This window comes from Mytilus californianus, unplaced genomic scaffold, assembly GCF_021869535.1.
Source record: "Mytilus californianus isolate M0D057914Y unplaced genomic scaffold, xbMytCali1.0.p SCAF_7, whole genome shotgun sequence".
Taxonomy (NCBI): Eukaryota; Metazoa; Mollusca; class Bivalvia; order Mytilida; family Mytilidae; genus Mytilus; species Mytilus californianus.
In genome coordinates, this window is record NW_026262723.1 from 73,293,339 (window position 1) to 73,501,986 (window position 208,648).

A 208,648-nucleotide genomic window follows, 5' to 3' on the forward strand; every position below is an offset into this window, starting at 1 on the left:
TAAATATCTAATTTTAAACAAAATAATTTAAATACGACCTTTTTTGTATTATAATTTGCAAATTTCAAGATGTATACCGGCCATTGGCAATCAAAACTGTCTGTCACAATATTAATACTAGGATGTACGATTTGTACTAGAGTAGACTATCAACCTAAGCTGTTTATTGTGTAGATTTCAAAATGTAGCATGAAACAATATTCGGATGATAGGGTTGGTGTACACAAAATTTTGTTCTGTCTTTTAAGTCTTTTTAAAACTGATGAAACCGTGTTAGACCGTCATACAAGTGGAAGAATTTGCGCCATAAAACCTGATTATCTCCCACTTATCCACTGAAAGTCGACTGCATATATTAAGGCACATCCTCCAAACTTAACAAATATGTTATTATAATAAAGCATAAAGCATATTGATGTATTCGAACCAGTAATTTTACTAAAATCATGTGTCCCTTCAAAAATCAGGATATTTGTAGCTATGTTGGCTATTCTTTCTCATGAATGAAAGTTCTGTCTAAGATAAGAACGAGAAATACTTGTTTAGCTTGATATACATATGGGTTATTGAGTGAATAGACATCATCAATATAATTACCTGAGAGTGAATTAAAGAACTTTGGAAGATGTTTTTTTTTTCTTTTTGTCTATGGGGGTTTACATGAATTTTGCTTCATATGAGTGCAAAAACGACCGGTAGGGGTGCACAATTAATACCTATTGGAATACCGACTGCCTGTTGAAATAAATCAATAAATATTACTAGTAAACTAATGATTGTCTGAAACGGTAATTTTTGAACTGAACAGCTCTTCAAAGACTGAACCAGAAATTATTTTTATTATTTACTGATAAGTCATTTTTAGTCTTTCAGTCAGTTTTCAGAATTATCCACTGCGGGAAACTCAGTACTGTTCAGAAAATTTGATTGCAGTCAATTAAGATCTTTTCAGTTTATGACCAGACTATTCAGTAGTTGTTATTTACCTGTACATATTACCATTATATTGAATTGTCTAAAAAGCTACTGAATAGTACTAAATTGACTGCAAACCTATTGTCTAAACTGTACTGAATTTACCGTAGTGGATTATTCTAAAAATTGAATGTTAGACTAGACAATGTTGTTGTTCAGACTTTATAGATGATGTAAAGATCAAAATGACCGGTTCAAACTAAAATTCATTTTCTAGTGTATGTGTCGATCATCCTCTGTGTATTGGTTTCTGGAATCAGTTCATTTCTTGACAAAGATTTTGTAGTAATCTTAAACTGCTTAAGAATCCACATCTGCTTGACGTACCCCATCACACTATTTTTAAAGGGCATCTTGTACTGTAGAAAGAAAGGCGAAAAAAACTTAAGAAAGATGTTTATAGAACATTTATTTTGACAACCTGGCTATATATCGTTTTTATAATGACTTTGTAACGTTTAGGTATCCGGTATAAAGACGGAATATTTTCATTGTCCTGTTCGATGCGAATTCCAAATTAAAGAAAGACGGATTTGTGATTTTCTAAAATATTCTCTTTTGAGACATGATCAAGAGGTATAAGTGGGATTCCAAGTTTTGCTGTGAATTACGATTTCTTTAGTTAGACATTCCAAATAATTATTTTTGCATAAATTCAATATTGTTAGAGGTTTTGTCTACTGGGATAACAACATATTTGTCGTGAAGAGAGATAAAGAATTCACAAACTCGGGTTACATGAAAGGGTTCGAAAATGTGTGTTCATTGTACGCCGTAGATTTTGAATGACCACTGAATGCATGAACAGACAGCCTTGATCAATTCAGATCAATTATCCAGTTTTGTACATCTGGCTCGTGATTTCCGTCATAATCTTCAATTACATCCGCCAGTAACCTTTTCTTCTTCGGGTTGATTGGCTGGAGAATTTGATATAACGGGCGTTTGGTTAACAACTCTCAAAGTTGTTCATTGTTTACGATGCCATTGTCTCCAGTTTTAATATGACAAGTGGGATTGTGTTTGTATATGGACGACAAACAAGAGCAATCTGGTATCAAGGCTTTAGTTCAGTGAATTCTATAAAAATTGTGTTCTATTCCTTATTATTAATCAGTTCAAAGACTAACTACGTATCTAGATAAAAAAAAATAGGAAACCAAGGTCAGATACAGCCAAATCTTCTTATAAAAGAGAGGCGAATGATACCAAAGGGACATTCAAATTCATTAGTCGAAAATAAACCGACAACGCCATGGCAAAAAAAAGAAGAAAAAGACCAAACGACAAACAACAGTATACAAAACACAACTTGGGAAACTCTCAAACCGATTGAAACTTAGACAGTAGAATAAACGTGATCACATGATTTTCCATTTGAGTACATGATCAACGGTATTTGTGTCTATGCATTTCCACGGAGTATTGTTTTTCTTCTACTAACAACAAACAATCTGAAGGAGTGTTACGGGTATCTGACAGTATCCAGACGGAGCTGCATATCTATTATCTATATATGATTTTACTATTTCAAACTCTTTGCGGAGCTTTTCTGTTAAATTGGGGACACATATTTCTTTTCCTCAGGCAAATATGACCGAAGATGATTTTGGATATTTTTTTATGTCCTTTTTGATCATAAAGCTCTTCAACTGTTTCGGTTCTTATACATCCTAGGCTTTCAAATATTCGGCTTTGAGCGTTCCTGATGAAGGTAAATCTAGAAAAGCGCTTCGGACGCATGCACTTTATAACGTGTTGTTTTCATTTTATTCGCCAGTGTACTAATAATTTACGATATACTCTACTGGTGACAGATATTGAAGTTGATGGAAAAAACAGATTGTTTAAAATGATGATTTATTCTAAATCTGATACAAATCATTTCTCTTATAAGGATTGTTTTTTTTCAAAAAGTGTTTTGCCGTGTGATATTGTATCATCCATTTTGCATCTTCACATTTATTCACAAATATATAAATATATTAACATTGATAAATTAACTAAAACATATATTCTAAAATTAACAATCCCGAAAGCGAAAAAGGAAAATCGGGACTCAAACGAAATAAAAAAAAATATCTGTAAAATGGTGTTTAAGAATTTAACCAAGTGTAATTCCAATTTTCCTTCTTTCTAATGTAAAGTTTTCCGTACACTATTTTACAAGCACTCCTATTCCTTTCTTCAACACACATGAAAAGCGTTCAAAATTATGATTTATAAATAAATAAATATTTTCAATTACGAAATGATCACAGAACTGATAAGCTTGAAAGTCAATTGCACGTTTCCCTTATTATATTGTCTCCCTAGTTTTGTCCTTTGCTCAGTGCTCTTCGTCTTTTTACTCAAAAGTCTGAAATACCATAGGTTTCATCAACTGTAGGCTGACCGCTCTGATACGTCTTGGATGAATACGTCTGAGTTGTTACAGGAGCTTGTCCCGGATACATTTTTGTCTCCCGTTTTTTCTCCTCCTTCACCATTTTATAAACATAGGACTGATTCCAATCGCGATCACCATCTTTTTGTTGTTGCTGCTGGTGCTGCGGTTTAGAGACGGTAGAAGAGGTCCTAAAATGCACAATATATAATCATTATATCTTCTCGGAGGGTGATGATGCGACGACGACGAAGGTGATGACGACGATTATGATGATGATACGACAAAGATGATGACTATGATGGTGAGGTTGAGAATGATGATTATGATTAAGATAAACTTCATATAAAAAAGACTTTCAACTAACACATGTTGTCATTCATAAATCTCATCCCTTGTTTCTTTCAGTAGAATATCATCTTCTTTATTTATTAACCTTTTAAATTCGTTAAATGTGGACAAACTATTTGAATATCAGGAGGCGATACTTTTTTTTTAAATCATTGAATAATATGTTTCCTTTCTATTTACCAGAAAAAAATCATTTTAATGATAATCAAAATAACAATTTACGTTCAGAAAAGAAAACTATTACATTTTCCAAAGCCGAAAGCAATTTTTGTTAAGAAAACATTTATGTATATTGGGTCTCAAATATAGAAGCGTTTCCAAAATGAAATAAAGATTTGTAATAATTTAGCATTGTTTGAAGAACCATGTTTTATGTTTTTCATTAGAAAGCATTTTAGTATGTTGTGTCATTAATAAATGTATGCATATATATATAATACTGTATATTTGTGTAAGTAGATATAATATTTTATGCAATTTATTAATTTGTAATTATTATTTGAAAACCCTCAGGAAGTTTTGTTTTAACTAATGATATTTCGTTTTAATTTATTTACATATTGTTTTTTATTAATTTATATATTTTTAACAAATCTTTGTACCTTTTATGTTAATTTTCATATTTTAATGACACCATTACTTTGAAGATAAAATTAGGAGATGTGGTATATTTGCAAATGAGACAACTATCCGCCAGAGTTCAATTGACGTGGATATAAGTAATTATAGGTCATCGTACGGTCTGCAACAATCACAATAGCGTACTCAATTTGTTTTGAGTTTTAAAGTTTGATTCGATTTCTCGCATATTAGGTATTTAACAAATTGTTAATTTAAAATTTTGTTGAATGGACATAAATTGGGAATGCAATTCAATAATACATTATCTGCTTTCATCGTGTTCATTAAAATCAGTTTGAAGAATTGGCTTAAAAGTTAATATAAAAATCGAATACTCATATTTAGAAGCAGAATGCAATATTTATTTCATTTGTACTGCAAACAACAGGAGGTAAAATCTAATACAGGTCAGAGACCGTTAGACTGTCGGAAATTTTGCGAATAAAAATATTGACGAGAATGCATGGAACTATCATGGTGTGTGTACCTGTATGCGTTATAGGTGTAAGGGGAAAAAATGATCGTAATGAAAATTAATCAATGCTTACATGCAAATGCAAATGCAATTGGGTTAATAATGTATTGATTTGTACTTGATGAAAAGTTAAGTTAATTCATAGTTAACATTATAAAAACTAACCGTATTAAAGTTACTGTATGCGATTTAAAACTAATGTATGCATATCTATATAGTGTTTGCGGAACGCCATTTCTATGTCACTCAAAAGGGAATAGCTAATCGCTTAGCAAACTGAATTCAAATCAAAGCAAAAGTTTGAGGCGTTCAAATATGAAGCTCAGTAAATATAGTACCTTTAGACCAATAAATAAGCTATATAGAGTCTGGAATATAAATCTTATTGGAAACTATTTGGATTCTATAGTATTGAACTTGGTATGGGGATGATAAAGAGGAATGGATAGTTTTTGCACTTACTTTATAATAACCCATTTCGTATGAAGAAGTAGGACCAAATATGACTGAATTCCTTTTAAAAAGGTATATGTTCAAAGAGTCTTAATTACATTGGCTTATTTCTAAAAACATGATAAAATTACGAATGCCTTGAAGTAGCTCAAACTGAAATTTTGATATCTATTGTCAATTTTGGAGTATTTATCCGAAAAAAAATGTATCAGAGCCAACACTTTTATGGAAATGAAAATGTATAATGTTTTAGTCACAAATATATTCATCTGACAGTTTGGTTAAAACTTGTACTTGATGTAAAATCTGATGAATATTTTGTCTTCAATTGCAATATGAAACGCTGAATTTTGATTTCATGGAAATATTTAAAATTGTATTCCATATAGACTCTTTGATATCAAAGTTTAAGGTTTCAGAAATTTTCTGATTATAACTGTGTGAGTAAAATCAGAGACATATATATGGGTACTATCAGTATGCAAGTCTCTGATAAAACCAATACATAGTAAGTTGGCCCTACTTCTTCTCATTCTTTTGAATTTAAATGTTAAAATAAATGTTTTAGAAAAACATGTGTTAACATTTGCGACTGTTTGAAAATGAAATATCTAATTTGTAAGGGATTTTATCAAATTGGTCAAAGTAAAATTGCTATTTTGTCAAATGGAAAAGGAGGCTAGGTGACATGCGCAATACTTCTAATTCTACCACATGCGCACATCACAACTTACTCCTCCTGACCATCCTGAATTTGGGCTTGGTATGTCTTGTCTATGTTGGCTCTTGAATAAAGACCCATGGGTGAATTATATTGTAAGTGAACCGCTTTAGGTCCATCTTCAGTTGGTTCATTATTGACCGACCTGATGCTTATCTGTCTTGCTGGTGCAGGTGCAGACTGTTGAGGTTTCGCCACTTGCACCTTGATTTGTTGTGAGGCCCCCTTTGGTTTTGGAGATACAGCAGGTGGTTGCCTTTGTTGTTGTGGTTGCCGTGTCTGTTGTCTTGAACTACGTTGCTGTTGTTTCATAGCTTCTAACTGAGAAGGCATGACATACTCCTGATCTTCTACTTCCCATGGTTTAATTCCGCCAGTACTCTCACTTCGTAGAGTACCTGTCCATGGCTTTGGACCTTCATCTACTTCCGGTTGTTGAGGAGGTCTATTAACTGGAACCTGTGTCGGAGGAGCAGGTCGAGGAAATCGTGTTTTTTCTTGTTGTTGTGGTCTCGGTTTAGAATAATCCGTTCCAAACGCTTCATAACCTTGTGCTACACTTTGTGCAAACTTTTTCTTTTGCCGTCTAAGTTCTGAAAAAAAGATTGGTTTCAAATACAATGCTAGTAGTTAGTTTAACCGAGGTTGAATGGAATATATAAGTGGTCTGCATAGTAAGAATTCTTTTCAAATCTTATTCATTTAAATATTGTAGATGGTTTAAGGTGATGAAAGATTTCCCTCGTTATACAACTGCACAACATATCAGTTTTTATATGGATAGAAACTTGATTGAACATCAAACTACATATGTAACTGAAGATTTTGTCCAGTACCAAAAATGTGTCCCCTGGATCTAGTTTCCTAGGTAATGAGATCCATGTTTATACTAGAAAATGAAGGACCAGTGTTAATTTTCCTAGGAAAATTGAGTCCAGGGTAAGTTAAATATGTCCGACATTCATTTTACTAGGACAATTATTTAGATAGTTCATTTTCTGGTAAAATAAAAACACGGACTATTTCGAAAATGAAGAATTCATACAACAATTGAAAAAGAAAAATTCCAATTTCCTAAAGTTACAAAAGTCCGTGTTATAAAGTTTGCTAGGGAAATAAGTCTGGTGTACATTTTAATTTTCTATTTGTAGGAATATGTACTTTCAATTTGGTAAGTCGTATCGAGGATTTTACCATATACCACAAAGAGTTGTTAACCATATATCGCAAGAGCAAGAGCTGTATACCATATACTACAACACTTGTGTACCATATACGACAAGAGTTGTGTTATAAGCATACCATGAAATATAGAAATTGACGTGATTTTACCTAAAACATATTGCAGTGGACAAATGTTTAGATAAATAAAACAAATATTAAAGCTTAGCAACATTTCTGTTGTTCATTCAAACTATTGACTCAGTTGTGCATTTTTTCTTACATTGTAATTTGTCACAATTATTATTTATGTAAGTCTGTTTATTATTGAAGAAAATACTTAACAAATAGTTTTCGATGTCATTTAGTTTAAGCTTTTATCATCATTTTTATTTGGTATTCTTCTTTTAGTTGTTGTCTTTTTTTATCTCCTTTTGAACTGGTTAAAAGTGTATTTGTGGATTTTTTTTTACATTTATAGGTAGCATGCATAATCTATAGTAACTAATAAGTGAATATAATATGAAAAATGTACTTCTATCTAACACAGAGCATAGCAGGTATATCTCAGTACAATCTTAACACATGGCGTTGATTTAAAGGAAAGCAGAGACTGGCTGCTAATAATAAAAAAAACTAAAGAGAGTACAGTTATTGATTTTATAAAAGGGTTTTTTTTTGGTAAATTTATATTCAGATTGCCAAGGAAATCTATATTTACAACAAGTTACACTAATGTCATACGTCTTTGACTACCAGTTGTAATGAAAAAATGAAAATCTACTTCCAACTAATGCCAAAAAATATTTCTTGTTCGTATAAAAGGAACACAATACACTTGCATGTCTACAGCATACATGAAATGATGTTTTACATATTACCAAAATTATGATTTTTATGCATAGCATGAATCTACACACAACGACCATGCTGGACGGAAAACTACTCTAAATGCATCACCTTTCGGCATAAAAAGTTTCCGCCTTTCCCACACCGGACAGTGGGGGTAATCGTCATCTGCTTCGCCATTTTGTCCGAAGTGACCAGCTAAAATCGATCAAAAATCACAAGTAGCTTAACCCAGAGGTAGTTTGTTGTTGTTGGAATCAAATTTTATATTTGTTTAAAACTTCTTTAACAATCTGCAATGCGCAAATAATGAAATTATTGAGTTCCGTTGACCGTTTGTACATTTTGACATATGGTAAGTAACAAAACAAAGTACTATATATATATTATTTTAAACCAATCGCTTCAACCAAAAAGATGTATAACCCATTTACAACATATCTTGAAAGCCAATCAAAATTTGACAATATCTATCACAAGCTTTAGTGCAGTGAATAACTTCAACTTACCAGGTGTCTTCTCAGGTTTGTCTACAAACTGTTGCTTTCTGTCTCGTACAGATGCAAATTCATATTCTTCCTCGGGTACAGGATCTTCAGCCCTGACATAATCAGGTTGTAAATCTCCGACAGTCTCAAATGTTGGTGTGTATGGCTCTTGTTGTTGTTGGTATTGCTGGGGTGGAGGTTGGTACTGTTGCTGGGGTGGCGGTTGGTACTGTTGCTGGGGTGGAGGTTGATACTGTTGCTGGGGTGGGGGTTGATACTGTTGCTGGGGTGGAGGTTGATACTGTTGCTGGGGTGGGGGTCGATACTGTTGTTGAGGCGGGGGCTGATACTGTTGTGGTGGAGGTCGATATTGTTGTTGTTGTTGTTGCTGATACTGTGGTTGTTGTTGAAACTGTGGTTGCTGTTGAAACTGTGGTTGCTGTTGATAGTAATTTCCTTGTGGGGGACTAGTAGGCGATAAAGCGCTGTCTAAACTATCTTGCACGCGGCCCATCATACCCTGAGAGGACCCAGGACCTGATACAGGTTGCCAATTACTAGTTGTCTTTTTATTTTGAAAAGATTGTCCAAATGAAGTTGTTCCCCCTCCAAACTTGTTCAGAGTGACTTTCCTAGGCTTGTGACCGGCAATTGGTGGTGGCGGCATATTCTTATGAGTTGTATCGGACGTTCGTCTCTAAAAAGTAAAACAATCATTTAGACAAAATATCCTCATTTATATATTCCTTGCAATTACCATGTACGCCATAATTTGACTAAATAAAATAAAATTGAGAATGGAAACAGGGAATGTGTCAAAGAGACAACAACCCGACCAAAGAGCAGAAAACAGTCCAATGGGTCTTCAACACAGCGAGAAAATCCCGCACACGGAGGCGGGCTTCAGCAAAATTTGTTTATACCTAATACCAACCCTTTAAAAGAGAGGCGTGAGATACCAAAGGGACATTCAAACTCATAAGTCGAAAATAAACTGACAACGCATTAGTGTGTTGTGTTGTGTTGTGTTGTGTTACCATGATTAAAGAAGGTCTAATTCAAACTCTTTATCGTGTTGGTAAATTGATATTTGTGTGGAAAGACCTTTTAAGACTTTGTTCAAAAATGTCTTTTTACAGGTGACTGCAGGATTGAATTATTTAATACATTGTTGATTATCGTCGGATAGAATAATCTTACAAGATGTATCATTTAAAACACGAGAATGCCGAGAGGACAGTACAAGTTATGTCATCTGGTCAAATATGTACGTTAAAAGACTGATAAAGTGCCTTAACGACTAATTCAACTTTGAGAAAACACAAAAGAAGATTTATAAGCTTACCCGCAATAAATTACAAGGTCAAGTAAACACAAAACAGCAGGAAAACTATGCTGAGAAAAGGGTAAGAAGGTCCAACGCGACCAATGGAAAATCTAAAGACGGGATAAGGACAGACAACATCATTACCGAAAAAAATGTATATAAAAGACAAATATCAGACCACAAAACAATAAACAGAAAATTAAAGATTGAGCGACAAAAAAAAAGACAAATATCAGACCACAAAACAATAAACAGAAATTTAAGGATTGAGCGACAAAAAAAAAGACAAATATCAGACCACAAAACAATAAACAGAAAATTAAAGATTGGGCAACAAAAAAAAGACAAATATCAGACCACAAAACAATAAACAGAAAATTAAAGATTGAGCGACAAAATAAAAAAAAAACCCATTACCGAGGCTGAGCTCAGGTGTTTGTGAAGGAGTGGCAAATCCCGACAGGAGTATACAAACTCTCACATAGAAAACTATAAATTGAGCAACACGAACCGCACCAAAAATGGAGTTGAGTCCAGTACCAACCGGAAGTTAATTATGATGTAATGCGACAAATAATGAGTAAGAACGAGACACGTACAGGGAAATGAGTCTCCGGTCATCTAGAGAGACATTTACAGTGTAATGGTAAGCAAATCCACGATGACGATTATAAAAAGCTTCAGTTACTATACCAGCACAGTCTGAATACAACCCTAGTATCGGTAATTGTATTATTATTATTATTTTATTTTTGTTTTATCATTGGTTTTGTTTTGGTTTTATTATTGTTGTTTTAACAATTAACTAAACTTTACAGCACAATTGTTGTCTTTGCAATTAACCTAATAGCTTACATCAGCAGTGTTATGGTTTCGTTGAAATTAATTTTATCAACAGCAGTTTTTTGTATCATTGGTTTCGGTATTCCGAACAGTTCGTTTATAAGTTCACTTTATAAATCTGGGACACAAATGTGCGTTTTACATGTATGTTTTTGTCTCATCAACATTAACACCTTTACTGGTGTCCTCTTACAATTATATCTGCAATACTGAATGTTGTTATCTGCTGTATTGATTGTTCTAGAATAGTCTGGTATTACAGATAAAACAAGTATTCGTATTATTTGTACATAAACATAAAAAAACAGATGGTAAGTGTTATTCTTTGATGTTAATTAAATGAGTTACTGTTAACTTTTACAATGCTTGAAAACAAAGTACTTACGCCAAAGAAGTTTGATGGTGCTCTTGTCGGACTGGTCGGTTGTAGTGGCTGAATATGAACACTTCCTGGAGACGGTCTGTAATGTGATAAAGATAATTAAGTTATTACGTTATTTTTTTTAAAGAACTATGTCTCTAATGAATATTTGTCTCATTGGCTTTCATGTCACAGATAGATTATTCTGATAGATAAAAACTAAATGCGCTAAAATTGAAGTATAATCTCTTGAATGAAACTATTCTCATATATCTATTTCATATCATTACAATATTGTTTATAATGCCAGTATTACGAACCCAGACAAATTCTTCAAAAAACTTTGAAGTCTGCAAACAACATCCCCAGATGATGCTCTGTACTTTCAAACCTACCTTCGAATAACATCATATCTTTTATTAAACATCATCATTAAAACGTTGTTAAACTCTCAAGATATAATGTCTGTTTATAACTTTGATCAGTATGAACAAATTATCAAATTAATATATTAATCATTAAACTTGTACAGGGCAATATATCAATTTTTACAAATATTATATTGATGTGTCATTTTTATATAGCAGGGGTTAATGGGAAAAAAGATCAACATTTTGACAAGCTAAATCAAACGTAAAGGACTGCTTATCCAAATACTTTTTTTTAATTGAACCATGATGCAAAGTTTTACCACTAAGAAGCACACTGTCACTTTTGATTTCCGAACTTGGGATTGTTTGCCCTCTTTGCTACTTATGTCAGAAATATGACACAATTGCCAATTAGGCCGGAGTCACGAGAAATAATACCTACATGGGAAATATATCCATCATATTCAGAGCAAGAGGGACATGCTTTTTGCGATATGAATTGAACCCCCTTTTGTACCTGTTCGATTCTATGAGCAGGATTTTGACGTGTTAAAGCCAAAAGGCCTCCATCAGGATACTTTAATCTAACTCCATTTCTTTTCTTACTTTTAAATGGTGATTGCTTAGCAGAACAGGATGAGGCAAATACCACTTGTATTTTGGACATGTCGCAAATCGAAAACAAGAAACTTTCAAAACGAGCACACCACGCAAAATTGAAACCATCAAAGTTGTTTTGATCATTAGGAAAGAATAAGACTTAATCTAACTAAAGGGTCAGAATTATTACTGTTCTTTTTTTTTTTTTGGGGGGGGGGGGGGGGTGCAAAATACTGTATTTCCCATTCATTTATTAAATTAGTGGTTGAATGTCATACCTTTGTACGTTAATGTCTATCTGGCCACCGGCAAACTTGATGGTATCTTGTGCCTGTTTATGGGTAAAACTTTCGGAGTCACGTCCGTTAATGGAAAGGATAATATCTCCCCTTTGAAGTTCCCCCTCCGCAGGACTGTTCGAAAATACCTGAAGAGAAAAGTTACAGTAATAGTTGCTGTAAAACCAGAAAATTATGGTTCATAATAATGTCGATCCTACAAAGTAAAGCACGGGTGTACTGCTGCTTAGTGAACATCACATGCAGTAATCTATTTTGATATGAAATTTACTCTGCAGTCTATGTAGTCCAAATAAATGTATTAGAGCACGAGTGATTTCTTTTTATAAAATTTAAATATATCCAGTTAGGCACTTGAATATTTTGCTTCTTATACATGAGTGCGCGATATTAGATAGTAAGAATGCATCATCAGCCGATAGTAGTATTTTAACCTTGCGAGCATTCTCTGATATATATATATAAATTATCAAGTTTGTGTTCAACTGCCTCACAACTGTTGACCGACATCATTGAATAAACAGTACGTTCCCTGTGGGTTGATTTTTATTATGTGTGATTTTTCATTGTACCCTGATCTAGAGGAGTTTTAACGCTGGAAAATCGGGTAACCACTTCATATGCTTATATAGTCAAGTGACAGGTTAGTAAGTGTCGTCTATTTGTGAAAGGGGGTTCATCCAGCTCTCTAGTCGTTTCTGTTGACAAGTCTTGATGTGCCATTTAGAGTCCTAACATATCCACTGGCCATCGTCTTATATCTCATGGTGACATCCTTGAGTATATTTTACTTCACTTCTGATGTTGGCTTGCCGTCGCCTTGGCGTTTATCCCATGTCTATATTTATCCATATGATGAATAGAACCAATCAATGTTCATATATAAATAAGAACCACTGATACAGTGCATCATGAAATATTTTATTATTGTATATTTTAGATCTTTTTATGATAGTGCTTATTGTATATTTAGATCTCTTTATTACCCTTTTGATGATAAAGCTTATTGTACATCTAGATCTCTTGATGGCCCTATTCATGATAGCGTTTTTTGTATATTTAGATATCTTAATGACCATTTTTATTAAAGTGCTCCAACATTTGTTAATAAAAAGTTTAATTCGCTATAGTATTGTTGGCCTTGTACAATTTTTGTCTATTCATTTATACCCTCATTGATTTTATTTCCCCTTTTGCTGGAACACAATACAATCGACCTGTTTCACTTTGGTTATATGGATCTGCCTATCCTTCCGGTGCATCTGAGATCACCCCGGGTTTTGGTGTGGTTCGTGTTGCTTAGTCTTTAGTTTTCTATGTTGTGTTGTGTGTACTGTTGTTTTTCTTTTCGTCGTTTTTCGGGTTTTTGTTTTGCCATGGCATTGTGAGTTTGTTTTTGACTTATGAATTTTAATATCACTTTGTTATCTTTCACCTCTCTGATAGAGCTTACTCGTCATAGATAGTCATATGTCATAGTAAATCATCATGGAATAATTAAGAATACAGTAGTAACTCACAATAATGAATTAAACATCATGATATTGCACTGGTAAGAATTGATTGGCTGATAGAATTACATTGCACTGAATACGTAAGACTGATTGATATGAAGAGTACATTGCAGAACTAACAAATTAACAGCACATTAGTTAATGCAGTATTATGTATTATGTTTTCTCAGCAATAAAATAGTGAACACCTCAGTTCCTGTAGGTAATGCGAAGTCAATGTTATGTTCTAAGAAAACTAATCAAATTATTTAGAAACCAAAAAATATAGAATAGGAGGTATAAAGTTTTCTGTTTGGTTGTGAAGATTCTTTGAATGTTTTTATCTAAATTAGGGCATTTGTTTTTGGAGTTGGCGATAAACCATAAAAACTAACGAACGAAAATAAAATGGACAAAAACAACGATCATTCCATACATACTCTCGCTCACTAACCAAAATAATAGTGGTCAATATAAAATAAGGAGATATGGTATGATTGCCAATGATGGTACATAATTCACATATATATTGGCTACAGTTCTAAAGTTATTATTGTACGATATTCTGCAAATAGTATATACTAAGGTATTATATAAAAATCGAGCATCTGGAAAGTTTTCAAAACTTTAAGCCAAAAACTCAAGGACAATTATTACAACATTGATATCAGTTTGAAAATCGGTTGTTCTTAAAAAACTGAGCAGTGAAAATGCTTCACAAAGCTACATAAAAAAGCGAGGAGGAAAACTCAAAATTCATAGACATAAGTTACATATTGCTTACTTCATGGAATATTAAGGAAAACTCCAATATGTCATCCTTTTTAAACTAAACAACGAGACATAAATGGTTAAAGGCAATTTTCTTTTGGGAATATAGAGTATAAGAAAAGTTCATTTAAGCAAAAGAACTCTCTAATGATTAAAACTTATTACCAAAACACTTGCTGTGTACACATAGATGCATGTGAGTGCAAGCCATTAACTAATACATTTGTATAAAACAATGTAGGTGTCTAAAGATTTACCGAACATTATTATTAGAAAAATCATGGCATGGTGCCATGCTGTAAGATGAAAGTGATGAAACTATCTCTCGTGTTCATCGCGGGGTTCAGCTAGGGTAAATATTTATCAATATTTTACATTATACAAATAAGCATTTTGCCATATCTTAAATGGATTTTAAGTTGATTAAACGTGATTTAATACGACAGGTGTGGAGATTATCAAGTTGATTTTTATACTAATTTAATAGTTGATAAATTGTTAATAATAAATTATATTACTTTCTTCTGTTATTTTTAGAATTATTTATTTATTGAAACTTTATTCAATTCTAAATAAAAGATTTAATTGCATCTGGTTTTAGAGTGCCACTGTATATTTGTTCCACCTAAAAGAAGTTCTCCTGGAACCTTTGTGATAAACAATATCATAACATCTGTTCTTGTTGGGAAAAAAAATATATACCCTTTATTCCGTAAATACTGTAATTTGTTCCAGTGGAAATAGTATTACAGAGTATTTCTTCCGCTTGGAACTTATATAATGAAGGAACTTCAATTTCATGACAACAGAGCAAAAAACCCGTTGTAATTGAATACCGAAATACCGAGTAGACAACCTGCGATATTATTCAAGGTTATACATGTAATTGCAAACAAGCAATTAGTATGTTTGAAAGCGCAGAAAGTCATGCAGAGGACATTCTTACCGTTATATCTCTCAATTCCCTGCTTACCCTGATATCGATAGGTTCACTCCCAGACCTAGTAAACACTCTAATATGAGCCATTTCTACAACTGGGCACTGCCCCCATATCACAATAGAAATGCATCTTCATAAACTAATTTATTTATACATAACGAATTAGCTTCATTACTAATAATCATTAAGACAAGGAAGACAAGATATCAGGAATTTATTGAGAAGACATGTAATATCATATGGTGCCGAGAGATCAGATCTGCTTAATACTTTACTAATCAATTCTTACATTACTAGTAGTTAGGGCACAGTCTATTCAGAAGAGAACAAAATAAATAAATAATGCAGACTGTTCAGTTGGCAACTTGTTGCAACATGCACCCCATCAAAATTCTTATTGTAAATACTTGAAAATAAGCGAAAATATGTGGCAATATGCTATGACCTGCATGTCTTATTAGATAATGGCTGTTCTTAACATTTAATTGGAATTTAAATTTGTTACTGTAACAGATCTCATCCCTCATTTTGTTTAGCTGTGATCCTTTAACGATATCCTATACGATATATAACTACGTTATTTTTGTCGAACATATTAATGTAGTTGTAGCTTTTAAATGCTGTATAAGTCAATTGGCCATTTATTTTTTAATTTAAGTAAATATTTTTTTTCTAGCCGCGAAAAGTGAATCCCTATAAAACTAGATCTATTCGTTATTTCCCATTCAGATGAATTTATTTTTGAAAATTTCTTTTCATGGTCTTCTTTTTATTCAGTGAATGCATACATAGCAATAATTTAGCTACGTCATGCCAAAGTAACATCCAATTAGCCTGTATCTTGATTTCCTTTTGTTGTGTGAGAATTAAACAAATATGTGGGGTATTTCCAGACAACTGGTGAATTGATTTAACAGAAAATATACCAAAGATTTGCCGTCAACGAACAAAATTATTTAAAGCACAAAAATATTAATATCTAACGAACAACAACTACAGACAAGGTTTACACAACAGAATATATTTAGATATTGTTCGTACAGTTTATAAAAGCAAATATGTTAAATCCATAATTTTCGCAGAGATTTTTTGTATGACCTAACGTATATCTTTTTTTCAATTTGCTTGATGTTTTTTTTTTAATCTGATTTTTTAATGTCAAAGAAGAAGATATGAGAAAATTAACTTATTTACTTGAATAACAATTGCTTCTTGTGGTCAAATTTTATCCGGAGCAGAACCAAATGATATTTTTTTAGTAAAGGACCTTGTATGAATTATTCCTGTGAAGGTTGGGTCAGACTTGCATTGATGATTTAAAAATGACGATGACACTATGATACCCCTGGGTTTCCATGGGTACATATGTGACATCACCACGAAGGTGAAAAATATTTTGTCATGAAGTACCAGGCAGGAAGAAATTTGAAATTTTACCTCAGAAGCAAGAATTGCCTATGTAGACTCGTTTTTAAACGATCAGAATAAAACCCAAAAAAATCATGTAACACTTTCCATACCTAGTTTGCAAATTTGTAAAATTATGAATTGCCAAAGACAAAACTTTAATATAACAAATGTATGAAATATATATATAGTAACAGTCAACAAAAGAAGCAAATAACTTTGGACCAAATGAGCAAAAGGTAATCTTGAAAGAGGACAATATGATTTTAGAGCCATTTGTTAAAATTTAAAGCTAATACTGCAGGAATGTAAAATTCTATTGTTATATCTTGATTTGCTTATTATTTTCATCATTGACACTGAATTGTCAAAGACTAAAATCTCATTCATTTGAGATGCCGTGAATATGTAAAACGCTAGAATTAATTTAAGTATAAAAACAGTGGTGTAGGAGTATATTGAGAAGTGTGTGTTGAGGGGGTAGGCACACTTCTGAAAGTGAGAAGGAATAAAAAGAAAAACAAAGTCGTGGTCTGGAAGTAGTAAGTCAGTATCCTCTCACTTTTATTTTTTTCATTTTTTATTTTCAATATTTTTTTGGCCACTCCTCAACCTTTGAAACGTGTCCCCTGAATGAAAATGTTATCGACAATCACTCGTTGAATATGTTCATATAAAAAGGTTGATATTCGCAGTTACCTTTATATCATAAAAAGAATTATTTCCATGGGTTTTTTTCTACATATAATTACTGATGACCCTTAAATCTGCAGTCTGCATAGTGCAAAATTAGTACCCAAGTTGTTTACAGCATTTCTTTAATTCTATATTATGACTGATGATTGTCCTTCACAGTGAATATCATCGTACTGTATAGTCAGCAATTCATTGGGGGAGGACGAGGGAGTATCTGACAAGTAGCCAGGATTATCAAGGTAATGTTTAACTTACCAGTTGTCAGAAGTTCTTTATACTACAGACAAAATTTTAGTTTGAAAATAAACATGTTGACACTGTTGCATAATTAATATGAACAGAAAGACACCTGCGAAATCGCGTGCAAGTGAATTGGGTTATTTTCAAAAATTCATATTGTCAAGTAATAAGTTACATGTAGATGTAACTTATATATAAAAGAGGAAAGTGAACTATTTTCGCAAAGTTCGGTAAATTCATTTCGTTTGTCTTGAACTCAATTTTACCACTCTAATTAATATATAGATGTCTGATTTCGTTATGTTCATAAGAGATTTTCGACGAGTATAAGTGAGCAACGCTAGATCTGAATTTTAATCTGACTGCCAATTTTGATTCTCTTAGATCAATTTTCTTTTCTTTTAAGAAAGTTGTGATGCGTTGTTGTTTGTATTCTTTGTTTGAATGTTTTTTTTTTTTTTTTTTTACAAATCCTGTTTCAGTTAGGTACGATATGGAGCGTTGTTGCTTGTAGGATATTTCCGTTGTCCTTACCGACAATAGCAGTTACATGAATGAGAAACGGAACTGTTGACATAAATCCGAATCGGATGATTGCACGAACATTTAGAAATCATCTTTCCACCAGGTAATAATGAAAATTGATGATGACAACCTACAATGTGCCGATAGAAAAATTTCAGCGAAAAAAATCGGACGGTTTAGTGTCAAAATATAGCCAATTTTAGCGCCATATTTTTTTTTTTAGTGAAAAGTGAAATTATCAATGTTTCTTTTAGCGAAAATAATTCATTCATTGAACAAAAATATATTTTAATAGTATCAAGACAGCACAATATAAAAATACCACGTCCATAAAAATACAGCACTATAATTCTAAAAACTTAACTCAAATGTTTGCTAAGTAATTGTCAATTTATAATTTATGTACCAATGGACATAGGTAATTGGTTCATGATATACCCTTGAACAATATTGTTCATAACATTGCGATATGAACTGTTCCATCTATTCGTCTTGCATAGATTGAAGAGCAGATTCATCGACACTTCTTAATAGGATAGTATCCAGACTGGGTGACGTTAGCTAACACATTTCATTTCCTCTGTTTGTTTCAACAACCTTTGTTTCCATGATTAACCAAATTGTAAATGCAAACAACTTATACATTAACCCAGCATAAGTTACTGTTCACGGTTTTAGAATGATGAGTTTCATTCAACCAGCTAAGTTTTCGCTTAAATGGGATATTGACTAGCATAAATTACTGTTCACGGTTTTAGAATGGTGAGTTTCATTCAACCAGCTAAGTTTTCGCTAAAATAGGATATTGACTAGCATAAATTACTGTTCACGGTTTTAGAATGGTGAGTTTCATTCAACCAGCTAAGTTTTCGCTAAAATGGGATATTGACTAGCATAAATTACTGTTCACGGTTTTAGAATGGTGAGTTTCATTCAACCAGCTAAGTTTTCGCTAAAATGGGATATTGACTAGCATAAATTACTGTTCACGGTTTTAGAATGGTGAGTTTCATTCAACCAGCTAAGTTTTCGCTAAAATAGGATATTGACTAGCATAAATTACTGTTCACGGTTTTAGAATGGTGAGTTTCATTCAACCAGCTAAGTTTTCGCTAAAATGGGATATTGACTAGCATAAATTACTGTTCACGGTTTTAGAATGGTGAGTTTCATTCAACCAGCTAAGTTTTCGCTAAAATGGGATATTGACTAGCATAAATTACTGTTCACGGTTTTAGAATGGTGAGTTTCATTCAACCAGCTAAGTTTTCGCTAAAATGGGATATTGACTAGCATAAATTACTGTTCACGGTTTTAGAATGGTGAGTTTCATACAACCAGCTAAGTTTTCGCTAAAATGGGATATTGACTAAGGGATATTTTAGCACAGACAGTACAGCTCATGGTAGAGCCTAATTAATTTGTTCACCTATATTTTCAGTAGTTTAAAATTTTTCGCTAAAATTTCCTGCGCCCCAATGTGCATGCTAGCTTCAGGACACATATTAATACTTATTGATTCAAAAACATGTCTCTTCATTTGGTGTTATAGATAATTCTTACAACATTTGTTGATCCCTGTAAGGGGGTACTTCATTTATTGCCAAAAATAGTCGGTTTTTAAAAAAGAAAAAATGTCATTCCTTGCATGGCCAAATGCTACTTAAGCTCTATTATTGATGTCTTAGTATTTTAAAATTGTAGGTATCTTCAGCGCAATCCTTGTTAATAACAAAAAATTTAGATGCCACCCAATTGACCAGAATGATGGTGCTTACCAAGTAGCAGGGAAAATAATGATGACCACAGACAGTTGTATTAACCAGTAGTCGGGAGTTCCACGTAGGTCGTACCACCAGTCAGCTCGTCCATGTAGACATGACCATCAGTCAATAACTCTCAGTGGAGGATTCAGGGGTGGGGGCGAAGGGGGGCGTATATAGAAAAGAGGGACGAAAGATACCAGAGGGACAGTCAAACTCATAGATCGAAAACAAACTGACAACGCCATGGCCAAAAATAAAAAGACAAACAGACAAATAATAGTACAGATGACACAACATAGAAAACCAAAGACTAAGCAACACGAACCCCACCCAAAACTGGGGGTGATATCAGGTGCTCCGGAAGGGTAAGCAGATCCTGCTCCACATGTGGCACTCGTCGTGTTGCTTATGTTATTACAAATCCGTTAAATAGTCTAATTCGGTAAGTCACATTCGTGAAAAGGGAGGGTATTGTAGTTACGACATAAGGAACATATCCGATATCATCTGTGAAACGGTTATTCCATAACGGTCAACCAACTCGTGATGGCGTCCGTAAAATTTACGAAGGGATGATTTCAACTTCCCCATTTGGAACTCTTGGTTTAATAGCTTCCTTGTGAGTAGCAATCCTCTATCAAGGAAATCATGATAGGAAACACAAGCCCGGGAATATCGTATCAGTTGGGAGATATATACTCCGTATGCAGGGGCTGATGGAATGTTGCTACATAGAAATGGAAAGTTCACAATTCGGAAGCTGAAATCATCTCTTTTGTCGTAAAGTTTTGTTTTCAACCGATCCTCATTGTCAATTTCTAGATGTAAGTCAAGATATGAGGCAGACTTAACTGTATCTGTAGTATCCTTTATCTCTAGTTCGATGGGATAAATTCGTTCAACATAGTCACCAAATTTTGTATTATTTAGTGAGAGAACATCATCTATATAGCGGAACGTAGAGTTAAAGGATATAGCTAACTTCTTATCTTTCTTCCTAAGAAGTTCCTGTATGAAGTCAGCCTCATAATAATAAAAAAAAAAACAAGTCGGCAAGAAGAGGGGCACAATTGGTTCCCATTGGAATTCCGACATATATATATATATATATATTTTTCTGCATAAATTGTCGAAAAGTATATGCTGTGGATATAACACCAGGAATAACACCCCCTTCCAAAAATTCTAGATCCGCCCCTGTTGACAAATGAGCTTGAAGTCAAGTGTGAAAAACTGAACGATATATCGGATTTTTTTTCATGAACAGAGTTTGCATTGCAGATACATGCAACTCAAGTTAACTTGACCATATGCTAATGAAGTCTGTTTTATTGCTGTCAATTAATGAATTTTTAGAGTAATATAGGTTTATTGTTCTTATATTAAGGAATATTTTGTCGAGCAGGAATCACATTGAACGAGTTTACTTTGAGTTTTGCGATAACTTAAGTGTCATCTTTTAATCATCACCAAAGTGTTCTCATGATATTCTTGGCTTACTAATCATAGACTGCATCAAAAAGGTAGTTAAAGTAAAAATTTGTCTGCTAATGAGTTTATGTCTGTAGCACAAATATTCAGTACTTGAAAAGTGGTAAAACTCTTAAAAAGATGTAGGCGTAACATGAAGAAACTGAATGCTATCAGTTAAAGAATTACACAACCATTGCGCATTGTTGTGGCTGTTCTAATTGATTAATTACGTTTGATCTGTACAAGCTAATTATTTCATATGCAACTTTCTTATCGATGATGATCATGATGATGATGAGAGGGAACCATTGGGATGTTGGTTTATAATGGATTACAGATTTCAGATATGTCTTCAATATAATATATGGAATCTGAAATTATCATCTTTTAATCAGAACTCTGATTGTTCCGCATTTTTTTAACCACCAGAGTACCTTCTGTGAAAGTTTACATTTTTCTTTCTAGGAAAACGACATCTTTTATGCATCATTTGTTATTCCACTGATCGATATTGATTTTGGGAGGGTTGAGATATCAATAAAGATAATCTTGCCACATGATCATGTGTATGTCTTAAGCAAGGAACACAGTCTTTAATTGTCTTGAGTTGTATGAAAATAAGATGTTGTATGATTGCCAATGAGACAACTATCCACCCAAGTTCAAATGAAGTGGATGTAAGCAATTATAGGCAATCGTACGACCTTCGACAATGAGAAAAAACCCATACCGTATAGTCCGCTATGAAAGGCCCCGACATGAAAAATATGAAACATTTCAATTGAGAAAACTAACGGCCTAATTTATAACAAAACAATTTAAAAAAAAAACAAATATGACAGACATGAACCATTTGTAGTTAATTTTTGATGTTTTATTTTGGATATTGATGGTAGAACTTAATTTAAAATATTCACTTAATCTTTTCACAACATTTCTGGATGATTTAGCTGCTCGGCACATTTAAAGAACATTTTTGTAAATTGCATGTTCGATTCCAGTCAGATGTGTGTGTGTGTGTCGTTGACTGAGTTGCTATTTTATTGAGAAATATCCAATCGTTGATTTCAAATTATTCATATTAAACAAAACACAAGTATAAAAATTAAAATAAAAGTTTAAAAAAAACGTCTGCATTTAGCTTTGAAATGGGTTTCATGGATTTTGAGTTTATTTTCACCAGGTAACAAAATGTCAGAATCGGAAGGTTGGTTTTTTTGGTTTGAAAACAAGCCAATGCCACTTAATCAAAAGTGAATTTAGAAATAATGCAGATTATGGAATAATCAAACACACAAGATCGAACTCACGTCAAGACACAGATTTTAAAATGTTAAAATTCACTCTTAGTATTATAGCTAAAGAATATGAAAAAAAATCAAGGCCTAGACTAAATCTGATAAAATGGAATAGTTACCATGTATTTGTATATACTTGTACGAACTATGTATACTATTACATGACATGTAGTTGGAGCATGTACAAATCAGCTAATTATTTACCAAGAATCTCTTTGACGAGTTTATAGTAGTACGATATCTAAGTCCGAAATAATTAATTCCACTTTAATTCATTTTAGATATTTTAAATTTAAATGTAAGTGCTAATGTATCTGTAGTATTTGTGAAAGATTATATTAATAATTCAATTAAAAAAACAACAACTTTCAACGTTAATGGACGTTTGTGCAAACTAATTGTACGGTAATAACGTCGCGTGTAGACATAGACCTCCATCCAAACCCTAATTAAAAACACATACTAATCAAATTTTGAAGATCTTATCTTATTCCTCCAAGCAATTTTTTTTTAAATATTGAGTGGTGGCTCCTTTGCTTTATATGTTTGAATAAATCGGTGCACATATCCAGCGATACATATGAATCGATTCAAAATACGACATTTCATATTAAAAGACGAACATAATAGATATGTCAGATCTTGTTACAGCATTTGAGCTGACCGTACTGGACAAACGGCAACTACCTGCGCTGAACCCCGAATACCTGGCTCCTTAAAGAGAGATGCACACTTCTTAACCAGATGTTCGGTTTCTAATTACAGATCATAAAAATTACAAAGCGTGCATGCTATGTTAATAATGACTTAACAGATTTTACATGTTAAATGATGGTTGACATTAAAGTAACTAACTTAAAGGTAGTGTCCCTTGTCAACCACAGGTAAATCTAGACATGCAGAAGGACGAAAATGATACTCACCCTTGCCGCACCAAGGAAGTGGAAGGGAGGATGAGAAAGAGGCTAACGTCGTTGTATTTTCTTATTAATGTCGATGTAATAATCAACGACAGACTCCGAAGCGGAAGCCGGCAGTGTTCTCTCACCTGGGCTAACCCACGTATCAAGCTTCACCTGCCGACTATATATGGTAAAGCCATGCACTACAAATATAATGACCTACCCTCTGTAGTACCAAGGGTTGGTTTAAATCCTTTCCACCCTGTAAACGGAATCCCCAGGGGGTTTCGAACGAGTCCCGGTACAACTTCACCAGCATTGTGTTTGTCAAATTCTAGGCACCATCCTGGAATAGTAAACAGATCAGTTACACCTTCCCTTCGAAATCGAGGCACAGTATAGATAATGGAATTTACTTAGCGAATGCCAACTAACATGCGAGAAAGCATATATAAAAACAAGACGATTGATAGTAATCATAGAAACCCCCTGCCAATGTATAAGATAACATGTATCATTTCAAGTGATTTATCTTTCATTGAAATTAATGTGTAATTTGAAAAAGCAAATATGCAATAATGCATTCTTATTTGTTTTAATAGTTTTGGTTAATAGATTTAAAATACAATTAACTTATTCTATCTTAAAAGTGAATGATGATTGATCATTCATAAAAAAACAGTCTTGATGCAATGTATGACATAACGATTGAACTTAAAAAAAAGACCAATAAAAAACGATCTTCTGACAAAATGAATTAACTTTAAAAGGCACTACAATAGAGTTCTTACCCCGACGTTTGCAGTGTCCCTCCTGGTAGTGAACTGTGTTGGATACCAGTGATATTACTATTTCTTACAAGTGTTATATCACATCCGTGAAGTTAATCACCAACATATGAACACAATCTACTTGATCATTATATTTATTTATTGGTTTGTGATTATTGAGATTATCAGAGAAACATATTGGAGCAGTCACTACTTACAGCATAGGATGATTAAATTTTGAAGGTTCTGATGTCCAGTGTTATAACATAATGGTGGAAAAAACATAAGTATTATCATTCATTCTATTATTCGAACATTGTTAAGAAAACTTAATTTATGCGTTCCCTAAACAGCTGCATATCAAATATACCCCAAGATGATTAAAAATACATATAATCGACTACATCAGGTTAATGAATCAAAATAATAAGCTTACCCTTTCCCCCCAAAACTAAGAGTAACTATCCATAAATCAATGAAAATTAGAGGGAATATTTTGTACCCGTAACGTCTATAAAACTATTAAAAATTGGCAACATCGAGACACTTTATTTTTTTGTATTGGCAACATATAGGCAAAGTATGACGGATGTGTTTTAATAGACAGTCGGCATTCCTGTAGGTACCAATTATATTCCTCTACAAGCTGACTTGTTCCTTTATTCATGTGAGGCAAACTTCTTGCATTGGATTCTCGAGAAGAAAGGAAAGAGTCTAGAAATTGAAAAGAACACTTTTAAAATTTTGATGCGTCCAAATACTTAAATACATGAGGATCTAGAGTGAAACCCTTTACTTCATGCATGCACTTTCCGCAATACAGATGATATCTTCTCAATGAATAAATCAAAGTTTGGAAACTATTTTGGTCGCATTTATCCTATTGCGCTTCAAATAAATGAAACCGCTTTATACCTTGACACGTCTATAGAAAAAGACAATCGAGTCGGTTGAGAGCTAACCTTTACGATAAAATATTTTGATTCAATTTTCCCATTGTGAACTATCCATTTGTATATGTACACCTTCCATCACTTGCGTGTCCCATCATGGTTTTCTTTAAATATGTTTGATGCTTACAAGGAAGCTTTGAAACAATAACGGGTTTTTAGTTTAAAGGTCGAAGCTATCATCTTTTTTTCATGTTTTAGGGACACCATGATTTGTTTGACTCTTATAGACTGTCTGTGTCATAGATGACCGTGGACTTCAGACTCAATTCTGTCCTCGTTACCTCATTTATGACATGATCATTCGACACCGGGAAGCCAAATACATTGTGAGCATCAAAACCAAACAGGACCTAAATATGGTATTTACTATATATATATAAAAATATTAATTTTCGCGAACCATTTAGGTCACGGAAATTCCATTTTTTGCCATCAGTAAGGCGAGTTGTACAAATGATGTGAATACACAGAACCCCGATCCAATTCATCTTTTGCTAAAAATATTTATCATTTTCTGTTTTATATCTCCTAACATCATTCCATTTTTCTCTAATTTCGATTAAAATATGCCAAAACCTGCAGTAAAAATAGATGTATGCCCCAAATAAACATTCCCCGATTGGTTGAAATACTATGGCGTCGATGTAAAGCAACGAAAGCCTCGATGTAAAGCAACGCAAGCCTCGATGTAAAGCACACGCTTCCCAAGAGTAAGGAGAGTTGTACAAATAATGTGAATTCACAGACCCCCGATCCAATTTATCTTTTGCTAAAAGTGTTCATCATTTTCTGTTCTGTATTTACCAACAACATTCCATTTTTCTATAATCCCGATTTAAACATGTCGAAACCTGCAGTAAAAATAGATGTATGCCCCAAGTAAACATTCCCCGATTGGTTGAAAAGCTGTGGCCTCGATCTAAAGCAACGCAAGCACACGCAAAAATTTCCGTTGAAATGTTGAACTTCGACCCCGAGCCGATTCACATAGAGATTTTCTTGCGCTCAAATGTAATTCTAAGTGAAGTATACTGGTAAAGTAAAATTATGTTCTTTTACAGAAATATTTACACATTTTATTATTTATGTATTGTCATGCTTCTGCATATTTACGCTGAGCTTTAGTTAAATATAATTCTATACAAATTTTGTTACGTCAAGCATTAAGAGTAAGAATATATTTCGCGCCAAAACCAGAAAATAATCTGTGTCACCAAATAAGATTATCAGCATCTTTCTGAAATTTTCCAACAGAAAATAGCGTTAATTATAGAGAAATTTTGGTGAGTATTACTTATTAATGTTAAGGTTCTCCAGAGGTGGTTCTCTTCACCTTCTTGGCGGTCAATTTAATCCCATTTATCAATTATCCCCGATGCCGCGATGGCGATGACATCCAGTCGATATTGTGTCATGAGTGAAAATCTTATCTATATGATGAAATAACTTCTTCATTAACTGTACATGCAGTATTTTTGTAGTTTTTGATAACCGTGTACATTCCCATTGCATGTCCGCAAGATAAATGGGTTATGCATTTGTGAATTGTGTAAGTACAGTTAATATTGTGTGATAAAAATTTGTGACGGTCAGTGCGTGATCACGTGACATTATTATTTGTAAACAAACGGGCTCCCCATGTAACACGTGTCGGAACTATCCATATAAGGTGCAATCAATCTTTTATTTCACTATTTGATGATATTTTTGTGTCTGTTTGTAGGTTTTGCAGATCAGATCATCGACAGATGTCATAGTGTAGTTTCATAAGTAAAAAAGTACCATGATCGTTCCTGTTCAGTAGTTGTGAATTTTTTTTATAGAATTAGAACGTAATTCTACATTAGTCATTATTTGAATTAAGTCTGAAAAAAATGACTCAACTCTCTATGTAATTTTTCCCCAATTTTTGAAACATGCATAATTTAAAGAGCATTTGCTTCCCTTGAACCCTCCCCCCTTACAAATTGCCCAAAACTCATACTCATTACTCAACATGAGTGTTCAACATCTGTTTTTGCGATTCCGGCATTTTAACTCTTTATTTTCAAATTGAACACACTCGGCCATTCAGCTTATTTGCATCATAAATGAACGAGGTGTTAGATTATGTTTTCCTATTGAATAAGGGTCATTTTCATAAATCAGCTCTCATACATGTAATGCATTGTAAATTACTTTTCTGTTGGTCATGTCACAATCTTTTAAAGTTAAAGTAAAAATGCCAGTATTGATGTGTCGATGTGAAAACTGTCCAAATATGAGAAAATAGCGGGTGGCAGGTCGATTAAACTTACTTTAATGAAGAGAAAAATGAACTAATTGAGGCTCTATTTATATAGATTATGTTTTCCTATGGAATATGGGTCATTTGCATAAATCAGTTTCCATAATGTTGGTCATGTGACATTCTTATAAAGTGAAAGAATGAGGGTGGTAATGGGGGTACCTTCATGACGAATAACGGTAAAAAATCCTGCCAAATGACGTTAACGGTAATTTTTGGTGCATGACGATAAAATACTTTCTTCAAGACGATAAAAAAATAGACAGATTTTGACGAAACACGTAATTTTTCCCAAAAAATAATGGTAACGATAATTATTTGAGACCTCTGACGAATCACGATAAGGATATGTTGACGAATCACGGTAAAATGTTAACCAATTTGATGCTAACGGTAACTGAAAATGACTGTTTGGCGCCTGACAGTAAAGGGCATTCATACCCTCTAAAATGCCAGTATTGATGGGTCAATGTGAAAACTGTCCAAATATGAGAAGATAACGGGTGGCAGGTTGATCAAACTTACTTAAATAAAGAGAAAAATGAATAAATTGAGGCTTGATTTATATGAATCCAGTCGCCTCCACTTCGGACAGGCAAATATCATCTATCTGATATGGGACCAGCTGAAGTCCCACTGCCCTAGCTTGTGTCGCAAAACAGTCGTTGGAGGTTAGAGTAATCTCCGACTACAAAACTCAATTCCAATGACAAAAATGCCCTAATCTTAAATTGAAAGCATTGGAAAAGTAAACTGTAAACTATAATTTTGACAATGACCACAATTTGTTTTAATTCAATGTACATGTAATAATATGCGGGATAATACATGAACTTAATACTGCTTCAAGGTTATACAGGTTTGTCAATGTAAAAATAAAATAATTTGTTTGCTAACTTAGGGAGCTACCATTTGATTTTTTAGGGGGGTCTAGGATGAAATTTGAAAAAAAGGCAGGATGACAATTTATGTAAACAAGTCGGGATAAACCAATAGAAAAAAAGGCAGGACAAAAAAGAGTGAAAAAAAAAAAGGCAGGACAGATAACATCTCGAACTAAAAAAAAATGCAGGAAAAAATTTTTTCATCCTAGCCCCCCCCTTTTTCCCCCATAAAAATGGAAAGGAAGCTCCCTTATAGTGTTTCCTTCAGAGGGTATTGGCCTGGAATGGTACCCTGCAGTTTTCATACGCCTGTTCATGAGAAATATTATGGTATGCCTTTGTCCGTCTGTCTGCCCTGATCTGTCTGTTTCTAGCATGTTGTTCACTAACTCAGTAATATTTTCACCAATTTGCATGAAACTCTGGTGAATTGATTATATCTACTGACGTGAGCTCCCTTTTAGATTTTTAGGAATTTTATAATATACATTTTCAAAAAATGAGGTTTTATTCATTAAAAAAGGGGGATTTCCGTGTTAACGCCCATTAACTCTAAAAATGCTTTGTTCACCAACTCTTCAACGCTTTCACCAATTTGCATGAAACTGTTGTGAATTGATTATTTTATAAATTTTAGGTTTCCCGTTTCAGAGTTATATGGGATTGTATTTATGTATTGATGTGAGCTCCCTTTAGATTGTTTTGGAATTTTAGAATTTACATTATCCAGTTACAATGTAAGGGGTTTTATTCATTCAAAAAGGGGGATTTCCATGTTTTCGGACATTAACTGGAAAATGCTTTAAGCAGTTGTTATTTGTCATGAAACTTTGGTTAATTGTTTATATATATCTATTGATGCAAGCTCCCTTTCAATTTAATAAATTGTGGAATTTTATTCGTGAAAAAGGATGGCTTTCCCAGTTTGCAGATTAAATTAAAAAGTTTGTACATGCACTTCTCTGGCATGTTTCAGTAAATGTGTAAATTATAACTGACATAACTAACTTTGACAATGACCACATATTTTTAAGTTCAATGTACATGAAATATACAAGGTAATGCATGTATACTAGATACTGCTGCAAGGTTATACAGGGTTGTCAATGAAAAAGACCCTGTCATTTTTATACGCCTGTTTACGGGACGTACTATGGTATACCGTTGTCCGTCTGTCCGTCGTCAACATGCCGGACATTAACTCAAAACCGCTTTAACCAATTTGCATAAAACTTTGGTGAATTGTTTATATCTATTGACATGAGCTCCCTTTCGTTTTTTATAAATTTCAGATTTTAAGTTTCTGAGTTATGGGGTTTTATTCATTAAAAAAAGGGGGATTTTCCAGTTTTCAGACAATAAAAGCTTTCACCAACTTGCAAGAAATTGTGGTGAATTGTTTATATCTATTGACATAGTTCCCTTTCGATTTTTATATATTTTAGATTTTACATTTCTGAGTTGCAGGGTTTTATTCATGAAAAAAGGGGGGGATTTTCCAGTTTCGGACAAAAATCAAAAATGCTTTCAGCAGTTTGTATGAAACTTTGGTGAATTGTTTATATCTATATTGATGTAAGCTCCGTTTAAAATTTTATAAATTGTACATTTTACATTTCTGAGTTATGGGGTTTTATTCATTGAAAAAAGGGGGATTTTCCAGTTTTCAGACAATAAAAGCTTTCACCAACTTGCAAGAAATTGTGGTGAATTGTTTATATCTATTGAAATAGTTCCCTTTCGATTTTTATATATTTTAGATTTTACATTTCTGAGTTGCAGGGTTTTATTCATGAAAAAAGGGGGGATTTTCCAGTTTCGGACAAAAATCAAAAATGCTTTCAGCAGTTTGTATGAAACTTTGGTGAATTGTTTATATCTATATTGATGTAAGCTCCGTTTAAAATTTTATAAATTGTACATTTTACATTTCTGAGGTATGGGGTTTTATTCATTGAAAAAAGGGGGATTTTCCAGTTTTCAGACAATAAAAGCTTTCACCAACTTGCAAGAAATTGTGGTGAATTGTTTATATCTATTGACATAGTTCCCTTTCGATTTTTATATATTTTAGATTTTACATTTCTGAGTTGCAGGGTTTTATTCATGAAAAAAGGGGGGATTTTCCAGTTTCAGACAAAAATCAAAAATGCTTTCAGCAGTTCGTATGAAACTTTGGTGAATTGTTTATATCTATATTGATGTAAGCTCTGTTTAAAATTTTATAAATTGTACATTTTACATTTCTGAGTTATGGGGTTTTATTCATTAAAAAAGGGGTGATTTTCCAGTTTTCGGACAATAGCTCAAAAATGCTGTCAGCAATTCTCATGAAACTTAAGTGAATATCTATTGATGCAAGCTCCCTTTACAGTTTCATAAATTTCTAATATGACTGAGAATTAATTGAACTTTATTTGTTTATAGTCTGACGACAGATTTACTAAGTATTGCGCAACAGCACAGTGTATTGCACAACAGCAAGAAATCTTTAATTTTATCACGTTCTAATGAAGTAACAAGCTTATTTTGCCGAAAGTTAGAATGATTTGATCTACAATTGAGTAACAAGTACCAGAAGTGATAAAAAAAAATTGTCTTTATGAAAATAACATGCAACCAACTTTAAAATCAATGCTTTAACCTCCTAAAGAAAATAAATTGTTTACGTCTTTGAATTTCTTTACTTTCAAATGAAAAATTGCTGTTTCATCGACTTGGTAAATGTTGAATATTGCCTATGACGAAAGCGACTGAAAGTGAGTATCTTAAACAACAGGGCAACTAGATTTCGCTTTTGAAGGTCGGTCAAAGCGAAGTGGCGACCGGGAAAGAGACTTTGTCGCCCCAGTAGCATGGTAACGTGAGCCCTGCACAATGCGTATTACTTTAAAACACAGTCCTGTAATATTTTTTATTCTACTTTGAATATTGCCTGCTTATTTCAGCAACTATTCTTACAAAACAATCCTCTATTTATCCTAGGTGTTGCACTCAGTATTGTTGATTATATTTATATGTATATGTAGTAAAGTGAATGCAACCCCCTTTTTGAAGGTAAGTAACAGTTAACAAACTTTATCACTTATCAGTAGTTTAGAATGGTTTAAAAAAAGATCTAATAGACGTTACATGCATTATGCCTTCCTCTCAAAAAGTTTGCATGTGTTTTAAAGTGGTTATTTAGCAATGTAATTTTTTCCCTCAGTATTAACATTAATTTTGGAAGTAAGTTAAAGGATTTCAGTTAACCAAATAATTTGGAAGTAAGTTAAAGGACTTCAGTTAACCAAAATTATTTCACGCCTAATTTATATAAACAAATCCCACGTCGATATATAACATGTACAACAATCAAACATCAACCCACGCCAAACTGGATGTAATTGAAAGACATCTAGAGGTCAATATACAGTCTCGACCAAAAGACAAAATGAGGAAAAATATAGCGAATTTTTGAGAATTATTATTGCATGTATCTTTGCAATATTTAAAATGCATAGTTTAAAATCTTTTGAGTTTTAGGTTCCACCTACCATTTTAGAAAACTGGGATTTCATTGCAGCTAGTCTATTAGATAACATTTTATAGTTTTGAATGTTTCTTCATCAGTTAACTAAAATTAGGTGGAGGTATGTTCTTATTTCTGACAGAGGGGTACTCAACCTATATCAATTTGTGCATGAAGGGATTGATAGTTGCTAGATACTGAATAATTTTACCACAAATTTGTGAAAGTTTTAACCGATGCATATACTTAAAATATGTTAATAAAGTTCATGTCAGTTGTCTTTTTCAGGACTTCTGATCCAACCATGTAGTATGGCATGTTTGTGAGATATGGTTTTGGCCAGTACATGTAGGATGTTCATGAAGGACCTGTAGTACAAAGTATATCACTGGATTGAGCTCATTGTCTAAGTGTATTATTAAAGTGCTTTGCTTTGAGCTCAGTTCATTGTTATGCAATTCATTCTTTGTGAAATAAAGATTTGACAGACAACTCTCATGTACAAGGAATTGTCAAAGTAGAATCCATTCTATGAACAATGTAAGTAATAGGGAGATAAAAGCATTTTATTTAGATTTTTTGTCCATTAGCCAAACTAAAAAAAAGAAGCACAAATTCACCAAACAATGCTACTGGCGCTACTAGCAATATGATGCTAGGTTCTTTTGTTACATTTTATTATGCCCCAGCCGTATCATAGGGGGCATTAAGTTTTACCCTTGTCTGTCTGTACGTACGTACGTCCCAAAATTGGTTTCCGTTCTCTAACTTTAGTTTGCCTCAACCAAATGTTATGAAACTTATACACAATGCTTATTACCACAAAACACAGATCAAGTTTGAATTTTGGTGGCGTCACTTTTACCGTTCTAGAGTTGTGCCCCTTTACAAATGGAAAATTGCTGAATTTATCATTTCCATTCTCTAACTTTAGTTTGCCTCAACCAAATGTTATGAAACTTATACACAATGCTTATTACCACAAAACACAGATCCAGTTTGAATTTTGGTTTTGTAACTTTTACCGTTCTAGAGTTATGCCCCTTTACAAATGGAAAAATTGCTGAATTTTTCGTTTCTGTTTTCTAACTTAAGTTTGCCTCAACCAACTGTTATGAAACTTATACACAATGCTTATTACCACAAAACACAGATCAAGTATGAATTTTGGTGGCGTCACTTTTACCGGTCTAGAGTTATGCCCCTTTACAAATGGAGAAATTGCTGAATTTTTCATTTCCGTTCTCTAATTTTAGTTTGCCTCAACCAAATGTTATGAAACTTACACACAATGCTTATTACCACAAAACACAGATCAAGTTTGAATTTTGGTGGCGTCACTCTAACCATTCTAGAGTCATGCCCCTTAAGAAATGGAAAAATTTCAAAATTTTTATTTTCTTCTAAATATCAAGTAATTTTTTAATTGGAGTTATCTTCCTTTGTCCATGATTATAGTTGAATCAGCTACAATCAATGCTTTATACAATGCAATGTTTAATTTTGACTTCCACTGATAAAACACAAATCTGTTAATCAAGTTGAATTTGGGTAGTGTCACTTTAATCATTATTGAGTTATGCCCCTTTTATAAATTGAAAGATTGCAAAATTTTTAGTTTCCATTCTGTAACTTAAGTTTGCCCCAACCAAACATTATGAAACCTATACACAATATTCATTACCACAAAACTAAGATCAAGTACAAATTTTTTGTTTCCGTTTTCTAACTTTAGTTTGCCTCAACCAAATGTTATGAAACTTATACACAATGCTTATTACTACATAATGCAGATTAAGTACGAAATTTGGTGGCAACACTTTTACCATTCTTGAGTTATGTCCCTTTATAAACATAAAAAAATTCGTTTCCGTTCTCTAACTTCCAAATGTTATAAAACTTATACACAACCGTTCTAGAGTTATAATTATTTATTGCGTGTTTACAAATAGAAATTGCTGAATTTTTAGTTTCTGTTCTCTACTTAAGTTAGCCTCAACCAAATGATATGTGACTTGCACACAATGCTTATTACCACAAAACTAGGATCAAGTTCAAATTTGGGTAGCGTCACTTTTACCACTTCAGTTATGTCCCTTTATAACTATATGATATGCAAGTGGGGGCATCATCTGTGTCCACATGTGGACACTATCCACATTTTTTTTTTTTTACATCTGTACTGCCTACTGGTGACTCAGTTCTGAGTGTAAATGGTCATTCAGTATGTTAAGAAAAAGATCAGAATTTATAAGGCCTATCTGGCCTAATTGATTTCTAAAATATATTTCATTGTACATGTTCAACATTTATCATTCATTTGTTTATTTCTTAATTTGTGTGAATTAACAGTAAATGTTAGTTACTACACTTTCATACCATAACAAAACTGCCTTACTGTATTGGTATCACTTATATTTGTATCCATATAACAAAAAAACTGAAAAGAGAATACTTTTGCAATAGCTTTTTCATATTGAATACTAAAACTTTTTAGATATTTAGACATATTAAGTAGATGTTCATAATACCCACTTGACATTTTATCATATGACTTCTGTAGTTAGTTATGAGTCTTTGAAGCATGCTCACAAAGGTTCTTTTGTTGATACCATTTTCATACTGGTCAAAACTTTTTTTTTGCTTTGACCAGCTTTGGAGGAGATATTTTCAAAGAATTAATAGAAATTAACACAGAAATTCACTTTCTAGCTCATCTAGCCCCAATCATCATGTCAGGCATTGTCATTACTAAAAAAACATTAAATGTCTTCTAAACTGAGAAACAATTTCCACATTTAACCGAAATCTTTTACTTATGATACTGACAATCCCCCACAAAGTAATATAAATAGAACCATACAAATAGTAAGCAAATACATGTTCTCAGATACCATCTCCCATATAAAAAAAAATCACATTAAGAAAAAAATGAACCAATTATGTGTTCCTCTCCTAGCTACATAATCCAAAATCAAAGATGTGGAACATATATATTCTATCATAATCATTTAGTAATTAATGCAATTAGTATCTGTTGAACATAAAAAACTAAATATTACACAAACAACACCCCTAATGCTCATGTTGGTTGTCATTGTGCAACACAGTTAATACATAGAAAACATAAAACATAGAACTCCTTTTGTCATATAAAACACTGTCAAACATCCAATCATACTGTCCACACTGATCTGTGTCCACACTTGTTACTATTATAATAAATTGATTTCATATTATGCTTACTACAATATTGGAGAAAAATATACCATCAATATGTACTAGTATCTGTAATGAAGTGAGAAAAAATTGTATACCCGATTGTCATATCAGAGCTATGTATTATATATGAATCTGGTCATATACATTGAACTATTTTTTTGGGGGGAGGAGAAAAGGGGGGGGGGGGGGGGGTTCACATAACTATTTTTTTCTATTTTCCTTTTATCGTTAAAAATGTGATGTGCTGTACTTGGAATGTTATGTTGTGTTTGAAGACTTTTTTGTTTTTTAGTCGTTTCCGTTTTCAGCTTTTGAGTTCGAATATCCCTTTTGTCGGCATTCCTATGGGAACGAACTGTGCGCCTCTCCTTGCCGACCTCTTCTTTTTTTCATATGAGTCGGAGTTCCTTCAGACACTTGTCAAAAACAAGATAATCAAAGAAGCCAGATCATTTAATTTCATTTTCAGATATATTGATGATGTTCTTTCCATTAACAATCCAAACTTTTCTGATTGGGTTCCCTAAATATATCCTCCAGAACTAGAAATTAAAGAAAAAACAGACACGGCTTCCTCCGCCTCATTTTTAGACTAATACCTCAAATTTGACATAAGCGGTCATCTCAGTACCAGAATCTATGACAAACGAGACGATTTTAATTTTGAAATTATCAATGTCCCTCACTTTAGTAGCAATATACCAACTTCACCTGCATATGGGATATACATTTCCCAACATTCGGTGTTCAAGAGCTTGCAGCTGCTACTAGGACTTTATAAAACATCACCGGTGTCTGAGTAGAAAGTTGATGAACCAGGGTTATGTCAAAGAACGTCTCGTCCTATTTCTAAAAAAGTACATCAGAGATACCAAGACCTTGTTGATAAATATTCCGAATAATCTTCACAAATAATACATGATGGTCTTGAAGTATAGATTCTAGGTACTGACGTTGTTTATTTGTTTGTTTTTATAGTGGTTAAGATTATAACACAATGTTGACTGCAGTACCTCTATTTTTGACATTTTTATCTATTATGTCTGTTTTTTTTGTTCACATATTGTTGTCAATATAATGGAATTTTATGCGACTGTCATAAAAGTGAGAGGTTTAGCTAGCTATAAAACCAGGTTTAATCCACCATTTTCTACATACAGAAATGCCTGTACCAAGTCCAGAATATGACAGTTGTTTTCCATTCGTCTGATGTGTTTGAGCTTTTGATTTTGCCATTTGATAAGGGACTTTCCGTTTTGAATTTTCTTTGGAGTTCGGTATTTTGTTATTTAACTTTTTGTATCTTCGGCATACTTTCAATTTTATGTATCCACTTTTGGCCAAATGAACAATAAGTCACGATTCTAATTTATATTTGTACCGGAATATAATGAGCATGATCTGGGATTATTAGTATAATAGTCCCAGGCATGACTTTTGTCAGTTTTTGGACACGTTTTATTCAGATCTAATTATTATTCTGATATTGCATAAGTGCTATTCAGGACCGATTTTGAAACAAAATATACTTTGTTTATGCAGCCTGCTATTCCATTAAACTTATTTAAACCAATGAGAAAAAATGTTCCAGGATAATCTCGGATATTGTACTAAAACGAGAGAATTCAAAAGCTAAAGATATAAGTGCATAGACAAAAAAGATATACACAAAACATGTGTTTTAAAGGAGCAATAACATATAACAATTGCGTCATAAAGCACAGACAATAGTTTATATTGACTATAGTGAATAAACTCCATAGTCCGAGCCAAGCCTATCTATTGACATACTGACTGGTTCTTGAACAGCTGTGCTGACCTTTGGTTACCCGATATAACAAGCCTAAACCTGGCAACTAAGCAAACGCGTATATATAGTGGCTACTAATGATGAGGACATTGCTGTTATATATAATCTGTCCAAACTACTAATGATGAGGACGTTGCCGTAATATATATTCTGTCCAAAGTACATCATTAACTCAGAGCCGCAGGAAAATGTCAATGTTCACGGTAGGTATTGTGTCCGGCTGAGATCGTGTTTTTTCGAATGTAGGTTCGTTTTTTTTCGAGTTATATTACATGCGATCAGATCGATTTACTGCTATTTAGCGAGTGTACTAGTTTTATTCGTGACTGTTCATCTTATTCTGAATGCACAATTTCCTTATAGTTCACTTACAATTCAATGCTTCATATTGTCAGTGTTTTTTCGAGAGCAACATTTAAAACGTTCAGGTTTTCAAAATATGGTCCGGGTTTTTTGAAGAAAATGTGAATAAGAAAGAAGAAAGAATATTTTATGATTGGGCTTAAAAACTGACTTTTCCCCATTTGTAACTGTAATTTAGCATAGGACATTATTATAAATTCTTATTACTATGTTTATCAAATTTAATCCTTTTCAAGTTAATGATAAATTTCTGTTATAAAAACATTTAACCCTAACTTTGCAGTATTACGATATATAAGACATCAATGGTTCCCTTTTAAAACGATCTTTAGAACTGAGTACAGGGACTCATAATCTTTTCAATTTTCTTTCATGCTACCTTTGTTTTTACAGTCAATAATATTTTATGATTGATATATATTACAGTGACGAAAAAACAGAGAAGCAAGAAAACTAAGGAAAAGCAGTAAAAAATCAGGAAAATTCAATATAAACCCAAATATTCTACTAAAAGCCCCCTCCAGATCCTTTTCTGGATTTACCTTCATCCAGAACTCTCAAAGCCGAATATTTTGAAACCAAGGATGTAGAAGAACCGAAACCTTTGAAGAGCTATTTGACCAAAAGGACCTAAAAATAGCCAAATATATCTAAGGTCAACTTTGCCTGATGGAGTTGAAACCTTAGTTTCTTTATGATTTTTAAAATTTATAAACAGACAATTTTAATTGACTGATTGTTGTTTGCTTAACATCCAGTGGCGAATATGTCATGCATGTTCAGGACGAGAACAAATTAATAATAAAACCAATAGGTATATATTTGTCCTGTCACAGAGGACATTCAGGATGAAGGTCTGTAAATTTTGACTGCCACTGAAAATGGACAGAATCTTTGCCTTGCAACAGACAACCTACGGACCCCTCAAAGAGCTGTTGCAAGGGTCCTTAACGTGCAGTGAGCGTGGCACCCTCTCCACACACCCCATTCTGACCGGACGTTGCTGTGTACTTGAACATCCCGCACAGCCAAACGGACGCCCCACTTTTGCAAGGGTTTTACTGCCGGTCGGAAGAGGACCTAAGTGACCATATTTCTATTCCACCCCCACCCCCCTTGGAGGTAAATAATTTTCGAAGGGTTTGTTATAAATCATGTCAGTACCGAAGTACTTACTTCTGAGCTGATGATAAACTCGGGGACTTATCCAATGTATTTAACAAACAATGAAATAAATAATCTGTAAGCTTAAATACGATCCTTTTGAAATAATAAAAATAAAAGAACAGAGTTCCAATGTCCCCCGCGTTGCACATATTTTATCTATCAAGGTACAAGGGCAACAACTAATAACAGCACTTTTTTTGTTCTTTAAATTTTTTGTATTAATATCTTAAGAGAAATGAAGGCTTCAGAGCAAATGCAATGTGATTTACATTATAATTTATATTTCCAAGGGCATAACTTGTTAAAAATATTTGATCAGAACTTATTTTCGAAAGTGTCAAAGACATTGCTGATATAAACCTATGATATAAGTTTCATAAAAATCTGGCAAGAATTGAACACATGAGAGCGATAACATTGCAACTCTATAAGAACATTGATCATATAAACCTATAATATGAATTTCATAAAAAATCTGGAAAGAATTGTACACATTAGAGTGCTCATAAGGCAATTTTCCATATAATTAATATTTCCAAGGGTCATTACTCTTTTTAAAATTATTGATTTTCAAATTCGTCCAAGACATTGCTAATATAAACCTATGATTTAAGTTTCATAAAATTCTGGCAAGAATTGTACATATGAGAGCGCTAACAATGCAATTCTCCATATAAGTTATATTTCCAAGGGGCATAACTCTTTTAAAAATAATTGATCTGCACTGATTTTCGAACTCGTCCAAGACATTCCTAATATAAACCTATGATATAAGAATGTTTCCAAGGGCATAACTCTTTTAAGAATAATTGATCGGCACTAATTTTCGAACTCGTCCAAGACATTGCTTATATGAACCTATGATATGAGTTTCATAAAATTCTGGCAAGAATTGTATACATGAGAGCGCTACCGATACAATTTTCCATAAAATAAATGTTTCTAAGGGGCATAACTCTTTTAAAAGTAATTGATCGGCACTGAATTTCGAACTCGTCCAAGACATTCCTAATATAAACCTATGATATAAATTTCATAAAAATCTGGCAAGAATTGTACACGTGAGAGCGCTATCAAGACCGGACGGACGAACGGGCAACCGGTATTTCAATGTCCCCCGCAACGCGTTACGCGGGGACAAAAAACGAAATGTGTATATAATATGCGTACACCTGACAAATATACATTATCGGTAAGTATACACTAACATGAAGATTTCTGAATACAAATGAACGATGCATTTTGATGAAATGTACGTGTTAATACAGCATTATCAAACTGGTCTAATGCATTGTTTCGTGCTTCATTTGAACCTTTTTATTGTTTTTTTTTTTAACGTAAATGCACTGGCATATTACATTTTAAGTCATAAGATTTTTTTTCACTCGATAAAACAAGGACGCATTCGAAAAAAAACAAGGGCTGCACTCGAGAAACACTGACACATAAGTATAATATTGTACTTAAAGCGCGGAAATTACTATGTGATCGGTGTAAACTCATCGAACCTTTAAACACACTTATTAGTAAAGGTTATCTTACCAATGTTGTAATTAGATCTTTGAATATAGATTACATTGGCACTAATATCGATTTTGTCATCAGCAAATTAAAACATAACTAAATTTGTATTCTTTTCAAACGGGATGTATAAAGACATACCTACGTTCATTTTGATCTATAAAGAGGTTAACTCCTAACTATCCTTCTGTCTGTCGATACATTTATTTTTGGCATTGCACAAGTCATGTCTTTTTTGATTGTCCATGACGTTAAAATACTAAATCCCTGGGATGTAATTTAGTTGATTTTAGTCTCTGATGCATGATTTTTTTATTATTAATTGTTTTTGGCTTTTAACTAGCTGTCAGTAACTGCGAGTACTCTCAAATCGTACTTTCTTGTTTATTTGACCTGTTGATACTAATTGTAATGGTTTTTTGTTATTTAATGTTATTCAGGGTTATATCTGGTCTATATACCAGCTTTGATAAGTGTTTGGTATTACTATAAATTTTCACTTCTTCGTACTATGAACATCAAAATCATTTATTTTGTAAAAATATTTCCTTTCTCCATTTGAACTGTACACGTATACCTAACAACAAAATTATTTTCATTTACCTATGTTTAAAGTAATTGCAAATGGCTAATATTTTTGTTCAAGCATATTGTATTTCTTAAATTGTTTAACATTTCACAGCGGTATAACATGTTACTTTAATTATTCTTCCCTTAGTTTATTTATTTTGTATTTACATTGTATCATAGATCAATTTTATTTGTTCAGTGTATGTTCACTGGTGTTAATATGTCTTTTGATTGAGTTAAGCCATTTCAATTGATATTTTATAGTGTGCCTTTCTATGTTGTGATGTTACACTATTGTTTCAGATAAGAGTGAAGGTTTGGTACAATTAAAACGTGTAAACCCGCTGCAATTGTTTGCACCTGTCCTAAGTCAGGAATCTGATGTTCAGTAGTTATTGTTTGTTGATGTGTTTCATAAGTGTTTCTCGTTTCTCGTTTTTTATATAGATTAGACCGTTGGTTTTCCCGTTTGAATGGTTTTACACTAGTAACTTTTGGGGACCTTTATAGCTTGCTGTTCGGTGTGAGCCAAGTCTCCGTGTTGAAAACCGTACTTTGACCTATAATGGTTTACTTTTATAAATTTTGACTTGGATGGAGAGTTGTCTCATTGGCACTCATACCACATCTTCTTATATTTATTTACTCCCTAAAATGTCCTTTTCAATGCAAAAACACGATTTTTTATAAAGTGTCTGTATATCTAAGTATATATAGATTCCATGTGTGCATTTCCGTTGACATTTGCATTGGTATGTGTATAAAAATGGCTTTAATCTATATTTTGGAATAAATCATAGTAAGGTTAAATTAAACGTTTTTAAAAAAATAATAATGTAGGGTTGATAATATCTTTTTATCACAAATATTAATTTACCTTCTACGATCTTGTATAAAAAGGTTCTAGCATCTTTTTTTACGTCTTACCAGAAAAGAAGTCTGTTTTTTTTGGATCATATTCACTCGAAAAAACGTAGTCACACTCGAAAAAACCTGATCAAATCACTCGAAAAAAAACCCGATCCTAGCCGGACACTATACCTACTGTGATGTTGGTCACTGAATACTTTTTAAAACATAGAAACGAGTTGATCATTTATGTAACTGTACTATAACGGAGGTTGCGACTTCCCTATCAAAGCTGAATAGTCATGGTACTGTTAAGACTCTTTTGGTATTCAGTATGCTCTCGAACATTTTTTGTTGATATTTTCTTTTTTTTTTTTGGCTTCCCCAACCTCTGGTTTTATGTATAACGTAACATGATGAAGGTTATTCGCGAAAAATATGCCATGCTGTTGGGAAAATATGTCATTGGTTTGATATTTGAATTGTTTCACATTCAATTTTCAGTGACCTTGAATGCTTACAATACAGTTAGTTGGTTCATTGTATAAAGCAGTGTTTTTACCTACAGTTGTTTGCATCCTCGTGGTGTGGTGTCTGGTGGACCATTGTCTCATTGGCAACCGTATCTTTACCTACAGTTGTTTACATCCTCGTGGTGTGGTGTCTGATGGACCATGGTCTCATTGGCAACCGTATCTTTACCTACAGTTGTTTACATCCTCGTGGTGTGGTGTCTGGTGGACCATGGTCTCATTGGCAGCCGTATCTTTACCTATAGTTGTTTACATCCTCGTGGTGTGGTGTCTGGTGGACCATGGTCTCATTGGCAACCGTATCTTTACCTATAGTTGTTTACATCCTCGTGGTGTGGTGTCTGGTGGACCATGGTCTCATTGGCAACCGTATCTTTACCTACAGTTGTTAACATCCTCGTGGTGTGGTGTCTGGTGGACCATGGTCTCATTGGTAACCGTATCTTTACCTACAGTTGTTTACATCCTCGTGGTGTGGTGTCTGGTGAACCATGGTCTCATTGGCAACCGTATCTTTACCTACAGTTGTTTACATCCTCGTGGTGTGGTGTCTGGTGGACCATGGTATCATTGGCAACCGTATCTTTACCTATAGTTGTTTACATCCTCGTGGTGTGGTGTCTGGTGGACCATGGTCTCATTGGCAACCGTATCTTTACCTACAGTTGTTTACATCCTCGTGGTGTGGTGTCTGGTGGACCATGGTCTCATTGGCAGCCGTATCTTTACCTATAGTTGTTTACATCCTCGTGGTGTGGTGTCTGGTGGACCATGGTCTCATTGGCAACCGTATCTTTACCTATAGTTGTTTACATCCTCGTGGTGTGGTGTCTGGTGGACCATGGTCTCATTGGCAGCCGTATCTTTACCTACAGTTGTTTACATCCTCGTAGTGTGGTGTCTGGTGGACCATGGTCTCATTGGCAACCGTATCTGTACCTATAGTTGTTTACATCCTCGTGGCAACCGTATCTTTACCTATAGTTGTTTATATCCTCGTGGTGTGGTGTCTGATGGACCATGGTCTCATTGGCAACCGTATCTTTACCTATAGTTGTTTACATCCTCGTGGTGTGGTGTCTGGTGGACCATGGTCTCATTGGCAGTCGTATCTTTACCTATAGTTGTTTACATCCTCGTGGTGTGGTGTCTGGTGGACCATGGTCTCATTGGCAACCGTATCTTTACCTACAGTTGTTTACATCCTCGTGGTGTGGTGTCTGGTGGACCATGGTCTCATTGGCAACCGTATCTTTACCTACAGTTGTTTACATCCTCGTGGTGTGGTGTCTGGTGGACCATGGTCTTATTGGAAACCGTACCACCTCTCCTCGAATTTAAATCATAGCCTTTGTTTACAACTGATGAGTATACTCCCTGTTAGTTGACTATCAGTCTTTGAGGGTACCTAGTGTTTTGGTAATGGTATATATACACGTAGGCACGACGGCATTTTTTCCCTTGTTTTTTTTTGGTTTTTTTTGGCCACGGTGATTTGTTGGCTTATACAGATATACTGTTCCCATCTTATTCATTTGGTTCGGTGTGCCCGTTTTTGCTGAGACAAGAATAGAACACATTTACAGCAGGCATGTAGATATCATTGATTGATCAAAACTTTAACTAAATTTTATTACAAATAATGAGAAATATTCTAGAAGTATGACTTAAAGTGAATGATAGGGAGTGGTATTTCATGGTCTTATATTCTTGATATGATGTTCTAAGTGTTTGGTACCGGTTTGGAGTTAGAACTGGTTTGCTGGTCTATATTTTTTTCCATATTGAAATTATGTACAAAGTAAGTCTGGGCAATGCAAAAGATCATGTCTTACTGTACATTTTCATGATGATGTAACTGAAATGAAATATACTCCTTCCTACAGTAACCATTATCGGAGTGTAGGATGACAACGCTTACTACCAGTAGGTACATGTAGGTACTCTCACTTTGCTTTAAGTATTTTTTATATGGTATGGATTATTATTGTTTTTTATTTACTTGTGTTATTCAACGTTATCTATCATACCTTTATTATGACGTTAAGTGCTTTTCCTACACATATTTTTATTGTACCTCCTTTCATATACCTTTTGTTATTCCAATGATGGACATTATCAGAAAGATGGTTGAGATCACATATCAAAATTCCAGTGAGCACTGAGTGATGACTGATTTCATTGCTGGTAGAAGTAAACAGTGCATGGTATTTACTATATATATATATAAAAATATTAATTTTCGCGAACCATTTAGGTCACGGAAATTCCATTTTTTGCCATCAGTAAGGAGAGTTGTACAAATAATGTGAATACACAGAACCCCGATCCAATTCATCTTTTGCTAAAAATATTTATCATTTTCTGTTTTATATCTCCTAACATTATTCCATTTTTCTCTAATTTCGATTAAAATATGCCAAACCCTGCAGTAAAAATAGATGTATGCCCCAAATAAACATTCCCCGATTGGTTGAACTAATATGGCGTCAATGTAATGCAACTCAAGCCTCGATGTAAAGCAACGCAAGCCTCGATGTAAAGCACACGCTTCCCAAGAGTAAGGAGAGTTGTACAAATAATGTGAATTCACAGATCCCCGATCCAATTTATCTTTTGCTAAAAGTGGTCATCATTTTCGGTTTTGAATTTACCAACAACATTCCATTTTTCTATAATCCCGATTTAAACATGTCAAAACCTGCAGTAAAAATAGATGTATGCCCTAGGTAAACATTCCCCGATTGGTTGAAAAGCTGTAGCCTCGATGTAAAGCAACGCAAGCACACGCAAAAATTTCCGTTGATATGTTGAACTTCCGACCCCGGGCCGATTCACAAGGAGACTTTCTTGCGCTCAAATGTAATTCTAAGTGAAGAATACTGGGAAAGTAAAATTATATTCTTTTACAGAAATATTTACACATTTTATCATTGATGTATTGTCATGCTTCTGCATATTTACGCTGAGCTTTAGTAAAATATAATTCTATACAAATTTTGTTACGTCAAGCATTAAGAGTAAGAATATATTTCGCGCCTTAACAAGAAAATAATCTGTGTCACCAAATAAGTTTATCAGCATCTTTCTGAAATTTTCCAACAGAAAATAGCGTTAATTATAGAGAAATTTTGGTGAGTATTACTTATTAATGTTAAGGTTCTCCAGAGGTGGTTCTCTACACCTTCTTGGCGGTCAATTTAATCCCATTTATCAATTTTCCCCGATGGCGATGACACCCAGTCAATTTGTGGTCATGAGTGAAAATCTTATCGATTTGATGAAATAACTTCTTCATTAACTGTACATGCAATATTTTTGTAGTTTTTGATAACCGTGCACATTCCCATTGTATGTCCGCAAGATAAATGGGTTATGCATTTGTTAATTGTGCAAGAAATGGCGGAGGATAAAAATTTGTTACGGTCAGTGCGTGATCACGTGACATTATTATTTGTAAACAAACGGGCTCCCCATGTAACACGTGTCGGAACTATCCATACAAGGTGCAATCAATCTTATATTTCACTATTTGATGATATTTCTGTGTCTGTTTGTAGGTTTTGAAGATCAGATGTCATAGTGTAGTTTCATAGACAAAAAAGTACCATGATTGTTCCTGTTCAGTATTTGTGATTTTTTTTGTAGAATTAGAAGTAAGTCTACATTAGTCATTATTTAAAGTCTGAAAAAAATGACTCAACGCTCTGTTATTTTTCCCCAATTTTTGAAACATGCATAATTTAAAGCATTTGCTTCCCTTGAACCCTTCCCCCTACAAATTGCCTAAATTCTAAAACTCATACTCATAGTCCGAGATTACTCTGATGTCCAACATCTGTTTTTGCGATTCCTGCATTTTAACTCTTTATTTTCAAATTGAACACACTCGGCCATTCAGCTTATTTGCATCATAAATGAACTATTAGATTATGTTTTCCTATTGAATAAGGGTCATTTTCATAAATCAGCTCTCATAATGCATTGTAAATTACTTTTTCTGTTGGTCATGTTACAATCTTTTAAAGTTAAAGTAAAAATACCAGTATTGATGTGTCAATGTGAAAACTGTCCAAATGTGAGAAAATAGCGGGTGGCAGGTCGATTAAACTTACTTAAATGAAGAGAAAAATGAACTAATTGAGGCTCGATTTATATAGATTGTTTTCCTATTGAATAAGGGTCATTTGCATAAATCAGTTCCCATAAGGTTGGTCATGTGACATTCTTATAAAGTGAAAGTTAAAATGAGGGTGGTAATGGGGGTACCTTCAAAAAAAAAATCTTGCCAAATGACGTTAACAGTAATTTTTGGTGCATGACGATAAAATGAAGACTTTCTTCAAGACCATAAAAAAATTGACAGATTTTGACAAATCACGTTAATTTTTTGCCAAAAATAACGGTATCGATAATTATTTTAGACCTCTGATGAATCACGATAAGGATATGTTGATGAATCACGGTAAAATGTTAACATACATGTATTTGACGCTAACAGTAGCCGAAAATGACCGTTAGACGCCTGACGGTAAAGGGCATTCATACCCTCTAAAATGTCAGTATTGATGGCAGAGGCGGATTTAGGGGGGACAGGGGCCTGGATCCCCCCCTTTGTGGGATAAATTTGGTTGATTATATAGGGAATCATTGAAGCATGACTGGAGTGGGGCCCCCTCTTAGGCAGTCAGTGGGCCCCTTCTTATGAAAATTTCTGGATCCGCCACTGGATGGGTCAATGTGAAAACTGTCCAAATATGAGAAGATAACGGGTGGCAGGTTGATCAAACTTACTTAAATGAAGAGAAAAATGAATAAATTGAGGCTTGATTTATATGGATCCAGTCGACTCCAGAAGCAACGAAGCAGCACATCCACTTTGGACGGGCAAATATCATCTATCTGATATGGGACCAGCTGAAGTCCCACTGCCCTAGCTGGTGTCGCATAACAATCGTTGGAGGTTAGAGTAATCTCCGACTACAAAACTCAATTCCAATGACAAAAATGCCCTAATCTTAAATTAAAAGCATTGGAAAAGTAAACTGTAAATTATAATTTTGACAATGACCACAATTTGTTTTAGTTCAATGTACATGTAATAATATGCGGGATAATACATGAACTTAATACTGCTTCAGGTTATACAGGTTTGTCAATGTAAAAATAAAATAATTTGTTTGCTAACTTAGGGAGCTACCATTTGAATTTTAGGGGGGGGGGTCTAGGATGAAATTTGAAAAAAAGGCAGGATGAGACTATGAAAAAAAAGGCAGGATGACAATTTATGTAAAAACAAGTTGGGATAAACTAATAGAAAGAAAGGCAGGACAAAAAAGAGTGAAAAATAAAAAGGCAGGACAGATTACATCTCGAATTAAAAAAAAATGCAGGACAAAATTTTTCATCTTGGCCCCCCCCCCCCCCCCCCCCCCCCCCCCCTTTTTCCCCCATAAAAATGGAAAGGAAGCTCCCTTATAGTGTTTCCTTCAGAGGGTGTTGGCCTGGAATGGTACCCTGCAGTTTTCATACGCATGTTCATGAGAAATATTATGGTACAATGTATGCCTTTGTCCGTCTGTCTGCCCTGATCTGTCTGTTTCTAGCATGTTGTTCACTAACTCACCAATTTGCATGAATCTCTGGTGAATTGTTTATATCTATTGACATGAGCTCCCTTTAGTTTTTTTATAAATTTTAGATTTTACGTTTCTGAGTTGCGGGGTTTTATTCATGAAAAAAGGGGGGATTTTCCAGTTTCGGACCAAAATCAAAAATGCTTTCAGCAGTTTGTATGAAACTTTGGTGAATTGTTTATATCTATATTGATGTAAGCTCCGTTTAGAATTTTATAAATTTTACATTTTACATTTCTGAGTGATGGGGTTTTATTCATTAAAAAAGGGGTGATTTTCCAGTTTTCAGACAATAGCTCAAAAATGCTGTCAGCAATTCTCATGAAACTTAAGTGAATTGTTTACATCTATTGATGCAAGCTCCCTTTACATTTTCATAAATTTCTAATATGACTGGGAATTAATTGAACTTTATTTGTTTATAGTCTGACGACAGATTTACTAAGTATTGCGCAACAGCACAGTGTATTCCACAACAGCAAGAAATCTTTAATTTCATCACGTTCTAATAAAGTAACAAGCTTATTTTGCCGAAAGTTAGAATGATTTGATCTACGCTTGAGTAACAAGTACCAGAAGTGATAAAAAAGTTGTCTTTATGAAAATAACATGCAACCAACTTTAAAATCAATGCTTTAACCTCCTAATGAAAATAAATCATTTATGTCTTTGAATTTCTTTACTTTCAAATGAAAAATGTTGAATATTGCCGATGACGAAAGCGACTGAATTTGAGTATCGTAAACAACAGGGCGACTACATTTCACTTTTGAAGGTCGGTCAAAGCGAAGTGGCGACCGGGGAAAGCGACTTTGTCGCCCCAGTAGCATGGTAACGTGAGCCCTGCACAATGCTTATTACTTTAAAACACAGTCCTGTAATATTTTTTATTCTACTTTGAATATTGCCTGCTTATTTCAGCAACTATTCTTACAAAACAATCCTCTATTTATCCTAGGTGTTGCACTCAGTATTGTTGATTATATTTATATGTATATGTAGTAAAGTGAATGCAACCCCTTTTTGAAGGTAAGTAACAGTTAACAAACTTTATCACTTATCAGTAGTTTAGAATGGTTTAAAAAAAGATCTAATAGATGTTACATGCATTATGCCTTCCTCTCAAAAAGTTTGCATGTGTTTTAAAGTGGTTATTTAGCAATGAAATTTTTTCCTTCAGTATTAACATTAATTTGGAAGTAAGTTAAAGGATTTCAGTTAACCAAAATTATTTCACGCCTAATTTATATAAACAAATCCCACGTCGATATATAACACATACAACAATCAAACATCAACCCACGCCAAACTGGATGTAATTGAAAGACATCTAGAGGTCAATATACAGTCTCGAACAAAAGACATAATACATTGTGTAAGGAAAAATGGAGCGAATTTTTGAGAAGAATTATTATTACATGTATATTTGCAATATTTAAAATGCATAGTTTAAAATCTTATGAGTTTTAGGTTCCACCTACCATTTTAGAAAACTGGGATTTCATTGCAGCTAGTCTATTAGATAACATTTTATAGTTTTGAATGTTTCTTCATCAGTTAACTAAAATTAGGTGGAGGTATGTTCTTATTTCTGACAGAGGGGTACTCAACCTATATCAATTTGTGCATGAAGTGATTGATAGTTGCTAGATACTGAATAATTTTACCACAAATTTGTGAAAGTTTTAACCGGTGTATATACTTAAAATATGTTAATAAAGTTCATGTCTTTTTTAGGACTTCTGATCCAACCATGTAGTATGGCATGTTTGTGAGATATGGTTTTGGCCAGTAGGATGTTCATGAAGGACCTGTAGTACAAAGTATATCACTGGATTGAGCTCATTGTCTAAGTGTATTATTAAAGTGCTTTGCTTTGAGCTCAGTTCATTGTTATGCAATTCATTCTTTGTGAAATAAAGATTTGACAGACAACTCTCATGTACAAGGAATTGTCAAAGTAGTATCCATTCTATGTACAATGTAAGTAATAGGGAGATACATGTAAAAGCATTTTATTTAGATTTGAACCAAACATTTTTTGTCCATTAGCCAAATTAAAAAAAAAAGCACCAAATTAAAAAAAAAAAGCACAAATTCACCAAACAAGGCTACTGGCGCTACTAGCAATATGATGCTAGGTTCTTTTGTTACACTTTATTTTTATGCCCCCGCCATAGCGGAGGGGGCATTAAGTTTTACCCTTGTCCGACTGTACGAACGTACGTCCCAAAATTGGTTTCCGTTCTCTAACTTTAGTTTGCCTCAACCAAATGTTATATAACTTATACGCAATGCTTATTACCACAAAACACAGATCAAGTTTGAATTTTGGTAGCGTCACTTTTACCGTTCTAGAGTTATGCCCCTTTAAAAATGGAAAAGTTGTTGAATTTTTCGTTTCCGTTCTCTAATTTTAGTATGCCTCAACCAAATGTTATGAAACTTATACCCAATGCTTATTACCACAAAACACAGATCAAGTTTGAATTTTGGTGAACCGTTCTTGAGATGTGCCCCTTTATAAATGGAAAAATTGCTAAATTTTTATTTTCTTCTAAATATCAAGTAATTTTAAAATTGGAGTTATCTTCCATTGTCCATGATTATAGTTGAATCAACTACAATCAATGCCTTATACAATGCAATGTTTAATTTTGACTTCCACTGATAAAATACAGATCAAGTTGAATTTGGATAGGGTCACTTTAACCATTATTGAGTTATGCCCCTTTATAAATCGAAAGATTGCTAAATTTTTAGTTTCCAGTCTGTAACTTAAGTTTGCCCCAACCAAACATTATGAAATTTAACCTATACACAATATTCATTACCACAAAACTAAGATCAAGTACAATTTTTTTGTTTCCGTTTTCTAACTTTAGTTTGCCACAACCAAATGTTATGAAACTTATGCACAATGCTTATTACCACATAATACAGATTAAGTACGAAATTTGGTGGTGACACTTTTACCATTCTTGAGTTATGTCCCTTTATAAACATAAAAATTGCTGAATTTTTCGTTTCCGTTCTCTAACTTTAGTTTGTTTCAACCAAATGTTATAAAACTTATACACAACCGTTCTAGAGTTATGCGTGTTTACAAATAGAAAAATTGCTGAATTTTGAGTTTCTGTTCTCTACTTAAGTTAGCCTCAACCTAATGTTATGAGACTTACACACAATGCTTATTACCACAAAACTCAGATCAAGTTCAAATTTGGGTAGCGTCCCTTTATAACTATATGATATGCTAGCGGGGGCATCATCTGTGTCCACATGTGGACACTATCCACATTTTTTTACATCTGTACTGCCTACTGGCGACTCGGTCCTGAGTGTAAATGGTCATTCAGTATGTTAAGAAAAAGACCAAAATTTATAAGGCCTATCTGGCCTAATTGATTTCTAAAATATATTTCATTGTACATGTTCAACATTTATCATTCATTTGTTTATTTCTTAATTTGTGTGAATTAACAGTAAATGTTAATTACTACACTTTCATACCATAACAAAACTGCCTTACTGTATTGGTATCACTTATATTTGTATCCATATAACAAAAAAAACTGAAAAGAGAATACTTTTGCAATTATAGCTTTTTCATATTGAATACTAAAACTTTTTAGATATTTAGACATATTAAGTAGATGTTCATAATATCCACTTGACATTTTATCATATGACTTCTGTAGTTAGTTATGAGTCTTTGAAGCATGCTCACAAAGGTTCTTTTGTTGATATCATTTTCATACTGGTCAAAACTTTTTTTTGCTTTGACCAGCTTTGGAGGAGATATTTTCAAAGAATTAATAAAAAATAACACAGAAATTCACGTTCTAGCTCATCTAGCCCCAATCATCATGTCAGGCTTTGTCATTACTAAAAAACATTAAATGTCTTCTAAACTGAGAAACAATTTCCACATTTAACCGAATTCTTTTACTTATGATACTGACAATCCCCCACAAAGTAATATAAATAGAACCATACAAATAGTAAGCAAATACATGTTCTCAGATACCATCTCCCATATAAAAAAATCAGATTAAGAAAAAAATGAACCTATTATGTGTTCCTCTCCTAGCTACAAAATGTATCCAAAATCAAAGATGTGGAACATATATATTCTATCATAATCATTTGGTAATTAATGCAATTAGTATCTCTTCCATGCCCGTGTTGAACATAAAAAACTAAATATTACATAAACAACACCCCTAATGCTCATGTTGGTTGTCATTGTGCAACACAGTTAATACATAGAAAACATAAAACATAGAACTCCTTTTGTCATATAAAACACTGTCAAACATCCAATCATACTATCCACACTGATCTGTGTCCACACTTGTAGCAAAGAAAAATATTTGGACAATATATTTTGAATTGAGTTATCTTCCTTTGTCCACAATTGTAAGTTGAACAGATAGATTCATGCAACATGCACTACTTTCTGCAACTTGTAAAAAATGCTTTTTTTGGCAAGTATTGTAATACATTAACATGTCATTTTGTAAATTGAATACAGGACTATATATCATTAGTAAATTGCATAACATGGGCATAGAAAGGATCTAAAACTGTTTACTCATTGCACACATTGTTGTGAGTACTCACAAAAGATGAGTAGAGAATATGGCTGAAATAAAGCTAATCAGTCAGTGATGATAGGGATACATTCCACTGTGTGCAATCTTTATACCCAAAAACTAGTTTAACTCAGTCACGTTCATGTATCTGTCCCAAGTCAAGAACCTCATTAGTATATTTCAATGTTTTTGTCATTTAAGGTAATTGGTTTTGATAGCAGATCTTAGATAGTCTCTGTTATGGTTAGGGTTATTCACAACTTTTCTAGACCTGGGACGATTAAGAGCTTGGCATATTGTTGACACTACTTTTGAAGACAATATAATGACCTCTTGTAGAAATGTGCATCTGGTGCAGTAAAGTTGGTACATTTAATGTTATTCTAGATGTCTTTTGGCTGTTTGTTTTGTTTGGTTGCTGTCTCATTGACATAATCCCCAAATCTCAATTTAATCATATGACTTCTTGTTGAAATGTGCATCTTGTGCAGTAAAATGGGTACCGTTAATATTATTCTAGAAGTTGTCAATTGTCAATCATATTTCTTGTTGATTTGTTGTTTTGAACATTAATCAGGCTGTTTGTTTTTATACGACCGCAAAAAAATTTTTGTGGTCGTATATTGGTATGACGTTGGCGTCGTCGTCGTCGTCGTCGTCCGGCGTCGTCGTCGTCGTCCTGCGTCGTCGTCCGAATACACATTGGTTTTCGCACTCTAACTTTAGTTTAAGTGAATGGATCTTTTTGAAATTTTACCATAAGGTTAAATACCACAAAAGGAAGGTTGGGATTGATTTTGGGGGTTATGGTACCAACAGTTAAGGAATTAGGGGCCAAAAAGGGGCCAAAAATAAGCATTTTCTAGTTTCCAGACAATAACTGTGGAACAGTGTATGGATCTCTCTGAAATTATACTACAAGTTTCCATACCACAAAGGGATGGTTAGGATTTGCTTTGGGGGGTTATGGCTCAAACCGTTTAGGAATTAGGGGCAAAAAAGGGGGAAAAACAAGGTTGTCCTGGTTAATGGACAAATACTTTAGTACAAAACATAATTTAAAGCAGTGTAAGGGAGATAAATCAAATACATCATTGAAATTATCTCCCTTACACTGCTTTTAAATTATGTATAAAGTAATGGTTAATGAACAATAAAGATAATTTAAAACAGTGTAAGGGAGGTAATCCAAATACAACATTTTGGTTACTTCCCTTACACTGCTTTTAAATTATGTTTAAAGAAATGCATATTTATAAAGGAAGACCAGTAAAAATATCTGCAAATGTTGCATCATTTTATTTTACAAAAAAATCCATATGAAAGATTTGACACTATATTTTTAATTCTATTATAAAAGAGATTAAGTTAGCACTATGGTAAAATTAAATGGGTAATTATGGTTGCCAACTCCATTGGAAATTTGAATTGAGATTATGACCATATCTTGAGGGAAAGAATTTTTTGGGGGAAAAAAGGGGGGGGGGGGGATAAAAAGAAATTGTGGGGGGTCAATTTTTTCTCATTTCAGATTTCAGAAATTAAAAAGAATTATTCTTCAAATATTATTTTTTTTTCAAATTTCAAATATTGAAAAATTTCAAGAAGTAATCTTTAATTGCACAGTATGGCGCATTAGATTTGTAAAATCTTTGATCACATTTATTTATTTGTTATGCCGAATCTAACAGTGTATTTAGATTTTTAATTTTGGGTCCAGTTTTCAAAATAGTCTACATTAAGGTCCAAAGGGTCCAAAATTAAACTTTGTTTGATTTTAGCAAAAATTGAATATATGAGGTTCTTTGATATGCTGAATCTAAACATGTATTTAGATTTTTGATTTTTGGCCCAGTTTTCAAGTTGGTCCAAATTGGGGTCCAAAATTAAACTTTGTTTGATTTCAACAAAAATTGAATATATGGGGTTCTTTGATATGCTGAATCTAACCATGTATTTAGATTTTTTATTTGTGGACCCCGTTATCAAATTGGTTCATATTGAGGTCAAAAGGGTCCAAAATTAAACTTTGTTTGATTTCATCTAAAATTGAATTATTGGGGCTCTTTGATATTCCAAATCTAACCGTGTATTTAGATTTTTAATTTTGGGTCCTGTTTTTTAAATTGGTCTACATTAAGGTCCAAAGGGTCCAAAATTAAACTTAGTTTGATTTTAACAAAAATTGAATTCTTGGGGTTCTTTGATATGCTGAATCTAAACATGTGTTTAGATTTTTAATTATGGGCCCAGTTTTCAAGTTGGTCCAAGATAGGGTCTAGTATTTAAACTTTGTTTGATTTCAACAAAAATTGAATATATGGGGTTCTTTGATATGCTGAATCTAACCATGTATTTAGATTTTTTATTTGTAGGCCCCGCTATCAAATTGGTTCATATTGAGGTCAAAAGGGTCCAAAATGAAACTTTGTTTGATTTCATCAAAAATTGAATTATTGGGGTTCTTTGATATGCCAAATCTAACGGTGTTTTTAGATGTTTAATTTGGGTCCCGTTTTTTAAATTGGTCTTCATTGAGGTCCAAAGGGTCCAAAATTAAACTTAGTTTGATTTTAACAAAAATTGAATTCTTGGGGTTCTTTGATATGCTGAATCTAAACATTTGTTAAGATTTTTGATTATGGGCCCAGTTTTCAAGTTGGTCCAAGTTGGGGTCCAAAATTAAACTTTTTTTGATTTCAACAAAAATTGAATATATGGGGTTCTTTGATATGCTGAATCTAACCATGAATTTAGATTTTTTATTTGTGGGCCCCGCTATCAAATTGGTTCATATTGAGGTCAAAAGGGTCCAAAATTAAACTTTGTTTGATTTCATCAAAAATTGAATTATTGGGGTTCTTTGATATTCCAAATCTAACCGTGTATTTAGATTTTTAATTTTAAGTCCCGTTTTTTAAATTGGTCTACATTAAGGTCCAAAGGGTCCAAAATTAAACTTAGTTTGATTTTAGCAAAAATTGATTTCTTGGGGTTCTTTGATATGCTGAATCTAAACATATGTTTAGATTTTTGATTATGGGCCCAGTTTTCAAGTTTGTCCAAGTTGGGGTCCAAAATTAAACTTTGTTTGATTTTAACAAAAATTGAATATATGGGGTTCTCTGATATGCTTAATCTAACCATGTTTTTTGATTTTGGACATTGGACCATAATAGGTAAATTAAAAAAATTCAAGTTCTTACACCACATTCTTTCTGTGTCAGAAACCTATGCTGTGTCAAATTTAATAACAATCCAAATTCAGAGCTGTATCAAGCTTGAATGTTGTGTCCATACTTGCCCCAACTGTTCAGGGTTCGACCTCTGCGGTCGTATCAAGCTGCGCCCCAGCGAAGCATTTTATTCTCATTTGTTATGTTTGAGCCTTTTAAAGCTTGCTATGCTGTATGGGTTTTGCTCATTGTTGAAAGGCCTTACAGCAACCTAGAGTTGCTAACATCTAATGTCATTTGGTCTCAGTTGGATAGTTGTCTCATTGACAATAATACCCCATCTCCTTATCTTATAATTGCTATAACTTTGAAAAGTATAATAGATTCAAATGATACCGCATACACATGGACATAACCTCAGGTGATTCCCAACACATACAAACTTTAAAACAATCTTTATTTCATTTATATTTACAAACTTTTTAAAATATTTAATGCTCACAAAACAATGCTGTCAAAACATTCAGAAACAAGTGGATAAAATGTACAATACAGAACTGAAAATTGCAATACTGGCTTGATTTGAACAGTTATTTTGTGCAAAAACTGTCTTTATTTATTTAGCTGTCCATACTGTATGTGTACTATAATGACTACATAACCATATTTAACATTTTGGCAATAATATATTACCAAGCACTAATATGGTCAAATCTATGCATTTGTTTAACCAAGGTTTCCCCTGCTTACATTTTACTTTCGTATGGAAATGAGTTATATTCAATATACCCAGTCTGATAATGTACTTTTACCAACTTGTTTCTAAAAGACTACACTAAATATGGCACATATGCAATATAACATGATGTGGAATGACATCTTACTTTAGCTATGAGACAGATACTAGTAATGATCATGTTACATTTAATAAATATGCTTCCCCAAATATGCTGTTCATAAACAATGATTCAAGAAGTTGCTCAATAATTATGATTCAAAATACATGTGTATCAAAGAAAAGAGTAAGAGAGATTAGCAACATCTGCTTTGGTTCTATTAGGACAACTGGTCATATAGTTTAGTATTGGGGAAAGAGTTCCATATGGCACCCCCACGGAATAAACTGCAATACATTATTGTGTTCTTTTAGTATGGTGGGGTGCCATATGGAACTCTTACCGTTATTGCAAGAAGAAAAAAATTAACCAGGAAATCATGAGGTCAGAACATATATTCTTTAATATCATTTTGATAGAAAATGTATTGTAGTGCAAGAATTAGCACAAAAGATCTTTTCTGCATCAACTTCATTGAGATTTGAATAAATACCCAATAGAAAATAAATGTGATAAAAATTTACTTTTTTCTGTAATGATATAGAGACTGGATTATATGTAATACTGTACCAAAAATCACTTGACATGCTAAAAAGCAGATGCTAAAATGAAACTTACAATTTTCAAAAGCATAAAAAGCAAAATCTTGAAGCAAGATACATTATAATAAATTACCTCTATTTTCTTTATAGCAAAAAAATAACACATACAAAAAAAACTTAACAAAATAACATTTAATTTTGATTTAAAAGGAAAAATTGCACCTTGATAAATAAATAAATGCAAAAACAAATAAATGATAATATTTAGCCTCCTCAAATAAAAACTGCACTTAAAACTTTATTGTGACACAATTCAAAGACATTATAATAATTCCTCCTTACTATTTACAAGAAAATCTTAAATGACAAATTTAAAGTTTCTAACAAGGTATTTCATGGTTGGAAATATAACTCAATTTCTTTTTTAATCTGAAAAACATACTTTTCCTTCCTATATTATAATTCTATGATTTTATCTTTGTAAAACTTATCCTATTGCAATTTTTATTTAGTAAAAAAATAAAATAGAGAGCCATGCTGAGAACAGGATGCCAGTCAACCAAGAAATACTGAACAAGTGTATATCAAAAGTGAAAAATAAATGCTGTACATCAAAACGGTTAAAACACAGTTTAGGCCTAATGGCTTTTTATCCAAAAAACTAGATTGTGTCACAATCAATTACAAATACAAGCCTTTCTTTTGTGCCAAAGACCATTGTAATGAAATTTCTTAAAATTGGTGTTCTTGACGAAAAAAAAACAACACATGCATACAATTTAATGACAGTAAAGTTTTCTGTAAAAATGGTTTTATTAAATACTGTATCTTGATGATAATACATTACATTTCAGTTAAATAGGATATCAATGAGCAATATTTAATTATATATATATATGGCAAATAATAATTATTTATAAATAAGTATAGGCACCTTACCAGCACTGGGTAAACAAACAAATAATACAGTACATCTCATAAATATACAATATTCAAGTGTAGGTCTTTGACCAAATCTAGTGACAAATTCTAGAAAAAAACAAAAAGAACTTTAAACTGAAAGACCAATAAAAATATACCATTCAATTTTTATCTAGATATGTACTACGGTGTCATGAGACTTGTCTTAGATGAACCTTATACTTCAGATGCTGAGGCTTTTTGGAAATATTAACATCAGATAAATAAATCGGAGAAAAAAACATCCACTTTTTTTGGGGGAGCAAATGGATTCCATTATGAGATTTTGACAACCGCAAGGCAGAATTAACTGCAATTCAAGAAAAAAAAATTGGAAAAATCTAAACCATGATGTCAAACTATGTGTAAAAAGTATATTACGATACAAGTATGGAATGTACCACTTACTTCCTAATGAAGGATCATTTTATCGGCAAACAATAAAACTTTCATCCAATATATTTATTTCACTGGGTACAATTTAAGATTGTCATTTGAGGAGGTATGTTATTGTAGTATGCTATTGATATAAATTAGACATGATGGAGGTTCATTGCTGATGAGTGGTGGATTTTAGGTCTTAAGAGTTACAATTTAATTATTATTAACTGTTCATGATGTTGGTCAGTAAACACTGCATTTCAACTCAACTAGAATAGTGAATATTAACAAAATTATGAATGAAAAATGGAAAACATATATGTAATATTACAAACAATGAAATATTTCACATTATATGATATGGTGATGATTGAACACACAATGGTTTTCATGTGTTTGATTGATAAATAAAAAAAACTAATAAACAATTACAATATGACAATAAACAATTACAATTAATGTTACAATAAACAATTACAATGTTATAATAAATACAATGTGACAATAAACAATTACAATGTTATAATAAACAATTACAATGTTATAATAAATACAATGTGACAATAAACAATTACAATGTTATAATAAACAATTACAATGTTATAATAAATACAATGTGACAATAAACAATTACAATGTTATAATACACAATTACAATGTTATAATACACAATTACAATGTTACAATATCATCAGATTTGCATTGAATGTTCAGATTTCAGGAATTATCTTAAAGTTTTTCTGTTCCTGAATCTTTCTCCCAATACTGGCTTGTCATTAAATTAAGAACACTTTCATTTGTCTATTTGCAGTTAAGGCATAAAAACTATAATACACTGATCACTTACATCCTATAGTGTCACAAGGCACATACATTGTGGAAAGACTTGGCAATGTGAACAGAATATATAAATACTCAACAACTAATGTTCTACATATATCCATGTTTATTCAGCTATATCAACATTGTTTTACCACATATATGCATATATTTGACATACATTAATATTTATCACTCATCCTACTTAACTGGTAATCATCAGCATCAAATTGTTGTTCATTTCTAGATGTTAAAAAATTCCAATTATACATCTAGGAGTAACATTGTTGTTTTAAACATGTACAGTAGTTCTGTTGAGTCATGTATGTATGTTGGAAACTGTCATCTTCGTAATCTTTCTTTTCTTGATATTTCTAAATTGCATTTATGGATCATTCGGCAAGCAAAAATCACATTTTTTAGTTTGATTTCAAAATAAAATTTTGGCTGAGGCCATTGGTTTTCTTAAACAGTTTTTATCTATCAGCTTATGTGGTGTCAAAATTTGGGATTTCTGTTAGACATTTCATTCCGACCTTATTATCTAATACGACATATTTCTTCCATATTTCACCAGTCTTATAATACTGTTTCATTTGTTTTTCTAATGAAAATTGTCTCTTCTTAGTTTTATTTGAAGTTCTTATACTGTCATATTAGAACCATCTATTCCTTATAGGACGAATGTTTTCCATTTCTTTTCTGATAAGAAATTACTCAGAGAAAACATCTTATGTTTTACATCAGCTAACTATAAGCTGACTCCTCAACTGGATCATTTCAGATGTTGTTCTACTTGTTTCGGTATTCAGAAAAAAGAATCTGAGAAGTCACTCTTGTTAGATATAGGACTATCATTCTTATGTAGGGAGTCTTCCTTGTAGTGGCTAATACTTGAGCTTGGAGAGGAGTCCTTAGGATTGGAGTCCACTCTATATTTACTGATACTTGAGTTAGGGGAGGAGTGGTGTGTATCATCTCGATATTGACTCAGACTAGACCCAGGTGATGAATCATGCCAACTCTTATTACTTTCAATCTGCAAAAAATCAGAAAAAAAGATTTAAATGACAACTAAACATTTTACAGGATGCTAAAAGGATCATACTTGGGTTTGCTTTTCTTTTATTAACTAATTTCTTTTAAAACCATGACCATACCTAGTGAAATAAATGAAAGGGTCCAATTTCCCCTGCAGTTTCACATATTTAATCTGTCCAAGGGGAATAACTAAAAAAATATGTTTTTTAGGGTTCTTTTAAATTTTTTCATAAATATCCTACAAGATATGAAGACACAAGATTGTTAACAATGTTATTTTGAATATCATTTTTATTTCCAAGGGCATTACTTCTGTAAAAATATTTGGTCTGTACTGTTCAAACTCCTTGCTCTGATATAAATTTCATAAAAATCTAACAAGAAATGTAGGTGTGAGAGTGCTTACAATGCAATGTTCAAAATAAATTACATTTCAATGAACATTACTCCTGTAAAAATAATTGATCAGCTCTGATTTTGGAACTTGTCCCAGACAATGCTGATATAAATCTTGGATGTAAAATTCATAACAAGAATTGTAGGTGAGAGAGAGTTTACAATGCAATTTTTATTATAATTTCCAAGAGCTGTGCCATGAGTGCATGATAACCAGTGTCATATCAAAAATTTATGAAAAACTATAGGGAGATTATTTTAATAGATATAAAACCAGTCACCAAAGTTTCATGAAAACTGCTCAAAGAACTTTTGAGTTATTGTGCAAAAACTGGAAAACCCCCCTTTTTTAATGAATAAAACCCCATAACTCAGAAACGTAAAATCTAAAATTTATAAAAACTGAAAGGCAGCTCACGTCAATAGATAAAAATAATTCACCAAAGTTTCATGAAAACTGCTCAAAGCATTTTTGAGGTATTGTCCGAAAACTGGAAAATCCCCCTTTTTTAATGAATAAAACCCCCATAACTCAGAAACGTAAAATCCAAAATTTATAAAAATTGAAAGGGAGCTCGCGTCAAAAAATATAAACAATTCACCAAAGTTTCATGCAAATTGGTTTAAGCGTTGTTGAGTTATTGTCCGACATGTTGACGACGGGTGGACGGACAACAGTTTACCATAATACGTCCCGTAAACGGGCGTATAAAAATGGTAGATCTGCACTGATTTTTCGACATTGCTGATATAAATCTCATATTAAATCAAAGGGACATAACTCATCCAAAAATAATTGATCAGCATATAAACCTATGATTTTAATTTCATAAAAATCTGGCAAGAAGTGTACGGGTCAGAGCACATACAGTGCAAAACTGGACGTATAGTAATTACTTGGTCGAATTTGTATGAGACAAATTTTTCTTTTACTATCTTATTTTTAAAATTTTTTTATTTGTAGCTGACCAATATTTTCTCCTCCAAGAATTCTTATTACTGTGATTGCAGAAATTTATGCGATGTTTTTATTATCTTGAAAATTTTGGCAGGATAGGTTTAGCAAAAAAACCCCAACATTTTAAATTCTCATGCCATTATTTATAAGGAGCATTTCCTGAAATCTTAACAATTAATATTGCATATCTGTCCATTGTTCAACCATCCCATAAATAAATGCATGCAAAAAACTAATGAATTAACAGAATACACTGTAGAAAATTAATGATTCGCCTACCATGCAATCAAGATTTTATTCCCTTTACTAATTAGCTACAAAAAGTGTTAAATTCCTAATTTCCGTGGCACGTAGTGTAACGGGAATTAATTGTCTTCTCACGAAGTAGTTCGAAGGCGTATGAATTTTTTGGGCGGGAAAAATTATTGTGTTAAATGATAGTGTATATATGGTCATTTCTAGCCCTGCCTTACTTGAGTGAACATCAAATTTTTTAACATGTACGTTAAGAAACGTTTTTAAAATATTTTTGTTTATAAGTATGTTCAAATTAGCATTAAAGTTAAAACTTTTTGTTATATATAGGTGGTATGGCTATACAAACGTAATTGGATTTGTTTATTCAGACTCTTTTCTGTCTTCAAATTATTTTCATATAGCCGCAGTCTTTTGACTGATAGCAGATTTTTTGCATTTAAATGTTTTCTTTAATGTTTTTTTGAACATTCTTATATCAAGTGCGGTCCAACACTTGGGGTTTCGCCTGGCATTGACAAAAGGACACAGGTTTCTAAAAGTAGTTTTTCCTGGTCAGCCACGAAACAATTAGATATAAGTAGAAGATATTAGAAGTCATTATGATTGCCACAATTTTTAATGTGTATTGATGTGACATGTTTGTACATATTTATTGAATAAAATCGGCAGCTCAGAAAATACACAAGCAGCAAGCTAGTCGACAAACATACGTTTGTGTTTTAGTTGTCTATTGGAAGAAGTGGTGCTATGATAAGAACATAAGGTATAGAGAAGACTGTTAATTTTCTGACTAGTGTTTAATGTTAATATTCGGAGTAGTGTTTAATGTTAATTTTCTGACTAGTGTTTAATGATTTTATGCATGGGGATATGGCCAACAGGATTTTTACCATTCATTGTATTCTTTAGAATACTATTTATGATTATTACATAATATAATCATCTTTAAAAAGCCTTTTCAGAAAGATTTCTTAGTCAATCTCTCACCTCATATTGTTGATCATTTTTCATCTCCTGGGTAATTCTCAGTCTAAGTGGTCTTTTCAGTGATGTTTCACTATACTTGGATATATCCTATAAAGAAATTAAGGCTTCTGAACAATTTTTCAAGATACCACATATATTTTGTATGATACAAGTAAAAACAATTGTGGCAAAGCAGTTGAACATGGATATCATTACAGAAGACTACCTCATAAGATATATATACTTTCATTTAACTTAACTTCTTTCATAATTGAATAACACATGGCTAAACTGAGAGTTATGCATAGCAAAATTTATATCCAATGATCAACTAAAATAATTATCAACAAGTAGAACTGTGAGCTATTGCTCAATAATGATACCCCCACTTATAAGTATTTAGTAAACAGGAATTTGAAGTAAAAGGAATCTAAAACACATAACACTGTAAAGGATGTTCACATGAAGTCTGATAGCAAATTCCAGGAATCTCTTATATGTAGTTCCATAGAAAATTGCAATGGAAATTTCATACAAGGCCAGTATGTGTTATTATAATACATAAATGTTCGGTTAACAGGAAGTTGATGAGGGATGAATCTGAAACCGTGTCACACAGTATAGCTTGCTGACATGAAGTCTTATTTACGTTGTCCAAAAAAATTGCGGCTAATAATTTAAAGGTAAGGACGGACATACAGACAGGGGTAACATAGTCCTCCCTCCAAAGGGAGGGAGGATACAATGAAACAACCACTACAATACAAAATACGCCCCTCAAAAGACATTGAAAGGTCAACATATGGTCTCTAGAATCAAGTGTCAATACCATTCACCAAGCTCTATAAATGACAGAATGATTATAGAAAGCATTTTAGCATAATTTGACTAGACTAAGCAGATTTGCAGGTAATAATTTAAATAAAACTAGAATGATCTTACATTGGTAATAAATACATTATATGTTATAATACTGTAAAAACTAGAATTATCTTACATTGGTAATAAATATGTTATATGATATAATATTGTAGCAACTATCTCTATTACGTCAACTACAAAAGGTTAGTCAATTTAGTATTACATGAATTTTTGATTCCTGGTACTAACTATTATTCTACTCTATTACTCAGTATTAGAGCAGACCATAGGTAAACAATTATTTTTGATTATCTTCATCATGACTAGAACATCTCAAGACTTTATTCTGATTTGCCCCTAGATAAAACAGTCAGATTTTGAGCTGCTATTATCTTATTCAAATTATTATTCAATCCTGTTTGGGAAATCTTGTTCTTATTAGCTACAAATAGTATAACATTTTATTAATAAACCTTGAAAAAGTGCAATAAGTTAAAATTCATTCCTTGTCCACATCAATGTTTTGATACAGGAACCTCAGATTTGCATAAGCAGATGAAAAACTACAGGTCCCAAGGACCATGTATTGCTCATATGGTTTAATGTTTATATGGTGAATAGTGACTAGTATTTCTTCCAGATAGTGTTTGGTAGTTGAAAGGAAGTTTGAAGTATGTTTACACTACAAAATGGACACAAAGAATAGATTTAAATAATGATTAAATCTTATACTGATATTATGTAAACATATTGAACTGAAGAGTTCATTTAATTGTCTTTAATTGAAAACGAAAATGAAATTTCAAAATTAAGCAAAACCCCTTTGGAACTGCTTACAAAAGGGGATGAAGGTTCCATGTAAGCATTGATCTAATAATGTTAAAACAATTGTTTAAGCAAAAGTTTATCAATAGGTTGCAGTTATTCATATGGGCACCAATTGCACCCCAATTAAAAGTTAACATGTTCCTGTATTGTTATGAATTACAGTTTATAGTCAAGTTCAATTAAGATCTTTCTAAATTCTCTTTAAAAGAAAAAAATAATTACCAGGTACACTCAATTACCATTACCTTGTTGATATTTTTGCTTTAAATAATCAAGAATTCTCATTTTATACTGCAAAAATTTGCCCAGGGAATTGACTTTCAATAATTTAAACACAAACAGCATCACTTGCCTTTTTCTAGATTTGGATATTTCAGAATCAGAAGAGAAATTCTTTACAATAGTTTATGACAAAAGAAACAATTTTGGTTTCCTATTGTTGATTTTCCTTTTTTTGGTTCCTTTGGCCCTTCTTACAATGTGGATATTTTCCCAACTCATTCACTATGTCCCATGTCTGAAGTGATGTTCAATATTCAATGAATGTTACCTATGTATAACTTATAAATTTATGAGTCAAGGATTTCGTTACCACACATTACTTAAACCCTATACTAAATTCTTCCATCGATACAAAGATTCGGTTTGGAAGTTTGGCTGTACCTGTAGAAACTTTATACAAATGCGACATCACATCCTTAGTTTTACGTTGATGTTTTTATAGAGCCAATAAATTTACAAATGATCCATGTAAACTTATTGATTCTTTGAATAAACTTATTCTTATAAGAGGTTATCAATTTAACACTGTGGGTAAAAATCTTTAAATATTGTCTTTATCAGTAGTAACATTGATTTTGTGTTTAATAAATTGAAATATAACTAAATATGTATTGTTATACAGCTGTCCATATTAATATTTTGGTCATGCTTTACTCAGACTGTTTGTAAAGTGTTTATACTAAATCTGTTGGATGTGTACTGATTGACTTTATACTGATATTCTACATGGTTTCCTAGCATACCCAGTCAATAAGTCAAAAAAAAAAAAGAAAGTAGCAGTAAATGACATTAAGTGTTGACGATTGGTCACATGACCCTAATGATCAGGCTAGCTAAATACCATTGACTCTTGCTAGCAACTATAACTAGGCAGGACTTCTGCACTAAAGGGATAGCAAAGCATGCAGAAAGGTAAGTGTATGTTTTAGCTTCAACTTTAATGTAAATATTTCATGGAAGACATGTGATGTGCAGCATTTCATCAACAACAATTTCACTGGAAAAAAACAGGTGTTGTCTATAGATGGCAATTATCCCCCACCATCCAATAAAATATAATTACTGACTTTTGAGTCTTTTATAGAATATAAACATCTGATTTCAGAACCAGTCTACCATGGACAATTTTTTTTTACTTTCATGCAGAAATGGTCTTATATGATCATTTTTTTCAAGTCTGTTGAACTTCTCTAATAAATACATTCGCCGCGATATAGTTTTTTTGTGCTGAGGCGGCGTAAAGAAAAACACAAATCAATCAATCTAATCAATATAAGTGAAGCTTATGTAGTCTCTGACGTTACAATTGCTATTAGGACATCTACCATAATGCAAGACTGTGCTCCTGTATTTCTTGTAGAACAATATTTTTTAGAAAAAAAATCATATAAAAGTTTTCTCATTTAATAAATTTGGTGTATCCAAACCTTTTTTTGAAGTTTTTCCTTTTACATAATAAAAAATCATGCAAAATTTAATAAATGTCAATTATTGAATAATAAGTAATGTAGATTTCTTGGAATTGTTCTGTGTTTAACTAAAGAATTTCTATATTTATCTCAATTTGACCTGATCCTCTTAGGATTTTGAATTGTTTTTATTGATAAACTTTTTTTTTTTCATTTTAAGTTTGAAAGAAAATCAACCTCATCATTTCTTCTGATAATACCTTTTTAAAAAAAATCACCTATTATCTTAACTCAAATAAATCTATGCATAATAAATGAACAAGCTGAAGGACGCCTCCGGGTGCGGGAATTTCTCGCTGCATTGAAGACCTGTTGGTGACCTTCTGCTGTTGTCTGTTCTATGGTCGGGTTGTTGTCTCTTTGACACATTCCCCATTTCCATTCTCAATTTTAATTAGTAAAATATTGGTCAAACCTTTATCATCATATCAAAAACCGATTAAAAAAAAAAGATATGAACTGAAGATATAGATTCCCTTATAAGTAAACTAGGCACTAGCAATAAAATTTTGCATAATTTCAATATTCCAAAAAATAAATCAACTGAAAAGATTGTAGCATGCAGTATTTTTTGTCTAGCAGAAACACACCTCCTCCCCATGCTGATGATATAAGTAAGCATGCAGTCCTCAGAGGTCTGAGAAATCTACCTCATGGTCGGGAAAGACTGGTCTTGCCCATAATGGGGCTGATGATGGTCCACCATGGTATACAGTTGGATCTGACAGTTCTGAGTCAGAATAAGCAGGATTTGTTCTGAATTGTACTGTTCTAGGTAAACCTCTTGGATAAGTAACCACCTCCAATTCACGGTGAACTCTGTCCATATGTTGGTAGTTATGTGGTGTTTCTTTTCTTTTCTTTTGGTTAGATCTTCTGGAAAAACAAGAAAAAGATTAACTAAAAAAATACTTTTCATACATAATGCATCATGTAAATAAATTATCGTTTTTTCCAGAACCTCACTCAATCATACCCAAACTTGAATAGGCAAAAAATATTTATCAAACATATAAAGGATTCATTTGATGAAACAAATATTACTGCTGCTCTTTGTACAAATGATAATGTCCCCTTCAGTCAGTCCAACTATACCCTTAGTACTAAAATCAATATACATTATGATTCCCCCTCCCCTCTGTCAGCTCCACTACTCAATAATACTTACCTTCCGACAGCATAACAACTACAACCAGGACTCAAATAAATATAAATGATGATGCCCCCTCTTACCTCCACTACTTAATAGTACTTACCTTCCGATAGCATAAGGGAACGACCATTTAACTTGAAGGGGGAGTTATGGTTTTTTCCTAAAAAAAATATTCTGATCCCCAATTTGATGAAAAAAAATATTGTGGTCAAGTAGATGACAAAAAAAAATATTCTGAATCCAGATTTTCCCCATACCTTATAGTGTTAAGTTTTGAAAAAAATAATTTTGATTGATAGCATCGAAAAACTAAAAAATAATGTTTGCGCTTTGTGCCAAAAAAAATTTCTGACTCAGACAAAAAACCATAACCCCCCCCACCTTGAAGTTAAATGGTTGCTCCCTACCACCTATAACCAGGACTAAAATCAATATGAAGGATGATGCCCCCTCTTACCTCCACTACTTAATAGTACTTACCTTCGACAGACAAATGTTATGATAATCAGGACTATTATTAACACATATGATGATGCTCCCTCTTACCTTCACTACTTAATAGTACTTACCTTCGACAGACAAATGTTATGATAATCAGGATTATTATCAACACAAATGATGATGCTCCTCCTGCCACAGCTATCAATGGGAATGGACCTAAAATATAAACATCTCTACTTAGTTTGCACTTGTAAACACATAAACAATTTTATATTTATACACAAATGCCAAGAAACTAAAGTTAACCACTTTATCTGTTTTGTTCTCAATTACTTAATTGTTCATTTAATTTTAATCTATTTTACACTGTGTGCACCAAAAGATAAGTAATATTTATGAGCTAAGATTTGTATTAAAAATTTGGAAGCTGTCAATGTACTTAATTTCATTAAGCAAACCCATGTTGTCTTACGTAATTTTCTGATGTTTCATGTTGCTATAGTAACTAATTTACTTTAATATCAAAATATTTATATATAACATTTTGTTCTACGGATGACATAAACTGAGATAAATCTTAAAGAATTTCTGTGATATTTATTTCTTTTCCTTTCTTTGTTTCCTTTGCCATCAAGTATTAACCTTTTACACTGTAACTTGGGCAACTTCTTACAATTTCATTTTTAATAATCAATAGACAAATTTGGTTTAGCTGTACATGTTTGAAAGTCAGGAGGTATTGTGTTACATATATCTGAACATTCATAGGTATTGTTATACCATTTACCAGTATTCAGTAACACAATGAATTGATGTAAACACTTTAAGTAAGACTATCTACCTGATGTATCTTGTTTACACTGAAGTAAGACTATCTACTTGAGAAATCTTGTTTACACTGTAGTGAGACTATGAACCTGAGGTATCTTGTTTACTCTGAAGTAAGACTACCTAATTGGGGTATCTAGTTTACACTGAAGCAATACTTTCTACCTGAAATATCTTACACCTGAGGTATCTTGTTTTCACTTAGATAAGACTACCTACCTGAAAAATCTTGTTTACACTTATATAAAGCTACCTACCTGCGATATCTTGTTTACACTGAAGTAATACTACCTACCTGAGGTATCTTGTTTACACTGAAGTAAGACTACTTACCTGAGTTATCTTGTTTAAACTGAAGTAAGACTGCCTACCTGAGTTATCTTGTTTAGGTACATCAAAGTAAGACTGCCTACCTGAGTTATCTTGTTTACACCAAAGTAAGACTGCCCACCTGAGGTATCTTGTTTACATCAAAGTAAGACTACCTACCTGAGGTATCTTGTTTACACTGAAGCAAGACTACCTACCTGAGGTATCTTGTTTACACTGAAGTAAGACTACCTACCTGAGGTATTTATGTTTACACTGAAGTAAGACTGCCTACCTGAGGTATCTTGTTTACACTGAAGTAAGACTACCTACCTGAGGTATCTTGTTTACACCAAAGTAAGACTGCCCACCTGAGGTATCTTGTTTACACTGAAGTAAGACTACCTACCTGAGGTATCTTGTTTACACTGAAGTAAGACTACCTACCTGAGGTATCTTGTTTACACTGAAGTAAGACTACCTACCTGAGGTATCTTGTTTACACTGAGGTTCACCACTGTTGTCAATAATACAAGCAACTTTGACATCACATGCTCCAATACATTTATCTGTAAATAAGATCCTTATATTACTCCATGTCTACAATACATATGCCTTGCATGGAGTTTCTTATAGGTTCCAAGTTCTTTTACATTCTTTGGAACAAATTATCCCCCCAAAATATTTCTGCTCTCCTAAATTTAACTAGATCCACCCATTTTAACAGGTGATTACATATCGCTGGTTACAGAAAGAACATGTAAATAATCAGTCAAAACATAAAAGGAATTGAACTTGAATAATTGTTGGCATCAAATTCCATGATGTCAACGGTAATTCTTCATATACAGTAGTGTTTTTCATATTCTAATGCATTACAAAGGAAGAAAATTCATAAAACTTTAAAAATAAGACTAAAATACAATAAGATAAAAATAAGAAGATGTAGTATGATTGCCAATTAGACAACTCTCCACAAGAAACCAAATGTCACAGAAATTAACAACTATAGGTCACCGTACGGCCTTCAACAATGAGTAAAACCCATACCGCATAGTCAGCTATAAAAGGCCCTGAAATGACAAATGTAAAACAACTCAAATGAGAAAACTAACGGCCTAATTTATGTACAAAATAATGAACAAAAAACAAATATGATACACAGCAACAAACGACAACCACTGAATTACAGGCTCCTCCTGACTTGGGACAGGCACATACAGAATGTAGTAAATTGTGGGAAATGTAGACAAAGATTTTGTAATATTAACACAGAAATGATCATAGCAATAGCATATCAATTCTAAGCAAATTATTGGGATAGAATTTGAGAAATCACTTATTGTGAAAACCATTCCTTTTTATGACATTTTGTATGGGCATTCTATACATTTATAGATCTATTTCACAAATTATATATATATCATTTTCTCCATATCAAAATACAGGTCAACCCATTCAAATTGTATATAAAATTCCACAATAATGTGAAATACTGGCCAATTTAGTGTCCTTCACTTTCACATTAGATAACTTCTTGGATAATTGTGTGGATACTGTGTTTTTGAGGCAAAAATTCATTTATTATGTACTCTGTTGTAATAAATGAACATCATGTGTTTTTGGAATTTAGCATTGCAGTTTGCTCAAAGTGAAACACTTAGTTACAACATGTCAGATGTGGATTCGAATGCAATCAGTAACCCATACAGAAAGAGTTGTAAATGCTTTAGATTTCTCAACAACTGTAAGGCTGTGGAACTTTTAAGAGGCATTAATTCACTTACTTTTTCAACAACTGTTACAATATGAAATTAATAATAGTAATATACTTCATTTGATTCTATAACTTTTGTTTTTGAAAACATGAAGCAGATAAAGGTATCAATGTTTTGCAGTGTAAAAAGATTAATGTAAAATGGAAATTCAGACAGCTTAATTTATTAGTAGAATGCAAGATTGTCAATAAGAAAGGATTGTATGAGCATAGGAACACTGTACAACATCAAATCTATATTTTCAAACAGTTGTTTGGAATTTAATATAACTGCCAATTTTACCTCTTCTTGATACCTTTTTTATTAACTATGTAAATGACATCTTTACAATCTAGTTCTAACCATGTTTAAGGGCATATGATACAGTCACAGGAGAGGTAATGATGTGACTAATGTAAAATGCTATTTTTGGCGACGTCAATTTGTGACATATCGGGAGAAGATGCATTTTGCGACTGATTTTTATCATTCAGACTGATTTAACCTGAAAAGGAGAACATTGACCTCTCTTTTTAACAAGAGGCTCTCAAGAGCCTGAATCGCTCACCTGTATTTCAGAGGAGAAGATTTTTAAATGTTAGCAAACTTGTTGAACAAATTGTTCAAAATTGTCTTTAAAGGGCAATAACTCCTTAAGGGGTCAATTGACAATTATGGTCATATTAACTTTTTTGTAGATCTTACTTTACTGAACATTATTGCTGCTTACAGTTTATATATATCTATAATAATATTCAAAATAATAACAAAAAACTGCAAAATTTTGTTAAAACTACCAATTCGGTGGCAGCAACCCAACAATGGGTTGTTCGATTCGTCTGAAAATTTCAGAGCTGATAGATCTTGACCAATTAAACAATTTTACCCCATGTCAGATTTGCTCTAAAAGCTTTAGTTTTTGAGATATATGCCAAAAACTGCATTTTACCCCTATGTTCTATTTTTAGCCATGGCGGCTATGTTTGTTGATGGATCAAAACTTCGGATACAATTTATAAACTAGATACCCTAAGGAACATTTAGTTAAAGTTTGAAGGTAATTGGCCCAGTAGTTCTAGAGGAGAAGATTTTTGAAATAGTTTACAACGACAGACGACGACGACGGACGCCAAGTGATGGCATAAGCTCACATGGGGCCCTTTGGGCCCCGGTGAGCTAAAAATGACATTTGGCTTGATTATGTATGAAGATTATTTGTGCCAATTTTTTAATATTAGATAAATATACAACAAAAAATGCAGTTTTTTTTTAATATAAAATCAGGAAAAAAATTTCCAAAAAAATGTTAAACAAATTCAAAGCACACTTATGTAGAGAATATATTCCAAATGTTTTTTACAAAAATCCATTTGCGTTTATCTTCAAAAACAAAAAAGTTAGGCATGTCTTTCCAAAGTTTAGAAATGTCCAAGAAACCGAAATTTCCAGTAAATGTCTTAAATTTCCAACCTGTTTATCTCTAAAAGTAGCACTTGAAGGTATATTTTTTATAACATATTTGAATTGAATAGGTGAAAAATAGCTTGTATGCAAACTTTTGTCAAAAATTCACTTTGGGATCAAAACTGTATCGTATCCCCTTAAAGCAGTACATGCCATAAATCTGTCTACCCGGTATGTTATATTATCTTGAAGTTGATGCATGTGATAAAATACAATTCATACTCTCAAGATGTTGAGGCATAATAAGCATACACTTAAAATAAAAATAAAAATAAACAAGCATTCTGAGAGCATTGTATGGCATTACATAGTCCCCTACCGGGTAAAAATTCATTATACTGGAACAAAATGCTAACTTGATATATAACTTGCCATGGTGTAAACAAAAGTAAATATCATGTCAATATCTTCAAGCATGACTAAAAACAGTGTGGAAAACTGATTATATGAGTGAATTTTTCAAGTCAAAGGACCATAACTCTGCACAAAATTATTAGACCGAAACAAAAATTTGAACTTGATCTGTAACTTGTCATTATAAAACTATATACCAATTATCAATCAATATCGTATAAGCATGATGAAAAAAACATTAGATATGATTAATAGTTCTCTAAAATTAGATATGATGTAATACAGTGTATATCTATTTTCAAATTATAATCAAATATAATTAATAGTTCCAAATATTTTTTCTTTCATTTGTCACAAACTAATATAGATTTGTAACTTATCTATAAATTGTCAACAACTTTTATCTACACAATGTAATGTATTGAAATATATACATAATAAAAATAGATTATTATCTAATTAAAGGATTTCTCTTCATAATTTTTTTTTATATATATAGCATTCAGAAAATTAGTTTATACTAAATAACTAACAAACCTGCCAAAAAAATTCTTCAAATAATTGAACAAAGAATGGCTTTTAAAAAATCAGTTATCTCCCTTTGTACAGAAGTATGGTTTAACATAGTACTCTAACATTAGATATGGTCCAGAGTTATGGTCCATAACTCTGGATTAAATCATCAGACCGGAACAAAATTTGAACTTGATCTATAACTTGTCATGATAAAACTACATGTATATACCAAATATCAAATTAATATCTTCAAGAATGAAGAAAAAAAGTGTGGAAAGCTGATTTGCCGGACTGACAGACGGACGGACGGAGTGCAAACCTAAAGTCCCCTTCGACTTCGTCGGTAGGGGACTAAAAATAGGTGTGGTATTATTGCAAAAGAAACAACTAGTCACCAGAGTTCAAATGATATGGATGAAGAATTATAGGTCACTGTACGGCCTTCAACAATGAGAAAATCCAATACTGTAAAGTTATAAAAGGCCCAGATATGAAACAATGTGAAACAATTCAAACAAGAAAACTAACAACCTAATCTATAACAAAACAATTTATGAAAAAAACCAAATATGACAGATATGAAACAAAAATAATCACTGAATATCAGGCTCCTGACTTGGGACAACTTTTGTACATAAATTAAAATTTACATCTGAAGCTAAAACATTGTTCTTAGTTAAGAGAATAATTGATAAATCAAATAACAAAACTCACCAATACATGTTGTGCCATTGCCTTTGAAGCCAAATTTACATTGACATTCAAATGAGTCTTTAGTATCCCTACAATCCGCATTATCATCACAATTATCCTGATGAATGGCACATTCATCAATCTCCCCAGATAAACATTTCTTTATATTGATATCAAATTTAGAATAGGTACATGGTATACATGAACTTTGACCTTGATAAGGTTGATGGTAACCAGGAGGACAAACTATACATTTCTGTGTTGAACTGTCGTATTTATAATCTGGTGGACAGGAAACTGTCAAAATATAGCAAAATTTATATAATGACACTAAAAATTGTATATTCAAAATATAAAAAAGAAATAACAAAAAAAGCCAAAGATTAATTAATGTAATAAAATGCTATCAAGTGTTCACATTATATATATAATTATTTAGGACATTATTTCCACCAAAATACCTTCAAATCAAAATGTATGCATAGTAAAACAATGTTTTTCACTGCTTCATGAAAAACACTCTACATTATATGAAGTAACAACCAATCAAAGATTTACCCTCAAATGGCATCAATATTTCTTCAGACATGAATATGTAAAATGATATTAGTGCTGCCTGGGACTATAAGTATAATAGTCCCAGGCACTGCCAAATATCACTGAATCTGAATGGCAAGATCACCTGCACATTCCACTTGCACAGCAAGTGAGAAAAAAGTGGTATTGGGTTTCACATAATTTAAGATCTTTAATGCCTCCTTATTTTCATATTAAGAAATTTAATAGGAAACTTACCAACTGAACATTGTTGAACTGATGTAGCACCTTTTTTGTGTGTACTATAACCATAAGGACAAGGCTGACAAGTGTCTTGACTGTCTTCTGATTTATATGTACCTTGAGCACAAAGTTCACATGTACCTGACACTGACAACTCTGTTCCCGCTTTACAGGAATCTGGAAAAAAAGTTAATAAAAAGTAAGTTATCAATCAGTGAGGAAAAGGGCATTGAGTGAATCATACATGTGAACCTCACGACGGGAGTACAATATTCCCGTTTTCAGTTTTCAAAATCCCGTGTACAAAAAATATCATGAATGAAAAAATTTCAGGCACCAATTTTTTACAATGATGTTTACAAATGTTTGTTATTGAAGACGTAAAAACCAGAGTGTATCAAACGTATCCGGTGTAACTGACATTACCTGATTATGCAACATGTGGGGATTTTGAACTGGCCAGCTGCTAATTATCAAGTGAAAATAGTTTGATTGAACAATAAACAGGTAATAGGATATTAAATACTCGATATGGCTTCTGTCTATGGCACACGCCGATAAATACCGGCATTGATAGAGAAATGGAAAGTTGTTTTCAAAACATCGATCGGAGATTTTGGTGCCAAAAAAACATTTAATAAACTTTCAACTCAGCAAAGAAATACTAGCTATTTCACACTCCAATGCGGACATGAAGGACCTTCAGCATGCTAAAGAAGATCCAAACCTGGGACATTATATAATAGTTTCAGTCCTAACTGACAGCAGACAAACATTGACTCAAAGACAATTCACAGCCTCCTAACAACTACAATAAACTGTTACCAGCATCAGGATTACTTTAGTACAGAGTCAAGTGTATTAAACTAATGGTAGCCAAGTCAGCTTGTACTATCTAACATGACCCAGTGTTCCAAGACCTGTGCTTCAGTTCTTAAATAACACTTGTCACTGTAATATAGACAGTGCTTTAGCTAATACATTTTACAGCGTTTGAAACAATGAGTCTTGAGTTTTCTAGCAAAATGACTTTCTTAATGCTTAAAAACCATGCATAACTATTGTTTGTTAATTTTTCATCTATTTATCATTTTATAAATGTATAGCATATTTCATTCCTACATATCTATGCCAATGACATTGAATACAAATAAATAAAATGGAGGCATGAATAAAACACTATACTTTGATTTTCTCTTAGTACTCAAAGAAAAGGTTAAATCATAGTACTTTATTTATGAGCAGTCAACAATCAAAATCTTCTTAATATTTCTTTCAAGTGATATCATTCAAACAGAAAGGCTACATGGGTACTGTAAACACATTACATTCTGGTGGAAAATTGAAGAAAAAAACACTTTAAAAAACTAATTTTACATCAGACGGTTACATTTAAGACAAAATTATGTCGATAAAAAACCTAATCTGAGGTCTAAGCTCCTGACCAAAATTTTCTTATCTCCTGATCTGAGTTTCACAGTTCATTACATGTAAGGTGAATGTTCATGAGACAAAGTTAACTTTTTTCAAATGAATTGAATTCTGGGTATTATTTTTAACAGCAAACATTTATAAAATGTTGACAACTTCTTAAACAATGGTACAAACAATGAAATTACCCAAAATCCTGTAGATCCTAATATAATTTTCATATTTCAATGGAAATTGAATATGCACTTGTATGAATTGATGCACGTTATTTATTCTGAGAAATTTTTGTAATAACAAACTATCATACATTTCATTGTTTTAACAAGAATGTGTCCATAGAACAGGGATGCCCCACTCGCACTATCATTTTCTATGTTCAGTGGACCGTGAAATTGGGGTCAAAACTCTAATTTGGCATTAAAATTAGAAAGATCATATCATAGGGAACATGTGTATTAAGTTTCAAGTTGATTGGACTTCAACTTCATCAAAAACTACCTTGACCAAAAACTTTAACCTGAAGCGGGACAGACGGACGAACGGAAAGGACGAACGAACGCACAGACCGAAAAACATAATGCCCCTAGGTGGGGCATAAAAATAAAGCTGGTTTTATTTTTTCAACACTAATTTGTTTATTTAAATTCACTATCGAATGTTAAGATATAACTTTCAGACAGAAAAAGTGGCCCATTTTATATAAAAAAAACCAATAAATATTCTTACTCTGGCAGTTTGTCACTGAAGTAGATCCTGTATTTTCAGTTGTCTTCCCATTCCCACATGATTTACAAGTTGTCTTTCCTGTCTCATCTTGGTAGTAGCCTCTCTCACAGGGTTTACAGTTGGAGAGTGTCTTGTCATAATAATTTCCAATGTTACAAGATTCTGTAATTGAAAAATTAGTTCAATTTTTACTAAATTATTTTAACATCATCCTTTATAATTCAAATAAACTTTACATTTAGAGAGGAATTTTGAAAATGTTTACATCCATTGACGGGGAAGAATACGATGGATACCAAATAATAGCAGTTTAGCTCACATGGCCATCCGTCCAGAAGAATTAAAATCTATAAATTTTCCAAAAAATGTTAAAATAATGAACTGATTTACTTTACCACATTCTCCTTCTTCTGGATACAGGATTAGGCTTCTAGGTAGGAGAGTATAAACATTCCAGACATTGCTGACATGTGACAACAGAAATTATTTTAAGAATATGATTTACATGTGACTTACATATAACAAGGGAATTTACTATAACAAAGTGTGGAGCTGGTTGTCCGTGAACTTTCTGTTGTATATCCTACATCAAATGATTTACCTGTGACTTACATATAACAAGAGAACTTACTATAACATAGTGTTGAACTGGTTGTCCCTGAACTTTCTGTTGTATATCCTACATCACATGATTTACCTGTGACTTACATATAACAAGAGAACTTACTATAACATAGTGTTGAACTGGTTTTCCGTGAAATTTCTGTTGTATATCCTACATCACATGATTTACATGTGACTTACATATAACAAGAGAACTTACTATAACAAAGTGTTGAACTGGTTGTCCCTGAACTTTCTGTTGTATATCCTACATCACATGATTTACATGCTGTCTGCCTTCCCTGGTCTGTATACTGGCCTCTAGGACATACTCCACACAATTCATTGGTGTTATCATAATATGTTCCTCTTACACAATTCACTACAATTGAAAAGAACACAGATTTTCTACAATATTTTCTGAATTTACATCATTTTAGTACATAATCAAGCAAACCTGTATTTTAAACTGAATACATTCTGAATATTTTTCTCAAGTGAACTGAAAAACTCAGTTGGGGCCTGACTCTTCAGTTAGACACAAAGCACAAAAACAAATAACGAAAAGACAAAAGACACAAAGTACCGATCTAAGAGTTCTTGAAGTCACTGAAAGTTCATAGCCAGTTATCACTAAAATATTATATAACTTCATGTTTCCCATGTTATAATATCATTCAATACACATCCAACATATTTAGTGTAAAGATTTCATTAACAGTATGAGATAAGCATGACCATGTGCAATGACAAACTATAATTACCTAATCTTGACAGGATGTATGACCATAAGTGTTGACGATGATAACTTTATAGCAATACATATTTAGTTATATGTTTTACGGTAAGAATTCATATAATACTCGCATAATGTCAGGAGACTTAGCTTACAAATCCCCAAATTGTCTTTTTTGTTTTGTATATAACTTATGATATCATTTAAAGATACTGATATGTCTTGGTATAAACCCATAAGTAACTCCCACACTTTAATTTAAGAAATTTGTTTCAAGCAGGTCTTTTCTAATAGTTACCACTCTTAGATTTACAATGTAAGACATAGGACATATATAAAATAAGGAGATGTAGAATGATTGCCAATGAGACAACTATCTACCAGAAAGGACATGGATGTAAGCAACTATGACATGCATGGTCTTACACCAAGCTAACTGATCAGAAGACAAAACATATTTAACTGCTGGAGAGACCTTGCATGATTTTTCACCATGGTTTGTGTCAAGTAGTATCTGTCCTGTCTGACATTTGCCATATTGTTAATCCCCGAGATATGACCTGGTAGTGTTTGATATTTAGCACAGTATGTGTCAAGTTTGATGTTTGACGTATTGTTTTTCACCAGGTAAGACCTATTATGATATTTACCACAGTAAGTGTCAACCAGTATCTGTCCTGTCTGACATTTGATGTATGGTTTAACCACCAGTTTCTCAGCATCACAGGAGAAATCATCTGTGTTGAATTCCTCATTCTTAATCATGGTCTCTAACTGGGTCAATGGCAGGGCATTTACTCCGTCACTCATTAAACTCCTGAGAGAGAAAAGAAAGGAGTAAAACTTAGATTAGAGATGATCAGAAAATCCTGGATCAATGCATCACTTTATAGTCACGGCTTTAATATAAAAACATTGTTTGAATAATTTGAACACAATACCACATAATTAGTACTACACAAGTTGTTTTTAGCGCAGGTAAATTTACTTTTTTGTTTTAAGGTAGATCATCGGTATATATTTTTTGAGATAGAATTTTCTTATACTTTGCCAAAATGAAGATTTTACTATGCTTTTTTCAAAAATATAATAAAAAGTATGGGTCACCGTGCTATTTTTCAAGCTATGAGTCGTTGAAAATTGCCTAAATCTGGTTAGATTGTTCATGAAAAAACACATTTGTATGCATAAAAAGAAATCTATGAGATAGAATTTTGAAATAAATTGTGAGAAGATAGGTTTTGTAACATGTTTTAAGAAAATAAAAAGAAAAAATGGTGTCACCGAACTTGTTTTCTTGCTACAAGTAAAAATTAAAAATTTCCCTATCAAGCCAGTGTAATTTTTTACTAAATGAGTTATCTCCCCTTAAATGGCTTAGTTGGAAAAAAATGATTCCAAAACACAAAATTTAATATTTGTTGGAATATTTTGAATAATACAATTAATCACCAAGTTTTCTTTAAATAAATAAACAGTGTGACAAATAAATTGCAAATCTGTCTCCTAATTTGCAGATTTGGGCAAATAACTAGACCTATTGTGTACTGCGATTGTAAAATGCAAGATGGCGGTATACCATGAATCTACCTTAATGGTAATAGAATATGATAACAGCCAATACTTGGCTACTGAAACTGCAACTACAGTAATTTTACTAAGCTATTCATAACTGTTTTTTCAAATTCATTGATAAAATAAAAGATTGGTATAATCTGTACACTTTAGTGCAGATATGTCCCTTGTGATACCATTATGACCTAAAATGGCCATTTTACATGAAGTTTTGGGACAAATAAGTTGTGAACCAAGGCCTTTCCTAAAAAGATGTTTTACCCGCATAAGCATTCTTTGAATAAGTAATCATGAACCAAAATATCTTTTTGAGTAACACCTTGGCTAACTTTTTTGCAGTTTTGCATTTATTGCAAGAAGTTTAAAGCCCTTATTCAAATATCTAGGACCACTTGACCATACTTTCTCTTTTAGTTAAATTAAGTTCAGTATGGATAAAGAGTCAACTAAAGGAGAAGATTCTAATTTGTTTTTTTTAAAGGTCAAGCAATTGTAATCTCTTACCCATTTACTGGAATGTCAAATGTAACATTATATGTTGACTTCGTTGATCTTCTCCGTCTTTTTCCTGATGACATACATAATATGGTTATGTTGGAAAAATTACAACCAATCTCAGGACAAAGTCCAAATTCCATGTTCCAATTGTTCATATTTTTAACAAAGCTCTCATTAAGTATCTGTTTAGAACTGAGTGTACAGGGAGGTCCTAGATATACTAACTCTCCTTTTATTGTTCCATCTGGTGATGAGGCTTCTACAAAATTATTAAATGAGTTATTTCAAACAAGGTTTTATATAAGTACCGGTATACGATGCAGTCCGGTAAATCTGCCCACATAAGGCTTTGGTCGTATGTATTTCTGCTTAATTATATACAAATTGTATCAAATTTAACATAAATCGATTCACTGACAAATCAATTTTGAGCAGTTTATCTCATTTCCCAAAAAATATCTGAAATAATTTTTTAAATCAACAAAACAAGTGGGTCATCTGTGTTTTTATCGGAAATGTGTTTGTCCGGTAAATCCGCCCATGGGCAGTAAATATGTATGAAGGGCTAGTTGATCACATATTTATGAAAGGAAAAGGTGATTTATTAATAGACCACTTATAAAGGGATCCAGACAATCGAAATAAAAATAAATTTCAAGGCAGAAACGAGTTTTGTAAGCAATAATAGATTATTGTTAGCTTTAGGAACTGTATTATATATATCACTAGATATTTTCGTAATAAAGGATTTTTCTTTAACATTTGACATGCAGTAATGATAAGTACAGTTCCTATGAATAAAATAGCAGATGAAATATTCAATTTAATGTTTTCCCAATTATTGGTCTTTGTGGCATTGCATACGTGCACACATCGTGACATATATTTAAACAACAGCCAGTGAGAGATGTAATTCTAATTAGATTGTATATCTTTATATGGGAAATAGATTTTTATACAGGACCCAACCAAAAGAGAAACGTGTATTCAAGCTACTTCCACGTCAAGAAAAGTATAAAAGGCCATCTGCTTCCTATATGATAGAAGAAACAAATACTATCACTTACCAGCACAAATAGGAAAGTTGAATTCTTCACCTCTAGGTGGGTCCCAGAATCCTTCACGACCACATTTATAAAATGGTGGTACTTCCTCGACAAAACTTTGAATTCTGGGATCTTGACATTTAACAGAACATTGTAAACCCTCAGACCAGCTAGAGCATGTCAAGATCACATTAGATGGTGGTGGTGGCAAGGAACAATTAAATGCTAAAAATAAATAAACACAACATAAACAATGCTCCAGTTGTCATCCGGACTTTTTATATACTTTTTCTTTGGACTGGTTTTCTCCTAATAATATACAGCTTTTATATATGCTTTACTTTTTGCCACTTGACATTAAGCAAAATACAATCAATGAATTTATTTTGAAGTTTTCTGTCATTTCAATGGTCAAATATCATTTTAAATCTGTTCTTATAAAATAACATATACAGAATAAAAGTATTTAGTAATTTTTAAAAACAGACATCCCAATTATTTTGGAAAAGTCAAGGTTGTTTATCATTGCATGTTCTCCGAGGTATTCATTATTTCTTATACCTACATTTTTCCAGTAAAATAAAATTACAAAAAAGAAATTGCACTTTACCAACTAACATTAAAAATATAAAAAGTGCAGAATAGAAACAATACTTACGTATAACATAAACTGTAAAACTACAGATAGCTGTGTTATTTTCTGTGTCATAGGCAATATACATTATATCATATTCTCCATAGGCAAACACTTGCCCTACAAGTTAAAGGTAAGTTTTGATGTTAAGACAATATAAATACATAACGTTATTTTAAAAGCTGAATAGAAAATAATATGAAAAGCAATTTTTCTTGTGTTATTTAACCTTATACATACTGAATTTAAAGTCAACCATTGTTTTATTATCAGACCCACTTTTTATTTTGTCTCAATGCTTAAAATAAGATTTCATTTCATAACCCATAGTCAGAATAAATTTTCTTAGAAATGCTGAATCTGGTATTGATTTATACTGTAATGTTGAAAAAAAATAATCTTACCCACCCTAATCATGAACTTGCAGCCAATTGGCCTAAAATCCCAATAAATGTGTTAACATACCTGATCTGTGTGTCTGTACTATATTAATGATCCCTACATTATCTGTAAACTGAGGTTCTGTCCAGTTCACAATATTAAGTCTGTTAGCAGTAACAACTTGTATATGTTCCGGACAGTATATAACAGTTGGTGCCTCTGTATCTATAATAGAAATGACAATATTAAGTCTATTAGCAGCTCGGGGGTCCACTTCTTATATACAAGGTGATAGGATGTGCTGCTGGAATAGGTTACATTTTCCAGCTTAAAAAATATGTGAATAAGTGGGGAAAACTATCAAAAATATATAATTAGGTCAATAAAGTTCGTCTGGGCAGTAGGCAACTGTTGGTGCCTCTGTATCTGTAATAGAAATGAATAAAGTATTCATCAGATGTCCATAAGACTATACTTTGGATGCTATAGCTCTTGTGTTGTCCAACTCTAAACATCTATATGATAAACAGCAAAAATACCCTTTAGGTATAAAACCACTAATTCATAGCCCCATTGCTTTCTATGTTAAATTCTGCAATTTCAAGCGTAAATGGCTACTTTGTCTTAAGTTCAAATAAAGTGGCAGTTATTTCATGTCAAAACTGTACCTTATGCTGACTTGTGCTGAAAAAATCAACATACCTTTAATTGTATATTAGAGCGTACTGGTTCCCGGAAGTTTGATAGTACAAAAACAGAAACTTCTGATCTGAACAACAGGCCAAATGAGCCCTCCTATTAAAATTTCATATACTTCTTTATTATTCAAATAAAACTTTCAACAAGGGTTCTACAGTGATCCCAAGTCCCCAAGCTTTCATTTGATACTAAAACTACCCAAATATTCCCACTATTGACAAAGATACAGCAGTATCGTAGGAACTATTTTGTTTAAAATATGTACTAGTTTCTTGTATGTTCTTTCCGACCGGGCCTGAATTAGTGGTTCTATACCTTTAGACCAGAGACCAAAGAAAAAAGACCATATTGGTCACAATTATTTATATTATGGGATTTACAGATACAAAACATGATGCTTACCTTCAGTTGCGTTACACCATTCTCCTTCATAACCTAAAGGACATGCCTCACTGCCGCATAAAGATGGTTCAATAACATCCACACCTGCAGTTTCGGAGTTGACATAACTTGCAAATTCTTGCCACCTAAATACTGTCCCTGTTGGCATACTGATGGAGCAGTTGTTACCTCCTGTAGTTATCTCAGACTCATTCAGTACACTATCATATAAATTCACTTGACTTATCATACCATGAAATGTACTATTATAATCTGCTGTTACTTGCCCAAGTACAATTCTTTGTCTAAAAGTTAAACACAGATTAAAGATTAGGTAAAATTTTGGAAGTATTGTAAAATGTAGATAATTGTATGCATTAACTGATAATTATTGGATGCCAATGTGAGAATAATAAATGTGATTTCAGGGAATGCTGCATACAAATAATGCAATCTCATAAAAATCCGATGTGATATGCTACACTCCTCTAAGGGTGGAGAGTATTGTAGTGAAAACTAACAGCTGAAATAATGCAATCCGTGTTAAAGAACAAGTTTTAATTGATATAATAATCATGAATGCTGTCCCATTTTATGACCGACAAAAATCCCAAATACCAACATCCGTCATCTCAACAGTTTCTGAATTTTCAGTCTTTCAACAGGAAAACATTTTTTAAAATTCTGAAAATTCTTTAAGATATCACCAGAACTCCATGCAGAGTTACCTGATAAAAATATTTTCAATAGGAATTTATAAGGTAAATCATACTGTCAATACACTATTTTTTTCATTGAATAACACTGAGTTCTTCTCTAACATAAAATCATGAAATGAGAAATATTGAACCATCATTATTTACATCTTTGATGAAATCAAGTCTGTAGAAATTTGTTTAGACTGCCTGCGGAATCTGTTATAAGTAAAGAGGTAATTTACCTTTGTGGTAGTTCTTGACCATTACCAAATTCAATGCCCTCCATCTGTATCTGACCATTGATATAAACAGACCAGTGTCCACGCATGTGGCTATCCCAAGTTACACATAGATGATTCCATGACCAAGGTGTCATTGATAAGTTAAATTCTGTCTGACTGAAGTAGGACAGGTGTATACTATCGTTGTATATACTTAAAACTTCATGTTCACTGTTACTGAAAAATACCAAATTAAACTTCATCTTCATGAAGGATAAAATCTCATTTTCATAACACTCTTCCCGACTTTTATCATTTAATAGACTTTGCATTTTTAAAACAACAGAAGTGTAGGAGTAGACTGAAAAGTGGGTAGGGCAAACTTCTGAAAGTGACAAACAAACAAAACAAAACTGTTGAGCTGTTGTCTCATATTTGTATATCCTTCATCTTATTTTATTCATATTCATCCCTACAAAAACTGAAGGTGAACTTGAGAGCTTCTGAGGGCTAAGCAAAATCTGCATTACTCAAAAGCTATACCAATCAGTCATTTCAAATATAGGCTCTGGTTTTCACAGTAAAAGGTGTTCATTTTCTAACTTAAACAAAATTAATTTACCCATTATCAGCCACTAAAGTTAGAACAGGCATAGATGACACCAGACCAAAAGTCTTCAACCACAGACACAAACTAAACTGGTTTCTATTTTTTATTCTTTTAACTCCAGTCTCTATCCTACTGTTACCATGGAAATACAAATCATAGTCAGAGTTTACCTCTGAAATGTAGAATAAGAAATGCATAAGATTGAGTAAAAAATCATTTTATAACAAACTCTTCCAACTTTGTAAAATTAAGTCTTAGATAGGCAAACTTTCAGCAAGAGAACAAAACTTATTTCTGTTTTCAATCCCTTATTACTTTGTATAAATCTTTTATCTAAAAAATATATCTTAATCATTTGGGTCCCCTATTACTTTGTATAAATCTTTTATCTAAAAAAATATATCTTAATCATTTGGGTCCCCTTTTACTTTGTATAAATCTTTTATCTTAAAAAATATATCTAAATCATTTGGGTCCCCTTTTACTTTGTATAAATCTTTTATCTTAAAACATATATCTTAATCATTTGGGTCCCCTTTTACTTTGTATAAGCTCTTACCTAAATCAAGGAGAATGTGTCTGAGGACACGAATGCCCCGGCTCAAGCTTTGCAACGAAAATGGGATGAACAGAAAGACGGAAGGACGGAAAGATGAATGGTCAAGGGTAACACTTAATGCCCCTGTCGCCTATGGTGGGGGCATAAAAATATATTTCATTCATTTTTCTTATCAGATCATCATGAAATTTTCATTGCAAAAACCTCAAACTTTTAAAAATTGTGTCAGTTAAAACATACTATACTGATGGACTTTAAATATAACATATGTTTATATCAATATTAAAAATATATTTAGATCATGAATTCTTGGAAATTGATAGTTATCTTATTTTTACCTTTACCACAATCAGGACCAATATAGCCTGGTAGACAGACACATTCTCCATTAAAACATTTGTTAGCCCCATTTTGACATGAAGGACATGGAATATCAAGGTCAGCACAATCTGTTCCTGTATATCCATCTGGGCATGTGCAATAATATCCACCAATCAGATTTGTACAAACTCCTGCATGAAGACATGGATCAGTAACACATTCATCAATGTCCTTCTGGCAGTGACTTCCAGTATAACCTGAAATTATATGAAGAATTAAAACAAGTAAACTTTTTTTCTTATTTGTTACGAGGATTCATTTCAGGTTATGCCAGAACATCAATACTGCTTTAAATGATCTAAATGCCGGAGGTCGTGGGTTCGAACCCAGGCCTGTTTAAACCAAAGACTTTAAAAATGGTATTTGCTGCTTCTCCACTAAGCACGCAGCATTAATGAGTAAGAGCAAAGACCGATCACTCGGAGTCAGAATAAAATGTCCGGGTAAGGTGACATGTCTACCTGCAAACTGTTACCTTGTGATCAGCATGTTAAAAATCCGGCTCAGCGTGTCGGTCTGGTACAAAGCCAGGTTAATATTCATATTACAATAACATGTTCTCGTACTGAATATGCATATTAGTTTGCCACTGGACCTTTAGCAGCCATCCGTCATCATCATTTAAATGTTCTAAACTGCAGTGCTGTAGGCCATATGAAAAGTAGCATATAAAATGTAAATGTTTTTATAAAACACAAGGTACCTATGTCGATCTCTAGATGTCTTTTTTCTTTTATTGTGTTTTTGGCTTGCTGTCAAGTATCAATTACCATTTAAAAAAAACCCAACATCAACATTTATCTCAAATATATAGTAATGCCTACTATACAATTTTGGTTGGTCAACCAGGTCACAAAATAAACCTTTTTCAGGGTTGCCCTTTAAACCCTTTAGACCAATTGCTAATCATCATCCCAACTGCTAAGATTCTGTTCACTAACTGATGAAAATACATATTTGTCCTGTTTGGGCAGAAGAACTAACATTTCAACATAGGCTTATCATGCATCTGCACAATATACTGACCTGGTTTGCAAACACAAGTGTATTGGTTAATATTATTGATGCAGACAGCATTGTTGTAACATGGTAAGCTCACACAGTTATCTATTAATGATTCACATCTACTGCCAGTCCATCCAACTTCACATCTGTAACAAGTCATACATATAATCATTGTTCAAGTTAGATATATGGCCATGCTCTAAGATCACACCAAATTTTTGGTTGGGTTTGTGTATCACTATCTCAAGTTTTTGGTGTTTTGTTTTGTGAATTAGTGTATGTCCGATGTCTTTTCTTTTGGCCTTAGTATGGTCTGTCTTTCTTCCACTTGTTGTTTTTGATTGTCCTGTTGTTATTGTCTCCCCTTTTTTTTATATAAAAGAACAGAGTTCCAATGTCCCCCATGTTGCACATATTTTATCTGTCCAAGGTACAAGGGCAATAACTAAAAAAAGCAATTTTTTTTGTTCTTTAAAACTTTTTATTAATATCTAGAGATATGAAGGCTTCAGAGCAAATGCAATGTAATTTTCCATATAATCAATATTTCCAAGGGGCCTAACTGTTTAAAAATAATTGATCGGCACTGATTTTTAAACTTGTCAAAGACATTGATGATATGACCCAATAACATAAATTTCCTAAAAATCTGGCAAGAATTGTACACATTAGAGCACTAATAAGGCAATTTTCCATATAATTAATATTTCCAAGGGGCATAGCTCTTTTAGAAATTATTGATCATCACTGATTTTCGAACTTGTCAAAGACATTACTAATATTAACCTATGATTTAAGTTTCATAAAATTCTGGCAAGAATTGTACACATGAGAGTGCTAACAATGCAATTTTCCATTAAATAATGTTTCCAAGGGACATAACTCTTTTAAATATAATTGATCAACACTGATTATCGAACTCTTCAAAGACATTACTGATATAAACCTATGATAAAAGTTTCATAAAAATCTGGCAAGAATTGAACACATGAGAGCGCTAACAATGTAATTTTCCATATAATTAATGTTTCCAAGGGCTATAACTCTTTTAAAAATAATTGATCAGCACTGATTTTGGAACTCGTCCAAGACATTGCTCATATAAACCTATGATATAAGTTTAATAAAAAATCTGGCAAGAATTGTACAAATGAGTGCGCTAACGATTCAATTTTCCATATAATTATTGTTTCCATGGGGCATAACTCTTTTAAAAATAAATGATCAGCATACATTGCTGATATAAACCTACGATATAAGTTTCATAAAAATCTGGCAAGAATTGTACACAAGAGAGCACTAATAAGACTGAACGGACATACAGGCGGATGCCCGGTATTTCTATGTCCCCAGCAATGCATTGTGCGGGGGACACAAAAATTTCATTAACATTTGAAACAATAGATGTGAAAATAATAAAATTAGAAAGATGCAAATAATTTTAAAATTGTCAAATCGAGGCAAACATAACACATTTAAAATACACTTACTTGCATATAAAGGTGTCCACAAGATTTTGACATGTACCATTATGCAAACATGGAGATCCTACACACAAGTCTACATGTTTCTCACACTGACTTCCAGTAAAACTCCCCTTACATGTACACTTATAGCCATTTACTTGGTCTAAACACTGGCCATCATTATAACAGGGATGTGAATCACACTCAATTACCTGGGTCTTAAAAGAAAAGTTTCAATAATTACAACCCATACCATAATTATAGTCATACTGATAAATATTTAGAATTTGGACATCATTATCATTTCACAAGCATTCATACAAATTCAATACTAACATATAATAACCATTTTGTCAAAAAAATCTCCACCTTACAGAAGTTCAGTTTCATAAATTTTAAAATCACATTGTCTTTTTAATAAACAACAAAACAAAGCAAATGTATGAGATAAGCAACTTTTACCGTACCAATATTATTGCATATTTTGGCAGTCTAAAACTATACAAACTTATTGGTATATATACTGAAGCATAAAATTGAATACTTACTGAACAGTTGTGACCAGTATATCCATCAACACAAGAACAGGAGAACTGGTTTTCATGGTCAAAACACTGACTTCTATGAGCACATGGACTTGATAAGCATTCCTTTGTAGGCTCATCACAATATTCACCTAAAATGTTCAACATTTTTACATAAATGAACTTAAACAAAAATATCACACATAATTTATTACTTGAAAAGACAATTATGCTTGCCCAAAAAACTGTCAGATATATATGACAAGATGTACTTTGCATTACTTCTAAAAAATGTATACAAACACTCTTCTGTAGAAAATGAACCATATGGTATAGCATTATAAGTTTGGTACCAAACATCAAGAAGCTCCAATTAATAGTTGGTAGAAAAAGTACATAAGAAAATTTAATACATATACAATTATCAATATCAGACGATCTTGTACTGAAAGCTTGCATTCACAGATTGTACATTTCATAATATGGATCTATTTTCTTTTACCAGTTTTTCGATCATCTGCTTTTTCTAAACTTATTTTTATTGCACTTTTTTCTATGACTCACTTCAAAAAATTACCTTTAGCTTTATTGTTTATTTGTTTTAATCAAGAATGTATATGAACTAATTGTGCCTGGACTAAGAGCGAAGACTAATCAATCATTAAATGAATTCTTACCTGTCCATCCAGGTAGACAATTACAGGTGTAACCATTTATCTGATCTACACACTGTGATGTGTCTGGATTACAATTATTCTGTTTACACTCATCTATATTAACTTCACATAAAACTCCTGAGTAACCTGTAACACAAAAAACAGGCAGTTTTATTCATTTCTTTCTTCAGATATGCAATTTTAAAGTGTTTTCTTACAGTCAATTAGGTTTCTAATCGGTTCTTGGCATATAATGAAAGCAGAGCAATTCAGAATTTTTAATAAAATATCAAATAATTGACAGAATATGTAATGATGTTACTTTTCATTAAAGCTTGGTCTTATCATTGTCAAATTAAAATCAAAAGTAGTTTTCAAGCTATGTGGAGATTCTAAGGAATATAGACTTGTTCCTAAAAAAAAACTAATTCTTACCTGGAAGACAATCACACATAAAAGCAGTTAATGTAGTCTGACATGATGCTCCATTCACACAAGGGTTGGTATCACACATAATGTTGTAATCACAGTAGGATCCATTGTAACCTGGCTGTAAGTCAAAAATAAATTGTCTTTTAATATGTGGTGACTCAAACTAATTTCTCTATAAATTTTGCTTTTACTCTGACAAGCAATATTATCACTTTTGGTCAAACTGGTTTAACCCGCCATTTTCTTCAGAATATGCCTATACTACTAGTAATCAGAAGTATGACAGTTGATTTCTATTGGTTACATTGATTGGTATAGCCTAACGTTTGATTTTGTCAGGTTTTATGGATTTCACTTTTTTTTTTATTTACTTCAGTATTTTTGTTAATAATTTTGTTTGGGTACAATTACCATTATTATTTACATTTATCTTCTTTCGTTTATGATTAACACTGACCTTTTTTGTGTGACAATATGGATATATTACTAAATCAATTAAGCAATCAACAGTTACATCTCTTACAAATACAAATTAAAGAACCTTAGTGAGCGTGCTCACATACCCCACGTCTCCACATTGTCACTGGAGAAATAAAATAACTGTAAGAAAAAAAAATTGTATAAGAAAAAAAAATTGAATCATACTATTGCAGAGGTATATTGAAGCAAATAAGTTCAAAGGGGGGTAACTCCTAGAAAAAAAATTGAATCGTAATTTCCTGTCGATATGCACAACTACATAGTATGTCCTTATTATCTAAAAAGGTTTCGTGAAATTCTGTTGTGTGGTTTGAGAGGAGTTGCGATGACAAGAAACAGGACTGACGGACTGACGGACGGGTCAAAAACATTATACCCTCCGCAACTCGTTGCGTGGGGTATAATAATGGTTGACAGCCATACTGAATCCACTTTAATCTACCTTCCTGACAAAACAAGGAAAAGTACAAATATAGTCTGTTTTTTTTTAACATTTCTACAATAAAATTAAGAACTCAACTGACAAGACAATACAAAGAAATGACCCCACCCATTCAAAGCCTGATTTCTACAATTATAACCTACTTGGCAAAGACAAGTATAAGAGTTGACCCCATCCACACAGACAGCTTGATTTCTACAATAGTAACCTACCTGGCAAAGACAAGTATAAGAGTTGACCCCATCTACAAAGACAGCTTGATTTCTACAATAGTGACCTAACTGACACAGACAAGTATAAGAGTTGACCCCATCCACACAGACAGCTTGATTTCTACAATAGTAACCTACCTGGCAAAGACAAGTATAAGAGTTGACCCCATCAACACAGACAGCTTGATTTCTACAACAGTGACCTAACTGACACAGACAAGTATAAGAGTTGACCCCATCGACACAGACAGCTTGATTTCTACAATAGTAACCTACCTGACAAAGACAAGTATAAGAGTTGACCCCATCGATACAGACAGCTTGATTTCGACAATAGTGACCTTGACATTCATCAATGTTGATCTGACAGTATTCTCCTGTATACCCTGTGATATAAAATGTCAATTCATTATCAATTAGGTTATACAAGTGAAAAGATCTTTCATTTATATTGTTTATTCTATTTCAACAAAACTGAGTACCGGTAGTTAATTTTTTGTTGGTAAACTTGATTATCCAATTAAAACTGCAATCCCAAATATTTTTTTATACAGTTCTTGCATCCATAGAAGAGACATTTAAACACAAGTAGTTGAAATTTCATCTTTGCTCTCTTAAAAATAATCCATAAAATATATATCTTTCAAATAATAAACCCAACATATTTACATGTGCTGTTTTATATTTTAGCACACCACATGTCTTACCTTGAGCACAGGAACAGCTATAACCATTGACATGTGGATGACACACTCCATCATTCAAACATGATCCATTATAACATCTCTCTGGTAACATACTACAATTCTTTCCAACATAACCTGTACCCTAAAGGGAATACAATAATAATCAATAGTAATATTACTTATAGCAAAATGTGTAATCTTCATCATATAGGAACCACAAATATATGGCCTGGATACCAAATCAGTTTGTTGTTGTAGTTCCAATTGTGTTTCATACTTTCAGACATTTAGTTTGCTAATTTCGATTTTAAAATCAAGATATAATACATGAACTTTAGGAAAAGTTTGAAACAGAATTCAGACTAAAAATTTTGAATGAAGAAAATGGTTTATTTGGAAGGGTGTGCTGCAATTTACATCTTGCATAAACAATATAGAGGTCTAAAATGTCCAAAAAGATTCTGCCTTGTAGATATATAACTACTGGCTGTTTAAATAATAAATTTAAGGTTTTGGATTAAGTCATTATTTCAGTTTCCAGCCTCATTATAGCCCAAATTTGAAAAAAAAAATGAAATTATTAATCATAGTCATACAGACTTGTGGCCAAAGAGAACTCCATCCACAATATATACCATGTGTTTAAGTGATCTTTACAGACATTAGTATCAGATATCAAATCTTTGCAGTCATCTTTATAAATAGAGAATATCATATATTTTTTTCAATACCACACCTGTATCAACCCGAGACACCAATATAATCTCAAGAGCTCTGCTCGAGGGATTATATTGGTTGAAGGTTGATACGGTGTGTGATATTGAAAAGGCCATATCATATACACTTTATTATATACATGTACATTAAGTACACCTAATCTCTCTTCGGTATTTTTCAAGAGACATGACGTAATACATATCAGGGGTTTGATAAAGATTTTGACACCATGACTGATATAGACTACATGATGTCATACAGATTAGGGGTTCGATAAAGCCGTTCCAACCATGACTGATATCGATATCATCACGGATAGCTGATACATAACGATTGTCATCAATTGGGGCGTGTTTCATTGGTATCTTCTGTACATCTCCAGAATGTCTTCTGGTGAAGAGTCCAAAAAAATGAATCTGGACCTCTTCTGGAGATGTTCTGTAGAAGAAGCAATAACACAAAAAATCTATTTGCCGTCGAATATATCAGATTTTTTTTATGTTGGATGACATAAATGAAGTTTACGATGATTTATTAGAAAATTAAGATACTTCAATTTATTTGGTAGACATGATTGTAATAGTGTGCTATGTTTCAGCATTGGTGTAATTATACAATAAGTGTAAAAACAAAGAAAATTGGTTGGAAGAAATCGCTGTGTTTGTGAAATTTTTTCTTTATACTTTACTAACTAAAATCTGACTTGAAGCGCCGACCATGTGATTTTAAGGAATAATCTTAAACTGTACAAGAATTTTTCAATGTTTGTTTGGAAATATTCTCTATGAAATTTTTTTAAGTAAAGAACTGGATTATTTTTGCATATATAAATGATATTGCAGAGTTCTCAAAATCTTTTTCCCTGGTGGCCCTTGAAGAAAACCTGCTGGTCCTAACTATTATTTCTATTGTAAAATTTCGATGGTCAAAACCTTCGGACCACGACTTTTTGATTGTATATGTATACAAGGTATATATGGTCATGGCGTTTCTCAGACTGTTTATTACTATATCCGTTGATTGTGTAATGATTGATACATTAGTTTGGGGAACAAGATTTATTTGTTAGTTGTAATTGGCTTTGAACAAACTTTCAGTAACTGAAAATACTCTTATTTCGGTGCTTTGTGTCTATTGTCATAATGTTAGTTGGGTTTTATTTTTTTGTGTCTCTTATGTTTTGAGTTATTACTATTACAACTGATTTTTACAGTTTGTTCTTATGTTGTACAGTTACACCACTGTCCCAATTTAGGGAAGAATTGATCGATCATAAACATGTTTAACCCTGCCATATTCTTAATGTGCCTGTGCCAAGTCAGGTGCATGTACTTCAGTGGTTGTCGTTGGTTTATGTGTGTTGCCCTCAGTGTTGCCTCATATTTGATATTTGTAAATTGTTTTTCTTATATATAATAAGGCCGTTAGTTTTTTCGATTCAATTGTTTTACATGACTCCAATGGATAGTTTTCTCATTGGCAATCATACCACATCTCCTAATTTTTATATTATATACCTGACTTTTAAACTCGTGTTTTTCCAGAAAATGCATGAAATATCTGTCCCTGGACGTTAAAATTAAGCAACAAACTACCAATCATTTTAAACTCGTGTTGAATAAGAGAAAACCATTTGCTATTTTTTTTTTTTGGTAGGGGTGGGGGACATGAGGATTTCGAAAAGGAATATGGAGGCCTAGTGAGAGCTGAAAATAGGCATGGCATGCTTAGGTACATATTAAAATGTATAATAAATCTGCAAAAAAAATTATCCTGCTCCCCCCCCCCCCCCCTTCCCAGAATATCAAAAAGTCGTCCCCTTACTTTGATTGTTCATGTAGTTTTTATATTTATCCAGGTTATCGTCCCTACAGGGATGTTCTAAGGCTGCAATACCATAAAACGTTAATCACACAGCACACAATCTATTATATCTGAATTCATAAATTTATTAATGTCATTTAGACTAAACGACGCCATGTTTGTTATATGCCTCTGCCGTCTAAACCACCTATTTAAAAATAAGAGATAGGAGAAGAACAGAAGATCTTCCCAATGCAAAAAAATAGAAATGGACCTCTTCTGGCTCACTACCGAAGAACAAAAAAACATGCCCTTGTATTACACATACAATTTAACTGTATTTACTTCTAAGTATATAATACAGATCTCTGTACACAAACTCTAACATGAGTAAACACTTACAGAACAGTTACAGATAAAGTCATCTATCAAATCAATACACAGACCACCATAAAGATCTCTATACACAAGCTCTAACATGAGTAAACACTTACAGAACAGTTACAGATAAAGTCATCTATCAAATCTATACACAGACCACCATAAAGATCTCTATACACAAGCTCTAACATGAGTAAACACTTACAGAACAGTTACAGATAAAATCATCTATCAAATCTTTACACAGACCACCATAAAGATCTCTACACACAAGCTCTAACATGAGTAAACACTTACAGAACAGTTACAGATAAAAACATCTATCAAATCTATACACAGACCACCGTAAAGATCTCTATACACAAGCTCTTAACATGAGTAAATACTTACCGAACAGTTACAGATAAAGTCATCTATCAAATTTATACACAGACCACCATAAAGATCTCTATACACAAGCTCTTAACATGAGTAAACACTTACTGAACAGTTACAGATAAAGTCATCTATCAAATCTATACACAGACCACCATAAAGATGTCTATACACAAGCTCTTAACATGAGTAAACACTTACTGAACAGTTACAGATAAAGTCATCTATCAAATTTATACACAGACCACCATAAAGATCTCTATACACAAGCTCTAACATGAGTAAACACTTACAGAACAGTTACAGATAAAGTCATCTATCAAATCTATACACAGACCACCATAAAGATCTCTATACACAAGCTCTAACATGAGTAAACACTTACAGAACAGTTACAGATAAAGTCATCTATCAAATCTATACACAGACCACCATAAAGATCTCTATACACAAGCTCTAACATGAGTAAACACTTACAGAACAGTTACAGATAAAAAGATCTATCAAATCTATACACAGACCACCGTAAAGATCTCTATACACAAGCTCTTAACATGAGTAAACACTTACCATACAGTTACAGATAAAGTCATCTATCAAATTTATAAACAGACCACCATAAAGATCTCTATACACAAGCTCTTAACATGAGTAAACACTTACTGAACAGTTGCAGATAAAGTCATCTATCAAATCTATACACAGACCACCATAAAGATCTCTATACACAAGCTCTAACATGAGTAAACACTTACTGAACAGTTACAGATAAAGTCATCTATCAAATCTATACACAGACCACCATGTTCACAGGGATTTGGATCACATTCAGTCTTCTCTACACAAGAACTGCAATAAAATGATTTCATTTATAAATCTATACACAAGAATAGTGTATATAACGTTATCAATTATATTTTCCAACATTATGTACTCAATATATATTTTGTTTCATTTTAGAAAATGTCAATCACCTGTGATACTGCACTAATTTATGAGAAATGAAAACCTTCAAGCTCTCCATGGCCATATGCACTTGCAGTAATATATACTTAATAATTCAAACTGACTTTCATTCAATATATCATGAAGTCCTAGTAAAGTGGATTATTTAAACTTGTCACAACCTGCATGAAGTGATAAATCAAAATATGTTTATGCACAGAAATATTGTCTAATACAACATGATTTCAGTCATTTTTGTTTCAAACATCACAATTAAATATTCTGATATGAATATATTATTAAAAAAAGAAAAGTTCCTTATCCCATTAAAAATAGATTTTCAAATGAGTTTAATAACTTATTTTCACTTTACTAACCAAAACCACATGACTTTATTAAAAAAACTGCAACTCAGAGCAAAGACAACCAACATGTTTATCATATTTCAAGCTCCTAGGGAACAGTCATGAATACATATTTATGATCACCAGTAAATAAATAGCAGAGACAAATACATCAATAAAGACAACCAACATGTTTATCATATTTCAAGCTCTTAGGGAACAGTCATGAATACATATTTATGATCACCAGTATATAAACAGCAGAGACAAATACATCAATAAATGAAGCATCTGTTATTAACATTTACTTATCATCTGACAATCCATCACTGCTTAGACAAAAATGTGAAAACAGGTGTATATAGGGAGCAGTCAAAGTAGAGGAATTAAGTGCCAATCTGCCTAAGAATCAGGCAGTGGTAAAAACATGACAAACAAAAACCCGCTCAAGTCAACATTAAATTATGTTTAGAATGCATGAAAATAATATGTGTTTCCTTTCCCTGATCTAGTAATTCAAGATATAATTTGGTTGAAATGCACTAGAAATTAACAATTAAGGGGAGATAACTCTGTAATTTGCTATCATTCTAACCAAAATGTATCTTGATATTTCTTGAATTACCAGACATGCAGAAATGAAAGACCTACCATTTCTACCTCAGGATGAGGGTACCTTCAAAATAGGGTGGTTAGGTCGGTGGGTTTTTTCGGCCATATTTTAAAATTTTTCTAAATTGCCTGATTGTTACAAAGACTGGCACATAACACCATCAATGCAAGTACCAGTGCTACAGGTATTCAGGGAGAAGTCATTTATACATACCTGTCCCCAGTAAACCCATCATAACATAGACAAGTAGAGGAATTGACACCATCAATACAAGTACCATTGCTACAGGTATTCAGGGAGCAGTCATTTATACTGGTTTCACAATCATGTCCTGTATAACCTATAAAAAAGTAAAAAAAATGGCAAAATGAAGAATCTAGTCTGTAAGAAGCTATTGAATATCCAGATAATAAATTCCAGTTAAGTAAAAAAGTCCAAATAATGAAGGATATAATTTTTTATTCAATATCAGTTTCTTCCCATTGAAAAATTACGTGAAAAAGTTAACATGTTTCTAATGAAATATATAAATAAATATATCCTTAAAATTTAGATAAGTATACAATAGGGAGATGTGGTATGATTTCCAATGAGACAACTATCCACTAGAGACAAAAAGTTGAGGATGTAAACAACAACAGGTCACCGTAAAGACAATTTTCCATAGTTATAGCCTTACTGACATACCCCCCGTATATCTATTTTTAAGTGTTAGAATGTGGATTGATTTCAAATGCTGATAGCATGGTTTTTTCATTATTCATAAACAATAAATAATGTCTTTAACCAAGCAATCTTGCATAATGACATGGTATTTTGAATTTTTATCTGAATTTACCTTGATAACACAAACAGCTGTAATTGTTTTCTTCATCTACGCATTCCCCATTAAAACATGGGTTACTGTCACATTCTTGTATATCTACATCACAAACAGCACCTGCAAAAGTTATCAATGCTTCAAATTATAATTTATAAGATACAAGGGTAGTACAAACTAAAATATAAATGATACAATTATTTCTTCTTACAATAGATAGAACTTTAGATCTATGTAGACATGGGCACTGAAGGTGTCTTATAGTCGCTTTTGTCATAAACTTGGCTCTAATAAACTTTTATTTAACCCTAACCTAGAAAATTATGGTCATCAAAAGGATAATAAGAATATAATTGTAAAGCAAAGAGTTCTCCACCATTTAATTTTACTTTAATAAATACTAACCAGCAAATCCAGGCAAACAGTCACAAACAAAATGTCTCCCATTGTCCTTTGTCACACAGCTACCATGATTACAAATACCATCAGAACATACTTTAGGATCTGTAATATGTAAAAATAACAAATTTCAAAAAACTACCAGAAGGCATCTTCAATATTTTAAAATAACAAGAATGTGTATACATAGAACACCATGCCCTGATCACACCATCACATTTCCATGTTCAGTGAACTGAGTCATCAATGTCAAAACCATAATTTGGCATTAACCAATAACAAACCAAAACTTAACCTTATATGAGACGAATATCAAACAGACAGATGGGTACACAGAACAGGAAATATAATGCACGCTACTAGTGAAGATGGGCATAAAAATATATTCCTTAAAATCCAATATAATCTAATGATAAATTATGTTTTCACAGTGAGAAAGTTGGTAACTACATGTAGATAACTTGACCAAACATGTTATCAGTTATAATAAAGACAAAGTTTTGTATCTGAATTAGAAGATGCCTATGATAAGCTTTTTTTTAAAATGAGTGAACATTTTATATGCTTTTAAGAATTAAAAATACTTAATTCTTATTTATTAGTCAGCAGGTTTGATCATTACCTAAACAAAATAATCATTGCTGTTTCATTTACACATATACTCAAATCTCCTTCTATTCATTATATTAAGTGTACTTGTTAAATGTAAATAAGGAAGTAAATTACCGTTACACTGATTAACTGAAGAACTTCCTATTGAAGGTGTTACTTGACCAGGTGGACATTCTGTACATGACTGAGACCTTGTTTTATCAGAATAAAACAACTGTGGACATGGCTGACATGGGACAAGACCTGTCTGACTGTAGCTCCCCTTTGGACATTCATCTGTAGATATCATAACATTCATAAATATTCTATCAAAAATTCACATATATATATATATATAGCATCTGTAAATATCATTGCATTCATAATTTTATTCTGAAAAATTCACATATATATATATCTTAATTGAAATTTTGATGTACTGTTAATTCACAAATTTCTGTGTGCATTTATTATTGCGATTGTTGCCCAAACACAAAATTTGAGATAAATAATGGCGATTTCAGGAAGTATTTAAACAAATAATGATGTCAAAATTCAAAATGCAAGTTTTTATTTTTGCAAAACCTATCCTGTCGCAATTTTTGGCAATAATGAAAACATCACAATAATTTCTTAATTAACAGCATTTAGATATTCCAAAACTTTGATTGCTCATTCAAAATATTACTGTTCATAAATTGTACCACCTTTTGTGAAAAGTAGGCAAATATATCACAATAAAGAGAATAACCATAACTATACAATATTCAATTAAAGAACCTTTGTGAGCATGCTCACTTATCCCATGCCCCCACATTGTCAATGGGCACACAAAATATCACTACATTCCTATTTCAAAGACTCATAACTCATACAAAAGTCAACTGATAAATTTTTTTTGTGGATATGCACATTTACATATTAAGTCCTTATTATCTACAAAGCTTCATGAAATTCTGTTGTGTGGATTCAGAGGAGTTGTGATGACAAACTGTTAGCAGTAGTATATATAGGCCAAAATTCTAAGTTCAACGGGGCATTACTCCTAAAAAAAAAAAGAATCATAATTTCCTGTTGATATGCACATCTATATAGTATGTCCTTATTATCTACAAAGTTGCATGAAATTCTGTTGTGTGGTTTCAGAGGAGTTGCGATGACAAACTGTTGCAGTAGTATATTTACATCAAAATGTTCAAAGGGCATAACTCCTAGTAAATAAAAGAACAGAGTTCCAATGTCCCCACGTGTTGCTTATATTTTATATTTCCAAGGGGCATAACTTTATAAAAAAAAAGTCGATCGTCCACCATTATAGAACTTGTCCGAGATATTGCTGATATTAACCTATAGTATAAGTTTTATAAAAATCTGGTAAGAATTGTAACTGTGCGAACACAAACGAGGCCATTTTCCATAAATTTAATATTTCCAAGGGGCATAACTCTTTTAAAAAAATCGATTAGCAACCATTATAAAACTTGTCTGAGATATTGCTGATATTAACCTATAGTATAAGTTTTATAAAAATCTTGCAAGAATTGTACCTGTGAGAGCGCTAACAAGACGGACGGAGGGACGGACACACGCCCGGTATTTTCATGTCCCCCGCAATGCGTTACGCGGGGACAAAAATTGAATCAAATTTTCCTGTCGATATGCACATCTAAATAGTCTGTCCTTAGTTTCATGAAATTCTGTAGTGTGGTTTCAGAGGAGTTGTGATGACAAGAACAGGACTGACAGACTGACAGACAGATGGACAGGTAAAAAATATTTTACCCTACGGAACAAGTTCCGTTGGGGTATAACAAAGAGTTGTCTTTCGATGTCTGTAAAACTTACCAATACAACCATGTAGACTGTTTGTCCCTGTACTTAAGGTTGAGTTCCCTGGTGTACAAGACTGGCATATAGTAGAATTGTAAGTATCTGTGTAGGTACCAACAGAACATTTGGTACATGGCTGTAATCCAGTTGGGGAATATTCTCCTGGTTTACAAAGATCTGAAAATGTAAGACAAAATTCAAATCATTGTTTGATTTACTGCAATGTTTTCAAGATCTTTTTCTTTTCAAATGTTCAAGATTTTCAGTGTAACAAGCATTCTGAGAGTATTGCATGGCAATACATAGTCCCCTACCGGTTAAAAATTCAGTTCTGGAACAAAATGCTAACTTGATCTATAACTTGTCATGGTGTAAACTATATAACAAATATCAAGTCAATATCTTCAAGCATGATGAAAAAAAGTGTGGAAAACTGATTATTTAAGTGAATTTTCTAAGTCCAAGTACCATAACTCTGCACAAAATCATCAGACCGGAACAAAATTCGAACTTGATCTGTAACTTGTCATGATAAAACAATACACCAAATATCAAATCAATATCTTCAAGCATGAAGAAAAAAAGTGTGGAAAACTGATTTGCCGGACTGACAGACAGAGTGCAAACATAAAGTCCCCTTCAACTTCGTCAGATATATTCAGATTATCTGCCGATAAACCCTTCAACCAATTATGTAAGGTTACCATTAAACTGTATAAATGTGTCAATCGTTTTTGTACTTCTCAAGTTGATAACTTAGTCCCACTGTAACTTGAGTGAAACTTAGTATTTAGTATGTCTATGAAATAACAGAACTGAAATGGTTTTATTCAAGCCTAAATTGACTTATTTTATTTGTCCACATAAAAAAACCCAGAGGTAAGTATTTTCTTTGTAACTGTCCAAATTGATCAACAATTGCGTTAAAAAGATCTGAAATGGTTTTACTAGTAGGAATGGGTATAGAATATCCCCTGTTTCCTTGAAATGACGGGTTAAAATATATATATTATGTAGGCTACATGAAGATCGTTCACAAGTTATTTGAAATGATTCTTTTTAATGGATCAAATTGGGAATGACTGTTAAGAAGTGTAAAAACTGACACGTAGAATTATATATACCTAGACAAACTGAACTATCTTGAGAACAAGCCATACATTCTGTGGGTATGGAGTCCTGTGTTACTGGGCAAACCTCACACTGTCCACTTGTCTGATTACTGAAGGTACCTTTATTGCAGTATGCTGTAATGAAAGTTACAATAAATAACATTGTAATTAATGTGAAGCATTGTATGGTGTATGACAGAACAATACACATATAATTTATTAAACTGTTTTAAACTCATTCTTCTCTGCAGTTGACTAGCACAGACTCACATGTAAGCATTATTCAATTTAAACAATTGACAAGATGAAGTGAACATCAACTGTCAAATATTTAGCCAGTAGGACAATCCAAATTTACAAGAGATGCTTATTAATTTATACTTGTATTTTAGGAAAAATTGAATAAAGACAGGAAGATATGATTAAAATGAATAAATAAGAATACATACTACAATATTTACTGGTTCTATTCAGGACAGTGAAATTACTCTCACAAAGATAGTTCTGAGTTGTCTCCTCATCAATGAATATAAGTTCTAACTGTTCACAACCAGAGGGAGCCAATGTAAGGTTTCCAGCATCTATCATCTTTTGTGCACTTAAATTACCACAGTATTTCATAGAATCAAAATCCAATGTCTTAAAATTCATAAACATGACAGATATATCCACAACCAATTTGTCCTGAAAAAAAAAAAAAAAAAAGTCAAGTTTTGTAAAGTTTTAGGCTGTATATCAATGCAACAGACTTCTGGCCTTGCAGGGGGTGTTAACACTTTTGAGCACATTTATCTTACTCAGACTCAGAAATCAACCAATCAAAATACTGGATTTGGTGTTTCGAGCATAAATTTTGTACTCCAATACTGAGTAAAGTTTTATGACCGAGGGCCCTGAGTTCAATATTGGAGATGTTTTAAGAATTAAAATATTCTTGTAGTTTCCAAAAAATAAAATCCTGTATTTGTCTGAATAAATTTCACCTGAAGATTGATGTTGTTTGGCTGAAACACCTTACTAAATAATTATATATCTACACTGGAACAATTCTTATATAAAAGTTATCTTCAGCAATAAGGTTTAATTAGTTTGTACTATTAACAGTATGTCCACATCTTCCTGTATAGATTACATCATACTAATACTACTATGGTACTGATTTTAGACCCACTCCTATCATTTGCAGATAAAGCAAGGTGCACTTGATTTATTTACCATCACACAATTGTATATAAGACCAGACCCTGAAGAGCTCATGTTTTCCAAGCCAAAAAGAATCTGGTACTTTAACCATCATGCACAGGCTAGACCAGATAAACAAACATAATTTGAAATGAGACAAAATACTTGTTGGGGCAAACTAACCACAGTTTTATTAATTTCTTTCATTATATAATAAAAAAAGCCAATGAACAATGAAAGAATCATAAAAAGTCAATTGTTTCCCAAATATCAATTCACTGATAAGTCTATGGTGCTCCAAACACTTGCCCAAACCAGGTAGGCATAATGTAGAGATCGGTTAAATTAAAGTTTAAATCAATTAGCAAAAGTTTTTGTAACATGTATTCTGTAGGAATGAGACATATGCAGTGTACTGTGTGTGTTTTTTTCCCAAAATACAGTTATTACCTGATGAACAGTAATGCTTGGCAGAAGCATAAAACTGTCATTACATTCTGTAACTGATAAATTCTGTATTTTATTAAAAAGTTCTTTTCCGTACTTCTTCGGACAATCATCTGGATTTGAATGCACATTTGTAACACTGTAAACTACTTTAATTTTGTATAGTGGAATCTGGTCGTCTCCTAAATAAAACACAATACTTTATTTATAACAGAACATGTTTATAAGCTCTCATATAGTAAGTTTTTGGTGTCTGTTAAATCTTTTGTTCTCTACCTACAGAACATCCTCCACTTACTAGACAGTCAGGGTATTTTCTTACAGCTAAAGACATGTGACCATCTTACAAAGTCTATCCAAATTTTTTTTTTGCAAAGAATTCCGCTCAAGCCGGTGCTAAGAGCCGTCTGAAATTTGCAGTGAGGTGAGAGTTTTTTTTTGCTCCGTGTTGAAGGGCTCACTGTGGCTTTGAGATGAAAAACAGCAATAAAAGCACTGTTCCTTTGCTTATTGTCACAGGCACTTGTCTCAGAAATTTTTTTTTCCCTATATACCTTAATATAACACAAGGTACTTAACTCGCATTTTTGAAAAATGTCAGCCAGTCGCGAAATTCCGTTATATGCCGATTTCTCAGTTGTCAACCCCACTAAAACTTGTTATGTCGTAAATCTAAATTGATTTTTCTACACAATGGTGTATAACACGCCTACTTTTGTTGTCGGAATCATCCATAGCAGACCTACCCAAGTATGACAATCGTAATTATTTCCACTACCGACGCCAAATTGGAAACATACAACTCGCAGTAAAAGGTATCTTCCCACTCTCTTTATATATCTCGGTTTCCGATTGGTCAAATTTTATGGGAAGGTCTAAATGTTTCTCGGAGTTATCTGATCTTATTTCATTTCATACGTAAAGTCCAGAGAGAGTCTGAATGACATTGATGTAATGGGAAAATTTGAGTCTAAAAAAAGAAACTCATAACTTATTAGAAATACCACAAATAACACTTGTTAGTTTTTTTTCATGGGATTTTATATAATTTTACTAACTGGGTGAAAAGTTCTATTCAGACAAAAACTAACAGTTTTTTTTTAAAATCATTTTTATAATTAATCCTTTACTGCGAGTTTTATGTTTCCAATTTGGCGTCGGTAGACGAAATAATTACGATTGTCATACTTGGGTAGGTCTGCTACGGATGATTCCGACAACAAAAGTAGGCGTGTTATACACCATTGTGTAGAAAAATCAATTTAGATTTATGGCATAACAAGTTTTAGTGGGGTTGACAACTGAGAAATCGGCATATAACGAAATTTCGCGACTGGCTGACATTTTTCAAAAATGCAAGTTAATTACCTTGTGTTATATTAAGGTATATAGGAAATTTTTTTCTGAGACAAGTGCCTGTGCTTATTGTGTATTTTTTTGCTTTGCATGTACTGATTTTGTGTCATGAATGGATACCCCATATCCATTGTTTTTCTATAATAAAGTCATTGATTTATATTTATTTTACAATACATAGCATAAAATATGGCATCAATTACACTTATCCTGATATTCTTACATATCCTAACATTTCTCAAAGGGTTACATAAATCATGATCAATATTCAGATTATATAATATAATAAATTTTTGCAAACATTATAAAACATATAAACTAGTGCACATTGTGTATTTCTAGAAAAACTGGGGGAAAATAATGCATAAAAGATATTCAAATTATGGGGAATTTTTCAATAAAAATATAGGACAGGGAAAGCAACTTTCTGAACTATAATTAAATCAGGTTTTTGCTTTCCTAAGAATGCTAATAAAAAGAACTTACTAGTAGCTTCATAAGTAAAGTTACATGATGCAGTGTTGCCATTGGAATCATGTGCTGTAGCTTTGACTTCTACATGTTCTTTTATCCTGATACTGGTACTGATGGCTGGCTGGTAGGTTATATGTGTGGCACTACTAGAGGCCACAACATTTACACTGTTGTATGTTATATTGACCATATCACTGTTAGTAGCATATGGTACATAGACCACATCTACAGGACATCTGATTGTGAGAGGATGTATGTCTAAAACAAATAAATAGAACTACTGAATGCAATATAAAAATTCTATAGAAGGGGAGTAGTTTCTGGAATTGAGAACCCAAGATCATTTCTATTCACACGTTTGTCCAATCCAGTGGCTATTATTACAAAAAAACAAAAGATCGATGAACATTTTTTTGTCATTATGTTAATACTATTAGAACTTACTACAACCAAAAATTGATGTACCTTCAGACAATTTCTACATAGTAATAGTCCCTCTCTTGATTGAGAGTGATTTTCAGTTAAAACTTTTTTACAGCTTTTTTATGAAGTTAAAACTCATTTATTCCTTATATCTCATATTGACAATATAAAGAAAGAGTACAATAGCTTTGATTTTATGTATATGTAATAGCATACCTATATTTTTACCTTAAAATACACCATTGTACAAATGTATTTGGACCTAAGCCAATAAAATATCTTTTAAATTAAAAGTAATGAAAAAAATATCAATGTTTCTAAAAACCTTAAAACAAAGTTACCATAATATTTGAAAAATATCCTGTACCAAAAAACACAATAGATCAATTTACAGAAAACAGTAGCATGAGCACCAGAATCACAAACTGTTACTGGTTTAAAGGAAAATATGTTTAAGCCTTACCTATCAATATTACATGGATTTCACACTGTTCAGAATTTCCTGACCCATCTTCAGCAGTAAATGTTACAGTGGTGTTCTAAAATATCAAATTTATATAAGTATAAATACATCTGCTAGTTTAGTAATACAACAGAACTCATGAAATTCTCTGTATAAAAAATACAATATTTTTCATCAGTGCCATGAACTGTTTTATATAAGTTATATTTTAACACCTAAAGATAAATAAAGATGAGCACATATTTTACATCCAAACTAACAAAAAATTTTCTTGCAACTGGTTAGTTTCAACTTTATCAAGAGTAAGATACTGAAATTAATATTGCTCTTAAATTTCAGTAATTTTGTATTGAAGACCTTATATCTCGGGGGGACTACTTCCTATGTACAAGGTGATAGGACGGACGTGCCGCTGGAATAGGTAACATTTTTCAGCTTGAAAAAGTGTGAATAGATAGGGAAAACTATCAGAAATATATGATAAGGCCAATAAGATTCCCATTACTTGTAATATGAAAAGCCCTGTAATTTTTCACAACCAAAAGTCTCGCCGTAAGAAAACATTACATAATGAATCTGAGCCTTAGATCTGAGCTTCGAGCAAAGGTGATATTTTCTTAATTATGCCAGAATGTGATTTTCGTCTGCTCCTGGACTCATTACTCAAAATTATCACGTATCAATGACGTCACGTAACTTAGCACTTAACCCAACCAATAAGGGAATGGTTTATACATTTTTACCTACGCAATATATGAAAAGGTATACATTTTTAATATCTAAATTATATGCAAAGGGTGGGGTAACAGAACCCCAGCGGCACCACCTGTCAATTAAGTATTGAAGTGCCCCCTTCCAAGCTTTATATACAGTTCTTTGTTGAATTAACAATATAACGGACCGACTGCAAAAACATTGGTTATTACTTCCACTGTTTCTGTCGTGATTTCATTCAAGTTATTTTCATTTTTCACCTCAGTGATATGATGACTTGCACAAATTAGTCCTTTATCTTAAGATATATTTCAAGGCAACAAAAATGATGACATCCATAAATATCGTGGTTTAAAGTCAGACAGAATTATTTCTTTTTGAATTTTACCTCTCTGAACAGATAGGGCTGTCTTAAATCTTCAGGCGTTACTGTTATCTTTGGACTGATACCAGAGTTATCTACTGCTGTTGGTTGACTTATGTTCACAAATACTGGTCCCCACAGTTCCTTGTGAACTATGATATCTTTTGTTGGACAGTTCTGGAATACGGGTGGTTCTACATCTGTCAAAAAAAGAAAATATTTCTATTAATTACATTGGTTGAATGTAAATAGTTGGTCTAGTCTTATCTCTCATTTAGGGGGGGCCTCGGTGGCCGAGTGGTCTAAGTAGTCGAACTACTGTATCACTAGCCAGTCAACACTGAGGTTGTGAGTTGGAATCCCGCACGTGGCAGGTTCGCTCGATTCCTATCTTAATTGACTAGGGTTGTCAATTTTCCTACCAAAGGTTGGTGGTTCTCATCTGGCACTTCGGCTTCCTCTACCATTAAAAACTGACCGCCACGAAATAGCACAATAGTGTTGAAATTGGCGTTAAACACCAATCAATCAATCAATCTCTCATTTAGGCAAATATTCTTGTTTTGCTTGTACAGCAAATTAACACAATTAATTTATTCATTGTCCAAGCCCTATTATACTCAATATTTATTTACTAGTAACATTTTCTTTCTGTTTTACATAATCTGATCATTTGAAGCAAATATGATTTATAACAATGTGAAATATAATCAGGGACTATTCACCTAAACAATTAGGGACAGATGAATTCCAGAATGCTGTTGTTGTTGTTAGTACTTCCACAGATCTCTTTTCTCTATTCATTTCAGTAAGTAAAGCTGATCTTTTCTTTCTTTTCTTCCTTCCATCTGCCAAAAAAAATAGATTTGATTTACTTAAACAGAATAGATTTTGTGCAAACATCCCGTTTTAAGTCTAAAAAAGTATAGCCTTCATATCAAAGATCTTAGTTTTTTTTTAACGATAATGATAAGCTTTGTGATTTGTCCTCACAATCAGCATTTCTCAGTATATAATAAAAAATTAACAAATTAAATCAGAAAAGCAGTTCTTTCATTTACTTATATAATTCCATAGACCACAATTATAAGATGAGATTCTGCACTAAATTATATCTAAACAGAATATGATTTCCATGACGACTAAGTTTAAATGAAAAAAAGCAAACAGACACCAGTAACTGGTCTATAATAATAAATAAATAATAATTTCTACCAGTACATGTTAGTATATATTATTGAGGCATTACAGATAAGCTAAAAAGATGCATCTGATTTCATATTCCCAACTTCAATTCAATAAACACACATTTTTCAGGAAGTTGTAAATAATAGCATTCATTAAATCATATACATTTTTTCATCAGGTCTGAGGGTTTGTTATTATATAGTAGGAGAACATATTCTGTCATCTGAAATAAAGAAAGATTTTATAAAAGGTTCTTTCTTGAATCTTTATTTCTCATACATGTGAGTAATGAAAAAAAATTGACAAGACATACTTATATTGATTTGCTATCACTAGTTCAATTGAATTCAAACCACAGATATAAAGTTGTACTAGAATAAATTTTAACATTTACGGAATAATGTCTAGATAAGGAATGATTTAAAGCTGTCAAAAATTGACCATAATCATTGGATAAATGTATCAAGAGAGATTTACCGTAGATTGCAAAGCTTCAAATTTTTAAATTAAAAAGAACAAGTTAATTTGAAAACCGACCGTGCGAGGGCTGTATAGCCAGTCAAGGTCGTTAAAAACTCCCATCATCATCATTTGAAAGAGATAAAAGAAAGTTAACTGAAAGGAATGTAAAAAAAGATAAGGGAAGTAAAATTTTCAAGTATAAAAACCTGTAACATTGTCATCGATATTAAGACAGGAAGAATTGGTGAATTAGAATATAACTGTTCAAGATGTGTCCAATGCTAAAATACCAATCCTCTATGACTGGATTAAATTTTAGCTTTAACATAAAATTAACAATAAAACCTCTAAGTCATTCATGCATAAGATACAGGTTAGATGATCTAATAATGATATAGACTTTAATTACAATCAAGGATATCCCATTGACAAATATTGTTGGCATGATCTGGACCTTTATTCAAATCTTTAATAATTGTTCCAGCATACAATGTAGGTCAAGGTAACTTAATTTTTCATTGATCTTAGTAAATATTTATGATATTTGAAATTGTTAATTATAATTGCTCTGCCATTTGTAGCTGCTTTGATCAGGACCTCAATGGGAAAAAAAAAAAACACTATGGAGTGAATACACAAACAGACAAACAATTGTAACTAACCAGTGAACAAAAAAAATTATACCCTCTGAGACTTCACTTGATAAGGGGACACAGTTTGTTAGCTGGTTTTTTTTTTGTGCTGCAGAACTGGCGTATCTTTAGTTTTTACTCAGATCTGTCTAATCAAGAAAATAAATATGTCGCATACAAGTCCTTGCAGATGTTTGTGCCAAGTTTGGTTGATTTTTTATTCTTAGTTTGGTTACTTTTCATAAACAGTCAGTATCTTTACATAATTTTAATTATATTACACTTTTAACAATTAATTGTAGAACTATGTATGTAGTGAATTTATGCCATTAAAATACAATCTACATAAATAGTTGAGTTTAAATTTGTTAGATAATACTAGCTTTTTTGGTTAACCCTATAAAGCTGAATATATTTTTGTGAGGCAATACCTTGCCAGTTAAGGAAAGATGTTTCCTCATTGCACAGATTGTCAGAACAACAATAAATACATGTGGTTTGATAATCAGTAGGGTCGCATGCATTCAGACTAGCTTCACACAAATTGGCACACTTCTTTGTAATGATAGCTTTCTTCGTGTAATACACAACCAGAGTTTGACATGATTCTCCCTAAATATAAGTTTAATATATGTATAATGTTTTACTAAAATTGATTATTAAAATATTAAAGTAAAAGCATATCTTTGACAAAATTAACAATTTGTTTTTTAAATAAAAAAAATAAATTATGCATAGATCTACAAATATTTACCGGTACTGTATTTAATAAAATAAACTAATGTCACAGAGATATGTCTCGCCTTTTTGTAGTTTTGATCGTAAAATGCAAATGTTGTGTCTAAATGGCAATAATTAAACATGTAAACTATGCAAAACATTCAAAGTCAATGAACCATGACTGAAGGCGCAGGGCCAAATAACCTCCAAGGAAATGAGAAATGCCAATGCTTATAAAACTGCATACCAAATACCATTGACTTATTTACACTAAATGGTTCCCTTTAAACTTACCTTAACACAAACTTTAACTTGTAAACTATGTAAAAAATTCAGTCAATGAACTATGATGAGGGGGCAGGGCCATATAATCTCTATGGAAATAAGATTTGAAAATGCTAATACATCTGCATACCAAACATCATTGTCTTAACATTAGTGATTCATCTTATACTGATTTGATCACAAACTTTAACATGTAAGCTATACAAATCATTCAGTTAATAGACCATGACTAAGTGGCAGAGCCAAATAATCTACATGGAAAAGAGATGTGCCAATGCTAATAATACGTCTGCATACCAAATATCATTGACCTACGACTGAGGGGGCAGATCCAAATAATCTACATGGAAATGAGTTGTGCCAGTGCTAATACAACTGCAAACCAAATATCATTGGCCTACCAGTAGTCTTTTTCTATAAACTGACCTAATCACAAACTAATACATTGTTGATGGCGCTGACGCCACTGCTAAAAACAGCAGGCCTAAGTCTTGCTTTTTCAACTTCTTCGAGATGAGACAAAAAAAGATTTATAACAATGTGCAAAATGGTAAATTAAAACAAAAGTTATTTATTTTGTAAAAAAATAAAATCTTGTATATTGATCCATTTTTATGTTTATTTCAAATAAAATCACAATTACAAAATATTTCAAGTTTCTTTTTATCAGCAATTAAGTTTAAAAAGAAAGAAAAGAAAATAACCTGTTGACATTGCTTTGTGATCTGATTACAACTCTCATCATTCTTTTTCCTGTTGCATTCATAACAAAGTGGAGGATCAGTCTGTTCTGTTGTTATTTGTGTCGACAGTAAGGCTGTAGTTATTTTCAAAGGGGTACTTGTTTGTAATGTAGTTATTGATTGAGTTTGTGTGATAGATGAAACAGGGGTATGAATAGATGTAGGTTGACTTGTGGATTCTATAGTGTTAGCTTGTGACTGATTTGTATATTCTGTAGTTTGTTTGTCAGCTGTTCTAAATGTGTCCCCAAGTTCTGTACTTGTGTAAGGAATATCACTGGTGGAAGATGAATTGACCTGAGATGCTGTTGTATTAATTTGTGTGTGTTCTATTGTTACAGTACCACCGTGTTCTGTATTTATAATGTCAGTTTTAGCAGTTGTAATTTCAATCTGCTCTGTAGTTATTGGATCATCTTGTCCTGTGGTTGAAGTGCCATCCTTTTTTGTTATTGCATCATTCTGAGATATGGTTGAAGTGACAACTTGTCCCGTAGTTATTGCATTATCTTGTCCTACGAGTGAAGTGACAAATTGTTCTGTAGTTGTTGCATTATCTTGTGCTATGGTGTAAGTGTCAACTTGTTCTGTAGTTGTTTGTTCATCTAGAGCTGAAGTATTCAATTGTTCTGTATTTATTGCATCATCTTGTTTAATGGTTGAAGTGCCATGCTTTTTTGTAGTTATTGCATCATTCTGAGATATGGTTGAAGTGACAACTTGTCCTGTAGTTATTGCATTATCTTGTCCTACGAGTGAAGTGACAAATTGTTCTGTAGTTGTTGCATTATCTTGTGCTATGGTGTAAGTGTCAACTTGTTCTGTAGTTGTTTGTTCATCTAGAGCTGAAGTATTCAACTGTTCTGTATTTATTGCATCATCTTGTTTAATGGTTGAAGTGCCAATCTGTTCTTTAGTTGTTGCATCAAGGTGTGTTATGATTGAACTGCCCAACTGTTTTGTTGTTGTTGCATTATCTTGTCCTATGATTGAAGTGCCAATCTGTTTTGTAGTCGTTGCATCACCTTGTCTTGTGGTTGAAGTGCCAATCTGTTTTGTAGTTGTTGCATCATCTTGTCCTATGATTGAAGTGCCAATCTGAATTGTTGTTGTTGCACCATCTTGTCCTATAGTTGAATTGTCAATCTGTTTTGTCGTTGTTGCATCATATTGTCCTGTGGTTGAAGTGTCAATATGTTTTGTAGTTGTTGCATCATCTTGTCTTATGGTTGAAGTGCCAATCTGTTTTGTTGTTGTTGTACCATCTTGTCCTATAGTTGAATTGTCAATCTGTTTTGTCGTTGCATCATCTTGTATTATGACTGAAGTGCCAATCTGTTTTGTCGTTGTTGCATCATCTTGTCCTACGGTTGAAGTGTAAATCTGTTTTATAGTTGCTGCATCATCTTGTCTTGTGGTTGAATTGTCAATCTGTTGTGTAGTTCTTGCATCATCTTGTCTTATAGTTGAAGTGCCCAACTGTTTTTTTGTTGTTGCCTCATCTTGTGCTATTGTTAAAGTGCCAAAATGTTCGGTAGTTGTTGCATCATTATGTGCTATGGTTGAAGTGTCAACATGTTCCGTAGTTGTTGCATCATCATGTGCTATAGTTGAAGTGTCAATATGTTCTGTAGTTGTTGCATCATCATGTGCCATGGTTGAAGTGTAAACATGTTCTGTAGTTGTTGCATCATCATGTGCTATGGTTGAAGTGTCAACACGTTCTGTAGTTGTTGCATCATCATGTGCTATGGTTGAAGTGTCAACATGTTCTGTAGTTGTTGCATCATCATGTGCTATAGTTGAAGTGTCAATATGTTCTGTAGTTGTTGCATCATCATGTGCCATGGTTGAAGTGAAAACATGTTCTGTAGTTGTTGCATCACCATATGCTATGGTTGAAGTGTAAACATGTTCTGTAGTTGTTGCATCACCATATGCTATGGTTGAAGTGTCAACATGTTCTGTAGTTGTTGCATCACCATATGCTATGGTTGAAGTGTCAACATGTTCTGTAGTTGTTGCTTTATTATGTCCTATGGTTGCAGAAGTTTTTGCAGTGAAGGGTAATGTAACAGATGTCTCTGTTGTAGGTTGTGTTGAAAAAGTTGTTTCTGGTATTTTATTTGTTGTGAATGTTAATTTTACAGAGATTTCTGTTGAGGCTGGTGTTGAAACTGAGGCTACTTTTGATGTTATATATTTATCTTTGGTCATTTTATTTGATGGAGGTGATTTTGATACAGATGTTTCTGGTGTTACTGTTGAAACAAAAATTTTTGTTGTAAGAGCTGATGTTACCATAGGAATTGTTGTAACTGGTAATGGCTCAAAGGAATATGTTTTGGAAGGTGTTTCTGAGTTTTTTGTAAGTGAAGTTGTTCCAGATTGATATGTTGTTGCTGCTGTTGTTACAGATGTTTTTGCTGTCAGTGTTGTTGATACCAAGGGTTCTGATGTGACTGGTGTCGTTACTGATGTTTTATTTGTGGTTAGTGTTGTGACAGATGTTTCTGTTGTAGTTGGTGTAGTTACAAATGTTTCAGTCATTGTTGGTATTGTAACATATGTTTCAGTTGTGGTTGGTGTTGTTACAACTGTTTCAGTTATGGTTGGTGTTGGTACAGTTGTTTCATATTTGGTTGGTGTTGCTACAGATGCTTCTGATGTTTCTAATGTGGTTGATGTTGTCATATATGTTTTTGTTGAAGATGGTGTTGTTACATATGTTTCAGCTGAGGTTGGTGTTGTGACATATGTTTTAGTTGTGATTGGTGTTTGTACAGATGTTACAGATGTTTCAGTTGTGGTTGGTGTTGTTATAGTTGTTTCAGTTGTGGTTGGTGTTGTTACAGATGTTTCAGTTGTGGTTGGTGTTGTTACAGATGTTTCAGTTGTGGTTGGTGTTGTAACAGATTTTTCAGTTTTTGTTGGTGTTGTAACAGATTTTTTAATTGTGGTTGGTGTTGTTACAGACGTTTCAGGTGTGTTTGGCGTTGTTACAGATGTTTCAGTTGTGGTTGGTGTTGCTACAGACGTTTCAGTTGTGGTTGGTGTTGTTACAGATGTTTCAGTTGTGGTTGGTGTGGTTACAGATGTTTCAGTTTCTGTTGGTGTTGTAACAGATTTGTCAGTTGTTGTTGGTACTGGTACAGGTTTCTCAGTTGTTGTTGGTATTGGTACAAATGTGTTTTGTGTAGTTGGTGTTGTTACAAATGATTCAGTTGTGGTTGGTGTTGTTACAGATATTTCAGTTGTAGTTGGTGTTGTAACAGATGTTTCAGTAGTTGTTGTTTTTGGTACAGATGTTTCTAGTGTGGTTGGTGTTGTTGGTTTAATAACAAATGTTTCAGTTGAGGTTGGTGTTGTTACAGATGTATCTGTTGTGGTTGGTTCAAATGTTTCAGCTGTGGTTTGGGATGTTATAAATGTTTCAGCTGTGGTTTTGGATGTTACTAATGTTTCAGTTGTGGTTGGGGTTGTTTTAGTTGTAGATATTGGGGTAGTTGTAAGTACAGATGTTTCAGTTGTGGTTGGGGTTCTTACAGTTGTAGTTATTTTGACTGGAGTAAGAACGGATGTTTTAGTTGTGATTGGTCTTGTTTCAGTTGTTAATATTTGGGTTGGTGTTAGTACAGATGTTTCAGTTGTAGCTGGTGTTGTTACAGATATAGATTTTGTAGTTGGTGATGTTACAGATGTTTCAGTTGTAGCTGGTGTTGTTTCAGATGTTTCAGTTGTAGCTGGTGTTGTTACAGATGTAGATTGTGTAGCTGGTGTTGTTACAGATGTTTCAGTTGTTGTTGGTGTTGTTACAGATGTAGATTTTGTAGCTGGAGTTGTTACAGATGTTTCAGTTGTAGCTGGTGTTGTTACAGATGTACATTTTGTAGCTGGAGTTGTTACGGATGTTTCAGTTGAAGCTGGTGTTGTTACAGATGTAGATTTTGTAGCTGGTGATGTTACAGATGTTTTAGTTATAGCTGGTGTTGTTACATATGTTTCAGTTGTTGTTGGTGTTGTTACAGATGTTTCAGTTGTTTTTGGTGTTGTTACAATTGTAGATTTTGTAGCTGGAGTTGTTACGGATGTTTCAGTTGTAGCTGGTGTTGTTACAGATGTAGATTTTGTAGCTGGTGATGTTACAGATGTTTTAGTTGTAGCTGGTGTTGTTACATATGTTTCAGTTGTTGTTGGTGTTGTTACAGATGTAGATTTTGTAGCTGGCGTTGTTATAGATGTTTTAGTTGTAGATAGTATTGTCGGGATATAATCTACTGTAATAATTCTGATTGAATGTATGGTATTTATTATGAAAGTTACATCAACAAAATTTGGTGTTGTGTCAGCTGTTTTTCCTTTGGTCACTACTTCTAAATTATTCGGAGTTGTTCCTAATGGTGCTGTTTGTGCTGAACTTATTTTTTCTTCATTGATTTGTTTAGCAGTAGAATTTATTGAGTTTCGAGTAAATGTTTGTTGATCTTGTGTTGTTTTAGTTGATTCTAATTCATTTTGTTTGATATTGTGACTTGTTACAGACTGATCAGAGGTTGTTTCAAATTGTTGTGTTTGCAAGACAGAAAATGAAGATACTGAAGTTAGGGTTCCTTTTATAATTGCTGTATCATTTTCTGAAACAAAAACATTCTGAAGTAATATATATAAAAGTTGAAATTAATATAAAACACTGTAAACAATGGTTTATTGAGTAAATGGGGAAATAGGAAAAAGGCACAAAAAATTTCATGCAGAGAAAATATTAAATAAAAAAGAACTAGAAAATAAATAATCAGCTAATTATATTATTATCTGTTATCATGCTTAACTGGTTCAAGCTATGAATCATGCCTCAATAACATATACACAAAATGAAACATATTATCAAATATTAGCTTTTCATCTGCATCAGTTTTCAGGAGTTTTACCATTGAAAAAAAACTGTATGAAAGCATCTAAAAACATACAATACCACTGCATAATGTTAATTAGGGAAAAATTAAACTAGGGTATGTTAAAAGCACATCTAGAAATAGTTGAAAGTTTTTCTAAAGAAAACAAACTGCTGCGTTAAGATCTGATGGGCAAATAAATGCCTTACATCAAAAACCAACTTTCTGCCTTGTTAAGTAAGTGAATTAGAACCCATATTAATACCAGCAATTGTTTCTTCCAAGGAACATTAAAATGTTTAAATATTATAGGAACAGGACAGCTAGTATCTATGTAAAAACAATCAGTGTCTAAAAATGGACTATGCTACAATCACTGACACACTCAGACAATAATATTATTTTGTATGTGTGTGTTTATATATAGTACTGTATAATAAGTTCTGCTATCATTGAAATCAAATTTCTGTAAAAAAAAAACCAATGATTACATTTACCAATGATGCCTTTAATAGGTCAACAGTGCTAAAACACTGAAAGTGAGAAGCAAATCTTTTTTTTAAAATTTATTTTGCCTTTGTCTCAAATTTGCCTTCAATAACTTAGAAAATTAATTTCTAATAAAACAGACATACACTAGGAGCTACATTACTACATAAACATTATCATTTACCTGCATTGATACACTGGTTACTGATCTGGTCCCATGTTTTCTCACTAGGACATATGTAATAACCACTAATTAGAGGCATGGTCACTACTGGCTGTGTTGATCCACAAGACTCCATAACTTTCTCTGAACTTAATATTTCAACTGATTTCTGTTCAAAGTATGTCTTTGCTTCTTGAATAATTGTATTTGCACATGATGAAAATGTTGAAATTGAACCTGCAGTTTCTGTCTGACTGCTCAATTCATAAGCTATAGTAATATTACCCTGAAATGAACATGGATTGGTTACATCAGGATAGGTCAAAGTTGAAGATACATATCAAATCTATTAAACAAATGTTCTTTTTACTGTACAAGAATGTACAGTCCTGTACAAAGTAACAAAGACAAAGCCTATACATTTTTGTACTACTTTAAACTGGGAAAGTTTTTGCAGTATTTAATTGTTAATACGCTAAATTAAAACTAATGCCAATATTTCATAGACATTCAATTAATAAGACCCTACATGAATAAATACCACTTGGAAATCACAAATTCAAGGGAGTGCAAATTCAAATTCTGTCCTTACATTGCATATTAAAGACAGTGGGATAATTTATCGGTTTACACTATTTTTAAAATAAAGATGATTTTATCTAAGTTTTGTTAACCTTTTGATCTGCAACTGCTCACTACAGAGTTGCATATCAACTATAAGATCAATATCTCCAGTGCTTAAAAGAGAACAGAACTATGATTTTTGTGAAATTTACCCAATGTTTGATAGTTATTTCAACTATGCAGGATTTTCAGGATCTTGTATTAATTTTTCATGTTGATTCTACCCAGATTTAGTTTTTAGTTAATAAATATGTAGTGTTAGAAAACAAACATAGATAAGTTGACCTTTATTACATTATTTGACCTCTATTTAGTCCATTCAAGTATATTAGGTACAAAGGTAATTACATGAGTATTGAATACTGAAATACTGAAAAAGGCCTGTAACAGTGACCTATAGTTGCTAAATTCTACATCATTTGGTCTCCGGTTGAGAGTTGTCTCCTTGGTAATCATATCACATCTTCTTATTTTTATATTCTTATGAAAATCAGGCCAATATGGTACATTGTACTAGATAACTATAGGTATACCAAATGGCTATAGATTATCAAACTAAATTTTAATTCTATTACCATCAAATTTCATCTTTCAATTATGAACAATAAGGGTTATTAAAGATATGTATCCGTATACTTACACGCAAATAATTACTAATGAAAGTTGCTGTTATGCTACCATTCTGCTGTAGTATGATGTCTGAAGCACAGGATGGTTGTTTAGCATACTGTTGTACAAATGGAATGGACTCGGCTGAAAGTCTGGTCATCAAACTTTGTATACACGAATTACTACTTGGTTGGTGCCATTGATAGGACAAGAGAAAAGGTGCTATGTACTTTGTACGATCATCTATGATTAAAAAAAAATTAATGCTAAGTACCTAAGATTTTGATGTATTCATAATGTTTTTTTTTCATAAGAAATAAAAAAGCTTTATTCACGAAGTTTTGCAATTTGATTGAAAAATTGAAATTTTTTTTTTCTCTTTATGAAGAACTGTAAACAAATTTACTTATTACAAAATCACTTTTTTTATTTTATTATCTGCTGGCTACACCGTATTGTAAGGAATCCGAATTTTTTAATTCTTCAAACGAAAAGTAAAATTATTCAAACATACTGATATCATGTTGTAGATCTTACCTCTAAGACAAAGGAAGTATGCATTATATAAAGCCATCTGGTATCCTGTAGTACAGTTAAAAGCCCGATTAGTAATGGAAACATTATCTAATGTCACATTACTACACAGTGTAACATTAGATGATGGAAGAGTGGATTGACCAATCAGTGCATGGCTGCTGACATTCATAAGTTTGGAGGCTATCCATGCAATGCATGAATTATAACTACCATTACTTGTAAAACTACTTGAAGTAGCAAACAATTTAACAGCAACCTGGCCATTCAACTGAAAAGAAGAAAACATTTTCAACAAGACAATAGTTGTCAATCTTATGTTAAAATAGTATGTCTGTAATTCAGAAAGTATAATGCAAATGTTAAATTTAAATTGGCAATTGGCAATTCTTTAACATAGTAAACTATGCGAAACATTCAGTCAATGAAACATGACTACCGGTAGATATGAAGGGAAAAGTAATCTATGTGGAAAACAGGTATGCAAATGCTAATACAAGTGATTAGTAACAAGAAATGATTGTAACAGGATGCTGTTACGAAGTCTCCCAAACGAAGCTCCCATAATTCGTAATTCCCAGGGTCGCCTGACATTGGGCAAAGTCCAGTGAAAATTAGTTTGGTCCAGTAAAGTTATATGCATTAGTGATGCCTGGGGACTAACCCTGTATATCATTCAAATCATCTTGGCATGACAAACCAGAATATATATGGTTTAGGGGTGGGGATCTCGACCATTTACAAGATATTAGAACTTTTTCAAATGGCAGGGGGTCAGGATGACCCCTGGGGACTAACCCTGTATATCATTCAAACCATCTTAGCATGACAAACCAGAATATATATGGTTTAGGGGTGGGGATCTTGACCACTTACAAGATATGAGAACTTTCTTAAATGGCATAGGGTGGGGATGACCCCTGGGGACTAACCCTGTATTTCATTTGATTTGCTTTATCATGACAAACCAGAATATATATGGTTTAGGGGTGGGGATCTCGACCATTTACAAGATATTATAACTTTCTCAAATGGCAGGGGGTCGGGATGACCCCTGGGGACTAACCCTGTATATTATTCAAACCATCTTAGCATGACAAACCAGAATATATATGGTTTAGGGGTGGGGATCTTGACCACTTACAAGATATGAGAACTTTCTTAAATGGCATGGGGTGGGGGTGACCCCTGGGGACTAACCCTGTATTTCATTTGATTTGCTTTATCATGACAAACCAGAATATATATGGTTTAGGGGTGGGGATCTCGACCATTTACAAGATATTAGAACTTTCTCAAATGGCAGGGGGTCGGGATGACCCCTGGGGACTTACCCTGTATATTATTCAAACCATCTTAGCATGACAAACGAGAATATATATGGTTTAGGGGTGGGGATCTTGACCACTTACAAGATATTAGAACTTTCTTAAATGGCATGGGGTGGGGGTGACCCCTGGGGACTAACCCTGTATTTCATTTCATGTGCTTTATCATGACAAACCAGAATATATATGGTTTAGGGGTTGGGATCTCGACCATTTACAAGATATTAGACCTTTCTCAAATGGCAGTGGGTCGGGATGACCCCTGGGGACTAACCCTGTATATTATTCAAACCATCTGAGCATGACAAACGAGAATATATATGGTTTAGGGGTGGGGATCTTGACCACTTACAAGATATTAGAACTTTCTCAAATGGCAGGGGGTCGGGATGACCCCTGGGGACTAACCCTGTATGTCATTCAAACCATCTTAGCATGACAAACCAGAATATATATAGTTTAGGGGTGGGGATCTCGACCATTTACAAGATATTAGAACTTTCTCAAATGGCAGGGGGTCGGGATGACCCCTGGGGACTAACCCTGTATATCATTCAAACCATCTTAGCATGACAAACCAGAATATATATGGTTTAGGGGTGGGGATCTCGACCATTTACAAGATATTAGAACTTTCTCAAATGGCAGGGGGTCGGCATGACCCCTGGGGACTAACCCTGTATATCATTCAAACCATCTTTGCATGACAAACCAGAATATATATGGTTTAGGGGTGGGGAACTTGACCACTTACAAGGTATTAGAACTTTCTTAAATGGTAGGGGGTGGGGATGACCCTTGGGGACTAACCCTGTATTTCATTTAATGGGTTTTATCATTTAGAACATTTTCAATTAAAAAGATTGTGTCTATTACAAACGGTTTTCAATTTATAATCATTTGAAAATTTAAAAAAATAAAATCCCATAGGGTTCTATAGTAAAACCCTCTTTTCTTTTTGCCCCTCAAAGTACCCCTTAATAAACCCCATTGCACAAACAAAACCCTGATTGCACCACTAGACATGTTAGTCTAACATATTGTGAAACCCCAAGTTCATCTGACAAGCGGTTTTGGAGAACGGGTGCGGACAAGTTCAAATTTAAAAGCGGCGGAAGAGGAAGAGGAAGAGGAAGAGGAAGAAGAATAATAATAATAATAAGAACTGAGCAAAAACAATAAGTCTTCCCAAACTTCGTTTGGGAGACTTAAATATCATTGACTTACCATAACTGGTTCTCCTAAACTGACGTAATCAATGTAAACATGTAAACTATGCAAAAGTTTCAAAGTCAATTGATCATAGCTGAGTGGGCATGGCCAAATAATCTCCATGGATATGAAGTGTGCTAGTGCTAGTACTACTGCATACGGATATCATTGACTTACAATTAATAGTTCCCCTTAAACTAACCTAATCACAAACTTTGACATGTAAAGTAAGCAAAAGATTAATAGTCAATAGACCATGACTGGGAAGGCATAGCCAAAAATCTCCATGAAACTGCCTACTTCATTTTTTATTTGCCAATGTAAATTACTGGTACATGTATAGATTATTCACTAAATAGATATAAGAAGATGTGGAATGAGTGCCAATGAGACAACTCTCCATCCAAGTCACAATCTGTAAAAGTAAACCATTATAGATCAAAGTATGGCCTTCAACACGGAGCCTTGGCTCACACCAAACAGCAAGCTATAAAGGGCCCCAAAAATGACTAGTGTAAAACCATTCAAACAGGAAAACCAACTGTCTAAACTATATAAAAAAGGAGAAAAGAGAAACACTTATGAACCACATTAACAAACAACAACCACTAAACATCAGGTTCCTGACTTAGGACAGGTGCAAACAAATGCAGCGGGTCTGAAAGTTTTATCTGGGGCCAACCTTCACCCTAACCCCGAGACAGTGGTGCAACAGCACGACACAAAAAGGACACACCATAAAACACCAATTGAAAAAAGGCTCAACGCATCAAAGTATGAGTATTGACAGATTTTAGACAAAAGTTTGACCATGAAAACCAAATTATATAAATAGTTAAATTAAAGACCACAGAAAAATATATCAAAGCCAAAACCAGTATGAAATAATTTTGCTAAACAACCAGTCACTTATGGACCACTCAAAAAGAGCTTGTTGAGAAGAATCTTTAACATGCAAAGAGCGTGGTACTCCCTGAACACGAGACCTCAGATTTAACGTCCCCATCCGACGGATGGACTAAGTTTCAAACCTCAAAAAGAGTTGTTTCTTTTTTTGGTTGTGCATTACTCTCCTACTATAAACCCTTTTTTACCATAAAATCTTGCAAGGGTCAACAGTAATTACATCATAAAAACATTTTTTTATCATAAAATCCTTGCAAGTGTCAAGATTTAAATTTTTTTACACTTAAATCCTCAATCAACTGTAAAGTTACATACTTACCATACCAGGTGACACTGACAATACTACATCCTCCCCTTTACTGTCTATTCCATATAAGCTAATATATATGTCTGCACAATATTTCTTTGCGTCAACCATGTTTCCATTGTTAAACAATGATGTCTGGCTCTGCATTAGTGATACCAATCTGTTCCTATACTCTGTCAGACAAAAAACTTGATTCTGGATGGATAGATGTAAAAACTGTATTGACAATGATAGTCTACCATGTGGAATGAAATATTTGATGTCATAGGCCATTAATAATGCATTAGAGGGTGGAGGAGTTGTAGTCTGAATCAATCGACAGATCTCTGAGGTGGAATCATACTCGTAACTGTTATTACAAGCCCAACTGGAGAATGGAATCTGAAAAGTTTGAAGTGTGACAAAACAGACTCCTGGATTTATTTCTCGTAACAGTCCTTGGAATTTGTCCTGAATGTGACCCTCAACAGCATTTCTAGCACAATCTGTCACAATGTCTGTAGCTACATTTGGACTCTGGATGGCAAATGGTGCTGTCAGTTCAAGCTGTAAACAAAATTTAAATTATTGTCTCATAGTTCTTCCAATTCATTCACTCCATAATTTTGGAGACCTTAAAAAGATTTTCTGCCATTCCCTGAAAACTTTCTGAATAATTGCTCCATTTAAATAAAATCAACCAGTTCATTTTAAAATTTCCTTACTCACCCCACAATTCCCAGAAAATTACACTTTCTTGGTATAAAACAATTACTTCTCGCTCCTGAAAACAGAGGATTTTAGGAACAATATTTAAAATATGCCTACCTCTAATCAAATTTCAGGTATCACTTGCTAATATATTCATTTCAGACAAAAAAAAAACACCAAAAAATGAAAAAATTTTGCTTGCTACCTTGCTCCAATTTTTGTACAAAGAACAAGTATTCAATTTGGAGTGGCCAAAACTAACAAAGACTTATCAATTATTATACAGTTTATAGTAAAAAAAATAATTTGTATTTTGAGACTTTTTCAAGAATACTATAATACATTATAACTGAAAAATAAGATGAAAAATTGAAAACAATTTGAATTATGTTCTAGTTGAATGGATCTTTTTTAATCAGACAGACTTCTCTTCTTAGAGATATAAAAAGTTGACCAACATCTAATCAAGAGTATTTGATTCAGTGGTTGTCATTGGTTGCTGTCTGTCAAGGCCATTCTTTTCTCTTCTAAATTGTTTCACATTTTTTATGCCAGGGCCTTTTTTGTACTGTAAATTCAGAAATTATTGTGAGTTTTTTTTTTATTGTGAATAATGTGACTGGGTGAGTATTGCATTTATAAGAACTCACATTCTGAAATCTGAAACATGCAGCTTTTCCTGTAATAGCAATAATCATTCTAACATTTTGGTCTGTCTGACGCAATCGAAATAATCAATGCACACAATAGTTTCTGAATTTACAGTAGCTTAAGCTTAACCAAAGAATAAAGTTCCATAACTCCTTAATGTCATATCAGAAATTTATTAAAAACTAAAGGGAGGTTATTTTAATGGATATAAACTAGTCAACAAAGTTTCATGAAAACTGCTCAAAGAACTTTTGAGTTATTGTCTGAAAACTGGAAAATCCCCCTTTTATAATGAATAAAACCCCATAACTCAGAAACGTAAAATCTAAAATTTATAAAAATCGAAAGGGAGCTCACATCAATAGATATAAACAATTCACCAAATTTTCATGAAAACTGCTCCAAGCATTTATGAGTAATTGTCTGAAAACTGGAAAATCCCCCTTTTTAAATAAATAAAACCCCATAACTCGTAAACGTAAATTCTTAAATTTATAAAAATCAAAAGAAAGCTCACATCAATAGATTTAAACAATTCACCAAAGTTTCATGAAAACAATAACTCATTTTTGAGTTATTGTCTGAAAACTGGAAAATCTACCTTTTTTTATGAATAAAACCCCATAATTCGGAAAAGTAAATCCAAAATTTATAAAAATCAAAAGGGAGCTCACGTCAATAGATATAAACAATTCACTAAAGTTTCCTGCAAATTGGTTAAAGCGTTTTTGAGTTATTGTCCGACATGTTGACAACAGACAGATGGACGGGCAAAGGTATACCATAATACGTCCTGTAAACAGGCATATAAACTTTACGCAATATAAGCCCCTGGGAAGTTGCATTTCCTAAGAAGAGGTTTATCATATATCAAAAACAAAATCTGCAATGTGTGGAATTGGCAGAAGAGGTTATTATTATTCAAAAAAATTCTATAAAAAAAAAGTTTTTATGTAACTCAAAATTAAAATCTTTTTTTGTTGTTGTCTTAAAAACACATGTGCCTCAATTTTAGGAATAATGCTGGTAATTTCACATATGGTGACCTTAAAAATGGGAAAACATAAGAAAACTCAAGAAAAATGTCATTGCAAATAGCCCTTTTCCAAATGTTGACTTTTTATCAAACTTGAGAATTTTTTAAAAGGGAAACAACTCCTAGGTAGGAAAAACTGTATCTCTGACTATATAGAACAAGCATGATGTATTGTGTGGGATGATTTGGACTTCCTTAGTGAATTATCATTTCTGGTAAAAGCATTATGCAAATTAAATACAACTTACACACTTTAAAACATGCTCTTTTCATTGGTTTATATTAGCAGGGATACAGTTTGTGCTGATGATGAGTTGTTTTATTAAGCAAAAAGTTCTAAATTGGGCCCTGCTAATTGAAAAATGGACTAATCATGAAGCAATAGATTTAACAAGTGTTAAATTTTATGATCAAAAGTCAAGAGGGGCTATTTATTTTGACTGTAGGTTTATAAGGATACATGCAGTAATAATATCAAATAAAAGAATCCAAAATAACATTTTGATGTGTATCCCAACTGTCTGAACACCAAAGGACATAGATCATTGGGCATCTAATGTACAAAAGTAACACAAATTTCTTCTAATTTGAATACAGTCTGTACTTAAATGCGTTTATTTCAATAATTTTTTAATTTAATAAAATATATACAAATTATTTCATGGCCTATTTATTTGCTTTGAGACACAGTTCCTTCCTATCAAATGGTACAAAGATTATAAAATATTATGTTTTCAAAAATAACAAATACTAAACATTTAAATGCTATAAAAGTAAGGTTTGTTTAGGTTTTTTTTTTTTTTTTTTCTTCTTTGCAATGAAAATAAGAAAAATATCTATTGTGTGCTTTTCAACTTAAAAAACTATTTAAATATTATTTTACATAAGCTCAATAACATGACATCATGCATATTAGAAAACAAGACAAAAACAAAGGGTCAACTTGTGCAATTCATTCATTATATGGTGTGTGTTTTTCTATAGCAACTTTGATGGGATAATACTATAAAAATAACTTGGAAAAGCTATAAAACTACAAAAAAATCTTATAAATTTGTCAACATTTATAACTTTGCATTCATAAAACTGAAATGACACAAATTACATATAATAATCCTTAATTTGCTGAGGCATTCAGTATATTCATGCCATTAACTTACCCTATGACCAGAGGGATACCGAATTTTCAGATTAAGCTGGAAACAAATATTTCTCATATAATATTTTTTAAAATGGTATTAAAAACTGTACAGCTCTCTTCCTTTTTTAAAAATTTCACTATACTTATAATTATCTCCCTGATTTTCTTAAAATATAATACTGATTTGTCTCCTGGTGAAAGAGAATAAAACAAACAACATGCATCAACCTGCTTTTTATAAAATACCTAATGGATTCTTCCATGCAATACCTTTTCTTTATAAATGAAACTTAATGCCCTTCCACAAGCTCATACAAGGTAATATAATACATATTAAGATAAGAAATTGAAGTAAAGTCGTTTCAGGTCTGGATATATTCATTAATAACATATTTGACTGAAACTAAAGCAGTAATATATTCAGCCACCATATGGGTGGAAAGCAAAAACTAAAGAAAATTCCTTACAATTGTAGTCTGAAATTTGAAAGATTTAAAATCAGACTTCAAAGTTTGAAGACACTAGCATCACCAAGACTTGTTTATTCACGACCTACTATCTCATTTACCCCAATTAGGGCAACATTGAAATGTTAGCAAGATTTTTCTGCAATGAAGCAATTTGCTGTTACCAAGATTAAAAGCTTAATGCAATTGTCTAGCATCCATCGGGTACCAATTTCTAAAATCAACCCGAAAATAGGCAACTAGTGCATAAGAAATAAAATAATTCAAAGGTTTGTTTGAAAATGGCATTATATCGATTTAGGAAGTTAATAATATGAAATTGACCACATCAAATCAAATCAAATAAGTTTTATTTTAAGTCGTAGAGTTAAGTAACATAACAACATAAGCTCTGAGCGAGCTTTTAAATGTCAAAGTAAAACAGTAGTTACAATTTAATAGAAGTTTTTTTTTAAAGAAACTGACCAGTTGCAAGAAAATATAAATGTATCAATTTATCAATTTATCAAAGGACTACTTCAACAAGAATTCTTTTTTAATTTGATACGTTAAAATGTATCTAAATTGAACCTTAAATCACTTTTTGAATGGTGAAAGTTAAGATTTTACATAAGCATTAGATATTAAAAACAAATTTTAAGTGACCACAATAAACACAATAAACACAAATGTGAAGTGCAATTCTATTGTGGTTAAAACAAGAACAGAATGACAGACTTACTCTTTCTGGTGTTACAGCTATTTTCCCAGTCTGAGATAACAGGACAATATCAGACTGTTTGGTACACTGCTTCCAGGTCTTTTTTAAGCCTTGTATAATACTCAAACTGATGCTCTCCACTTTTTCTTCAATCTGAGTTCTTGTAGCATCAATACATCCTTTCCATGTTAAGTTACTACCTGTGAATATTGCTTCTACCTGTATCAGGTAAAATGCTGGGTCAGCTGAAAAAAGAAAGAAAATGTTTTAATCCATTATAGTGTATGATTTTGTAGTGGTAAAAAACTGATAAAATGACAATAAAATTTCACTTTAAAATTCCTAAAGATTTTAACTGAAATATTGAAAGATATATGCATGAATTGTACCTTGCCTTCTTCAATAATCAGTTCTCTCTTGTCCAACTGAAACTTTTTGCTGTGTTGAATTTTTTTAAAAGAAACCGCAGAAATCAACAAATATGGACATAAAATTATGCTTTTATCTAATTAAACTAGGGAAACAAATTGCATAATAACAAGTTTTGTGGTCTCTGACCTCTAATGTCATATCTCAAAATCTTAGTACACTTTAAAAAAAGAAGTTATTGAATGGTGAGAATATTTTCATCACACTAAAGTTACTTTATACTGAAAATTCCCAACAATTTATCAGTTTGAAGAAATTAATTCAAATTGCAACTTGAAAAAGTGTTAAGCCCATTGGCATTGTGAAAAGGTGAAGGCCTTTTGGATAACAACATTAACAATAATGTGCTTACTAGGAGGGAGTGTGGTTCCCCGAGTGGTGGGTTTCAATGTAGTAGTGGTTGGTGTGGTAGTTGTAGAGCTGGTTGTCGTTGGTGGCTCAGTAATTACCACTGTCGTGACTTTTGTTGTTGGTACAGCAGAAGTTGTCTCTATGGTAACAGAGTCTGTTGTCAGAGTAAAAATATGACAAATTTCTCCTGACTCATCCATGGTATATCCATCACTACACTTCCACTGACTGACAGTGATGCTTGAATCCTGTAATGACTGCAGACATACAGTCTGTGATGGGAGATTACTCAGACTTTCTCTAAGTTCTAATAATAGTTTGTCATCAATATCCTGTCCACATGGTGTCAGAATGGATTGTGACTGTCCAACCAAACTGTACTTCTTTGTTACTTTTACCTTTAATCATAAAGAACATATTTGTTACTTCTTCTATTTACATGAAAAAATCAAATTCAATGCTTTGTAATGTTGGTGCAAGCACTTATTGTGAAAATGATCAGGATATTCAAATTAACTACACATAACCAGATGACATCTCCTGCTGACACAACATATCATAAAAAAAGAATTACCAAGTAACTCTCCACTTTAAGTCGGACATCAGTGGCCAAGTGGTATAAGGAGTCCAACAGCTGTATCATTAGCCTGTCAACACTGAGGATGTGAATTCAAACCCACACATGGCAGGTTTGTTGAGCCCAATCTTAATATACTAGTATTGTCAGTTTTCTTGCCAAATGTCAGTAGTTCTCTCCAGCTTCCTCCACCAATAAAAACTGACCTCCACGAAATAGCCAATAGTGCTGAAAGTGGCACTAAACACCAATCAATCAATCAACAATGAAAGGAGAGGCTCATCAAGCTTCCATTCTTTTTTGAAAGAGTACAAATAAAGGGAACATACATTTTGGGCCTATGTGGACTGAAATTAACTGAAAATTAAATCCAGGACACCATCATTTATACTATTCCTTTAATCTTCTGAATAAATGCTTTTAGAAAATGTGTTATTATCTTTGGCTTTTATTCACGGTCTAATTGTAATGTTATCAAGTCATTTCATACTGGAGATTAGAAGAAAAAAAAAAAGAAGATTTTTAGGCTTATCTGGTCATACCTTCTCGACTTAATATATTTTCCCACATTGTCAATATAATCTGTTTATCCTTCAATTGAATGTTCATGCTAAAAGTTAAGATACTAATAAGTAAGGTTCTTCAATTTGTTAAATTCTTCATTTTATTAAGATCTCATACATTCATAATGACAGTATTCCAGCACCAAAATTTACTGATAATTGAAGATGATGTAAACATATAAGTGTATCACAGTGTTCCATACTTTCACAATTTACCATCTTATAATTTAATGTGTTCAATTGCATAGTTGAAGACAATTTTGCTATTGCAAAAGCCACAAACATTTTTAATCCAATACTTACAGCAGATAAAGTCATGTTTATAGATGTTTCAATGAAAACTTTGATGTTATATTTGGAACATGTCTTTGAGTTTTGTAGAGAATTACTAACTCCCTCTGTAGAACTGAGTATGTCTGAAATCGCTGTGTTGATGTTATCTTTACATGGCTGACTAAGATTTGCTGGTATTAAAACAGCTGTCATCTCTATAACATAATTTGGTGCTGTAGCTGAAATTGAAACCATTAAAACATACTTTCTATTTTTAATTTTAACAAGTTAACTTGTTCTTCTCGTATACTGAAGTTTTTGAACAGTATCTTATATGGGTAAAGATTCCAAATTTCAGACCTATATACATACAGGGTTTCATTAAAAGTACTTTACCAAGTCAGGAATATGACAGTTGTTTTCCATTCGTTTGATGTGTTTGAGCTTTTGTTTTTGCCATTTGGTAAGGGACTTTCCGTTTTGAATTTTCCTTGGAGTTCGGTATTTTTGTTATTTTACTTTTTATGACAAAGCTTGCATGTCTATATTTTTTTGTATTATTTCTACATAAAACAATTATAACATGATTTGCAGATTTGAATGTTATTTTCTCTAATTCTATAGGAAAGCCTGTGAATCTGAAGGAATATGATAGTATGTCAAAGAGCCATTAACAAATCAACAACAAAATATATAAGTCACCCAATACATGTATGGTTAAAATACCAATCTTTGTCAATGCTTTGCTTACAATGATCTGATAACACTCCATCCTAATTTTTGTTCTTTTTGGTAATTAAATATTGATTGTATAACCTAAAACTTGTTTACATAGCTCCAGATAAATTTCTAACTAATATTTCTAACTAATCTGACCTGATGTAAGAAAGTTAGTAAATATATTTAAGACTTTGATTGTAAACACAGAATAGGCATGCAGATATTTTGTAAAAAAACATGCATTTTTATAGTTGTGTCTGCTAACTAACAAACTTTCAAGAAACACATGCTTTAAGTTTAAGATGCATTGAAGTACACTCAATTATTGTAAAAAAAATAATAAGGGGATAGCCAGAAATGTCATAGAAAAATGTGAAATTTTGAATATTTCAACACATTTGTTGCATAAATTATGCATGTACATAATAGAAAGTAAAGAATGTGAATAGGGTAGGTTGATGAACAAACTAAACTACTCACTTGTAGGAATTGTTATACCAGGGGTAGTCAGAACCTGTGTTGTGGCATCAGTCTCAGCTGTAGTTTTGACTGTATTTGGTTGTTGGTTGGCTGTAGTTTTGACTGTATCTGGTTGGTTGGCTGTTGTTTTTACTGTATTTGGTTGGTTGGCTGTAGTTTTGACAGTAGTTGGTTGTTGGTCAGCTGTAGTTTTGACCATTGTAAGTTGTTGGTCGGTTGTAGTTTTTGTATTGGTTATCAATTCAGTGACTGCCTGTGACACTTGTGATTCAGTGGCATTTTGAGATATAATAGTACTTCCTGCCTGAGTAGTCATTTTAGAGAGAGTTTCTGTCATTGATTGTGTTGTTTGTTCTGTTACCTGTTTACTAAATGTTTTAACTGGTTGTTGTACTGTCGTAATTACATTTTCTGTGTTGTTTCCAGTAGTAATAGATGGTTGCATTGTTAGCTGAGAATCATTGGTTGTGTTATCTTGTAGTTGGGTTTGTGTGACAGGAATTTGTGCTGTTGTGTTATCTTGTAGTTGGGTTTGTGTGACAGGAACTTGTGCTGTTATGTTATCTTGTAGTTGAGTTTGTGTGACAGGAATTTGTGCTGTTGTGTTATCTGGAAGTTGAGTCTGTGTGACAGGAACTTGAGCTGTTAAGTTATCTTGTAGTTGGGTTTGTGTGACAGGAACTTGTGCTGTAGTGTTATCTTGTATTTGAGTCTGCGTCTGGATTTCACTTGCTGTCATATTATCTTGTGTTTGAGTTGGAACATGAGTTGTATTTATAGGCTCATCTGTAAATATTTTTCTTCCTTCAGAGGTGGTACCTATATCATCTCTCTTGGTCGTAAAGTTATATGCAGATGTCATTTGATTATCTGTTGCTTTGGTTGTTACCTCTTTTATTGAAGTATTTTCTGGGGTTTCAGTAGTGAACCTCTGTGGTATTGTTGGTGTCGGTTGAGGTGAATGGGTTATTGGTACAGTTTCGTTGTATTGTTGAGTTGTGTAATCAGTAATAAAAGTTTTATTTGTTGCTTGTGGTGAAGTTTGAAATTTTTGTGTTACATTTACAACAGCAGTCATATTTTCAGGAAACAATTCTGTGACTGATTTTTGTGTTGTTATTGACTCAGAAGGCTCTGTAACTGATTTTTGTGTTGTTACTGACTCAGAAGGCTTGGTGACTGACTTTTGTGTTGTGACTGACTCAGAAGGCTCTGTGACTGACTTTTGTGTTGTGACTGACTCAGAAGGCTTTGTGACTGACTTTTGTGTTGTTACTGACTTAGAAGGCTCTGTGACTGACTTTTGTATTGTTACTGACTCAGAAGGTTCTGTGACTGACTTTTGTGATGTTATGGACTCAGAAGGCTCTGTGATTGACTTTTGTGTAGTTACTGACTCAGAAGGCTTTGTGACTGACTTTTGTGTTGTTACCAACTCAGAGGGCTCTGTGACTGACTTTTGTGTTGTTACCGACTCAGAAGGCTCTGTGACTGACTGTTGTGTTGTTACTGACTCAGAAGGCTTTGTGACTGACTGTTGTGTTGTTACTGACTCAGAAGGCTTATTGACTGACTTTTGTGTTGTTACTGACTCAGAAGGCTTGGTGACAGACTTTTGTGTTGTTACTGACTCAGAAGGCTCTGTGACTGACTGTTGTGTTGTTACTGACTCAGAAGGCTCTGTGACTGACTTTTGTGTTGTTACCGACTCAGAAGCCTCTGTAGAGGCTAAAGCAGGTGCTGTAAATGTTTGAGTTGGATGAGTCGGTTTTACTATTTCTGTAGTTTCTCCAATGTTTGTTACATTTATGAAGTAATGGTTACTAGTTATCTCCCCTGTTGTAACTTCCAGTCCAGTATTGACAACAGGTATCTCTGTACTATGTGCCTGAGTAGAATTGTCTGTTGAATTACGAGCGGTGATATGATGATCTGATGTTTGCTGTTCAGTAGTTACTCTGGGTGTTGCTGTTTTTTGTGTTGTTCTTTTAATAGCAGTAGTACCTTCTGTTTTATTTAAGACTGACGGTTCTGTGGATGTTATTTGGGACACAGCAGGAACAGTTGGTGTCATTTGTGTTGTTCTTATTATAGCAGTTGTGACTTCGGTTTCATCTGCTACAGACGGTTCTGTAGATGTTACTTCGGATACACCAGGAACAGTTGGTGTCCTATGAGTTGTATCTTGTACCACTGATGTTAATTTAGTTGTCTCTATTTTCCCATCACTTTCCGATACTGTAGTGACTTCAGCAGTTTGTGTCATTGTGAAAGTTTCCAAGGGTGACCTTGCTGTACTAATTGCAGTTGACCTTTTAGGTACGTTAGTAGTATGGTTGACAGGAGAGATAGGAACATTCCACTGTGTGGTTGTATCATATGCGAATGTAGGCGTTATTCTGGTCGTACTAGCTGTTGTAGTTGGTGAAACATAAACATTTGGACAGTCTGCAAATATACAAGTCAGCCATGCAGAAGTAAGTCATGCTATTAGTAATAGTAATAGAAAGATAAGCTGATCATTTAAATGAGTCAATAAATAACAGAACAAACTTTCAAAGCCAGCATTTTAGGAATATTTTTTTTCCAGAAAAGAAGAAAATCTTTCTGGGTTCATATAAGTACAACTAGATGGTTATACTTTTTTAATATATGATTCAAGAATTAAGTTTTTTAATCTAAGTATACTATTTACATGCAGAATAAGTAATATGCATATGCTCTTATTTCAATAAAATCTCTATAGAGCTAAATATGAGAATAAAACAAGCTTAAATATCATGCATATCTTCATGATGCTTACAGCAGTAAATCAAGATGCAGAATAACATTCCTACTGATACTACATTACTACTGTAAATTCAGAAATTATTGCATGCATTTATTATTGCGATTTTGTCATTTTAGACTTAAATGCGATTTTAATTTTTACGATTTTGAGAAAAATCCTGTTTAGTTCATATAAAAAAATTCAAAATGCGAGTTTAAATTATTGCGTTTACAACTCTGTCGCATTTGTCGCAATAATAAAAACCTCGCAATAATTTCTGAATTTACAGTATATAATTACTATGATATTACCTGTAGATTTAACACAGGTTAGGTCAAGGTTATTGACACAGATTTCACTCTGATGTACAAGTTCATAACCTTCATCACAGGACCAATTACTGGTACTGGTGATATTATCACTGTCTGCTGTTCTGAGTCTGACAGTAGGACATGTGGTATCTTCAGAACCATTGAATGTGACGTTGTTGATGTTGTTCTGTATGAGACCTGTGCTGACAATCTCTTGTAAGGCAGTGCTACAGTTGCATACCAAGTCAAAGGACCCTTTCCTTGGTTCTGACAGTTGTATGGTCAGATCTATTTGTAGAACCTATAAAAGATTAAAGACAAACTTGATGATGTTCAATAATCAATAATTTAATACCATTGTTGACTCAATCTTTTTCTTCTGTCCCTTCCTCCTTCTTTCACTATGTGAAATCACTTAAGCTTGAACTATTATATAATAAACTCTATTTTAGGTTAATCTTTTTCACAAGCCGCTACATTTAATGTGTTATAACAAACTAGGACATCTTTCAATGAATTAGATTGCAAGTTTCAGATTCATCAAGCCAGTGTGTTTATTCTATGTAAATTGGATCAAAATGTAATAAAAAATGAAAATAAATCTGATCTTTTTCATCTTTCAATGCTATATTTATAACACACATGAGCATATATACAGGTACCATCAATCGTTATTAAACAATCTCAAAAACACAGATTTCAATTTCCCTTTTGACAGAATGTCAATTAAATTAAGCTGCGATTCTCAGTAACTGAAAACTAAGCATCCTATTATGATCATCAATTTTAAATATGTCATATTTTTTCCAAGTATCCATTACAATATCAGTGTATTCATTTATCAATGAATTTACATTTTTTAGAAAGAAATGAAGAATCTTCATCTTTTTGTACTCCCAAGGAACCAAATAATAGCTGTTATCATGGCTCCTCAATTTCTTGGGATTTGGGGTCAACAAGACTGTTACCCCACCTACACTTTTAGATGAAAGAAAGACAAAAAAAATTGGATAAAACTGACAATAACTTTCCAAGGGAGATAATCCCCAAACCTATAACTGTTCATTGCACTTACATCCCCACTATTAACAACTGTTTTAATGGTTGTTAATGGTCTGTATGGATCTTTACAACTCTGTTCCACCAATTCTTTGAACAGTTCAACTGTTTCATTGACATAGTGATAGTCACAGGACTTGTTAAAGTTACTAGGTGTCAGAAATCTCATCTCAAATATCAAGTTATACTTAGGTTTTATGTTCTCTGTTGGTCTTTCTATTACACATTTTATAGGTGTTGTATCTGAAAAGTAGGATTAAATATTGATAATGTTTATGTACCATTATTCAAAAATGATTACAATTTTTCATAGATTATGGAAAAGAATCCAAGCTTGCTTCAGAATGAACAGTAATTAAAAAAATGGTAATCTACTTTTGGTTTGGTTTTCGATCTTGAAGCAGTAAACTCCATGTAGTGAATAACATATTGGGTATGAAGATCTTTTTGAGCTCTTAACCCAATGCTATGATTATTTTCTTTAAAGACTTATCGGTTACATTAGATAATAATTTTGTTTTTTGAGTGAAGTTATGACAAAGGTAATCCATTCATAAATCTAATTCATCTAGCAATATTTAGATTACATAGGTGTTTTATAAGATTATGTAAATTTGATTGGCAACAAAAATTATGAGGCGTTTACAACTTAGGTTTCATTCCCCAATTAAATGCAACATCTATGACTGCACATGCTGTTCATGATTAATTTTCAACAATGCATAGGAAAATAAATGATAAAGCTTGTTTTAACTTATAATTTTATGGTTATAGTATAATTATCTAATTACAAGAATTCAATGCTTTTACTTGAGTAATTCTAAAGGATTGTAAAAGCATTGAATGTGTGTTTATGTTCTTTATATATACCGGTATTTATATATATACTTCTGTCAATGCTATTACATCCCAACATATTTATAAATATTATTCTCAAATGAAGTGATTTTTGTTGATTGATTGATTTATGTCTAATGGATTTACCTACCCATAATTTTAAGATTCTATCTTGAATAGTTTTTGAACACCAGTGAGATAAAAGAGAGGCAAAAGATACCAGAGGGATATTCAAACTCATAAATCAATATTAAACTGACAACGCAATGGCGAAAAAAGACTGAAAGACAAACAACAGCACACAAAATACAACATAGAAAACTGAAGACTGAGCAAAATGAACCCCACCAAAACCAGAAGTGATCTTAGGTGCTCCGGAAGGGTAAGCAGATCCTGCGCCACATGTGGCACCCGATAAGTGATCCAAAAATGGTAATTTTCAGACGTTATGCAGTTGCACTTCAAAAACTACATTATTTTTACCTTTTAAATCTTAATTTATTAATATATTTATACTTTTTCCTTACATACAGCAGTACTTACCATGAGTTTACAACTGATTATCATATTACCGGTTTCAATTAATTGGCTCTGGTGGAAAGTTTTCACATTGGCAGTCATAACACATCATCTTTTTTTTTTTATATCTAACTCATTCAGAAGATGTGAATAATGTCAGGTAGAACTATACTCAGGATGACTGGACACAGTCAAAAAGGTTTTTTCAAGACTTTTTACCTAAGTGCTGAAAATAATGAGATTTCACATACCAGCTATTTGATATCCAGGGTTTTTGCACTGGAAGTTGACTTCTGTCCCCACTGTATAAAATGGTGATATATTGGACATGACTACTGAACCAGAGCTCACTGGAGACTGACATACAGTTGATGCTGTTAATATATATTGAGCAGATGGTCAATGACATGTTTTTATTCGTGCTAATAAACAAATAATACCACATTCTACTACTAATAACACATTAATCAATTTCAAACTACAGTCTCATACATTATAGCACTAAATACTTTACCAAAACTACAACTTACTGTCCAAAATGTAACGAATACATTCAATCATAACAGAAATTGACAGAGTATTTCTAAATCAAATTTTCTGTACTGTGGTGTTCAACTTCATAGCAAACAATGGCCAAATGCCATTTTAGAAACAGACAAGATATTTGATTTGATTTGTGAATTGTAAAATTTTCTTCAAATTGTCAGATATTCTTTTTAAAATATCCTTTCAAAGAAAACAAAAATAGAAAATGTTATAATTTTTCGAAAAACAATCGACAAAACATTTTTTGTTAAATCCCAAAATAATCTTACGGGCACAAATTGCATTTTTTCCATCCCATAATCCACCAGGCTGGCAAATCCTAACTTTTGACCCTATCAGATGGTATCCACAGTTACAAGAATACTGTAAAACTGAACCAACAGTAGTTGATCCATACACTGCTTGACCATTAGCTGGATCTGGCAATGCTTGGCATTTGATTTCTGAAGAAAAATATTTTGATTGTTATAAATTATTAATGATGAAACACATCTACAACTTTTCACATTACACTGCTTTTATTTTAGGTGATTTGTAACTTTATTTGGTGGCTGTTGAACAACAGATTAAGTACAAACTCCAAGAAAAATGGTTTGACAGTCATCACCATTTACTACGGGAACAGGTACCCTCTAAGTTTACTTATACTGACCAGAATAACAGACATACTAACTCATATCTATATGGTAAGACATTGTTACCTTTACAAACAGGTTCTATTCCAGTCCAGTCAAACTGTGTTGTATCATTAATAGGCTGACAAAATCTGTACTCAACTCCAGATAATTCATATCCTTCTTTACATGAATACTGTACTACAGAGTTATAGCCCCTGGTTGCATTCAAATAAAAAATACGACCATAAAGAGGGAGAGACAACTGTTCACATTCTTGATCTGAAAAAATAAAATCAGTTTCATCAAAGAGCCAATTGGTAGTAAGAGAGAGATTTCTTTTTTTCACTTTTTTAAGTCTTTATTTTAAGAAAACATATAATTTCATTTTTGTATAAATGTAAACCCATATTTATGGTTGATCTAGTCACTCAATATTCTTCATCCAATTGAAATGAATAATTAAATAAAAATAAATGGAGAATGTGTCCATGGGACACAGATGATGCCCCCACTTGCATATAACGTTATAAAGAGGCATAACTCGAAAATGGTAAAAGTGAAGCCACCCAAATATGGACTTGATCTGTGTTTTTTGGTATTAAGCATTGTGTTTCATAACATTTGGTTGAGGCAAACTTAAGTTAGAGAAAGGAAACCAATGTCTGGATGTACGTATGGATGGACAAAGGTAACACTTAATGCACCCTCCAGGTACAGCAGGGGCATAAAAATATAAAAACAAAAAGTAGTATAAATTATCAGGGGGTATATTTATTGAAAATTCAATTCAGCTTTATTATCAAAAGATCAATGTTCAAGTAGACATATTTTTTTTCTACAAAAATACATCTTCTACAAATTCATTTTGGGGAACATTTTAGTCTCAGCATATTTCACACATGCAATATGAATTTAAATAGTCAAGTGTAAATAAGTCAATCCTTACATAAGGTACAATGTAACACAGAATTTAAAATATTTACTTCTACAAGTTGTTACAGTATTGTTCCATGTTCCATCCAGCTGACATTCTACTACCACTGATCCATCTGGTACTGTTCCCCGAGGACAGTGTATCATAACTGTGGTAGGGGCTATGTAGCTACCAGAGGATAGGGGAACAGTATCAGCTACAATAACTCCACCATTACTGACACTAAAACTGGAACAAACAGCTGTAATAGAGTATAAAATATGAATGAGGGTATCTAATGGGAAAATCTTTTTTTGTAAATGAGAAAATACACCATGTACAGTAGAAATTTAACATTGATTTCCCCTTCTGATTTTGACAGTAATTAAATTTTTATATGAACTCTCAAAGCATGCAAACATAAATATCACACCATGACTTATTTTACAATGTATTTCAGACTGATTTTGGCAAGTTTTAAGAAAAACATGCAACTTTTATGTTCTTTTTATTTTAGAAAAAAAACCAACATCCCTTTCAAATGAAAAAAAAAAGTGTTTTGCTAGTTTAAGGTTAAAAGCTAAAATGTATTGAGAAATTATGCAACTAAAAAATTCCAGACTTTTTTTCTTTGTGTGTATACAGGAGAATATCTACCATTGACTTTTTCTTGCAATTTTCTAATAGTCATCTCAGTACTTCTATGTTAAGAAAAGTACTAACCTATACAAGTACTATTTGGTCTCAGTACTTTTCTTTTGACAATCCTGATTATATTTTCTGTATACAGTTCCTGTGGTGGGTTACAGTTACACCTGTATTTACCACTTAAGTTTTCACATATACCTGTACATGGAAATGTACTACACTCATCTGTATCTGAAATTAAACGGTAAACATTTCTTATTGATAAGTTTGTGTTGGTTTTTTTTTTTGCTTTAATTTTACTATACAACGTTATTTTTTCCATGTAAAATATAACCAAACATTTAAGTGCCTAACAGTATATAAGCATTTCTACAAAATACAATATACTTTGATTTGCCATAACATAAGTAAGCGATCTGGATGGAATGGGAACATTTAAACAGAAGCTGAGTAATATGTAAGTAAAATTATAGATTATCCCAGACTCCTTTAGTTAAGTGTACAAAAATTGAATCTCATTTACATTTTTTTGTTTGGATGTACACAAACCACAATGACAACAAATACAAACCACAATGACAACAAACACAAACCACAATGACAACAACAATTTCTGACTTAAGTTATTCACTTGAACCGTTTCATGACCTTTTATTTATCTTATTGTTGTAAAAAAGTTTCTGAGGCATATATACCTTTGCACACTGTGTAACTATTAGGTGGGTTCTGGTATCCATGGTTACAAACACATCTATAGGATCCAGGTGTATTCTGACAACTGTGACCACCACATACATTTCCTGTTACACATTCGTTTATATCTACAATTAAGTTATACAACAAGTTACAATGTGTTATTTCATGTAATTCAAATATTGTATGTTAAGTCTTTTTCTCATTCATGCATCATGGCAACCCAAGAGTGTATAAACTCGTTTAAAAACATTAAAATTATTAATAAAGGTGAAATAGTTCTTTGAGTTTTGATGAATTTTTTATGTGGACATAACTTTTAGGATGTTTTATTACTATTATTTTCATTGATGTTTCACACACAAACTTAACATATACAAATTTCTAAATGAAAACTTGTGTTATAAAATGTTCATGTGTTCACATCATTCATGACTTTTGCAGTGTTTGGAAATTTAGTTTAGGTATTTATGACTGTATATCATCATCAAATATTTGTTTTCTTAACTTATACAGATATTGAGAGATTCCATGAAAAATACTGTTAACATTCTATATGCAAATAAGTTCATAGTCAATAAACAGCATGTAATACTAACAATAGATGCCCACAATTCTAAAGGCATAACACAATGAATACCATAGTAAGATGCAAACTGCACCTAAGCTGCCATAACTTATACATAATCTAATGCTGAGAATTATTTCAAGCTAAATACTATGTTCAACACTTTAAACATGTAGATTTTCAATACCCTATACTGAAATTATATAATTAGAGAGCAAATGTTCTAAAGATTTAATGGATGCTTACCACTGCAGTAAGGCAATGCTGTATATACACCATTCAGATCACAGAACACTATTGGGTTGCCTGTAAGTGAATATCCATTGTTACAGGACACCTGTATATAGTCCCCTCCCATCACAATATTTGTAGCATTTGTGTAACCATTTCTTATATAAATTGGAGGACAAACAGGTGCTGAAAATAGAAAAAGCTTAATGTTATTTACAATATTGATATTTTCATTAAAAAGTCAAAAGAATTTTTAAACACAGTTGATATATTATTCAAAATGGTTAAGATATAAGAAAGTCTAAGGAAACAGGCAAAAACCATTAGCCATCAAATTGTCATAACCTGTGTCTTATCTGTTGGTTATGAAACTTAGGTTTACAGATTGTTACATATTTAGATCATGTAGCCTCTATAGTACAAAGAACCTCAGTAGTTTCCAAATGTCTATAGTTAAAATTATATCAATATCCTACAATACTTACGTTTACAAGATGGTGTAGGTTTAGACCAAGTTCCATTCTCTGTACAGTAAACCATAGAAGCTCCTATAAGTCTGTAGTTACTATCACAGTCATAGATTACAATATCTCCATACACATAGTGAGATTCTGCAGATGTGTATTTTAACATTAATTTTTCTGTCATATCTAGCTTAGGACAACTTATTTCTGAAAACAAAATACACAGTACTTTCAAAAATACATAGTATAAAAAAAGAACAGATTTCCAATGTCTCCTGCATTGCACATATTTTATCTATCCAAGGTACCTTATTTTTTTGTTCTTTAAAACAATTTATAAATATTTTTCGAGCAATGAAGGCTTCAGAGCAAATGCAATGCGATTTCCATTATAATTAATATTTCCAAGGGGCATAACTTGTTAAAAATATTTGATCAGCTTTTATTTTCGAAAGTATCAAAGACATTTCTGATATAAACCTATGATATAAGTTTCATAAAATTCTGGCAAGAATTGTACACATGAGAGCACTGACAATGCAATTTTCCATATAATCAATATGTCCAAGGGCCATTACTCTTTAAAAAATAATTGATCAACACTGATTTTCGAAATTGTCAGAGACATTGCTGATATAAACCTATGATATAAGTTTCATAAAAATTTGGCAAGAACTGTACATGTGAGAGTGCTTACAAGACCGGACGGACGCCCGGTATTTCTATGTTCCCCGCAACACGTTGTGCGGGGGATAATGAGATTGGAAATAGTCATGTAGCAATACCATATATCAGTAGGTCTGATTTCAAAAGTAACAAATCATAACAAAATCAAAGTATCCTTCCTATGCAGATTTATCATGGTAATGTATGACTAATCAGGACTGCACAAATGGAAAAGAAAGGGTACGGCGAATCAATTCATGACACTAAATAAATAAACACACTTGAAAAAAATACAAAAAAGAACAGCCTTACAATGTCAATAAATGAAGGTAAGCGTTCTTGCTTGTTTGATTTGATCTGAAAATTTAGACTGAAATCTTGAAATTCTATTTTATAAGAGATGGTAGTTTTGAAATTCCTTAAAATACTATCAGTTACCGGTATTAGAAATAACATACCTGCACAATATGGCAGTGTCCACTGTCTATTACTCTGACAGATACTTGTATCATTGGTAGACATTTTATACCCTGAATTACATTTATATACAGCTCTTCCAAGGTAAAATGTGGAACTGACACTAACCAGCTTGGTATTAACTGGTATGGAAGGTGATCCACAATTAATTACTGAAAATAAATAAGATGAAATTAGGATAAGTGGGAATGTGAAGCCAGAAGATTTTTTTAATTCTGGACCCATGTAGCACAAACAATCACACAACTCTATAATTCTGGAAAATCAGGTGTTTTGAAAATTTTGAAATTACTTCATGCAAATTAGCTGACTGGTAACAATGTAACTGATGCTTAAAAATGAAAACAAATTCATCTACTTTGGTAGGATTTCACCTTAAAAGGTGAACTTTGATGTGACAATGTTTTTTTTTTATTCAAATTATACCTTGGAATTATAGTGGTCCATCCATGATGTCTTAATTGTTTTTCATTTTTATGACATTTTATGGCAAGAGCTCAGTTTTTTTTTGTAATTTACACACAAAAATTAAAAACAATTTTAAAATCGTATCTGATACTGTCAATTCAGAAATTATTGCGAGGTTTTATTAATGCGAATAATGTGACTGGGTGACTATCCCAATAATAAGAACTCGCATTCTGATGTCTGTTACATATATCTGTATGCAGATTTTCATGATATTGCAATAACTAATCTCGCATTTTTGTCCATTCTTGAAAATTCGCAATAATAAATGCACACAATAATTTCTGAATTTACAGTATTAAAATATGGGAAGTGTGGAAGAATCTGTATCCATGGGTGCATTGTGTCCTAGGATCCATATCTTAAAAACTGAAAACCAAAATGCAGAAGTATATTAAACAGTTTTTATGTTGTAATGTATTAAGCAGTTTTTTTTTTTATAAAAGGGAACCTTGACTTACCTTTACAAGAAGGGGGAGATGTTGACCATCTTCCCCCAATATCACAGATAAGCACACTGGTACCAGCCAACTGGTAACCATTATCACAGTAAAACAGTACATATGTACCAAATGTTGTAATTGATGAATTCATTTGTAGATGATCACTTAAATTTAATGATGGACAATCTGAAATATAAGAAAACATAGTTTTTACTCTAAAGTCTGGCTAATTATTACATTGGAAATGTTTTTTTTCTTTACGGTATTAACTAATTTTTTTAAATATTCAATTTCTTCATTTCAACATCATTTTGATTATAAACATTTTTTTAGGAAACATCAGACATATACCTAGCATTTTAGGCCAGTTAAGCATTGATAAAACTAAATAGGTGCAAAGTAAAAGAGGGAGTCAAAATTCATTTGAATATGAAATAAATGGGGAATGTGTCCAGTGGACACAAATGATGCCCCCGCTTGCATATAATGTTATAAAGGGACCAACTCAAGAACTGTAAAAGTGACCCAAATTTGTACTTGATCTGAGTTTTGTGGTAATAAGCATTGTGCATACGTTTCATAACATTTAGTTGAGGCAAACTTAAGTAAGAGAACGGAAACAAAAAATCGAGCAATTTTTCCATTTGTAAAGGGGCACAACTCTAGAACAGTAAAAGTGACGCCACCAAATTTCAACCTTGATCAGTGTTTTGTGGTAATAAGCATTGTGTATAAGTTTCATAACATTTGGTAGCGGCAAACTAAAGTTAGAGAACGTAAACGAAAAATTTAGCAATCTTTCCATTTGTAAAGGGGCATAACTCTAGAAAGGTAAAAGTGACGCCTTCAAAATTTAAACTTGATCTGTGTTTTGTGGTAATAAACATTGTGTATAAGTTTCATAACATTTGGTTGAGGCAAACTAATGTTAGAGAACGGAAACCAATTTTGGGATGTATGGACGTACGGACGGATGGACGTATGTACGGACGGACGGACGGACAAGGGTAAAACTTAATGCCCCCCTCCGCTACAGCGGGGGCATAAAAAACTAAATTTTTGTTACTTCAATTTAAGATTTAAAATTCATTTTCAAAAGCCATTAGTATGCATGAAATATTTGCTACTGAAAATTCAATTGAAAAACAATTTTTAAACTTTTTTGTTTTGCTTGATTGCAGGCAATGTTTAACTGCCAAAAAAGTACAAAGGTAGACAAATATATATACCTACGAAATGACACAGTGATGGCCAATCCGTTCTCATCAACTTGACTGTCTGAACTAAAGTTTACAAAGGGAGACAACTATATACCTACCAAATGACACAGTGATAGCCCATCCGTTCTTATTTACTTGACTGTCGGAACTAATGTTAACAAAGGGAGACAAATATATACCTACCAAATGACACAGTTATGGCCCATCCATTCCTATTGACCTGACTATCTGAACTAAAGTTAACATGGAACTGCTCTGACTGAGTTGTAATGGCTGGAGGGGCACCTTGCCCTGCGTGAGTATAGGAGGTATGATTGTTTGTATAAACCTGAAAAAGAAATATAAATGCAATTCCAAAGAAAAATGAGTTTATTCTGTCTTTTTTTTTTTTTAAACAAAATGTTTCATTAAAGTAGCTGTTTGGCAATTTTAACCTAGTTAAAATCCTTTGAGTTGATCGCATTCTTGCTTTATGTTCTAAAATTCTTATTCAACTTCAGTAGGTAGAACTGTAAATTCAGAAATTATTGCGTGCATTTATTATTGCGATGTTGTCGTTTTTGACTAAAATGCGTTTTTTTAATTTTTGCGATATTGAGAAAAATCCTGTTTAATTCATATAAGAAAAATTCAAAATGCGATTTTAAATTATTGCGATTATAACCCTGTCGCATTTTTCCCAATAATAAAAACATCGCAATAATTTCTGAATTTACAGTCGTTTTGGTCATTCCTCAGAATATCCTATATTTTTATTGCCAGGAATTTAAATGTTTAACTAAGAACACATTTTCATGTAGGCTTGAATGGATACTTTGGCAAAACAATGAAATAAATATAAATGAAAATACAATACTCGGTAAATCCACGAAACTTGGTATCCATGAAAATAAATGACTCCACAGTAATTGAAAAGACCATGACAAAGTTCAAACTGCTAAAGAATCATATCAGTAACATTTCACAACCTACTAAGCAGTCATTTCAACAACAATTTTCCGAGACTGCAAAGACAATATCTTTTAGCTTAAGGGAGCCATCAAAGCCTTTGGCTAACTTGCTAATATTTTGTTGTAAGATTTTGCAAGAATCTACAATGTTGTTCTTTTCATTCACTTACTGTAACATTATCAAATCCTTTCTCAGTATCAAAGTTATTATTAAAAACCAGAGTTAAATTTCTTTGTAGAGGATCACTGATTGTCCAATCACAGTTTATGCTGTTTGGGTACTTGGTTATACCATATCCAGGGGACATAATTCTGGCATAACCTTGAAGTATTGTATTATTACAACCTGCAAAAAGACAATTTTGAAAATCAGTATACAATTAAATTATAGCAGTACTCTCACATATTTTTTCTCTTTGAAATCTTTTACAGTAGTAGTAACAAATGTTATGTCGTATCAAAATGTCCCCTGCGCTGTATAAATCAGGAATAAAATTATATGTTACAATGTGTAATCATGGTAATGGTGCTCAAAATATGGTTTAAGTCCCATAACTCCCATTTAATGGTCAAATCAAAATAACTCTACAATATGGTCTACTACACATGAAGACAAACAATTCTACCAAATATGAACGCAATACTAAAACAAAAGGTCAAAGTCAATTATCTCCTGTAAAAATGGTCAAATCAAAATGGCAGTACAATATAGTCAACAACACATGATGGCAAACAATCCTACCAAGTATGAGAGTTTTCTGTCAAATGGTTTCAGGGAATTTAAATGCGTTTACAAGGGTTTTTTGTCACAATATTCAAAGAAATAGTCAAAGTCCCATAACTCCTGTAAAAATGTTCAGATTAAAATGACGGTAAAATATGGTCAAATAAAAGTTTGAAATCTGTATGTCAAACAATCTCTGAATATTGATGTGTTTCGAACAGACAGAGACCTTTACCTTATCCCCTGTGGTGCAACACAAGGGGACAAAAAGTGGCAGCAGGGCCAAAATGTGCTAGCTTAGGTAGCTACAGTTGTTACTTGGATACTACACTTTTTGTTTCATGAAGTGTCATAATAAAAATTTAATTGAAATAGGCAGTATTTGTGAGAGGCCAGTGAGCCTTCAAATTCAGACAATGGGAAGATTCTTTTTTTACTGAATTAGTGAGTCTATCACACCTGAAGTCCTTGTTGTTGAAAGATTTAAGAAATTTTTTTTACAGGTACTGGTATCTCATAGTGTAGATTCTTGTTTATTGTGACAAAACATAATATATTGATCCTTTTAAAGAAAAGTGTATAGCATATTTAATATATAAACAAGAACAATCTGTGAAACATGTTATTCACAGACTGTATATGGTATTGATCTGTATAATGTGCATCTATTTGCATTAAATTTATCATTGTTTGAGGGCCTTTTCAATATTTTTGCTTACTATGCTTGTCTCTTACAATTTAGTATTTACTTACTTGCATATTAAAAAAAAAAAAATCATTGTATGTATCAGATGTCCTATTCATCACTTCATAAAATGCCATAACACCACTACTTTTCTTAAATCTATGCACACTATACTGATAAAAAAACATGTTTAATTTACTAGTGGGTAACTAGAATATAGACCAACTTATCATGCTTATATAAGTTTTTGTTTTCTTCCTTCAATTAGATTTAGAGATAACATCTCTGAAATCATAACAATACTCATTTATATGAATATTTATACAGCGATATCACAAGACAAACCTGTTTTATATGTTGCATTAAAGCCAGTTCCAGTATGGGTGAAATCTGTATAAAGCCTGATAAAAAAACTGTGACTAGTACTAATAAATACTGGAGGTATATCATCACCGGTAAAGCGTCCATATAATGGCGAGTCAATTGATTCCCCTTGTCTGATCTCTATGAAATCTGAGGTATCTATGGAAAAACGGTGAAACTGAAATAAAATAAACATTTGAAAATAATTAGATTCCTTTTCATCAGAACATTGACGATCCATTTACTGTGGATTTATTTTTATTCGTAGGATACCAATTCTAGTGGATTTCTTTGGTGTAGGTAAACCAGGAAGTTAAATGTTCAACAAAGTAAAAATTTTCTATAGAGTTGTATGCAAAGTTTGACAAAACTTCAGCATAAAATATCCACAAAATTTTTTTTTCCCTAAATCAATCTACTGTATATTCAGAAATTATTGCGATGTTTTTATTATTGCGAAAAATGAGACAGGGTTATAATCGCAATAATTTAAACTTGCATTTTGAAATTTTTTATATGAATTAAACAGAATTTTTTCTCAATATAGCAAAAATTAAAATCGCATTATAGTCTAAAATGACAAAATCGCAATAATAAATGCACGCAATAATTTCTGAATCTTAAATTGGTGTCCATGAAAATAAATGAATACATAGTACAGGTAGATAACTTTCCATAACTGTGTGCAGACATTCTTTGGTGCAGTATTATTTAATATTGCTTTATCAGACTTGAAGTTTAAATCAAATGTAATACCAAGGAGGTTAAATGAGAAGGAGAGAGGACGAAAGACGCTAATTACACATAAAATGTTACCGCCTTTTTAGTAAGTGGGTGTTAATTTGTTGAGATTGATTCGGTCGCAGAGGGAAAAATTGTCCTAATTATACACCCGATTAAGAACGGAGACACCCGAAGTTTTATAAACCAACCAAGATTTTACAAAGTAAGCCTGAGATCATGGCTCAGTTCTCGACAGTATATATATAGCCTTACTTACGAGAAGTGAAGGTTTGGCCAGGATCCCAGGCTATTAAAAAATACACACCGGATGTTTTCTGTTGACGTATTTCAGTCATCATTTGATCATGGTCGATGATTTATTTATAAGCAATGCCTAAGTATTGGAGCTCGAAAAAGAATTTGATCTAGAAATATTCTGCATCTGCTAGACGAACAACTCAACCGACCTGAATTGCTTCGTAAATGATGTATATATATGGGATTAAAAATTAAAATTTAAAATTTAAAACATAAAATATTTATAAAAGCGTGCAGGAAAAATGTCTGTTAATTAAAGAATAGACACGTTTTCCTGTCGCCATATCTTTATTAACAAATGGACGCATTTTCCATTTTCTTTATAAATATTACAACCGTGCATGAGCATTGATTAAGAAAAAATCTACACATACCATGTGTATTGTCGGGAAAAAACACATATAGAGAAGTACCAATCTACATGCCTTGCAATCTTAGTATAAATGTACAAAATGCATGTGTTAATTTTCTGACATTTTACCGTCTTATTAAGCCAATAAAGTACTGATTTTAACAAAGTATTAATTAAATTCAGTGTATAACAAGGTAATGATTGGCGTGGTCACATTGAGGATTTTCAAAAATAAAAATTGATATCATATAACTTTATTTTTCTTATATTTTTTTGTTCCTTTGCTTTCAGTGAGAGCCCGTCAATTTAAAGGGAACCAAAATTTATATATGTTGGAAAATGAGATGAACGGATACAAAAACAATGAATTTTGCAAAGAAACGATTTTAATGATAGAAAAAAAATTGCCATGTTCTTATGTCTACAGCATTCCACACGGAGAAAGTCTGAAACTTTTTGATGGTTCTCAGATAAATTCCTCTGTTTCAATAAAATTAAATCGTTCCAGTCGTAACCGGTCACCTCAACAAAGGTACCTCACATATTCCTTTTCGAGGATATAACCTACCATTTTCCATTTCCAGGATCCAACATGGGAAATGAAAATCTAAGCGCCTATGCCTATATCTACAGCCTAACGCAATGAGAAACAAACTTTTCGCTTGCTCTCAATAAATTTCTCTTTGTTTCAATTACAAATATTCGCTCTGGTCGCAACCAGTCACCGTAACGAAAGTACCTCACATATTCCTCTATTTTCTATGATATTACCTACCAATTATCATGGGCAGAGCCATACAGGTGAAGTGAAATCTTAAAGCAAGGTGGAGTGCAATAGAAATTGCATTCTTAAATTTCTTTACACCCTCATAACTTTGTCATTTCTTTGTCGATTTTCACCGTAGTTAGACAATATACTTTCGAATTTCGCATCAAATGATATTGCAAATTAAAAACACATTAAAACTGATTAGTAACGATAAGTACACCTGTATTTTGATGACCCACTTACCGATAACAATCACGTGACATTAGCGATTCTCCTAATCACAAGGACTGTTAGCGGTAACAGCCTGGTACATCAGAGGGCCATATCATGTGGGTGATAAACATGTCGGTTTCTTTATATTTTTATCATTTTCCTCTGATGGAATTGCTATCCTGGGGATGCTAATTTTACATCAAGCAGAGTGTGCACTCTCCTTCTCATATAACCTCCTTGGTAATACTATCATTACTTAGTTATGTCTTTTTGTTCATTGCTTTTTATTGCTTGTTATTTATGGATTCTCTTTCTTCCACTGATGAGCCATTAACACTTCAAACAAGAGTACACATGCTGAATGGTCTCCCCTAGCTTTACTAATTATGATTGAATTTCATGTTGAAAGTATCACTTTATATTAACATCAAAAATTATCCATAAATATGATGTAAATGTCATATAAATCAAAACAGAAATTTAAGTTTACGCAAATATTTTGATCCATGAATATGATGTCAATGTCATATAAATCACACTAGAAATTTAAGTTTACGCAAATATTGGCATTTCCACATCTTAAAATTTAGATTTGTACCCATTTCAAGGAATGAATTGTAACTTCAACTTTATGATTTGGCCATTTAGCAATTTTAAAAGTTCAGACAGACCCTTTTTCAAAAACTAAAGCATATCAAACACATGGAAACCTATAGATTGTAAAGTCTAAAATTTTAACACTAATTCATCAAAATTTTCACCTATGAAACATTACATACCTGTAATGATATGAGGTCCACTGAGTTGCTTGTCTTGATGATCCAGTCACACAGTATATTGTTTGGATAGGAATTTGGAAAGTTTGGAGATCCAAACCACTGTGATTTACTAGATGCAATCATTTCACTTCCACATTTGTCCATAGGCACTGAAATATAAGCATGATATTGAATAAGAACTAAAGGTACTACAAGTAAATCTCATTAAATGATACACAGCCCCTTGCAAAGTACAGAATTTGCTAAAGGAAACCCCAAAAATCATTTAGATAAAGAAAAGAATTAGGAGAAAAAGTACATCAAGTGAGTAAGATTCTGTGTACACAAAATTCTGTCAAGTGGTTCAGGAGCAATAACGTATACAAAAGTGGGTGGAAACTAAGGGAAAGACAAACTGACTCTACCATCATTATGCACCTCTTGCTTTAGAAAACCTGGGTTATAAAGACTTTTCAAGTAATTAATGAATATCTGAACCAAGCAAGGAACACAAATATTATTTATGCTATAAATAAATTTGTCACAGAATGTTATCTTTGCAATTTCAGTATCTGCTCTTAATATTTGGCAATGAGGAGCAAATCTAATTCATGCATGACAAAACATCAATTTGCAATGTAAACAGGTTTAGCTTGCCAGGCACCAATGTATAACACTATATCAACTTGCACATTTGGGGTCATGGACTCTGGAACTGCAAAGGCAAGGTATGCACATAATTTGTTCTGTTGGAAAGCAGAACCATTTAGTTTGACACCCTAATGATGTTTTAAGCTGGAATAGGATCCCAGTTACAGGATACCAGTCCGGTACTCACGAATGAAGTCCCTAAATAAATCTACCATCTTTTAAATGGGATATTGTAATGAGATCCATATTCAGTAAATCTTACAATGGGGGTCAATATCACAACTTGTTATTTAAGTTAATTCACATGATTACGATTATGTGTAGTAAGTTTCAAGTTTATGTGACCACAATTTTATGGTAAACTACCTTAACCATAAACTTTAACCTGAGTATGTATTAATTTCCTGATATCACATTTCTGTATTCAGTGAACCATGTAATTGGGATCAAAACCAAATTTTGGCATATAATTTTTAAGATCACATCATGAAAAACATACATACTTAGTTCAAAGTTTATGTGACCACACCTTCATGGTAAACTAACTTAACCAAATTCTTAAACCTGATACGAGAACAACAGACGGATGCACAGACTAGAAAACATAATGACCCCTACTATCGTAGGCATAAAAAGGTACTGTGAAAGAATAAGTTCAATAATAGCAACCCATGATGGTTCTGGGACAAAATTTAAATATGAAAGGAAACAATTTATTTTTTTTTTCCTCTCAAACTAGTTAAAGTTGTCTGACCAATAATTGAAACAGAATCTTCATCTGCATTCACTATATTAATTTACTTAAAGTAAAAAAAAGACACTGGATAATCTTTCAAGGTCTTGAAAATCAATTGTTTAAGGATAATAGGATAAGGTTACTTGTCTTTGGATCTTTATTGGGGACAGTTCATATCTTTATTTAATCTGTGGTAAAGTTACATTTGATTCACTTTTAACTACTTAAACATTTATTGAACCATGATCACTGAACTATTAGAGCAATGTCACAACATCCTTTAAATATTCATATCTTGATGTATTGTAAATTCACAATTTTTTACATGCTTTTTTTTTTGTGCAATTGATGAACATTGGACAAAAATGTGAATTTTAATTATTTGGTTTTAGGAATGCTTCTATCAGAATTTAAAATAAAAATTATTTTTCAGAAATGTAATAATGATTATTAAATGATAATGTCAAGTGACGATCACAATATCAATCAGACCTATATATTTTGGAAACTGTTAACCTGGATATTCTCACAGAATATTATTTCTGGATTTCAATGCAAACTTCTTGACCAAATTAAATCCTGAGGCAGAACAAAAAGACAGAGAATGGACAAAAAATAAACTAAAAGTACAGATGGTCCAAGGACACAGTTATCGTCCTTTGGTTTTCGTTGTCTACGAATATAGTCCCTAGTGTGAACAGTGTATAACTTGCATTTTTTTTTGATACACTTTCCCAATTTATTTCTTGATATTTTATGCATGAAATATCAAGTAAGGGGATGAAATTACATGTTAAAAAAATTTGGGTGCTGAATCTTTATGTTAAGTAGTGATTTGGTCCAGTTAAAAAAGGTCAAAAATTAGAATGTCTGAAGCTGTCAAACTGAATTTTAGCCCCCCTTAACACAGAATTGTCAATATTTTGAGTTAGAGCTGGTAGAAGTTTCTATAATTTTGATATTATTTGTATCAATAGTAGTACACTACACTGTAAAAATCTTTTTGAGATAGAGCAGGTGCGATTTTTTTAATTTAAATTTATTGTCTAAAAGAAATGCACTACGAAATAACTGTGTTCTCGGGCCTAAGAGATGAATTCCGTAAATGTAGATTCTGTACTTTGGCAACTTTCCTGAATGGTTTGCTGGTTTCAATTTGTCAAACTCAATAAAAGTAAAGGATTTACATCTTTGTTTGACAAAAATTCTGTTAAAATGTCCCATTTTGGCATTATACGGCTAAAATAAGCATTTTAAAGCAGTTTCCATTTTATGCCTAAGAGCCATGCTGACTTTCTATCTGACAGCTTTTTATGTTCCTGATATTTGTGTTTCTATGCTTAAATCAAATTTAATTAACCATTTGTGAACTCGGAATCTAGAGAAAAGTAGATTATCACAGAAAAAATGTGCAGAATATTTGTATTTATGTCCCTGGTTAAACGGCCTGTTTGATGTATGTGAAATGTGAAGAGCTTTGTACATAAAATCTGTAGTCCATCACAAATATTTCACTAAATCTGTAAAAATAAACACTTTACAATGATCAGTACACCCTATTCATTTGATATGCTACCATAATTTTGTTCTTTAGGATAGTAAGTGGTTCAAACATATGCCAAATGAGAGTAAAACTACATGCAAGTTTTCCATTGAAAAGTGAAAAACTGGTCATTAGACCATACTGTCTGCAAAAAAAAGTTGAATTCAAGAGTCCTTTTGCAATTAGACTTCTTGTATCATGACATCTTAGCATAGAAATGAGCAAAAAGTAACAAATTTCAATTTCTTATAGCCTCTGTGTGCATTTTTATATGTAAATATGGGCTACGGCCTAAATCGACTCTAAATAATTCTCAGTCTTACATGGCCTAAGACCATTTTATACTCATGTGGTATGCTTTTTGTAACTTTTCTTTACATTTAAAGTACATTTAATATATATGGAAGAATAATGTATGGTTAAAAAACTTCAAAAACTTCAAATTGGTTGAAAAAAATGCATGTTTATGTAAGGCTTCCCTTAATTCGAAAATCTCTATTTTCAGGCACAGGCTCATATAAATTTGACTTTTGAATAACTGTAATAAATCTGATAAATCAAATGAGTGTTCCGTTGCTTTTAATACTTATTATATTAAATTCAAGAGTATTTAAAAAGCAAATTTTTGCAATATTTAAATTTTTTAGGCCAAAATCTTGACAGTTGAAAATATTTGATTTAAACGTCAAAAATAAACCACCAAATTTCAATATTAAAATGGCCCTAGTTTCTATAATATATATCCTATGGCCATGAAACATGGCCAACTATCTTATAATTGTCTAAGCTTAGGTCATGCAAAGTTTTATTAAAATTGGTCAAGTCTTTCTATCCTATTAGGTCCAAGGACACAGTTATCGTCCTTTGGTTTTCGTTGTCTACGAATATAGTCCCTAGTGTGAACAGTGTATAACTTGCATTTTTTTTTGATACACTTTCCCAATTTATTTCTTGATATTTTATGCATGAAATATCAAGTAAGGGGATGAAATTACATGTTAAAAAAATTTGGGTGCTGAATCTTTATGTTAAGTAGTGATTTGGTCCAGTTAAAAAAGGTCAAAAATTAGAATGTCTGAAGCTGTCAAACTGAATTTTAGCCCCCCTTAACACAGAATTGTCAATATTTTGAGTTAGAGCTGGTAGAAGTTTCTATAATTTTGATATTATTTGTATCAATAGTAGTACACTACACTGTAAAAATCTTTTTGAGATAGAGCAGGTGCGATTTTTTTAATTTAAATTTATTGTCTAAAAGAAATGCACTACGAAATAACTGTGTTCTCGGGCCAGATACACAGAACAAAACAAATAATCTGCCCCACTTCTTGGACAGGCAAGGTATAAAAATCCTGCTACTATACAATGATATTTTCAAATTCAAAGTGAAAATTACAATTGTAACAAATCTAGATCACTTACATATTACCAAAAAATTATTTATATAAATAAATTGTCAAGTGGAGTCCCCCAATTTTTTTCTTCAATTCTCTGTGGTCCAATCTTGAAATTTGTGAAGATGATGTTTTTCTATTACATATGTTTGCACTTATTCTCTAATGTATACCAATCCTTTCTTTCAGCTTAAAATCTTTTAATGAATAAGCTCCACCCTTCGATTTACTGCCTTAAAATGCTTCACGCACCAAACCATGCTAAGATTTTTCTCCAGATATGAAAAATGTATATATTTACTTTAAAGTATAAAGTATCATTAAATAAATGGTAGAAATATCTCAGTACAAAGGGTCTGTATCATTGCATACCATGTCAACACAGTTTATTTGATCCACCCATCTATAGTGCTATTATATTATTTCTTATATTTCATACTAGATGTACTGTTACTGAAACTGAACTTTTTTCACTGATAGCCTTGATCAACTATGTAGTAATCATGAAGACCAAAGTCTCATGTCGGGACAAATTTTAAACAAGTCTTCATGAGAATGAAGTAGTGGTATTACAAGCTTTATGGAAAAAACATTCTGCAAATCAACATAAGGATATCTGGGGTAGATCTAAGATTTTTAAAAGGGGGCGTAATTTCAGAAAAACGGAATATATACTGCTGCGCAGTGTGAGAGACAATTTCATGCTATAAATTGATAGAATGCTTTCTAATTGGGTTTCTATATTTGGTTCTATTTTTTCACTAAGAAGACTTCATTTTCTGATAAAGGGTGAAAATAATTGCATTTGTAAATTTATTTTGTTTGAAACCTGTAACCTTTTTGGTTCCTAATTTCTTGAAGTTGAGTCTTAGACTCTTCTGACTTCCAAATGCTTTATATTAAAATGTATCTCCATATGTAAAACTGTACCAATATTTTTTAAGTATAATATTTAACTTGTGTCAAATGTCTTCTGGTCAAAGATTTCCTAATATCATTACAGAGAATAAAGAATGAATTGCAAGCTGCTTCATAAGAAATCTTTTAACCTCTGTAGTTACAGCGCCATTTATCTGAAACGCAATGCTTGTCAACTTCTGGTTTCACTTAATACTCCACCTTATTGTCTGGGTCTAATAAAATATTCAAGGACACTAAACAATGTAAACAATCTTTGACAGTTTTATATGGTACACGCCCACAATTTACATAAGCATGGCTACTATACTAATAAGTTTTAAATGTCTTGTGATACATGTAATATGACAAGCAAATAATTACACAATTAAAGAGCTGAGAAATCTCATTTATATCTTTTAACTAGGTCATGTCATCATAGACGTTTATACCAGTCCCCTGTACTTGTGGTGCCTATGTTTGAATGTCACCATTTTCAGCTCTGCAGGTGACTAAACTGAAGACACAACTTCCCTTTTCTTGCAGTGGAGTATTCTTAAACAAACTTTTTCAACATATTTCACATGATTCTCATATGACTATACCCTTATCCTTTCTTTTGTCATTGATGAAAAATTTTATCATGTGTTTCATATTAGAATTTCCAAGAGAGGAAGCCACTAAAATAAGGATTTGGTTAGTGATTGCTGTTGTTTATTGTACTTTGAAGTATTTTTGATGTTTCCAGTTATCTTTAGAAAATTCTATTTTCTACTGGAAAACAATGACATCACCATCTTGAATGCTTATGACTGTGTGACAGTTGTGGCTTGCGATTGATATAATTTCCTCTATAAATATGAATTTGACTAAGTGTGTGACTAGTATTAAGAAGAGGTGTTTATAATCTTCTTACATTTATGGGTTCTGATAGTACCCTTTGTATCATTAAAATTTCACAAGGTAAACAATTTAATTATGAAATATACATTGTAAAGAGCAGAATATTGAATTTACTGGCAGTCCACATGTCATACATATGTTGCATGTACTTTTATCAGATATTTCTTTCAACAACTACTTGTAACTTGACTTCCCCTCTAAAAATCTTATTTATCTACGTCTGTTCATATCACCTGATATTTACCTTTCTGAATAATAAGTTATTAATTAATTCATTTAACTGCCAGAATAATTACAAAATAATTTATTCACAATAATGTCAATAGTTTATAATTGATCGGACATTTGTACCATACAAAACAGCCCCCTACTGTGGAGCTATGTTATACTAATCAAGAGCAACTATGTCAGTAACCAGGGTTACATACACTTAAATTAATTTCTATTATTTTAAAATTATTCTAACTATATAAATTCAATTTTCTTGGTGATATCCCTAATGTCTCTTTCAACGTTAGACAATTTCTCGTCACAAACATAACTTTTTGGCTATTTTTATTATGAGATTATTAACTTTGCCCCTCTTGAGAACCTCTGCAAATTTTGGGTGGAGCAGTAATTGATCTTGTATCAATCAACCAAAGGGATAATTTTACCATGATAACTCAATAAACATTACTATTTTCAAATAGATAAAGTTATGGCATATTAACAAACTGCAAGGTCTGTGTTTGTCTGTAGATACCGGTATTCCTGTAACAGTCTAAACAGGACAACTCCCTTTCTTAAAACAGATGCAGGAGAGATCATTTCTGGGTGGAAATATCTTTAATAACATAATCATATATCATCTATCTGCCAATTTCAATATGCCATAACAGTGACCAAAAGGAAGTACTATTACAATACAAGATTTTTGCATTTTTGCAGAAAAAATTATTTGAAATTCATTCAATTTAATTTGATAATGCCATATTTCTTTCCATTTCATAAGTATAACGCATTTTATATTGAGATTCTAAACATGCTTATGTTTTTGTAACTTTCATATTTATGTCTAGACCACTCTATATCTTAAGATTTCAAGAAGAGTGCATAAAAGCAATGAGCAAGATGCTTGTCAACAGACTCACATTACGTCACATGAAAAAAAAAAAAAATAGGACTTCTCATTTCAATGAAGATACACATATATTTTTTATTCCATTTCCTTTGCTAATGACGGCATTTTTTCATCAAATCTGATATGGGGTAAAGTGTCCATTATAAGGTTCAGGAAGTTTAGAAGTTATTTACAATTTGATAGAAATTTGTACTACTTTATTTCGATAAAGAAATGAAAGTCAGTAGTTTTATTTGCCTACCACTATTTATACCTGCTTATCTTGACAGATTTTAGCATTGGGTGGAAGTAAGGTAAATTTATTTGACAAATTATACCTGTAGAACAAACAAGTTTAACAGATAAATGGAAATCATTTCTAATTAAGAAGCACTTACGACAAATTAAGATAATACATTTATATTCAAAGTAGTGTTTTAAGTAAAGGGTTTGTCTCATTTCATATTCATTTAACAGCTTGTTAATTAACTAAATATTTAATCAGTTTATCATTACAGTGACATATATGTCACAAATTATGAATCATACAAATTCTATGTTATAACAGAGTTATTAATTAGTTTTTGAAGGAGAAAATGTAGCCCAGACTCAATTATGAAGAGGACTACTGAATACTGTACTATGAAAGAAAAAATACCAGAAGGGCAGAATAATCAACATTTTGGATTTGAAAAAGCATGCAAGCTACCACTGCATGGCCTCCTATACAGAACATGGAAGTATTATATTTCATTTTACTTCCATGTTCAGAGTAACTAGGAAATGTATGAGTATCAAGAAATTACATGATTCACAGATCACTTTTGACCAAAAAATTCTAATATTACAGATAATTTTCAATTTTATTGGAATCACTGCAGTTTTAGTATCTTTTTCAACTTTAAGGTGCCCAAAATATTTTACTGTGTTGAAACTTAAAATTAATAATCATACAATATTAAAGAATATAAATGATTAAAAGGAGATGGGTCAATGAGACAACAATTATAATTCAGCTCATTACTGAAGGTCAAACTAACAGCTGTAGATGTTTATATTCTTGTTGTATGATCTGTTGGGGGATAGAGGACTCATTGGTATCCATACCACATCTACTTATATTATATAATAATGCAATCTAAATTAAAAAAAAAGTAAGTGAAAAGCACCTCTTTGCACCCAAAATGAGATGATACTAATGTGGTAATTAGTATGATAATAAATCCTTTGCTCAAAATTAAGGTAACATCAAGCCAGAATGGGGACTTTATATCTAGTTCCCTGACAAGAAAAGATATTATTTTATCTGCATGTTAAAGGAGCATGCAACATCACTTTGAAGAGTCTGTAGGTGTCCCTTTTCAATGAATGGCTTATCCGATGTATTGTTTGATTTCGTTTGGTCTTAAAATAGATTAAACAAACATTTATTTACTTAATTCAAATGAAAACTATACAGTTCTTATTTTTTTTTACCTTTTTTATATGCATTTACCTTGAGAAAAAAAAAAAATTACTGGACTCTATCAGTTTGAAACTAAATGGTAAACGGCAATGTAACAATCAAATAGGATGTATATTTATCCCAGAGTTTTTCTACAAAACAACATTTTTCTTTTTGATATCTCTTATTATAATTGATATCTATGAGTCCAAGATAAAATATCATTAATAACATCATCTTATATCTTATTATTCTTTAATAATAATTATATTCATCAATAAATGTCAGAATGGTATTCAGAGGTGTTAAGGTCATATGGATGCAAGGTCAATGTTTCTGGAAGGAACATCCTTAACATCGTCTTTATCTTGGGTTTGCCGCAAATCTCACAGTTTGAAGTGTCTACTAAAAATCTAATTCCAATACAATAATGTAATTAAATTTGTCTTCAAAACAAAAATTGATAAAAACCTTATAATTTAATGCACTGCTGAGAAACTCTTCAGTGTAAAATTCATACACCCATATTCATTGAGATTTTATTTGTTATTAAAAACATCATAGGCTTCTTTACTAAGCAGCATTTCCAGTTGATAAAATAATCAAGGAAAATTGAAGCTATGAACTCTATTGGTACTCCACCCATGTTAACATCTGTTCTTACTGTAAATACAGAGTGGTAATTAGTGACTTCGTTAAACACCGAAATGTCAACATGATTCTTAAGTCCTAGAAAATATATTCAAGATACAGGAGGAGTTCTAAGATATATAAAAATTCAAGCAAGTTACATTTTATATAAAACATCGTTTCTGCTTTGATTGCATAATTTCAACTTGTTATCTATTTCAAACCGGAACCTGTAAAAAACTTTTATTAAGACAGATATTTCTTATCATTAATATCCAAGGAGTACTGACACTACAATCTCATATAATGTGAATTCAATAAAAATTGTGGATACTCCAAAATATACACTTATTTCAAAAGTTAAATTGTGATTTTTCAGGATAATTTCCATGCTGGCCCTGATATTACCCCCAGGACTCCCATATTGCACTAATTTCTGTGTCTAAGTTCTGTTACAGGTTTACCCAACAAAGAGTGTCTTAAGTTATGTAGGATGAATTAAATATGCAACCTTTGTTAGGAGTGTGTAACCTCCTCACATGAAAAAGACTCTTCAAGCAACACTTGATAAGATAAAGTTTGTTGTGGGCCAATGCAAAGGCTTAATTTTTCTACCCTATCCAGGATGACAAGAATTAAGAAGACCCAAGGAGACAGAGACCTCCAACGATCTGAAGGACTCCCAAGGAAGATACAGGCATCCAACAATTTGTAAGACTCTCCATGAAGACAGAGGCCTCCAAAAAATGTCAAGGAATTACCAGGAAGTCAAAAAGACTCAAACTATCCAAAGGAATCTCTAGGAAGACACCTCCAACAATTTGAGGCACTTGCCAGGAAAAAGAAAGGCATCCTATAATCAAAAGGACTCTCCAGGAAGATTGATGCCTCCAAGTATCTCAAGGATGACAGACCTACAACAAGCTGAATGACTCTCCAGGAAGATAGAAGTCTTCAAGTTTCCTCATTTTCCAAAAAAAAAACTCAAACAATCAAAGTTTTCAGTTTCTAAAAAATAAGTGAAAACAGAAGTTAGATTAGTTTTATAACTACATGAATTTTGATGAAACTTAGCATGGGTCTGGTGTAAGTCAAAACAAGCCACGTGCTTATCAAAGGTCAAAATGAACAAGGTTCTGACACACTGATTTAGTTAGAGTTTTGGGAGGAGCTCATAAAGGAATTATCTCTTAAAGATAAGAAAATCAATCTTCACTTTCTTCTATAAATACTTTCACATATAAATGTTTTTATCAAAAGATCCTATTGAAATATTAATGACCTGTTGATGATCCATAAATGACAACTAAGCAATTAATGGATTTTTTTTGGTTCTTAGATGTTGATTTACTTTTATATATGATTTTAGCCTTTTCAATTTTTTTTCGTACAATATATTTTACTGTAAAAAAAAACAAAAAACAACATCTATATTTTAGATTTATTGCTTTTAAACTCATAAAATCATGCATTTTCTCAGTGAATTCAAACACTCTTTCCAAAAGTTTCAAATAAATGGACTGTTGATTTCTATTGTTTTAAAATTATATTAAAATTTCAGTTTTTTGTGATATCATTTTACACCAAGTGTATATATCTCGAACTTTTATATCCTAAACAGACTTAAAATCAGGCTGTTTGTTTTCTCGTTTGAATTGTTTTACATTTGTCATTTCAGGGCCTTTTATAGCTGACTAAATGCAGTATGGGTTTTGCTCATTGTTGAAGGCCGCACAGTGACCTATATTTGTTAACTTCTATGTCATTTGGTCTCTGGTGGAGAGTTGTCTCATTGGCAATCATAACACATCTTCTTACTTTTTTTTGTATTTAAAAAAATATTTTTAAACCATTTTACAGGCCAATAGAAAACAGACCCATAACCTGGGAGGATTCTAGGAGTTCAGAAAAAAAACAACTCTTGAAGCAAAACATACTTAAATTAAGACCATTTAATTCAAGTTTCCGATAGGAGTCAGATTTTTGCCTTATGACAGGCTACCTAAAATACTTAACAAAGAATTGTTGCAAACATAATTTTCAAACAATATCATGAGACACATTAACCACATATCCATTTTCTCCAAATTATAAATGCAAATTTTGTAGATATCTTAAGAAGATCTTCAAGGCCACTAAAATTAAGTGTACTGTTGTACAGTTCCTAAATCATGTATTTCAGTTAACGCCCTTAATGAGGTCAAAGACTTTTGAAACCATTATTCACAACTATTTACATTAAAGTTTTTATGGATCTAGAAACAGAGAAATCTACTCAGAAAGTGTAAAAACATTCATTATACTGATGTATTTAAATATTCAAATGATAAAAATATGTTTAATGCAAACTATTGCTTTAAATAACCAGGAAGCTATTTCAATTCTGCAGAAGTAGTTACAACACATTAATGTACTTTTAACATTTCTTCAAGGTGAAAAAGATTTGTATTAAATAAAATCGTAAAGAAATATTTGTGGTAAACCACAGTTCAAATAATATTTAATAAACTAAAACAAAAACCATTTGCAACATTTGAGATATAAAGCTATAATTTGTAAATCCAATACATCAAACATGTACTTGGTAGCAATCTGTAAGATAAAAATTTAATCAAAGGCATTGAAAAAACAGAGAATGCTATTTTTGGTTTGTTTTGATATCTGATCACGGTATCCACCCTTTTTTCTTAATTCCTAAGTTCAATATTGACGTCAAACAACTAACATTACATGCACCTTTAGTTCCAAATATTACTTTAATGACATCATGAAGAATGCTACGTAAAAATATTTCGTATTTGTTGGCTTCAATCCAGTCTTCATCACACAACAACCACAAAAAGAATAAAGCTATTATCATCTGTCATAATCAGTGTGAAACTGTCACCTCATAAAAACCCCTCCTCCCTCTCAATCATAATCAAAAATCAAATTTATTCTATTCATTTTCAGTTAAACAAAAAAGCTTTTAATTTGTAAATTGAGGGGCTAATGACTTTTGGAAAAAAAATCCTTTGTTACAGTTAGCCAGTTATTTTATGCATAATCCTGCTCACCAAGCTACAAATTTAACAAAAAATGTTAAAAAATAAATTTATTTGATCAGCAAATTTCAGTTTAAAAAATACTTATTTCAGATACTGATAAAATGAATTTGTGTATTTTCAGAAAAGATAACTAGTAACATCACTTTTCTTTTAATATGTTTTCAATACTTTTTTCTGTTTTCACTCACAAGAAAAAAATTTTGGAAGACAACTTAAAAAAGTTTAAGCATAAAGTTTTGGTTTCTTATAATTGAATAAAAGAAGATGTTTGGTATACATCAATAATACATCATTTCAATGACACAAATAAAACCAGATTTAATAGGTATCTTGCTTTTTTACGCAAATAAAACCAGATTTAATAGGTATCTTGCTTTTTTACGCAAATAAAACCAGATTTAATAGGTATCTTGCTTTTTTACATAAATAAATTTCTAAAAGTAGAGGAGACACAGTACCAATCAACTTCTGTATAACTTCCAATACAACATGAATATAACTTTTACAAATAGAGGAGCCTCATCCTCAGTTTACCTTCAATACCTGTAGGTTAGATACACTTTTTTTTATTTTAAAGATTTTAGCATTATCTTGTAATTAATGGCACACCACCAATTTAACAAAAGGTTAACATTTTTCTACCTTCCTACTCACACATCCTACTCTGCACTCTGTGATAGTGTGTAACATGGCCCTGAGAGAATAAAACCATGTGCAGCAGCATAGAATTTCACACATCATATCTTATTTTCAACCATGCAAAAAATTGACAGTTATATTTTATTATTTGACTATGTGAACATTACACCTCCCTAATCTGTTTCTGTTTTCTTTCTATTCTTTTGAAAATAATTGAGATACCATCTAAAGAAATGCATTAATTTATTGTATAAAGTTTTTATAGTACAAATCAATTTATTACTCTATGGAGCAAAACCTTGGCATTTGTCAAATAATCTGTGTCTTCATGTATATAAATTAAACAGTTATACAAATATGAAAGCTGATAACAGCGAAACTGAAAGTAGAGCATGAAAAATGCCATGTAATCCTTATCTTGAAGTCTGTAAATTTCAAAAGCTACTCATAATTTCTTTTTGAAGGTGGACAAGATATATAGTAGTATATGCTTATAGTAAGATAGTATCTACAACAAAGTTCAACTTGTAATCTGTTTTTGTTCTGTCGGGGAGTTACAACTTGATCGTGACTTAAATTTGTTTACTGTAATATTATTTTTATATTCAATCTGCTTTTGAGGTACTGATTTTTCATTCTAAGTCCTCTGTCTGGAAAATAACTGTTACTGAAAAACTTCAATAGCACACAGAATGTGCGGGTGTTTTTTTCTTTTCTTTGTGATAACATTAGATATAATATTATTTTAATTTGTAAAAACTAAGTAAACGGATACTGTTAAATCCACACAATAGAGACACAAATAAAACCAGTTGTAGGGATTTAAGCAATTTAAGACATTAACCCAACAACACATTAAAACCAGGAAAAAAACATACAATTTCCTAGTATACCATAAATTAGTTCTTTTATTTAAAATTTATGAACTGCTTTTTGAAAATAAATAAAAGATTCTCATTAATACTTGTCACACTGAAGCCCCTTTTATGTTTTGTACAACTAGTAACATGTTATTCACATCAATCAATTATAACCACTTTCCTGCTTACCCTCTGTTATACATTAGGTAAAAAGACCAGAATTTCTATAAAAGACTATTTACATGCTCATCTAAATTTGATTCCAAATTGACTATATCCTTCGTGATGGTGAATTTTTGCAGTCTCACGATTATCAATTTAAATGGAAATACTTTTAAATTTAAAATCAGAACTGTTTCAGTAAACTAAATATCATATCCATTGTGATATATTTCAAACTTTAGTTTTTAGCATAAATAGTTTTAACTTTGTTTCATATTGAGTTATATATGATGATATCCATTTCATATTATGACTATTTAATATACAATATTTATTATATACACAGCAGTTACAGCATAGCATCATACCGCACATGCTGTTTATTGTAAATTTAACTTTTCATTTATTACGGAATCAAAAGTTTTACCTTTGATTTTTCTGACATAACATAAAGAGAGTTCTTGCGCTAATGTTGTTAATTATTTTGTCAGGTACACACCAGATTGCATGAAGTCAGTCACACCCTGATATAGTTAGATCATTTGTCATATTAGAATCTTTCAAAGCTTTTACTAAACTCATAAAACATCAACAGAAAAGTAAATCAACTTGCTAAGAGACTATCTCCTCTCATATTCTCTACAGGGGAGATGGAAAAGGTTCTTTGACCTAACAAATGTAGAAAAAAAGATAATATAAGAGAGAACAGTTTATGGTGCAAGAATAAAAAAATGCAAAAGGCGTGAAAAACAATCAAATTTGAAATGAAGATTACAGTGACATGAACAATTAATGATGGGAGGAACCCTGGATTGAAAACAAAAAAGTTGGGGATTAGGAATGACAAGAAAAGATACAGCCTAAAAAAAGTAGGGGCAACACAGGAAATAGAATAGGAAATAAGGACTGCCCATCATTATTCATTTCTAACAAGATTTTCAATGATGTATGTTTAATTTGAGGTTACCGAGCAGCATGTTTCACATTTTGATTGTTATATCCAACAGTTTGTTATGAGAATAAATAGCAGGCTATAGTAATTTCCATTTGTTCTAAAGTCTAAAATCCATTTTAAAAAAAAACAAACCAAGAGAAAAAAAATGCCAGATAATTGCAAACACAAACATATCAAGACAGGGTGCCTTGCATGCATCACCCACTAACCCAAGACTCAGAGTGCATTTGTTTCTAACCTAAACGATGTAAACGATTACGCGTGTAGAGTTTAATCCATTTGTTTCTTACATTTTTTGGTCAACGTTGACATTGTTCAAATAAACGATGTACGCTCAAAATAGTCGCGTATATATATAGTCGTTGATCTTTTATTGTTGAGACGTATAAACGATACATTTGTTTCTGCATCTGTCGTTTAAATAGTTATGAGCATGTGTTGTTTTCGCAAACTCCTGGTCATTCATTTCCCTCACTTTTTGTTTACAGTGCGTGTATGTAATCTATTTCTGTCTCACTACGCGGGGCCGATAAAGGTCATTAAACAATGTATTTGTTTCTAGCAGCTAAATGTTTACTAAACGATAGTCATCATGACAAAATTTCGGGTTAGAAACAAATGCACTCTCAAGCTGATGGAAACTGTAAAACTTATATATACTTTCAGTTTCAGCCACTTTGCTGAAGGTTTATGATCAACATTCTATATCGAGCATAGAGTGTCAGAACAAATATCATGTTATAACAACAACATATATAGATAACAAAGACAAACAAAGACCATATAGACCCCATACAAAGGTATTTAATGGTACTGTTTGAACAATATTTCCTTATTTCAGTAAAATATGTTCACACTTGTGTTTAGGTTAAGATATAGGTGAAAGAAAACATTCCAATTTTCTTGATATAAATAAGGAAAATAATGGTATTTTGGATATGTAAACAGTAAACAAAAGATGTTGTAGACATGAAAAAAATTTGAAGGAAAGCATATAACCATATAAGGTGTTAACAAGGACATAACTTTTCATGCCTTCATCTTTTTTTTTATACCTACCTGCAGAAAATGATGCATTAAATCCAGACATTTGATTGTCCTGGTCTGATTGAAATATGACTAGATAAAAATTTGATGATGAATATGGCACACTTGGTTTGTCAGTTCCAGAATAAGTCCCGACCAGCGGATCCTTCTCGGAGCTGCCATCATGAATTATGACTTTATCATACAATGTTTCTACTGTAAATGATTCAAACTGAAACAGAACAAAGCACACCATTTGATATAATTCTTCTTTTTACTTTCTAGAAATACAGTATGATTTATTTAGACTTAAAATGTAACAAAAAATGCATTAAAATAATCACTTTGCAGTTTAATATTAGTGTGTGTTTGTTTCAAACTTGAATTTTGAAATGTGTGTATGTACTCGTTGAATCTTTTGGTCTGAAGTATATTAGTGTCAATCTACAAACGATGAACTCAAAATGCTATTTCCTAGACATTGATCGTTTAATGGTTATAGACTTGTGAAAATGCATTTGTCTCTATTTCTGTTGTTTAATGTTTTGTACTGCTAGATAATTTAAAGATGAATTTGTTTCTGAAAGAGGTAATTTCTCTAAACAACAGTAAACACATCCAGAAAGAATTTTAAAAAGCTGTTTACATGCAGTAACTTTAAAAGGTCTTATGTTGTACCATGTTCCACATTGGGAGATACGCTTAATTTTAGATTGGCACCATGATCCTGAATTTTGAATATAACAAATCTGCTCTGTGAATATGTTTACAAGAAAAAGATCATTACATCTCCATGGTATTAATCATAGGGTTGGTTTACGTTCTGCTTTGGTGGCCATCTTTCATTTCAAATTGTTTTAAAAAAAATAGTCACAAGTTTAACTCTGGACAATATAAGAATCTTTCATAATATAATAAGTAAACACATTACATTATAGTAATTGCACAATATGGATAAAATATTGTAAATGTTCTAAGAAGCTTTTTCATATGGTATTCCCAAAAGTTTTTGTAAAATGTTTTAGTTTACCTTTGGTAGCCATACTAGACTTCTGACTAATATATTATAAGTTTGAAAGAGGAACCTATAATTCATACAATTAACAACTAAAACTGCTGAGTTCCTGATGTCCATTAACCAACAATTCAATCAATTTTGAAAGAGATAGAAAGATGGAAATAAAGTACTACTAGAACCTTAACATGCCAAATAACAGGTATAAGTTTCAAACTGACATACCTAGTGAGGAAAAATTTTACAGACATAAAATTGATCTAAAAATTAGCTTTAGAAGTTGCCTTAAAATGAATTATTCTAATCTAAATTATGCATAAAACTCTACCAAGAATTTAAATCAATAACAATATTTTTCAACTAGATTATGTTTTATGCAGTAAGAATAATTCCATCTCCCACTGAACCAATTTTGAGGACTGAGTTGCACATAGAGTTGCTCTACATTGCTATGTTTATACTGTAAGATTCCTGCACATAATCATTAAACATGACAATACTATGATGAACCACACACAATCATACAGGCAATAACAAGAGGCTTCTTTCTGTATAGTACTTGTACTTATAAGCCTCTCGACAGGCAAACATCAAGATATCTTGTGTTTTTGATCTTCTGAAGTAGTCAGTTTACTACTATGTGTCTTAAGATCTCTGGAAAGTTGTTTTTCATTAATTTTGTTTACTAAATGTCCATCTTCCATTCTCATTTTCGTATCTGCAATTGAACTTTAGTTTGCCTCATGAAAGTTTTATGAAACTCATACACAATGCTAAGAACCACAACACACAGAGTTCAAATTTGGATTGTGAGTCATTAACCATTCTAGAGTTATGCCCCTTTTTAACTTGGAAAATTGCAAAGCTTGAGCCGGGGCATTCGTGTCCTCAGACACATTCTTCTTTTATCTATTTGAGGTTCACTGGTATTTTCATCATAACAAAAGGAAAACAATGAAATAGAAACAAAATTGTCTGTGAGTCTGATAAGGCAAGCCCTATTCATTATTTTCATTTTAGCAAATCATTTGGAAATAGTTCTTCAATGTCCCTTGTAAAATGATGCAGAAATCAATCAAAATCAAGTGTCAATGAAGATCTGATAGAAAAATAACTTTATCCCTGACCAAAATAGTCCAGCTAGATACATTTTCACACAAAGTCATCAGTCACTGTCATTTTCTAAGCAAATATAGAATTCAAAGTATCACTGTTCAAATGGTAAGAAATCTAAAACTTGTGTTACCCTTTCAGTGTTTCTACATACAAATAAAATCCAGCAGCTCATTTTCAAAATACATAATGGCTATAAACTATAATTATTGTTTCATTTCAAACTTTTAAGGACACAATTTTTTTCCTTAAGAAATGCTTTGTAATAAAGAGATTTTATCCCAGTATCTACTCACCTTTAAATAAACTCTAGTTCCTACAGGAGTTTCTAGCCTCCATATACATGATGAATGTTTAGGATATGTTTGAGGATAATGAGGTGAATGGAATGTCTGTAATATTCCCTGAAGATGACCCCCACAGCTACCTGAAAATAAATCAAAAGTTTAAAAGAAATAGTAAAATTCTAAAAAATACAATTTCCTGAAATTTTCTAGTCACATAAATCTGTAATTCTTTAAAAATTAGGTCTGCAATCAAATCCAATTTCAACCCATTACTTTCCAAGATACATATATTTAAAAGCACAACAAAGAGAAGACTCTACAACTATTTTTTTCTCTTCAAAATGACCAAATGGGTTAAACAATATTCACTGTCAAGGACATAAAAATGTACTATCGGGGTACTTTTGCAAACTGTAGTTGCTCCAGTTCACACCATTGATAGTTACAAAAAAAGTGTAATTATCAGACGAAAAAAATCATTTTCTATGACTTGTAAATGTGTACTTTCATGTTACACTAGTACTACAAAAACCTCTACAAGTAAGTAGTTGTATTAGACTGTAACTATCAATAATAACCTATTCCTATTAACATTATATACGATGATTGAAGGGTAACATTTCATCACAAAATATAATTTGGACAAGAATATGTGTATATTAAACTTGAAACAATAAAATGTAGGTATACAAGTTCTGATTAGCAATTTTTTATTTACATCCTTCATCGATAAAATCAAAAGCACAATCCTGAATATAAATATGACTAGAATCATAATGTTCATCTCTAATATATAAAAAAATATTATGGATAAGGATGATGTACGATGGCATAGTTTTTGCAGTATTTTTTGTGAAGAAAGAGTGGATTGTTGCTTTTGAAATTTTAAGACTTTTAAAAATATTCCCTAAGAGGTTTTTGGTAAATGTAAATCTTATTCTACTATATTAGGGTTGTTATCAGCATGCAAAATTAAGTGAAATCCATACAAATCTTTTATTTTGGCCAAACAGTTTTTTATCCATTTTCCTTTAGTAATGGTTACATCAAGTTTTATTCTATTTTGAATCATCAAGCATGATTCTTAAAGGGTTACATAATGTTTTATTCTATTTTGAATCATCAAGCATGATTCTAAAAGGGTTACATAATGTTTTATTCTATTTTGAATCATCAAGCATGATTCTAAAAGGGGAGCATAAATGTTTCATTTAGGTTTAGAAGTAACTGGTCCTTCAAAGTATTTTTTTTATTGGTTCAAAGTTTTCTGTTATTAGTAGGTCAGGAGCAATGATGATTTGGGTTATGTAATGACAGAAGTGATGATTAATGGTGGTTTGGGTTAAATGCCATAACAAATTAAGAAGAATATATTTGTATCATTTTCCCAAAGATGAGAGCTATATATCCAAGTAAGGAATCTTAATTTGTCAGTAACTGTTGTATATCAATTCTTTTATATGTTTTTTCATTATTTGGACAATTGGGTGTCAATGGCAGATCATTGAAATGGTGTTAAAAGCTTGACATATTGTACAGTCACCTGGATGATTAAGAGCTTGACATATTGTACAGTCACCTGGATGATTAAGAGCTTGACATATTGTATAGTCATCTAGAATATTAAGAGCTTGACATATTGTATAGTCCCCTGGATGATCAAAAGCTTGACATATTGTATAGTCACCTAGATTATTAAAAACTTGACATATTGTATAGTCACCTGAACAATTAAAAGCTTGACATATTGTATAGTCACCTGGATGATTAAAAACTTGACATATTGTATAGTCACCTAGAATATTAAGAGCTTGACATATTGTATAGTCCCCTGGATGATCAAAAGCTTGACATATTGTATAGTCACCTGGATGATTAAAAACTTGACATATTGTATAGTCACCTGGATGATTAAAGCTTGACATATTGTATAGTCACCTGAACAATTAAAAGCTTGACATATTGTATAGTCACCTGGATGATAAAAAAACTTGACATATTGTATAGTCACCTGAACAATTAAAAGCTTGACGTATTGTATAGTCACCTGAATGATCAAAAACAACACATATTGTATAGTCACCTAGATTATTAAAAGCTTGATATACTGTATAGTCAGTCACCTGGATGATTAAAGCTTGACATATTGTATAGTCACTTGAACAAATTAAAAGCTTGACATATTGTATAGTCACCTGGATGATTAAGAGCTTGACATATTGTATAGTCACCTGGATGATTTAAGCATGACATATTGTATAGTCACCTGGATGATTTAAGCATGACATATTGTATAGTCACCTGGATGATTAAAAGCTTGACATATGGTATAATCACCTGGATTTTAAAAAGCTTGACAAATTGTAAAGATACTTGTCTATTATTGGAGACTGTTTGTTGCCCTCTGGATTGCTATTTTGTTGTTAGTCTCATTGATGTATACCACACATCTTCCGTTATTCATATGGATATATCGATTTTCAATTTTAATTTTTATTGATTTTAACCCCTATGTACTAGTTATAAGTAAATGCAGCCATTTTGGTTGATTGTCAAGAACACAACATAAAATTTGGAAGATTCTTGTTAATATAATGGTTCCCACTTGCCTACAGTGTTTACAAAGCCTGACATTGGATGCAAAGTGAGGAGTTAGGATTATGCTGGTCATTTTGATCATGTAGACTAAAAACTACTATAACATAAAACATTTCCAAAAGTTCGTACAGGTATAAATGGTTTTCCTTAAAATACCACCGAATAACATTTTTACAGCTCTTTAATATTTTATACATTATATCAATAACATTTCCTGGAAGCATTTTTGCCATTTTTTGTTTGTTATAAGTGTCAAACATTACATTTATTACTTTTGTAAGATTTTTAAATGTTTTTCTTTTGACACTTATTGTGATCTGTATTATTATATCAGGCAGAGTTTCATCAAATACACTTCTTATAGGACTGATATTTGTAGAAAGTTAAATAAAATTGTAAGATTGAGTATGTGCATACATGTTTTAACCTTTTGTCTATACAACTGTGAAATCAAGTCTTTAAATTATTGATTTCAACTGCAATCAAGATACATCCTCATTATAGAAACCAAGTATTACTTTCATATTCTAACAAATAGGAAGGTCATAAGATTGAATTTTTTTTGTGGAGAGTAAACTAATAACCTTGTTACTATTATACAGTCAATGAAATTTGTTGACAAGGTCCAAAAAAAGTTAAAAGCATGATTTTAGGATCAAGGAAGTAAATTGACCCTATACAATTCAATACTTAAAACTATCCAATTGGCTACCAAAATATCTAATAACAGAATAGACACAAAGTATGATCTCAAGGAAGAATTTTGTCCAATAATCATTTCTTAGTCTGATATTTGTAATAGATGTATTTGAATAAAAAGTCCATGACTGTGCTCTTTTCATACAGGTCATTACATTTTTTTGTATTTATAAATATTTTTCCAGAAAGAAGAATCTATATTAAGTAATATTGATTCATTCTTGGTTGTTAAACATACAGTGCAATGCAGGATTTATTTCCTACAACTGTCAAATTGAAGGGAATTATTTTTTTTACCCTTTTTAACATGAAATCATACATTATGTACTCAGTGTTTTGGTGGTACAACACCTGTTGATATTTTAAAATTCAAGAGAGAAAACACAGCACTGGAGTCAACAATTGATAAGTTAACCCTGATGTTTGAATCTCAGTTATAGGCTGAATCTTTATGGTTAAATTTGAGTGCTGAGTAAACATGAACATATCTAAAGAATGAGGAAATGTTTACAAGGAAACCTGTAACCTAGTAACAAGACAAGGTGTTAGACTATGACTGATACTTACAATCTAGTATGTCGATAAACTGATCAACACTATGTCAACTTAATACATTGCACTATAATGTATCACTATCCCTTTTCTAATTGGATAATGATAAATAAAAGAATATTCAACTCTTTCTATATTTCTACACAGAAATTGCCTTTTTTATACCAATTTTCTTAAGAAATGCTTCTAGAAAATCTAAACCCTTTCTTTTGCCTACTACAGTTTGAATGTGACATTATTCAACTACATGCAGTATAATTTGTGAAATTTGACAGATGACTGAGATTTTAGTTTAAAAAAAGATTAATTTCAGGAATGTTAAGTCATGATAAAATAAGTAGAGGGTATGATTAGCAATGAGACCCTAAGGACCAAAGGACAAAGATGTGGTATGATTGGCAATGAGACCCTAAGGACCAAAGGACACAGATGTGGTATGATTGGCAATGAGACCCTAAGGACCAAAGGACAAAGATGTGGTATGATTGGCAATGAGACCCTAAGGACCAAAGGACAAAGATGTGGTATGATTGGCAATGAGACCCTAGGGACCAAAGGACAAAGATGTGGTATGATTGGCAATGAGACCCTAAGGACCAAATGACAAAGATGTGGTATGATTGGCAATGAGACCCTAAGGACCAAAGGACAAAGATGTGGTATGATTGGCAATGAGACCCTAAGGACAAAAGGACAACGATGTGGTATGATTGGCAATGAGACCCTAAGGACCAAAGGACAAATATGTGGTATGATTGGCAATGAGACCCTAAGGACCAAAGGACAAAGATGTAAACAATCACAGGAAGTCTAGATTAACATATGAATAAGTGTGATATAAGAAAAATCACTGTGTACATGCAAATTTACCAAAAGGGCGTTGCTCTTATTCTGAGCAAGCTTAATAGGTCAAACAGTGAGGATTTCAAGTAATTGTACCAATTTACTAAAATGACTATCATTCCTTTGAAAATTTATAACAAAAATAGCAGTCTTTTTGTTGTAGACTATTTACTATGGCTATTAAAATCAGGACTGCAGGAAAATCATAATGGTTTTGCCATTTTCACCAGATGCCAATTTATTTATTTCTATGACAAGCAAAAGTAATGTGCTGGGAATTTACATATTTAGCTTTTTAGCAAGAAACCAAGTCTTGTAACCCAAATTGGAATTTTTCATTCATTAAAGAACAAGAATTATCCTCTCAGATTTTTTCTTAAAATTTTATCTTCTAGTTTTCTTTCTTAACTCACAGAATTGATTTATCCACGTATAATCTATACAAACTCTGAGAATTTTGCACAACCTGTAGCTTGAAAAAAAGTTCTGTGACCCATACTTTTTATAATATTTTTGAAAAATGCATGATATAAACTACATTTTGGTGATTTTTCAAAAAAATTCCATCCATTTCAATTTAGACTCCTGATCTTCCTTTATGAAAGTTTATATATTTTTGGAGTCACATTAATAATAAGTATAATATTTGCAAGTATGGGAGCCTAATGCATCTTCCATTCATATTTTTTGTAAAAAACATGACTGATATAGCAACAGACCACAGGTGAACACATATCTGTCTGTTATTGGTTGTATACTGTTAATGGCTGTTTCAGAAAAAATAAGTCTGGGATATCTAACTGTTTCATTTCAAATAATCTTAAGAAAGGGTCTGCAATTATAGCATTAGTGATGATTTTGCCTGGGATAATTCTAATTGAAAATATTTTCTTGTGTCTGTAATATTTGATTGTCACTAAAATAATATGATGTGTTACAATTAAGTTATGCAACAAACCAAACTCATATGTAATATAAAACAGATCTGTCATACAATCAACCCTAAAACACATTTAATTATCAATTTTTCATTAACAGTCCTACTTAAACTGGAACCAAAACGCAAGTTAAGTCTCATTGGGTTGACTGTAAAATTAACATGTAATGACCATGCTTGTTAAGTGTGATCATAGAGAATCTTGTGGAATAACTCACATCATATTTTGAAAGGGAAATAGTTTTTTGTCACAAGATTTCAACTGTATTAGTTGATAACAAAAATACCTTACTCTATTAAAAAAATGACAGTCTGGTAAATAACGAGGTGTGACAAATCTAGAACAGCAATTGTTAAAAGTTACATAAGATTGTAATTTCAGACATCTTAAGCATTGTTGATAATTACAACATTTAAGTGTTAAATATTTGTATCATATTTTTCAGGTGTAAAAGACTCATTAAAATCTAGAAAATTTGTTCATCATCAAGCTAATAATTATACTGTGCAGTCTAGGCGGGAGGTGATATTCACATAAAGCCTATGTGATGGGTTCCGCCTATGACAATTATTTGACAACAATAATATCTGTTAAGATTCTTTCTTCACACTTTACCTATGACATAATGAAAAGAAACAACAATAGACTTCTGTAAATTCCTGCAATATTTGACGAAATATAAGTAACTATGAAACTTCAATAGAAACAATTAGATATAAATTACATCCTTAGTAAACACCCACAAGTTTCTTACATAATACAAAACTGAGAAAAAAAAATGTTTTGTGGTCAACTCTATCCGGTATTCCTACTTGTGTATGTAAGAATAAAGAGGCATATCTGAACATGTATTGATCACTCGAAGCCTTGTGTCGTGTCTCCTTATTTTCTGAGGATTATACTGTAAAACTCCTACCTGGTATCTCAGGTATCCATTGATTCAGAAGAACCCAAAAAAAGTTCTTAACATTTTCCATATAGGCTTAAATGGAAATGTGCTCTACTAACACCTACATTTGTTGCTTCTCTAGCACTAGATTTATTTAAAACCCATTCAATACCTCAAAAATATGTTCCTGTTATAAAATAGGATAAACCTGGAGAGAGAAATTAATAAAACCTCCTTATTTCAAACCAGTTAGAGAAAGATTTATAACTGAATTACACAGTGAAAAGTCGAAATAAATGTGGCATGTACCATCAAACCTTACTTCTAAACACAACAAGCTTCAACATGCAAGGGTTTTCAAGAAATTAGAATTGTTCAGTCATACCTGCATAATATCGGCAGGGTGAGGAAGACTCTTCCACACATTTCCTTAAACAGGTTCTATTGTTAAACTAAGTTTCTGGTCCCCTTTCTGGTTGGATGTTCTGCTCCAAGGTAACAAACATTACTATGTAATTATATACTATAAATCAACTGTTTTTTGCAGATACTTTGTTTGCGTCCAGCTCTCTTGTGATTATTTATTTACCTGATTTTCTTCCTTTTTTTGTTGTTTTCATATAAGAGTTAATCCAAGTTTGACATATTTGTGACGATTTATATTCATGTTGGCTTTTTACTTGTGAAAGTTGCAAAACTACTGTAAATTCAGAAATTTTCCATGCATTTATTATTGCGATTTTTGAAATATTAACAAAAATGTGAGTTTAACTATTGCGAATTTTGAAAAAGCTACATACAGGTATATGTACTTGATATCAGAATGCGAGTTTTTATTATTGCGATACTCTAGTAGTCGCATTATTAGCAATAATAAAAACCTCGCAATAATTTCTGAATTTGCAGTAAATTGCTCACAAAAAATGATTTGGTTTACAGTAAGACCCCTAAAGAGAAGCCAATCATGTCCTTATAGTAGTTTTTTTCATGTAATTGAACATATCAAGACTGAAAAATCTCTCACAAGCCAAAATCCTCTGATGAAGAGTATCACTTATAGGAGAGGGGCTACTTTACCTCACAAAAAAATCTGTCTAACAAATTTTCTCCCAAATTGGTTCTACCATTCTCAATGAGGAAACCTTAGAACTATCTATAGAACTGTCATAAAGAATACATTTGCAGTGGTTTGGTCTAATTTGTTGAGGCCTTTGTCAAATTTGATGATGTTTGACAGATGAGTGAAAGAAAATGAACACCAAGTGATAGCAAAAAGACCACACCACTTTATACCAAAGATGTTTATCTGTTTAATTTAAAATTGCAAAAGACACAACCACAAGTGGTGACTTAATAATATATTTTTTGGGGTACTCAATTCAGCAATTGCTATCAATTTATTATAAAGGTCCTGTATCATATTAATTTGTAAAAACAATAAAAAAACTTCAATGATGGTGTACTGATATCACACATAAAGGCATCATTGATCAAAGTCCTTTGTGCCCAGGTAAGCTTTGTAGTCTGAAATTACATCTTTTCTAAAATGATCAAGCTAAATTAATTTCAGAAAAAAAATTGTTTTGAAAAGTCCTTGTGTGAAGTGTTTTATTCAAGGATGATGAAATATGATTAAATTTATCTTTAAAATTCAATCAGGGCATTTAGTGCAAATTTCTGTTTGATTGAAAAACAATTAAGTCCGGAAGTACAAACCTACAAGTACCATTTGTATCAACTGAAATTTTAAAGTCGATATTTCATGTTTGAGTTAAACATGCATTTGTATTATGATATCATATTCATCCTTTATACTGACACTTCCCTTTTGTCTAATCATAAGAAAATTCAATGTCTGGGATTTGATTGATTGATTGTTGTTTGTTAAACACCCAGTGGCAAATATTTGATGAATTTATAATAAACTCCCTCCCTAGTCAAGCATCTGTTTTTAATTGAAAGGAAAAAAGTGTGAATGTGTAATTTCAATTAAATACACAAGCATTGTATTTTCAAATATGTAAATGATTTCTGACCATAATTTTTAATCTGGGACACAAAACTTTAAATGAATTTTTAAATCCATTACAAAAACTATCTCTGGTGAATTATGGTAATGTTTGGCATTTTTTCCATCGATCCATGTTAATAAACCAATTTGTAGTACAAGTTAACAATTCTATGGCCTGCTCAAAGACAGACAACGCCTTCTTATCCATTGTGTGTGTTTTTAAATGGAGAACATGATGTATTGTTATATCCATTGATCGGTATAAAACTTATATAAACCAGCCTTTCACGGGGTCACCTAACTGAAAAAACATGGGCGGAGTGACACAGCTTACATGAGTTCCTGGTTGGTTTGAAAATATCACTGAGTCATAAACTTTTCAAAAATGTACTTTTTGCATTCAAATACACCTGCTCGGTTTTGCATAATAAGTATTATTATATTTCTTTTCAAACAGAAGTTTAAATTCTAAAAAGATATAATGGAGCTTTTGTAAAACTGTATTGTAATCTGACATCTTACATAATACATTTCAATTTGAATATCAAATCATTTTCAGTAGTCAGTAAGATGATGGGTGGTAAAATTTAAAATCCGACCTAATATGACAATAACTTTTCTATGGGTAATATTTTTTATTCCTGTAAAAGAAAACCTGGGTCTTAATACATGCTACCACCTATTGATGAAGACTATAATTATAAAATATTACTTCACAAATTGTAAAATCATACATGTTTTTTTTAAAACACCATTTAGAATTACATGAATTGGTGCAAAAATGCTTACGTACATCAATTCACATCCCAATCTATATAGATTTAATGTCTCTATTATTCCTAACATGAATAGTTATAATTATCACATCAATATGTCTTCAATTGCTATTCAATTTTTTACCATGTCTAATTTTGAGAACAGATTTTATTGATAGGGTATGTCAAAACTTTATGTTGAAACAAATCTCCAATTTTGCTATTCACACCTTAAAAGTAATTGTTATTTTATGTTTATCTTCATAAAATAATGACAGCTTGTTTATCAAGATGAAAAAGAGAAATTGAGTGACTATTTAATCATCATGAGACATTGTTAAAAAAATATAGATTTGTTTCATCTTTGATTTTCATTAGACAATCCTAAATGGATTCCTTGTTATAAATGTCAGGTGCCCTCATAGATTTTTAAAATCTTTTTGAAGACTGGCATTTAATTAACACCAAGCCCTGTTTTCAAAATCAAGTACTCAATCAATGCATTCAGAAAAAGAAACTTTGGAATTGCATAGACTTATACCTCTATTTGATTAATTTGATTAATATTTCAAAAAACTACAAATTAAATGGTTGTTTTAATGATATACTTCTCTACTTTTGAATGTTTTGTAGTCATCATTTGACACCTAAATGGTATTACCAGAAAGAATTATGATTCATAAATTATTTCAGTTGTTTAAATTATATCTGTTTTTAATTTTCCTCTTTTGCAAAGTAAAGGTGATTTTGAATTAGTCTATTAAATATAAAATTCATTTAAAACCACCTAATGACATATATTTAGCATAATTTAGGTTCAATTTTTTGCCTTCCAAATACAGATAATGCCTTTCATGAATGTATTACTATTAAATTAAATGATGAAGCTTTGAAACAGTAAATTGATATATATATTTTACAAATTTTGATAAAAAGGCATCTTATTTCCAATGGTTTCATTTAATCTTAAAATTTCACATTAATTCAAATTTTTAGTATAATCAAATATTCAATTTTTATGATCATGAAAACATCAGAAATAGAAAGAGTAATTAACTTGAAAAAAAAATATAAAACAAGCAAACCAATGTCATGCTGTCATGAATTCATCAAGGAAGAAAAGGTCAATATCATTCATTTCTTCAGGTTTTTTGCTTGTTTTTGTTTGTGTTTATCTTTTGGTCTAATGTGCCTGGTTTATATGTGACAATGAGTAAAAACAAAAAGCAAAAAAAAAGGTAAAATTACCTAATATTTTTTTTTACAAAAATACAGTACTATATCAATCAAAGAGTTGAGAGTAGATACAAAGATTATATTAACATCGTGACATGAGAAGAAAAAGTTTACTACAAAACACCTGACAATTAAAAAAAGGCCTTTTGTTTATGATTGACGAGATTATTTTTTTCTAAACATATTTAGTATAAGGGCCATTATTATGTCTATTCTGCTAAAACTTTGTGTAGATGGTTGATTACAAGTATGTACTGGGCATTACCAGTTACACCCACTTTATTACATCCAGAGACTTATAACATATATAACATTATAAACATTGCATTGCACGTTTATTCTATATTTCTGTTTCCTACATACCTGTAAACCTATTTTTACCAATGTAGTTTTATAGATTATTGAATGAAACATTAATGTGAAAAAAAATTGCATACAACTCTAATAAAGTCAGTTATTCAATCCTTAAACCACTCATACAAATCAATTTTAAAATTTCTCACAAGAATGAGGAAGTCATAAAGGGAATAAAGATCAAAGGTTTGTAAAACTAGGATCACAATATCAAATTAGGAAAAATTGTGTGTGTGTTACTAGGAAAGACATAAAAATAACCCTTCCCTAAATAGGATAATTTCTTTCTGTGAAACTTTACAATTTTTACTCATTAAAGTTATACAAATAGAATACAGATTTCAACATATTTAATTTTGAAGGGGAATATGATTTTGAAATATCCAATATATATTCATGGTCTCTGCTGTTTTACAGATGCAAACTCGTCAAGAAATTTTCACTTTGAATCAAGAATTTGAAAAATGTCAGTAATAAGGAGAGTAATCAAGAGAGAAAACCTTATAAGTCATACAACAAACTCAAAGGTATTTTAGGTAGTCATTACTATGAAATTCAACCTCTCCACAAAGGCTAATCTTACTACATGTATAAGGTATTATTTCCTATGCTGAAAGGGGAGATGGCTTAAAGAGAGGGTACTATTGAAAGATATGTTTACTTATGTCCATTTAAAATTCATGGGATCTATAAGAAGACATTTGCATTGAAAATAGATAGAAGTGCAGGTAATCGGCTATCTCTTTTACTGATAAAACATCATCAGAGTTTATCTTTGTAATCTGATTCAACCTGTGGCCAAGATGTCACAAAACAGAAGTTTGAATGTACTTCCAATAAAAATTCTGTGTTAAATTGTTGTATGGTGGTCATCTTGGATTTCATATTTCAACTAAACTATGAAAATGAACAAATTCAGGACATGTTTACCTGATAACCCTTGTCTTTTCATGATTTTAGTCTAAGGAACAGTGTAAAATGTGATGATTTCAAACACGTTTCCAAAAAAAAATATTGAAGTCAAAGTATTGTACATAGATTGAGGCTTATGTATTTGGCTGACACTAAAAGAAAAGCAATAGCACAATAAGGCAGTAGTTGTTGAAAAAAACAATCACACGGAAATAAATGTTATCATGCAATCTAAACTTTGACCTGAAAATTGTGTAATAATCTAAATACAGGCCAATTATTATATCTAACTATTCATCTACATCCAAAGGGAGTTCTATATTGCATAATTATATAACAATTTTACCTATACATGGTATATTATGTGATTATTATGCTTGCCTCATTGCATTCATTTGTCCTCAATATGCATGAAATATTTGCCACATGACATGAAAGCAAGCAACAATCAATCAATCATACCACATCTTCTTACTTTATAATAATCAAATACATATCTAAATGTTGTCAGTATATTTTGTTTGAGACCTTTTTTCGGAATATAAACCTTAGACCAAAAACATAGACAAGTCAATATGAAATCGTAGTCAAAGAGACATGTATATGCGGGGGGCATGGGTTGCAGGGCTACAGGTTGTGCACTATTGTCAGATTTTCTGTAGATAATGCATGAAAAACCCAGTTTTTGTGATAAAAAGAAAACTAAAGGATATGAGAAGATAGCTCTAGCAATGTGCTTTCAGAAAATAAATGGAAAAATTGACGTCATGGCACTACAATGAATCACATTTTTCTCACAAATTTTGCATTTTAATTAAAGATCTAAACCAATTGTTTTCTGCTATTTTACAATCAAAGATGGCGGAAGACACCAAATCTACCTTAAATGCACTAAACTACCAAGCTATATCTATGTGAATGAATTAGTATCTTAAAACTGAATTAAGATGTAAAAGTAATTTCAGTTAATTCATTCTTAAACAGAGAAATGTATGTCATAGTGACCTATCAATAGTGACAAGTTGACAATCTTATCTACATATAACCATCATCAATGTTCAAAAAAAACTTTAATATGAAATGACTATGATCCAAATTCTTTTTTCCTATGTCACAAAATAAGTAGACAAAAAGAAACTCCAATCTTTTTAGTCTTGCTTTAATCAACCAGAGCTTTAACAGAAACCCTCCAAACTAGAAGTTCTAACCAACACACCACTTAGCCAGGACATGAGGACATCAGTTCAATATGGAGGTTGACCTAGAAAGATGATAAAATGTTTTACCTGGACACATCAGCTCATCTGATCTATCTGAACACTGATGAATCCCATCACATATCCATGATCTACTGATACATCCACTTCCATCTGAACAGCGGAATTGTCCTGCAACACACGCTGATGTCTGACACACAGAGCTATAACCTATATCACAATTATTTAGTGTCCAACGATATTCTCCATAGTCAGATAAAGTTGTTGTCATAACAGTACATAGATCATATTCTGAAGAAGAAAACAGTTAATTACGCCGGATAATGATAAGTGAAGAAAATACAAAATTATCTGTTTTGTGTGATGTTCAACATAAAAAACAATACGATAATCTGAAATATAGTAACCAGAAATAATACATATTTTTACTTTTTTTAATCGAGCCTCACTGATGGTCTTTTGTAGACGAAGCGTTCATCTGGCATACAAAATTATAAGCCTGGTACAATCAAATGTATCATTGTGAGTTTTTTTTATACAAGTAAATACTGTCCTCAGCAAGATGAAATATTGTACTAGATTGAGATCTCCTTTTATTTATATTTTGTGTCTACTGATAAATTTCTAGCTGTTTGTTACGTTTTTAGCATGATGTTCAGTGGCAAGTATTACATTATATTCATGACAAGAACAAGCTGAAAATCAGTCCAATAAACAAGCCCTGAAAATTGGGTAAAGTCAAAGAATTTTGACTGCAACCGTTTAAGGCTAAATTGACTATGCACATAAATTCTTCCTAACAGCAGGTCACCTTGGGCCTCCTAAAACAGAGCTTTAACTTCATGCCAGGGGCTTTAGATTTATCTTTTCAAATTACTTTTGAATCTTTCAAATAATGGTGAGTATAAAATGTTAACACACTATGACATCTTATTTGAAAAATTGCACATCAACACATTCATGTAAGGTGTAATAATTTCTAAGAAACAGAAATTGCAGAAATCTTCAATTCCTATGCAATATTGAAAAGTCCACATTTAATATTTAAACAGAAAAACACTTCATTTTATATGTCAGTTACATTTCTGACTTGGTGCAGGCAACTTCCAGAGGAAGGTAAGGGTATACTACAGACGAGTCTTTATAGTGTTAAAACTTTCATTTACAACGTTCCATCAGTAACAGGTGATGGTGTCTCTAGTTCTTTACGTGATAACTTTTAATTACATAACATAGTCATACATTACAATTTTAATAAAAGAATTAAAAAAAAAAAAATGACATCTTCCGCATCTAAACATTCACTTCAAAAAGTTTTTACATCTGTTCAAAGTGATAAGCAATGTTTAAGTTCTATGAATATATAAGATGTGGTTGATTTCTCTATTTTACACCTATGTATGGTTAACATGAGATGTGGTATTGCTTGAATGACAAGAACCAAGTGGTTATCCATACATTTAAATTAGACCATTAGTTTTCTCTTTTGAATTGTTTCACATTTTTCATGTCGGCTTTTTCTAGCCAGCCTATACTTTACAGTATGGGTTTTTCTCATTGTTGAAGGCAGAAGGGTGGCCTATAATTGCTTACTACCAATTATTTTAAATCTGGTAAATAATTTTCTCATTGGTAATCATACCACATCTCCTCATTTTTACATGTTTGTGGTATGTTAGGCCATCATTGTATATCTCAGGTTTTAAAATGGGTTTTTGCTCAGTGTTGAAAACATTCCAGCACTGTTCCTGATGAAGAATAGCAATAAAATTCTTGTTCTTGTTCTGTTAATGCCATTTGATGATATCTAGTGTACTTATATAATAGTCATTGAAGAACTGGTCATTATCGTGATATATGGACTGCCCACAGGACAGTGGTATTGACTAAGACAGCGATAATGACTGTGCCGTAGGCGAGGTCATTATCACTGTCGCAGTCAATATCACTGTCCTAAGGGCAGTCCATGTTTCACAATAATGACCAGTTCTTCAATAACTGTTATGTTTATTTCATTGAGGAACCATGTTTTTAAAAATTTCCATAAATTCAAATTGTTCAAAGCAAACTCGAGTTATTGTACAATTTCTATGGGAAGACCAGTCATAGTGATAACTAGAAGTCACTGCCATTCATTTAAGTGCAATTTTTCAGTATGAATACAAAATAAAGTTTTCTATAATTTTATAATTCTTGTTGCTGAGTAGTTTGTCTCTATCAGCATCGGAAAGTACGGCAAAACGATCATTCCAAATGTCTGAATCGCGATTGCGTTTTATTAAAGGGACATCACTCTAAACAGAGAAACCATGCCCCACTGGTCATTAACATGTAAAAGTCCGTTAAAGACCGGTTTTCTGGTCTGTTTTTTTCAGTAAAAGACCTATGGAATTTTTTACTAAAGAATAAAGAATGTCATGTGGCCCCTTGTTATCCAATAAGAGAAGCTAATTCTTAACCAATATGAAATAAATATATTTAATAATCTAAATATGATATTGAAAAACTCTCTTTCTAATTTTTTAAAAGTTTCTGGAAAAAAAAAAGGGAACATGGTAAAAATAAAAGGGAGGGGGTGACACATCATATATCATGCAATGTTTTTAATTTCTGAATAAAAGAAAATATTTGGAAATATTTTGATGTAGTTCATACAAACCAATTAAGCTGTGGTCTGTTTTAGGGGAAGTGTAACACCCTCTCATTCAAACACAAGACTAGACATGTTAAGTAATAAGATTACTCACTTTAGAGGCCTTGTAGTAAGTTACAACGATCGTAAAAGTGGGAAAAAGTATGATTTATATCCCTTTGATTTTGTTTGTGACATGAAAATCAATTCCGACATACATGTTTTTCAAAATACATGCACAATTATTATTGGTTCTGCATGTACTTATAATATAAGTCAGACTGTCTTCAATGGAAAAATTAATAACTTGCAGCATAAATCATTCATGTGTTAACCCATTTTTCTGACAAGTGGGGAATTACTGTCAGACATTTTTTGTAAATTTTTAGCTGTTTAAGTATAGAAATTGTTAAAGTAACACAAAATGATTTAGACAAACAAATGTTATATTTACGAAACATTTGCCTAAACAATACTAATTTTAACGGCAAACAATTAAGATCTTATGCAACATTCTCTACAGATGTTCTGCTATGAAACCGTATTATGAAAGAGAGCCCACAATTGAGACAGAAAAAAACCTGGAAAGTATGCAAGACTGAAATATCTTAAGACACCTGAGGGTTATATTTATATGAAGATTGTCAGAGAATGGATATCTTATCAAAGAGTGTCTATAGATCCCAGGTCTTATAGAATGATAAAAAATTCAAAAATGGCAGAAAAGGTAGAGGCTAGGGTGTACACTGCCTTAACCAGGAGAGGGTGTACACTGCCTTAACCACAGGCTTAAGAAAGGAAAGGATCAACTCAGTTTAGAGTAAAACTGTCTTCTTCTCTATTTTAACTGAAACTTATACAGTAATTGTGGGATACTATGTGGTGATATAACACTGTAGTATTCTGTTATAGCACTAGTGCCAAGGAAGTAATTCCTACCTTGCAACAATCCTACACATTAAATTATCTTGATTAATTTATTATTTTATTTATTTGTAGCCTAGGCGTACAAATTATAATGAAGAGCAATTTTAACTTCCATCAATTCAACCCTACTGTTCATGATAGAGACCATTACTTCTTTGTAAGAACTACTCCTATACAATTAGAAAATACAAACCAGTAGATTGGATGGGTAGCTGGGTTGTCCAGAACCCATCTGCAGCCTCTGCTAGCTGTCCATTGGACCACCAAAATTCACCAGATTTCTTTCTTTGTAAACCTATCATATTCAAAAACAAAAATTAAAGTACTTATTATATACCAACTGATGACCTGGTCAAAATGTCAAAGCTAAGAATCGGTAAAAGGATGGAAGGCATAATGCATTGATTCAAAATTATTTTTGCTTCTGTGTTTCAAACATAAAATATGCAAGGCAAATAAAAAATGACCTGAATGTAAATAAATACTATGAGTCATGTTATCTAATTAATAATTATTTACCCAAGGTTAATTACTTTGTCTGCTATTAGTTTTCAGCTTGTCAAATGTCACTTACTCTACCATTTATTTCACGGCCCTGTCAATCATTAACACAAATTGTGTACGATTTCTACTTAATTCTACAGTCAAAACAAATATACATGTAAAAAAATTACAAATATATTCATGTTCAAGTATATGTAAGGTTAAGTCAAACAAGAAAACTTGTATATGATGACCTAACGCTATACTTAGTACAAGAAAGGTACTTGATAATTTGCTAAAACAGTTAGTTATGTCAAACCCAACAAAGTATTTGTTTCAAGGTTTTATCACAATGTAATTTCAGAAACAGTCTTTATCATAAAGTAATGAGTATCTGCAATGTAATACTTCCTGTAGAATTGTAACAAAAGAATTCATGGTAGCATTCTAAAATTTTGAGATTTTCAAAAGGAGTGGGAGGGGGACCTGCAAAACTTTAAATCATGTTGATTTTTTTATTTTACTGCTGTTGCTTTATTCATTATGGCCTATAAAATTCTTATATTCACAGCCACCATTGAGAAATTACAAATAATCAAGTTATGTTAGGTTTCTTTATATTCCAATCAATTCAATAAGAACTGTAAGTTTTTGTGTTTAGTTGTCAAAACTTCCCCATATGAAAAAATAATGTTTTGTAATGAGAAAATTAGAAATCTAAACCTATTACTAAATAAAATAAGAATTGCATAACTATACATGGTGTGAACTAATTTGGTCAAGTTTATATCCATTCATAAATAAAATCTAGTAGAAAGGATTATCAAACTTCACTTATTTAGAAAGGGCATATTCAATGTTTGAAAAATTTGAAAACGGCGATAAAAAAACAAAATAAAAGCTGCACAACTATATATGACATCAAGTTTTGTTCCATTCCAATGTTAATACAGGTATAGGATATTTTGTGTGACAAACATCCTTAACCAGAAACCCCTTATATCAATCTGATAAAAACAAAAATACAGTAAAGCATAACTACATGTAGTGAAATGTAATTCTGTCATATGTGAGGTGCAGGAGATAGTTCCCCATATAGAAATGGTAATGCTCCCAATATTCAATATGATGACAAAAATGAATATGGAGGTGCACAACTACACATGGTATGAAGTCATTCACCCATTGATATTCACCTGGTGTCTTTTTAACAAATTTTCTTGCATTTTGATAAAATTTTCAACACCAATGAAAAAACCTAATTCTAAATATTGGCATAACCTAACAGTAAGACTGTTACAACTGCCAAGAATACAATTGTCACTAGAGCCTTCACCACAATGATAATGATTATTGTGTTAAAAACTACTATCATCTGATCTAAATATACCAGTCATTTGTATAATATATAAGACAAACAAAAACTGCAATATATTAGTTGTTTGATACAAGAACTCCAAAGGTGAAGAAAATGTTTAAAACCGTGTTTATAAGGTGATGTGACATCTAACATGCAAATTAAGTAATTAGTGACAGAGAAAGAAATTAATTAAAATGTTTACTTGTTCAATATACAACTATGTACAAACATAGGAGAACTGTTGAATTGAAATACTGAGGATTCATCATTATATGTTGGATATCAATTTTTGTGGAATTCGTGGTTAAAGGTGAACCACAATTCAAATGTTCAAAGAGTTACACATTTTCTATAAGCTTGTATACTTCTACAAAACCACCAAATCAAATATTCATAGAAATACAATGTTCCTTCATTCCACGAAAAATTGACACTCATGAAAATAAATAAATCCACATTATTGAAGATCTTTTTGTCCATATAATTACTTAACTTACAAAAAAAAAGCACAATTAGTTATAGGTGAAGACTAGATGGCCCATGTTTGTAGATCTTGTACAGCTGATCATGTCTGCTGTTTACAGTTTCTTCTATGTATTATAGTTTCCAAGATAAAAGGCAAAAAATATAATTTAAGGGCAATAACTCCTGCAAGCAGTCAATTTCAGTTCTATAGGCAATTTTGTTGTAGTTCTTGAATTGCAGATCATATTTACAGTTTCTTTCTATCTATCAAAGTTTTTAAGATAGAAGGCAAAAAAGCTATAAGGAATTAAAATAAAATCATCATTTAAGGGAAATATTTCCTGCAAGAAGGTATGGTTTCAGTCATAATTGCAATTTTGTTGACCTTATATTGCTGATCACAGCTTCTGTCTTTAAAAAAGTCAATAAAAAAAGATATGTTTGATAAAAAAAATCATTATTTCAGGTCAAAAATCCTAAAAAAGGAAGCCATCTGACAATATTGCAGGTACAAATAGAAAGTAGATAGATCTTGACATTCTCAATATTTATGCCCAGTCAGATTTTCTGTAACTTTTATGATTTTCAAGATATTAGACAATTAAGAAATGCATGTTACTTATATTCTTTTTTTAGCTACGGTGGCCATATTGCTTGATGGGCCCAAACAAAATTAACAAACTTTAATCTAAATACATTTGAAGCATCAATCATGTAGTTTTACTTAAATTGGTACAGTAGTTTCAGAGTAGAATGCCTTTGAAAAAGTTTGGGGACAATGGACACCAAGTATAGCACATCAGGCCTTCATCCAAATGAGTTTAAAATATTTATAAAATGACTGATCAGATTTAAGAAATGCCAATGACAACCACCTAGGCCATTCACACTTTATTCTTTTTATTCTAATTCAATTTTGCCAAGTAGTTCTAGAGGAGGTAATTGAAATGTCAAAATTCAATGGATGGAAGTACGACAGACACAAGTGTCAGATGACAAGACCTCACACTGGCCCTTTGGGACAGGTGAGGTAAAAATGATAGCACACATTGTATATTGGTGTACATATAATGAACAATATAACAAAAAGCACTTTTTTTTCAATATTTCTTCAACCTACTCAACAGATCTGTTTCAACAGATCAGATTTTCGATCCATTTTAAAAATGCTAGATAGTTGGAAAAATATTAGGTCATGAAGTAATAAATTGGGCAAGGTTTAATTCTCTGGTCTGCACGTCTGTATAAAGTAACTTACCAATCCACACATGACTAATATTGTGGTTACTAATCAGCTTTCCAAATCCTTGATTACTATTGTATCCATCTGTCTTCACCAAGTGACCACCATACCTATAAAATAATTTAGTTTTTATAATAGATGAAGTGTAATTATATGGTCAGATCATATGTTTTCGTACATCATATGAATTCGTACTATGCATGCTTTTTCAATGGAAATTGTGATGTCACAATGCATTCTTAATAGCACGAAAACCCATGAGACAAGGATAAAATTATTTCCTAGTTGCAGATTTTATTTGTAAATTACTATCAAGTTAAATCATTCAGATGAATAGTTTCTCCATATTTTCACCATCCCTTCTCTTCTCATAGCAGCCACAAAATTGTATACATCTTCTAAGTTCTAATTGTACTGATTCATCGATCAGATTTGCTTTAAGTTCCGTCAAGGAATGGGAAGAGCAACTATCTATGTAGTTTTACTCTTTTGACCACATAAAATATGGCATTAACAGTACAATTACAAGAAAAACAGATTTCTATAAAATGTATTTAATTCACATTTTTAAGACTCCAAGATCTAGAGCTTGGCATAATGTAGACATCTGTCTAATGTTGAAGAAAGTATGTTACCTCTTTACATTGCCTTACACATTGGTGGGTTGCTGTCTACTTTTATTTGAACTTGGCATAAAAGTACATGCAGTAGCATTATTTGAATTTGTACATTCTTTGAATAATTACCCACTTCCATGTATACTTTATGTTAATGTTAAATAAATTGAACAAACTAAAAACAATCATAAAATACTATCTGAATATTTATTTAATGTTTTATAATCTAAAAACAACCTCTGAATTCAGTAATTCAATTATTTCAAGTACAAATGCACTTGTTTTCATTGATATTTCATATACCTCCCTGATAATTTAGTAACTATGTTACAAGAATAACAATGAAGACAAAATACACTTCACAAGCTTGATTAAAATATAATTTTTTGGATAAAGAAGTTTTATAAAAAAGTGTTTTTAATTAAAATGGTACTAGCACTTTAGAAATCAATAAGCATTGAATACTGCACTGAAGATATCCATGCATATTACAAATCATGAATCATGTCTAAAAGCTGAAAAACATCTGGGTTCAAAGAATCATCAAAACCCTGTGCACAAATTACACCATGCTATAGAATCTATTTTTATGGAGATATTTTCAAAAGTTATGGAAGGAATAAAACTAATATAATACCTTTTTGCTTAAATACACCACTATAAAATATGGAGATGTGGTATGATTGACAATGAGACAACTATCCACCAGAGACCAAATGATGTAGATGTTTGCAACTATATGTCATCATATGGCCTTCATCAATGAGCAAAACCCATACTATAACAGGCCCAGACATTACAAAATGTAAAACAACCAAATGGGAAAATCAACAGCCTGATTTAAACAATATGAGAAGGATATGACAGTCACTGCTGTTTATGGTTTGTGTAAGTACAATAACTGTGGTAGGATTAAACTGTTTGTTTTACTCTTGACTGACAGAAGTGACAAAGAAATAGGAAATTACTACAAAAGTTGACTAACTAAAATATACTTAGCCTGCTTTAATAGTTGAAGTCAAAATCTAACAATTGTCAGATGCACAAACACTGCTTATTTTAAATTCCTCTATTAATTATCCTTAACCTCTCTACAGAAATTCTAAGATACATGCCCTTTCCAAACATGACCATTGTAGTGATTGTACCGTAATATGAGGTCAAGGCTATATGAAATATGTCAGATGAAATACACTACTGTCATCAAATATGGAGTGTAAAAAAAGATTAAGATCACCTGACAAGTCAGGCAGACAGTTTGTTCTTATGTTGTGCTGTAACACCACTGTCCCAGGTTAGGGGAGGGTTGAGCACTCACAAACATGTTTAACTCTTCCACATTCTTTATGTGCCTGTCCAAAGTCAGGAGCATGTAGTTCAGTGGTTGTTGTTGGTTCATGTCTGTCATATTTGTTTTTTGTAAACTGTTTTGTTATAAATTAGGCTGTTAATTATCTCAATAGACTATTTTCATATTACCGACTTTTGACTCAAAAGTTTATATTTTTTTTCAACAGGTTACCTTCTCTGTGGTAGGAAATCCTGGTATTCGGTCAAGTAAGAGCAACCTAAAGAAGTAAAATCAAACTGACGATCGCTACAATTTAGGACGAAATTAACTGTTTTATATTTTCTATACACAACAAAATCTTCAGAAAACAGTAAACTTTCCCCCCAAATTGCGCCGATTATATGTTTGATTTTACTTGTTTTAGTAGCTCCTACTTGACCAAGTACCAGGATGTCCTACCACAGAGTAGGTAACCTGCTCTATTGAATTGTTTCATATTTTTCATGTCAGGCCTTTTATAGCCAACTATACGGTAGAGGTTTTTTTCATTGTTGACCTATTGTTGCTTACATCCACTTCATTTGAACTTTGGTTGATAGTTGCCTCATTGGCAATCATACCACATCTCCTTATTTTTATATAAAAATTGTTAAAATGAATCCACATACAAAATATAGTTAAACTGTCAGGTATAGTTACTGAGGAACAGACCTGAACAAGAAACATCACACATGATTTAATATTTTGTTTAATTTTCTATTTGGTGGTAGTCATGTTTGATAAAAATAATGGTATGCAATTCCTGGCAACTAATTGCACTACTGGACTATAAGCATTTCTCCTTTTCGGAGTAAAAAGGCTGACTTCAAGTGATTTAAAAAAATAATAGATTGATTGTATGATGTTTGATTCATGTCCTGTCCAGTGCCAAATATTTCATGCATATTAAGCATGAGAACAAATTACTGGTAACAATAAATTCAATAGGTAGGTTCTGTAAAGTGGGTCCCAGGGAATGAAAGTCTGGAAATTCAGACTGCCACATGGATAGGGACAGAAATTTTGCCTTGCAACAGGTAGCATATGAACCCATCACAGAGTTGTTGTAAAGGTTCTTCAACAGTCAAAGAAAACACCACTCTCAAAACATGGGGCAACATTTAATGTTCCCATTCTAACCAGAGGTTAAAAAAATCAGAAATTTATGTATACCTTTTGCAAAGTATGTCAGCCTGTTGGAATGTAGCTTCTTCGTTAACTATATAATAACACTGATTCCTGAATTTAAGCCAGCCTGCAATTAAAATCATCTGGTATTAATTACCTTTTGTTATCTATAATAATTAATACTTCTGTGTGATTTTGTTAACAATAAAATCGAGAAAACAAAAGGATTGGAAAATGGTAAAAGTAAGAGAAAAATGTTAGGCTACAAAGTTGTTCAGAATCTTACTACAAGAAATCTAAAAAATCAAAAGTTTGGCAGTTTACACATAGACTCTATTCATATTTACTCCTAAATTCAATTTTGAACTGATAAAATATGTGTTTATTACAGATTTCCATCTGTATGAAGCATTTGTGTACAGTAATGGAAATAAACATTTGAGATATACATGTAATTTGAATTGAATAAAAATTCAATATCAAAACCCAGATTGAATTTTTAAATATTTTGTTTGATTTAAAAAGAATACTTCTATTATTTCACAAGTAATGAACTTTATTGTTATTATTATATTAAAAAGTGGGTCTCATTGGGGTCTAAGCGTGACGCGGGATTGGCGACTTTTTTGTAAGCATGACACGTGAAAGTCAAATTATTTTGAGCGAAAATAGGAAATCAAGTCGGCCAGGTCACGTGAAATTACAAGCCTTATTATTACAATGATAAGCGTTATACATGATTTTGACAAAACAATAAGGGGGATCCAGGATCAGACACCCCCCAAATGAGACCCCTAAAAAATGGTGAAAAGGTTTGGGTTTTTTTCAGACTCATCTTAGGAATAATTAATTTTACCTGTTGGACATTCTAACAAAGATTCATCCACCTGGTAAAGCTGAAGGTCAAATTCATATGTTGGAGCCTGAAATTAGATGTTAGAAACAGTATCTCATATATATCAATAGTGGAGAAATTAATTCAAACAAGGGTCTATAAATATAGCTATACAAATCCTTGATTCAAAAAATTATCGTCAATCAAAAAAAAAATCATTTTACAAATTATGTTGTCCACGGACTATGAATTCTAATAAGGATGGACTAATATTTCCTTATGTTATATTAGTCCAAATAATTATGACGTCTTGCAAGGCTATTTTAATTTTTTTTTTCTGTGACGCCTTCCTACGAAATAAAACTAAGATAGCCTTGCAAGACGTCACAGTTATTTGGACTAATGTTATATATGACTTTTTGTAATGTTAATCTATTTTATAAAAGCTTACTGATGATCTTATAGAGCTCTGTAACGTCTGTTGATCTTAATAACGAAAAACATCCATAGAAAAAAATGGACCGGAAACATTAAAACTAAAACACAATCCAAATACCGTATATCTCGAACTCTTTTCGCTATCTATTTTAAAAACGTAAAAGAGGGGCGTAAATGGGGAGTGTCTGCATGGAAGAACGCGAAATAAAATTGTCATTTCACGATGAACGAATAATTAAAAATTTCTTGCACGTTGATCTTTTTACCGATTTCACGAAACACGGTGAATAACGAACCTTTTTCACGGTTGCACGTGAAATAAAAATGGCAAAACACGTTGCACGAAGATAACCCTTTACCACCCTCGTAAAAAAAAACACGTGCCTTTCATAAAATCATCTAATTATCCAAATACAATTGTCTCAAAGTAGGTAAAAGGAATTAATCTCATCTTCTTAACGCACATATAAGATAATATGTAAAATATAAGCATACTATCAGTAACTACATATACTAATGCTAGTACTGGAAATAGCTGTATATTTCCAGGGTTGGTGGCTAAAGGCCACAATAGATGATAGTCGACCGTTTCGTCAGTTTTACGTTCTATGTCAATTTTCATTTCAGTTGGAAAATACAATAAATTATGGACAACGGGTGCAATTTGATAACAAATAAATGTGAATGTGTCCATGGGACACAGATGATGCCCCCGCTTGCATAAAACATTTTAAAGGGACATTACTCAAGAACAATAAAAGCGACGTTACCCAAATTTGTACTTGATCTGAGTTTTGTGGTAATAAGTATTATGTATAAGTTTCATAACATTTGGTTGAGGCAAACTAAAGTTAGAGAACGGAAACGAAAAATTCAGCATTTTTTTCCATTTGTAAAGGGGCATAACTCTAGAACGGTAAAAGTGACGCCACAAAAATTCAAACATGATCTGTGTTTTGTGGTAATACGCATTGTGCATAAGTTTCATAACATTTGGTTGAAGCAAACTAACGTTAGAGAACGGAAACGAAAAATTCAGCAATTTTTCCGTTTGTAAAGGAGCATAACTCTAGGACGGTAAAAGTGACGCCACAAAAATTCAAACTTGATCTGTGTTTTGTGGTAATAAGCATTGTGCATAAGTTTCATAAGCAAACTAAAGTAAGAGAACAGAAACGAAAAATTCAGCAATTTTTCCGTTTGTAAAGGGGCATAACTTTAGAATGGTAAGAGTGACGCCACCAAAATTCAAACTTGATCAGTGTTTAGTGGTAATAAGCACTGTGTATTAGTTTCATAACATTTGGTTGAGGCAAACTAAAGTTAGAGTATGAAAACTAATTTTGGGACGTACGTACGGATGGACGGACGTACAAACAGACAAGGTTCAAACTTAATGCCCCCTCCGCTACGGCGAGGGCATAAAAAAGTACTAAAAAGACGGGGATTATTAAATTTTAGTAGTCAAATAGTCGTAGTATGTCGTGAAATGTTATGGATATATTGCTGAATCCCATACCAGCAGTGTATGGGAAACCTTGTTCATATTTTGTCAAGGGTATTTCCGGTGGTTTGGATTTCGTCCAAACAATAGCAAATTAATTTTTGTTTAGGTCAGTATCATAAACTGAAAACGTGAAATCCGGCCATTTTTTCCTCGATTGGATTCCAACGGGAAATGTTAATCTCCAGTTATGTGGGGTGGGGGTCAAGTGGTTGCAAATAACTTTGCAACATGTATCACGGTCAGTTATCAGAGGATTGGTTGATTTATAGAAAATATATGAAAAATATATACACACGAAATCTTGAAAACTTTTAAAAACCACAAACTTATTACTTCAAGTAAATCATTATGAAATTACACTGGGAAAGCCTCTAAATTTGTTTCGTTTTGCCTCATATCCTTTTTTTTAAAATCATAGCTATAGATCACACTTTAATTCTATTAAGTGAAGTTTGTAAATAGCCATCCGTTTTAAACGGCATATCTTGTATGTTTTACCACTTAAAAGAAAGGAAAATATTGTAGATATGAACAATGTATCTTTATCAATTGCTTTTTTCCTGAAGTACATAACTAGTTGGTTACACCCTCAGATAACCATCAAGTTCTCTAGTCAATCATCTCTCACGTCTTATTCTTCGTTGTTTCACATAGAAGATTGTGTCTCCTGATTTTTCTCGTTACTGAACGTAGTTTCTGCTAATTTGAAATTTGTAAATAGTATAAATATGCTTTTACTAAATACGTTCAACTTATAATTTCAGATGAGAACATCTTTAAAAAGAAAAGTGAAGACGTGATTAGAAAAGTTCCTAAATTCAATATTCAATGATAACATCAAGACACTCTTTTGCAATCATGGCACTCCGTCGTAAATTCAATATTCAATTATTACTCCCAGACACCCAGCAATCATTGCAATCTATGGTATGAAAATAAAATGTTATAGACCCATGTCGAAAATGTAGACGTGAAAGAAATTACCGTATGTACTATTTGTACTTTGGGAACCTATAGTGTGAGCATGGGCACATGGTTTCAAGAGGTGAACGTCAGCAATACGATGCGGTTAAACTAACATTTATGAATTTATGAACAATTCCCAGGATTTTTACTTAACCAGTGGCGGATTCAGAGGGTGGTCGTAGAGGGCGTACCCCCATTAATTGGAAAATGTATCATTTTTTTGCATAAAATCGTCCAAATAATTTCGTCTCGCTCCGCTCGGCGAATTAATATACAGTGTTCTGGAATTTCGCCTCCTTTCAAAAATCCTGAATCCACCACTGTCCCCTTCTGTCACATATGTCACCCTTGTGAAATTATACGACGATAGAAATGAAGTGGTTTGATAAATAATCCTGTATTGATTAATTGGTGTGACCGTTTTTATCTTTTCCGTCCAAACTACAAGAACTATTAGAGGATTGTTTCCTTCCATTGCATTGCATGCCTTCGATTAACGGCGAAGAAATCCTTTAATTGTTTACATGTTCTGTTTATAGAAATACGTATAGATCGTTAAAAGAGAAAAACATATTCTAATGAACTGAAAATTCATTCGAAAAGCTTGTTATATTTGATTGCGCAAAAAAAAATCATCTATACATTATAGACCGTCGGAGTACTTGTATAAACTATGTACAAAAAGTAAAATAGGAGCACTTAAATATTGTTTAACTAACTTTTTATGAAGGTCTGCTTCAAACCTAAATAACAGTTTTAAAACCGTCTTACCTTAAAAGTTTTAGTTTATGTTAATTGAAAAAACAACTTTTTAAAAATAAAAAAAATGAAATTGATTCGCCATTATCATGATTATTACCATAATTTTTAAAGGCGTATTGTCTATCAAAATCGTATTTTTTCAGCATGTAAAACTGATGTGGATTGACTAAAATAAGGGTATAATAATGTTTCCAAATCGAAAAAATGAGTTTCTAAAAATGCACATACCAGAACGATTTGTGTGTGTGTGTGTAAAATAGGTATCAACCAATTTTTTTAATATATCAATCAGTCTAATTGTAGACATATAACGAGATTTCCTTTCTGTGCCTATGAGATGTAGTTTTAACTGTCAGAGACTTCACTGCCTTTTCTTTATGCTAGGTTGAAAACAGAACCAGAATGATTTTAAAAACTTTATCACGCTACAAAATTAATATCCCGCCCTAGAAAGTCGTTTCTTAACCGGCAAAATGAGAAATATACGTAGTAAGAAATCAATCCATGTTATGCGTCTCTTCCAGGAAAATGTTTTGAAAATGGAAATTGAAATATTTTAAAACCTTATCGATACAAAACGTGTTTTATGCTTAACTTTCCTGTGCAATTGATATGACTCCACATTTTGATGGACATTCGAACTACGCAAAGTTTTATTGTAGGTTGTAGTTATTTTTTCTATGTCCGTACGTCTGTCTCCGTTGATTTTGATTTTAACGTCACATACGTGCATTTTGTTAATTTTCTTCTGGATTTCGATATGTGATTCTCAATGACAGAAAAATCTTTCTAATTAAACTCAAATATTGCATCTGCGATACCTTCGACTTATTTTATTAGCCTATTTTTTTAATTTTGTTTATTTAATTCTTTTCTTACTATTTATTTATTTATTTATTATATTTTTAAAGGCAATTCGTAATGCCAGCCCTGGATTTATTTTGTAGTTTTGTTTATTTTGCATGTATCCCTTCTTTCAATTGTCCGTCTGTATTTGTCTGCATTCAGTTGTCGTTGTCAATAACTTTGTTCATCTTGTCGTTGAATGTAATCAACACACGTTGATGCTTTGTGTATATACATACGAAAGCTCAAGGAGAAGGCATGCATAGGATAGCCTCATTTATTTCTAGGTTTTAGGGGTTAACATTTTTACAACCTCAACCTGGTTTGAAAGTACTAGTATAACAAAAACTCCCTCCCCCTGTCTTCCTTCATTTTTGTTTAATATACTATCGTGTTTTTTTTTTGGGCTATTATATACGTGAAGAAACATTATTGGAAATTGCAAAATTTCTTATTCGGACTATAACTTAGTGATTATGTTTATATTTGCAGATGTTGAAACACACCTCTCCGCTTGATATCGTGATGCATCAGAATCCAAGGTCAATAACCTCTGAAAATTACACGCTTAATTTGTGTGCAATCCATGTCTTGAATTCTATATTTACTTCAGTGATACTATTTATTTTTGGCTGATTATTTCTGCCCCCACCTCTGGTATGAACAGAATGGCAAAGACCAAGGCTAACATTTTAAGCAGTGATTTGTATGGGTAAATGGCTGATATCATAAAAGCTTTTCGAAATATTTTTTTTTTTTATTTTGGTAAATTTAGGTAGGAACTATTGAAATAAACTATAGATTGGCAAATGAAAATGCAACAATTATATAATCTCATAGTTATAAGATTGTAATTAAAATAGTTAAATCTGACATAAAAGCACGTGTTACATATTTAAGTACCAACCTTGACACAAGATGTAAATATAAGAAATCCAATTGACCATAAAATCAGAAAAATCAATTTCCAAACGGACATCAGCCCGACCATCTGACTGCACAGAAAAGTCGTTCCCCACCCCGGGGCGACATCGGGTCGTCTCGGAAAGCAAACGTCTCCAGAATCCTTTTTGAAATCAGTATTTAGAGAAATCAATATATTTTTTTATAAAATCCAGTTTCGGTTAAGCTGTGTTTAAAAATCCAAAAACAAAGCGTGATTTGATTTAATCCGGCTGAATGTCATTATCTGTAATTAACAATGACATGGTCAGCATCCTAGATACACATTGTCAATTGTAGTGTATTCCGTCATACCGGCATGTATGTATGTATAGTAAAGCGACATATCAGTAGAAATATGATCCAATACACATAGCCGGGGGAAATACAGGTTCCTATTATAGCTCAATCAATAAATAGATTTGTTGTGTATGTTTATATCACATAACGTGTTCTGTTCAAAGTACTGTAGTCACTTATATCATAAGATAAGATCACAATATTTTTAAAACGATCACAAAAATTAATGTTCCCCTAAACCAGTCGCCTCAGGAATATTTACTGGGCGCAAACAAAGACTAACCAATGAAATATCAACACTGCACTCATTCATAGTTAAAGTAATATACTGCTGTAAAATAATGCATGTGTTTGTTAGTTAAATGACAGTCTCTCGTATTTATAAGTATCAATATCCATAAAAATACTAAAGCCAACAACATTTAAATCCATCCATTGTCCCAGCGAGAATAATTATCATCGTGATAGTGTAGGATATAACATGAACTTAAGTACACTCCGTTGTTCAAGTTCATATTGATATGCTTGGGTGTGGTTCACTTTTACCCTATCAATTTGCAAATAAATAAGTTAAATAATACTGTATTTGCATTCCTCGGAGACAAAGCAAGAGAAATATACCAATTTTGTAGTTGTCAGCACATTAATGTGTATAAATTTTCGTCTTTAAATCGGAACATATATATTTCATTTATTGCGGCATTTTCACAGCATTACTGTGCTAAATACAAACTGTGTTTAAAAATGCATTAACATTCAAACAACATTAATTTCAAAAACGAACACACGAATATGTAATAAGATCATGTAGTTGTGAAAATATTAGAAAATGGAGAATCTTAAAACTAAGTGCACTTACACTTGAAAGAGGTCACAAAATTAAAAGTATCTACATTTAATAATGAATTTCAATTACCTAGCTTTTCGTTTGTTTTTCATTTTGTTTACAATAAAATTTAATTTTGTTTTTTTCGGAGCGTGGTTTTATAGGACCGTTTTCTTTCAAAAAACATATTTATCACATATTTGATAAAATGATTTCTAATGTGCATGGTTTTTTATTGTTTACGAAAACGTATAGTAGCGTCTTGGAATTTAAAAGATGTTTATGATTTTTTAATTCAAAAAATAAAATCAGTAATTCCGATGTCATTAATTGTTCAGAGAACATCACGAAAACTATATTCAACAAATAAGGTAAGCAGTATTAGGAGTTGTCTCTCGTATTTTTTGTTCTTTTGTGTGTGTAAATACCCTTAAACACAAAGGTTATTGTATTAGTACTGCTGTATTTGTATGTCAGTGGAAAATACTTGACTTTCAAATAATCTCTTTAGAACAAAATTGAATTTGCTTTTCCATTTCACCTCGATCGAATTCCAGACCAGTATCTCTGTCTGACTGGCACTCCTCCCCTCCCCTCCTTCTCCACAATGCATGGACGTAATCGGTTTGGCGAAATGCGCACACAATGTTGGACGAATACTGCGGTCTCTGCACGTTAAAGAGCCTTTGCAACAACTGTTGTCGTTTATAGGTATCCTGTTCCTAGGCCAAATTTCTGCCCCTATACAACCGTGTTTCCTCTTTTCCAGTGGCAGTCCGACTATCCCCTCTCTGTACATACTTATTTGACATAATGATTAACTTGTTCTTGTCTTGACATATGCGAAATATTTGACATTGAACGTTAAGCAAACAACAATCAATCAATCAACCAATCATTCTTTATATCTGTTTTTTTCTTATAAAGTTATAACATGCAATTTAAAAATATGAAAATCACGTATAAAAAATTTCTTTTCGTCCACTTTTGTGTTTTGATCTCCTGTGATAACAAATTGATTTATTTATTGATTGTTGTTTGCTTCATGTCCAGTGGCAAATAGTTCATAATATTCAGGACGAGATACCAAATTGAAATAAGTTTTTTTTTCTGGTTTGAATTCCGCTGACAGAGAAATTAAATGAACATTTAAGAACTGGTGTTCGATCGTCTTCTTTAAATTCATTCACAATGTGTGTTGACGTACAAAGAATTAAAGTTTGCTATTATGCCTATCCATACGGCGTAAGACCTTATGATGGATTTGTTCACTCCACTGGCTGTGTAATAGGTGGAGGATAGGGTGGAGTTTGGACCTACGAAAGGGGGACGTCACAAAATAATTTGTGAAGCATATAGAACGCCAAAACTGTCTTATCATGCCCATTTTCGTTATATGATGTGCATTTACCTTTTTATGATGTGCACTTGTCATTATATGATGTGCAAACACGAAGCACGATATTTTTGTTTTGTTTTATCCACCAAAATCGTTCAATTTTCTGCTCAATCCATTGTGTGCTTTAAAGTGAATTATTTGAAGAAAAAAATGAAAATGCTAAATATTTAGATATTTTAATACTCATGTAATAACAAAAAATATATCTATATGAAAGGAGACGACAGTGGCCGGGTAGATGTTTACGAGGCAAATATCTCACAAAATACTTTCATCTAATACGGTTGATGGAAATGGGGTCCTTCAAAAAAATAAGCTAAAAAGCTTACACCTTAAAAGCAAAGCATCGATTGTTTAAAAAAAATGTTGTAGTATTCGCTTCAAGATATCTACATATCTATACAGAAAACAAGATATACATTTATATGCCAGTGTTTATAATACCTTGTAAGGTGTCGTATCAAATTATTTGAAATTGAAAGATATTTAAGACTTGAGGAGGTCACTCTAAAGTATCACACAGCAGAAAAAATCGTATTATAAATCCTCTGTAATTCAGACATATTGGAAAAAATGATTGTATTTCATATATTTCTATTTTTATCTTCAATTTTAAAAAGAGGCAGGTCCAGTTTATTCTTTATTTGTTACATTCATAGGGTCAATATAGGGTCAATATAGGGTCGATATAGGGTCAATATAACAAATTAATTAGAACCTATTGGAATTAGAAAATTAAAAATTCTAAAGCGCTTTAAATAATTTTACATATTTCCATTAAAAAAATAATATTCAACGATATTGCTGTTGAAGACATTTAAGCAACTTTTACTTGTTTCTTTTTTTTTCATCGGCGGACTTCTTTGGCCAAAATTAATTACTTTGTATCAGAAGGAACATTACTTCTAGAAGAATCATTTTTGTATTTTTGGTTAGGAATGTCCTCCTTAGATCTTCTTATATATATTTTTTGAAAAAATACTCAAAATTTGTCAATTGCATTAAAACTACAGAATTTACCTATATATATATATATTTAGGCATAAAATTTGATTGCATGTTTATGAATAAGTAAATATAATGTCAGAACTTCACACACGTGAGGCTGTGAAATAAATCCATGGAAATTGGCGCTCTTTCTTCCTAATGAAAATTCATTTAGACATCTAACCTATATAAGAAGCTCTATAAGGTGCTAATCGAAGCAACTGCCTCGGTAATTTTAAAAAAGAAAAAATGTAGCCGTTTAACCTTCACCCTTTAATATACATTTTTAAACAGCGTCCACCAAATGCAGCAAACCGTAGCTAGTCGTATGAGTTATACTTACTAGTATTTTAAAGAGGCACATAGATGTTGTGCTTCCCAGATTTGTTTTTCGTAGGGGACTTGATTCACAACTTGAAGTCACGCCTGGTCAAAGCCATATTTGCGAAATAAACATGTTTAACCCCGCCATGTTTTATATGTTCCTGTCCCAAGTCATGCGGGCGTCTGTAACTCAGTAGTTGTCTTTCAGTTGGTTGATGTCTGTCATATTTATTTTTCTTTTATTGTTTTGTCATAAATCAGGCCGTTGTTTTTATCAATTGAACAGTTTCCCATGGACTTTGTTTATGTCGGGTCCTTTTTAAGTTGACTATACGGTATGGGTGTTCCTAATTGATGAAGGCCGTACTGTGACCTACAGTTGCTTAGGGAACGGCCATTTAACTCCAAAAAGGGGGGGAGGGTTATGGTTTTTTCTTAAAAAAAATATTCTGATCCCCAATTTGATGAAAAAAAATAATGTGGTCAAGCAGATGACAAAAAAAAATTCTGTATCCAGATTTTCCCCATACCTTAAAGTGTTAAATTTTGAAAAAAAAAATAATTTGATTGATAGCGTCGAAAAAATAAAAGAGTGTTTGCGTGAAAAAAAATTTCTGACTAGACAAATAAACATACCCCCCCCCCCCCCTTGAAGTTAGATGGTTGCTCCCTTAAATCCGCTTCATTTGGACTGATTGTCCCGATGGTAATTACGCCCAGAGACATATACCATATCTCCCTATTTTACATTGAAACAGCTACTGATAGGTTCCTCTGATTGAAATAATAACAAAAAAATACGATTTCACTTGCAAAACATCAATGCTTTCGGGTGGGGACTGCCCCCCACATACCTGCCTTGCTAAAATCATAGGTAAAACTACGACTGTATGCATTATATATATAGACTTAATCTGAGTACTAGTAATGTCAGTCTCTTTAGGTGCAGGTGGCGTCATAAGATGTAGTTCTTGAATTTCAACATCGTTTGAATAATTTAAGACAGTCTTGTTTTAATTGTCACAGTTGTTCAAAGGAGGAAGTAATTTTAGTATTTCATACCATATAGAAATAGATAGTCAGTGGTAAAAAAGTTGAATACCCTTTCAATGTATCATTTTCTTTTTTTAAATATTGTTCTCAACCATGTATATTAAGTAAAAAATTAAAACAAACACGTTATATATAAATTTCATGCGTCCGAAGAGCTTTTCTGGATTTACCTTCATCAGGAACACTCAAAGCCGAATGTTTGAAATTCAAGGATGTAAAAGAACCGAAACAGTAAGTACTTAAGTAAGTAAATTGAAATTTTATTTAGAGTAGGCTCATATATACCGCGAGCAAAAAGTTACATGAGCTCTATGGAGCTTTTACAACCGACTATAAAAAACATCAGCATATATATTCACCAAGCATTATATAAACAACAACACAAAAGCATGCAGCACTAGAGAACACATTTAGATACAAAGAAAAATACATAGCATAGCATATAAATTAAGCCATAAAAATAAGGCACTAAATTAAAAGCAAAGCTCAGCATAATTTTAGTAATCATTTATTACAAGCACACAAGAAAAATAGCATAACACGTGACATAAACAAAATGCTGTATGTAACTGGGAGCAGGAATCAAGTTAGCTGCTAGGAAGCACTGGTTGGAATTTGCATGAATTATAATTATATTTTGTCCCCAAACAAGCTATTTATACAAGGCATGCCTTTATACGTTTAAACTGGGCTCTTTCAACCATTTACAAGCCAAAAGTTTGTTCCGTCGGTATTGCTACATGTTCAATAAGTATTAAACAATTAAGAATATCTTTAACCTTTATCTATCTCTATATCTGCTGAAATTAATTTTGTCAATCAAATGCAAATTCATGGAAATTTCTTATGTGTAAAAGAAAGAGCCCATCTTTAAACGACGATTTTGTTTCAATTGTTTTAAAGTTGACTTGGCTGTTTAAGTTACGTTGTTTTTGATTGGATCATCATTTGAACTATTGTTCAATCCACGCTTTCGGCGACGTCCGCACTATTCATATAAAAAGGTGAACCCGATTTGCTTTTGTGATAACGTGCTGATAAACTAAGAGAAAAGCGTAAAAATGGCATCTGCTTCTCCCGCCAAAAATGGACCAAAGAAAACAGCTAAACCGCCACCAAGCCATCCACCGACTATTCAAATGGTTAAAGATGCTCTGGAAGCAATAAATGAACCCAAAGGTGTTCCTGCTTCAGCTATCAAAAACTATATTTGTGAAAAGTACAAAGACATTAATCCAAATTCGTTAAAACCCAGACTTCGTCAAGCACTCACCAAAGGTTTAGAGAAAGGCATCATTGTCCAAACAAAAGCAACATTAGAAAAACCAGTTTTAATGAGTAGATTCAAGCTAGTTAAAGAGAAACCAACAAAAAAGGTGAAGAAAACTACGGATGAGGCTGTCAAGAAAACCACCAAAGTTAAAACTTCAACAGAAAAGAAAACCACAACGAAAAAGGCCACAGAAAAAGTGAAGACAACAAAATCTCCTAAAAAGACGGCATCCAAAGATAAAAAGGAAACCAAACCAAAGAAGACTAAATCACCAGCTAAGACGAAAACGACAAAAACAGCGAAACCAACCAAAGCAGTAAGTATATATTGTAGATGTTTACAGCAAATATTGAATATTGAGGCCGCTCATGCGGGTGTCCAAGTAATCACATAATCACAAATTTTCTGCCAATATAATCACCTAATCATTAATTATTTTTTTAAACAAGTTTATCAAACAATCAAAAATACAGTCCTAGATTATCAAATAATCAAATAATCATGAAATATTTGCTCTGGTAATCAAATAATCAATATAAAAATGGCCAAGTAATCACATAATCAAAAACGCCACGAGGAGGCTCAATATTGGCGAAATCTTAAACTGTTGCCACATGACGGGAAGTCGCGGGAGGGGTTGGGTGAGTGCTTTTCTATCCCAAGCAGCATCTAGTTTATCCGATAATCCCCTGCCAACAAACATTACCGACATAGCTATAAATAAATCGTGGTTTAACAATCATGTTTTGTATATTTTTCTTAAAAACCGCAATAGAGAAAATTTGACAGCAAAAATGTTCAGAATGTTCGAATCTTATGTCAAAAGTGTTCCACCTTTCGGAAATTCCCCCATTATTTCATATAAATTCAAATGTTTAGTAAAAACCTATTGAAGATATTTCTTGTCCAATCTCAAGGATTTGTATAGTCACTATACAAATCCTTGTCCAATCTGAATAAAAAAAAAATCCATTAAATACAGAAAGCAGTTTTAAAAAAAAATTATGAATGGTATTTATGATTTATATTTTTAGGGAAACTATTGTTTAAAGACAAATATGAGTTTCTGCCCTTGAAAAAATCGTATGGCTATATAGGAAAAAAAATGTTGGGTTTATGCCTATTATCTTAAACTAAAATAGATAAATAACTTGAAACAAATTATCAGCAGGACAAAATCTACCAAGAAGTCAATACTGCTGAAATCGCCAGTTGACTCTTTACAGGAGTTATTGCCCTTGAATGATGATTTTTATCATATTTTATGTGACATTTTCCAATTATTTTTAAAACTATAATAGATAGTATGGGGGGGGGGGAGGAAATTCAGCAGGACAAGATCTATCAACAAGTCCACTTGGCTGAAATCGTGAGTTGACACCTTATAGGAGTTAGTGGGCCATACAGCGCACTCAAACAGACCACAACACCACGCACAAACAGCCATTATATCATTTCTAAAGGCTAACGATAAGAAGATGGGAGTTATCAGCCTTAAATTACCACTTTTATTATGTTTTTTTGTGTTTTTGCCTATTAATATCTTGAAAACTATTAAATAGTTTGAAACTTTAAAATCAAATATCAGTAAGACAAGATCTGCAAATAGATGAAATTTTAAATTTATTCCCTTGGAATAACGATTTTTTTTACTCTTTTTTTGTGTTTTGGGAAAAACTAGAGAGAGAAACTAAACAGAAAAAATGATCAGTAATACAAAATCAACAAAAAAGATTTTAGTCATGAATTATATTGTACAATGTTGGAGAGTTCATTGCACATAGACCTAAATGAGCAACACAGGCACTTTAGAGCCTTTAGATTCTTATCTATTTGTCTTTGTACAATATATATGAAAAAAATGGGTAAAAATACTCATTAAAAGGCAATATAAATAGTGGACTTCATTTTCAGCCATCTTGACAAGCTTTTCCTGTTTTTTTCTTTATCATTCAGGACTATTTTTGTCCAAAAATGCAAACATATGTAAAAATCATTGTGGGGCAATAACTCCTGCAAGAAAGTTGACTAATGATTTTGTCTATGTTGACAAATTTGTAGATCTTTATCTTTATATATTGTTGTTGGCTCTGACTCTGACCAATGCTAATATACTAAATATACATTTACATGTACACTGTGATGTTAATTGTTGTAATTATCAATTATGTCAAACAATTGTAACTGATTTTATGCCCTTTATGGGCTCTGTAATTTGGGAAATAATAATATTCTTATTCTATTATAGTTTTCAAGATAATGAGCACCAACTAAAAAAGGAGAAAAATCATCACTTAGGGGCAATATTAACTCGTACAAGGAGTTGCCACAATTTCGACCATGTTTGATTTATTTGTTGATCTCGTCTTGCTGATCATTTGTGCAATTGTTTCTCCATCTATTCTAGTTTTCAAGACAATATGCAAAAATAAAATTTTGTAGTAAAAATATTTCAGGGCAACAACTATAATGAGTTATCTGACAATTACTGTAAGTATGGACAGACAGCAGGAAGATCTTGACATTCTAAAAAAAATTGACCTTTATACATTTTCTCTAGCTGTAATGGTTTTCAAGATGATACACAAAGAGCATTTTACCCCCTTGTTGTTAGCCATGTCCGCCATGTTGGTTTGCAAAATGGGGGTGATTGGGCGAATTCTTTTATACTAGATACATGTACTAGATTAAAGAAAGCTCCATTTGGTTATTGAAACATTTTTGGTTTGTCATTCCAGAGTTGTTGGACCATTATATTTTTAAAGCAATTTTTCACAGAATGCCCACTGACAGTTGGAATTTAATTAACTGGAAAAACTTAATTTTGAAAATTTTCTGTTTCAGATATAAATGATATCACCTGTCTGATTTAAGAATTTTTCACATGTACACTAAAGTTTAGTGCGTGGATTGAATTTTATTACGAAAAAGGAACCTCATTCAGGACTACTAGCTCATATTTTGAAACTTGCAGCATATAATGAATTTATCGCCTTGGTGATCCTGTGGAAGCATCCTCACTTTGACGAGTGTGATTGTCTTGGGTTCAATTTCTGTTTTGGTCAATCAAAAGACTTTTAAATAGGTATTTTTTTGCTGCTGCTTTGCCTAACACACTGCATTGAGTGGTAATGGCAAAGATTGAATTACTGTAGTCGGAATGATTTGTCTGGGTGTTGGTAAAATATGTCTGCTTGTGTTGCCTTATGAACTAGCATATTAAAATTTTGGCTCAGCAAGTTAGTCTTGTGCAAAGCAGGATTCATATCCATATCTTGCTAACATGTTTTCATCCAGAAGATGCATTGTATTTGCCAGTCATCTTATAATGAATATTTTCTTTTCTTTGAAGGTACCAAAGACCCCAAAGACACCTAAAACACCAAAGACAACAAAGAAAACTGCCAAGAAGTAGTGAGAGCCTGGGACAACAAATTTGGTGCAATGCTTTGAATGTTTTATGAATTTTTAACATTATGAACTATTTTTAATTTGTCTGAATGGAATTAACATGTGCTGATGGATAAATGTGCTTCATATTAGTATTTTAAAACTAAAATATCAATTTTAATATTAAAATGTATAAATTAAAAATCAATTTGTTTACAGCTTCTTTTACTGGGGAAGGGGGGACTGCATCCAAGTATAATAGTACACAAACAAGCACTTGCAATAGTACAAGTCATTAAGCTTTGCAATTGTTTAAGGAATTTTTTTTTCTCATTTTTCCCCCTGACTGAAACTTATTTTCTAGCAAAATTTACAACCTTCATGTAATTCCAACTACATTGTAAACATTCTTCATTGATTAGTCTAAAATATTGCAACCTGTCCAAGTACAACCAAACTAGCTACTAATAGCAAAATGTTATTTAAAAAATTTGCTTAATCAATGTCTGACAAAAAAAATCTTGTTTTTTTTCTCTAAATAGTAGCCGATTAAACATTTGCATTACAATCATGACATCTCTTTGTCAACAGTTGATTAAAAATTGTGCATAATGACATTTGATTTGGTTATTTGGTATTGCCTCTGTTCCAGGAACTGTTTTATATGGTTTTACATTTACTCTCTGTCTTATAAACTGCCTCCGTCATCATCTTGTCTCGCCTAGTAATCGAGACATAGGTATTGCTATCCGGCGGTGGCAGCGTAAACTATTTGTATTAAGCTTAATATTTCAGAAGGTAGAAGACCTGGATGCTTCATATCTTGTATGCAGATACCTTATGTTAAGAAGTTTCCGTCTGTCATATGTCCAATGTCCTTTACCTAATTTTCATGGTTCAACGACTGCTTGAAAAAAAAATGTTTTTTGGTCGTGTGAATTTCTCATGAGTAATAGGATAACCATATTTGGTATATGGGTTCCTTGCAATGTCTACATGTCTGTCACACAGGGTTCACTCGACCTCATTTCATGGATCAGTGATCAAGGTTAAAGTTGCGTGATTACGTGATTATACTATAAGCAGCAGTCCAACTATATGTGGTGTATGGAATGACTGTAATGGGTACTTGTCAGTCTGGCAGGTTTCATCTTACCTTGACCTCATTTTCATGGTTCAATTGGTCAATGTTAAGTTTTTGTCTCGCCTTGACGGGAGTCAAAAAGCAAGACATGTATGCTTTTATTGGCGGCGGCATCAACAATGTATTAGTTTGTGATTAGGTCCAGTTTCTGGTGAACCACTAGTGGTAGGTCAATGATATTTGGTATACAGTTGTATTAACATTGGCACATCTCGTTACCATTGAGATTATTTGGCCCTGACCCCTCAGTCATGGTCTATTGACTTTGAATCTTTTGCTTAGTTTTCATGTATTAGGTCAGTTAATGGTAGGTCAATGATAATTGATATGCAGTTGTATAAGCATTACCAAATCTCATTTTCATGGAGAATATTTGGTCCTTTCCCCTCCGTCATGGTCTATTGACTTTTAAACTTTTGCTTAGTTTACATGTATTAGTTTATGATTAGGTCAGTTTAAGATGAACCACTAATGAAATGATATTTGGTATGCAAATGTATTGGCATTTACAAGTTTCATTTCCATGGAGATTATATATAACCCCACCCCCTCATTATGGTTCATTGACTTTTACATAGTGTACAATTTAATGTTTATGTTTAGGTTTGTTTAAAGGG

The 208,648-nt window shown here is 32.2% G+C and overlaps 3 protein-coding genes across 10 annotated transcripts; 1 reads left to right on the top strand and 2 right to left on the bottom strand.

Moving 5' to 3' along the window:
- Nucleotides 1-2,818: 2,818 nt before the first annotated feature.
- LOC127709246 (ataxin-2 homolog) lies at nt 2,819-24,699 on the bottom strand. 4 transcript variants are annotated; one of them, XM_052214664.1, is made up of 8 exons: nt 24,584-24,699; nt 24,016-24,138; nt 12,261-12,409; nt 11,036-11,111; nt 8,502-9,177; nt 8,104-8,190; nt 5,996-6,575; nt 2,819-3,552 (listed from the first exon to the last, which is right to left on the bottom strand). In XM_052214664.1, exons 2-8 carry the CDS (start codon nt 24,109-24,111, stop codon nt 3,327-3,329), a joined length of 1,890 nt encoding a protein of 629 aa, XP_052070624.1. In that variant the 5' UTR covers nt 24,112-24,138; nt 24,584-24,699; the 3' UTR covers nt 2,819-3,326. The 4 variants fall into 4 exon arrangements, with proteins under 4 accessions (XP_052070624.1, XP_052070626.1, XP_052070627.1 ...); XM_052214666.1 differs by lacking the exon at nt 24,584-24,699 and having other exon boundaries at nt 6,128-6,575; nt 24,016-24,215; XM_052214667.1 differs by lacking the exons at nt 24,016-24,138; nt 24,584-24,699 and adding an exon at nt 23,814-23,957.
- Nucleotides 24,700-56,082: 31,383 nt separating this feature from the next.
- Nucleotides 56,083-198,143, bottom strand: LOC127709241 (uncharacterized). Of its 5 annotated transcripts, XM_052214653.1 has the most exons (73): nt 197,301-198,143; nt 191,896-191,962; nt 191,085-191,166; nt 187,980-188,074; nt 184,607-184,708; nt 180,924-181,145; nt 167,860-167,990; nt 165,469-165,667; nt 149,468-149,616; nt 146,296-146,491; nt 144,712-144,887; nt 143,775-143,919; nt 142,390-142,557; nt 141,442-141,612; nt 140,339-140,524; nt 139,869-140,039; nt 139,057-139,182; nt 138,437-138,592; nt 137,784-137,975; nt 136,885-137,079; nt 136,453-136,626; nt 135,889-136,011; nt 134,298-134,524; nt 133,223-133,523; nt 130,142-132,589; nt 128,972-129,180; nt 127,530-127,926; nt 126,770-126,993; nt 122,076-122,609; nt 118,314-118,581; nt 117,808-118,019; nt 116,565-116,829; nt 114,884-115,633; nt 110,961-114,379; nt 109,683-109,863; nt 107,695-107,817; nt 106,994-107,169; nt 105,892-105,967; nt 105,018-105,263; nt 103,179-103,357; nt 101,996-102,230; nt 101,559-101,681; nt 100,450-100,611; nt 98,740-98,901; nt 98,020-98,118; nt 97,633-97,734; nt 97,008-97,134; nt 95,648-95,741; nt 91,638-91,758; nt 91,207-91,316; nt 89,800-89,914; nt 89,386-89,511; nt 88,733-88,860; nt 88,209-88,402; nt 86,740-86,864; nt 85,671-85,910; nt 84,786-84,945; nt 84,185-84,400; nt 83,266-83,549; nt 82,249-82,389; nt 81,808-81,903; nt 81,171-81,374; nt 80,110-80,362; nt 78,681-78,847; nt 77,515-77,676; nt 76,692-76,853; nt 74,550-74,711; nt 73,776-74,051; nt 69,456-69,539; nt 67,962-68,049; nt 66,890-67,115; nt 62,821-62,907; nt 56,083-60,219 (listed from the first exon to the last, which is right to left on the bottom strand). In XM_052214653.1, the coding sequence occupies exons 1-73, from the start codon at nt 197,382-197,384 to the stop codon at nt 59,989-59,991; spliced, it is 18,807 nt and encodes a 6,268-aa protein (XP_052070613.1). In that variant the 5' UTR covers nt 197,385-198,143; the 3' UTR covers nt 56,083-59,988. The 5 variants fall into 5 exon arrangements, 4 of the variants coding, with proteins under 4 accessions (XP_052070613.1, XP_052070612.1, XP_052070616.1 ...); XM_052214652.1 differs by having other exon boundaries at nt 110,961-115,633; XR_007985563.1 differs by having other exon boundaries at nt 60,175-60,219; nt 66,830-67,115; nt 110,961-115,633.
- A 5,056-nt stretch (nt 198,144-203,199) lies between these two features.
- On the top strand, nt 203,200-207,084 carry LOC127709257 (histone H1-like). The gene is made up of 2 exons (XM_052214686.1): nt 203,200-203,813; nt 206,850-207,084. Exons 1-2 carry the CDS (start codon nt 203,286-203,288, stop codon nt 206,910-206,912), a joined length of 591 nt encoding a protein of 196 aa, XP_052070646.1. The 5' UTR covers nt 203,200-203,285; the 3' UTR covers nt 206,913-207,084.
- The last annotated feature ends 1,564 nt before the right edge of the window (nt 207,085-208,648 follow it).

Excerpts from the sequence above, each read along its gene's own strand:
- LOC127709241 (XM_052214652.1), bottom strand. The coding sequence starts at position 197,384 with ATGGTCGGGCTGATGTCCGTTTGGAAATTGATTTTTCTGATTTTATGG. Across the intron at positions 146,492-149,467 it reads TGGACCTCATATCATTACAG|TTTCACCGTTTTTCCATAGA; the intron begins GTATGTAATGTT and ends ATTTTATTTCAG. Across the intron at positions 85,911-86,739 it reads CACTTGTGTTTGCAAACCAG|GTTATACTGGAAGTCACTGC; the intron begins GTCAGTATATTG and ends ATATAATTTCAG.
- LOC127709246 (XM_052214664.1), bottom strand. The coding sequence starts at position 24,111 with ATGCTGGTGAAGTTGTACCGGGACTCGTTCGAAACCCCCTGGGGATTC. Across the intron at positions 9,178-11,035 it reads CACCATCAAACTTCTTTGGC|AGACGAACGTCCGATACAAC; the intron begins GTAAGTACTTTG and ends TTTACTTTTTAG. Across the intron at positions 3,553-5,995 it reads ATTCAGGATGGTCAGGAGGA|GACCTCTTCTACCGTCTCTA; the intron begins GTAAGTTGTGAT and ends TGTGCATTTTAG.
- LOC127709257 (XM_052214686.1), top strand. The coding sequence starts at position 203,286 with ATGGCATCTGCTTCTCCCGCCAAAAATGGACCAAAGAAAACAGCTAAA. Across the intron at positions 203,814-206,849 it reads CAGCGAAACCAACCAAAGCA|GTACCAAAGACCCCAAAGAC; the intron begins GTAAGTATATAT and ends TTTTCTTTGAAG.